Source organism: Tachyglossus aculeatus, unplaced genomic scaffold, assembly GCF_015852505.1.
Source record: "Tachyglossus aculeatus isolate mTacAcu1 unplaced genomic scaffold, mTacAcu1.pri scaffold_101_arrow_ctg1, whole genome shotgun sequence".
Classification (NCBI taxonomy): domain Eukaryota; kingdom Metazoa; phylum Chordata; class Mammalia; order Monotremata; family Tachyglossidae; genus Tachyglossus; species Tachyglossus aculeatus.
The window spans coordinates 1997780-2283037 of record NW_024044842.1 but is presented as its reverse complement, the minus strand read 5'-3'; the positions used below and the strand labels follow the sequence as shown (position 1 = coordinate 2283037).

Genomic DNA, 285258 nt, shown 5'->3' with positions numbered 1-285258 from the left:
TCAGTAAACACCAGCGATTGATGGATCGGTGGACGGATGGATTGGTTCTTTGGGTCCGTCCGTTAGGGTTTCACTCGAGGGCCATCGGGGCCTCCGGCTTCCGAGCCGAAAAGACTTTCCGGACCAGGTATGCGAAGGCTCGTTTCACCTGCTGGTTTCTCAGCGTGTAAATGAAGGGATTGAGCATGGGGGCCACGGACGTGTTGAGAACGGCCACCGTCTTGGTCATCGTCGCCTCCCTGATGGAAGGGTTGACGTACATGAAGATGCAACTGCCGTAGGACAGAGAGATGACGAGCATGTGGGAAGAACAGGTGGAAAAGGCCTTTTTCCTCTGCTGGGTGGAGGGAATTCTCAGAACGGTCCGAACGATGAACGCGTAGGACAGGATCACCAGCGACAGAGTGACCAGCAGCGTGAAGATGGCGGCAGAAAACGACAGCACCTCCAGGGATCGCGTGTCCGAGCAGGCGATGTTCAGCAAAGGGGCGGTGTCGCAGGTGAAGTGGTTGATGACGTTGGAGACGCAGAACTCCAGCCGGAGGCCGAAGGCGAGGCCCGGACCGACGACTAGGGAGCTGGCCAAATAGCAGCAGAGGACGAGCAGAGTGCAGACCCCGCGGTTCATGATGGTGGTGTAGCGTAGGGGTCTGCAGATGGCCACGTAACGGTCGAAGGACATGCAGGCCAGAAAGAAGAACTCCGACGTCCCCAGGAGGATGTAGAAGAAAGTTTGGGTCATGCAGCCGCCGTAGGAGATGGTTTTGTCCCCCGTGGAAATGCTCACCAGCCAGTTGGGAATGCAGACGGAAGTGAACGAGACTTCCAGGAGGGAGAAATTACGCAGGAAGAAATACATGGGGGTGTGAAGGTGGGGAACCAGGAGGGTCAGGGTGATGATGGTCAGATTGCCGATGACGCTCAGCAGGTAGGCAAGGAGTAAAAAGGAGAAAAGGCAAACCTTCAAGGTGGGGTCGTCGGTCAGACCCAGGAGGATGAATTCCGTCACGGTGGTTCGATTCCTCATGGCCGACTTGGACTGGAAGGGGACACCACGGGGGCACCGCAAAGGAGGAAAAATTGGGTCCAGTAGATGGGCTTTTAATGCTTGGGCAGATGGGGCATCAAGAGCTCCCAGTCCGTCGTATTTATTGAGCGCTTACTGTGTGCAGAGAACTGCACTGAGCGCTTGGGAGAGGACAATAGAACAATGTAGCAGACACCTTCTCTGCCATAACGAGCCTAGGTGGGGAGACAGACATTAGTAGCCCTGTGCAAAGCGCTCGGGAGTGAGCAACACAACAGGGTTGGTAGAGAACAGTGCTTGGCACGCAGTAAGCGCTTAACAAACACCATCCTCATCCTATATTCCCTGTCCACCACGAGTTTTCAGTCTCATGGAATCAAAGGGTCATGTCATCTACTGAACATCACAAAAAAGCCCGAGATAATGGCAACGTGAGCTAGTGAGGTGCAAAAGACCACCGAGAGGTCCTCGCTCTTTCAGAGATTGTTTTCAAGACTGTAGGATGTCCGCTATGTTTGGATTTGTGATAATTGGGAAAATCCCCCGGTACCTGTTGTGCCCTGCGATTTGGTCTTCTAACAGTAATGAGACTAATAATTGTGGTCTTAATTAAGCCAAGCACCATGAAAAGCTCTAATCGATGCTCGTCAGTGGAGCGTCCTCATCAGTAAACATCCCTTCTCCCTTCAAGAATGGGGTCAACTATAAGGAACAGCTACAACAACCCATTTCTCCCCATCTGTCCTCTTCTTAATGTACTCTCACGCGTGCTTACGCATGAGCCCCATGTGGGACAGGGGCCGTGTCCAACCTCGTACCCACCCCAGCGCTCAGTACAGTGCCCGGCACATTGTAAGAACCTAACAAACTCCTAAAAAAAATTATATAAGGCCACCCGTTTGTCGAATCTGTGGAATCCCAACTTTTGGCTCACCGTGCTGTCCTGCACTTTAGAGAGAAAGAAGAAAATCTGCTCTTGGGGGTAGCTGATTCTTGGAACGTTTTCTCTCCCGAAGAGAGCAGAGTTGGCTCGGCGGTGGGTTTCACAGCCACGAGAATTGGGTGGGTTTTATCCGTTTTATGCACTGCAGGCCTACAAAGAACCGGAGACAGCACAGAGGACCCTAAGGATCCAAAACTCAAACCCCTTCAACAATTAACCTAAAGTTGGAAAGCAGAGAGGCGGCGTCCGTACGGACCGTGGGGAGAAGGAAGCCACAAAACTTTTGATCCCAGCTCTGCTCTTGATAAGCGTTAGAGTAAAAAAAAAAAGATTTAGAGATGACTAGACAAAAGATTAGCCTAGCTTAGCTTAGGAACCCCCCTTTTATGAATTCTTCCCCTTCTAGCCAGCAAGAAATACTAATTAGGGGTTAGGGCTTAGGATGTGTTAAAACTCTCTCTTCAGGCACCTGAGCGGGCTGCGGTGTAGATCGACTTTTCTACTTTCTGGACCCAGAGAGTTACGTTCCAGCTTTAATCACTCTCCCAGGGTCTCGTTTGTAGAGTTCGGAAGTTCGTTTCTCCTGAGAGGAGTCAATTCCTCTTTGGATTAAGTTGAAATGACAATTAAATGATCTGCTTCAGCTTTGTGGCGTTACTCAGAATCGAGTCTGAAGGCAGAAAAACACAAGATCCCCTTTCCCTTCGGACTCTCTGAACCGTGGCCGCCCTTTTGTTCGAAAGGATTGGCTTAAATTCAGCGGTGCTGATCTTCCCCGTGAGATGGGTCACTAGGGAAACTGATGGTCATTTCCCCATCAGTCATCAATAGTATTTATCGAGCGCTTCCTGCGTGCCGAGCGACTGTACTGAGTCCTTGGGCAGCTACAATAGAATTGAGTCGGGAGCCACATTCCCTTCCCACAATGAGCTACAGTGTAGAGGGGCAGACTGACATTACTAAATCAATCAAATGTATTTATTGAGCGCTTACTGCGTGCAGAGCACTGTACTAAGAACTTGGGAGAGTACAACACAACAGAGTTGGAAGTCACATTCTCTGCTTACAGTAAGCTAATAATCTAAAAGGGGAAAAAGACGGGGAAAAAGATTTCCTCCTGAGGAGGATCCTGGAAAGGAGGAAGAGAAAGAGAGACAGAGGAAAGGAGAGAGTAGTAGGAGAGAGCGCACTTTGCAATTTGCAGTAATTAAACTTATGCCTGGCATCGCTTCCCTCCAACCATTTTTTAAATTGTGTTTGTTTCAGCGCTTACTGTGTGTCAGACACCGGCCTAAACCAGTGAATTTGCCATGAAAGTTCATGAAGGAAATGATTTTGTTAACACGACAGTGGGTCCTTCATTCATTCATTCATTCAATTGTATTCATTGAGCGCTTACTGTGTGCAGAGCACTGTACTAAGTGCTTGGGAAGTACAAGTTGGCAACATATAGAGATGGTCCCTATCAATCAATCAATCAATCAATCGTATTTATTGAGCGCTCACTGTTTGCAGAGCACTGTACTAAGCGCTTGGGAAGTACAAGTTGGGAACATATAGAGACGGTCCCTACCCAACAGTGGGCTCACAGTCTAGAAGGACTGTGATCTTCAATCGATCGATGGTATTGATTTATTTCAGTGGGACCTGTTAAGTGCTTACTATGTGTCCAGCACTCTTAATAATAATAATAATAATAATATCTGTGGTATTTGTTAAGAACTTACTGTGATCCAGGCACTATACTAAGTGCTAGGAAGGATACAAGCAAATCAGATTGGACAATGGGGCTCACAGTCTCAATCTCCATTTTACAGATGAGGTCACTGAGGCCCAGAGAAGCGAAGTGACTTGCCCAAGGCCACACAGCAGACAAGTGGCAGAGCCAGGATTAGAACCCATGATCTTCTGACTCCCATCCACGAGGCCATGCTGGTTCTTCTCTGTCCTGAGCCCTGGGGTAGAAGCAAATCAATCAGGTCAGATAAAGCCCCTGTCCCACATGGGGCTCACAGTCTAAGGCAGAGGGAGAACTAGAAAAGTGTGGCCTTGTGAAGAGCGCTTGGGCCTGGGAGTCGGGGGACCTGGGTTCTAATTCTGGCTCCACCATTTAATAATAATAATAATAATGATGATGGCATTTATTAAGCGCTTACTATGTGCCAAGCCCTGTTCTAAGCGCTGGGGAGGTTACAAGGTGATCAGGTTGCCCCACGGGGGGCTCACAGTCTTCATCCCCATTTTATGAGGGAACTGAGGCCCAGAGAAGTGAAGTGACTTGCCCAAAGTCACCCAGCTGGCAATTGGCGGAGCCGGGATTTGAACCCATGACCTCTGACTCCAAAGCCCGGGTTCTTTTCCACTGATTTATTACTCTATTTATTTTACTTGTACATATTTATTCTGTTTATTTTATTTTGTTAATATCATCATCAATCATATTTATTGAGCGCTTACTATGTGCAGAGCACTGTACTAAGCACTTGGGAAGTACAAATTGGCAACATATAGAAACAGTCCCTACCCAACAGTGGGCTCCCAGTCTAAAAGGGGGAGACAGAGAACAAAACCAAACATACTAACAAAATAAAATAAATAGAATACATATGTACAAGTAAAATAAATAAATAAATAAATATGTACAAACATATATACATATATACAGGTGCTGTGGGGAAGGGAAGGAGGTAAGGCGGGGGGGATGGAGGGGGGGGGAGGGGGAGAGGAAGGAGGGAGCTCAGTCTGGGATGGACTATTCATTCATTCCATCATATTTATTGAGCGCTTACTGTATGCAGAGCACTGTACTAAGCTCTTGGGAAGTACAAATTGGCAACAGAGATGGTCCCTACCCAACAATGGGCTCACAGTCTAGAAGATAATAATGTTGGTATTTGTTAAGCGCTTACTATAATGATGGCATTTGTTTTTGATGGCATTTATTAAGCGCCTACTGTGCGACAAGCACTGTTCTAAGAGCCGGGGAAGATACGGGGCAATCAAATCAGACCCGATCCCTGTCCCTTGCAGGGCTCAAGGAGACGTAAATAAAAATAGATGGAGAGAACATCCCTTCAAAAGTGCTAGGCTAGGGTAATTAGGCTCAGACAAGTGGCAGAGCTGGGATGCTTTGCACATAGTAAGCGCTTAACAAATACCAAAATTATTATTATTATTATTATTATTATTATTATAACCCCCGATCCTCTGATTAACAGACCCTGGCTCTATCCAATAGGCCACCCTGCTTCTTGGTAGGACGGGACCAGATGACGGAGAGCCTTGGAGCCGGCTGTGGGTTTTGGTCTCATGTAAGTTTGCCTCTAATAGTAAGAATTAGGGTATCTGTTGAGCGCTTACCATGTGTCAGGCACCGTACTAAGAGCCGGGGCGGATACGAGCAAACCGGGAATGTGAAGGAGGAAAAGGGAGTGTCGAACGGAAGGAAGTATATCAATCCTATTATTGGGTGCTCACCGTGCGCGGAACGCTGTACGAAGTGCTTGGCAGAGAACAAGATGGAAGAGTGGGCAGACATATTCCCTAGGCCCCGTGAGCTGATAGTTTGGAGGAAGAGACAGCCATTAATATCAATAAATAATTTAAAGTCCGTAAGATAGATAATTTGAAGATAAAATATATAATTTGTTGAGCAGAGAGAAGAGAATAAGGAAGCACGGCGATACAGCACAGTATAGGGCAGATCGTGGACATATTTATAGGCGCTCAGTCCACTCTCTTCTGGTACCTCTAGTGACTCCTCTCCCACTACGAGCAAGCCCGCGTGCGCCGCTCTTCTGGCACCTTACCGGGCCTCGGTCTCATTTCTCACACCGTTGACCCCCTTGCCCACTCCCTGCCCGCTGGCTGGAACTCCCCCCTTCTTCCCACCAATCGATCGATCGATCGATGGATGTTATTTGTGGAGCGCTTACCTTGCGCGGAGTCGGTAGACGTGTCCCCCCACTCACGGCGATCTTAGCGACTAGAAGGGACAGTCTGACAATCCGCTAGGCTCCCCTGCTCCAGAATCCTACTGAGATCATATTTCCGCCGGGAAGCCTTCCCTGGCGAATCCCTCATCTCCCAGCCTATTTTCCCTCCTCTCCGCGTCGCCGATATCCGCTAAGAACTTGGCCCCCCTCACGGCCCTTCCTCCTAACTGGTGCTTCCCTGACCTGTAATTTATTTTCATGCCTGACTTCCCCTTTGCTGACTGTAAACTCCTTGAGGGAAGGTATTTTATCTACTTACTAGGGTGTACTCTCCTAGGCTCTTACTACAGCGTTCTGATTCAATCAGTCAATCAATCAGTGGTATTTATTGAGCGCTTAATAGGTGCACAGCACATGAACAAAGGCAGAACGCAGCAAGCCCCTGGACAAAATATTGATTGATGAGAGGACTTCCCTGAAGCCTTCCCTGACTCTCCCCTCGTCTCCTCTTCTCCCAGCGCTTAGAACAGTGCTTTGCACATAGTAAGTGCTTAACAAATGCCACCATTATTATTCTCCCACTCCCTTGTCCTGGGATCTGCGCGTTTCCTCCACCCCTCCCTCAGCCCCACAGCATTTATGGGCACATCCGTATGGTATTTATTTGTCTCAAAGTCTGTCTTCTCCTTTCGACGGTAACCTCCTTGTGGGCAGGGAGCGTGTCTACCGGCTCTGTTGTACGTACCCTCCCAAGCGTTCAGCACAGTGCTCCGCCCCCGGGAAGGGCTCAGTAAATACCAGCGATTGATGGATCGGTGGACGGATGGATTGGTTCTTTGGGTCCGTCCGTTAGGGTTTCACTCGAGGGCCATCGGGGCCTCCGGCTTCTGAGCCGAAAACACTTTCCGGGCCAGGTATGCGAAGGCTCGTTTCACCTGCTGGTTTCTCAGCGTGTAAATGAAGGGATTGAGCATGGGGGCCACGGACGTGTTGAGAACGGCCACCGTCTTGGTCATCGTCGCCTCCCTGATGGAAGGGTTGACGTACATGAAGATGCAACTGCCGTAGGACAGAGAGATGACGAGCATGTGGGAAGAACAGGTGGAAAAGGCCTTTTTCCTCTGCTGGGTGGAGGGAATTCTCAGAACGGTCCGAACGATGAACGCGTAGGACAGGATCACCAGCGACAGAGTGACCAACAGCGTGAAGATGGCGGCAGAAAACGACAGCACCTCCAGGGATCGCGTGTCCGAGCAGGCGATGTTCAGCAAAGGGGCGGTGTCGCAGGTGAAGTGGTTGATGACGTTGGAGACGCAGAACTCCAGCCGGAGGCCGAAGGCGAGGCCCGGACCGACGACTAGGGAGCTGGCCAAATAGCAGCAGAGGACGAGCAGAGTGCAGACCCCGCGGTTCATGATGGTGGTGTAGCGTAGGGGTCTGCAGATGGCCACGTAACGGTCGAAGGACATGCAGGCCAGAAGGAAGAACTCCGAGGTCCCCAGGAGGATGAGGAAGAAAGTTTGGGTCATGCAGCCGCCGTAGGAGATGGTTTTGTCCCCCGTGGAAATGCTCACCAGCCAGTTGGGAATGCAGACGGAAGTGAACGAGACTTCCAGGAGGGAGAAATTACGCAGGAAGAAATACATGGGGGTGTGAAGGTGGGGAACCAGGAGGGTCAGGGTGATGATGGTCAGATTGCCGATGACGCTCAGCAGGTAGGCAAGGAGTAAAAAGGAGAAAAGGCAAACCTTCAAGGTGGGGTCGTCGGTCAGACCCAGGAGGATGAATTCCGTCACGGTGGTTCGATTCCTCATGGCCGACTTGGACTGGAAGGGGACACCACAGGGGCACCGCAAAGGAGGAAAAATTGGGTCCAGTAGATGGGCTTTTAATGCTCGGGCAGATGGGGCATCTAGAGCTCCCAGTCCGTCGTATTTATTGAGCGCTTACTGTGTGCAGAGAACTGCACTGAGCGCTTGGGAGAGGACAATAGAACAATGTAGGCGACACCTTCTCTGCCATAACGAGCCTAGATGGGGGAGACAGACATTAGTAGCACTGTGCAAAGCGCTCGGGAGCGAGCAACACAACAGGGTTGGTAGAGAACAGTACTTGGCATGTAGTAAGTGCTTAACAAACACCATCCTCATCCTATATCCACCACGAGTTTTCAGTCGCAAGGAATCAAAGGGTCATGTCATCTACTGAACATCACAAAAAAGCCCGAGATAATGGCAACGTGAGCTAGTGAGGTGCAAAAGACCACCGAGAGGTCCTCGCTCTTTCAGAGATTGTTTTCAAGGCTGTAGGATGGCCGCTATGTTTGGATTTGTGATAATTGGGAAAATCCCCTGGTACCTGTTGTGCCCTGCGATTTGGTCTTCTAGCAGTAATGAGACTAATAATTGTGGTCTTAATTAAGACAAGCACCATGAAAAGCTCTAATCGATGCTCGTCAGTGGAGCGTCCTCATTAGTAAACATCCCTTCTCCCTTCAAGAATGGGGTCAACTATAAGGAACAGCTACAACAACCCATTTCTCCCCATCTGTCCTCTTCTTAATGTACTCTCACGCGTGCTTACGCATGAGCCCCATGTGGGACAGGGGCCGTGTCCAACCTCGTACCCACCCCAGCGCTCAGTACAGTGCCCGGCACATTGTAAGCACCTAACAAACTCCTAAAAAAAATTATATAAGGCCACCCGTTTGTCGAATCTGTGGAATCCCCACTTTTGGCTCACCGTGCTGTCCTGCACTTTAGAGAGAAAGAAGAAAATCTGCTCTCGGGGGCAGCTGATTCTTGGAACGTTTTCTCTCCCGAAGAGAGCAGAGTTGGCTCAGCGGTGGGTTTCACAGCCACGAGAATTGGGTGGGTTTTATCCGTTTTACGCAATGCAGGCCTACGAAGAACCGGAGACAGCACAGAGGACCCTAAGGATCCAAAACTCAAACCCCTTCGACAATTAACCTAAAATTGGAAAGCAGAGAGGCGGCGTCCGTACGGACCGTGGGGAGAAGGAAGCCACAAAACTTTTTATCCCAGCTCCGCTCTTGATAAGCGTTAGAGTAAAAAAAAAAAAGATTTAGAGATGACTAGACAAAAGATTAGCCTAGCTTAGCTTAGGAACCCCCCTTTTATGAATTCTTCCCCTTCTAGCCGGCAAGAAATACTAATTAGGGGTTAGGGCTTAGGATGTGTTAAAACTCTCTCTTCAGGCACCTGAGCGGGCTGCGGTGTAGATCAACTTTTCTACTTTCTGGACCCAGAGAGTTACGTTCCAGCTTTAATCACTCTCCCAGGGTCTCGTTTGTAGAGTTCGGAAGTTCATTTCTCCTGAGAGGAGTCAATTCCTCTTTGGATTAAGTTGAAATGACAATTAAATGATCTGCTTCAGCTTTGTGGCGTTACTCAGAATCGAGTCTGAAGGCAGAAAAACACAAGATCCCCTTTCCCTTCGGACTCTCTGAACCGTGGCCGCCCTTTTGTTCAAAAGGATTGGCTTAAATTCAGCGGTGCTGATCTTCCCCGTGAGATGGGTCACTAGGGAAACTGATGGTCATTTCCCCATCAGTCATCAATAGTATTTATCGAGCGCTTCCTGCGTGCCGAGCGACTGTACTGAGTCCTTGGGAAGCTACAATAGAATTGAGTCGGGAGCCACATTCCCTTCCCACAATGAGCTACAGTGTAGAGGGGCAGACTGACATTACTAAATCAATCAAATGTATTTATTGAGCGCTTACTGCGTGCACAGCACTGAACTAAGAACTTGGGAGAGTACAACACAACAGAATTGGAAGTCACATTCCCTGCCCACAGTAAGCAAATAGTCTAAAGGGGAAAAAGATGGGGAAAAAGATTTCCTCCTGAGGAGCATCCTGGAAAGGAGGAAGAGAAAGAGAGACAGAGGAAAGGAGAGAGAAGTAGGAGAGAGCGCACTTTGCAATTTGCAGTAATTAAACTTATGCCTGGCATCGCTTCCCTCAAACCATTTTTTAAATTGTGTTTGTTATTCGCTTACTGTGTGTCAGACACCGGCCTAAACCAGTGAATTTGCCATGAAAGTTCATGAAGGAAATGATTTTGTTGTTTGTTGTTCCTTCATTCATTCATTCAATCGTATTTATCGAGTGCTTACTGTGTGCAGAGCACTGTACTAAGTGCTTGGGAAGTACAAGTTGGCAACATATAGAGATGGTCCCTATCAATCAATCAATCAATCAATCATATTTATTGAGCGCTTACTGTGTGCAGAGCACTGTACTAAGCACTTGCGAAGTACAAGTTGGGAACATATAGAAACGGTCCCTACCCAACAGTGGGCTCACAGTCTAGAAGGACTGTGATCTTCAATTGATCAATGGTATTGATTTATTTCAGTGGAAACTGTTAAGTGCTTACTATGTGTCCAGCACTCTTAATAATAATAATAATATCTGTGGTATTTGTTAAGCACTTACTGTGATCCAGGCACTATACTGTGTTAGGAAGGATACAAGCAAATCAGATTGGACAATGGGGCTCACAGTCTCAATCTCCATTTTACAGATGAGGTCACTGAGGCCCAGAGAAGCAAAGTGACTTGCCCAAGGTCACACAGCAGACAAGTGGCAGAGCCAGGATTAGAACCCATGATCTTCTGACTCCCATCCATGAGGCCATGCTGGTTCTTCTCTGTCCTAAGCCCTGGGGTAGAATCAAATCAATCAGGTCAGATAAAGCCCCTGTCCCACATGGGGCTCACAGTCTAAGGCAGAGGGAGAACTAGAAAAGTGTGGCCTTGTGAAGAGCGCTTGGGCCTGGGAGTTGGGGGACCTGGGTTCTAATTCTGGCTCCACCATTTAATAATAATAATAATGATGATGGCATTTATGAAGCGCTTACTATGTGCCAAGCCCTGTTCTAAGCGCTGGGGAGGTTACAAGGTGATCAGGTTGTCCCACGGGGGGCTCACAGTCTTCATCCCCATTTTATGAGGGAACTGAGGCCCAGAGAAGTGAAGTGACTTGCCCAAAGTCACCCAGCTGGCAATTGGCGGAGCCGGGATTTGAACCCATGACCTCTTGACTCCAAAGCCCGGGCTCTTTTCCACTGATTTATTACTCTATTTATTTTACTTGTACATATTTATTCTGTTTATTTTATTTTGTTAATACGTTTTGTTTCGTTGTCTGTCTCCCCCTTCTATACTGTGAACCTGCTGTTGGGTAGGGACCATCTCTATATGTTGCCAACTTGGACTTCCCAAGCGCTTAGTACAGTGCTCTGCAAACAGTAAGCGCTCAATAAATACGACTGAATCAATGAAAGAATGAGCCATGACTTCTGACTCCAAAGCCCGCTCTCTTTTCCACTGAGCTGCACTGCCTGCTCTGGGACCTTGGGCAAGTCTTTTCACTTCTCTGAGCCTCAGTTACCTCATCTGTAAAATGGGGATGAATAATAATAATAATAACAAATAACGGTACTTGTTCTGAGCTTACTATGTACCAAGCATTGTTCTAAGCACTGGGGTGGATACAAGCTAATCGGGTTGGACATAGTCCTTGTCCCACGTGAATCAATCAATCGTATTTATTGAGCACGTACTGTGTGCAGAGCACTGTACTAAGCGCTTACCATCTTAACCCCTATTTTATAGATGAGGCACAGAGAAGTGAAGTGACTAGCACTAAGCGTCTGGGAGAATCCAACACGACGGAGTCGGTAGGCATGTTCTCTGCCCAGTCTGAATCGGCGGTATTTATTAAGCGCTTATTGTGTGCCGGGCACCGTACTAAGCACTGGGAGAGACATATATAACAGAGTTGGTAGACACTTTCTACGGTCAATCGATGGTATTTATCCAATGCTCTTTCTGTGCAGAGCGCCGTACTAAGGGCTGGGGAGAGTACATCATCATCATCATCATCGATCATATTTATCGAGCGCTTACTGTGTGCCGAGCACTGTACTAAGCGCTTGGGAAGTCCAAGTTGGCAACATCTAGAGACAGTCCCTATCCAACAGTCTAAAAGGGGGAGACAGAGAACAAAACCAAATGTACTAACAAAATAAAATAAATAGAATAGATATGTACAAGTAAAAGAATAAATATGTACAAACATATATACATATATGTGGGGAAGGGAAGGAGGTAAGATGAGGGGGACATGGGGGGAGTACAGGACAACAGAGTTTTGGAGTCACACCGCCAACGGTTGTTTATCCCGTGATTGTGAGTACACAGGTGTGGCAAACAAGGTTGTTATTTCTTGGTGATTGTGATCGCGGCCTCTCTGGGAGCGAGGCGGGGGCCAGGAGGAAGAGGAGTCTCAGGTCACTTAAGCCCCCAAAAACAAAAATCGTCAGGTGGAACCGGGAACTCTCGCCTTGGGCCAAAGCATCCCCATAAATACGTCCTCTCGTCTGCTCCCTCCGCCATCGTGGAGCGAGGACCGTCTCCATCCAGGCGCCTCGCCGGTGTGCGGAACGAATCCTCGGGGGACTCGGAAACGCTGAGCAGCTCTGTCATGTCAACCCGTCCGCCTCTGGACCGGCCCGTCGCTCCAGCGAGTAGTTTTCTCCTCGTGCCTTCGGACCACGGCCATGAGGCCCAGTCTTCCGTGGGCCCTTCCGTTCTCCCAGCTCCGTGCCGTCCGGCGCCCGATGGTCGACGGCCACTGCACCTTGAAGAGGAATTACGCCAGTGGCTACTACCGGGATGGAGATGCGGTGATCGGAGGGCTCCTCTCTCTGGATCTGATTCCGGGTGATTTCAATTTCTTTGATAACCATGGAACACGGCCGGTCGTCATCAACGAGTCCTCAGAGTAAGGGTCCGGGATTCCCGGGAGGTAGCGGACGGGGAGGGGACACCGGCGGACGGCGGGGAAAGGAAGGGCAGCGGACGGGAGGGCTGGGACACGGGCGGCCTTAGGCGTCTACGGGCAGGGGTCAAGGAGCAGGGCCCAGACGTAACGAGTCAGGAAACTTCAATCGGTCATCGGGGTTATTTATTCATTCATTCAATCAGATTTATTGAGCGCTTACTACGTGCAGAGCACTGGACCAAGCGCTTGGGAAGTCCAAGTCGGCAGCATCTAGAGACGCTCCCTACCCGACAACCGTGGTCCTGGCCTTCGGGGCCACGGGGCCGGGGAGCAGGATGAGGGAGCGGCTGGGGCCCCGGGCGCCTTCCTCCCTCGTCCTCGTCTGTTCCCTGGTCTAGGTGGGCATCTGCACGGCCTGGCTGGCGACCTCCCCGCCGTTCCCCGACCTGGACGCGCGCGCGCTCCGAGCCCGGGAACGTCGTCGTCCGGTGCGACGAGGGCTCCGTGCTGGCCTTCTTTTGCGCCCTGGCCTACCTCGGCCTCCTGGCCCTGGTGAGCTTCAGCCTGGCTTCCTTGGCCCGCAGGCTGCCCGACAGCTTCAACGAGGCCAAGTTCATCACGTTCAGCATGCTGGTGTTCTGCGGCATCTGGCTCTCCTTCCTCCCCGTCTACCACAGCAGCCGGGGCAAGGCCGCGGTGGCCATGGAAGTCTTCTCCATCCTGGCCTCCGGCGCCGGACTCTTCGGCTGCATCTTCGGGCCCAAGGTCTACGTGATCCTCCTGAGGCCGGACAGGAACACCAAAGGGCGGCTCCCGGGCCGGCGGGGCCCTCCGCGGCCGGGCCGGTAGAGTCGGGTGCTCGAAGGTGAGGGTTCGAAAGCCGCCCCTCCCCGAGAAGGCACCGCTTCTCCTGGTGTGACTTCCCACCTGGGCTCCCAAATCCATCACCTCCCTCCTTTCCCTTCGGCTCCCGGACTCCCTTCCGTCGTCGGTCCCGAGGGCCGGAGCTCGGGTGAGGAGATCGCCAGTCCCCGTCCCCAGGAGGAGGGAGAAAGAGGCCGCTCCCTTCACATCCACCGGGAATCTCCGGGAATCTCCGGGAACAGCCCTAGTTGAGTGGGATGGGGCTCATCGATCCTGAATCAGTCCTGATTCAGGATCGATCCTGAATCGATCCTGAATCAATATGTTCCCCTGAAAGCAAATAAAATCGCTTTCAGGGGAACATATTCCCCCATATGTTTCTAGTATATTCCACTTTAGGCAATAATTGTGATATTATTCTAATCCTCACATAATCTAATCTATCCCTCCCCCACAGCACCTGTATATATGTATATATGTTTGTACATATTTATTACTCTATTTATTTATTTATTTATTTATTATTTATTTATTTTACTTGTACATATCTATCCTATTTATTTTATTTTGTTAGTATGTTTGGTTTTGTTCTCTGTCTCCCCCTTTTAGACTGTGAGCCCACTGTTGGGTAGGGACTGTTTCTATATGTTGCCAATTTATACTTCCCAAGCGCTTAGTACAGTGCTCTGCACATAGTAAGCGCTCAATAAATACGATTGATGATGAATCAGTCCCCACTCTGGGCCTCTGATCCCGTCCCTTTCATCTCGGCCCTCTTCCCCCCTCCCTCATCCCATCAATCGGCCGATCGGTAGTATCTATTGAGCACTTGCGGTCTGCAGAGTACAATAAAACAATATAACCGACACATTCCCTGCCCGCAGTGAGTTTTCAGTCTTAGGGGGTTAAATTATGGCCCTGAAATTCCACTCCCACTCTCTCCCGCTGGTTCATTCATTCAATCAATCGTATTTATTGAGCGCTTACTGTGTGCACAGCACTGGACTAAGCGCTTGGGAAGTACAAGTTGGCAAAATGTAGAGATGGTCTAGACTGTGAGTCCGTTGTTGTGTAGGAACCGTCTCTGTATGTACTTCCCAAGCGCTTAGTGCAGTGTTCTGCACACAGTAAGCGCTCAGAAAATATGATTGATTGATTGATTGATTGATTAATCAATCCCTCACCCTACTGAGAGCTCACCTCCTCCAGGAGGCCTTCCCAGACTGAGCCCCTTTATTCCTCTCCCCCTCGTCCCCCTCTCCATCCCCCCATCTTACCTCCTTCCCTTCCCCTCAGCACCTGTATGTATGTATATATGTTTGTACATATTTATTACTTTATTTATTTATTTATTTATTTATTTTACCTGTACATATCTATTCTATTTATTTTATTTTGTTAGTATGTTTGGTTTCATTCTCTGTCTCCCCCTTTTAGACTGTGAGCCCACTGTTGGGTAGGGACTGTCTCTTTATGTTGCCAACTTGGACTTCCCAAGCGCTTAGTACAGTGCTCTGCACACAGTAAGCGCTCAGTAAATACGATTGATTGATTGATTAACGGTCCCTACCCAACAACGGGCTCATAGTTCATTCGGCCTCCCATTAGCCACGGGCTGTAAACATCTCTTCTCCCATTTCATGTCTCATCATTATCTCTTTGTCTCTTTCACCAAAGGAGTGTGCCAAATTAAATTACGTAAACAACCACTCACTGGTGTTTATTAAATGTTTACTCAGTACAGAGCACTCATTCATTCATTCACTCATATTTATTGAGCGCTTACCGTTTTCAGACCCCTGGACTAAGCGTTCGGGAAGTACAAGTCGGCAACATATAGAGACGGTCCCTACTCAACGACGGACTCACAGACTAGAAACTCATTCATTCATTCAATCGTATTTATTGAGCGCTTACTGTGTGCAGAGCACCGTACTAAGCGCTTGGGAAGTCCGAGTCGGCTACGTATAGAGACGGTCCCAACCCAACAACGGGCTCACAGTCTAGAAGGGGGAGACAGACGACAGAATAAAACAAGTAGAGAGGTGTCAATACCCTCAGAATAAGTAGAATCATAGCTATATCATCATCATCATCATCATCAATCGTATTTATTGAGCGCTTACTATGTGCAGAGCACTGTACTAAACACTTGGGAAGTACAAATTGGCAACATCTAGAGACAGTCCCTACCCAACAGTGGGCTCACAGTCTAAAAGGGGGAGACAGAGAACAAAACCAAACATACTAACAAAATAAAATAAATAGAATAGATATGTACAAGTAAAATAACTAAGTAAATAAATAAATTGAGTAATAAATATGTACAAACATATATACATATATACAGGTGCTGTGGGGAAGGGAAGGAGGTAAGATGGGGGGATGGAGAGGGGGATGAGGGGGAGAGGAAGGAAGGGGCTCAGTCTGGGAAGGCCTCCTATATACACATCATTGATAAGATAAATAGAATAGTACATATGTACAAGTAAAATAAATAGAGCAATAAATCTGTACAAACGTATATACAAGTGCTGAGGGGAGGGGAAGGAGGTAAGGCGGGGGGGATGGGGAGGAGGAGAGGAAACGTGGTTGTATTGTACTCTCCCAATCAATCGTATTTATTGAGCGCTTACTGTGTGCAGAGCACTGTACTAAGCGCTTGGGAAGTCCAAGTTGGCAACCTATAGAGACAGTCCCTACCCAACAGTGGGCTTACAGTCTAGAAGTGCTTAGCAGAGTGCTCTGCCCGCAGAAAGGGCTCGTTCAATACCAGGGAGTGACTGCGGGCAGGGAGCTGTTGTATTGGACTCTCCCGACTGCTTAGTACAGTGCCGCGCACCCAGTAGTAGACACCGTTGATTGTAGAACATCCAGAGGGAGCCCAGGAAACGGGAACCTCGGCGGAATCAGGTCTCTAAAAAGGATTTAAATCTTCTTCAAACGTAAAACCCCAACGTGTCCTCGGACTGCGCGTCGCTCTGCAAATTAGCTCTTGTGGTCTCTGGCGCGTCTCCAGTGTTACGGACTGAGCGGTGAGGCCTAGTGGAAAGAGCCGGAGCCCGGGAGACAGAGAACCTAAGGATCATCGTCGTCAATCGTATTTATTGAGCGCTTCCTGTGTGCAGAGCACTGTACTAAGCGCTTGGCAACATATAGAGACAGTCCCTACCCAACAGCGGGCTCGCTGTCTAAAAGACCATAGATTATCACAGTCTAAGGATCATAATTGCGCTATGGTTTCCGCACTTACTATGGGCCAAGCGCTGGGGTAGACGCAGAATACAAAATCAGTGGTAATTATCGAGGGCTTACTATGTGCAGAAAAGGGAAATAGAGGCTCCCATCTAATAAATAATAATAACAATGGCATTTATTAAGCACTTACTCTGTGCTAAGGGAAATAGAGGCTCCCATCTAATAAATAATAATCATAATGGCATTTACTAAGCACTTACTCTGTGCTGTTCTAAGGGAAATAGAGGCTCCCATCTAACAAATAATAATAACAATGGCATTTATTAAGCACTTACTCTGTGCTGTTCTAAGCACTGGGGAGGTTACAAGGTGATCAGGTTGTCCCACGGGGGGCTCACAGTCTTCATCCCCATTTTCCAGATGAGGGAACTGAGGCCCAGAGAAGTGACTTGCCCAAAGTCACCCAGCCGACAATCGGCGGAGCCGGGATTTGAAGCCAGGACCTCTGACTCCAGAGCCCGGGCTCTTTCCACCGAGCCACGCTGCTTCGAATCCAGTCACTTCACCCAAGAAAAGCTAAACGTCATCATCATCATCATCATCAGAGGCATTTATTGAGCGCTTACCTTGGGAAGAGCACTGAACTAAGTCCTCGAGAGTGTACTATTCAGCAGAATTGGCAGACACGTTCCCTGCCCACGCTAGGCTTACAGGCCAGAAGGGGAGACAGACATGAGTCGAAATAAAGAACGTATAATCTATAAGTCACACAGTAAGCGCTCAATAAATACGATTGATGATGATGGGCACCTAAGTGCTGTGGGGAACTTCAGTGGCAATCCCGGCCCCTCCGCTTGTCAGCTGTGTGACTTTGGGCAAGTCGCTTCACTTCTCTGGGCCTCAGTGTCCTCATCTGGAAAATGGGGATGAAGACTGGGAGCCCCCCCCGTGGGACAACCTGATCACTTTGTCTCTTCCCCAGCGCTTAGAACAGCGCTTTGCACATAGTAAGCGCTTCATAAATGCCATTATTATTATTATTATAATTGACACTCTCGCTCCCACGTGTCGCTACTGGAGAGACCGGATGGGGCTCGGTGCCGTTGTTCTTTATTTTATGGTATTTGTTAAGCGCTTCCTATATGCCACGCACTGTACTAAGTGCTGGGGTGCGTGCGAGCAAATCGGGTTGGTCGCAATCCCTGGTCCACGTGGGACTTACGGTCCGAATGCCCATTCTACAGACGAGGGAACCGAGGCCCAGAGAAGCGAAGCGACCCGCCCAAGGTCACCCGGCAGATAAGCGGCGGAATCAGTCCGTCAGTCGTTCCTATTTATTGAGCGCTTACTGTGTGCAGAGCACTGAACTGAGCGCTTGGGAGAGGACGATACGACGGACGCATTCCCTGCCCACAGCGAGCTTGCAGTCGAGAGGCGGGTTGTTGAGAGGGACCGTCTCTATATGTTGCCAACTTGTACTTCCCAAGCGCTTAGTACAGTGCTCTGCACACAGTAAGCGCTCAATAAATACGATTGATTGATTGTTGAGCCATACTGTCTGGAGTGGGTAACCAGAATGCTAGATGGGACAGCTGAGAAGCAGCGTGGGCTCACGGAAAGACCCCCAAACTGGGAGTCTGAAAACCTGGGTTCTAATCCCGGTTCTGCCACTCATCTGCTCTGGAATTGCCTGTGGTTGAGTTGCCTCACCGGCAAAATGGGGCTACCGTACCTGTTCTCCCTCCTATTATATTGTAGAATAATAATAATAATAATAATAATGGCATTTATTAAGCGCTTACTATGTGCAAAGCACTGTTCTAAGCGCTGGGGGGGATACAAGGTGATCAGGTTGTCCCACTTGGGGCTCACAGTCTTAATCCCCATTTTACAGATGAGGTAACTGAGGCACAGAGAAGTCAAGTGACTTGCCCAGAGTCACACAGCTGACAATTGGCAGAGTCAGGATTGGAACCCATGACCTCTGACTCCCAAGCCCGTGCTCTTTCCACTGAGCCACGTTGACCAGCCAAATCAAATTTGGCCAAACCAAATCAACCAAATCAAATCAAATACCAATAATGATGGTATTTATTAAGTGCTTACTCTGCGCAAAGCCCTGGGGACGTTACAAGGTGATGAGGTTGTCCCCCGGGGGGGCTCACAGTCTTTAATCCCCATTTTGCAGATGAGGTCACTGAGGCACAGAGAAGTGAAGCGATTTGCCCAAAGCCACCCAGCTGACAGTTGGCGGAGCCGGGATTTGAACCCATGACCTCCGACTCCCAAGCCCGGGCTCGTTCCACCGTGCCACGCTGCTTCTCTGAGTGCTCTCCAAGTAGTCTCCCAAGTGCTTAGTAGGGTGCTCCGCGCACAGTGACCGCTCAATAAGAACGATTGATTGATTGTATATATGTATATATGTTTGTACATATTTATTACTCTATTTATTTATTTTACTTGTACATATCTACTCTATTTATTTTATTTTGTTAGTGTGTTTGGTTCTGTTCTCTGTCTCCCCCTTTTAGACTGTGAGCCCACTGTTGGGTAGGGACTGTCTCTATATGTTGCCAATTTGTACTTCCCAAGCGCTTAGTACAGTGCTCTGCACACAGTAAGCGCTCAATAAATACGATTGATGATGATGATGATGATTGATTGATGATTCCTGAGACCGTGAGCCCCATGTGGACCCTGATTATCTTCCCTCTACCCCAGAGCTTATCACAGCGCTCTGCCCCCAGGAAGCGCTCAGTAAATACGATTGAAAAAATACGACTGAATGAACCACACAGTGTTTGACACCTGGAAAGCACTTCACCAATATGACAATTATTCGTATTACTTCAGCCCACTAAGATGGAGGCCAAGGAAGACGGGAATCACAACGTTCCTCTCATCATCATCATCATCAATCGTATTTATTGAGCGCTTACTATGTGCAGAGCACTGTACTAAGCGCTTGGGAAGTACAAATTGGCAACATATAGAGACAGTCCCTACCCAACAGTGGGCTCACAGTCTAAAAGGGGGAGACAGAGACCAAACATACTAACAAAATAAAATAAATAGAATAGATATGTACAAATAAATTAAATAAATAAATAAATAAATAGAGTAAAAAAATACGTACAAACATATATACATATATACAGGAACAGGAACAAAACCAAACATACTAACAAAATTAAACAAATAGAACAGATATGTACAAGTAAAATAAATAAATAGAGTAATAAATATGTACAAACATATACATATATACAGGTTCTGTGGGGAAGGGGAGGAGGTAAGATGGGGGCTTTAAAGGCGACTCCTCGCCGTACAAGCCACTTCCCTTCATCATCAATCGTATTTATCGAGCGCTTACTGTGTGCAGAGCACTGGACTAAGCGCTTGGGAAGTACAAGTTTGCAAGTTTCCCTTCTCCGTGCCTCAGTTACCTCCTCTGTAAAATGGGTAGGATGTCGTGACCCCCTGGTGTAACGGTTAGCACTCTGAGTCCAGCGATGTGAGTTCAAATCTCGGTGGGACCTAAATTGTCCCTGCTAGACTGTGGGCCCGTTGGTGGGTGGGGATTATCTCTATCTCTTGCTTTGTTTGGAATTGTACTCTTCAAACGCTTAGTACAGTGCTCTCAATCAATACAATTGAATGAATGGGGATTATTTATTTATTTTACTTGTACATATCTATTCTATTTATTTTATTTTGTTAATATGTTCGGTTTTGTTCTCTGTCTCCCCCCTTCTAGACTGTGAGCCCGCTGTTGGGTAGGGACCGTCTCTCTATGTTGCCAACTTGGACTTCCCAAGCGCTTAGTACAGTGCTCTGCACACAGTAAACGCTCAATAAGGGATTATTGATTTATTTCATTTGTACATAGCTATTCTATTTATTTTATTTTGTTGATATGTTTTGTTTCGTTCTCTGTCTCCCCCCTTCTAGACTGTGAGCCCACTGTTGGGTAGGGACCGTCTCTAGATGTTTCCAACTTGGACTTCCCAAGCTCTGCACACAGTAAGCGCTCAAGAAGGGATTATTTATTTATTTTACTTGTACATATCTATTCTATTTATTTTATTTTGTTAATATGTTTTGTTTTGTTCTCTGTCTCCCCCTTCTACACTGTGAGCCCGCTGTTGGGTAGGAACCGCCTCTAGATGTTGCCAACTTGTTCTTCCCAAGCTCAACACACAGTAAGCGCTCAATAAGGGATTATTTATTTATTTTACTTGTACATATCTATTCTATTTATTTTATTTTGTTAATATGTTTGGTTTTGTTCTCTGTCTCCCCCTTCTAGCCTGTGAGCCCGCTGTTGGGTAGGGACCGTCTCTAGATGTTGCCAACTTGGACTTCCCAAGCTCTGCACGCAGTAAGCGCTCAATAAATTCGATTGATTGATTAAACCTGTGAGCCCCACGTTGTACCTATCTATTCTATTTATTTTATTTTGTTAGTATGGTTGGTTTTGTTCTCTGTCTCCCCCTTCTAGACTGTGAGCCCACTGTTGGGTAGGGACTGTCTCTATATGTTGCCAGCTTGTACTTCCCGAGTGCTTAGTACAGTGCTCTGCACAAAGTGCTCAATAAATATGATTGATTGATAATGTATATATGTATATATATATATATATACATATATGTATATACATGTATGTATATATGTATATATGTTTGTACATATTTATTACTCTATTTATTTTACTTGTACATATCTATTCTATTTATTTTATTTTGTTAGTATGTTTGGTTTTGTTCTCCATCTCCCCCTTTTAGACTGTGAGCCCACTGTTGGGTAGGGACCGTCTCTATATTTTGCCAACTTGTACTTCCCAAGAGCTTAGTCCAGTGCTCTGCACACAGTAAGCGCTCAATAAATATGATTGATTGATTGATTATGTATATATGTATATATATACATATATACATGTATATGTATATATACATGTGTGTATATGTATATACACATGTATATATGTGTATGTATACATATATACATATATGTATATATGTTTGTACATATTTATTACTCTATTTATTTATTTATTTATTTTACTTGTACATATCTATTCTATTTATTTTATTTTGTTAGTATGTTTGGTTTTGTTCTCTGTCTCCCCCTTTTAGACCGTGAGCCCACTGTTGGGTAGGGACTGTCTCTATGTGTTGCCAACTTGGACTTCCCAAGCGCTTAGTACAGTGCTCTGCACACAGTAAGCGCTCAATAAATACGATTGATGATGATAATGGGGGGATGGAGAGGGGCACGAGGGGGAGAGGAAGGAAGGGGCTCAGTCTGGGAAGGCCTCCTGGAGGAGGTGAGCTCTCAGCAGGGCCTCTAGATGTTGCCAACTTGTACTTCCCAAGCGCTTAGCACAGTGCTCTGCACACAGTAAGCGCTCAATAAATACGATTGATTGATTGGGGGCGAGCTGACGGGCGGCCGGGAGGGGGCGCCCGGGAGCCGTTTTTCCCCACCCCGGCGCGGAGCATGCCGGGAGCCGCGCTCCGTGCCAGGACTTGGGGCCGCCCCCCGCGCATGCGCCCTCAGCCCGCCCCTGCCGTGCGCATGCGCCCTCAGCCCGCCCCCAGCTGCAGACCGCAGGAAGCGTGCTACTTGTTGGGCGCCCACCGTGCGCCAGGCACTGTACTGAACACCGAGATTGATCCCGGAAAATCAGGTAGAATGACAGCTTGAATTCTATCCGCGGCTTTAATTCTGTTTGCTCTGGTGATGTTGACACTTGTGTCCCTGTTTGGTTTTGCTCATTCGTTCATTCAGTTGTACTTATTGAGCGCCTCCTGTGTGCAGGGCACTGTACTGAGCGCTTGGGAAGTCCAAGTTGTGCTGTCTGCCTCCCCCTTCTAGACTGTGAGCCCGTTGTTGGGTAGGGCCCGTCTCTATCTGTGGCCAACTTGTAATAATAATAATAATTAATAATAATTAATAATAGTAATAGTATTCGTTAAGCGCTTACTATGTGCCAAGCACTGTTCTAAGCGCTGGGGAGGTTACAAGGTGATCAGGTTGTCCCACGGGGGGCTCACAGTCTTCATCCCCATTTTGCAGATGAGGGAACTGAGGCCCAGAGAAGCAATCAATCAATCAATCGTATTTATTGAGCGCTTACTGTGTGCAGAGCACTGTACTAAGCGCTCGGGAAGTCCAAGTTGTGTTGTCTGCCTCCCCCTTCTAGACTGTGAGCCCGTTGTTGGGTAGGGGCCGTCTCTATCTGTGGCCAACTTGTAATAATAATAATAAAAAATAATAATATTCGTATTTACTAAGCCTGTATATATGTATATATGTTTATACATATTTATTATTCTATTTATGTATTTATTTCACTTGTACATATCTATTCTATTTATTTTATTTTGTTAGTATGTTTGGTTTTGTTCTCCGTCTCCCCCTTTTAGACTGTGAGCCCGCTGTTGGGTAGGGACCGTCTCTAGATGTTGCCAACTTGGACTTCCCAAGCGCTTAGTACAGTGCTCTGCACACAGGAAGCGCTCAATAAATAAATTGATTGATAAATACGATATAAATACGATTGATTGATTGATTGATTGATTGATTAAGCGCTTACTATGTGCCAAGCACTGTTCTAAGCACTGGGGGGGGGGGGATACAAGGTGATGAGGTTGTCCCACGGGGGGCTCACAGTCTTCATCCCCATTTTGCAGATGAGGGAACTGAGGCCCAGAGAATCAATCAATCAGTCGTATTTATTGAGCGCTTACTGTGTGCAGAGCACTGTAGTAAGCGCTTGGGAAGTACAAGTTGGCAACATATAGAGACAGTCCCTACCCAACAGTGGGCTCACAGTCTAGAAGGGGGAGACGGAGAACAAAACCAAACATACTAACAAAATAAAATAACATACTAACAAAATAAATTACTAACAAACTATAATTATTATCGGGAGAGGACAATCAATCAATCGTATTTATTGAGCGCTTCCTGTGTGCAGAGCACTGTACTAAGCGCTTGGGAAGTCCAAGTTGGCAACATCTAGAAACGGTCCCTACCCAACAGTGGGCTCACAGTCTAGAAGGGGGAGACAGAGAACAAAACCAAACATACTCACAAAATAAAATAAATAGAATAGATATGTACAAGTAAAATAGAGTAATAAATACGTACCAACAAGTGAAGTGACTTGCCCAAAGTCACACAGCTGACAGTTGGCGGAGCTAGGATTTGAACCCATGACCTCTGACTCCTGTCTACGTCTGAATTGGATCTATAGCTTTAATTCTATTTGTTCTGACTATTTTGAGACTCGTCGCCGTGTTTTGTGTTGTTCCTTCATTCAGTCGTATTTATTGAGCGCTTCCTGTGTGCAGAGCACTGTACTAAGCGCTCGGGAAGTCCAAGTTGGCAACATATAGAGGCGGTCCCTACCCAGCAGCGGGCTCACAGTCTTTCTTGTCTGTCTCCCCTTTCTAGACTGTGAGCCCGTTGTTGCCAACTTGTACTTTCCAAGCGCTTAGTACAGTGCTCTGCACACAGTAAGCGCTCAATAAATATGATTGATTAATTGATTGACCGCCTCTGTTGCCAACTTGGACTTCCCAAGCGCTTAGTACAGTGCTCTGCACACAGTGAGCGCTCAATAAATACGATTGACTGAATGAAAGGTAGGACACAGCCCGCGTCCCACCCGGGGTCCCACTTCTATCCCCATCTTCACAGATGATAATAATAAATAATTTTTCTTTTAGATAAAATTTATTTTATCTAAAAATTTATAAGGAACCAATAAATAAATAATAATAAATAAAAATTTATTTTAGATTTTATTTTAGTCTAAATCTGTTAGACTGTGAGCCCACTGTTGGGTAGGGACTGTCTTTATATGTTGCCAACTTGTACTTCCCAAGCGCTTAGTACAGTGCTCTGCACCCAGTAAGCGCTCAATAAATACGATTGATTGATTGATTGACCGCCTCTGTTGCCAACTTGGACTTCCCAAGCGCTTAGTACAGTGCTCTGCACACAGTGAGCGCTCACTAAATACGATTGACTGAATGAAAGGTAGGACACAGCCCGCGTCCCACCCGGGGTCCCACTTCTATCCCCATCTTCACAGATGATAATAATAAATAATTTTTCTTTTAGATAAAATTTATTTTATCTAAAAATTTATAAGTAACCAATAAATAAATAATAATAAATAAAAATTTATTTTAGATTTTATTTTAGTCTAAATCTGTTAGACTGTGAGCCCACTGTTGGGTAGGGACTGTCTTTATATGTTGCCAACTTGTACTTCCCAAGCGCTTAGTACAGTGCTCTGCACACAGTAAGCGCTCAATAAATAAGATTGATGATGATGATGATGATGATGAAATAATAATAATAGTGTTTGTTAAGCACTTACTATGTGTCGAGCACTGTTGATGGGATGGAACAATGTATATATGTTTGTACATATTTATTACTCGATTTATTTATTTTACTTGTACATATTCTATTTTGTCAATATGTTTTAATATGTTTAAATATGCCGACATATGTTTAATATGTCAGCTGTTTTGTTTTGTTCTCTGTCTCCCTCTTCTACACTGTGAGCCCGCTGTCGGGTAGGGACCGTCCCTAGATGTTGCCAACTTGGACTTCCCAAGCGCTTAGTACAGTGCTCTGCACACAGTGAGCGCTCAATAAATACGACTGAATGAATGAATGAAAGATGGGGTGACTGAGGCCCAGAGAATTAATTAGTGGTTGCGTTCGTTAAGCGCTTACTATGTGCCAAGCACTGTCCTAAGCGCTTGGGGGAGATGCAGGGGTCATCAGGTTGTCCCCCTTGGGGCTCCCAGTCTTCATCCCCATTTGACAGATGAGGCGACTGAGGCCCAGAGAAGCGAAACGACTTGCCCAAAGTCACACAGCAGACCTGGGTGGCAGAGTCGGGATTAGAACCCAGGTCTCCCGACTTCCCACTGAGCCACGCTACTTCTCATCATTCATTCAATTGTATTTATTCATTCATTCATTCAATCAATCATCATCATCATCAATCGTATTTATTGAGCGCTTCTTGTGTGCAGAGCACTGGACTAAGCGCTTGGGAAGTACAAATTGGCAACATATAGAGACAGTCCCTACCCGGCAGCGGGCTCACAGTCTATAACCTCTCCAGCACTTAGAACAGTGCTTTGCACATAGTAAGCGCTTAACAAATGCCATTATTATTATTATTATTATTATTATTATTATTATTATTATAGAAGGGGGAGACAAGACAACAAAACCAAACACGTGAACAGGTGTCAAGTCATCAGCGCCGCTTCTCTTCCTGCAATGAGTTTACAGTCTTGAGGGGGAGAAAGACATTAAATTATGATTATCAACATAAAAGTTGTGGGGCTGAGGGTGGGGTGATTATCAAATGATTAAAGGATATATGGACCCTAATTAATTCCCATTTTTTTAATGTCATATCATTCCAGTAGCCCATTGTGTATTTCTTTGCCCTTCCCCTGGACTTATGTGAAATACCTATATATATGTATATATATGTGTGTGTGTGTATATATGTATGTATATATGTGTGTGTGTATATATATATGTGTGTGTATATGTATATATGTGTGTGTGTATATATGTATATATATTATATATGTGTGTGTATATGTGTGTGTATATATATATATAATTGACTGTACTATATATATATATATATATATAGTACAGTCAATTATTTACTTTAGTTGCTCAGTTGGTGAATATTTTCCATGCTTGTTTTCCCTGGAAGTGAAGCTTTTTTATGGGCGGATGCCATCTTGGCCCAGTAGAAAGAACACAGGCCTAACCAATCAAGCAATCAATCAATCAGTCGTATTTATTGAGCGCTTACTGTGTGCCGAGCACTGTACTAAGCGCTTGGGTAGTACAGGTTGGCAACATATAGAGACAGTCCCTACCCAACAGTGGGCTCACAGATGGGGAGGGGGGAGAGGGAGGGGGGAGTCTTAATCCCCATTTTCCAGATGAGGGAACTGAGGCCCAGAGAAGTTAAGCGCCAGTTTTGTTGTTATAATAATAATAATAAGGATGGCATTTATTAAGCGCTTACTATGTGCAAAGCACTGTTCTAAGTGCTGGGGAGGTTACAAGGTGATCAGGTTGTCCCACGTGGGGCTCACAGTCTTAATCCTCATTTTCCAGATGAGGGAACTGAGGCCCAGAGAAGTGAAGCGACTTGCCCAAAGTCACCTAGCAGACAACCGGCGGAGTCGGGATTCGAACCCCTGCCCTCTGCCTCCAAAGCCCGGGCTCTTCCCACTGAGCCACGCTGCTTCTCATCTTTATTCTTTTATTCCTCCCCCTTTTAGACGGCGAGCCCGCTGTCGGGTAGGGACCGTCTCTATATGTTGCCAACTTGGACTTCCCAAGCGCTTAGTCCGGTGCTCGGCACACAGTAAGCGCTCAATAAATACCCTTTTGTCATCGTCATCATCATCAATCGTATTTATTGAGCGCTTACTATGTGCAGAGCACTGGACTAAGCGCTTGGGAAGTACAAATTGGCAACATATAGAGACAGTCCCTACCCATCAGTGGGCTCACAGTCTAAAAGGGGGAGACAGACAACAAAACCAAACATACTAACAAAATAAAATAAATAGAATAGATATGGACAAGTAAAATAAATAAATAGAGTAATAAATATGTACAAACATATGTACAGGTGCTGTGGGGAAGGGAAGGAGGTAAGAAGGGGGGGATGGAGAGGGGGACGAGGGGGAGCCCACTGTTGGGTAGGGACCGTCTCTAGATGTTGCCAACTTGGACTTCCCAAGCGCTTAGTCCGGTGCTCTGCACACAGGAAGCGCTCAATAAATATGATTGATTGATTGATTGAATAAATACGATTGATTGATTGATTCTGACTTGGGCTGCTGTCCCGCTTTAGTGGCTGCTCAGGAAAAGCCGTTACTACCACGGGAGCCTTTGGACGACAATTCTTCTTCCCGCCATCCCAGCCTGCCTGTCCCTTCCCTCCCTTTTTCACAGTTTTCCCTCCCTGAGATCCGATCTTCACTGGGTTCCCGCCGGGCATTCATTTTCCCGTGCCGATCGCCTTCCCTATCCAGCAGCCGCCCTGCTTTCGACGCAGTGGAAAACCGACCCTTTCATATTCTCTTTATTTTATCAGATTGAGGACCACAAAGAATCCACCCTAAAAAGAGACAGCGCGGGAGAGGTAGGATATTTACTATTCCATTGATTTTATTAATGATCATCATCATCAATCGTATTTATTGAGCGCTTACTATGTGCAGAGCACTGTACTAAGCGCTTGGGAAGGACAGATTGGCAACATCTAGAGACAGTCCCTACCCAACAGCGGGCTCACAGTCTAAAAGGGGGAGACAGAGAACAAAACCAAACATACTAACAAAATAAAATAGAATAGATATGTAGCAAACATACTAACAAAATAAAATAAATAGAATAGATATCATCATCATCATCAGTCGTATTTATTGAGCGCTTACTATGTGCAGAGCACTGTACTAAGCGCTTGGGAAGGACAAATTGGCAACATACAGAGACGGTCCTTACCCAACAGCGGGCTCACAGTCTAAAAGGGGGAGACAGAGAACAAAACCCAACGTACTAACAAAATAAAATAAATAAAATAAATAGAATAGATATGTAGCAAACATACTAACAAAATAAAATAAATAGAATAGATATGTAATATGTAATATAGATATGTAATGATGTGCATTTAGGTTTAATTCTATTTGTTCTGACGACTTGACACCTGTCCCCGTGTTTCGTTTTGTTGCCTGTGTCCCCCTTCTAGACTGTGAGCCCACTGTTGGGTAGCGACTGTCTCTATATGTTGCCAATTTGTACTTCCCAAGCGCTTAGTACAGTGCTCTGCACATAGTAAGCGCTCAATAAATACGATTGATGATGATGATGATATGTTGTGCTGGGGTTACAAGGTGATAATAATAATGGCATTTATTAAGCGCTTCCTATGTGCAAAGCACTGTTCTAAGTGCTGGAGAGGTTACAAGGTGATCAGGTTGTCCCACGGGGGGGCTCACAGTCTTAATCCCCTTTTTCAGATGAGGAAACTGAGGCCCAGAGAAGTGAAGCACCAATTTTGTTGTTATAATAATAATAATGGCATTTATTAAGCGCTTACTATGTGCAAAGCCCACTGTTGGGGAGGGGCTGTCTCTATATGTTGCCAACTTGGACTTCCCAAGCGCTCAGTGCAGTGCTGTGGACACAGTAAGCGCTCAATAAATACGATTGATTGATTGATTGGGAGCCCGTTGTTGGGGAGGGGCCGTCTCTAGATGTTGCCGACTTGTACTTCCCAAGCGCTCAGTACAGTGCTGGGGACACAGTAAGCGCTCAATAAATACGATTGATTGATTGGGAGCCCGTTGTTGGGGAGGGGCCGTCTCCAGATGTTGCCGACTTGTACTTCCCAAGCGCTCAGTACAGTGCTGGGGACACAGTAAGCGCTCAATAAATACGATTGAATGAATGAAAGTGACTTGCCCGGAGTCACACAGCTGACAGTTGGCGGAGCCGGGATTTGAACCCATGACCTCCGACTCCCAACCCCGGGCTCTTTCCACTGAGCCACGCTGCCCCTCGATTGTAGAGTTGTATAGGAGGGAGGTGAAGGAAAGGAAGTGGAGGCTGTGAGGTGAAATAAGTTGCCGACTTGTACTTCCCAAGCGCTTAGTACAGTGCTCTGCACACAGCAAGCGCTCAATAAATACGATTGATTGATTGATAAGTGGACAGAAGGGAGAGAGGATGGTGGCTGAATGATTTAGTGAGGCTTGGAGGGCTTTTTTTAGGATAGGAGACCAACTCCCCCTTCTAGACCGTGAGCTCACGTCTCTATATGTTGCCAAGTTGGACTTCCCAAGCGCTTAGTACAGTGCTCCGCACACAGTAAGCGCTCAATAAATACGATTGATGATGATGATGATGATGATGATAGGAGGCAAACTCCCGCTTCTAGACCGTGGGCCCACTGTTGGGTCGGGACCATCTCTATAGGTTGCCAAATTGGACTTCCCAAGCGCTTAGTACAGTGCTCCGCACACAGTAAGCGCTCAATAAATACGATTGATGGTGATGATGATGATGATAGGAGACCAACTCCCCCTTCTAGACCGTGAGCCCACTGTTGGGTCAGGACCGTCTCTATAGGTTGCCAAACTGGACTTCCCAAGCGCTTAGTACAGTGCTCCGCACACAGTAAGCGCTCAATAAATACGACTGAATGAATGAATTGAAACGGGAATCTCTGAAAGCAGCGAGGGAGGAGCTAGTGGAGAGTGAGAGAGGAAATCAACAGGAGCTTCTAAGGTTTCTCTTTCTCCAGCTAAAATTGGGACTTTTTTCTACCTATTCATTCGTTCCTTGTCCTATCTATTGAGCGCTTACTGTGGTCAGTGCACTGTACTAAGCGCTGGGGAAACTATCAGATTCCACACTTCTCCCTGCCTGGTTCAGTTCTTTGTACTGCCCAAGCAGTTAGTCCAGTGCTCTGCACACAGTAAGCGCTCAATAAATACGATTGATTATTTATTTATTTTACTCTATTTTACTCTATTTTACTCTATTTATTTATTTATTTTACTCTATTTATTTTACTCTATTTATTTATTTTATTTACTTTACTCTATTTACTCTATTTATTTATTTATTTATTTTGCTTGTACATATCTATTCTATTTATTTTATTTTGTTAATATGTTTGGTTTTGCCTCCCCCTTTTAGACCGTGAGCCCACTGTTGGGTAGGGACTGTCTCTATACGTTGCCAATTTGGACTTCCCAAGTGCTTAGTACAGTGCTCTGCACACAGTAAGCGCTCAATAAATACGATTGATGATGACTGATTGATTCTGCCAGCTCGAATTAAAGCCGTTCCAAGGTTACAGGGGATTCCCTGCTTGGCAGTAAGCGCTCAATAAATACGATTGATTGATTGATTGATGGATTGATTCTGCCAGCTTGAATTAAAGCCGTTCCAAGGTTACAGGGGATTCCCTGCTTGGCAGTAAGCGCTCAATAAATACGATTGAATGATTGATGGATTGATTCTGCCAGCTCGAATTAAGGCTGTTCCAAGGTTACGGGGGATTCCCTGCTTGGCAGTAAGCGCTCAATAAATACGATTGATTGATTGATTCTGCCAGCTCGAATTAAGGCCGTTCCAAGGTTACGGGGGATTCCCTGCTTGGCAGTAAGCGCTCAATAAATACGATTGATTGATTGATTGATTCATTCATTCTGCCAGCTCAAATTAAAGCCGTTCCAAGGTTACAGGGGATTCCCTGCTTGGCAGTAAGCGCTCAATAAATACGATTGATTGATTCATTCATTCATTCTGCCAGCTCGAATTAAAGCCGTTCCAAAGTTACAGGGGATTCCCTGCTTGGCAATAAGTGCTCAATAAATATGATTGATTGATTGATTGATTCTGCCAGCTCGAATTAAGGCCGTTCCAAGGTTACAGGGGATTCCCTGCTTGGCAGTAAGCGCTCAATAAATATGATTGATTGACTGATTCTGCCAGCTCGAATTAAAGCCGTTCCAAGGTTACAGGGGATCCCCTGCTTGGCAGTAAGTGCTCAATAAATACGATTGATTGACTGATTGATTGATTGATTGATTCTGCCAGCTTGAGTTAAAGCCGTTCCAAGGTTACAGGGGATTCCCTGCTTGGCAGTAAGCGCTCAATAAATACGATTGATTGATTGATTGATGGATTGATTCTGCCAGCTCGGATTAAAGCCGTTCCAAGGTTACAGGGGATTCCCTGCTTGGCAGTAAGTGCTCAATAAATACGATTGATTCATTCATTCATTCATTCTGCCAGCTCGAATTAAAGCCATTCCAAGGTTACAGGGGATTCCCTGCTTGGCAGTAAGCGCTCAATAAATACGATTGATTGATTGATTGATGGATCGATCCTGCCAGCTCGAATTAAAGCCGTTCCAAGGTTACGGGGAATTCCCTGCTCGGGGAAACGGGTGTTGACCTGCGCCTCGCTCGGGACGATTTCCCCCGTTGCCCCTGGCAGGACAGGAGCCCGGGAGAGGGGACCATGGCCGCGGCGCTGGAGGAAGCCAGGACGCAGGTGAGCGCCGGATCATTCGTTCGGTCGTACTTACTGAGCGCTCCCTGGGTGCGGAGCACTGGACTGAGCGCTTGGGAGGCCCAAGTTGGCATCGTCTAGGGACGGTCCCCACCCAAGAACGGGCACAGTGGGGATTTTCCAGGGCGCTCACCGCCCTTCCTCCGGCGGCCCCGCGGCCCCTGGGCCTCCGTTTCCCGGGTGGGATGGGCCGGCTCGTCCCCGGCGGGACCCGAGGCCGGATCTCGCGGCCCCCCCCAGGGAGCGGTGACGTTGGAGGACGTGGCCGTCGTCTTCACCCCCGAGGAGTGGCAGCTTCTGGGCCCGAGTCAGCGCAGCCTGTACCGCGACGTGATGCTCGAAAACTACACGAACTTCACCTCCCTCTGTAAGTCTGCTTTGGCGCCTAGTAAGTGCAGAACAAATACCGTCATTGTTGTTGTCAGTAAGTACCCTGCCTTCTTGGGGCAGTCGGTTAATCCTATTTATTTTTCTTTTCTTTTATAACGGCGTTTATTAAGTGCTTGCTATGTGCGAGGCGCCGTTCTAAGCGCCGGGGGGATACCAGGTGGTCAGGTTGTCCCACGTGGGGCTCACAGTCATCCCCATTTTACGGGTGAGGTCACTGAGGCCCAGAGAAGTTAAGTGAGGAACAAATACCGTCACTGTTGTTGTCAGTAAGTACCCTGCCTTCTTGGGGCAGTCGGTTAATCCTATTTATTTTTCTTTTCTTTTATAACGGCGTTTATTAAGCGCTTGCTATGCGCGAGGCGCCGTTCTAAGCGCCGGGGGGATACAAGGTGGTCGGGTTGTCCCACGTGGGGCTCACAATCATCCCCATTTTACGGGTGAGGTCACTGAGGCCCAGAGAAGTTAAGTGAGGAACAAATACCGTCACTGTTGTTGTCAGTAAGTACCCTGCCTTCTTGGGGCAGTCGGTTAATCCTATTTATTTTTATTTTCTTTTATAACGGCGTTTATTAAGCGCTTGCTATGTGCGAGGCGCCGTTCTAAGCGCCGGGGGGATACAAGGTGATCGGGTTGTCCCGCGTGGGGCTCACAATCATCCCCATTTTACGGGTGAGGTCACTGAGGCCCAGAGAAGTTGTCACCCAGCTGACAAGCGGCAGAGCCAGGATTCGAACCCATGACCTCTGGCCCCAAAGCCCATGCTCTTCCCACTGAGCCACGCTGCTTCTATGTATTGAGTGCATACTGTGCGCAGAGCGCTCTACTAAGCGCTGACGACTCGGGGCGGGGGGGCGTAGAAATAAACGGAGCAAGTCCCAGCAGGGCAGCGGCAGACCGGGGGTCAGACTAGACGAGAGAATCAATCAATCAATCAATCGATCGTATTTATTGAGCGCTTACTGCGTGCAGAGCACTGCACTAAGCGCTTGGGAAGTACAGGGAAAGAGCCCGGGCTTGGGAGTCAGAGGACGTTGGCGCTGCCAGTTGTCGGCTGGGTGACTTTGGGCGAGTCACTCCACTTCTCTGGGCCTCAGCTACCTCATCTGTAAAATGGGGGTTAAGACTGTGAGCCACCTGGGGGACCACCTGATCGCCTTGTAACCTCCCCAGCGCTTAGAACAGTGCTTGGCACATAGTAAGCGCTTAATAAATGCCATCATCATCATTATTATTATTATTATTATTATTATTCTAATCCCGGCTCTGCCAGTTGTCAGCTGTGTGACTTTGGGCGAGTCACTCCACTTCTCTGGGCCTCAGCTACCTCATCTGTAAAATGGGGGTTAAGACTGTGAGCCACCTGGGGGACCACCTGATCGCCTTGTAACCTCCCCAGCGCTTAGAACAGTGCTTGGCACATAGTAAGCGCTTAATAAATGCCATTATTATTATTATTATTATGATTATTATTATTATTATTATTCTAATGCCGGCTCTGCCAGTTGTCGGCTCTGTGACTATGGGCAAGTCACTCCACTGCTCTGGGCCTCAGCTACCTCATCTGTAAAATGGGGGTTAAGACTGTGAGCCACCTGGGGGACCACCTGATCGCCTTGTAACCTCCCCAGCGCTTAGAACAGCGCTTGGCACATAGTAAGCGCTTAATAAATGCCATTATTATTATTATTATTACTATTATTCTAATCCCGGCTCTGCCAGTTGTCGGCTGTGTGACTTTGGGCAGGTCACTCCACTTCTCTGGGCCTCAGCTACCTCATCTGTAAAATGGGGGTTAAGACTGTGAGCCACCTGTGGGACCACCTGATCGCCATGTAACCTCCCCAGCGCTTAGAACAGTGCTTGGCACATAGTAAGCGCTTAATAAATGCCACCATTATTATTATTCTAATCCCGGCTCTGCCAGTTGTCGGCTGTGTGACTTTGGGCGAGTCACTCCACTTCTCTGGGCCTCAGCTACCTCATCTGTAAAATGGGGGTTAAGACTGTGAGCCCCCTGTGGGACCACCTGATCGCCTTGTAACCTTCCCAGTGCTTAGAACAGTGCTTGGCACATAGTAATCGCTTAATAAATGCCATCATTATTATTATTATTCTAATCCCAGCTCTGCCAGTTGTCGGCTGTGTGACTTTGGGCGAGTCACTCCACTTCTCTGGGCCTCAGCTACCTCATCTGTAAAATGGGGGTTAAGACTGTGAGCCCCCTGTGGGACCACCTGATCGCCTTGTAACCCCCCCAGCGCTTAGAACAGCGCTTGGCACATAGTAAGCGCTTAATAAATGCCATCATTATTATTATTATTCTAATCCCGGCTCTGCCAGTTGTCGGCTGTGTGACTTTGGGCAGGTCACTCCACTTCTCTGGGCCTCAGCTACCTCATCTGTAAAATGGGGGTTAAGACTGTGAGCCACCTGGGGGACCACCTGATCGCCTTGTAACCTCCCCAGCGCTTAGAACAGCGCTTGGCACATAGTAAGCGCTTAATAAATGCCATCATCATTATTATTATTATTATTCTAATCCCGGCTCTGCCAGTTGTCGGCTCTGTGACTATGGGCGAGTCACTCCACTGCTCTGGGCCTCAGCTACCTCATCTGTAAAATGGGGGTTAAGACTGTGAGCCACCTGTGGGACCACCTGATCGCCTTGTAACCTCCCCAGCGCTTAGAACAGTGCTTGGCACATAGTAAGCGCTTAATAAATGCCATTATTATTATTATTATTATTATCATTATTATTCTAATCCCGGCTCTGCCAGTTGTCGGCTCTGTGACTATGGGCAAGTCACTCCACTTCTCTGGGCCTCAGCTACCTCATCTGTAAAATGGGGGTTAAGACTGTGAGCCACCTGTGGGACCACCTGATCGCCATGTAACCTCCCCAGCGCTTAGAACAGCGCTTGGCACATAGTAAGCGCTTAATAAATGCCATCATTATTATTATTATTATTCTAATCCCGGCTCTGCCAGTTGTCGGCTGTGTGACTTTGGGCAAGTCACTCCACTTCTCTGGGCCTCAGCTTCCTCATCTGTAAAATGGGGGCCACCTGTGGGACAACCTGATTGCCTTGTAACCTCCCCAGCGCTTAGAACAGCGCTTGGCACATAGTAAGCGCTTCATAAATGCCGTTATTATTATTCTGTGCCGCAGTTAGCTCATCTGTGTAATGGGGATTAAGAATGTGAGCCCCAGGTGGGACAACCTGATTACCTCGTATCTACCCCTGTGGTATATAGCATTACCATTATTATTATTCATTCATTCAATGGTATTTTTTGAGCGCTTACGGTGTGCAGAGCACTGTACTAAGCGCTTGGGAAGTCCAAGTTGGCAACATCTAGAGACGGTCCCTCCCCAACAGCGGGCTCACAGTCGAGAAGGGGGAGACAGACAACAAAACATGGGGTCAGGAGTCATCAGAATAAATAGAAGTAAAGCTAGATTTATAGAGAGAAGCAGCGTGGCTCAGTGGAAAGAGCATGGGCTGTAGAGTCCGAGGTCATGGGTTCGAATCTCGGCTCCGCCACGTCTGCTGTATGACATTGGGCAAGTCATTTAACTTCTCTGAGCCTCAGTTACCTCATCTGTAAAATGGGGATGAAGACTGGGAGCCCCGCGTGGGACAACCTGAACACCCTGTATCCTCCCCAGCGCTTAGAACAGTGCTTTGCACATAGTAAGCGCTTAACAAATGCCTATTATTATTATTATTATTATTCTCTGAGCCTCAGTTACCTCATCTGTAAAATGGGGGTTAAGACTGTGAGCCCCATGTGGGACAGCCTGATCACCTTGTATCCCCCCAGCGCCTAGAACAGTGCTTTGCACATAGTAAGCGCTTAACAAATGTCATCATCATCATCATCATCATCATTATAGACCACCCCCTTTCCACAAGGCCACATTCTCAACAGCGGCGAGAACAGGCGAGGAGAAGTCCAGAACTAGGCCAGAGTCCATCACAGAGAAGCAGCGTGGCTCCGGGGAAAGAGCCCGGGCTTTGGAGTCAGAGGTCACGGGTTCAAATCCCGGCTCCGCCACTCGTCAGCTGGGTGCCTTGGGACTTCTCTGGGCCTCAGTTCCCTCATCTGTAAAATGGGGGTGAAGGCAGCGCCCCGTGGGACAATCTGGTCACCTTGTAACCTCCCCGGCGCTTAGAACGGTGCTTCGCACATAGTAAGCGCCTAATAAATGCCATCGTTATCATTATTATTATTATTATTATTATTATTATTATTACTGCAGGCGGCAAAGAGGAGATCATCACGGATTTCGGAATAGGTGGTCCTAAGGGGAGCAAAGGGGGTAGGAAGCGGGTTGTAGTGGGGTAAGGATCGGTCCCCAAGCTGCCCCGAACGCCCTCCCATCCAAACGTGGCTCGGGATTCGAGTCCGCGGAACGGAGCTCGTCTTTTCCCGGGCCCCCCCGCCGTGGCGGGAGCCGGCCCTCAATCTAAATCAATCAATCAATCAATCAATCAATCGTATTTATTGAGCACTTACTATGTGCAGAGCACTGGACTAAGCGCTTGGGAAGTACAAATTGGCATCACATAGAGACAGTCCCTACCCAACAGTGGGCTCACAGTCTAAAAGGGGGAGACAGAGAACAGAACCAAACATACCAACAAAATAAAATAAATAGGAAAGAAATGTACAAGTAAAATAAATAAATAAATAGAATAAATAAATAAATAAATAAATAGAATAAATAAATAAATAAATAGAACAAATAAATAAATAAATAAATAGAATAAATAAATAAATAGAATAAGTAAATAAATAACGGGAGCGCTTCTCCCTCGGCCACTGGAAAACCAGGAAGCGGGAGTACGATGCGTTCCCGACAGTCTCGGGAGGGCTCTGTTTATCCGACTGGCGAGTCCTCCGCCGGGCCCCCCCCGCTCGTCCGGGAAAACGGTTGGGAGTCTAACGGGAGCCCGGGAAGGGACACCGACAGCAGTCGGAACCTGTCGGGGGGGTTCCCGTTCTCTGTGTTTTATTCCAGATCTTAGGACTGCGGGTAAGTTTCAGGAGCCGGTTTTCCCGAAACGGGAAGTCGCTGAAGCAGCGGGTTCGCTCGGGGCGCTCTCGGGGAGGCTCCGGCGGAACGCTCCGGCTGTTCGCGCCGACGGCCAATCCTGGGAAAACCGTCCCGGCGGCGGGAGAACCAGGAAGGTCCCCCAGCGGGAGAGGGGCTTCAGAAACGTCAGCGGGGTCCCCGAGAAGTCCTCCGGAGAGAAGGCGGCCCGTGAGCGCGAACTGTGCGGAAAAGCCTCCGGCCGTCCCCCGCCCTTGGCCCGCCGGGAGAGAATCCGGTGCTACGAGTACGGGAAAGCCCGCTTCAATTCCGCACGTGTCGTCGTACTCCAGAGGATTCAGGCCGACGCGAAACCGTACAGATGCGGCGAGTGCGGGAAAGCCTTCCACCGCCGCTCGGGCCTGGCTAAGCACCGGCGAGTTCACGCGACAAACAAACCCTACGGATGCGAGGAGTGCGGGAGGACCTTCCCGTGGCGGTCGCACCTCGTCACGCACCAGAGGATTCACACCGGGGAGAAGCCGTTCAGCTGCGCCGAGTGCGGGCGGGCCTTCCGGCGCCACTCCTACCTCGTTCACCACCGGAGGATTCACACGGGGGAGAAGCCCTACGTGTGCGGCGACTGCGGCAGAGCCTACAGCCAGCACTCCAACCTGGTCCGGCACCGGGTCGTTCACGGCGGAAAGAAGCCCTTCGAGTGCCCCGAGTGCGGGAAGGCCTTCAGCTACCGGTCCCTCCTCACCCGACACCAGCGGATCCACCTCGGGGAGAAGCCGTACGAGTGCGAGCGGTGCGGGAAGGTCGTCAGCTGCCGCTCGGCCTTCGCCTACCACCAGAAGACCCACACGGGAGAGAAGCCGTACAAGTGCGGCGAGTGCGGGAAGGCCTACATTCAGCGCTCCTGCCTCAGCCGGCATCAGGCCGTGCACGCCGCCGGGGAGAAGCCCCACCAGTGTCCCCAGTGCGGGAAGTCCTACAGCCACCACCTCAACCTCACCGTCCATCAGAGGAGCCACACGGGCGAGAAGCCGTACAAGTGCGAGCAGTGCGGGAGGCCGTTCGGCTCCCACTCGGGCCTCATCAACCACCGCAAGACCCACAGCGGCGCCAAGCCCTACGTCTGCGGCCGGTGCGGGAAGGGGTTCGGCCGGCCCGCCCACCTCGTCTGCCACGAGCGAATCCACACCGGCGAGAGGCCCTACCGCTGCGGCGAGTGCGGCAGGGCCTTCAGCCGGCACTCCGGCCTCATCACGCACCGGCGGGTTCACACGGGGGAGCGGCCCTACAAGTGCGGGGAGTGCGGGAAGGCCTTCAGCCGCGACTCCAACCTCGCCGCGCACCAGAGGGTCCACACGGGCGAGAAACCATACCGGTGTGACCAGTGCGGGAGGGCTTTCAGCTGCCACTCGCACGTGACCGTGCATCGCAGGACTCACACGGGGGAGAAGCCTTATAAGTGCACCCACTGCGCGAGGGCCTTCAGCTGCCGCCCGAGCCTCTCTAAGCACCTCCGAGTTCACGGCGGAGAGAAACCCGGCGCTTAAACGGGGCGGAGGGGAAGAGAGCTCCGGCTTCTCCCTTCCACAGAACCGAGGTACTCGGAGAAGCCGCGCGGCTCAGCGGAGAGAGCCCGGGCTTCGGAGTCGCCGGTCACGGGTTCAAATCCCAGCTCCGCCAGTCAGCTGGGGCGAGCCGCTTCGCCTCTCCGGGCCTCGGTTCCCTCCTCTGGGAAACGGGGATTAAGGCCGCGAGCCCCGTGTGGGACGGGAACCGCGTCCAACCCGATCAGCTCGGATCTGCCCCGTAGCTTAGAACGGTGCCTGGCACACAGTAATCAATCAGTCAGTCGATCGTACTTATTGAGCGCAGGGGAAGAGGGCTCCGGCTTCGCCCTTCCACAGAACCGAGGTACTCGGAGAAGCCGCGCGGCTCAGCGGAGAGAGCCCGGGCTTCGGAGTCGCCGGTCACGGGTTCAAATCCCAGCTCCGCCAGTCAGCTGGGGCGAGCCGCTTCGCCTCTCCGGGCCTCGGTTCCCTCCTCTGGAAAACGGGGATTAAGGCCGCGAGCCCCGTGTGGGACGGGAACCGCGTCCAACCCGATCAGCTCGGATCTGCCCCGTAGCTTAGAACCGTGCCTGGCACATAGCAATCAATCGTATTTATTGAGCGCAGAGCTGTAGTAAGCACTTATTATTACTATTATTTCAATGCCCAGTGCTCCCCGATAGCAGTGTTTGGTATGTAAGCGCTAAACGAATACACCACAATTACATCTGTTATTCTATGGGTCCTCCGAGGTTTGTTATTCCTAAAATCCCAAAGGGGTGATGGAATCAGGGGACGCGCAGTCCGCCCAGCCGGACCGGAAAAAAGGATTTAGCTTGTCCACCTCGGCTCTGTCGCCGAACTCACAGACGCTCCTGGACTCGGGCCACGCCGGCGAACACGGAGGCGGCTCTGTGAGTAATGAAGCCAAACCTCTGAGGAGCCTCGTGGTATTTATTGAGCACCTACCGCGCGCAGAGCACCGCACTAAGCACTTGGGAGAGGGCAACCGGTGGTAGATAAGATCCCTCACGGGGATCGTACGCTGAAGGCGGGGGGGAGACAGGCATTAATATAAAAAAATCGCCGGTTCTGGAGGAGAAACGACAACTCACGCCCTTCAGAGGATATCCTGCTCACCTCCTCGCCGGCCGTCACGGTCTCCCGTTTCTCCAAAATCTGGACAACTTCTGGAACGTGCCTGCCAATTCCGTCGTATTGTACTGCTGCATCATCATCATCATCAATCGCATTTATTGGGCGCTTACTATGTGCAGAGCACTGCACACGGTAAGCGCTCAGTAAATAGCACTGACGGCTCCTGCCTCTCCCGCAATGCCTCTTTTTGGAGTGGATCCTTGTTCCCGGCCTAATAAAATAAAGAGAAAACGAAAGCGTCAGTCTTTCTTTGTATCGCGAAAACTGATACCTCCAACTTAACGCGTCCAAAGCAGAACTCACTGTTCCCCCCCCCAAACCGTCCTCCCCGTGACTGTAGACAATGCCACTCTCCCGTCTCAAGCCGGGAACCTCGGCATTGTCCTCGACTCATCTCTCCCATACAGCCCGTCACCAAATCACCTTCACAACGTTGCTAAAACCCACCGTTCCCACTGCTACTGCCCCTCACTCGCAAAATACACAACTCGCAAAATACACAACTGAGGCAACAAGCTTAGGGAGGCTAAATCTACACACCCCGCTCCTCTACACCAACCTACCCGCTGGATCGCGACCTCGTCCGTCTCGCCGCCGACCCCGGCGCGTCGTCCGGTGCCTGGCACGCGGGAGGCGCTTAGGTACCGTTAAAAAAGAGACGATGGCGAAAAATGGCTTCTTTTATAGGGGTCAAAGTGGGATTAATTAGGACAAGCGGGTACGACGGGATTTAGGTACGGGGGGAGCGGACCCTCGCTGATCCCGTTGCAGAAGTCACGGGTGGGCGCGGGGATCGCCTTTCGGAAAACCACCGTCAAGCGGTAAGCAGCTTATGCAGTCCCGTGAGGAATGCCAACTTGTACTTCCCAAGCGCTTAGTACAGTGCTCTGCACGCAGTAAGCGCTCAATAAATACGATCGATGATGAATGCCACCGTGCAAAGCCGTACCCTTAAAGTCCTTGATATTCACCCCGCCTTAGGCCTCTCGGCATTTACGAACAAACCCACCACTTATCATCGTCAATCGTATTTATTGAGCGCTTACTATGTGCAGAGCACTGTACTAAGCACTGTACACCCCCTCTAAACTGGAAGCTCTTCGTGGGCAGGGACCTCGCCGGCCAATTCCTGCACCGCGCTCTCCCAACTGTTCAGTACAACGCGCTGCAAACAATAATCGTTCAGTAAATAATAATAATAATAATGGCATTTGTTAAGCGCCTACTATGTGCAAAGCACTGTTTTAAGCGCTGGGGAGGATACAAGGTGATCAGACTGCCCCACGTGGGGCTCACAGTCTTTATCCCCATTTTACAGATGAGGTAACTGAGGCCCAGAGAAGTGAAGTGACCTGCCCGAGGTCACACAGCAGACATGTAAATACCGCTGCTTGATCCAAGATCATCAATCGTGAAGCAGCGGGGCTCAGTGGGAAGAGCCCGGGCCATGGGTTCAAATCCCGGCTCCGCCAATTGTCAGCTGGGTGACTTTGGGCAGGTCACTTCGCTTCTCTGGGCCTCAGTGACCTCATCTGGAAAATGGGGATGATGACCGTGAGCCCCCTCCACCATGGGGTAACCTGATCACTCTGTAACCTCCCCAGCGCTTAGAACAGTGCTTTGCACGTAGTAAGCGCTTAATAAATGCCATTATTATTATTATTATCATCGGATTGGATACAGGATCTGTCCACTGTCGAGGTCACACTTTAAGGGGGAGGAACAACAGAGAAGCAGTGTGGGCCTGGGAATCAGAAGGACCTGGATTCTAATCCTGCCGTCTCCATCCGTCTGCCGTGTGGCCTGGGGCAAATCGCTTCAATTCTCTGTGCCTCAGTTACCTCATCTGGAAAATGGGGACCGGGACGGTGTCCAACCTGATCATCTTGTTTCTACCCCAGGGCTTAGAACAGCGCCGGGCACAGGGTAAGCGCTCAATAAATACCATTTAAAAAAAAAAAAAAGGAAACCACTCCTCACCTGCCATTGTCGACAGCTGCTGTTTTCCGTTCTGATGGGTTTCTTGGGAAACAGCAGGGTCCTGGGTTCCGATTCCCCCAGAACAAAAGAAAGAAGTCGGAAGTGAGATTGTTATGATTATCGCGGTGTTTGCTATCAATCAATCAATCAATCGTATTTATTGAGCGCATACTATGTGCAGAGCACTGTACTAAGCGCTTGGGAAGTACAAATTGGCAACACATAGAGACAGTCAATCAATCAATCAATCAAATTTATTGAGCGCTTACTATGTGCAGAGCACTGTACTAAGCGCTTGGGAAGTACAAATTGGCATCACATAGAGACAGTCCCTACCCAACAGTGGGCTCACAGTCTAAAAGGGGGAGACAGAGAACAGAACCAAACATACCAACAAAATAAAATAAGTAGGATAGAAATGTACAAGTAATGTACAAAATGTACAAAATGTACAAGTAAAATAAATAAATAAATAAATAGAGTAATAAATATGTATGTATTTAGAGTAATAAATATGTCCCTACCCAACAGTGGGCTCACAGTCTAAAAGCACTTACTACGTGCTGGGATAGATACCAATTAATCAGGTTGGACTGGGTCCCTGTCCGGGCTCACAAGTTTAAGCAGGAGGGCGAACAGGCATTGAATCCCCATTTTAAGGAGGAGGAAAGTAAGGAACAGAGAAGTGAGTGACTCGCCCGAGGTCACACAGCAGACAACGGCCGAACCGGGATTAGAACCCGTGCCCTTTCCGCTAGGCCACGCTGCTCCTCGGTGTGGCTGGCGGCAAGGATACGGGGCTCGGAGTCAGATCCGGATTCTAGTTTTGGCTGCGGGCAAGTCACTTAATTTTCCCGCAGCTTCCGGACACTCGGATTACAGGCCGATTTGATCATCCGGGGCTGAGTGCGGTGCTCGCCACTTAATAAACACAATTAGCAGTGCTCCCTCGTCCTATCCTCGTGACTAAGCCTGGGTTTCCCAACTGCTTAGTGCCCCAGGACCCACGGGAGGCAAGTGGCTGAGGCACGATTAGAACCCAGAACCCAGGGCAATATTCTTTCCACTGGGCCACACTCGGGTAGGGAATGTCTCTCTATGTTGTACTTCCCAAGCGATTAGTGCAGTGCTCTGCACACGGTAAGCGCTCAATAAATACGATTGACTGATTGATCTCTCCCGATAATAATTATAGTGTTTGTTAGTATTTTATTTTGTTAGTATGTTATTTTATTTTGTTAGTATGTTTGGTTTTGTTCTCTGTCTCCCCCTTTGAGACTGTGAGCCCGCTGTTGGGTGGGGACTGTCTCTATATGTTGCCAACTTGCACTTCCCAAGCGCTTAGTGCAGTGCTCTGCACACCGTAAGCGCTCAATAAATACGACTGATTGATTGATTGATTTCCCGTCTTTAACACTTGAGGCCCGTCCATCCCAAACCACCGTTAACTTTTATAAATTCCATTCCTATCTCCCAAACTCATGTACCAAGGCATGTTTTTATGTACTCATTTGCACTACTTATACATATACATATACATATAATTTGCATTATATGTTGCCAATTTGTACTTCCCAAGCGCTTAGTACAGTGCTCTGCACATAGTAAGCGCTCAATAAATACGATTGATGATGATGATTACTTATTACCGATTCTACTGTATTCTTCCAAGCAGTTATTACACCGACTCTCTGGAGAAAGCACTAAATAAACGCTATTTACTTGATCACCTTTATGCTTCCTTTCCTCCTCTCCCACTCCCTTCTGCGTCGCCCTGACTTGCTCCCTTTATCCATCCTCCTTCCCAGCCCCCCGATACTTAAGTCCACATCTGCCATTTATTTATATTAATGTCCGTCGTCCCCCCCTCTAGACTGTAAGCTCGTTGTGGGCGGGGAATGCGTCTCCCAAGCGCTCAGTACAGTGCTCTGCACATAGTAAGCGCTCAATAAATACGATTGATGATGATGATGATGATGAATCCCGGTGACTCTAAAATCTGCGGAGAGGACGGAAAGCGGCACGGCCCAAGGAAAGAGCCCAGGGCATTGAAAGATAGTTATAAATAAAGTTATCTCATCTATAAAATGGGGATTGAGACTGTGAGCCCCATATGAGACAGGGACAGAGTCCAACCTCGTATCTTCCCCGGTGCTTAGGACAATGCTTCACACATAATAAGCGCTTAACAGATGCCACAGTTAGCATTATTATTATTATTATGATTCCTGGAGAGATACAGACCTTGAGCCGAGGTGAGAAAAAGTCCGGAAAACAACATATGAAACAAACCTATGAATAGACTGTGAGCCCACTGTTGGGTAGGGACTGTCTCTATATGTTGCCAATTTGTACTTCCCAAGCGCTTAGTACAGTGCTCTGCACATAGTAAGCGCTCAATAAATACGATTGATGATGATGATGATGATAAAGGCTGCGGGAGGTATGGTTTTCTGCCCCTGGCTCTGCTGTTTAATAAGAGTTCAACAGTTTACAACAGTGATTGTTCCAACGTCCCCAGACTTTGAAAACAAAACAACAGGCGCAAATCTAAATGAATAGAATTATAGATGTCCATGTACATCAAAACAAGAAAACAGGCGCTGATATAAATAGAATTACAGAGGTATATACACGTCAAAACAAGCAAACAGGCGCTAAAATAAACAGAATTATAAATGTATATTCGTAAAAACAAGCAAACAGGCGCTAAGTAAAAAGAATTATAGGTGTATATACACATCAAAACAAGTAAATGCACTAATCTAAATAAATCGAATTATAGATGTATATATACATAAAAAGCAAGCAAACACTAGTATAAGTAAAAAGAATTACACATGGATATATACATCAAAACGAGTACACAGGCACTAATCTAAATAAACTGAATTATAGATGTATATACACATCAAAACAAGCAAGCAGGCGCTACTATAAATAGAACTATGGATGTACATACACATCAAAACAAGTACACAGGTGCTAATCGAAATAAATAGGATTATAGATGTCCATGTCCATCAAGACAGGCAAACAGGCGGTAATCTAAATAAATAGAACTACAGATGTATATACACATCAAAACAAGCAAACAGGCGCCAATCTAAATAAATAGAATTGTAGATGTATATGTACATCAAAACAAGCAAACAGGCGCTAATCTAAATAAGTAGAATTATAGATGCATATACACATCAAAACAAGCAAACAGGCGCTAATCTAAACTAACAATTATAGCTGTATATATACATAAAAACAAGCAAATAGGCGCTAATGTAAGAATTATAGATGTACATATACAAAAAAACAAGCAAATAGGGGCTGCTATAAGTAAAAAGAATTATAGGTGTATATACACATCAAAACAAGTAAACAGGCGCTAATCTAAGTAGAATTATAGATGCACATACACATCAAAACAAGCAGGCACTAATCTAAATTAACAGAATTATAGATGTATATATACATAAAAACAAATAGGGGCTAACATAAGTAAAAATTACAGATGTATATACACATCAAAGCAAGCAAACAGGCAATAATCTAAATAAATAGAATTATAGATGCATATACACATCAAAACAAGCAAACGTGCTAATCTAAATTAACAGAATTATAGATGTATATATACATCTATAATTCATTTAGATTAGCGCCTATTTGTTTCTATGTATATATACATCTATAATTCTGTTAATTTAGATTAGCGCCTGTTTGCTTGCTTTGATGTGTATATGCATCTGTAATTCTACTTATTTAGACTAGCAAATAGGGGCTACTATAAGTAAAAAGAATTATAGATGTATATACACATCAAAACAAGTAAACAGGCACTAATCTAAATGAATTATAGATGTGTATGTACATCAAAACAAGCAAACAGGCACTAATCTAAGTAGAATTATAGATGCATTTACGCATCAAACCCAAGCAAACAGGCGCTAATCTAAATTAACAGAATTATAGATGTATATACACATAAAAACAAGCAAATAGGGGCTAATATAAGTAAAAAGAATTATAGATGTATATACACATCAAAACAAGCAAACAGGCACTAAGCTAAATAAGTAGAATTATAGATGCATATACACATCAAAACAAGCAAACAGGAGCTAATCTAAATTAACAGAATTATAGATGCATATATACATAAAAACAAATAGGCGCTAATCTAAATGAATTACAGATGTATATGTCCATCAAAACAAGCAAACAGGCACTAATCTAAATAAGTAGAATTACAGATGCATATACACATCAAAACAAGCAAACAGGCGCTAATCTACATTAACATTATTATAGATGTATATATACATAAAACAAATAGGTACTAATCTAAATGAATTATAGATGTATATGTACATCAAAACAAGCAAACAGGCGCTAATCTACATTAATATTATTACAGATGTATATATACATAAAAACAAATAGGTGCTAATCTAAATGAATTATAGATGTATATGTACATCAAAACAAGCAAACAGGCGCTAATCTGCATTAACATTGTTATAGATGTATATATACATAAAAACAAATAGGTGCTAATCTAAATGAATTATAGATGTGTATGTACATCAAAACAAGCAAACAGGCGCTAATCTATATTAACAGAATTATAGATGTATATATATATATATAAAAACAAGCAAATAGGGGCTACTACAAGTAAAAAGAATTACAGAGGTATATACACATCAAAACAAGCAAACAGGCGTTAATCTAAATGAACTATAGATGTATATGTCCATCAAAACAAGCAAACAGGTGCTAATCTAAATAAGTAGAATTACAGATGCATATACACATCAAAGCAAGCAAACAGGCGCTAATCTACATTAACAGAATTATACATGTATATATACATAAAAACAAATAGGTGCTAATCTAAATGAATTACAGATGTATATGTACATCAAAACTAGCAAACAGGCGCTAATCTACATTAACATTATTATAGATGTATATATACATAAAACAAATAGGTGCTAATCTAAATGAATTATAGATGTATATGTACATCAAAACAAGCAAACAGAAGCTAATCTACATTAACATTATTATAGATATATATAAAAGCAATCAAATAGGGGCTACTATAAGTAAAAAGAATTATAGAGGTATATACACATCAAAACAAACGCTAATCTAAATAAACAGAATTGTAGATGTATATGTACCTCACAAGCAAACAGGCGCTAATCTACATTAACATTATTATAGATATATATATATATAAAAACAAGCAAATAGGGGCTGCTATAAGTAAAAAGAATTATAGATGTATATACACATCAAAACAAGCGCTAATCTAAATAAACAGAATTGTAGGTGTATATGTACCTCACAAGCAAACAGGCGCTAATCTACATTAACATTATTATAGATATATATAAAAACAAGCAAATAGGGGCTACTATAAGTAAAAAGAATTATAGATGTATATACACATCAAAACAAGCACTAATCTAAATAAATAGAATTGCAGATGTATATGTACCTCACAAGCAAACAGGCGCTAATCTACATTAACATTATTATAGATACATATATATAAATGCAAGCAAATAGGGGCTACTATAAGTAAAAAGAATTATAGATGTATATACACATCAAAACAAGCGCTAATCTAAATAAACAGAATTGTAGATGTATATATACCTCACAAGCAAACAGGCGCTAATCTACATTAACATTATTATAGATATATATAAAAACTAGCAAATAGGGGCTACTATAAGTAAAAAGAATTATAGATGTATATACACATCAAAACAAGCGCTAATCTAAATAAATAGAATTGCAGATGTATATGTACCTCAAAACAAGCAAACAAGCGCTAATCTAAATAGAATTGTAGAGGTATATGTACATCAAAACAAGCAGATAGGCTCTAATCTAAATAAGTAGGATTACAGATGTATATATAAATCAAAACAGGCGCTAATCTAAATAGAATTATAGATGGATCATCTAAATAAATAAACAGGCGCCTGCGGCCCAGCTGTTCCGGCGGCGGGGCAGCGCGCCCCCTCCGCCAGCCACTTCCGGTGCCCTTCTAGGACCCCGGAGGACTCCCCCTCCCCGCTTCTCTATGGTCCTCGGGACCTCCGGGGCCTACGAGGCCTCTCCCCTCAGGCCCTTCCCTGGGCACGACGCCGTACTGAGCGCCCCGAGGAGCGCACTACAGCACCCCCTTCCTTCGGCCGTCCATTCAGTCCTATTTACTGAGCGCCAACTGGGTGCAGGGCACTGGACTAAGCGCTTGGGAAGCCCAATTCGGCCACAGATAGAGACAGTCCCTTCCCACAGCGGGCTCCCAGTCTATAAGGGGGAGACGGACGACAACACAAATGGACAGAAGTCAATAGCATCAGTAGAAATCGAATTTAATAGACACATCATTAATGAAATGAATAGAATAATAAATATCCATTCATTCGGTCGTATTTATTGAGTGCTTATTGTATGCAGAGCACTGGACTAAGCGCTTGGGAAGTCCAATTTGGCCACAGATAGAGATAATCCCTGCCCACAGTGGGCTCACAGTCTACAAGGGGGAGACACAAGTAGACAGGACTCAATAGCAATAGTAGAAATAAATTGAATCATATATACACACATTCATTAATAAAATAAGTAGAATAATAAATATTCATTAATTCAATCGTATTTATTGAGAACTTATTGTATCCCGGGCACTGGACTAAATGCTTGGAAAGTACAATTTGGCCACAGATAGAGACAATCCCTGCCCACAACGGGCTCACAGTCTACAAGGGGGAGACAGTCAACAACACAAATAGACAGAAGTCAATAGCATCAGGAGAAATAAATCGAATTATATATACACACATCATTAATAAAATAAATAGGATAATATCTATCCATTCAATCAATCGTATTTATTGAGCGCTTATTGTATGCAGAGCACTGGACTAAGCTCTTGGAAAGTACAATTTGGCCACAGATAGAGACAATCCCTGCCCACAGCGGGCTCACAGCCTACAAGGGGGAGACAGACGACAACACAAATGGACAGAAGTCAATAGCATCAGTAGAAATAAATCGAATTATATATACACACATCATTAATAAAATAAATAAGATAATATCTATCCATTCAATCAATCGTATTTATTGAGCGCTTATTGTATGCAGAGCACTGGACTAAGCTCTTGGAAAGTACAATTTGGCCACAGATAGAGACAATCCCAGCCCACAGCGGGCTCACAGCCTACAAGGGGGAGACAGACAACAACACAAATGGACAGAAGTCAATAGCATCAGTAGCAATAAAACGAATTATGTTGCCAACTTGTACTTCCCAAGTGCTTAGTACAGTGCTCTGCACACAGTAAGCGCTCAATAAATATGATTGATTGATGATTGAATTATATATACACAGACATCATTAATAAAATAAATAGGATAATATCTATCCATTCAATCAATCGTATTTATTGAGCGCTTATTGTATGCAGAGCACTGGACTAAGCGCTTGGGAAGTCCAATTCGGCCACAGAGACAATCCCTGCCCACAACGGGCTCCCAGTCTACAAGGGGGAGACGGACAACAACACAAATGGACAGAAGTCAATAGCATCAGTAGAAATAAATCGAATTATATATACACACATCATTAATAAAATAAATAGGATAATATCTATCCATTCAATCAATCGTATTTATTGAGTGCTTATTGTATGCAGAACACTGGACTAAGCTCTTGGAAAGTACAATTTGGCCACAGATAGAGACAATCCCTGCCCACAGCGGGCTCACAGTCTACAAGGGGGAGACAGACAACAACACAAATGGACAGAAGTCAATAGCATCAGTAGAAATAAATCGAATTATGTTGCCAACTTGTACTTCCCAAGCACTTAGTGCAGTGCTCTGCACACAGTAAGCGCTCAATAAATACGATTGATTGATTGATTGAATTATATATACACACATCATTAATAAAATAAATAGGATAATATATATCCATTCAATCAATCATATTTATTGAGCATTTATTGTATGCAGAGCACTGGACTAAGCGCTTGGAAAGTCCAGTTCGGCCACAGATAGAGACAGTACCTACCCACAACGGGCTCCCAGTCTACAAGGGGGAAACAGACAACAACGCAAATGGACAGAAGTCAATAGCATCAGTAGAAATAAATCGAATTATATATACACACACATCATTAATAAAATAAATAGGATAATATCTATCCATTCAATCAATCGTATTTATTGAGCGTTTATTGCATGCAGAGCACTGGACTAAGTGCTTGGAAAGTCCAATTCAGCCACAGATAGAGACAATCCCTGCCCACAACGGGCTCCCAGTCTACAGGGGGGAGACGGACAACACCACAAATGGACAGAAGTCAATAGCATCAGTAGAAATAAATCGAATTATATATACACACATCATTAATAAAATGAATAGAATAATAAATATCCATTCATTCAGTAGTATTTATTGAGCACTTATTGTATGCAGAGCACAGGCTAAGCTCTTGGAAAGTCCAATTCGGCCACAGATAGAGACAATCCCTGCCCACAGCGGGCTCACAGTCTACAAGGGGGAGACGGACAGCAACACAAGTGGACAGGACTCAATAGCATCAGTAGAAATAAATTGAATTATATGTACACACATTCATTAATAAAATAAGTAGAATAATAAATATTCATTAATTCAATCGTATTTACTGAGAATTTATTGTATCCCGGGCACTGGACTAAATGCTTGGAAAGTACAATTTGGCCACAGATAGAGACAATCCCTGCCCACAACGGGCTCACAGTCTACAAGGGGGAGACAGTCAACAACACAAACAGACAGAAGTCAATAGCATCAGTAGAAATAAATCGAATTATATATACACACATCATTAATAAAATGAATAGAATAATCAATATCCATTCATTCAGTCGTATTTATTGAGCACCTATTGTATGCAGAGCACTGGACTAAGCGCTTGAAAAGTACAATCCCTACCCACCAACAGGCTCACAGTCTAGAAGGGGAGATAGACAACAAAACAAAACAAGTAGTCAGGCATCAATAGCATCAAAATAAATAGAATTATAGATATAGACACATCATTAATAAAGTCAGTAGAATAATAAATACGTACAACTATACATAAGTAGACACCAACCCTGCCTTCAAGGAGCTTACAGTCAATCAATCAATCAATCAATGGTGTCTGTTCGGCATCTACTGTGCGCAGAGCATCGCACTAAGCGATGGGGAGAGTACAGTACAACAGAGTTGAAAGACAAGTTCGTTCATTCCGGATTTGAGCACAGGCCTGGGATTCAGAGGACCTGGGTTCTAATCCTGACTTGGGTCTGCTTCAGTGCTCAGAACACTGCTCGACTGTAAGCTCGTTGTGGGCAGGGAATGCGTCCATTATATCGTCCTCTCCCAAGCGCTCAGTTCAGTGCTCCGCACACCCCAAGAGCTCAATAAATAGGAACGACTGACGGACTGATTCCGCCGCTTATCTGCCGGGTGACCTTGGGCAGGTCGCTTCACTTCTCTGGGCCTCGGTTCCCTCGTCTGTGGAATGGGCATTCAGACCGTAAGTCCCATGTGGGCCAGGGACTGCGACCAGCCCGATTTGCTCGTATGCACCCTAGCACTTAGTACAGTGTGTGGCATTTAGGAAGCGCTTAACGGATACCAAAAAATAAAGAGCAACGGCACCGAGGCCCATTCTGTCTCTCCAGTAGCGACACATGGGAGCGAGAGTGTCAATCCGCCCCTGATAATTAATAATAATCATAATTATGGTATTTGTTAAGCGCTTACTATGTGCCAAGCACTGTTCTAAGCCCTGGGGTAGACACAGAGTAATCAGATTGTCCCACATGGGGCTCACACTTTTAATCCCCATTTTACAAATGGGGTAACTGAGGCCCACAGAAGTGAAGTGACTTGCCCAAGGCCACACAGCGGACAAGTGGCCAGGTGGCGGGTGGCTGTGTACCCACCTAGAATTCTGTTTATTTATTTTATACATCTATAATTCTATTTATTTATATTAGTGCCTGTTTGCTTGTCTTGATGTACATATACATCTATAATTCTGTTTATTTAGATTGGCACCTGTTTGCTTGTTTTGATGTGTCTATACATCCATAGTTCTATTTATTTAGATTAGCTCCTGTTTGCTTGTCTTGATGTACATATACATCTATAATTCTATTTATTTAGATTGGCGCCTGTTTGCTTGTTTTGATGTGTATATACATCCATAGTTCTATTTATTTAGATTAGTGCCTGTTTGCTTGTCTTGATGTACATATACATCTATAATTCTATTCATTTAGATTGGCGCCTGTTTGCTTGTTTTGATGTGTCTATACATCCTTAGTTCTATTTATTTAGATTAGTGCCTGTTTGCTTGTCTTGATGTACATATACATCTATAATTCTATTTATTTAGATTGGCGCCTGTTTGCTTATTTTGATGTGTATATACATTCATAGTTCTATTTATTTAGATTAGCTCCTGTTTGCTTGTCTTGATGTACATATACATCTATAATTCTATTTATTTAGATTGGCACCTGTTTGCTTATTTTGATGTGTATATACCTCCATAGTTCTATTTATTTAGATTAGCGCCTGTTTGCTTGTCTTGATGTACACATACATCTATAATTCTATTTATTTAGATTGGTGCCTGTTTGCTTGTTTTGATGTGTCTATACATCCATAGTTCTATTTATTTAGATTAGTGCCTGTTTGCTTGTCTTGATGTACATATACATCTATAATTCTATTTATTTAGATTGGGGCCTGTTTGCTTGTTTTGATGTGTATATACATCCATAGTTCTATTTATTTAGATTAGTGCCTGTTTGCTTGTTTTGATGTGCCTATACGTCTATAATTCAATTTATTTAGATTAGCGCCTGTTTACTTGTTTTGATGTGTATATATATCTATACTTCTTTTTACTTATATTAGCACCTGTTTGATTGTTTTGATGCACCTATTCATCTCTAACAACCCACGTCCTCTGACTTCCAAGCCCATAATTGTTCGGCAACTCTTGGCATTTTCTCATCCCAGGCTGGGTCTCAGCAGGGAGGGGAGCCTGGACATTCCCAGGGAGATTTCCCACTGAGAGTAATCAGAGCAGATTAATGTTCAGGGATGCGCTCATTTGTGAGCTTGTTAATCGCCCCCAAGGGAGAGCGGAGATGAGGCTCCGGGCCGATAAATGCTGGCTCAATCCCACTCCAATAGTCAGAGGCTGCCCCGAAATATTACTCTATTATTTATTTATGTATTTATGTATTTATTTATTTATTTATTTATTTATTTATTTATTTGTTTATTTTACTTGTACATATCTATTCTATTTATTTTATTTTGTTAGTATGTTTGATTTTGTTCTCTGTCTCCCCCTTTTAGACTGTGAGCCCACTGTTGGGTAGGGACCGTCTCTAGATGTTGCCAACGTGTACTTCCCAAGCGCTTAGTACAGTGCTGTGCACACGGTAAGCGCTCAATAAATACGATCGATTGATTGATTGAAATGCTCGCCCGGCCAGAAGGAGCGATGATGTCAGGTGAGCAGGACAGGACCACCTCTCCCTTGGCCGTAGAGTTTCAGGGGATTCAGCGGGAGATACGAGCCGGGGGAATGGGATCAACGGCGGTTGGGATTTTTCCGACATTTCAATCAATCAATCAATCGTATTTATTGAGCGCTTACTATGTGCAGAGCACTGGACTAAGCGCTTGGGAAGTACAAATTGGCAACACATAGAGACAGTCCCTACCCAGCAGTGGTCTCACAGTCTAAAAGGGGGAGACAGAGAACAGAACCAAACATACCAACAAAATAAAATAAATAGGATAGAAATGTACAAGTAAGATAAATAAATAGAGTAATAAATATGTACAACCATATATACATATATACAGGTGCAATCCGTATATACATATATCCATATGTATATACATATATCCGTATATACAATCCGGAGAATAGATCGGTGAAATGTGTCGGAGCCTTTCGGTTGCGAGGCGTTAGGGTGATGGAAGATTTGGGGTAGGAACGCTCAACGGTTCTGGGGCGAGGGGAGGACGGAAAGGGCCCAGGACTGGGAATCAGGAGGACCTGGGTTCTAATTCCGCCTCCGCCACGTCCTCTGGGTGACTTGGGGCACGTCGCTTCACTTCCCCGTCCTCGGTTCCCTCGTCTGTAAAACGGGGATGAAGACTGTGAGGCCCACGTGGGGCATGGACGGTGTCCACCCCGATTAGACGGTATCTACCCCAGAGCCTAGTTCAGGGCCTGACACATGATAAGCGCTTAACAAATACCATAAAAAAAGGTTCCCTCTGGTTGCCTGGGTTTTCACTAAGTGGAAAGGCAGGTGGAATGAGGAGGAGAAAGGGCTGGTTGTGACTGCAGTCCTGGGGCTCAGCTAGTTTGGACAGGAAGGGGCCTCTGTCCTTCCAGAAGGAGCCTAGGGCTCAGAGGATTCCTACCTGACATTCCCAACAACTCCCAAAAGCGCTTAGTACAGTGTTCGGCACACAGTAAGCGCCCAATAAACACCATCAATCCTCCCACTGCCCCAGCCTCCCCCAGTACCTCCCATCCACTAACTCGTTGCTAGACTGTGAGCCCGCTGTTGGGTAGGGACCGTCTCTATATGTTGCCAACTTGTACTTCCCAAGCGCTTAGTACAGTGCACACAGTAAGCGCTCAGGACCTCGTCTGACCTGATCGCTTTGTATCTACCCCAGTGCTTAGAACGGTGTTTGACAAAGTGCTAAATCAATCAACCGTACTTATAATGATAATAATACTAATAATGACGGCATTTATTAAGCGCTTACTACGTGCGAAGCACAGTTCTAAGCGCTGGGGAGTTTACAGAGTGATCAGGTTGTCCCACGGGGGGGCTCACAGTCTTAATCCCCATTTTCCAGATGAGGGGACTGAGGCCCAGAGAAGTGAAGTGACTTGCCCAAAGTCACCCAGCTGACAGTTGGCAGAGATAGGATTTGAACCCATGACCTCTGACTCTTACCATCTTACCTCCTTCCCTTCCCCACAGCACCTGTATATATGTATATATGTTTGTACATATTTTTTTTACTCTATTTATTTATTGATTTATTTTATTTGTACATATCTATTCTATTTATTTTATTTTGTTAGTATGTTTGGTTTTGTTCTCTGTCTCCCCCTTTTAGACTGTGAGCCCACTGTTGGGTAGGGACTGTCTCTATATGTTGCCAACTTGGACTTCCCAAGCGCTTAGTCCAGTGCTCTGCACACAGGAAGCGCTCAATAAATATGATTGATTGATTGATTGATTGATTGATTGATTACCTCTCACCCACCACAGCCGTCACGCTGCTTATTCATTCATTCATTCAGTCATATTTATTGAGCATTTACTGTGGGCAGAGCACCGTACTAAGCGCTTGGGAAGTACAAGTTGGCAACATATAGAGACGGTCCCTACCCAACAGTGGGCATTTACTGAGCGCTTCCTATGGGCACTGTTCTAAGCGCTTGGGAGAGTATCGTACATTAGCAGAATGAGCGGACCCGTTCCCTGCCCGTAACGAGCTTGCAGTCTGAGGGGAAGTTAACAAATACCACGGCTATTATGATTATTGTTCAGCCCGCTTTCAATCAATCAATCAGTGGATTTGTCAAGTGCCTATGGTGCACAGAGCACTGTGCTAAGCACTCGGGAGAGTCCACTACAGAGTCAGTAGACCCAGTCCTTGCCCACGGTGAGGATTGACTGACTGATCCGGCTATCCCTGTCTCACTTTTTCTAACGGATCAATCATACCGATTGAGCGCTTATAGTGTGCAGAGCACTGTAATAAGCACTTGTCTGCTGTGTGACCTTGGGCGAGTCCCTTCACTTCTCTGTGCCTCAGTTACCTCCTCTTTAATCTAGGGATTGAGACTATGCGCCCCGCTTGGGACAGGAACTGTGACTTACCCGATTTGCTTGGAATAAGAATAATAATAATAATAATGACGGCATTTATTAAGCGCTTGCTGTGTGCAAAGCACTGTTCTAAGCGCTGGGGAGGTCACAAGGTGATCAGGTTGTCCCACGGGGGGCTCACATCCCCATTTTATAGATGGGGTAACTGAGGCCCAGAGAAGTGAAGTGACTGGCCCAAACTCACACAGCTGACAAGTGGGTTCAAATCCCGGCTCCGCCAATTGTCAGCTGTGCGACTTTGGGTGAGTCACTTCACTTCTCTGGGCCTCATTTACCTCATCTGTAAAATGGGGATTAAGGCTGTGAGCCCCACGTGGGACAACCTGATCACCTTGTATCATTCCCAGCGCTTAGAACAGTGCTTGGCACATAGTAAGCGCTTAACAAATGCCATATATATGGCATATATATCTCCATATATATATATATATATATATATCCACCCCTTTTAGACTGTGAGCCCACTGTTGGGTAGGGACTGTCTCTATATGTTGCCAATTTGTACTTCCCAAGCGCTTAGTACAGTGCTCTGCACATAGTAAGTTCTCAATAAATACGATTGATGATGATGATGATGAGATATATATATATATATATATATATATATATATATGTATAAGTGGTAGAGCCGGGATTTGAACCCACTCCAAAGCCCGGGATCTTTCCACTGAGCCACCCTGCTTCTCTTGTAGCCACCCCAGCGCTTAATACAGTGCCTGGCGTATAGCAAGTGCTTCACAAATACCATAATCGTTCTCCTTATTATTAGAGTACAGCACAACAACATTGCAGACACATTCCCTGCCTACAGCGAGCTTCCAGTCTAACAAATATAATGTTTTTATCCGCACTGAGGCTACAATGTGAGCCCCCCGTGGGACAACCTGATCACCTTGTATCCCCCCAGCGCTTAGAACAGTGCTTTGCACATAGTAAGCGCTTAACAAATACAAACATTATTATTATTATTATTATTATTATTATTATTATTACAGGATGCTCTACCGTAGAAAGTCCAGAGCCAGGGAGCAAGAGATACGGGTTTTAATTTCAGCCCAGTCGTTGGCCGGCTGTCAAACCTCTGACAAGTCACACAACTTCCCTGGGCATCAGTTTCCTCAACTGTAAAATGGGGAGAACACACTCCGTATCTACCTTTCTCAAAGGGACCTTGGGAGGGGAAGATAAGATCGCTGATACGTTTGAATATTTTTTTTTAAAATAGAAAGCACTCTAAAGTCTAAAATGCAGCTCTTGAATTGACATAGCAGAAGCAAGAGGCTAAAACGGGAAAAATAAACGAATAAAGTCAACAATGATTCATTCATTCATTCAATCGTATTTATTGAGCGCTTACTGTGTGCAGAGCACTGGACTAAGCGCTTGGGAAGTCCAAGTTGGCAACCTATAGAGACGGTCCCTACCCAACAGCGGGCTCACCGTCTAGAAGGGGGAGACAGACAACCAAACAAAACGTATTAACAAAATAAAATAAATAGAATAAATATGTACAAATACAACAAATAAATAGAGTAATAAATACGTACAAACATATATACATATCTTTCCTCAAAGCCGATCCCAGAGCACTGGGGAGATAGATCTTCTAGACTGTGAGCCCACTGTTGGGTAGGGACCGTCTCTATATGTTGCCAACTTGTACTTCCCAAGCGCTTAGTCCAGTGCTCTGCACACAGGAAGCGCTCAATAAATAGGATTGAATGAATGAATGAATGAATCATTGTTGACTTCATTAGTTTATTTTTCCCGTTTTAGATGCTTGCTGCTGCTATGTCAATCAATCAATCAATCATATTTATTGAGCGCTTACTGTGTGCAAAGCACTGTACTAAGCGCTTGGGAAGTACAAGTTGGCAACATATAGAATTGACATATATATATATGTCAATTCAAGAGCCGCATTTTAGACTTGAGTGCTTTCTATTTTTAAAAAAAAAATTCAAACGCATATGAATGTTGCCAACTTGTACTTCCCAAGCGCTTAGTGCAGTGCTCTGCACAGAGTAAATGCTCAATAAATACGATTGAGTGAACGAATGATTATATCTGTTGTATTTATTGAGCGCTTAGTGGGTACGGAGCACTGCCCTAAACGCCTGGGAGAGGACAACACAGCAATATAACACACACGTTCCCTGCCCACAACGAGTTTGCGGTCTTGAGGGCGCTTGTAGTCTAGAGACTGTGAGCGGAGCGCTGTACTGAACGTTTGGGAGGGTTTTAGACTGTGAGCCCACTGTTGGGTAGGGACTGTCTCTATGTGATGCCAATTTGTACTTCCCAAGCGCTTAGTACAGTGCTCTGCACATAGTAAGCGCTCAATAAATACGATTGATGGATTGATTGATTGATTGAGGGTCCAACGCCCCAGAGCGGGCCGACACCTCACGAGAAGCTCGCGGGCCTAGCGCTTAGAACGGTTCCTAGTGCTCAGAGCAGTGCTTGGCACATACTAAGCGCTTACCAAGTGTCATTCTTATTATTAGGACGTTCCCAAGCCCGGATCAGTCCTTCCTCTTGTCCCGGTCCAAGCCGAGGAGGTTCCTCAGGGCCCCTTTCACCTCCCTGTTCCTCAGGGTGTAGATGAGGGGGTTGAAGAGAGGGGTCACGACGTTGTAGAAGAGCGTGGGGAACTTGTTCCGCTCCCGAGTCCCGCCGCCGGGCCGCATGTAGATGTAGACGATGTTGCCGTAGAAGAGGAACACCACCGTCAGGTGGGCCCCGCAGGTGTTGGCCGCCTTGCGCCGCCCGGCCTTGGACCCCATCACCGTGAGGACGATGGCGGCGTAAGAGACCAGGATGAACACCAAGGGGGCCAGCACCACGGCCACGGCCAGGACGAAGACGGTCCCCTCGACGGCCGCGGTGTCGACGCAGGCCGCGCGGATCAGGGCGGGCATCTCGCAGAGGAAGTGGTCCACCTCGCGACGCCCGCAGCGGGGGAGCGAGAGGGTCACCGGGGACATGGCGGAGGAGTTGGCCAGCCCGCCCGCCCACGCCCCGGACACCAGGCCCAGGCAGAGGCGCGGGCGCACGACGGCCGGGTAGCGCAGGGGCCGGCACACGGCGACGAGGCGGTCGTACGCCATGGCGGCCAAGAGGAAGCACTCCGCCCCGCCGAGGCCCAGGAACAGGAACAGCTGAACGGCGCAGCCCCAGTAGCTGATGGTCTTGTCCGGGCCCCTCAGGTTGAAGAGCAGCTGAGGGATGGAAGTGGTGGTGAAGCAGAGGTCCAGGAAGGACAGGTTGGCCAGGAAGAAGTACATGGGGGTGTGGAGCCGGCGGTCCGCCCAGGCCACCAGGATGATGGCCGAGTTGCCCACCAGCGTGAGCACGTAGGCCGCCAGGATGACGCCGAAGAGGACCGGCTCGAGCCGGGGCCGGTCGGAGAAGCCCAGCAGGACGAAGTGCCCTCGCTCGCTGCCGTTGGGGCTGGCCATCACCCGCGAGTTGGGGAGACGGCGACCTGGGGTCGCGTCCGGGCTGGGGGGACGGGGTCTGGAACGGAGAAGGCGTGCGCGGTGGATCCCGTCGTTGTGAGCGGGAAATGATGATAATAATAACGACGGTGATGGCATTTGTTAAGCGCTTACTATGTGCAAAGCACTGTTCGAAGCGCTGGGGGGGATCTTACCTCCTTCCCTTCCCCACAGCGCCTGTATATATGTATATATGTTTGTACATATTTATTACTCTATTTATTTATTTATTTTATTTGTACACAGCTATTCTATTTATTTTATTTTGTTAGTATGTTCGGTTTTGTTCTCTGTCTCCCCCTTTTAGACTGTGAGCCCACTGTTGGGTAGGGACACAACCAATGCCCTCCCTCTGCCCATCCGCCAAGCTAGCTCTCTTCCTCCCTTCAAGGCCCTGCCGAGAGCTCACCTCCTCCAGGAGGCCTTCCCAGACTGAGCCCCTTCCTTCCTCTCCCCCTCGTCCCCCTCTCCATCCCCCCATCTTACCTCCCTCCCTTCCCCACAGCACCTGTATATATGTTTGTACATATTTTTTGACTCCATTTATTTATTTATTTAATTTATTTGTACATATCTATTCTATTTATTTTATTTTGTTAGTATGTTCGGTTTTGTTCTCTGTCTCCCCCTTTTAGACTGTGAGCCCGCTGTTGGGTAGGGACCGTCTCAACATGTTGCCAATTTGTACTTCCCAAGCGCTTAGTCCAGTGCTCTGCACATAGTAAGCGCTCAATAAATACGATTGATGATGATGATGAAGTTGTCCCACGTCTTAATCCCCATTTTTACAGATGAGGGAACTGAGGCTCGGAGAAGTTAAGTGACTTAAGGTCACAAAGCAGACTTGTGTTGGGGCCGGGATTCGAACCCACGATGTCTGACTCCAAAGGCCGGGTTCTTTCCACTGAGCCACGCTGCTCCTCTGTTTATTGCTATAGTGCTCTGTACACAGTAAAAGTGCTCAGTAAACATGATTGACTACATATCTACATATATCTGTATAGATCTGCGACTTCTTTATTTACATTAATGTCTGTCTCCCCCCCTAGATTGTGAGCTCGTTTTGGGCAGAAATGTGTCCGTTTGCTGTTATATTATACTGTCCCAAACACTTAGTACAGTGCACAATAAGGGCTCAATAAATATGATTGGATGAATGAACCAACTCTACCTGCATTCCCATCTTGACTGGAAACGTAGCTCCCAACTCTGCTGCATGGCACTTTCCCAAGCACTTAGTACAGTGCTCCGCACACAGTAAGTGCTCAATAAACGCCACCGACTGATTGATTACCTTGCATCTCAAGGCTAAGCCGTGTTTGGCGCATAGTAAGCGCTTAGCGAGCGCTACAATTGCTATTATTATTCGCCCATAATGCAGGGGTTGTGTTTTCGCCTAATTCTGCGCCAAGAAATATCAGAGCGCTCAAAGTGCGTGTGATGTCGTACACAGGCACGCAATCGCCTCTCCCAATATTTTGATATCCGTTCCTAGACAGCCGGAGTGTCTATTCTATTTATTTTATTTTGTTAGTATGCTTGGTTTTGTTCTCTGTCTCCCCCTTTTAGACTGTGAGCCCGCTGTCGGGTAGGGACTGTCTCTATATGTTGCCAACTTGGACTTCCCAAGCGCATAGTACAGTGCTCTGCACTCAGTAAGCGCTCAATAAATACGATTGATTGATTGATTGATTGATTGATTGGGGCAGATACAGGCTAGCCAAGCTGGACCCACGCTTAATTCCCATTTATAGATGAGGTAACTGAGGCACAGAGAAGTTAACTGTCTTGGCCAAGGTCGCCCAGCAGACAAGTGGCATTCATTCATTCAATTGTATTTATTGAGCGCTTACTGTGTGCAGAGCACTGTACTAAATGCTTGGGAAGTACAAGTTGGCAACATATTGAGACGGTCCCTACCCAACAGTGGGCTCACAGTCTAGAAGGGGGACACAGAGAACAAAACAAAACATATTAACAAAATAAAATAAATAGAATAAATATGTACAGCGCCAGGATTAGAACCCAGCTCCTTCCAACTCCCAGACCCGCCATCTATCCGCTAGGCCATACTGCTTCTGGATAGCTTGACTCAACCCAATTCCCGGGAGAAGGTGGATCCAATGCATTCACCTCTCCCCGGAATTCACTCGAGCTAGAACCCGGAGAAAGTCCAAAAAAGCAAAATCCAGCTCTGGGATAAGGATGTCTTCACTCAATCAGCAAATCACCTTGGATTTCAACCTGGAAAGTCATTCCCCTGCTTCCAGCTGCGATCTGTCCCGGAGAATGATGCCGATTTTTATGGAATTTGTTAAGCTTTACCTTTGGCCAGGCATTGTATTAAGCACCGGGGTACAAACAAGGGAATTGGGTTGGAATATTCCCCGCCCCATCATCATCATCATCATCAATCGTATTTATTGAGCGCTTACTGTGTGCAGAGCACTGTACTAAGCGCTTGGGAAGTACAAATTGGCAACATATAGAGACAGTCCCTACCCAACAGTGGGCTCACAGTCTAAAACGGGGAGACGGAGAACAAAACCAAACATACTAACAAAATAAAATAAATAGAATAGATATGTACAAGTAAAATAGAGTAATAAATATGTACAAACATATATACATATATACAGGTGCTGTGGGGAAGGGAAGGAGGTAAGATGGGGGGATGGAGAGGGGGACGAGGAGGAGAGGAAGGAAGGGGCTCAAAACAACAGCAACAAAACATTAACAAAATAAAATAAATAGAATAAATATGTACAAATAAAATAGAGTAATAAATATGTACAAACATATCATCATCATCATCATCATCAATCGTATTTATTGAGCGCTTACTGTGTGCAGAGCACTGTACTAAGAGCTTGGGAAGTACAAATTGGCAACATCTAGAGACAGTCCCTACCCAACAGTGGGCTCACAGTCTAAAAGGGGGAGATGGAGAACAAAACCAAACATACGAACAAAATAAAATAAATAGAATAGATATGTACAAGTAAAATAAATAGAGTAATAAATCTGTACAAACATATATACATATATACAGGTGCTGTGGGGAAGGGAAGGAGGTAAGATGGGGGGATGGAGAGGGGGACGAGGGGGACAGGAAGGAAGGGGCTCAAAACAGCAACAAAACATATTAACAAAATAAAATAAATAGAATAAATATGTACAAATAAAATAGAGTAATACATATGTACAAACATATATACAGGTCTCAATCCTCCCATATCTGGCTCCCGGTTTTAATCACAAATGGAAAGACCGTGGTTCTGGAAATCGGATAGGCCTGGATTCTGATCCCAGCCACCGCCCCGCTGTGTGATCTAGATTCCAGTCCCTCAACCTCTCTGTGCCTCAGTTTCCTCATCGGCCGAACGGGGATGAAATCTACCCCATCTCTCCGTTAGATTGTGAGTCCTCTCCCAAAATCCTGTCAGTTCCACCTTCACGACATCGCTAAAATCTGCCCTTTTTCCTCTCCATCCAAACCGCTGCCACGTTGATTCAGTCACTTCTAATAATAATAATGATAATGGTATTTATTCAGCGCTTGCTACGTGCCAGGCACTGTACTGGGCACCGGGGCGGATGCAAGCAGATTGGGTTGGACACAGTCCCTGTCCCACGTGGGGCTCACAGTCTCCACCCTCATTTTACAGATAATAATAATAATAATGGCATTTTTAAGCGCTTACTATGTGCAAAGCACTGTTCTAAGATGACTTGTACTTCCTAAGCGCTTAGTACAGTGCTTTGCACACAGTAAGCGCTCGATAAATACGATTGAATGAATGACAAGGACTATGTCTGATTTGATTATCTAGTATCTATCCCAGAACTTAATACATGCCAATCATTTTAGTATTATTATTGTTATTCTTGTTCTTCTTATTATTTTTATTTTATCTGTTAAGGGCTTACAATATGTCAATCACTGTTCTAAGCACTGGTTAGATAAAGTTAATCAGGTAGGACATAGTCCCAGTCCCACATGGGCTTCACGGTCTAAGCAGGAAGGAAAACAGATTTAATTATTAATAATACTAATAATGAGAAGCAGCGTGGCTCAGTGGAAAGAGCCCGGGCTTTGGAGTCAGAGGTCAGGGGTTCAAATCCCGGCTCCGCTGCTTTGGGAAAGTCACTTCACTTCTCTGGGCCTCAGTTCCCTCATCTGAAAAATGGAGATTAAAAACCGTGAGCCCCCCGTGGGACAACCTGATCACCTTGTAACCTCCCCAGCGCTTAGAACAGTGCTTTGCATATAGTAAGCGCTTAATAAATGCCATTATTATTATTATTATTATTAATGATAATACTTAAGATTATTGTGATATTGCACAATAATAAAATATACCAAGTGCTGGGAAAAATATGAGCTAATCAAGTCCCACAGCCAAAGTAGGAAGAAGAGGTACCGAGTCTCCGTTTTGCAGTTGAGGAAACTGAGGCCCAGAGAAACTATGTTACTTGCACCAGACACAAGGCAGAGACAGAATTAGAACTCAGGGCCTCAGACTCCCAGGGCTAGGCTTTTTCCACTAGTCCACGCTGCTTCTCTCTCCCACACACAGTCCCTGTCTCACATATGGCTCACAGCCTAAGTAAGGCTTAGGCTTATTTATTTTACTTGTACATATCTATTCTATTTATTTTATTTTGTTAGTGTGTTTGGTTTTGTTCTTTGTCTCCCCCTTTTAGACTGTGAGCCCACTGTTGGGTAGGGACCGTCTCTAGATGTTGCCAACTTGTACTTCCCAAGTGCTTAGTACAGTGCTCTGCACACAGTAAGTGCTCAAAAAATACGATTGAATGAATGAATATGTATATATGTTTGTACATATTTATTAATCTATTTATTTTACTTGTACATATTTATTCTATTTATTTTATTTGGTCTATATGTTTGTTTTGTTGTCTGTCTCCCCCTTCTAGACCATGAGCCCGCTGTTGCGTAGGGACTGTCTCTAGATGTTGCCAACTTGTACTTCCCAAGCACTTAGTACTCTGCACACAGTAAGCACTCAAAAAATACGATTGAATGAATGAATATGTATATATGTTTGTACATATTTATTACTCTATTTATTTTACTTGTACATATTTATTCTATTTATTTTATTTGGTCTATATGTTTGTTTTGTGGTCTGTCTCCCCCTTCTAGACCGTGAGCCCGCTGTTGCGTAGGGACCGTCTCTATACGTTGCCAACTTGGACTTCCCAAGCGCTTAGTACAGTGCTCTGCACACAGTAAGCGCTCAAAAAATACGATTGAATGAATATGTTTGTACATATTTATTACTCTATTTATTTATTTTACTTGTACCTATTTATTCCATTTATTTTATTTGGTCTATATGTTTGTTTCGTCGTCTGTCTCCCCCTTCTAGACTGTGAGCCCGCTGTTGGGTAGGGACCGTCTCTATATGCTGCCAACTTGGACTTCCCAAGCGCTTAGTACAGTGCTCTGCACACAGTAAGCGCTCAATAAATACGACTGAATGAATGAATATGTATATATGTTTGTACATATTTATTACTCTATTTTACTTGTACATATTTATTCTATTTATTTTATTTGGTCTATATGTTTGTTTCGTCGTCTGTCTCCCCCTTCTAGACTGTGAGCCCGCTGTTGCATAGGGACTGTCTCTATATGTTGCCAGCTTATACTTCCGAAGCACTTAGTACAGTGCTTTGCACACAGTAACCGCTCAAAAAATACAATTGAATGAATGAATATGTATATATGCTTGTACATATTTATTACTCTATTTATTAATTTTACTTGTACCTATTTATTCCATTTATTTTATTTGGTCTATATGTTTGTTTTGTGGTCTGTCTCCCCCTTCTAGACCGTGAGCCCGCTGTTGGGTAGGGACCGTTGCCAACTTGGACTTCCCAAGGGCTCAGTCCAGTGCTCTGCCCGCAGTATAAGCGCTCAATAAATACGATTGAATGAATGAATAAGGAAGAGAACCGTATCGAATCCTCATTTTACAGTGGAGGAAACTGAGGCTGTAAAGTGGCTTACCTGAGGCCACACGGCAGGCCTCAGGTGACTCCCAAGCGGGGTCTCTTTCGACTAGGCCATACCGCTTCCCTATTATTAAGCAGAAGGTAATAAACCTCAGTGGACCGTGGCCTTCTCCTCTTCCTCCAGCCCTCTTACCTCTTCACGGCTCTAGCAGCTCCTTCTAGGAGGGAAAAAAGGCGTCTACCCTCTGCCTCTGAAATCCCACCGTGGGGATTAAGGTCTGGATAACACCACCAGTCAGGAACAGCCCGTGCTTGTCACTGCTCTTTCTCCTCCTCCATCCGGCGGGCTGGGGCGATCCCCTCTCCACTCCGAATCCAGAAGATGCGGCTCTTCCCCCGTTCATCCCGAGCATTTATCCCAGATGTATAATGGGATTGGGTGGGGACCGGAGATCCATAGGCCCCGTTGGGATCTGAAAGCCTCAGCTCAATTAGAGGTGAAATCACCGGATCCAGAGGGAGACGGCACCGGATGCCTGACGCGAACCCGTCTCTGGAACCAGTCAAGAGCTTCTGGAGGATTGAGCAGGGCTACGTGGACCATTGGTTAGATTATCATTTATTAATTCAAGTGCATTTATTGAGCGCTTAATAATAATAATAATAATGGCATTTGTTAAGCGCTTACTATGTGCAAAGCACTGTTCTAAGCGCTGGGGCTACGTGGACCATTGGTTAGATTATCATTTATTAACTCAAGCGTATTTATTGAGCACTGAATAATAATAATAATAATAATTAAGCGCTTACTATTGTGCAAAGTACTGCTCTAAGCGCTGGGGGACACAAGGTGATCAGGTTGTCCCACGTGGGGCTCACTGTCTTCATCCCCATTTTCCAGATGAGGGAACGGAGGCCCAGAGAAGTGAAGTGACTTGCCCAGGGTCACACCGCAGGGTCGAACCCCTGACCTCCGACACCAAAGCCCGCGCTCTTTCCACTGAGCCACGCTGCTTCTCTACTGTGTGCAGAGCACTGTGCTAAGCGCTCGGAAAGTACAATTCAGCATTAGAGACCATCCCTGCCCACAACAGGCTTGCCTATATCTGTCTTCTTCTAGAGGAACAGAGTCTAATCAATCAATCAATCGTATTTATTAAGCGCTTACTGTGTGCAGAGCACTGTACTAAGCGCTTGGGAAGTCCAAGTTGGCAATATATAGAGACGGTCCCTACCCAACAGTGGGCTCGCAGTCTAAAAGGGGGAGACAGAGAACAAAACCAAACATACTCACAAAATAAAATAAATAGCATAGATATGTACAAGCATAATAAAGAAATAAATAAATAGAGTAATAAATATGTCTAGTAGAAAGAGCTGGGAGTCACGCGAGCCATTATTATTATTATTATCATATTTGGACTGTTAGCCCCATGACCCAGGGATTTGGTCTGACAATTATCCTTTATCTACCCCAGTGCTTGGCATACAGGAAGTGTGTAACAGATACTAGCATTCTCATGAATTATAATAAAATATCAACGAGTGGCGAGAGCGTAAAGCATTCCGCTAGCGGTGGAAATATCAGTGACATAGAACAGGGCTTTGCACATAATAATAATAATAATAATAATAATAATAATAATGGCTTTTATTAAGTGCTTACTATGTGCAAAGCACTGTTCTAAGCGCTGGGGAATTAGTGGTGGAAATATCAGTGCTTTGCACGTAGTAAACGCTTAATAAGTGCCATTATTATTATTATTATTATTATTATATTTGGACTGTTAGCCCCATGACCCAGGGATTTCGTCTGACAGTTATCTTGTATCTACCCCAGTGCTTGGCACACAGGAAGTGTGTAACAGATACTAGCATTCTCATGAATTGTAATAAAATGTCAACGAGTGGTGAGAGCATAAAGCATTCTGCTAGCGGTCGAAATATCAGTGACATAGAACAGTGCTTTGCACATAGTAAGCGCTTAATAAATGCCATCATCATTATTATTATTATCATATTTGGACTGTTAGCCCCATGACCCAGGGATTTGGTCTGACAATTATCCTTTATCTACCCCAGTGCTTGGCATACAGGAAGTGTGTAACAGATACTAGCATTCTCATGAATTATAATAAAATATCAACGAGTGGCGAGAGCGTAAAGCATTCCGCTAGCGGTGGAAATATCAGTGACATAGAACAGGGCTTTGCACATAATAATAATAATAATAATAATAATAATAATAATAATGGCTTTTATTAAGTGCTTACTATGTGCAAAGCACTGTTCTAAGCGCTGGGGAATTAGTGGTGGAAATATCAGTGCTTTGCACGTAGTAAACGCTTAATAAGTGTCATTATTATTATTATTATTATTATTATTATTATATTTGGACTGTTAGCCCCATGACCCAGGGATTTCGTCTGACAGTTATCTTGTATCTACCCCAGTGCTTGGCACACAGGAAGTGTGTAACAGATACTAGCATTCTCATGAATTATAATAAAATATCAACGAGTGGCGAGAGCGTAAAGCATTCCGCTAGCGGTGGAAATATCAGTGACATAGAACAGTGCTTTGCACATAGTAAGCGCTTAATAAATGCCATCATCATTATTGTTATTATCATATTTGGACTGTTAGCCCCATGACCCAGGGATTTGGTCTGACAATTATCCTGTATCTACCCCAGTGCTTGGCATACAGGAAGTGTGTAACCAATGCTATCATTCTCGTGAATTGTAATAGAATATCAACAAGTGGCAAGAGCGTAAAGCATTCCGCGAGCGGTGGAAATATCAGTGACATAGAACAGTGCTTTGCACATAATAATAATAATGATAATGGCATTTATTAAGCGCTTACTATGTGCAAAGCACTGTTCTAAGTGCTGGGGAATTAGTGGTGGAAATATCAGTGACATAGAACAGTGCTTTGCATGTAGTAAGCACTTAATAAATGCCTTCATCATTATTATTATTATTATTATCATATTTGGACTGTTAGCCCCACGACCCAGGGATTTGGTCTGACAATTATCTTGTATCTACCCCAGTGCTTGGCATACAGGAAGTGCGTAACAGATACTAGCATTCTCATGAATTATAATAAAATATCAACGAGTGGCGAGAGCGTAAAGCATTCCGCTAGCAGTGGAAATATCAGTGACATAGAACAGTGCTTTGCACATAATAATAATAATAATAATAATAATAATAATAGCATTTATTAAGCGCTTACTATGTGCAAAGCACTGTTCTAAGCACTGGAGAATTAGTGGTGGAAATATCAGTGACATAGAACAGTGCTTTGCACATAGTAAGCGCTTAATAAATGCCATCATCATTATTATTATTATCATATTTGGACTGTTAGCCCCATGACCCAGGGATTTGGTCTGACAATTATCCTGTATCTACCCCAGTGCTTGGCATACAGGAAGTGTGTAACAGATACTATCTTCTCATGAATTATAATAAAATATCAACGAGTGGCGAGAGCGTAAAGCATTCTGCTAGCGGTGGAAATATCAGCGACGGTCAAGTTAGCTCCTTTAAACCCCCTATCAATCAATCATTCAATCAATCAATCATTCAATCAATCAATCATTCAGTCAATCAATCATTCAATCAATCAATCAAACCCCTTGAGGTCTTACCATGTACAGAGCACTGAACTAAATGCTTGGGAGAGTCAATACAATAGAGTTGGTACAGACGTTCCTTGCCCACAGTGAGCTTATAGTCCACATTCTTCTTGACAACATAAGAAAGAAACCTTGATTCTGCAGAATCTGTAACAATGATAATAATAATAATAATAATAATAATAATAATAATAATAATAATAATAATGGCATTTATTAAGCACTGTTCTAAGCGCTGGGGAGGTTACAAGTCAGGTTATCCCACGGTGGGGGGGTGGGGGGGGAGCTCACAGTCTTAATCCCCATTTTACAGATGAGGCAACTGAGGCACAGAGACGTTAAGTGACTTGCCCAAAGTCCCACAGCTGACAGTTGGCGGAGGCAGCATTTGAACCCGTGACCTCTAACTCCAAAGCCGGTGTTCTTTCCTCTGAGCTGTATAGGGAGTTGCGGTGTCTTGTTTTTCTTCAGCTCCGGTTCCTCTGAGAACCGGTGGGGAACTCTCTTGGGAATTTTTAAATGCCGGAGAATTCCTCTTCTTCTCCTGATCCCTAAGGAAGAATCCTTTCCCTGCTACTCCACAATCCCTGGGATTAGTCTATCAGTGGTATATACGGAGTGTTTCCCGTGTGCATAACACTGTGCTCAGCATTTGGGAGAATAGTAAGCCAGATAACGTCTTTATTAAGCACCCCTGGGGTGAATACCAAGGGGTGAATAATTGGAGAAGCAGCGTGGTTCAGTGGAAAGAGCCTGGGCTTTGGAGTCAGAGGTCCTGGGTTCAAATCCCGGCTCCACCACTTATCAGCTGTGTGACTTTGGGCAAGTCACTTAACTTCTCTGGGCCTCAGTCCCCTCATCTGGAAAATGGGGATGAAGACAGTGAGCCCCCCGTGGAACAACCTGATCACCTTCTTAACCTCCCCAGTGCTTAGAACGGTGCTTTCCATATAGTAAGCACTTAATAAATGCTACCATTATTATTATTATTAATAACACCATTGACGTTCATTTAAAGAATACATTTAAGCTTCGTATTCATGTGGCATTTGCTGAGCGCTTGCTAGGCATCAAGCTTAATAAATGCTACCATTATTATTATTATTATTAATAACACCGTTGACGTTCATTTAAAGAAAACATTTAAGCTTCGTATTCATGTGGCATTTGCTGAGCGCTTACTAGGCGTCAAGCTTAATAAATGCTACCATTATTATTATTATTATTAATAACACCGTTGACGTTCATTTAAAGAATACATTTAAGCTTCGTATTCACGTGGCATTTGCTGAGCGCTTGCTAGGCGTCAAGCTTAATAAATGCTACCATTATTATCATTATTATTATTAATAACACCGTTGACGTTCATTTAAAGAATACATTTAAGCTTCGTATTCATGTGGCATTTGCTGAGCGCTTACTAGGCGTCAAGCTTAATAAATGCTACCATTATTATTATTATTATTAATAACACCGTTGACATTCATTTAAAGAATGCATTTAAGCTTTAATTTATTTAATTTATTTATTCATTATTCATTATTTATTTATTTATTTATTATTTATTTATTTAATACATTCATGTGGCATTTGCTGAGCGCTTACTAGGCGTCAAGCCCCATTCTGCGAGGAGCGGTAAACAACAGCTAATCGGGTTCGACACAGTCCCGGTCCCACACGGGGATCACGGTCTAATTAGGAGGGAGAGCAGGTTACGATAAGAATACTCACTGTGGTGATTTGTTAAGCGCTTACTATGTGCCAGGCACTGTACTAAGCGCTAGAGTAGAGACAAGATTAACAGCTTGGAGGCAGTCCCTGTCCCACACAGGGCTCCCCGTCTCAATCCCCATTTTAAAGATGATATTTTTTAATGGCATTTATTAAGCGCTTACTGTGTGCAGAGCACTGTTCTAAGCGCTGGGGAGGTTCCAAGGTGATCAGGTTGTCCCACGGGGGGCTCACAGTCGCCATCCCCATTTTCCAGATGAGGGAACCGAGGCCCAGAGAAGCGAAGCGACTTGCCCGAAGTGAGCGCTTGCTCTGTGCAGAGCACCATACTAAGCGCTTGGGAAGTACAAATTGGCAACATATAGAGACAGTCCCTACCCACAGTCTAAAAGGAATAATGATAATGAGGAATAATAATCATTATTATTATTATTATGGTGATTATCCCGGCCAAACAGGGCCGGCCTAGCTCTCCCCAGAATCCACGGAGGGAAGGGTCAGGGGAGCCGGGTCGCACACGAAGAAGTAAGGCCTGAGGGGGCCGGAGAAGGATTGGGAGAAAGTGTAGACGTGGGCTCCGGTGGTGGCGTCGTAGAAGGAGATCTCTCCGGCCTCGTAGTCCAGGAAAACGCCCATCCTTCCGGGTCGTTGTCCCCGGATGACGGGGATGGAGGAAGAGGAGAGGACCATGTATCCGTTCCCCTTCAGCAGCCACACGGCCCAGACGCCATTCTCAGGGGACTGGGAGGCCTCCCCCTTCCGCGGGGCCGACTCCCGGCAGACCCCCAGCCCCCACTCGGCCCGGCTTTCCATGGCCACCTCCCAGTAGCGTCGCCCGGAGTCGAAGCCTTCCCTTCCCAGGACGCAGGGCCAGGTGTCGAACCGTCCGGCCGTGTCCGGCACCTCCCGCCACGCGTCTCCGTCCCGCACGCTCCGCAGGTCGTCGGTCAGGATGAGGGTGGGGTGCGCCGTCTCCGGGTCCAGGGTGACGTCCTCTAGGGAGCGAGAGGGCCGGAGCCAGGGTCAAAGGTCATTCCCCCTCCCTCAGACTGGACTGGGAAAAGCCCTCCATCCATCCATCCATCCATCCGTCCATCCATCCATCTATCCACCCATCCATCCGTCGGCCGGTGGTCTTTATTAGGCGCTTACTGCGTACAGATAATAATAATAATGTTGGCATTTGTTAAGCGCTTACTATTTGCAAAACACTGTTCTAAGCGCAGATGAGGTCGTCCCACGTGAGGAAACTGAGGCAGACGAGCCGTGGGCCGCGCCGGAGCCCGTGGTCCAGCCCGAGGCGGCCCAACAGGAAGAGACCGTGGGCGCCGGACCCCTAAATCTCCGGGCCTCCCTCTCACCCCTCTCCCTTTTGTTAATAAATCGATTCCGACCTGCCCGCCGCTTCAATCAATCAATCAATCGTATTTATTGGGCGCTTACTGTGTGCAGAGCACTGTACTAAGCTCTTGGGAAGTCCAAGTTGGCAACATCTAGAGACGGTCCCTACCCAACAGTGGGCTCACGGTCTAAAAGGGGGAGACAGAGAACAAAACCAAATGCCCAAAGGGAGGAGAGCCAAGTGGAAATGATGCAGAAAGGAGAAGAAATTATCATCGTCATCATCAATCATATTTATTGAGCGCTTACTGTGTGCAGAGCACTGTACTAAGCGCTTTGGAAGAACAAGTTAGCAACATATAGAGACAGTCCCTACCCAACAGTGGGCTCACAGTCTAAAAGGGGGAGACAGAGAACAAAACCAAATGCCCAAAGGGAGGAGAGCCAAGTGTTAATGATGCAGAAAGGAGAAGAAATTATCATCGTCATCATCAATCGTATTTATTGAGCGCTTACTGTGTGCAGAGCACTGTACTAAGCGCTTTGGAAGAACAAGTTAGCAACATATAGAGACAGTCCCTACCCAACAGTGGGCTCACAGTCTAAAAGGGGGAGACAGAGAACAAAACCAAATGCCCAAAGGGAGGAGAGCCAAGTGTTAATGATGCAGAAAGGAGAAGAAATTATCATCGTCATCATCAATCATATTTATTGAGCGCTTACTGTGTGCAGAGCACTGTACTAAGTGCTTGGGAAGTCCAAGTTAGCAACATATAGAGACAGCCCCTACCCAACAGTGGGCTCACAGACAGAGAACAAAGCCAAGCATACTAACAAAATAAAATAAATAGAATAGATATGTACAAGTAAAATAAATAGAGTAATAAATATGTACAAACATATATACAGGTATATCATCATCAATCGTATTTATTGAGCGCTTACTGTGTGCAGAGCACTGTACTAAGCGCTTACAGGTTAAATTACAGGTACATTACAGGTAAGGGCACAAATAAAGTGGGGCTGAGAGTGGGCTGAACGCTAAACGCCCAAAGGGAGGAGAGCCAAGTGGAAATGATGCAGAAAGGAGAGGGATTTGGAGGAAAGAGCGTTTAATCGGGACTGGCCTCTTGAATCAATCAATCAATCATATTTATTGAGCGCTTACTATGTGCAGAGCACTGTACTAAGCGCTTGGGAAGTACAAATTGGCAACATATAGAGACAGTCCCTACCCAACATTGGGCTCACAGTCTAAAAGGGGGAAGGAGATGTGACCTTAATAAGACTATGAAAGAAACCGGAGTGGCAAACGGTCACTGGCCCCAATTTGAGCTCCCACTGGGAAATGGAAAAATCTCAGGAAGATTGATATCCCGGGCTGGGGCCGGGTGTAAAACCTAACTGCAGCAAGAGGGATTGCGGTTAGACGCCAGGAGGGCCTTCCCAAACCGGCGTGGCAAACGGTCACTGGCCCCAATTTGAGCTCCCACTGGGAAATGGAAAATGGAAATGGGAAAATGGGAAATGGGAAATGGAAAAATGGGAAATGGAAAAATCTCAGGAAGATTGATATCCCGGGCTGGGGACGGGTGTGAAACCTAACTGCAGCAAGAGGGATTGCGGTTAGACGCCAGGAAGGCCTTCCCAAACCGGCGTGGCAAACGGTCACTGGCCCCAATTTGAGCTCCCACTGGGAACTGGAAAATGGAAATGGGAAAATGGGAAATGGGAAATGGAAAAATCTCAGGAAGATTGATATCCCGGACTGGGGAGGGGTGTAAAACCTAACTGCAGCAAGAGGGGTTGTGGTTAGACGCCAGGAAGGCCTTCCCAAACCGGCGTGGCAAACGGTCACTGGCCCCAATTTGAGCTCCCACTGGGAAATGGAAAATGGAAATGGGAAAATGGGAAATGGGAAATGGAAAAATCTCAGGAAGATTGATATCCCGGACTGGGGACGGGTGTGAAACCTAACTGCAGCAAGAGGGATTGCGGTTAGACGCCAGGAAGGCCTTCCCAAACCGGCGTGGCAAACGGTCACTGGCCCCAATTTGAGCTCCCACTGGGAACTGGAAAATGGAAATGGGAAAATGGGAAATGGGAAATGGAAAAATGGGAAATGGGAAATGGAAAAATCTCAGGAAGATTGATATCCCGGGCTGGGGCCGGGTGTGAAACCTAACTGCAGCAAGAGGGATTGCGGTTAGACGCCAGGAAGGCCTTCCCAAACCGGCGTGGCAAACGGTCACTGGCCCCAATTTGAGCTCCCACTGGGAAATGGAAAAACCTCAGGAAGATTGATATCCCGGGCTGGGGCCGGGTGTGAAACCTAACTGCAGCAAGAGGGATTGCAGTTAGATGCCAGGAAGGCCTTCCCAAACCGGCGTGGCAAACGGTCACTGGCCCCAATTTGAGCTCCTACTGGGAAATGGAAAATGGAAATGGGAAAATGGGAAATGGAAAAATCTCAGGAAGATTGATATCCCGGACTGGGGAGGGGTGTAAAACCTAACTGCAGCAAGAGGGATTGCGGTTAGACGCCAGGAAGGCCTTCCCAAACCGGCGTGGCAAACGGTCACTGGCCCCAATTTGAGCTCCCACTGGGAAATGGAAAAACCTCAGGAAGACTGATATCCCGGGCTGGGGACAGGTGTGAAACCTAACTGCAGCAAGAGGGATTGCGGTTAGATGCCAGGAAGGCCTTCCCAAACCGGCATGGCAAACGGTCACTGGCCCCAATTTGAGCTCCTACTGGGAAATGGAAAATGGAAATGGGAAAATGGGAAATGGGAAATGGAAAAATGGGAAATGGGAAATGGAAAAATCTCAGGAAGATTGATATCCCGGGCTGGGGCCGGGTGTGAAACCTAACTGCAGCAAGAGGGATTGCGGTTAGACGCCAGGAAGGCCTTCCCAAACCGGCGTGGCAAACGGTCACTGGCCACAATTTGAGCTCCCATTGGGAAATGGAAAATGGAAATGGGAAAATGGAAAAATGGGAAATGGGAAATGGAAAAATCTCAGGAAGATTGATATCCCGGGCTGGGGAGGGGTGTAAAACCTAACTGCAGCAAGAGGGATTGCGGTTAGACGCCAGGAAGGCCTTCCCAAACCGGCGTGGCAAACGGTCACTGGCCCCAATTTGAGCTCCTACTGGGAAATGGAAAATGGAAATGGGAAAATGGGAAATGGGAAATGGAAAAATGGGAAATGGGAAATGGAAAAATCTCAGGAAGATTGATATCCCGGGCTGGGGAGGGGTGTAAAACCTAACTGCAGCAAGAGGGATTGCGGTTAGACGCCAGGAAGGCCTTCCCAAACCGGCGTGGCAAACGGTCACTGGCCCCAATTTGAGCTCCTACTGGGAAATGGAAAATGGAAATGGGAAAATGGGAAATGGGAAATGGAAAAATGGGAAATGGGAAATGGAAAAATCTCAGGAAGATTGATATCCCGGGCTGGGGAGGGGTGTAAAACCTAACTGCAGCAAGAGGGATTGCGGTTAGACGCCAGGAAGGCCTTCCCAAACCGGCGTGGCAAACGGTCACTGGCCCCAATCTGAGCTCCCACTGGGTAATGGAAAAATCTCAGGAAGATTGATATCCCAGGCTGGGGACAGGTGTGAAACCTAACTGAAGCAAGAGGGATTGCGGTTAGACGCCAGGAAGGCCTTCCCAAACCGGCGTGGCAAATGGTCACTGGCCCCAATTTGAGCTCCCACTGGGAAATGGAAAAACCTCAGGAAGACTGATATCCCGGGCTGGGGCCGGGTGTGAAACCTAACTGCAGCAAGAGGGATTGTGGTTAGACTCCAGGAAGGCCTTCCCAAGGGGCGGGCAGCTCCGCCAGGGGTGGGTTTGTCCCTAGAAACTGAGTCACTCCGTCTCCCTGCCCACCCACCCGGTTACCTCGGAATCGATTTAGCATTTCTCGGAGTCCAGGGACACAGCACGCGGTCCTCAAATCCGTGGAGATGGCTTCCGGGGGCTGCATCCCTGTCACCTCACTCCTAGAGGAAAGGTAATAATAATAATCATAAAACTGACGGGTAATAATAATAATCATCCTACTGATGGGATTTCTTTAGCGCTCTACTATGTGCCAAGCGCTGTGCTGGAGACAAGATTCTCAGGTCGGAGGCGTCCCCGTCCCACGCGGGGCTCTCAATCTCAATCCCCATTTTACAGACGAGGGAACTGAGGCCTAGAAGAGCGACTCCTCAGAGAAGCGGCGTGGCTCCGTGGAAAGCGCCCGGGCTTCGGAGCCAGAGGTGGTGGGTTCAAATCCCGACTCCGCCAGTTATCAGCTGGGTGACTTTGGGTAAGTCACTTCTCTGGGCCTCAGTGACCTCATCTGGAAAAGGGGGATTAAGATTGTGAGCCCCATGTGGGACAACCTGATCACCTTGTATCCCCCCCCAGCGCTTAGAACAGTGCTTTGCGCATAGTAAGCGCTTAACAAACACCACATGTTGCCAACCTGTACTTCCCAAGCGCTTAGTACAGTGCTCTGCACACAGTAAGCGCTCAATAAATACGATTGATTGATCGTGTTCAATAAATACGATTAATTGATTGATTGATTGATCATTATTATTATTATTATTATTCCCCAGGTCACACAAAAGACCGGTGGCGGGGCCAGGATTAGAACCCAGGTCCTCCTGGCTTCCGGGGCCGTGCTCAATCCACCCCGCCGTGCAATTCGTTTATATTCACGATGTGCGTATATCTATAATTCTTTTTCTTTATATTGATGCCGTCGATGCCCGTTTCTTTGTTTCCAATCGCATTTATTGAGCGCTTACGGTGTGCAGAGCACTGTACTAAGCGCTTGGGAAGGCCAAGTTGGCAACCTACAGAGACGGTCCCTACCCAACGGTCTAGAAGATTTGTTCTGACGTCCGTCTCCCCAACTTCCAGACCGTGAGCCCGCCGTGGGCAGGGATTGTCTGTATTTTTAGACTGTGAGCCCACTGTTGGGTAGGAACCGTCTCTATGTGTTGCCAATTTGTCCTTCCCAAGCGCTTAGTACAGTGCTGTGCACATAGTAAGCGCTCAATAAATACGATTGATGATGATGATGATGACTTGTTGCCGAATTGTACTTTCCAAGCGCTCAGTCCGGCGCTCGGCACACGGTAAGCGCTCAGTAAATACGACCGAATGACTGAACGAACGCTGCGTCTACTAGGTGTGAGCCCATGCCTCCCGCCAGTCCGTCTGGATTTTTCCACCCGTCCGTCCTGGGAAGTCTCCCCTCATTCCCACCCTTTCTCCCAGGTCAAACGCTGAACTTACCTGCTCAGGGCGTCTCTCACATCCTGAAGGGGAAAGGAAGACACAGGGCGGTCAGCTTCGGCCCTTCACGGTTCCCTCTGGCCTTCCCAAGCGCTTAGTCCAGTGCTCTGCACACAGTAAGCGCTCAATAAATACGACCGAATGAATGATTGTGGGCAGTGTATCTCTTTATTGTTGGATTGTACTCTCCCAAGCGCTTAGTACAGTGCTCTCAGTACAGACGATCTGACTGACTTGCCCTAATCCTTTCTCTGAGTTGCAGTGGGAAGGACTGTGAGCCCACTGTTGGGTAGGGACCGTCTCTAGATGCTGCCGACTTGGACTTCCCAAGCGCCTAGTACAGTGCTCTGCGCACAGGAAGCGCTCAATAAATACGATTGAATGAATGAATGAATGAACGAAAGGACGGAGGTTAGACAGAAGGGGACTCTGGGCAAGTCACTTCCCTCCTCTGGGCCTCAGTTCCCTCATCTGTAAAGTGGGGATGACGACTGTGAGCTCCACGTGGGACAACCTGATTACCTTGTATCTACCCCAGCGCTTAGAACAGTGCTTTGCACATAGTAAGCGCTTAACAAATACCATTATTATTATTATTCTCTGGGCCTCAGTTCCCTCATCTGTAAAGTGGGGATGAAGACGGTGAGCCCCCCGTGGGACAACCTGATCCCCTTGTAACCTCCCCCAGCGTTTAGAACAGTGCTTTGCACATAGTAAGCGCTTAATAAATGCCATCTTTATTATTATTATTATTACATGTCTGCTGTGTGACCTTGGGCAAGTCACTTCACTTCTCTGAGCCTCAGTGACCTCATCTGGAAAATGGGGATTGAGACTGTGAGCCCCATGAGGGACAACCTGATAATCTTGTCACCTCCCCAGCGCTTAGAACAGCGCTTTGCACATAGTAAGCGCTTAATAAATGCCATTATTATTATTATTACATGCCTGCTGTGTGAGCTTGGGCAAGTCACTTCGCTTCTCTGGGCCTCAGTTCCCTCATCTGGAAAATGGGGATTGAGACTGTGAGCCCCATGAGGGACAACTGATAATCTTGCAACCTCCCCAGCGCTTAGAACAGTGCTTTGCACATAGTAAGCGCTTAATAAATGCCATTATTATTATTACATGTCTGCTGTGTGACCTTGGGCAAGTCACTTCGCTTCTCTGGGCCTCAGTTCCCTCATCTGGAAAATGGGGATTGAGACTGTGAGCCCCATGAGGGACAACTGATAATCTTGCAACCTCCCCAGCGCTTAGAACAGTGCTTTGCACATAGTAAGCACTTAATAAATGCCATTATTATTATTATTACATGCCTGCTGTGTGACCTTGGGCAAGTCACTTCGCTTCTCTGGGCCTCAGTGACCTCATCTGGAAAATGGGGATGATGACTGTGAGCCCCACGGGGGACAACTTGATCACCTTGTATCTCCCCCCCAGCGCTTAGAACAGTGCTGTGCACATAGTAAGCGCTTGACAAATGCCATTATTATTATTATTATTATTATTATTATCCATCCATTCAATTGTATTTATTGAGCGCTCACTATACTATGAGTTTGGGAACCGGTCCCTCCCCAACAACGGGCTCGCAGTCTCGAAGCGGGAGACGGACGACGAGCCCAAACACGCGGACGGGCGTCAAGTCGCCGAGTCTTCCTCCCTCCGCCCCCAGCTGTTCCATCGTCCTCGCCCGAGCGCTTAGGACAGTGCTCCGCGCACCGAGCGCTCAATAAATAATCATCATCAGCGTCGTATTTATTGAGCGCTTACTAAGCGCTTGGGAAGTACAAATTGGCAACATATAGAGACAGTCCCTGCCCAACAGTGGGCTCACAGTCTAAAAGAAATAATAATAATAATAATAATAATGGTATTTCTTAAGCGCTTACTCAGTGGAAAGAGCCCGGGCTTTGGAGTCAGAGGTCAGGGGTTCGAATCCCGGCTCCGCCACATGTCTGCTGTGTGACCTTGGGCAAGTCACTTCACTTCTCTGAGCCTCAGTTCCCTCATCTGTAAAATGGGGATGAAGACTGTGAGCCCCACGCGGGACAACCTGATCACTTTGTATCCCCCCAAGCGCTTAGAACAGTGCTTTGCACATAGTAAGCGCTTAACAAATGCCAACATTATTATTATTATTATTATTATTATGTGCCAAGCGCTGGGGAGGTTACACGGTGATCAGGTTGTCCCACAGAGGGGCTCACGGTCTTAATCCCCATTTGACAGATGAGGGAACTGAGGCCCAGAGAAGTGAAGTGACTTGCCCAAAGCCACCCAGCTGACAAGTGGATTTGAACCCATGACGTCTGACTCCAAAGCCCGGGCTCTTTCCACCGAGCCACGCTGCTTCTCCCAAATAAACGCTTTTAGGCTTTTAGGCCGCGAGCCCACTGTTGGGTAGGGGCCGTCTCTAGATGTTGCCGATTTGTCCTTCCCAAGCGCTTAGTACAGTGCTCCGCACACAGTAAGCGCTCAATAAGTACGATTGATGATGATCAATGCTTAATATAAATGCAACCGACGGGCCGACGGACCGGACCGGCTTGGGTCCGTCCAGTCCGCAGGGCTCACCCGGAGCAGGGCCGGAGCCGGGCGTCTACACCGGTCCTCCAGCTCCCTGACCCGCTCCTTCAGGGAACGGTTGCGTTGGGTCAGCCGGGCCCGGCTGTCCCGCAGCTTCCGAAGGGTTTCCCGCTCTTCCTCCTCCAGCCTCCGCAGCTGCAGCTGCTCCTCGGAAGCCAGGAATTCCCGCTGCTTCTCGAACTCCGACGCGACCCTCCGACGGTGGGCTTCCACCTTGTCCTGCGTGACGGAAAAAGCATCGAGCACGCGGCTCAGCGGAAATCAATCAATCGTATTTATTGAGCGCTTACTGTGTGCAGAGCACTGGACTAAGCGCTTCTAATAAGAAGAGCAGCATTTATTAAGAGCTTACTATGTGATCAGGTTGTCCCACGGGGGGCTCACAGTCTTCATCCCCATTTTATAGATGGGGTCACTGAGGCCCAGAGAAGGTAAGAAAGCACTGTTCAGGTTACGAGGTGATCAGGTTGTTCCATGAGGGGCTCACAGTCTTCACCCCCATTTTATAGACGGGGTCACTGAGGCCCAGAGAAGTTAAGAAAGCACTGTTCAGGTTACGAGGTGATCAGGTTGTCCCACGGGGGGCTCACAGTCTTCATCCCCATTTTATAGGCGGGGTCACTGAGGCCCAGAGAAGTTAAGAAAGCACTGTTCAGGTTACAAGGTGATCAGGTTGTCCCACGAGGGGCTCACAGTCTTCACCCCCATTTTATAGACGGGGTCACTGAGGCCCAGGGAAGTTAAGAAAGCACTGTTCAGGGTACGAGGTGATCAGGTTGTCCCACGGGGGGCTCACAGTCTTCACCCCCATTTTATAGATGGGGTCACTGAGGCCCAGAGAAGTTAAGAAAGCACTGTTCAGGTTACGAGGTGATCAGGTTGTCCCACGGGGGGCTCACAGTCTTCACCCCCATTTTATAGATGGGGTAACTGAGGCCCAGAGAAGTTAAGAAAGCACTGTTCAAGTTACAAGGTGATCAGGTTGTCCCACGGCGAGCTCACAGTCTTCATCCCCATTTTATAGATGGGGTAACTGAGGCCCAGAGAAGTTAAGAAAGCGCTGTTCAGGTTACAAGGTGATCAGGTTGTCCCACGGGGTGCTCACAGTCTTCACCCCCATTTTATAGATGGGGTCACTGAGGCCCAGGGAAGTTAAGAAAGCACTGTTCAGGGTACGAAGTGATCAGGTTGTCCCACGGGGGGCTCACAGTCTTCATCCCCATTTTATAGATGGGGTCACTGAGGCCCAGAGAAGTTAAGAAAGCACTGTTCAGGTTACAAGGTGATCAGGTTGTCCCACGGGGGGCTCACAGTCTTCATCCCCATTTTATAGATGGGGTAACTGAGGCCCAGAGAAGTTAAGAAAGCACTGTTCAGGGTACGAGGTGATCAGGTTGTCCCACGGGGGGCTCACAGTCTTCACCCCCATTTTATAGATGGGGTCACTGAGGCCCAGAGAAGTTAAGAAAGCACTGTTCAGGGTACGAGGTGATCAGGTTGTCCCACGGGGGGCTCACAGTCTTCACCCCCATTTTATAGACGGGGTCACTGAGGCCCAGAGAAGTTAAGAAAGCACTGTTCAGGTTACGAGGTGATCAGGTTGTCCCACGGGGGGCTCACAGTCTTCACCCCCATTTTATAGATGGGGTCACTGAGGCCCAGAGAAGTTAAGAAAGCACTGTTCAGGTTACGAGGTGATCAGGTTGTCCCACGGGGGGCTCACAGTCTTCACCCCCATTTTATAGATGGGGTCACTGAGGCCCAGAGAAGTTAAGAAAGCACTGTTCAGGGTACGAGGTGATCAGGTTGTCCCACGGGGTGCTCACAGTCTTCACCCCCATTTTATAGACGGGGTCACTGAGGCCCAGAGAAGGTAAGAAAGCACTGTTCAGGTTACGAGGTGATCAGGTTGTCCCACGGGGGGCTCACAGTCTTCACCCCCATTTTATAGATGGGGTCACTGAGGCCCAGAGAAGTTAAGAAAGCGCTGTTCAGGGTACGAGGTGATCAGGTTGTCCCACGGGGGGCTCACAGTCTTCATCCCCATTTTATAGATGGGGTCACTGAGGCCCAGAGAAGGTAAGAAAGCACTGTTCAGGTTACGAGGTGATCAGGTTGTTCCATGAGGGGCTCACAGTCTTCATCCCCATTTTATAGATGGGGTCACTGAGGCCCAGAGAAGTTAAGAAAGCACTGTTCAGGTTACGAGGTGATCAGGCTGTCCCACGGGGGGCTCACAGTCTTCACCCCCATTTTATAGATGGGGTCACTGAGGCCCAGAGAAGGTAAGAAAGCACTGTTCAGGGTACGAGGTGATCAGGTTGTCCCACGGGGGGCTCACAGTCTTCACCCCCATTTTATAGATGGGGTAACTGAGGCCCAGAGAAGTTAAGAAAGCACTGTTCAGGTTACGAGGTGATCAGGTTGTCCCACGGGGGGCTCACAGTCTTCACCCCCATTTTATAGATGGGGTCACTGAGGCCCAGAGAAGTTAAGAAAGCACTGTTCAGGTTACGAGGTGATCAGGTTGTCCCACGGGGGGCTCACAGTCTTCACCCCCATTTTATAGATGGGGTCACTGAGGCCCAGAGAAGTTAAGAAAGCGCTGTTCAGGTTATGAGGTGATCAGGTTGTCCCACGGGGTGCTCACAGTCTTCATCCCCATTTTATAGATGGGGTAACTGAGGCCCAGAGAAGTGAAGCGACTTGCCCAAAGTCACCCAGCTGACAAGTGGCAGAGCTGGGATTTGAACCCGTGACCTGTGACTCCAAAGCCCGGGCTCTTTCCACTGAGCCCCGCTGCTTCTCTTGAGGCCGGGCTTTGGAGTCAGAGGGAATGGGTGTCAGCTTGTCAGCTGGGTGACTTCATGTCACTTCTCTGAGCCTCAGTTTCCTCATCTGGAAAATGGGGATGAAGACTGGGAGCCCCCCCATGGGACAACCTGATCTGGGTGACTTTGGGCAAGTCACTTCACTTCTCTGGGCCTCAGTTCCCTCATCTGGAAAATGGGGATGAAGACTGTGAGCCCCCCCGTGGGACAACCTGATCTGGGTGACTTTGGGCAAGTCACTTCACTTCTCTGGGCCTCAGTTCCCTCATCTGGAAAATGGGGATGAAGACTGTGAGCCCCTCGTGGGACAACCTGATCTGGGTGACTTTGGGCGACAACGAATGAGAATAGGAAATCGTGTTCAAGTCGCAGTGCTCTGCACATGGTAAGCGCTCAATAAATGCGACTGAATGAATGAGAATAGGAAATCGTCAAGTCACAGTGCTCTGCACATGGTAAGCACTCAATAAATACGATTGAATGAATGAGAATAGGAAATCATCTTCAAGTCACAGTGCTCTGCACACAGTAAGCGCTCAATAAATACGATTGAATGACTGAGAATAGGAAATCATCTTCAAGTCACAGTGCTCTGCACACGGTAAGCGCTCAATAAATACGATTGAATGAATGAGAATAGGAAATCGTCTTCAAGGCACAGTGCTCTGCACACAGTAAGCGCTCAATAAATGCGACAATGAATGAGAATAGGAAATCGTCTTCAAGTCACAGTGCTCTGCGCACGGTAAGCGCTCAATAAATACGATTGAATGAATGAGAATAGGAAATCGTCTTCAAGTCACAGTGCTCTGCACACAGTAAGCGCTCAATAAATATAACAATGAATGAGAATAGGAAATTGTCTTCAAGTCACAGTGCTCTGCACACGGTAAGCACTCAATAAATGCGACTGAATGGATGAGAATAGGAAATCGTCTTCAAGTCACAGTGCTCTGCACATGGTAAGCGCTCAATAAATGCGACTGAATGAATGAGAATAGGAAATCATCTTCTAGTCACAGTGCTCTGCACATGGTAAGCGCTCAATAAATGCGACTGAATGAATGAGAATAGGAAATCATCTTCAAGTCACAGTGCTCTGCACACGGTAAGCGCTCAATAAATACAACAATGAATGAGAATAGGAAATCGTCTTCAAGTCACAGTGCTATGCACGCAGTAAGTGCTCAATAAATAGGACTGAATGAATGAGAATAGGAAATTGTCTTCAAGTCACAGTGCTCTGCTCGCAGTAAGTGCTCAATAAATACGACTGAATGAATGAGAATAGGAAATCGTGTTCATCACAGTGCTCTGCACACGGTAAGCGCTCAATAAATATGACTGAATGGATGAGAATAGGAAATCGTCTTCAAGTCACAGTGCTCTGCACACGGTAAGCGCTCAATAAATACGACAATGAATGAGAATAGGAAATCGTCTTCAAGTCACAGTGCTATGCACGCAGTAAGTGCTCAATAAATAGGACTGAATGAATGAGAATAGGAAATTGTCTTCAAGTCACAGTGCTCTGCACACGGTAAGCGCTCAATAAATACGACTGAATGAAGGAGAATAGGAAATCGTCTTCAAGTCACAGTGCTCTGCACATGGTAAGCGCTCAATAAATACAATTGAATGAGAATAGGAAATCGTCTTCAAGTCACAGTGCTCTGCACATGGTAAGCGCTCAATAAATACAACTGAATGAATGAGAATAGGAAATTGTCTTCAAGTCACAGTGCTCTGCACACGGTGAGCGCTCAATAAATATGACAATGAACAAGAATAGGACATTGTCTTCAAGTCACAGTGCTCTGCACACAGTAAGCGCTCAATAAATAGATTGAATGAATGAGAATAGGAAATCATCTTCAAATCACAGTGCTCTGCACACAGTAAGTGCTCAATAAATACGATTGAATGAACGAGAATAGAAAATCGTCTTCAAGTCACAGTGCTCTGCACACGGTAAGCGCTCAATAAATACGACTGAATGAACGAGAATAGGAAATTGTCTTCAAGTCACAGTGCTCTGCTCGCAGTAAGTGCTCAATAAATACGACTGAATGAATGAGAATAGGAAATCGTGTTCATCACAGTGCTCTGCACACGGTAAGCGCTCAATAAATACGACTGAATGAAGGAGAATAGGAAATCGTCTTCAAGTCACAGTGCTCTGCACACGGTAAGCGCTCAATAAATACGACTGAATGGAGAATAGGAAATCGTCCTCAAGTCACAGTGTTCTGCACACAGTAAGCGCTCAATAAATATAACAATGAATGAGAATAGGAAATTGTCTTCAAGTCACAGTGCTCTGCACACGGTAAGCACTCAATAAATACGACTGAATGGATGAGAATAGGAAATCGTCTTCAAGTCACAGTGCTCTGCACATGGTAAGCGCTCAATAAATGCGACTGAATGAATGAGAATAGGAAATCATCTTCTAGTCACAGTGCTCTGCACATGGTAAGCGCTCAATAAATACGATTGAATGAATGAGAATAGGAAATCGTCTTCAAGTCACAGTGCTCTGCACACGGTAAGCGCTCAATAAATACAACAATGAATGAGAATAGGAAATCGTCTTCAAGTCACAGTGCTATGCACGCAGTAAGTGCTCAATAAATAGGACTGAATGAATGAGAATAGGAAATTGTCTTCAAGTCACAGTGCTCTGCTCGCAGTAAGTGCTCAATAAATACGACTGAATGAATGAGAATAGGAAATCGTGTTCATCACAGTGCTCTGCACACGGTAAGCGCTCAATAAATACGACTGAATGAAGGAGAATAGGAAATCGTCTTCAAGTCACAGTGCTCTGCACACAGTAAGCGTTCAATAAATATGATTGAATGAATGAGAATAGGAAATCGTCTTCAAGTCAGTCAGTCATTTGAGCTAATCTATTCTCATTCATTCATTCATTCATCCATTCAATCGTATTTATTGAGTGCTTACCATGTGCAGAGCACTGTACTAAGCGCTTGGGAAGTCCAAGTTGCCAACAGATAGAGACGGTCCCTACCCGACAGCGGGCTCACGGTCTAGAAGGGGGAGACGGACAACAAAACAAAACCAATCAATCAATCGTATTTATTGAGCGCTTACTGTGTGCAGAGCACTGGACTAAAGCATGAAACACAGATGTAAAGGCATGGCTTCCCGAAAATGGGAATGAGTGGAAAGGAAAGGAAACTTTCTCGCGCTTCCTTGCCCAGATTTGGTGTGTGCTCGAATACCAACATGGGTGACCCTCTGCTCTACTTCTCTTGAACCACAGAAGTTGGTTCAAGAAGCGGTTAAGTCAAATATTTGGTCGAGAGTGAAGTAGTAACCGCCCTTCCAAATTTCTCCTACCCCTTCTCCCTTGAAATCTGTCCACGGGAACAGACTCCACGGAGTCTCCTACCTTCCACAAGACGGTTTTCTTCCCAACGCTGGCTTCCAAGTTGAGGCCCTTCTCCAGCTCCTGTCTCACGCGAGCCAGAGCCTCTTGGAGCCTGCCCTGCAGGAGAAAGAAATCAATAAATGGCCCTGCCATCCTCCCTGCACGATTATTTTTTAAAATATAAGGTATTTGTTAAGCGATGACTACGTGCCAAACACTGTAATAATAATAATGATGGCATTTATTAAGCGCTTACTATGTGCACTGGGGAGGTGACAAGGTGATCAGGTTGTCCCTCCGGGGGGCTCACGGTTTTCATCCCCATTTTACAGATGAGGGAACAGAGGGACAGAGAAGTGAAGTGACTTTCCCATGGTCACACAGCAGACATGTGGCAGAGCCGGGATTAGAACCCATGACCTCTGACTCCCAAACCCGGGCTCTTTCCACTAAGCCACGCTGCTTCTCAGTAGGGAGGAGAACAGGTATTGAATACCCGTTTGACAGAGGAGGAAACTGAGGCACGCAGAAGTTAAGGGGCTTGCCCAAGGTGTTAAAGCAGACAAGTGGCGGAGCCAAGATTTGAACCCAGGTCCTTTAACTCCCAGGTCCCTCCTCTTACTGTGAGCCCACTGTTGGGTAGGGACTGTCTCAATATGTTGCCAATTTGTACTTCCCAAGCGCTTAGTACAGTGCTCTGCACAAAGTAAGCGCTCAATAAATACGATTGATTGATTTCCACTAGGCTACACTGCTTTTTGAGGTCAACGGTGAGCATACATACACTTAGAGAGACTCAAACAGATAAAAAACAGCAGAAGCAACATGGCCCACTGGAACGAGTACAGGATCGGGAGTCAGGAGGCCTGGGTTCTAATCCTGCCATCTCGGCCATCCGCCTGCGGTGTGACCTAGGACAAGCCACTTAACTTCTCTGTGCCTCCATCCGTAAAATGGGAGTTCAATACCGGCTCCCCCTCCATCCTACTCCAGGGGACAGGGTCTGCGCCTCAGTTTCAAGTGAGGATTAAATAATTATTATTATTATTAATGATTGTCAAGTGAGGATTAATAATAATCAAGGGAGGATTAATAATAATCCCGTCAGGTGAGGATTAATAATAATAATGATGGCATTTATTAAGCGCTTACTCTGTGCAAAACACCGTTCTAAGCGCTGGGGAGGTTACAAGGTGATCAGGTTGTCCCACGGGGGGCTCACAGTCTTCACCCCCATTTTCCAGATGAGGTCACTGAGGCCCAGAGAAGTGAAGTGACTTGCCCAAAGTCACCCAGCTGACAATTGGTGGGAGCCGGGATTCAAACCCATGACCTCTGACTCCAAAGCCCAGCCTCTTTCCACTGAACCACTCCGCTCAGTGAAATGACTTGCCCAAGATCACCCAGCAGACAAGGGACAGAGCCAGGATTAGAACGCTGGTCCTTCTGGAAAAGCAGCGTGGCTCAGCGGAAAGAGCCCGGCCTTGGGAGTCAGAGGTCATGGGTTCGAATCCCGGCTCTGCCACTTGTCAGCTGTGTGACCTTGGGCAGGCCACTTAACTCCTCCGGGCCTCCGTTACCTCGTCTGGAAAATGGGGATTAAGACTGCGAGCCCCAAGTGGGACAACCTGATCACCTTGTAGCCCCCCCAGCACTTAGAACAGTGCTGGGCACATAGTAAGCGCTTACCAAATACCGCCCTTATTATTCTGGCCCCCGGGCCCGTGTTCTAACGACTAGGCCACACCGCTTCAATCTTTACTGAATCTTGATCAATCTTGATCAATCTTTGAGAAGCAGCGTGGCTCAGTGAAAAGAGCCCGGGCTTTGGAGTCAGAGGTCATGGGTTCAAATCCCGGCTCCGCCACTTGTCAGCTGGGTGACTTTGGGCAAGTCGCTTCACTTCTCTGGGCCCCAGTTCCCTCATCTGTAAAATGGGGATGAAGACTGGGAGCCCCCCGAGGGACAACCTGATCACCTTGCCTCTCCCCCAGCGCTTAGAACAGTGCTTTGCACACAGTAAGCGCTTAATAGATGTCATCATCATCTCCATCCCCCCATCTCACCTCCTTCCCTTCCCCACAGCACCTGTATATACGTTTGTACATATTTATCACTCTATTGATCTATTTCTTTATCTTACTTGTACAAATCTATTCTATTCATTTTATTTTGTGAGTACGTTTGGTTTTGTTCTCCGTCTCCCCCCTTTTAGACTGTGAGCCCACTGTTGGGTAGGGACCGTCTCTAGATGTCGCCAACTTGGACTTCCCAAGCGCTTAGTACAGTGCTCTGCACATAGTAAGCGCTCAATAAATACGATTGATGATGACGATGATGACAGTAAGCGCTTAATAGATGCCATCATCATCTCCATCCCCCCATCTCACCTCCTTCCCTTCCCCACAGCACCTGCATATACGTTTGTACATATTTATTACTCTATTTATTTCTTTATCTTACTTGCACATATCTATTCTATTCATTTTATTTTGCGAGTACGTTTGCTTTTGTTCTCCGTCTCCCCCTTTTAGACCGTGAGCCCACTGTCGGGTCTAGATGTTGCCAACTTGGACTTCCCAAGGGCTTTAGTACGGTGCTCTGCACACAGTAGGCGCTCAATAAATACGATTGATTGATTGATTGATGATTGATTTAGCAACTAAACAAGGGCCGAGCGACCCGGGGGACCAAGAGCAGAGTAGCCATTCCTCAGCACCCGCCTCCGACCCATCCCAAGCGGAGCGACAGTCTGACCTTGTAGACCCCTGCGGCCTCCTCCAGCGGGGCCACGCTGTGATGGCGATGCTCTGGGGATTGCGGGCAGAGCGGGCAGAGGGGCCGTTGGTCCTGTTCGCAGAAGAGGCTGAAGCCCTGCCCGTGCTCCTCGCAGGTGATCCGCTCTCCCTCGGCCCCGGGGCACCGGGCCAGCTGCCTGATGGCGTCGACCACGCCGGCCAGCTGCCGGTTGGGCCGGAAGCCTCGCGGACTGAAAGGGGCCCGGCAGTGAGGACAGGGGTAGTGGGAGCCCCCCGGGCCGCCTTCCGATTTCTCGCAGAAGGCGGAGATGCACCTCCCGCAGAAGCTGTGGCCGCAGTCGACGCTGACCGGGTCCGACAGGAGGTCCAGGCAGATGAGGCAGGAGGCGTCCAGCTTCAGCCTCTCTTCCGGCCTAGTCGAGGCCATGGCCGCCTCTCGAGTCACTCATTTCCTTCATTCAATCCTATTTATTGAGCGCGTCACTCATTTCACTCACTCAATCCTATTTATGGAGCCCTTGCAGTGTGCAGAGCACTGTACTAAGCGCTTGGGGAGCCCAAGTTGGCAACCTATAGAGACAGTCCCGACCCAAAAGTGGGCTCTGTAGTAGCCCCGGGCACACCCTCAGCCTGGACCCTCTGATACCGGCTTCTGTTTTCAGTTGCCGGTCACTCCCTGTTCCAACAGAACACTCCCCTCTTCCAGACATGGGCGAAGGGGAAGACAAGAAGCGTATAATAATAATAATAATGGCATTTATTAAGCGCTTACTATGTACAAACCACTGTTCGAAGCGCTGGGGAGGTTGCAAGGCGATCAGGTTGTCCCACGGGGGGCTCCCAGTCTTCATCCCCGTTTGACAGATGAGGGAACTGAGGCCCAGAGAAGTGACGTGACGCGCCCAAAGTCACCCAGCTGACAATTGGCCGTGCCGGGATTTGAACCCATGAACTCGGACTCCAAAGCCCGGGCTCTGGCCGCTGATTCTCCTGTCGAAGCGGCGTGGCTCAGTGGCTGCACATTAATGATGTGCGTATATCTATAATTCTATTTATAGAATATATTCTATTCACGGGAAGCAGTGTGGCTTTGTGGAAAGAGCCCGGGCTTGGGAGTCAGAGGTCGTGGGTTCGAATCCCGGCTCCGCCACTTATCGGCTGTGGGACTTTGGGCAAGTCACTTCACTTCTCTGGGCCTCATCTGGAAAATGGGGATGAAGACTGGGAGCCCCCCGTGGGACAACCTGATCACTTGGTTAACCTCCCCGGCGCTTAGAGCAGTGCTCTGCACATAGTAAGTGCTTAATAAATGCAATCATTATTATTATTATTAACAAATCACCACAAAAAAAACGGTCCTTCTGGCTCCCGGGCCACGCTCTATCCGCTGGGCGACACTGCTTCAATCTGGCTGAATGACTAAGAGACGCCTGGGCGTCCAAAGGACCTGGGTTCTAATCCCAGCTCTGCCACCTGTCTGCTGGGTGACCTTGGGGAAGTCACTTCACTTCTCTGGGCCTTCTGATTTCCAGGTCCATGTTCTATCCACGTGTTGCCAACTTGTACTTCCCAAGCGCTTAGTACAGTGCTCTGCACACAGTAAGTGCTCAATAAATATGCTTGAATGAATGAATGAATGTAACAACACTGTACTAAGCGCTTGGGAAGTACAAGTTGGCAACACATGGATAGAACACGGACCTTAAAATCAGAAGGACCTGGGTTCTAATTCCGGCTCCGCCACTTTTCCCCGTCCCACCTGGGGCTCACAACCTTCCCCCCCATTTCACCGATGAGGCCCAGAGAGGTGAAGTGACTTCCCCAAGGTCACCCAGCAGACAGGTGTTTGCGTGTGTGTGTGTGTGTGTGTGTGTGTGTGTCAGAAAAGGCCAACGTAGCGTCCACAATCCCAGCCAAATTGGACACACGACAACTTCGTCCCTCGTTATGTTGTCGTGATTAATGTTTGCAGCCCCTGCCTCTGTTTTCTGCCTCCTCCTCTCTCAATGAGCGCTTACCTCATTGGAAAGAGCACGGGCTTTGGAGTCAGAGGTCATGGGTTCGAATCCCGGCTCCGCCACGTGTGCTGTGTGACCTTGGGCAAGTCGCTTAACTTCTCTGAGCCTCCGTTCCCTCTTCTGTAAAATGGGAATTAAGACTGTGAGCCCCACGTGGGACACCTTGATCACCTTGTATCCCCCAGCGCTTAGAACAGTGCTCTGCACATAGTAAGCGCTTAACAAATGCCATCATTATTATTATTATTATTATTACCGTGTGCAGAGCACTGTGCTAAGCACGTGGGAGAGTATGCAGTAACAATAAACAGACACTGCTCAGTGACCCACTCCTTTCTTGATGTATCGGTCAGATGCAGAGTGGAGAGAGGCTGATATTTGGACAAAGACCAAGACACAAGCCCCCATTTGTGCATACTAACGTACGGGCCCCATGTTCGTCATCCACAGAAATTCTGTTTGAGCTCCTCTTTCCTCGTTAATTCCCCGGGCCCGCATCCTCCCGCCTGCTTTATCTCAGTCCAAGCTGGTCCGTGCAGCTTGGAGATTAGCAATAACCTCGGCCGCAGCCAAGGGTGTGGTGTTCTCAGAAGGGCTCCGTCTGTGTGGGCGTATTACTAATAATAATAATAACGACGGCATTTATTAAGCGCTTACTATGTGCAAAGCACTGTTTGGGGAGGTGACAAGGAGATCAGGTTGTCCCACGGGGGGCTCACAGTCTTCACCCGCCTTTTCCAGATGAGGGAACTGAGGCCCAGAGAAGTGAGGCGACTTGCCCAAAGTCACCCAGCTGACAATTGGCGGAGCCAGGATTAGAACCCATGACCCCTGACTCCAAAGCCCGGGCTCTTTCCACGGAGCCCCGCTGCATGAGACCGTCTCCCAATCTCTTTGAATAGATGGCATTGAACAGAGGACACTGGCTTCTCGAACTCTTCTCCTCCGTTAGACAGTACTCTCCCAAGTGCTTAGTAATAATAATAATGATTGTGGTATCTGTTAAGCACTCACTATGTGTCAGACACTCTAAAAAGCGCTGGAGTAGATTCAAGACACATTCATTCAATCGTATTTACTGAGCGATTGCTGCCTGCAGAGCACTGTACTAAGTGCTGGGGAAGTGCAAGTCGGCAAGAAAACCAAGTTGGACGCATTCCCTGTCCCACGTGGGGCTCACAGTCTCAATCCCCGTTTTCCAGATGAGGGAACTGAGGCCCAGAGAAGTGAAGTGACTCGGCCGAGGTCACACAGCAGACAAGTGTCGAAGAGGGATTAGAATCCAGGTCCTCTAACGCCTAAATCCTTGCTCTTTCCCCCAGGCCATGCCCAGTGTTCTGCCCTCAGTGCTGCTCAATAAATACGACTGACTATATATTTACTATATATTTATATCCCCTTTTAGACTGTGAGCCCACTGTTGGGTAGGGACTGTCTCTATATGTTGCCAACTTGGACTTCCCAAGCACTTAGTACAGTGTTCTGCACAAAGTAAGCGCTCAATAAATACGATTGATTGATTGATTTACTATTCTATTTATTTTATTTTGTTGATATGTTTTGTTTTGTTGCCAACTTGTACTTCCCAAGCGCTTAGTACAGTGCTTAGTAAGTGCTCAATAAATACGACTGATTGATTGATTTACTATTCTATTTATTTTATTTTGTTGATATGTTTTGTTTTGCTGTCTGTCTCCCCCCTCTAGACTGTGAGCCCGCCGTCGGGTAGGGACCGTCTCTATACGTTGCCAACTTGGACTTCCCAAGCGCTTAGTACAGCGCTCTGCACACAGGAAGCGCTCAATAAATACGATTGATTGATTGATTTACTATTCTATTTATTTTATTTTGTTGATATGTTTTGTTTTGCTGTCTGTCTCCCCCCTCTAGACTGTGAGCCCGCCGTCGGGTAGGGACCGTCTCTATACGTTGCCAACTTGGACTTCCCAAGCGCTTAGTACAGCGCTCTGCACACAGGAAGCGCTCAATAAATACGATTGATTGATTGATTGATTGATTCCCTGCTATCTCGCCTCCGACTTGCCCACATCCCGCCTTTGGCTTGGAACAACCTCCCTCTTCATATCTGACAGACGATCACTCTCCCCCCCACCCCAGCCTATCAAAATGACATCTCTTCCAAGAGGCCTTCCCTGACTTCAGTTCTCATTTTCTCTTCTCCCACTCCCTTCTGCATCGCTTGGCTTTGTAAGCGCTCCACAAATGCCGACTTGTTCTTCCCAAGCGCTTAGTACAGTGCTCTGCACACAGTAAGCGCTCAATAAATACGATTGAATGAATGAATGAATGAAATGCCATCATTATTATTATTATTATTCGCACCTTTTGTTCACCCCAGCCCCACAGCAACTTATGTACCTATCTGTAATTTATTTATATTAATGTCTGACTCTCCTTCTAGACTCTAAGCAGCTTCTCACGCTCTAACCACTGAGCCACATTGCTTCTCTACCCCTCAGTAAGGGTTTACTGAATGGTAGGGCTACTTTTTGCCCACCTCCCAACTTGTCCATTCCCTTCTCCACCTTCCCACCACCCCCAAGCCCCTTCCCTCCTCCCCGCGGCCTCCAGTGCTCATTCAGTAGCCACAACGAATTTTTACCTGAACAGCAATTACAAGGCCAAGATAAACCGCCGCAGAGGAAATGGTCTCCGTAGTGACCGCCCCCAACTCCGCATTCATTAAGAGAATGTGCTTTTCCAAACATTCATCACCATTCCCAATTAGCAACCACCTGGGTGGGGGTCTCCCAAGGCATCTCGACCCCACCGCCGCTTCCCTTCTCATTCCCAAAGCGGGGAGAGCTGAGCTGGCTCTGCCTCTTGAAGTCCAGCTGCAGCGTGAGGGATTAAGTGTAGACAGCCAGCTGTATTTGTTGAGCGCTTACTGGGTGCTTGGGAGAGTAAGATATAATTAATATAAACGACACCTTCCCTGGCAGGGAGGATGCGTAGTGGAATGAGCAGCTGAAGGAAGTTATGGGATTCTTATTTATTTATTTTTAACGGCATCTGTTAAGCCCATACTCTGAGCCAGGCACTGCACTAAATGCTGGGGAAGATACGCATTAATGAGATTAAAGAATTAGAGAAGCAGCATGGTTCAGTGGAAAGAGCGCAAGCTGGGGAGTCAGAGGGCATGGGTTCGGATCCTGCCCCCGCCACTTATCAGCTGGGTGACTCTGGGCACTTAACTTCTCTGTGCCTCCGTTGCCTCATCTGGAAAATGGGGGTGAAGACTGTGAGCCCCGTGTGGGACAACCTGATCACCTTGTATCTCCCTCTGTGCTTAGAACAGTGCTTGGCACATAGTAAGCGCTTAACAAATACCAAAATTATTATTATTATCATTGGACACAGTCCCGGTCCCACATGGGGATCTTGGTCTTAATCCCCATTTTACAGTTGAGGTAACTGATGCACAGAGAAGTAAAGTGACTTGTCCAAGGTCACACAGCAGACGAGTGGCAGAGCCGGGGCTAGAACCCAGCTCCTCCTGACTCGTGTTCTATCCACACAAGCACACTTCTTTTCACTTTCCTCTCTTGGACTACTTAATTATTAATACTATAATTATCATCATATTTGTATTTGCTAAACACTGTCTAAGCACTGGGGTAGATAAAGAATTATCAGGCTGGACACCATCCCTGTCCCACAAAGAGGTCACAGCCTAGTTAGGAGAGAGTAGGATTTAATCCCCTTTTACAGAAGAAGAAGGAGAAACTGAGACCCAAAGAGTTAGGCCATCTGTAAATTGGATGCAAAACCCAAACATCCACTTGAATGACTGTGGTATTTTTTAACCGCTTACCGTGTGCCGTGTACGAGATCGTCAGGTCCCACAGTCTAGGAAGGAAGGAGAACAGATTTTGAACCCCATTTTGCAAGTAAGGGAACCGAGGCACAGAGAAGTTAAGCGACTTTCCTGCCGGGTGACGCTAAGTCACCCTAACTGCTCTGTGCCTCACTTTCCTCAACTGTAAAATGGGGATTCAACACCTGTTCTCTCTCTTATTTAGACTGTGGGACAGGAGCTTGGAGAAAGCAGGCCAGTTCTGCCTGTTGACACCCCACGGAGACCTCTTCGTTGCCTTCTTCAAGACTCTCCAGTCTGGGAGAAGCCCTCCCGCCACAAAATTATTGGAAGTACTGGGATGCTCTTAAGGGTGCGCTGATGTTCCTGTCCCTGAATATCGCCTGGAGTCTGGGAACAAGTCCCCAGTTTGAAAGTGAGGTTAGGTTGGGAATAAATCACTGGCGAAGCAATGCAACCTCGTCCATGTTCCTGAAACACCAAGAATACAGATATTGATCATTAATTACAGCATTGAAGCGCTCACTATGTGCCAAGCACTGTTCTAGATACAAGATTATCAGTTTGGACACGCTCTCTGTAACACCCGGGGCTCACCGTCTAGGCAAGAGAGAATAGTTTTGAATCCCTATTTTACAGATGAGGAAATTGAGGCACAGAGAAGTTATGTGACATGCCCGAGATCACACAGGAGACATGATTAGAACCTGGGTCCTCTAACTCCCAGGTGCGTGCACTTTCCACTGAACCGCGCTGCTTCTCTAAGATAATCAGGTCCAACATGGGGCTCACAGCCTAAGAAGCAGACAGAATTGGTATTGAATCCCTATTTTGCAGACAGGGAAACTGAGGCACAGGAAAGTTAATTAAGAGCCCAGTGGAATGGAAGGACCACCTAGGGACAGCACACAAGTAGGTGGTAAAAGCAACTATTTCCCAAAATCCTTGGGCCCAGAAGCTTCTTGCAATATACTAATAATGGCATTTATTATCATTGTTAAGCCCTTTCTATGTGCAAAGCACAGTTCTAAGGGCTGGGGAGGTTACAAGGTGATCAGGTTGTCCCTCGGGGGGCTCAGAGTCTTCATCCCCATTTTCCAGATGAGGGAACTGAGGCCCAGAGAAGTGAAGTGACTTCCCCAAAGTCACACAGCTGTCAATTGGCCGAGCCGGGACTTGAACCCATGTCCTCTGACTCCAAAGCCGGTGTTCTTTCCACTGAGCCAAGCTGCTTCTCTAATCTCTAATATCTGTCCTCAATTTTCACTCTCACATTTGTACCCTTAGTTCGTCCCTCCCTCAGCCTCACAGTACCATGTCTAAGTCCATAATTGATTAATTTATATGAATAATAATTGTGGCATTATTATTCCACACAAGGGGGGAGAGGTGAAAGGTCCCTGCAGAGAGAGACTGTTCCCTAAATCTGCTCATTCCAACGGACTGGAGTCTTCCCAGAGGACACTGGAGACGGAACAGATTTGAGTTGTGATATCCACATCGCTGGAAATCCCAGAAGGAGAAGGGAATTTCACCTTCTTGATGAGACAGTGGGGCCGGGGGAAGCGGGGGTCCCTGGTGATCAGCACCAAAGGGGAGATGGAGGGGAAACATGACGACAGGAAGGCCGTCGTGCCCTGCGCCTCACCCTCATATCCCTTCACGAAACTTAAATAAATATTGATGAAACTGTTCAGCCAATAGAAGCAAACGAAGCAGCTGACAAGGAGCAGGATGGTGTGAATGGCTCTGGTCTCCGTGGAGGATTTCGGGGAGCGACCGCTGCTGCGGATGTGCTGGACTTGTCTGTGGTGTCGATGTAACACCATCACCATGTGGCCGCTGGCCCAGCTCATGAGAAATACCAAGAGGACATCTCCAAAGGTCGTGGTAAATAGAGTCAGGACAGTGAACTCACTACTCTTGGGCACCGTAGAACAGTATTTTGAAATGTACATGTGTTCTGTCATCGTGATATTATTGGTGGCTTGGGCGGATTCGATTAAGCTGGTGTAGATCATCAAGTTGGAGATCCAGAAGATGAAGAAAGAAGGGAGGATGTATCTGGAGGCTCTGGGTTTGAACTGGGACCACCAGGAGGATCTGGGACTGATGGTGACGGCCTGGAACACGCTCAGGAGACAGGTGAAACAGATGGAGAGGCCCCGGGCCACTCTCCTGATGTAACATAGGACCTTGCACCCCCCGTCATCCATAATATTCTTCATTCCGAAGGCCACCATCACCTCCGGGACCCCCTGGGTGAGGAGGGTCATGGTGTTGGTCACCGTCAGGTGGGTGAGGATCAGGTCCGTGGGCTTCTTCTGCTGGGGCTCAGCCACGAAGATGTGGACGTACATCGTGAACATCGCTGAATTCCCCAGCACGCCGACCATGGTCTGAGACAGAAAGAAGATTCCCAATATCCGGTCGCTCGAAAACATGGTCTTGATGATTTCAGAATGGCAAGATCCTGAGGATCCTGTAGAAAACCAGATGAGTCCATCTGTGAAGAGTCCGTGAAATGTGCAACTTGAGAAACACGCAACAGCCTAGAAATCTCCCCCTCTGCCGAGTCTCCCCTCAGATGCCTTTGCTTCTTCCCGGGAAGGATTCAAATAGCAGCAGCAATGTGACCCCTCCACCACTCTCTCCTTTTAACAGTAATAGCAATCATCATAATAATAGTATTTCTTAAGTGAATACCATTCATTCATTCATTCAGTCGCACTTATTGAGCGCTTACTGTGTGCAGAGCACTGTACTAAACGCTTGGGAAGTACACATCACTAACAAAATCAATAGAATGCTAAATATGGACAAGTAAAATAAATAGAGTAACAAATCTGTACCAACATATATACAGGTGCTGTGAAGCGGGGAAGGAGGTAGGGCTGGGAGGATGGGGAGGAGGAGAGGAAAAAGGGGGCTCCCGGGCTCGCAGTCTAGAAGGGGGGAGACAGACATCTACACCATTGTATCCACCGCAGCGCTTAGCAAATCCAGCGCTTAGAACAGTGCTTGGCACATAGTAAGCGCTTAATAAATGCCATTATGAAAATACAATAATAATACTACAATTAGGTGGGGCATAGTCCTCGTCCCACATGGGGCTTATGGTCTAAGCAGGAGGCAGAACTGAGGCACGGAGATGTCAAGTGATCTGTCCAAGGTCTCATGGCAAGGAACGTACTAAGCGCTTAACAAATACCTGGAAAAAAAACTCACCTGGGCTGATCTGTGCTGCTGCTGCTGCTGGGCTGCAAGGTGAAGAGCTTTGAATCTGGGAGGACTGACAGGGCATGAGTTATAGGGATGAGGAAGCGTGACCTCAACATCTCCCCGGCCTGCGATTACCGTGTCACAAGCTGGGATCATGACAGGGGGAGGAAAGGGAGTCTGAACTGTCCCCAGTGGAAAAGCTCCCTGCCCTCCCCATGCCAGCGGTGATTTAATGAGTTAAATGAGCAATCAGTGAATGAACTCTCGTGGATCTTTCTGTCACATTACTCCGCGGGGAAGAAATCGCTTCCTCTTCTCCCTGGATGAGTTTCTGGGAAGTCCCACTGTAGCACACATAAGGAAATGCTGAAGCCAAATTGTTCAGCAATATATTCTAATTGTGTAGGAGATGGTGATTGTAATGATTTTGTCATTTATTAAGCACTCCCTGGGGGAGACAAAAGATTAGGAGATAGGACACATTCCCTGTCCCTCATGGGGCTCCCAATCTAGCCTGCATTTTACAGATGAGGAAACGGAGGCTCTGAGAGGTTGAGTGACTTGTCCAAGGTCACACAGTATGCCATCGGTGGGGCTGGGACTTGAATACAGGGCTTTTGACTCACAGACTCACTCTCTTCCAGCTACAGAGGATTTACATCTCAATTGCAGGCTCTCAAGTTTGAAGCCTCCTCCTTAATCCATGGAATAGAAAAGCTGCACGGAGCAGAAGCGTGGCCTTGTGGATAGAGCGTGGACTTGGGGGTCAGAAGGACCTGGGTTCTAATCCTGGTTCTGCCACTTGCCTGCTGTGTGTCCATGGGCAAGTTGCCTCACTTCTCTGTGCCTCAGTTCCCTCATTTGTTAAATGGGGATTAAGACTGGGAACCCCAAGTGGGAAATGTGCTGTGGCCACCCTGCTGATCTTGTATCTTCTCCAGTGCTTACTACAGTGCATGGCACATAACAATAACCATTTTAAAAAATGAAATTAAGGTGAGGTTACAGTTCTCCTATCTATGAATCAAGTATAAAGTCACATATAATAATGGCATTTGCTAAGCGCTTACTATGTGCAAAGCACTGCTCTAAACTCTGGGGCGGATACAAGATGATCAGGTTGTCCCACGTGGGGCTCACAGTCTAAATCCCCATTTTACAGTTGAGGTCACTGAGGCCCAGAGAAGTGAAGTGGCTTGCCCAAAGTCACACAGCTGACAAGCGGTAGAGCGGGATTTGAACCCATGACCTCTGATTCCCAAGCCCGGGCTCTTTCCACTGAGCCGCGCTGCTTCTCTATAATAATCCTGGTATTTGTTAAGCGCTTACTTTGTGCAATGCACTCTTCTAAGCACTGAGGAGGATACAAGGTGATCAGGTTGTCCCATGTGGGGCTCACAATCTTAATCCTCATTTTACAGGTGAGGTAACTGAGGCACAGAGAAGTGAAGTGACCTGCCCCAAGTCACACAGCTGACAAGCAGCGGAGTCGGGATTTGAACCCATGACCTCTGACTGCGAAGCCCGGGCTCTTTCCACTGAGCCACGCTGCTTCTCTGATCCCTGCACTCTACGTTATTATAGATAACAGAACAGTGCTTCAGCGCTTAGAACAGTGCTTTGCACATAGTAAGCGCTTAACAAATGCCATTATTATTATTATTATAACGATGACTTGGACATTGCTCACCAATCAGGGGAACCCATCACAACATTGGGTGACTATTTTTTAGTTATTACCCGCGCATCAAAAAATTAAAATTTTCCATCCCTGGAAAAGATGGACTGTTCCCCGCCACTTCTAATTCCTTTAGACTAGGGCATTTTCAGGGAACATGATGATGATAAAGATGATAAGGGTATTTGGTAAGTGCTTATTATGTGCCAAGCACTGTAGTAAGCAATGGGGAAGGAACAAGATAATCAGATTATCCCCCAGTCCAAGGGGGAGGGAGAACAGGTATTGATCATCATCATCGTCATCAATCGTATTTATTGAGCGCTTACTATGTGCAGAGCACTGTACTAAGCGCTTGGGAAGTACAAATTGGCAACATATAGAGACAGTCCCTACCCAACAGTGGGCTAGAAGAGACATGGCATACTTTATTCGCCCCACACCACTTAAGTCCATATCTGTAATTTATTTATATTAATGTCTGTCCCTCCCTCTACACTGTAAGCTTGTTGTGGGCAAAAATGCATCCATCAACTCGGCTATATTGTACTCTCCCCTGCACTTAGTACAGTTCTCTGCTTGCATCATCAGCATTTATTTATTTATTTAATTTATTTGTACATATCTATTCTATTTATTTTATTTTGTTAGTATGTTTGGTTTTGTTCTCTGTCTCCCCCTTTTAGACTGTTGGGTAGGGACTGTCTCTATATGTTGCCAATTTGTACTTCCCAAGCGCTTAGTACAGTGCTCTGCACATAGTAAGCGCTCAATAAATACGATTGATGATGATGATCAGCGAAGAGGCAGTGTGGCTTAGTGGAAAGCGCACGGGGCTCGGAAATCAGAGGACGTGTGCTCTAATCCCGGCCCCTACACTTGTCTGCTGTGTGACCCTGGGCAGGCCGCTTAACTTCTCTGTGCCTCAGTTCCCTCACCCGGAAAATGAATTATTATTATTATTATTATTATTATTATTATTACCAAGCGGTAATTATTATTGTACTCTCCCAAGCCCCCCTGTTGTGTAGGGACTGTCTCTATGTGTTGCCGACTTGTACTTCCCCACAGCACCTGTATATATGTATATATGTTTGTACATATTTATTACTCTATTTATTTATTTTACTTGTACATATCTATTCTATTTATTTTGTTTCGTTGGTATGTTTGGTTTTGTTCTCTGTCTCCCCCTTTTAGACTGTGAGCCCACTGTTGGGTGGGGACTGTCTCTATGTGTTGCCAATTTGTATTTCCCAAGCGCTTAGTACAGTGCTCTGCACATAGTAAGCGCTCAATAAATACACTTGATGATGATGATGAGTCTGACAAAGACTGTGAGCCCCAAGTGGGACAACCTGATGACCTTGTATCTACCCCAGCGCTTAGGACAGTGTTCGGCACACAGTAAGCACTTAACAAACACCGTAATTATTATTATTATCATCAATGGTATTTATTGAACGCTGTGTCCAGAGCACTGTACTGAGCACTTGGGAAGTCCTCTACAACAGAGTTGGTAGACACGGTTCCTACCCACAGTGAGTTTACAGTCTAGCTTACTCTGCACGCGGTGTGCGTTCAATAAATATGATTGATTAATCCACAGGAAGAGAGGGCCCTCTCTAATTCTCCACATAATAGGCATTTAACAAACGCCACGGTAATTCATTCAGTCGTATTTATTGAGCGCTTACTGTGTGCAGAGCACTGTACTAAGCGCTTGGTAATTATTATTATTATTATTATTACCAAGCGGTAATTATTATTGTACTCTCCCAAGCCCCCCTGTTGTGTAGGGCCTGTCTCTATGTGTTGCCGACTTGTACTTCCCAAGCGCTCAGTACAGTGTTCTGCACACAGTAAGCGCTCAATAAATACGATTGATTGATTGTACAGCGCTCTGCACATAGTAAGCATTCAATAAAAATGGCTGATGGATTGATTGAACATTGAGGAGTAAGTATCCTGGCCCTGCCACCTGCCGCTGTGTGACCTCAGGCGAGTTGCTTAGTTTCTCTGGGCCTTAGTTTCCTCATCTGTTCAATGGGGACACAAATACGTCTTCCTTCCCCCCTAGATGTGAGCTCCTCGTGGGATCTGGACTGCGTCTTTCCTAATTGCACTGCATCTACCCCAGCGCCTGACACGTAGTAAGCACCAAACGAAATACCTCAATTATTCCCGACTCCCCAGTTATACTGTAAACTCTCCGAGGGCTGTTTTTAAAACTGTTTAAAACTGTTTTTAAAACTGTTTTTTAATTCTATTTTACACTTGTCAAGATCTTAGAACCGCGCTCCCCGCACGGCAAGTGCTCCGGGAAGTCAATTAAAATAGTCTCAGCCCGAAAAGAAGGAAAAGAAGGAGGGCCTGAAAAGCTCCAATTGAGAGTTAATTATAAGCTAACATCTTAGATTGGGACGATTATCTCCTTGTTAATGCATAAAGACCCATTGACAGCTTATCTTTGCTTTTAAGATAAATCCCTTTCTGCTCAGTGGGTAGCACTTTCCAGGAACCTTTTTCTAAGCAGTCAAGAGAAGCTATTGTATCTTATTTATTGAGAAACAATGCAACGACAGACACATTCCCTGTCCACAAGGAGCTTACAGTCTAGGGGGAATGTGTGTTTTCGCCCAAAACCAGTGTTCATTTCCAAAAAAAGACCCTGGACCCACGTGTCTCTCAGTGGTCCAGATTGGTACATATCTTTAAATGATATCATCTATATAAATTATTAAATTATATCATATTATATTTAAATCATCTGTAAAATGGGGATGAAGACTGTGAGACCCTCCCGTGGGACAACCTGATCACCTTGCAAACTCCCCAGCGCTTAGAACAGTGCTTTGCACATAGTAAGCGCTTAATAAATGCCATCATCACCATATAAGTACTTATTTAACCATATTAGTGTCTGTCTTCCCCTCTAGACTCAAAGTGCATTAGGGGCAGGGATCATTTCTGCTAATTAATCAATCAATCAATCAATCGTATTTAGTGAGCGCTTACTGTGTGCAGAGCACTGGACTAGGCGCTTGGGAAGTACAAGTCGGCAACACATACAGTCCCTACCCAACAGCGGGCTCACAGTCTAGAAGGGGGAGACAGACAACAGAACCAAACATACTAACAAAATAAAATAAATAGAACAGATATGTACAAGTAAGATAAATAAATAAATAGAGTAATAAATATGTACAAACATATATACATATAGGTTGTATTGTACTCTCCCAAGTGCCTAGCACTTGGAGAGTCAAGCAAAGTCCCCCTTTTAGACTGTGAGCCCACTGTTGGGTAGGGACTGTCTCTATATGTTGCCAACTTGGACTTCCCAAGCGCTTAGTACAGTGCTCTGCACACAGTAAGTGCTCAATAAATACAATTGATTGATTGATTCCTAGCTTGGCCAGTGGCTAGCGAGCGGCCGGCCATCTGCTACAAGTCCAAACTCACCCTTGCTTGGCAGCAGCGGCCTGGGAGAGAATCAAGGTTGGAAATTCAAGTTTACTGCACAGAAGGAGCAGTGGCAAACCATTTCCATATTTTTCCCAAGAAAACTCCATGGATCCTCTACCAGAACGATTGCAGATGGAGGTGGGGGCCGTCTGGGAGAGATGTGTCCCTGGCATCGCTATGGGTCAGAGATGACAACATCATTAGACCAGTGCTTGGCACATAGTAAGCGCTTAACAAACACCATCATCATCATTATTATTATTAGACAAATTTATTCAGCACTTACCATGTGCAGAGCACTGTACTAAGCGCTTGGGAAGTCCAAGTTGCCAACATCTAGAGACAGTCCCTACCCAACAGTGGGCTCACAGTCTAAAAGGGGGACTTTTCTTGACTCTCCCTCCCATAGTCGAGACTGGTGGAGGACTGGAAACTCTCCAGGTGTGATCGTGAGAGGGCCTCCCCCGTCACTTCATAATAAATAATAGTTGTATTTGTTAAATGCTTACTAAAAATAATAATAATGGTATTTGCTAAGCACTTACTATGTGCCAGTCACAGCACTTAGCACTGGGGTGCTTGGTACATAGTAAGCACTTAACACATACCATTATTATTATTATTACAAACAAATTGGGTCCCACGGGGGGCTCAGAGCCTCAAACCCCATTTTGCACACGAGGTAACTGAGGCACAGAGAAGGGAAGTGATTTGCCCAAGGTCACACAGCAGACAAGTGGCAGAGCCGGGATTAGAACCCATAACAGTAATAATAATGACGGCATTTGTTAAGCACTTACTATGTGCAAAGCGCTGGGGAGGATCCAAGGTGATCAGATTGTCCCACGTGGGGCTCACAGTCTTCATCCCCATTTTACAGCTGAGGTAACTGAGGCACAGAGAAGTTAAGCGACTTGCCCAAAGTCACACAGCTGACAAATGTGGGAGCCGGGATCATCATCATCATCATCATCAATCGTATTTATTGAGCGCTTACTATGTGCAGGGCACTGTACTAAGCGCTTGGGAAGTACAAATTGGCAACATATAGAGACAGTCCCTACCCAACAGTGGGCTCACAGTCTAAAAGGGGGAGACAGAGAACAAAACCAAACATACTAACAAAATAAAATAAATTTTATTTATCAAATGGGATTTGAACCCATAACCTCTGACTCCCAAGCTCGGGCTCTATCTACTATGCCATGCTGCCACTCTTACTCTGAGCCAAGCACTGTGCTGGGGTAGATCAGATTGGGCACTGTCCCTGTTCCACATGGCGTTCACAGTCTACGTTTAGAAGGGAATGGGAAATTCATCCTCTAGACCGCAAACTCCTCGTGGGCAGGGAACATGTCTACCAACAACGTTATAGGGTGCTCTCCCAAGTGCTTACTACAGTGCTCTGCACACAGTAAGCGCTTAATAAATACAACTGATAGACCCCCCATTTTGCAGATGAGGAAAACGAGGCACAAAGAAGTAAATTGACTCGTCCAAAATCCTAAGCTGGAAGCGGAGGATCAGGGATTCGAACTCAGGCCCTCTGACTCCCAGCCCTGTGTCCGCTTCTTGGGACCCCTAGACCTTCTTTTCTTTCCCCATTCTTTCATCTTTCGTCTTTCGCTCCTACTTTCCCTCCTGGCCTCCTAACGGGCGGCACGAGTCCTTGGCCCATGAACTATTCCATGATCTGATATAAATTTTTATCATTTCAATAAACAGGCTGTTTGGCCGCTCATAAGTCTTATGAGTCACTTGCTGCCAGATGTTCGGTCTGGAAAATGGCCTTTATCTTTCCTTCCAAAGTCACAGTGTGGGTTTCATGAAAGGAACTTTGTTTCTGAATATCAAAGTGTGAAAAATGGAACAGGGGAACTGTAGAGTTGGCACTGAGCGGGCGCAGCTTCACCGTCGGACAATTACTCCGCATTGTTCAGAAGTAACTGCTGTTCTCTGAAGCAGATGCCAAAAAACGATACATTTCTGTATCGATATATGTTGGACCCTGCATTTCCTGGAGGGTATAAATATCCACAGTTGGTGTGGTTCTAAATCACAATCCTCCTTCAAGTTGGCACCACCCGTTGAGAGGTAATGCGTGTTCATCTATTCCAGTTTATTGGGTGACATTTTGCTATTGGAATGATCCTGATCGTTTCTTTTAGGGGTAATTGTTGTTTTTTGACAACGGAGGGTGAAGCAACGTTGAGTTCAGGAAGTTCATTTTCATTTCTTTTAGGCCGTGAGCCCACTGTTGGGTAGGGACTGTCTCTACGTGTTGCCAGTTTGTATTTCCCAAGCGCTTAGTACAGTGCTCTGCCCATAGTAAGCGCTCAATAAATACGATTGATGATGATGATTTCAGTTTGCCCCCCAGTTATCTAGTTGGAGATGAGTCAACATCGACCACAAACTGCTTCAGGTTCCTCTTGGGGAGGCTAGGAGGGGAGCCGGGGTGGGATTTGAATTTGATCCGGGAGGCATGAAAATAGTCTGACCCCCTTCCAGTTCTTTGCAGCAATGGGGAGAGAAAAATGTGTTGTTGATTCACTCATTCGATCGTATTTGTTGAGTACTTACTGCGTGCAGAGCGCTGTATTAAGCGCTTGGGAGAGTACAAGATAACAACCACCAGAAATATTCCCTACCCACATCATGCCAGGTCAAGACACCCTGGAGAGATGCGAAAATCTCAATTTACGCTCACTCCCTTGGGGGGGGTTCCCCCACTCCCACGACTTGAGCTTCCACATCATCATCAAGGGTATTTATTGAGCGCTTGTGTGCAGAGCAATCAATCAATCAATCAATCATATTTATTGAGCGCTTACTATGTGCAGAGCACTGTACTAAGCACTTGGGAAGTACAAATTGGCAACATATAGAGACAGTCCCTACCCAACATTGGGCTCACAGTCTAAAATGGGGAGACAGAGAACAAAACCAAACATACTAACAAAATAAAATAAATAGAATAGAAATGTACAAGTAAAATAAATAAATAAATAAATAGAGTAATAAATATGTACAAACGTATATACATATATACAGGTGCTGTGGGGAAGGGAAGGAGGTAAGATGGGGGGATGGAGAGGGGGACGAGGGGGAGAGGAAGGAAGGGGCTCAGTGTGGGAAGGCCTCCTGGAGGAGGTGAGCTCTCAGCAGGGCCTTGAAGGGAGGAAGGCACTGTACTAAGTGCTTGGGAGAGTACAAAACAACAGAGGCGGTCAATACATTCCCGGCCCGCAAAGAGCTTAGAGCCTAAAGAGCGTGGCTCAGTGGAAAGAGCCTGGGCTTTGGAGTCAGAGGTCATGGGTTCAAATCCCAGCTCTGCCACTTGTCAGCTGGGTGGCTTTGGGCAAGACACTTCACTTCTCTGGGCCTCAGTGACCTCATCTGTAAAATGGGGATGAAGAGTGTGAGCCCCCTGAGGGACAACCTGATCAACTTGTAACCTCCCCAGTGCTTAGAACAGTGCTTTGCACATAGTAAGCACTTAATAAATGCCATTATTATTATTATATAGCTACAAAGGTAAATAGCAGAATTTAAGGATTTTTATGTACAAGCTGAGGGGCTGGGAGTGGGTTGAATATCAAAATACTTATGGGGTGAAGACTCAATTTCTTAAGCAATGCAGAAGGGAGGGGGAATAATAATAATGGCATTTATTAAGCGTTTACTATGTGCAAAGCACTGTTCTAAGCGCTGGGGAGGTTACACGGTGATCAGGTTGTCCCTCAGGGGGCTCACACTCTTCATCCCCATTTTACAGATGAGGTCACTGAGGCACAGAGCAGTTAAGTGACTCGCCCAAAGTCACCCAGCTGACAATTGGCAGCATCGGGATTCGAACCCATGCCCTCTGACTCCAAAGCCCGGGCCCTTTCCACTGAGCCACGCTGCTTCTCTTAGTACAGTCCTCTGCACAAAGTATGTGCTCAATAAAAGCAATCGATTAACGGAGGCACTCTGAGAAGAAACACAGAGATAAGGAAAACTCTCCATGGCCTCATGACTGTAAAACTATGCCTTTCAGATGAATCTGTGGCTTTGGATAATTCTTGGCTTCTTCTTGCTGAATGAAGAGAGGATTCATGCTAGGACCCTCACCGGGAAAACCGTGTTAACACCTGGATATGAGCCAACTGCTGGGAATCCTGGTAATATCTGATGCTTTTCAGCTATTCCTGCTTTTTTCAAAGGACCACCTCCTTCATCTGCCGACCTCTTCTAAGGTCATGAAACTAGAAACAGGGTACATATTTTGGATCAGATTTATTCTCCTGAACTTCCTTGAAAGGACTCACCCTCTTTGGAAATGACTTAGTTTAGTATTTCTACCCTGAGTGAATTCACGGTAAAATCTCTAGAGCTAGGCCAGGTCTAGAAACTCATGTAAACCTTGCCTGAGGAATTTCAGTAATTGAGGTCGGAGAGTATTGGTAACCTGAGTTATCCAGACAATTCAATTTTCAGAGGCAAAATGTATGCATTTTTATTCCCCCATTTCATCTTTCTTCATCAGTGATTCAGATTTCCAATTTTCAGGTCGAGGTAGGAAACTAGACTGGAAATATTTCCTCCCTTTTTTTAAAGAATTGATTTTCACTTTCAGAAGATTGTGACTGATCCACTCCCGGCGCTTAGAACAGTGCTTGGCCCATAGTAAGCGCTTGAGAAATACCATCATAATAATGAATTTGCCGAAGCATCTGAAAGACAATATCTACTTACTCTATTGGATGCTCCCAAGTCCTTACTATATTGCTCTTCACATAGTAAGTGCTCAAGAAATGTGAATGATTAATTGATTGAGTTCAAGAATGTGCTAACTGTGCTCAGCCTGAATAGGTGCAGCCCTTCTGAGCTCCGTCATAATACTGATGACTCCAAACTCAACCAAATTCAATCCCAAATTTATTTTGAGGCCTAGCCCTGCCTGGATAGTTGGAATATATATATATATATATATATATATATATATATATATATATATATATATATATATTTGTATTCTCAGGGATTCCTCCTTCTGGCCAGGAAACTCCAGTCACTGTCCTAAATTTGCTTTCAGCTGACAACCAGTCAGAGTTAGTAAGCAATCTTCACTTCCCTCCTTAATTCCCAATCTCCAGGGCTATAATGAGTCAGTGCCACAGAATGGGGCCCAAACCAGTCATGTTAACGTCTCCCCTTCCCCATTTCTCTTCCATCAGACTTGGAGAATGGATACAACGAGGAAAGCATGGAGCCTGCAAGCTCCAAGGGGGCTCCCCAACTTCCACTGGATGCACCTTACCTCCAAAGCAATTCCTCCCAGCTGGGGAAGACCAGAATAATTCCACAGTGTCCAACCTCTAACTCCGTCCTGGACAGATCATTCCTAAAGTGGGTCCCATTCAGCGGAGTCATCCCCACTGGAGCAGTGCATATACAGAACAAGCACACCCAACGTACCGACTATGTCTGTGTGGGAAATGGAAGTCAAGAGGCTGGGTTTTACTCTCCGAGTAAAGGTCGAGTCTGTAACTATCCTTATAAGAGAAAAGAACGTTACCACACTTCCTTCCTGTTGTTGGTAAACGAAAATAACTTTGAATTACTGGAGTGGAAATCTGGAAAGAAAGGATCTATTCCCCCATTTTCGGTACCGACCTCCGCACAGGGTCAGGTGTATGTAGGAAAGAATAAATATGGCTTAGGGAAAATAGTTTGCCCCTCTAAAGCTTTTTACCTTCCCCAAAATGGTAGAGAATACAAGTACAGAAGTTACGAGGTTCTGACCGTTAACAAAAATTTCAAGGACAGAATCTCGAATGTTCAGTATTTGGGAAACCAGTCAGTTCTGAGGGAAGAGCCACCATCTACTGACCACAGCTCCACAGTGTACAACCATGATTGTCAGCCCTTAAAGAAAATTTTTACCATAGAGAAATCCAGGGTAACTGAGAGAAGTTGGGCTATTACTGAATCCTCTAAAATAGGATCCACCATCAGTATGCAAGCTGGCTTTCCATCAGTATCATCATTAACGATGACCATTTCAGCAGAGGTCAGTTTTACGTGGTCTCAGGATGAGAAGAAGACTGAAACAAACAAATTCAGCAACACCTTAGAAATACAGGTGCCTCCTAACTCCAGGTGTCAAATAATCATGACATTAAGAAAAGCCTCTCTTAAAGTCCCCTTCACTGCCACACTCACCCGGAGTTTCCAAAACGGTCGCACACACACGACCAAAATCCAAGGGGAATTCCAGGCCCGACAAAGTGAGCGTGGTGAAACCCAGAATCATCGATGCCAGCCCATTCCCAATTCCCCAAATTGTCCACAGTAGAAAACAACACATGAACAATGGCCCCCAGGCAGGGAGATACTCACTAAGAAATCGGGCAGAATAAATCATCTCCGCTGAAAATATTACTGATCTTGAATTGTCTTCCTCGGCCTACGCGTCCACGTCTCTTTAAACGAGAGAAGTGCCTGTCCGTGAGTCATTCCTGTGCTGTGTACACTGAACAGAAAGGGAGCTGTAAGATTTGGTACTCATCTCTGCCTCTCACCAATCGATCTGTAATCCGGATTCGAAAAAATAAAATGAACGAGGGGACCCACGTGGGAATGAAGGTTTTCCGGAAACTCCCTTCTCTGAAGTGGTGCTGAAGATCGTGGTTTGTGAATATCTCCTATGCACACAGTAAGCATTAGGTAAATAGGATTCATTGGCTGATGACCAAAAGCAATTTACTGACCTCTGAGCTCTCACAGACAAAAAGCGTGGCGCAGGGGAAAGACCCCAGGCTTTGGAGGCAGAGGTCATGGGTTCAAATCCCGGCTCCGCCCATTGTCAGCTGTGTGACTCTGGGCAAGTCACTTAACTTCTCTGGGCCCCAATTTCAAGAAAAAGCAAACAGTGACCCTGGCGGGACTCAAACCCACAACCTTTGCATGGCCTCCTCCGCACCAGAAGTCCAATGCGCTTTCCTTTGCACCACAGAGCCAGATAGGAAGTGTGCTTTTCCAGCATTGATAAACATGGATTTGGGAAATGTAGTTTTTCGGCTTTCTTGCCTATTAGGAAAAGAAGTTTCCGGTGGATTTTCCAGTCCTGGAAACTACCTGGTTTCTCCATTCTGATCCTGAGGACTCCCAACGTCAGGCGCTGGTGGAAGTTCAGAGACATTCAAAGATTTGGAGGCTCCAGACGGAGCTGAGACCTCCAATAGAGAGAATAATAAATAAATAATGATGGCATTTGTTAAGCGCTTACTATGCACCAAGCCCTGCTCTAAGTGCTGGGGTAGATATAATAGTAATAATAATAATAATAATAATGGCATTTGTTAAGTGCTTACTACATGCAATGCTCTGTTCTAAGAGCTGGGGGGGGGATACAAGGTGATCCGGTTGTCCCACGTGGGACTCACAGTCTTCATCCCCATTATACAGATGAGGTAACTGAGGCTTAGAGAAGTGAAGTGACTTGCCCGAGGTCACACAGCAGACATGTGGCGGAGCCGGGATTAGAACCCATGACCTCTGACGCCCAAGCCTGTGCTCTTTCCACTGAGCCACTACATAAGGTAAGCAGGTTGTCCCCCGTGGGGCTCACAGTCTTAATCCCCATTTTACAGATAAGGTAATTGAGGGATAGAGGAAGTGAAGTGACTCGCCCAAGGTCACACAGCTGATAAGTGGCAGAGTAGGGATTTGAACCCATGACGTCTGACTTCCACCACCGTGCTCTTTCCACTAAGCCACACTGTTTCTCTAGTGGACTTTCTAAAGTAGAGCATCCTGCAGCCTCAGTGTGGATAAAAACATTATACTTGTTAGACTGGAAGCTCACTGTAGGCAGGGAATGTGTCTGCAATATTGTTGTGCTGTACTCTAATAAAAACGATAATGATGATGGCATTTGCGAAGGGGAAGCAGTGTGGCTCAGTGGAAAGAGCGCGGGCTTTGGAGTCGGAGGTCATGGGTTCGAATCCCGACCCTGCTGGGTGACTTTGGGCAAGTCACTTAACTTCTCTGATCCTCAGTTACCTCATCTGTAAAATGGGGATTAAGACTGTGTGTCCCCCATGGGACAACCTCATCACCTTGTAACCTCCCCAGTGCTTAGAACAGTGCTTTGCACAGAGTAAGCGCTTAATAAAATGCCATTATTATTATTATTAGCAGGGGGATACAGACAACAAAACAAGTAGGCATCAATGGCGTCAATATAAATAAATAGAATGATAGATATATGCGCATCATTAATAAAATAAATAAAATATACATATATACACAAGTGCTGCAGGGCGGGGAGAGGGGTAGAGCAGAGGGAGGAGGAGCAGAGGAAAAGGGGGGCTCATTCATTCAATCGTATTTATTGAGCGCTTACTGTGTGCAGAGCACTGTACTAAGCGCTTGGACTTGGGAAGTCCAAGTTGGCAACATATAGAGACGGTCCCTACCCAACAGCGGGCTCAGTCTGGGAAGGCCTCCTGGAGGAGGTGAGACTGCAGTAGGGCTTTGCTAATTTGGCAATTTGGCAAACACGAAGGACAACTATACATATTAATCTCCCGTACCTCCTCCGAAAAATAGGAGTTGTTGGGTAGAGATCGCCTCTATCTGTTGCCAAACTGTACTTCCCAAGCGCTTAGTCCAGTGCTCTGCACACAATAAGCGCTCAATAAATACGATTGAATGAATGAATGGATGTGTTCCGAGCAAGGTGATAATTTTTGCAGGCATCCTAGCGTTTAATACATTCGTAAGTGCTTAAGAAGTCCCAAAAAGCTCGTTGTGGGCAGGGAATTGTCTCGTGATATTGTATTCGCCCAAGCGCTTAGTAGAGTGCTTTGCACACACTAAGCACGTAATAAATGCGATTGAATTAAATAAATAAATTAAATAAATACGATTAAATATTATTAGCATTCCTTCCATCTCCACTCTGGACATCTTTCCCCTCGGAAAGAAAATTCGTTTTTGACCTCGACGTGATTTGAACACGCAACCTTCTGATCTGGAGTCAGACGCGCTACCGTTGCGCCACGAAGTCACAGAAAATAAGCTTTTCCGGGGCCTTCTTGATCATTCATATTTAAGGGACGAAAATGTCCTAATAGGTGACCTCCTTGGGCCTTCGGGAGCAAAAATAAGGCCAACCGTTTGGGCCTTGCAATCGTTCCCGCCTCGCTGTCCTTCAGAATTGTTAAATTCATTATTCAGAATTGTTGAATTCATTATTCAGAATTGTTGAATATGATTTCCTATTATTACTAACTTCTGGGGTAGATACAAGCTAATCAGGCTGGACCCAATTCCTCTCCCACGTGGGGCTCAAGGTTTGATAATTGGCAGCGTGGCTCAGTGGAAAGAGGTCGGGTTTTGGAGTCAGAGGTCATGGGTTCAAATCCTGCCTCCACCAATTGTCAGCTGGGTGACGTTGGGCAAGTCACTTCATTTCTCTGTGCCTCAGTTACCTCATCTGTAAAATAGGGATTAAGACTCATCTGTAAAATAGGGATTAAGAGTGTGAGCCCCCCGTGGGGTAACCTCAGTAAGCGCTTAATAAATGTCCATTATTATTATTTAATCCTCATTTTACAGCTAGAATAATTCTGAATTCGTTCATTCATTCAATCGCATTTATTGAGCGCTTACTGGGTGCAGAGCACTGGACTAAGCGTTTAGGAAGTCCAAATTGGCAACATATAGAGACGGCCCCTACCCCACAGCGGGCTCACAGTCTAGAAGGGGGAGACAGACAACAAAACAAAACATATAAACCAAGTAAAATAAATTGAATAAATATGTACTAGTAAAATAAATAAATAGAGTAATAAATATATACATATATACAGATGCTGTGGGGAGGGGATGAGGTAAGAAGGGGGGATGGGGAGGGGGATTATTCATAGAATAATATGAATCATGGGGTGGGGAGGGGCGGTGAATGGGGGGAAAAGTAAGGGGAAGGGGGACTGTGTGATAATAATAATAATGATATTTGCTAAGGGCTTACCACCTGCCAAGCACTGTTCTAAGCGCTGGGGTAGATACAAGGTAATCAGGTTGTCCCACGTGGAGCTCACAGTCTTCATCCCCATTCTACAGATGAGGGAACTGAGGCACAGAGAAATGAAGTGACTTGCCCAAGGTCACACAGCTGATCATCATCATCATCAATCGTATTTATTGAGCGCTTACTATGTGCAGAGCACCGTACTAAGCGCTTGGGAAGTACAAATTGGCAACATATGTATATATGGTTGTACATATTTATTACTCTATTTATTTATTTATTTATTTATTTATTTTACTTGTACATTTCTATCCTACTTATTTTATTTTGTTGGTATGTTTGGTTCTGTTCTCTGTCTCCCCCTTTTAGACTGTGAGCCCACTGTTGGGTAGGGACTGTCTCTATGTGATGCCAATTTGTACTTCCCAAGCGCTTAGTACAGTGCTCTGCACATAGTAAGCGCTCAATAAATACGATTGATTGATTGATTGATTGATATAGAGACAGTCCCTACCCAACAGATAAGTGCAGTGTGTCCGGAGTCAAAATTATATCACTATTAATATCCATAATTACATATCTATCATTCGATTGATTTACGCTGGTGCTCTTGATGCCTGGTCACTTGCTTTGTTTTGTTTTGTTGTCCGTCTCCCCCGCTTCTAGACTGTGAGCCCGTTGTTGGGTAGGGATTGTCGACTTGTACTTCCCAAGCGCTTACTACAGTGCTCTGCGCACGGTAAGCGCTCAATAAATACGATGCAATGAATGGATGAATGAAAGAAGTGTGTGGATGGGGGTAGGAATTCGGTCGGAGTAGACGAAAAAGAGAAAAAAGGAGTCGAGCCAGCCAGGAGTCGAACCTGGAATCTTCTGATCCGTAGTCAGACGCGTTATCCATTGCGCCACTGGCCCCGTCCAATAAGTAGCCTTCCCACACTTTTCTTATTGATGCTCCAGCTGCTGTTCTGAGTACCATGATTTCTGTAGCTCAAGACGAGTCACCATTTATTACAAAATCCGACGGCACTTATCGCAACAAAAAAAGCTGGTTTCAGGCCCTCCTATGACAGAGCTAGGAACTCAGGGGGCGTTTAATTAATATTATTGACTCAAATTTTAAAAAATGATGGTATTTGTTAAGCGCTTACTATGTGCAAAGCACTGTTCTAGGCGCTGGGGAGGTTACAAGGTGATCAGGTTGCCCCACGGGGGGGGGCTCACAGTTTTTAATCCCCATTTTTCAGATGAGGTAACTGAGGCACAGAGAAGTTAAGCGACTTCCCCAAAGTCACACAAATAGATCCAGAGCGAGCTGGTCTCCTCTCTCAAGCGACTCCAGCCCCTTGCCATTACTCTATTTACTTATCATCATCATCAATCGTATTTATTGAGCGCTTACTATGTGCAGAGCACTGTACTAGGCGCTTGGGAAGTACAAATTGGCAACATATAGAGACAGTCCCTACCCAACAGTGGGCTCACAGTCTAAAAGACTTATTACTTATTACTTAGAGTACTTATTACTCTATTTATTTACTTTTATTACTTAAGAGTACTTATTACTCCATTTATTTATTTTACTTGTACATATTGTATTTATTTTATTTTGTTAATATGTTTTGTTTTGTTCTCTGTCTCCCCCTTCTAGACTGTGAGCCCGCTGTTGGGTAGGGACCGTCTCTATACGTTGCCAACTTGGACTTCCCAAGCGCTTAGTACAGTGCCCTGCACACAGTAAGCGCTCAATAAAGACTATTGAATGAATGAATGCCATCCTCTTCCATTCAGATAAAGACGATTGATTGATTGATTGATCCTCTTCCATTTAGAGCTGTTGAGATCCGGACAAGGGACAGAAAAGGTCCTTCTTTCTTTCCTGTAATTTTCCCATTGGATCTCCTTTAATTCTCTCCATTCCCTGCCTCTCCCGGAGAGACACTGGGAGTCCCGGAGGAATTTAGATTCCTATCAGAGGCCGGAATTACCACCCTCCTCGATCCCGGTTTTGCCCAAATTTCAGTGGTCCGCCCTATGGAGCGGCCACAGTCCCCCTTCCCCTTACTTTTCCCCCGATTCACCGCCCCTCCCCACCCATAATTCATATTATTCTATGAATTCAGAATTATTCCATCTGTAAAATGAGGATTAAAGCCTTGAGCCCCATGTGGGACAAGAATTGGGTCCAGCCTGATTAGCTTGTATCTACCCCGGAAGTTATTTTTATGTTATTTTATAACAACATATTATTTTATTAACAAAAATAATAATGATGTTATCTGTTCAGCGCTTACTATGTGCCAAGCACTGTTCTAAGCGCTGGGATAGATACAAGGTTATTAGGTTGTCCCACGTGGGGCTCACAGTCTTAATCCCCCTTTCGTAGATGAGGCGACTGAGGCCCAGAGAAGTGAGGTGATTTGCCCAAAGACACACAGCTGACAAGTGACGGAGTCAATCAATCAATTAATCGTATTTATTGAGCGCTTACTGTGTGCAGAGCACTGTACTAAGCGCTTGGGAAGTACAAGTCGGCAACACATAGAGACAGTCCCTACCCAACAGCGGGCTCACAGTCTAGAAGGGGGGGACAGAGAACAAAACCAAACATACTAACAAAATAAAATAAATAGAATAGATATGTACAAGTAAGATAAATAAATAAATAGAGTAATAAATATGTACAAACATATATACATATATACAGGTGCTGTGGGGGGTTAGAGTCGGGGTTAGAATAATAATAATAGTGATGGCATTTGTTTACTATGTGCCAAGCACTGTTCTAAGCACTAGGATAGATATAAGGTTATTAGGTTGTCCCACGTGGGGCTCACAGTCTTAATCCCCCTTTTACAGATGAGGTAATTGAGGCCCAGAGAAGTGAGGTGATTCGCCCAAAGACACACAGCTGACAAGGGGCGGAGTCGGGGTTAGAATAATAATAATAGTGATGGTATTTGTTTACTACGTGCCAAGCACTGTTCTAAGCGCTGGGGTAGATACAAGGTAAGCAGGTTGTCCCACATGGGGCTCCCAGTCTTCATCCCCATTTTCCAGATGAGGTCACTGAGGCCCAGAGAAGTGAAGTGACTTATCCAAAGTCACACAGCTGACAAGTGGCGGATCCGAGATTTGAACCCAGGACCTCCGACTCCCAAGGGCGGGCTCTCCTCGACTAGGCCTCCCTCACCTCCCTCCTCCTCGCCTTCTCCATGATTAATAAGATTATTTTTTTCGCTCAAGGAACGAGTCACGGACAGTGTTATGGTCATAATGAAATATGTTACATAAAGCAGGGGGTGATATTCAAACTCGGCAACAAAATTTTAATGTTTCCGCCCGGTTTCGAACCGGGGACCTTTCGCGTGTTAGGCGAACGTGATAACCACTACACTACGAAAACGATACATTTTAATCTCCCCTATTACAGAATTCTCACCTATGAATCAACACCTTATTGTGGCTGTCTCTATATGGTGCCAATTTGTACTTCCCAAGCGCTTAGTACAGTGCTCTGCACACAGTACGCGCTCAATAAATACGATTGATGATGATGATGATGGTGTGGTAGGAAAGTTTGTGTATACTAATTCATTCAATCTTATTTATTAATAATGATGGCTTTTGTTAAGCGCTTACTATGGGCCCTGCACTGTTCTAAGCGCTGGGGAGGTTACAAGGTGATCAGGTCGCCCCACGTGGGGCTCACAGTCTTCATCCCCATTTTACAGATGAGGGAACTGAGGCCCAGAGAAGTGAAGTGACTTACCCAAAGTCACACTTGTCAGCTGTGTGACTTTAGCCAAGTCACTTCACTCTCTGGGCCTCAGAGGTCACGGGTTCTAATCCTGCCTTCGCCACTTGTCATCTGTGTGACTTTGGGCAAGTCACTTCACTACTCTGGGCCTCAGTGACCTCATCTGGAAAATGGGGATGAAGACTGTGAGCCCCAGGTGGGATAACCTGATCACCTTGTATCCTCTCCAGCGCTTAGAACAGTGCTCTGCACATAGTAAGCGCTTAACAAATATTATTATGTGTGTGTATATGTGTGGGTGTGTGTTAAAACTACCAGCTGTCGATTTTAGAATTTGTAAAAAAAAGGAAAGAAATGTAGCTCCAGTGGCGCAATCGGTTAGCGCGCGGTACTTATAGGACGGTACGAGCGTGGGTGATGCCGAGGTTGTGAGTTCGACCCTCACCTGGAGCACGTTTTTTGTTATTCCCCGGCTGCTTTCATTCTACCCAATACTAATAATGGTATTTATTAAGCGCTTACTATGTGCAAAAAACACATAGTAGTAGGTTGGGAAGGGACCGTCCCTATATGTTGCCAACGTGTACTTCCCAAGCGCTTAGTACAGTGCTCTGCACACAGTAAGCGCTCAATAAATACGATTCATTGATTGAGAGATGGAGATTCCGAAGCAAAAAAAAAGCTTGCATTGGCCGGGAATCGAACCCGGGCCTCCCGCGTGGCAGGCGAGAATTCTACCACTGAACCACCAATGCCTACGATTAATTGTTTCAACTTTCCTCATTTACCGGTTACATCACGATGTGGCTGCCCGAAGAATAAAAACGATATAGTAATGCTAATAATATTAATAATGAGAGTATTTGTTAAGAGCTTAACTGTTCTCAGCGCTTCTAGACTGTGAGCCCGCTGTTGGGTAGGGACCGTCTCGAAGTGTTGCCAACTTGGACTTCCCAAGCGCTTAGTGTAGTGCACTGCACACAGTAAGCGCTCAATAAATACGATTTTTTAAAAAAGCGCTGGGGGAGATACAAGGTAATCAGGTTGTCCCACATCGGGCTCACAGTCTTAATCTCCATTTTACAGATGAGGTAACTGGGGCCCAGGGAAGTTAAGTGACTTGCCCAAAGTCACACAGGGAGATGTGACCAAGATCATATAATCAGTATGGCTATGAATCATCATCAATCGTATTTATTGAGCGCTTACTATGTGCAGAGCACTGTCGACTTGATTCATCAAACAGAAACTCCTTATCATAGGCTTTAAAGTATTCATTTTGCCCCCTCCTATCTTACCTCCCTGAATTCCTAGTACAGCCCAGCCTGCGCTCTTCTCTCGTTTAATGTCTGTTCTCCGTCTCCCCGTTTTATCATCAATCGTATTTATTGAGCGCTTACTATGTGCAGAGCACTGTACTAAGCGCTTGGGAAGTACAAATTGGCAACATGTAGAGACAGTCCCTACCCAACAGTGGGCTCACAGTCTAAAAGGGGGAGACGGAGAACAAAACCAAACATACTAACAAAATAAAACAAATAGAATAGATATGTACAAGTAAAATAAATCAATAAATAGAGTAATAAATATGTACAAACATATATACATCTATCCAGGTGCTGTGGGGAAGGGAAGGAGGTAAGATGGGGGGGATGGAGAGGGGGACGAGGGGGAGAGGAAGGAAGGGGCTCAGTCAGTCCCAGTTTTAGACTGGGAGCCCACTGTTGGGTAGGGACTGTCTCTCTATGTTGCCAACTTGTACTTCCCAAGCGCTTAGTACAGTGCTCTGCACACAGTAAGCGCTCAATAAATACGATTGATTGATTGATTGATTGGTTCTTCCCTGTCCCTCGTCTATCCCACCACCTCCCTCTCGCCCACGTCCCGCCTCTGGCCTGGCTCGCCCTCCCTCTTCATATTCGGCAGATGATCACTCTCCCCACCTTCAAAGACTAATTAAAATCCCGTCTCCTCCAAGAGGCATTTCCAGGCTAAATCCACATTTCCTCTCTTCCCACTCCTTTCGGTGTCGCCTTTGTGGATGTGCGCTCTTTATTCTCCCCTCCCTCAGCCTTCCAGCACGAATTCACACATCCCTAATTTCCTAATTTATTTTTGACTATCTTCCCCTCTAGGCTGTATGCTCGTTTTGAGCAGGGAACGTGTGCCAACTCTTATATTGTCCTCTCCCAAGCACGTCATAGAGTGCTCTGCACACTGTAACCACTTTTTACAAATAAGATTGATTGAGTGGTCTATTGAGCATCTATTGGGTGCAGAGCACAAGGGGAGATAATAATAATGGCATTTATTAAGCGCTTACTATGTGCAAAGCACTGTTCTGAGTGCTGGGAAATGGAATTAGTAGACAGGATTCTTGCTTTCCAGTGGGGGAGAGGGAAACTAAAACACCTTCCTGACAGGAGGAGGGATGCGCTTGATTGGGAGAGAAGAGGAGAGGCAGAAGGGACAGGGAGATGGGGTTGTATCTCTGGGAGTCTCTGTCCATCATCATCATTATCATCATCAATCGTATTTATTGAGCGCTTACTGTGCTCAGTACTCTGCAGAGCACTGTACTAAGCGCTTGGGAAGTACAAATTGGCAACATATAGAGACAGTCCCTGCCCAACAGTGGGCTCACAGTCTAAAAGGGGGAGACAGAGAACAAAACCAAACTAACAAAATAAAATAAATAGAATAGATATGTACAAGTAAAATAGTCTGGGTGTTTTGAGGCCCAGCCCGGCCCTCCCCGTCTCTCCCCACGGAAGCAGCAGGGGATGGGATGGGCAAGGCCCCTGGACAACCTGCCCCCAAAAGTCTCCCCGTAAGGACAAATCTTTTGGAATTATAATTACAATTTCCTTCTCGAGATCCAGGAGGTAAAAAAGAAATCCAGCTGGGGACGAGGTGGCCGAGTGGTTAAGGCGATGGACTGCTAATCCATTGTGCTCTGCACGCGTGGGTTCGAATCCCACCCTCGTCGTGGCTGTTTCATTTTCTTTCCACGGTCAGTCACACAACCCGCCACACGTGTCCCAAAGTCACGTCTGTCTAAAAGTAATTAGGACGGGGGTAGGAGAGAGCATTTCATAGACTAGCGTCAGTTTTGTTGCTCGAAGCTGTCTATAATGTCGCAGAGGAGAACTTGCATTTAAAATATAATCGTGATTTCTGGTAAGCGCTTACTTTGGGACAAGCACTGTTCTAAGCGCTGGAGTAGATACAATAATAATAATGATGGCATTTTCTTTTAGACTGTGAGCCCACTGTTGGGTAGGGACTGTCTCTATATGTTGCCAACTTGTACTTCCCAAGCGCTTAGTACAGTGCTCTGCACACAGTAAGCGCTCAATAAATACGACTGATTGACTGATTGTTGAGCGCTTACTATGTGCCAAGCAGTTTGAATACGGTCTCGGTCCCACATAGGGTTCACAGGCGAAGTAGGAGGGAGTACCGGTAACACTTGCTATGCACTTTTTATGTGCCAAATATTGTACATTAGTCAGGGGTTCAAATCCCAGCTCCGCCAATTGTCAGCTGTGTGACTTTGGGCAAGTCACTTCACTTCTCTGAGCCTCAGTTACCTCATCTGTAAAATGGGGATTAAGACTGTGAGCCCCCCATGGGACAATCTGATCACCTTGTAATCTCTCCAGTGCTTAGAACAGTGCTTTGCACATAGTAAGCGCTTAATAAATGCTATTATTATTATTATCTAAGCACTGAGGTCGATGAGAGACAGCTAGGTCCCACTGTCTTAAGTAGAGGGGAGAGCAGGTATTGAATTTTCCTGATGAGGAATCTAAGATTCCTTCTCTGACTCTGATTCCCTCCTCTTCTCTCCGAGGAAAAGCCTAAAGCTGGGGAGGAAACTCTATCTGAGAGCCAATTAAGATATTATGTTCCCTTCCCATAACGAGCATATTATGTTCCCTTCCCATAACAAGCCTACAGTCTACAGGAGAGAGACATTGAAATTAACCTCATATATGTACGTAAGTGCGGTGTGAACAGCAAATGCTAAAAAGGCACGGATCCAAATGCAGAGGCGATGCAGAAGGGAGAGGGAGTGGGGGGAAAGAAAGTTGAAATGGGGAGGGCCTTTTGGGAAGGAAGGTGGGAGGTGAGTGAGGTAAGGCTTCTTGTAGAAGATGCAATTGCATTTAATATGATTAAATATGGCTGTGAAGGGAGTGATGGTCTGTCATCTCTGCAGGACACCTCCACCGGGGAGGAGCAGCCGGACAACCCGGGTCCGTGAGAAATCACATGAACCCAGAGGAGCTCGCAGAGACCACAGAACACAGGTAGGCAACACCAAAACCAGGCGGAGAGAGGCCTTTTTCCTCTATAATAATAATAATGATGGCAATCTATAGACTGTGAGCCCGTTGTTGGGTAGGGATTATTTCTCTCTGTTGCCGAATTGTACTTTCCAACCGCTTAGTCCAGTGCTGTGCACACAATAAGCTCTCAATAAATACCATCGAATAAATGGTAATAACAGTCTTTTCTCACTCTGGGCATTTTCTAGGAGGAGAGAGGAAAGCGTTGAGTTGTAGGTGTCAGGATGGCCGAGTGGTCTAAGGCGCCAGACTCAAGTTAACACTTCCCTTAGTTGGGGCTTCTGGTCTCCGAATGGAGGCGTGGGTTCGAATCCCACTTCTGACACTCCCTTTTTTTTCTCAAGTGGTAGCAACAGCTATTCTTTTCTTGTGCTAGTAAACTCTTTAGGGTTGCAGACACATACCCTGCCCACAATGAGTGTAAAAACGAGAGGGAAGGGGAGACAGGCATTAATATAAATAAATAAATTACAGTTATGCGCATAAGTGCTGTGGGGCTGGGAGGGGGGAAGAACAAAAGGAGAAAGAGCGACGCAGAAGGGAGTGGGAGAAGAGGAAAGGGGGATTTAGTCAGGGAAGGCCTCTTGGAGGAGATGAGCCTTTAATAAGGCTTTGAACTGGGGGAGAGTCATTGTCTAGCGCGAGCCTCTTTGGTGTATTACTGATTTTCCCTTCAAAATAGTTAGTATTCCATCAGGACGAGTTCCCGAGTGTTGGAGAGATTGCGGGGAGGGCCCAGGCAGAATGTGCGGGGAGAGATAAAGGTGCCACAGCAAAATAAAATCTGCATTGGCCGGGAATCTAACCCGGGCCTCCCACATGGCCGGAGAAAATTTTACCACTTATGCAATGCTCTTAATACTTCCCCTCCACTGTACCAATTTGCTGGTGCTCTCAGTATTGGGATGCCCAAATACTAAAGAAAGAATGTGGCCAGTAAATCAAGCAATCAATCCATCGATCATATTTACTGGGCGCTTAGTACAGTGTAGGCCACTGCAGACTCTGCAGACGACTCGTACGATATAACAGAATTGGTACACGTTTCCTGCTCACAATGAGCAGACAGTCTATGGTCGCAGCTGTGAAATTACAAGTAAGGGAAGAGGGGAGTGACGAACAGTGTGGTCTGAGGTTTACATCTTGATTTTCTTTGTGGAAACTAAGGGTAAATAATTACCTGCCCACAATCCTGCTAGTGTCAAAGCGGTGCTCAACGCCTGTCTCAATCAGTATCTCAATCCATCGGTGATATTTATTGAACACTGACAGCGTGTTACAATACCATTATGGCTTTTGGAATTTCGAGAGGAACTTCCATGTCCAATCGGCTAAAATAGTGGCTCGAATTCCCACGCCACAAAATCTAATACAGAACTTGGCCTGCGCTCCCATAATTATTCCACTCCTTACAGCTCAAAACACTGTTTTTGTAGGGAGTAAGGAAGAGTAGATGGTCTTTCCATCCTGGTCAATATGTTCTCTTCTTCCTCTATCCTGTACCTCAAAATCCTCTTTTCTTATTCCTTTCTTATTTCTCCTCCAGCCCCACCCTTTCGGAGACCTGCATTGAGTACTTTAGTACAGTGCTCTGCACACAGTAAGCGCTCAATAAATACGACTGATTGATTGATTGATTGATTGAGTTAGGCTCTGACAGAAAAAAAAAATCCCGGGCTCGTCCGGGATTTGAACCCGGGACCTCTCGCACCCAAAGCGAGAATCATACCCCTAGACCAACGAGCCTGCTTAAAAGTCATTGGAGAAATGTACTCAGGTGAAATGTCTCTGCGGATGACTTGTCTCTGAAATTAATCCGATTCAATCTACCCACTTAATTGAACGGGAAAAAATCCCCCCAAACCGAACCACGACATCTGTACCCATCCATCACGCACCGAGGGCCCGGAGCCAGGGAATTTCTGGGAACAGAAAATCAAAGCGAGGACGACGATCTCTCCCGGATGCCTCTTGGACGCTCCAGCAAAACCTATCTTTTCCTCAGGATACAAGATCCCGGGAAGAGCTGGAGAACCTCAATCAATCAATCAATCAATCAATCGTATTTATTGAGCGCTTACTGTGTGCAGAGCACTGTACTAAGCGCTTGGGAAGTCCAAGTTGGCAACATATAGAGACGATCCCTACCCAACAGTGGGCTCACAATCTAGAAGGGGGAGACGGAGAACAAAACCAAACATATTAACAAAATAAAATAAATAGAATAGATTTGTACAAGTAAAATAAATAAATAGAGTAATAAATATGTACAAACATATATACATATATTCAGGTGCTGTGGGGAAGGGAAGGAGGTAAGACGGGGGATGGAGAGGGCGACGAGGGGGAGAAGAATCACAGATCGGTCTGAAGAAATAGGCCGGGTGGGAGAGCACAGTATAGCAGTAAAGAGCTTAAGCACTTAGTCCAGTCCTCTGCATCGAGTAAACTCTCAATAAATACCATTGATGATGATGATTATACTCTACCAAGCACTTAATACAGTGTTCCGCACACGGTAAGCGCTCAGTAAATACCATTGATGATGATGATTATACTCTACCAAGCACTTAGTACAATGCTCTGCACACGGTAAGCGCTCAGTAAATACCACTGATGATGACTGTCCTCGCCCGAGTGCTTAGTACAGTGCCCTGCACACAGTAAGAGCTCAATAAATACCACTGATGATGATGACTGTACTCTACCAAGCTCTTACTACATGCTCCGCACACCTATATCTAATTCATATTAGAATGACTAATATCTTCTAAACCCTCTCATTTCCGCTTTTCATTATAGCGTTTCTCCTTACCTCTTTATTATGGAGATTCATAATAAAAATATGATATTTGTTAGGCACTCACTATGTGCTAAACACTGTTCTGAACTCTAGGGTAGATAGACGTTAATCAGGATGGACGCAGTCCTTTGACGACTTGGAAGTCAAAGAAGGAGACCTTGAGACTCACCAGGCCTTTCTTTCATCACCCGACTGGCCTCTAACTTCGTCCCATCCTCCCTTTCATTCAATCGTATTTATTGAGCGCTTACTGTGTGCAGGGCACTGTACTAAGCGCTTGGGAAGTAACTCCCTCATCACAGCTCTGTTCTGTCCCTTTGTGGAAAGAAAGATCTTTCCCTCCTCTCGCTGCTTAATTCGGGTCGACTACTGGGTGTCCGAAATACCCGCACGGACTGCCTATTTTTCAACCATTCTTTCCATTCCTTCACTTCTCTGTGCCTCAGTTGCCGCATCTGTAAAATGGGGATGGAGGCTGTGAGCCACAGATGGGACAGTCCGATTTGCTTGTATCCGCCCCAGCGCTTAATACAGTACCTGGGACGGAGTGAGCGCTTAACGAATACCAATATTATTGCTATTTTATTATTACTATTATTATTATTATCATTATTATTCGTCACTGGTTCGGGGCTAGGGCAGGAGGCGAGGCTACCGAAGGGGAGGAGCTTTGATTCCTTAAAGATCATGCCCCTGCCTCCGGGCTGGATGAACTTCCAACCAACCGGATCTGGATCCGGATTATTCAGGAGCAGCTGCCGGGCGGAGTCGGGATGAGGATTCCTCTGCCGTGACTCGTGGCATTCACTGAAAAATTCATGGAACTGAAACAGTGACTCTTTCCAAAATAAAAATGTAAGTTTCATGGAATGCAGCTGCTACAGTGGTCCCATGGTGTAATGGTTAGCACTTTGGACTTTGAATCCAGCGATCCGAGTTCAAATCTCGGTGGGATCTTCTTATTTTTTCCTCCTCCCCAAAAGTCTGTCCACTTCTACGGAAATCCCATGGAAGCCCCTGGCTCTAACAGCCCTAGGAAAAAACAGCCAATGGCTATCAGGGCTGGAAAAACTTCTGTTTGACTGAAAACAGCAAGAAGTTCCTCTTTGGAAGACTTCCTTGCTCTGCCAAATAAAGACGGGTTCTTTCTTTAATCTCTCTTGCCCCACTTTGAGACTTTAAAGCACTCAATGTAGATCGGGTTTTGTTTTATTTGTTTCTGTATAGATCACGGTTTGCACCAAATGGGAAAAGTTAACTATTACTGATACTGGTACTACGACTAATATTACTAAGACTATTGCTTATCATTATTATAATCATCACCATTATTATGCTTCCTACGTCATATTTTGCTTTTTATAAAAGTTACAGTAATGACAATGATATTATTGTGACAATACTAACATATCTATTACTATAGATGTGTACCGTCCCAGGAATGACCTCTACCCCTTCCTCTGGGGAACTGAACCCCAAAATCACTGGTACCGGAGCAATCGAACCCGACAGACCCGATGGGCTCTTCCCCTATTTTAAGGAAGAAAAGAAACGCGACTCTGGTGGGACTCGAACCCACAACCTTTGAATTGCCTCCTCTACACTAGAAGTCCAATGCGCTATCCATTGCGCCACAGAGCCAGATGTGAGAAACAATTTCACATCAGCGGTATCGGTGGAATTGGGAAATACAGTTTTTCTGTTCTCCTGGCCATCCAGAAAAGAAGTTTCCGGTGAGTTTTTAATCCTGCGGCCTACCTGGATTCTCCATTCTAGTCCTGCGCATCCCCAACGTCAGGCATAGGTGGAATTTCGGGGATTTTCCAAGTGTGGAGTCTCCAGGAGGGGCTGAGACCTCCAGTAGAGGAAAGGTGAGCCATCAAATGTCTAGGAAGCCACCGAATCCCGTCCTAAAACATTTTTTTTCGTAGGTAACTCCGGTGGATTTCAGGATACAGATACTTCTATCACAATACGAATGTACCACACTGCATTCAGAGAAAGTACGACGACAAACGCGCTCAATAAGGGCCCCATGGTGTAATGGTTAGCACTCTGGACTCTGAATCCAGCGATCCGAGTTCAAATCTCGGTGGGACCTTAATTTTTTTCTTCCTTATATCCCGGTCTGCATCTTGGAGTCCTATTCCTCCCGCGCCCAGAAGTGTCTGACGAGTCACTTTGGTTGTCTGAAGGGTGCAGTTTACATCTTTTTTTATATATAATGGCATTTGTTAAGTGCTTACTATGCGCAAAGCACTGTTCTAAGCGCTGGGCTTAGACACAGACATAGGTGGTCTTCAGCTGGACCTTCGTCACCTCCGTCCTCCTCGCATTCTCCATGATTAATGAGATTTTTTTTTCGCTCAAGGAATGAGTCACGGATAGTGTTACGGTTACCAGGAAAATAGGTTTTCAGAGGTCATGGGTTCATATCCCGCCTCCACCACTTGTCAGCTGTGTGACTTTGGGCAAGTCACTTCACTTCTCTGTGCCTCAGTTACCTCATCTGCAAAAATGAGGTTTAAGACTGTGAGCCTCACGTGGGACAACCTGATCCCCTCGTAAACTCCCCAGCGCTTAGAACAGTGCTTTGTACATAGTAAGCGCTTAATAAATGCCATCATTATTATTGCGGATGGTGATATTGAAACGCTGCGAAAACTTTATGTTTCCGCCCGGTTTCGAACCGAGGACCTTTCGCGTGTTAGGCGAATGCGATAACCACTACACTACGGAAACCATTTAACCTCCCCCTTGCGAACCAGAGAATAGAGAGAGAAAAATAATGTTGAACCACTGTGACCAAAAAGGAATGCAAGGATGTACCAGCTTGAAATAGCGGAATGAAGAACTGAATATGCAAAGAAATACACAAACAAAAACATACCTACGAACCGTCTCTATATGTTGCCGACTTGTACTTCCCAAGCGCTTAGTACAGTGCTCAAGTGTACAGTGCTTAGTACACGGTAAGCGCTCAATAAATACGATTGAATGAATACGGGATGAGAATAGAATAGAGGAATGGAATAGAAAAGTGCTAAGCATATTATGGAGTTGATGATCTAACTTGGATTTTGTGAGTTAATCAGGAAAGATTTCCCAGAGGAAGTGCGTTTCTAGGAAGGTTGGGAAGATGGGGACAAGTGTAGTCTGGCCGATTTGGGATGGGAAGGATTCCCGGGATGGAAGAATGGAGAGAACGGGAGAAAGAGAGAAGGAGGAAGGCGAGAGAGCCAGGCGCGGATAGTAGATGGGGATGGGAAAAGTGAAGAGGACGAGGTGTAGAACAGCTGGAAAAACTGATGATGATGTTTTTGGTATTTGTGGAGCGCTTACTATAATAATAATGTGGAATAGGCATAGGTGGAATTTCGGGGATTTTCCAAGTGTGGAGTCTCCAGGAGGGGCTGAGACTTCCAGTAGAGGAAAGGTGAGCCATCAAATGTCTGGGAAGCCACCGAATCCCGTCCTAAAACACTTTTTTTCGTAGGTAACCCCGGTGGATTTCAGGATACAGATACTTCTATCACAATACGAATTTACCACACTGCATTCAGAAAAGTTACGACGACAAAAGCGCTCAGTAGGGGCTACATGGTATGATGGTTAACCCTCTGGCCTCTGAATCCAACGATCCGAGTTCAAATCTCGGTGGGACCTTAATCTGTTTCTTCCTTATATCCCGGTCTTCATCTTGGAGTCCTGCTCCTCCCACGCCCAGAAGTGTCTGACGAGTTACTGTGGCCGTCTGAAGGGTGCAGTTTACATCCTTTTTTATATATATAATGGCATTTGTTAAGTGCTTGCTATGCGCAAAGCACTGTTCTAAGCGCTGGTCTTTAATTGGACCTTCGTCACCTCCGTCCTCCTCGCATTTTCCATGATTAATGAGATTTTTTTTCGCTCAAGGAATGAGTCACGGATAGTGTTAAAGTTACCATGAAAATATGTTTTCAGAGGTCATTGGTTCATATCCCGGCTCCAATCAATCAATCAATCAATCAATCAATCGTATTTATTGAGCGCTTACTGTGTGCAGAGCACTGTACTAAGCGCTTGGGAAGTACAAGTTGGCAACATATAGAGACAGTCCCTACCCAACAGTGGGCCTCCACCACTTGTCAGCTGTGTGACTTTGGGCAAGTCACTTAACTTCTCTGTGCCTCAGTTACCTCATCTGTAAAAATGGGGATTAAGACTGTGAGCCCCACGTGGGACAACCTGATCACCTTGTAAACTCCCCAGCGCTTAGAACAGTGCTTTGCACATAGTAAGCGCTTACTAAATGCCATCATTATTATTATTGCGGAAGGTGATATTATTGAAACGCTGCAAAAAGGTTAATGTTTCCGCCCGGTTTCGAACCGAGGACCTTTCGCGTGTTAGGCGAATGTGATAACCACTACACTACGGAAACGGCTTACACTCCCATTGCGAACCAGAGAATAGAGAGAGAAAAATAATGTTGAACCACTGTAACCAAAAGGGAATGCAAGGACGTACCAGCTTGAAATAGCGGAATGAAGAACTGAATATACAAAGAAAAACACAAACAAAAACATACCTACGAACCGTCTCTATATGTTGCCGACTTGTACTTCCCAAGCGCTTAGTACAGCGCTCAAGTGTACAGTGCTTAGTACACGGTAAGCGCTCAATAAATACGACTGAATGAATACGGGATGAGAAGAGGAATGGAATAGAAAAGTGCTAAGCATATTATGGAGTTGATTATCTAACTTGGATTTTGTGTGTTAATCAGGAAAGATTTCCCAGAGGAATTGCGTTTCTAGAAAGGTTGGGAAGATGGGGAGAAGTGTAGTCTGGCCGATTTGGGATGGGAAGGATTCCCGGGATGGAAGAATGGAGAGGACGGGAGAAAGAGAGAAGGAGGAAGGAGAGGGAGCCAAGTGCGGATAGTAGATGGGGCTGGGACAAGTGAAGAGGGAGAGGTGTAGAGCAGCTGGAAAAACTGATGATGATGTTCATGGTATTTGCGGAGCGCTTACTATAATAATAATAATTATTATTATTATGGTATTTGTTAAGCGCTTACTATGTGCCAAGCACTGTTCTAAGCGCTGGGGGGGGGGGGGATACAAGGTAATCAGATTGTCCCACATGGGGTTCACAGTCTTAATCCCGATTTTACAGATGAGGGAACTGAGGCCCAGAGAGGTGAAGTGACTTGCCCAAAGTCACAAAGCTGACAAGTGGCGGAGCGGGATTAAAACCCACGACCATTAGATCTCCCAAGCCCGGGCTCTTTCCACTGAGCCACGCTGCTTCGATTTACCCTAGAGTTTAGAACAGTGCTTGGCACATAGTAAGCGCTAAACAAATACCAACATTATTATTATTATCATCATCATCATCATCGCTGTTACAATTTCACCCCATGCGTTAACGGGTATCTGTGGAATTGGGAAATACAGTTTTTCTGTTTTCCTGGTCATCCAGAAAAGAAGTTACCGGTAAATTTTTAATCCTGCGGCCTACCTGGATTCTCCATTCTAGTCCTGCGGATCCCTAACGTCAGGCATAGGTGGAATTTCGGGGATTTTCCAAATGCGGAGTCTCCAGGAGGGGCTGAGACCTCCAGTAGAGGAAAGGTGAGCCATCAAATGCCGGGGAAGCCACTGAATCCCGTCCTAAAACACTGTTTTTCGTAGGTAACTCCGGTGGATTTCAGGATACAGATACTTCTATCACAATATGTATGTACCACACTGCAATCAGAGAAGTTACGACGACAAAAGCGCTCAGTAAGGGCCCCATGGTGTAATGGTTAGCACTCTGGACTCTGAATCCAGCGATCCGAGTTCAAATCTCGGTGGGACCTTAGTCCTTTTCTTCCTTATATCCTTATATCCTTATATCTGCATCTTGGAGTCCTATTCCTCCCGCCCCCAGAAGTGTCTGACGAGTCACTTTGGTTGTCTGAAGGGTGCAGTTTACATCTTTTTTTTTATAATGGCATTTGTTAAGTGCTTATTATGCGCAAAGCACTGTTCTAAGCGCTGGGCTTAGACACAGACATAGGTGGTCTTTAGCTGAACCTTCGTCACCGTCCTCCTCGCATTTTCCATGATTGAGATTTTTTTTTCGCTCAAGGAATGAATCACGGATAGTGCTACGGTCACCATGAAAATATGTTTTCAGAGGTCATGGGTTCAAATCCCGGCTCCACCACTTGTCAGCTGTGTGACTTTGGGCAAGTCACTTCACTTCTCTGTGCCTCAGTTACCTCATCTGCAAAAATGGGGTTTAAGACTGTGAGCCCCACGTGGGACAACCTGATCCCTTTGTAAACTCCCCAGCGCTTAGAACAGTGCTTTGCACATAGTAAATGCTTAATAAATGCCATCATTATTATTATTGCGGATGGTGATATTATTGAAACGCTGCAAAAAGGTTGATGTTTCCGCCCGGTTTCGAACCGAGGACCTTTCGCGTGTTAGGCGAGTGTGATAACCACTACACTACGGAAACGGCTAAAATCCTCTATACGTACTAGGGAATAGAGAGAGAAATATAATGTTGAACTACTGTGACCAAAAAGGAATGCAAGGATGCACCAGCTTGAAATAGAGGAATGAAAAACTGAATATGCAAAGAAATACACAAACAAAACATGCGTACGAACCGTCTCTATATGTTGTCGACTTGTACTTCCCAAGCGCTTAGTATAGTGCTTAACTGTACAGTGCTTAGTACACAGTAAGCGTTCAAGCGCTTAGTACAGTGCTCTGCACATAGTAAGCGCTCAATAAATACGATTGATGATGATAAATACGATTGAATGAATACGGGATGAGAAGAGGAATGGAATAGAAAAGTGCTAAGCATATTATGGAGTTGATGATCTAACTTGGATTTTGTGAGTTAATCAGGAAAGATTTCCCAGAGGAATTGCGTTTCTAGGAAGGTTGGGAAGATGGGGACAAGTGTATGGAAGAATGGAGAGGACGGGAGAAAGAGAGAAGGAGGAAGGAGAGAGAGCCAAGCGCGGATAGTTGATGGGGCTTGGACAAGTGAAGAGGGCGAGGTGTAGAGCAGCTGGAAAAACTGATGCTGATGTTCATGGTATTTGTGGAGCGCTTACTATAGTAATAATAATAATTATTATTATGGTATTTGTTAAGGGCTTACTATGTGCCAAGCACTGTTCTAAGCGCAGGGGGGGGGGGGATACAAGGTAATCAGGTTGTCCCACATGGGGTTCACAGTCTTAATCCCCATTTTACAGATGAGGGAACTGAGGGCCAGAGAAGTGAGGCCCAAAGTCACAAAGCTGACAAGTGGAGGAGTCGGGATTAGAACCCACGACCATTAGAACTCCCAAGCCCGGGCTCTTTCCACTGAGCCACGCTGCTTCGATTTACCCTAGAGTTTAGAACAGTGCTTGGCACATAGTAAGCGCTAAAAAAATACCAACATTACTATTATTATTATTATTATTATTATTATTATTATTATTATCATCGCTGTTACAATTTCACCCCATGCATTAACAGTAGAGGAAAAAAATAAAATCAGACTCCTTCGAGCCGGAATCGAACCAGCGACCTAAGGATACCTAAGTGTAAACGTCTACAGTCCTCCGCTCTACCAGCTGAGCTATCGAAGGGTCATACACGAAATACTTTCGTTCATCCTTCCTCAAAGTCTAGTCTTCCGATGCATCCGTCTAACTGGTCGTTGTATTGGAATACCTGATATATTCAATCCTATTTATGGAGCGCTTACTGTGTGCAGAGCACTGTACTAAGCGCTTGGGAGAGTACACTATAACAATAAACAGACACATTCCCTGCCCTCAACGAGTTTACAGTCTAGAAGTCCTGGAGGTTGTGGGCCACATCGACCCCGGGAATAATAATGATACTAATGATAGCATTGGTTAAGCGCTTACTATGTGCGAAGCACTGATCTAAGCGTAGGGCTCTGCACACAGTAAGCGCTCAATAAATACGACTGAGTACTTCCCAAGCGCTTAGTACAGTGCTCTGCACACAGTAAGCGCTCAATAAATACGATTGATGATGATGATGATGATGAATACAAGGTAATCAGGTTGTCCCACGTGGGGCTCACGGTCTTAATCCCCATTTGACAGATGAGGACACTGAGTCACAGAGAACCGAAATCAGGTTGTCCCACGCGGGGCTCACGGTCTTTATCCCCATTTGACAGATGAGTCACAGAGAACGGAAAGGCTCTTTTCATTCATTCAATCGTATTTATTGAGCGCTTACTGTGTGCAGAGCACTATACTAAGCGCCTCCTTAGGCGTACTTTTCACCTCTATTCACCCGCCAATAGTGTTCCTAACCTGAGGCTGCCGGAACTCAACTCCAAGATTCCTAGAAAGTTTTTTCCAATAGCCCCACTTCTAATCCCTCTCTCTACTGCATCCCTGCTGGAAAAAGGCTCCCTGGAGAGACGTTCCCGGGATTCCCAAAGGTTGTCAAGGGGACACTCAGAGAGGTTGGCCCATCCCCTTTGGGAAAAACACCGCAGCAAACGGTCAGCTAAGAATGAGCCAGGAGCCGTTGGGTAGGGACTGTCTCTATATGTTGCCAATTTGTACTTCCCAAGCGCTTAGTACAGTGCTCTGCACATAGTAAGCGCTCAATAAATACGATTGATGATGATGATGAGAGAGCATCTAATGGATGTTCCAGCACGAATATGGTGGCAACTTGGCCTAGTGGGAAGAACATGGGCTTGGGAATCAGAAGACTTGGATTCCGATCCCGGCTCCGCCACTTGTCTGTTGTGTGAACTTGGGCAAACCACTTCACTTCTCTGTGCCTCGGTTACCTCGTCTGTAAAATGGGCGTTAAGATTGGGAGCCCCATGCGGGACAACTTGATTACCCTGCCCCAGTGCTTGGCACATAAAAAGCGCTTAACAAATACCACTATTATTATTATTAACTCTAGGGTCCGAGGAAACTGGGATGGTTGAGGGCCCCTCATGGTAGAATCCCATTGAGGGGAAGGTCTGGACTGCACAGGAGAGGAGATTTTATCTTTGGAGTATTTACCATAGAAAGGCAGATTTCCACAGTTCAAAAAATCCGCCCAAATCACAACTCCCTCTGATATTAATGAAAATCCCCTAAATAGCGTGGTAGTGTGGCCGAGCGGTCTAAGGCGCTGGATTTAGGCTCCAGTCTCTCCGGAGGCGTGGGTTCGAATCCCACCACTGCCAATCAACCGTTTTATCTCTTTGAGATATTCCATGTTAATGAACACACCATACACACTAAGATTGTTGTATAATAATAATGATGATGGTATTGGTTAAGCGCTTACTATGTGAGAAGCACTGGGGGGATACAAGGTGATTAGGATGTCCCACGTAGTGCTCACAGTTGTAGGAAGTTCTCAAATCAGGCTGTAGCCTCATGAGGTCTAGAAAGGGCGGGGACAAGTTCAAGCAAATAGCAGACCACCGCATGGTCTGTTATAACACGATTATTAGTGAGACACACTAGTGCACATAGTAAGCGCTCAATAAATACGATTGATTGATTGATTGATTAGTGGTGAAGAATGGCAGTTTGAAGGCCGAAAAAACTCAGCTGGGAGAGTATTAAACTGAAGCTCTAAAGGTCCCAGGTTTCGGCAAGTGGCTGTTTTTGTGACTGCAAAATCGGGGAAACTTTTCATCATCATCACCATCATCATCATCAATCGCATTTATTGAGCGCTTACTGTGTGCAGAGCACTGTACTAAGCGCTTGGGAAGTCCAAATTGGCAACACATAGAGACAGTCCCTACCCAACAGTGGGCTCACAGTCTAAAAGGGGGAGACAGAGAACAAAACCAAACATACCAACAAAATAAAACAACTAGAATAGATATGTACAAGTAAAATAAATAAATAAATAGAGTAATAAATATGTACATATATACATGTTCATCCATTTTATCTTGCTTCGGCCTAAACCACGGATGTTACCTATAGGTAGGGATATCAGGGAATATAAGGGACCATGGTCAACCTGATTAGCGTCTTCTCCACGTACTTGAATCTCTCCTTTCCCGTTCTAGCAGGAAGGATAAAAACACAAATCAAAATCCAGGACACCTTGCCATTTGGCCATTCTTCTGCAGTTGAGGACCATCCGAAAAAAGGCGTCCAAAGGAGTCAGGATGGCCGAGCGGTCTAAGGCGCTGCGTTCAGGTCGCAGTCTCCTCTGGAGGCGTGGGTTCGAATCCTACTCCTGACATCCCCTCTTTTCCTTCCCCGCCCTAACTTTTTGTCCATTCTTGCACAAGAAGATATCCTAAAGGGTAGTATTTGGGGGCTAACGGGTTTGGTCATGTGGGCCATGACTCCAGGAACTAGATAAAAATTAGAAACTGTCCCTTACAGTCTATAATCGGAGACAGGCATTAAAATAAACAACGGACGGGGGGACCGGGAAAGTACAAGGAAATGGACCTGAAACGTGGGACTACTTTCGGCTAATGAAGGGGAGAAAAGGTTGGGCTCGTTCAGGATTTGAACCCGGGACCTCTCGCACCCAAAGGGAGAATCATACCCCTAGACCAACGAGCCAACTGGAAAAAATTTTTCAGACTACTCTACTGTCACTCACTCTACTGTCACAAATGACGCCCTGTGTAGACCGTGAGTGGAAGGGGTATCATTCATTCAATAGTATTTTTTGAGAGCTTACTGTGTGCAGAACACTGCACTAAACGCTTGGGAAGTACAAATCGGCAACATATAGAGAAGGTCCCTACCCAACAACGGCTCACAGTCAAGAATCACATTGGTTAGTGTCACCAGTGTGTTAAAGAGGCCTGCAGCAATTGGCCTGCTGCTATGTAATAATAATAATAATAATAATGGTATTTGTTAAGCGCTTACTATGTGCCGAGCATTGTTCTAAACCCTGGGATAGATACAAGGTTATCAGGTTGTCCCACGCGGGGCTCACGGTCTTAATCCCCATTTTACAGATGAGGTAATTGAGTCACAGAGAAATGGAGTGACTTGCTCAAAATCACACAACAGACAAAAGGCGGATCTGGGATAAAAATCCAGGTTCTTCCGACTTCCATTAGTTTTTGGAGTCACGGCCCAAGTGACCAAGCCCAATAGCCCGAAAACTATCCCCGTTAGGATCCTTGGGATATCTTCTGGTAAAAGAATGGCCAAAGTTAGGGCGGGAAAATGGATGTCAGGAGTGGGATTTGAACCCACGCCTCCAGAGGAGACTGCGACCTGAACGCAGCGCCTTAGACCGCTCGGCCATCCTGACACACCAAATCCTTTTTTTTTGGATGGTCCTCAATTGCAGACAAATGGCCAAAGGGCAACTTGTCTGGGATTTTGATTTGTGTTTCTATTCTTCCCGCTAGAATGGGAAAGGAAGGTTTCAAGACGCGAATAAGGGACGGAGACACAATATGTGACCACAGTCCCTTCTATTCCCTATAGATAACGTCCGTGGTTTAGGCCGGAGCAAGATCAAATGGATGAACAGGAAAAGTTTCCCGATTTTGCAGTCACAAAAGGAAAATCACTTGCCGAAACCCGGGATCGAACCAGGGACCTTTAGATCTTCAGTCTAACGCTCTCCCAACTGAGCTATTTCGGCCCACATTCCCCACTTTTTCACCACTGCTAGTCGTGTTATAGCAGATCATAGCAGACTGAGCCCCTTCCTTCCTCCACCCCCACCCACAGCATCTGTATATATGTATATATATTTGTACATATTTATTACTCTATTTATTTTACTTGTACATATTTATTCTATTTATTTTATTTTGTTAAAATGTTTTGTTTTGTTTTGTTTTGTTGTCTGTCTCCCCCTTCTAGACTGTGAGCCCGCCGTTGGGTAGGGACCGTCTCTAGATGTTGCCAACTTGGACTTCCCAAGCGCTTAGTACAGTGCTCTGCACACCGGAAGCGCTCAATAAATACGATTGATTGATTGATTGATTGATTGATTGAACGAGGTTCTCCAGCTCTTCCCGGGATCTTGTAGCATTGATTGATTGATTGATTGATTGAGCGAGGTTCTCCAGCTCTTCCCGGGATCTTGTAGCCTGAGGAAAAGATAGGTTTTGCTGGAGCGCCCAAGAGGTATCTGGGAGAGATCGTCGTCCTCGCTTTGATTTTCCGTTCCCAGAAATTCCCTGGCTCCGGGCCCTCGGTGCGTGATGGATGGGCACAGATCATCCATCCATCATCCATCCAAGGAAATCAAATCAAACATATTTATTCTGTTGGGTAGGCACCGTCTCTAGATGTTGCCAACTTGGACTTCCCAAGCGCTTAGTACAGTGCTCTGCACACAGGAAGCGCTCAATAAATGCGATTGAATGAATGAATCATACCTCTTCATACACTGTCCATGGTACCACCATTCTTCCTTGTCTCATAAAACCGTTATCCTTGACTCGTCTCTCTCTTTCAACCCACATACTCAATCCATCACTGAATCCCGTCGGTTCCATCTTCCCAACATGGCTAAAATCCTCCCTTTCCTCTCCATCCAAACTGCAACCACGGTAACACAGTCACTCATCCTATCCTGTCTGGATGACTGCATCTATGGTACAGGGAATGTGTCCAACCTGATTATCTTGTATCCACCCTAACAGTTACAGTGATTGGCACTTAGTAAGCACTTAACAAATACCATGTAAAAAAAAAAAAAATTCCAGAGTGTGTTGTGCTTCACAAATCATTTTCATCCTCAAGATTTGACTACTTGGGGCTGGAAAAGGTACGGTATGGGGAAGAAATTAACCCTTGGGCCAATCTGTTGATGGAGGTCTGGAAGACTCCCTTGGTATATTAGAAACACACCTCGGGAAAAAAGTGAGACTAGGTGGAGTCAAATTTGGTACTGGATTGTATATATATATATATAGAGAGAGAGAGAGAGAGAGAGAGATATAGATATAGATATAGATATAGATATGCATATATGTTTGTACATATTTATTACTCTATTTTACTTGTACATATCTATTCTATTTTGTTAATATGTTTGGTTTTGTTCTCTGTCTCCCCCTTCTAGACTGTGAGCCCACTGTTTGGGTAGGGACTGTCTCTATATGTTGCCAACTTGTACTTCCCAAGCGCTCAGTACAGTGCTCTGCACACAGTAAGCGCTCAATAAATGCGATTGATTGAGTGATTGATTGATCAGCCTCCTTGCTGACCTCCCAGCCTCCTGTCTCTCCCCACTCCGGTCCATACGTCATTCTGCAGCCTGGATCGTTTATCTTCCAAAACGTTCAGGACATGACCCCCCACTCCTCAAAAAGACTCCAGTGGTTGCCCATCCATCTCCGTATCAAACAGAAACTCCTCACCGTTGCCAACTTGTCCTTCCCAAGCGCTTAGTACAGTGCTCTGCACACAGTAAGCGCTCAATAAATACGATTGATTGATTGATTGATTTAAAGCCCTCAATCACCTCACCTCGCTACTTTCCACTACAACCCAGCCTTCTCACTTCTTTCCTCTAATTCTGACCTCCTCACTGGGCCTCAATCTCATCAATAAATACGATTGATTGATTGATTGATTTAAAGCCCTCAATCACCTCACCTCACTACTTTCCACTACAACCCAGCCTTCTCACTTCTTTCCTCTAATTCTGACCTCCTCACTGGGCCTCAATCTCGTCTATCTGGTCTCCTCACCCACGTCCGGCCTCCTCAAATCCGACAATTATTCTCCCCCTCCTTCCCCCAAGCCTTATCGAAGGCCTTCTCCTCCAAAAGGCCTTCCCTGACTAAGCCTCCCTTTCCTCTTCTCCCACTCGATTCATTCAATCGTATTTATTGAGCGCTTCCTGTGTGCAGAGCACTGTACTAAGCACTTGGGAAGTACAAGTTGGCAACATCTAGAGACGGTCCCTACCCAACAGCGGGCTCACAGTCTAGACAGACAACAAAACAAAACGTGTCAAATCATCACACAGTAAGTCTTGGTAAATACTTTTCCTACTATTCCTACTTTCTTCTGGTGGGCAAGATCATGGTGACACATATTTGACTCTCCCTTGGCTCACTCTGATTAATGAGTTCTTAATGGAGACTGTAGTGAGCTGGCGTCCACTCAATTTCCAAAAAGATCAAATAGGCAAAAGGGGAATTCGGACGTGTTTAGGGGCTGTCAGTGGTTTAATCTGGGATTGTACTTTCCAGACGCTTAGTACAGTGCTCTGCACACAGTAAGCACTCTATAAATACGATTGAATGAATGGTAAAAATTGAATTTCCCTGACCGGGAATCGAACCCGGGCCGCGGCGGTGAAAGCGCCGAATCCTAACCACTAGACCACCAGGGAACTGAAAATATTTTTCTTTATAATAAAATCCCTCCTACAATTCACCGTAGGTTTTTCTGATTTCTTTGTAGTAATATTTATTCATTAAATATACGTTTCTTTTGAAATTACGTGTATACGATGTTTACTATGTATCAAGGACTGTTTTAAGCATTGGAGTAGTAGTACTTGCCTTTGTTTTATTGTCTGTCTTCCCCCTTCTTGACTGTGAGCCCACTGTTGGGTAGGGACCGTCTCTAGATGTTGCCAACTTGGACTTCCCAAGCGCTTAGTACAGTGCTCTGCACACAGTAAGCGCTCAATAAATACGACGGAATGAATAAAATATAAGAAGATCAGACGCCCAGTCTGTGTCCCAGATCCTCGCTTGCGGTGGGAGAGGGCCAAAGAGATGGGATGGGAAGCAGTTGGGAATGGGTGGAAGTTTGGAACTCGCAAAATACTTCTTCCAGAGAGGCCTAGCTAGCAAAAAAAAATCGCGCCCAACGTGGGGCTCGAACCCACGACCCTGAGATTAAGAGTCTCATGCTCTACCGACTGAGCTAGCCGGGCCCTTCCTAAACCCTCCTTTCTCTATTTTTTTGTAGTGCACATCAGTTAGGGCCGGAGGAAGAGGAAGATTATTATTAATAATAATAATAATGGTATTTATTAAGCGCTTACTATGTGCCAAGCACTGTTCTAACCGCTGGGGGGATTCAAGGTCATCAGGTTGTCCCACATGGGGTTCACAGTCTTAATCCCCATTTTCCAGATGAGGGAACTGAGGCCCAGAGAAGTGAAGTGACTTGCCCCAAGTCACCCAGCTGACAATTGGCGGAGCCGGGATTTGAACCCATGACCTCTGACTCCAAAGCCCGGGCTCCTTCCACTGAGCCATTATTGTGACATTTGTTAAGAGTTTATTAAATTGTCTCGGGAGACCATGGAATCTGTTTTTTGGTCCACGCTCGGAATAAATAACAATAATAATGATGGTATTTGTGGATGATGATGGTATTTGTTAAGCGCTTACTACGTGCCAGGCACTGTTCTAAGCTGTGGGGGACATACCAGGTTATCAGGTTGTACTAAGCGCTTAGTCCAGTGCTCTGCACACAGTAAGCGCTCAATAAATACGATTGAATGAATGAAAGGTTGTCCCACGCGGGGCTCACAGTCTTAATCCCCATTTTCCAGATGAAAGAATTGAGGCTCAGAGAAGTTAAGTGACTTGCCCAAAGTCACACAGCTGAGAAGTGTGTGACGGGATTAGAACCCACAACCCGCAACTTTCAAGCCCGTGCTCTTTCCAATAAGCCACGGTGCTTCTCTAGAAGGGCCAAGCACTGTTTTAAGCGCTGGTAATCAATCAATCAATCAATCAATCAATCGTATTTATTGACCGCTTACTGTGTGCAGAGCACTGTACTAAGCGCTTGGGAAGTACAAGTTGGCAACTCCATTATTATTATTATTATTAACTGGTAATAATCACAGTAATCATTATGACATTTGTTTAGCGCTTGTAATGTGCCGGGCACTGAACTAAGCGCTACTTTGGCGGACAGGCTAGGGCTTTGCACATAGTAAGCGCTTAATAAATGCTATTATTATTATTATTAACTGGTAATAATCATAGTAATAATTATGACATTTGTTAAGCGCTTGTAATGTGCCGGGCACTGAACTAAGTGCTACTTTGGTGGACAGGCTAGTGCTTTGCACATAGTAAGCGCTTAATAAATGCCATTATTATTATTATTATTATTATTATTGAGCAGAAATCCTTCAAGAGGATATGAGGCAGTGCTCTCACATGTCTTTCGACACAACCTTGTTTTGTTTTGTTGTGTGTCTCCCCCTTCCATATTGTGAGCCCGTTGTTGTGTAGGGATTGTCTCTGTTGCCGATTTGTACATCCCAAGCGCTTAGTCCAGTGCTCTGCACACAGTCAGCGCTCAATAAATACGATTGATTGAATGGATGAATTGAATGAATGAATGGCTATATATGTATATATGTTTGTACATATTTATTACTCTATTTATTTTACTTGTACCTATCTATTCTATTTTATTTTGTTAGTATGTTTGGTTTTGTTCTCTGTCTCCCCCTTTTAGACTGTGAGCCCACTGTTGGGTAGGGACTGTCTCTATATGTTGCCAACTTGGACTTCCCAAGCGCTTAGTACAGTGCTCTGCACACAGTCAGCGCTCAATAAATACAATTGATTGATTGATTGATTGATTTTGAGGTCTGTCCCCCCTCTTCTAGACTGTAAACCCGGTGTGGGCAGGGACTGTCTCTTTTTCCTGCTGAATTGTACTTTCCAAGCGCTTAGTCCAGTGCTCTGCACACAGTCGGCGCTCAATAAATACTATGGCATAAATGAATAATCTCAATGTTTCAATTTCCTAAAACAGGAGGAGTAGTGTTGGGAAAGTGGGCCGAAATAGCTCAGTTGGGAGAGCGTTAGACTGAAGATCTAAAGGTCCCGGGTTTCGGCAAATTGTATTTTTTTTTTTTTTGGTTTTTCCGCAAATCCTTCTTCCAAAGGCAGGAAAATGTTTTCTATTTATTCATTCGCCCTGCTCCAGTCCCTACCGTGGCCGTAGCCACTTAATAAATGCCATTATTATTATTATTATTCCTTAAGTGCCTGTTTCCCTCCCCGTCCTAACGCCAAAAGCCTTAACAGAAGTCATGGGTTCTAATTCCGCTCCCCCATTTATCAGCTGAATGACTCTGGGCAAGTCACTTCACTTCTCTGGGCTTCAGTTCCCCCATCTGTAAAATGGGGATGAAGATATAAGGTGATCAGGTTGTCCCACGTGGGGCTCACAGACTTCATCTTAATAATAATAATATTATTAACTCAACTTGCTTGTATTAATGATTCATTAATTATCAATTTATCAATTTAATAAATTTAATCACTTATTTAATTGCGTTAATATTGCAAGCATCAACATTATTTAATATTGATAATATTATATTATAATATAATATATGCAATGTAGAATATAATGTTCATATATCATCAATAATCATATTAATGTCAATATGATGCATGTAGTATATGGCATAATATAATATAATATAATATATAATGTGATATGTTATGATTGTTATATTATATTATATTACATTATATTATATTATATCATATTATATTATATTATCTATTATGTCACAGCGTATTGTGTTATGTTATATTATATTATATTATATTATATTATATTACATTATATTATATTATATTATATTATATATTATTATGTTGTGTTATGTTATATTATATTATAATATATTATGTTATAGTCTAAGAATAATTATATTAATATTAACTCAATTTGCTTGTATACTCCCCAGCACTTAATACAGTGCCTGGCACATACTAAGTGCTTAACAAATACCATCATTTTTATTTGGAGAAGCAGCGTGACTCAGTGGAAGTCACTTGGGTAAGTCACTTAACTTCTCTGAGCCTCAGTTCCCTCATCTGTAAAATGGGGGTGAAGACTGTGAGTCCCCCATGGGACAACCTCATTACCTTGTTTCCCCTCCCCAGCGCTTAGAACAGTGCTTTGCAAATAGTAAGCGCTTAAAAAATGCCATTATTATTATTATTATTCACACATACACTTGTACTCGCAAGTTATTCTGAATTACTAGAGCAGTACAACATTGCCATATGCTATGGGTATTTTAATATATGTTCATCTTCTAGACCCACTGTCTCTATGTGTTGCTACCTTGTACTACCCAAGCGCTTAGTACAGTACTTTGTACATAGTAAGCGCTTAACAAATGCCATTATTATTATTATTATTATCATTATTATTCACACACACACTTGTACTCACAAGTTAGTTCTCTGAATTACTAGTGCAGTACAATATTGCCATATGCTATGGGTATTTTAATATATGTTCACCTTCTAGACTGTGAGCCCCTTGTTGGGTAGGGACTGTCTCTATATGCTGCCAATTTGTACTTCCCAAGCGCTTAGTACAGTGCTCTGCACACAGTAAGCGCTCAATAAATACGATTGAATGAATAAATGAATAATAAGAACACAAATCCAAGTCACAGACCCTGTTGTGTGTTGCTCTGAGGCCTTAATTTTCAAGTCAGGATGGCCGAGCGGTCTAAGGCGCTGCGTTCAGGTCGCAGTCTCCCCTGGAGGCGTGGGTTCGAATCCCACTTCTGACAGTTATTCTTTTTTATTTCATTCCTCAATCAATCGTATTTATAGAGCGCTTACTGTGTGCAGAGCACTGTACTAAGCGCTTGGGAAGTCCAAGTTGGCTGTACAAGTACAAGTTGAAGGTTTCAACTTGGGCCATTCCCAGAGAGGTGGAAGGCTGTAGTAATTAATAATTAATTATTATTAATAATAATGATGATGGTATTTGTTCAACGCTTACTATGTGCAAATCACTGCTCTAAGCGCGGGCGGGGTGGGGGTGATACAAGGTGATTAGGTTTTCCCACGTGGGGCTCATAATTTTCATCCCCATTTTCCAGATGAGGTCACTGAGGCCCAGAGAAGTGAAATGACTTCCCCGAAGTCACACAGCTGACAAGCGGAGGAGCCAGGGAGAGTAATGATAATAATTATGGTATTTGTTAAGCGCTTACTATGTGCCAAGCACTGTTCTAAGCGCTGAGGTAATAATAATAATAATGATGATGGTATTTGTTAAGCGCTTACTATGTGCCAAGCACTGTTCTAAGCGCTGAGGCAATAATAATAATAATAATAATGATGGTATACGTTAAGCGCTTACTGTTTGCCAAGCACTGTTCTAAGCGCTAAGGTAATAATAATAATAATAATGATGGTATATGTTAAGCGCTTACTGTTTGCCAAGCACTGTTCTAAGCGCTGAGGCAATAATAATAATAATAATGATGATATTTTTAAGCGCTTACTATGTGCCAAGCACTGTTCTAAGCGCTGAGGTAATAATAACAATTATGGTATTTGTTAAGCCCTTACTATGTGCCAAGCACTGTTCTAAGCGCTGAGGTAATAATAATAATAATAATGGTATTTGTTAAGCGCTTACTATGTGCCAAGCACTGTTCTAAGCGCTGAGGTAATAATAACAATTGTGGTATTTGTTAAGCCCTTACTATGTGCCAAGCACTGTTCTAAGCGCTGAGGTAATAATAATGATAATAATGATGGTATTTGTTAAGCGCTTACTATGTGCCAAGCACTGTTCTAAGCGCTGAGGTAATAATAATAATAATGTTAATAATAATAATAATAATAATAATGGTATTTGTTAAGCGCTTACTATGTGCCAAGCACTGTTCTAAGCGCTGAGGTAATAATAACAATAATGATGATGGTATTTGTTAAGCGCTTACTGTGTACCAAGCACTGTTCTAAGCGCTGAGGTAATAATAATAATAATGATGATATTTGTTAAGCGCTTACTATATGCCAAGCACTGTTCTAAGCGCTGAGGTAATAATAATAATAATGGTATTAAGCGCTTACTATGTGCCAAGCACTGTTCTAAGCGCTGAGGTAATAATAATAATTATGGTATTTGTTAAGCCTTTACTATGTGCCAAGCACTGTTCTAAGCGCTGAGGTAATAATAATAATAATAATGGTATTTGTTAAGCGCTTACTATGTGCCAAGCACTGTTCTAAGCGCTGAGGTAATAATAATAATAATGATGATGGTATTTGTTAAGCGCTTACTATGTGCCAAGCACTGTTCTAAGCGCTAAGGTAATAATAATAATAATAATGGTATTTGTTAAGCGCTTACTATCTAAGCCCTGAGGTAATAATAATAGTAATGGTATTTGTTAAGCACTTACTATGTGCCAAGTACTGTTCTAAGTGCTGAGGTAATAATAATAATAGTATTTGTTAAGCGCTTACTATGTGCCAAGCACTGTTCTAAGCGCTGAAGTAATAATAATAATAATAATGACGGTATTTGTTAAGCGCTTACTATGTGCCAAGCACTGTTCTAAGCGCTGGGGAGGTTCCAAGGTGATCAGGTTGTCCCACGGGGGGCTCACAGCCTTCATCCCCATTTTCCAGATGAGGTAACTGAGGCCCAGAGAACCTAAGTGACTAGCCCAAAGTCACACAGCAGACAAGGGGAGGAGCAGGGATTCGCACCCAGGACCAATGATTCCCCATCCCGTGCTCTTTCCACTAAGCCACGCTGTCCCACATGGGGCTCAAAGTCTCAATCCCCAGTTTCCAGATGAGGTAACTGAGTCACAGAGTCAGAATGATCATGGTGGCATTTATGTGATATAAATATAAATATTAATTTATATGACAGAAACAGGCCGGGCTGGGGAGGCAGAGGTTGTGGGTTCTAATCCCGACTCCGCCACTTGTCAACTGGGTGACTGTGAGCAAGTCACTTCACTTCTCTGGGCCTCAGTGACCTCATCTGGAAAATGGGGATGAAGACTGGGAGCCCCACGTGGGACAACCTGATCACCTTGTAACCTCCCCAGCTCTTAGAACAGGGCTTGGCACATAGTACGCGCTTAATAAATGCCATCATTATTATTATTCTCTGGGCCTCAGTGACCTCATCTGGAAAATGGGGATGAAGACTGGGAGCCCCCCGTGGGACAACCTGATCACCTTGTAACCCCCCCAGCGCTTAGAACAGTGCTTGGCATATAGTAAGCGCTTAATAAATGCCATCATTATTATTATTCTCTGGGCCTCAGTGACCTCATCTGGAAAATGGGGATGAAGACTGGGAACCCCCATGGGACAACCTGATCACCTTGTTACCTCCCCAGCGCTTAGAACAGTGCTTGGCACATAATAAGCGCTTAACAAATACCATCATTATTATTATTTTTATTACCTCAGGGCTTAGAACAGTGCTTGACACATAGTAAGCGCTTAGCAAATACCATCATCATTATTATTATTATTACCTCAGCGTTCAGAACAGTGCTTGGCACATAGTAAACGTTTAACAAATACCATTATTATTATTATTACCTCAGCGCTTAGAACAGTGCTTGGCACATAGTAAACGCTTAACAAATACCATTATTATTATTATTACCACAGCGCTTAGAACAGTGCTTGGCACATAGTAAGGGCTTAACAAATACCATTATTATTATTATTACCTCAGCGCTTAGAACAGTGCTTGGCACATAGTAAGCGCTTAACAAATACCATTATTATTATTATTACCTCAGCGCTTAGAACAGTGCTTGGCACATAGTAAGCGCTTAACAAATACCATTATTATTATTATTACCTCAGCGTTTAGAACAGTGCTTGGCACATAGTAAGCGCTTAACAAATACCATTATTATTATTATTACCACAGTGCTTGGCACATAGTAAGGGCTTAACAAATACCATAATTATCATTATTACCTCAGCGCTTAGAACAGTGTTTGGCACATAGTGAGCGCTTAACAAATACCATTATTATTATTATTACCTCAGCGTTTAGAACAGTGCTTGGCATATAGTAAGCGCTTAACAAATATCATCATTATTATTATTATTATTACCTCAGCGCTCAGAACAGTGCTGTTTTTGAATTTTATTTTGTTAATATGTTTTGGTTTGTCGTCTGTCTCCCCCTTCCAGACTGTGAGCCCTCTGTTGGGTAGGGCCCGTCTCTTGGACTTCCCAAGCGCTTAGTACAGTGCCCTGCACACAGGAAGCGCTCAATAAATACCACTGAATGGATTAATAAAGCAGCCGGGCCTGTTTGGGGAAAACTCGCCCGGCCCAAGGGCGGGTTAGGACGGGGAGAGATGATTCATTCAACTTCTCCATAAGCCCCCCAAAAAATAAAATCACAGACTCATGGGATCCGATCTTCTTTGTTAAAGCAATGAAGGGGATTCAGGTTAGAGTGGCGTTGGTGGTATAGTGGTGAGCATAGCTGCCTTCCAAGCAGTTGACCCGGGTTCGATTCCCGGCCAACGCAGAGATTAAACTTTTGGCTGCTTAATCGATGTTCTCTTTGGCCTTGGGAGTCCGAGGTCGTGGGTTCTAATCCCGCCACTGGTCAGCTGTGTGACCTTGAGCAAGTCACTTCGCTTCTCTGGGCCTCAGTTCCCTCTCCTGGAAAATGGGGGTGAAGACTGGGAGCCCCACGCTGGACAACTTGATTACCTTGTATCTGCCCCAGCGCTTAGGACAGTGCTTTGCACATAGTAAGTGCTTAATAATAATAATTAATATTATACATTCATAATTAATTAGAGAAGTGAAATGGTATGTGCCAAGCACTGCTTGCTTTGCACATAGTAAGTGCTTAATAATAAAATAATTAATATTATAAATTAATAATTAATTAGAGAAGTGAAATGGTATGTGCCAAGCACTGTTTGCTTTGCACATAGTAAGTGCTTAATAATAAAATAATTAATATTATAAATTAATAATTAATTAATTAGAGAAGTGAAATGGTATGTGGCAAGCACTGTTTGCTTTAACATAGTAAGTGCTTAATAATAAAATAATATTATAAATTAATAATTAATTAATTAGAGAAGTGAAATGGTACGTGCCAAGCACTGTTTGCTTTGCGCATAGTAAGTGCTTAATAATAATTAATATTATAAATTAATAATTAATTAATTAGAGAAGTGAAATGGTATGTGCCAAGCACTGTTCTAAGCGCTGAGGTAATAATAATAATGATAATTATAGCATCTGTTAAGCGCTTACTATGTGCCGAGCACTGTTCTAAGCGCTGAGGTAATAATAATAATGATAATTATGGTATTTTTTAAGCGCTTACTATGTGTCAAGCACTGTTCTAAGCGCTGAGGTAATAATAATAATGATAATTATAGTATCTGTTAAGCGCTTACTATGTGCCGAGCACTGTTCTAAGCGCTGAGGTAATAATAATAATGATAATTATGGTATTTTTTAAGCGCTTACTATGTGCCAAGCACTGTTCTAAGCGCTGAGGTAATAATAATAATGACAATTATGGTATTTGTTAAGCGCTTACTATGTGCCAAGCACTGTTCTAAGCGCTGAGGTAATAATAATAATGATAATTATGGTATTTCTTAAGCGCTTACTATGTGCCAAGCACTGTTCTCAGCACTGAGGTAATAATAATAATGACAATTATGGTATTTGTTAAGCGCTTACTATGTGCCAAGCCCTGTTCTCAGCGCTGAGGTAATAGTAATAATGATAATTATGGTATTTGTTAAGCGCTTACTATGTGCCGAGCACTGTTCTAAGCGCTGAGGTAATAATAATAATAATGATAACGATGGTATTTGTTAAGCACTTACTATGTGCCAATTCCTGTTCTAAGCGCTGAGGTAATAATAATAATGATAATGATGGTATCTGTTAAGCGCTTACTATGTGCCGAGCACTGTTCTAAGCGCTGAGGTAATAATAATAATGATAATGATGGTATTTGTTAAGCGCTTACTGTTTGCCAAGCACTATTAATTAATTAATAATAATAATAATAGTGGCATTTGTTAAGTGCTTACTATGTGCCAAGCACTATTAATTAATTAATAATAATAATAATGGCATTTGTTAAGCCCTTACTATGTGCAAAGCACTGTTCTAAGCGCAGAGAAGGTTCCAAGGTGATCAGGTTGTCCCACTGGGGGCTCCCAGTCTTCATCCCCAGTTTCCAGATGAGGTCACTGAGGCCCAGAGAAGTGAAGTGACTCGTCCAAAGTCACCCAGCTGACAATGGGCGGAGCCGGGATTTGAACCCACGACCTCTGACTCCAAAGCCCGGGCTCTTTCCACTGAGCCACGCTGCTTTTCAGAATGATAAATTTTATTATTATTGTTGTTATTATTATTATTATTGTTATTGTTATTATTATTATAAGTGGAAACAGGCATCTCATTTACTGGGAGGCCGTTGTTGGGTAGGGACCGTCTCTTGATGTTGCCGACTTGTACTTCCCAAGCGCTTAGTACACAGTAAGCGCACAATATGATTGAATGAATGAATACAGGTGCTTTATTGTCCTTTCCAAGCGCTTAGTGCAGTGCTCTGCACATAGTGAGTGCTCAATAAATATGAATTTTTTTTTTCACCTTGTTCTGTTGTCTGTCTCCCCCCTTCTAGATTGTGAGCCAGTTGTCGGAGAGGGACCGTCTCTATGTGTTGCCAACTTGTACTTCCCAAGCGCTTAGTACAGTGCTCTGCACACAGTAAGCGCTCAATAAACACTACTGGATGCGCGGATGATTGACAGCAGCAGCCCCGCCCCCGATCAGGCCCCGCCCCTGGTGACGTCACGCGCCAGCGATGGTCACGTGCCTTTTGTCCCCGCCCCCTCCGGCGGCGCGTGTGGCTATTGGCCGCCGGAGCGGGGGCGGAGTGACGTCACGCGTGGACCCTCCTCGGCCGTTCAGGCGGGGGCCCGGACACCGAGACGGCGAGGCCTCCGGAGGCCTAGAGGGTCCCGGAAGTGCCGCTCCAGGAGCGGCGGCCCGCTCAGCGCTCCCGCAGCCGTGAGTCCGCGCCAAAGCTCGGGACGCTCTATCCCCCTGCCTCTGCCTCTCTATCCCCGTCTCTTCCTGTCTCTCTCTCTCTACCCCGTCTCTCATTCTGTCTCTCTTTGCTGTCTCTGTCTCTCTTTTCCTCTGTCTCTAGCTCTCCATCCCTGTCTCTTTCTATCCCTGTCTCTCTTTGCCTGTCTCTATCTCTCCATCCCTGTCTCTGTTCCTCTGTCTCTATCTCTCCATCCCTGTCTCCTTCTATCTCTGTCTCTCTTTGCCTCTCTCTCTCTGTGTATCTCTATCCTTGTCTCTTTCTATCTCTGTTTCTATCTCTCCATCCCTGTCTCTTTCTATCCCTGTCTCTCTTTGCCTGTCTCTATCTCTCCATCCCTGTCTCTTTCTATCCCTGTCTCTGTTCCTCTGTCTCTATCTCTCCATCCCTGTCTCCTTCTATCTCTGTCTCTCTTTGCCTGTCTCTCTCTCTGTATCTCTATCCTTGTCTCTTTCTATCTCTGTCTCTAGCTCTCCATCCCTGTCTCTTTCTATCCCTGTCTCTCTTTGCCTGTCTCTATCTCTCCATCCCTGTCTCTTTCTATCCCTGTCTCTGTATCTCTATCCCTGTCTCTTTTCCTCTATCTCTGTCTCTCCATCCCTGTCTCTTTCTATCTCTGTCTCTCTTTGCCTGTCTCTCTCTCTCTGTATCTCTATCCTTGCCTCTTTCTATTTCTGTCTCTATCTCTCCATCCCTGTCTCTTTCTATCCCTGTATCTCTTTACCTGTCTCTATATCTCTATCCCTGTCTCTTTTCCTCTGTCTCTATCTCTCCATCCCTGTCTCTTTCTATCTCTGTCTCTCTTTGCCTGTCTCTCTCTCTGTATCTCTATCCTTGTCTCTTTCTATCTCTGTCTCTGGATCTCTATCCCTGTCTCTTTCTATCCCTGTTTCTCTTTTCCTGTCTCTGTATCTCTATCCCTGTCTCTTTTCCTCTGTCTCTTTCTATCTCTGTATCTCTATCCTTGTCTCTTTCTATCTCTGTCTCTATCTCTCCATCCCTGTATCTTTCTATAACTGTCTCTCTTTGCCTGTCTATATATCTCTATCTCTGTCTCTCTTTGCCTCTGTATCTCTCCATCCCTGTCTCTTTCTCTCCTTGCCTCTGTCTATCTCTGTCTCTCTTTGCCTGTCTCTAGATCGCTATCCCTGTCTCTACCTCTGTCTCTCTTTTCCTCTGTCTCTATCTCTCTATCCCTGTCTCTATCTGTCGCTCTTTGCCTCTGTTTATTTCTACCCGTCTCTCCATCTCTGTGTCTCATTGTCTCTGTCTCTCTAGTTCTACCCTTGTCTCTCTCTGTCTCTGTCTCTATATTTCTATCCCTGTCTCTCTCTGACTCTGTCTCTCTTTGCCTCTATTTCTGTCCCTGTCTATCTCTGTCTCTCTCTATCCCTGCCTCTCCATCTCTGTCTGTCTCTCTCTGCCTCTGTCTCCATATTTCTGCCCATCTCTCTCTTTCTCTCTTTGCCTCTGTCTCTATCCCTGTCTCTCTGTCTCTCTCTATCCCTGCCTTTCTATCTCTGTCTCTCTCTGTCTCCATATTTCTACCCTGTCTCTCTGTTTTCCTTTGCCTCTGTCTCTATCCCTGCCTCTCTATCTCTGTCTGCCTCTATCCCTGCCTCTCTATATCTGTCTGTCTCCGTCTTTCTATTCCTGTCTCAGTCTCTCTCTGTCTCTTTCTCCATATTTCTACCCCTGTCTCTCTGCCTCTCTCTGCCTCTGTCTCTCTCTGTCTCTTTCTCCATATTTCTACCCCTGTCTCTCTGCCTCTCTTTGCCTCTGTCTCTCTCTCTCCATATTTCTACCCCTGTCTCTCTGCCTCTCTTTGCCTCTGTCTCTCTCTGTCTCTATCTCTGCCTCTGTCTGTCTCTCTCTATCCCTGTCTCTTCCTGTCTTCCTCTCTCTCTGCCTGTCTCTACATTTCTATCCCTGTCTCTCTCTGTATCTGTATCTCTATCCCTGTCTCTCTGTCTCCCTTTGCCTGTCTCTATCTCTGTCTCTCTTTGCCTCTGTCTCTATCTCCCTATCCCTGTCTCTCCCTACCTCTGTCTCTCTCTATCCCCATCTCTCTATCTCTGTCTCCATCTCTCCCTTTGTTTCCATCTGCCCTGCCTCTCCCTGTCCCTCTCTGCCTCTCCCTATCAGATCTTGTATTTCCCCCAGTGCTTAGTACAGTGCCAGCACACAGCAAACACCGAACAAAAATCATTTTTAAGACTAGTCAGATGCAGTCCCTGGCCCACATGGCGCTCCGAGTCTAAGGAAGAGGGGGAACGGGGATTGAGTCTCCATTTCACAGATGAGGTAGCTGAGGCCCAGCGACTCACCCAGGAGCACACGGCAGACGTGTAGCGGGACGGGGATTAGAACCCAGGTCCTTCTGATGCTCTGTCCGGTTGGGTGTCTGAAAGGAGGCCTCGTTCTCTCCCCCGGCAGCCTTGAAGACGGAGCCCGGAGAGCAGGGGCAGAGAGAGGTTGGGCGGCACCGGGCAGCTGGAGGCCGGAGGGGTCCCGCCGTCCTTGTGGACGATGGCCGAGTGGAGGCGGGGGGCTGCCCTGGAGCCCCAGGCCCCCCGGGAGCAGGAGGGCCTTCTGACAGTGAAACTGGAGGAGGACTGGGGCCCAGAAGCCCCCCAACACGGGAACGACGAGCTTTTCCGGCAGCGCTTCCGCCACTTCTGCTACCAGGAGGCGTCTGGCCCCCGCCAGGCCCTGGGCCGGCTGCGGGAGCTGTGCCGCCTGTGGCTGAGGCCCGACCGCCGCACCAAGGAGCAGATCCTCGACCTGCTGGTCCTGGACCAGTTCCTCAGCATCCTGCCCGCCGACACCGGGGCCTGGGTGCGAGTCCAGCGCCCCCAGAGCGGGGAGCAGGCCGTGGCCCTGCTGGAGGCTTTGCAGCGGGAGCTGGACGGACCCAAGCAGTGGGTGCGAGAGGAGAAATTCTTAGTAAGTGCCCTTCGTTCAGTCGTATTTGTGGAGCGCTTGGACTAAGCGCTTGGAGATCCTGTAGAACAGGAAGCCAAGACACGTTCCCAACCAACACGGTGACCGAGGGAGGTGAGATTTTGGTGCCGGAGGATGGGAGAGGATTAGGTGGGAAAGACACGACGCCATCCATTGCCTCTCCGGTGCCCGTCTTCTCCTGGCCGTCAATGAACCCCCTCCCGAGACTCCAAATGAGACTCCAAACTCCTCTGGCCTCTCCGCTTCACCCTCAATCAATCAATCAATCAATCGTATTTATTGAGCGCTTACTGTGTGCAGAGCACCGTACTGAGCGCTTGGGAAATACAAGTTGGCAACATATAGAGACAGTCATTTATTGAGCGCTTACTGTGTGCAAGGCACCGTACTAAGCGCTTTGGAAATACAAGTTGGCAACATATAGAGACAGTCATCATCATCATCAATCGTATTTATTGAGCGCTTACTATGCGCAGAGCGCCGTACTAAGCGCTTGGGAAGTACAAGTTGGCAACATGTAGAGACAGTCCCTACCCAACAGTGGGCTCACAGTCTAAAAGATGTCCTCGTTGTCCCGGGCCCGTCTCTCAGGATCCTCCTCCCACGTCATCATCATCATCATCAATCGTATTGATTGAGCGCTTACTGTGTGCAGAGCACTGTACTAAGCGCTCGGGAAGTCCAAGTTGGCAACATATAGAGACAGTCCCTACCCAACAGCGGGCTCACAGTCTAAAAGGGGGAGACGGAGAACAAAACCAAACAGACTAACAAAATAAAATAAATAGAATAGATGTGTACAAGTAAATCCGCTTCGGAGCCGACCCGTCGACCGGCGCTCGGGTTCGTTCGTCCGTTCAATCGTATTTATTGAGCGCTTACCGTGTGCAGAGCACTGGACTGAGCGCTTGGGAAGCTGGCAACATACAGAGACGGGCCCTACCCAACAACGGGCTCACGGATAGTCCCACATCGGAGGAGCTCGTGGCGGCCACGCCGTGGTCTGCCACAGTGTCTTAGACGACTACCTGACACGGAGTAAGCGCTTAACAAATCCCATCATCATCAATCGTATTTATTGAGCGCTTACTATGTGCAGAGCACTGTACCGAGCGCTTGGGAAGTACAAGATAGAGAAGCAGCGTGGCTCAGGGGACAGAGCCCGGGCTTGGGAGCCGGAGTCCTGGGTTCTAGTCCCAGCTCTGCCACTTGTCAGCTGGGTGTCTTTGGGCCCGTCACTTCATTTCTCTGGGCCTCAGTTCCCTCATCTTTAAAATGGGGATAAGAAGAATAATAATAATGGCGTTTATTAAGCGCTTACTACGTGCAAAGCACTGTTCTAAGCGCTGGGGAAGTTACAAGGTGATCAAGTTGTCCCACGTGGGTCTTACTCCCCATTTTGCAGATGAGGTAACTGGGGCCCAGAGAAGTGAAGTGACTTGCCCAAAGTCACACAGTCAATCAATCAATCGTATTTATTGAGCGCTTACTGTGTGCAGAGCACTGTACTAAGCGCTTGGGAAGTACAAGTCGGCAACACATAGAGACGGTCCCTACCCAACAGCAGACTCACAGTCTAGAAGGGGGAGACAGAGAACAAAACCAAACATACTAACAAAATAAATAGAATAGATATGTACAAGTAAGATAAATAAATAGAGTAATAAATATGTACAAACATATATACAGATGCTGTGGGGAAGGGAAGGAGGTAAAAATGGGGGGGATGGAGACACAGCTGACAAGTGCAGAGCCGGGATTTGAACCCATGACCTCAGACTCCAAAACCCGGGCTCTTTCCACTGAGCCACGCTGCTTCTCAATAATAATGGCATTTATTAAGCGTTTAACTATGTGCAAAGCACCGTTCTAAGTGCTCGGGAGGTTACAAGGTGATCAGGCTGTCCCACGGGGGGCTCCCGGTCTTAATCCCCATTTTCCAGATGAGGTCACTGAGGCCCAGAGAACCCGTCTTCATCCCCATTTTCCAGATGAGGCCACTGAGGCCCAGAGAAGTGAAGCGACTTGCCCAAAGCCACCCAGCTGACAGCTGGAGGAGCCGGGATTTGAACCCCTGACCTCTGCCTCCAAAGCCCGGGCTCTTTTCCACTGAGCCACGCTGAATGGGGGATGAAGACTGTGAGCCCCACGTGGGACAACCTGATCACCTTGGATCCCCCCAGCGCTTAGAACAGTCTTGGCACATAGTAAGCGCTTAACAAATGCCATCATTATTATTAATATTATCATCATTATTGTCATTACTCTCCCTAGGGTGTAGCACAGCACCCTGCGCGTAAGCGTTCAGTTACCATTGATTGATTGATGGCCCCTTCCTTCCTCTCCCCCTCGTCCCCCTCTCCATCCTCCCCATCTTACCTCCTTCCCTTCCTCACAGCACCTGTATATATGTATATATATTTGTACATATTTATTACTCTATGTATTTATTTATTTGACTTGTACCTATCTATTCTATTTATTTTATTTTGTCAGTATGTTTGGTTTTGTTCTCTGTCTCCCCCTTTTAGACTGTGAGCCCGTTGTTGGGCAGGGACCGTCTCTATATGTTGTCAACTGTATTTCCCAAGCGCTTAGTCCAGTGCTCTGCACACAGCAAGCGCTCAATAAATACGATTGATTGATTGATTGATTGCTTTTAGACCGTGAGCCCACTGTTGGGTAGGGACTGTCTCTATATGTTGCCGATTTGTACTTCCCAAGCGCTTAGTACGGTGTTCTGCACTTAGTAAGCGCTCAATAAATGTGATTGATGATGATGATGATGAAGATGGGGAGCCTACTTTAGGGACCGTCTCTAGATGCTGCCGACTTGTACTTCCCAAGCGCTTAGTCCGGCGCTCTGCACGCAGCCAGCGCTCAATAAATAGGATTGAATGAATGAATGATATCTGTAATTGGACTTCCAGAGAACACCTCTGACCATCCCAACCCTCACGGCTTATCCCATTCCCTGTTCCAGGTCCCTGCCTGTGCCCCTGGACAGGAAGGGGTCGCAGAGGACACGGCGATCCCGGGAGCAGCGCGAGCGGCCCTTCCAATCCCGCCTCGTGTCGGCCCGTCTCCATCCCGGGAAGACTTGGGAAGCCTTCGCCTCCGCAGGAACCGATACGGTATTCGCCACCGCCCCATGTTTGTGGTGGCCCCCCGTCCCATCCCACCCCATCCTAAAAACAGTAGAAAAAGCACGGGGCTGGACGTCAGAGCCCCTGAGTTCTAATCCCGGCTTTGCCGCCTACCTTGGGCGAGCCACTTGGCTCCTCTGGGCCTCAGTTTCCTCATCTGGAAAATGGGGATCCATTTTCTCCCTCCTACTTACAAATGATGATCTTGTAACTACTTCTTTTGATCTCCGGAGAAGCAGCGTGGCTCAGTGGGAAGAGCCCGGAGTCAGAGCTCATGGATTCAAATCCCGGCTCCGCCAATTGTCAGCTGTGCGACCTTGGGCAAGTCACTTCCCTTCTCTGGGCCTCGGCGACCTCATCTGGCAAATGGGGATTAAAACTGTGAGCCCACCGTGGGACAACCTGATCACCTTGTAACCTCCCCAGCGCTTAGAACAGTGCTTTGCACATAGGAAGCGCTTACTAAATGCCATTATTATTATTATTATTATTATTACTTCTTTTGATCTCTTGAGAAGCAGCGTGGCTCAATGGTAAGAGCCCGGGCTTTGGAGTCAGAGCTCATGGATTCAAATCCCAGCTCTGCCAATTGTAAGCTGTGTGACATTGGGCAAGTCACTTGGCTTCTCTGTGCCTCAGTGACCTCATCTGTAAAATGGGGATTAAGCCCCACACGGGACAATCTGATCATCTTGGAACCTCCCCAGCGCTTAGAATAGCGCTTAACAAATGCCATCATTATTATTATTATTATTATTACCCCAGCACTTAGTACAGCGCTCGGCCCATAGTAAGCATTTAACAAATACCGCAATTATTAATATTGTTATTTTTAATAACAATAATGATGATGGCATTTGTTAAGCACTTACTAAGTGCCATGCACTTGTCTAAGCGCTGGGATAGATACAAGGTCATCAGGTTGTCCCACGTGGGGCTCCCAGTCTTCATCCCCATTTTCCAGATGAGGGAACTGAGGCCCGGTGAAGTGAAGTGACTTGCCCAAAGTCACGCAGCTGACGAGCGGCGGAGCCGGGATTAGAACCCACAACCTCTGACGCCCAAGCCCGGGCTCTTTCCCCTGAGCCACGCTGCTTGCCTCACAAGTTGCTTGCTTGCTTCACAGGTTGCAAACTTGTCCTTCCCAAGCGCTTAGTCCAGTGCTCTGCATGCAGTAAGCGCTCAATAAATACGATTAAATGAATTCTCTATTATTCAGAGCCTTACTAAAATCGTAGCATTTCCAATCCCTCATTTTCCCCATCCTCTATTCCCTCCGTCCTGCCTCAACTTACACGGTTGGGCCCGGATTTCTCAGAGCGCCTCGATACCCGTTTCCACTCGCACAGCACTGCTGCTTCCCCTGCCCAACATCATCATCATCATCAATTGTATTTATTGAGCGCTTACTATGTGCAGAGCACTGTACTAAGCGCTTGGGAAGTACAAATTGGCAACCAATTACAATTACCAACTCCGTCGTACTCTCAAGTACTCAGTTCAGGTGCTCAGTAAGTACCCCTGATCGACAGAGAAGCAGTTATAGTAGTAGCATCTATTAAGTGCTTACTCACCTCCTCCAAGAAGCCTTCCCAGACTGAGCCCCCTTTTTCCTTTCCTCCTCCCCATCCCCCCTGCCCTACCTCCTTCCCCTCCCCGTAGCACCTGTATATGTTGGTTCAGATTTATCACTTTATTTATTTTACTTGTCCATATTTACTATTCTATTTCTTTTATTAATGATGTGCATCTACCTTTATTTCTATTTGTTCCGACGACTTGACACCTGTCCACATGTTGTCCGTCTCCCCCTTCTAATAATAATAATAATGATGATGGCATTTATTAAGCGCTCACTATGTGCCAAGCACTGTTCTAAGCGCTGGGAAGGTTACAGAGTCATCAAGTTGTCCCACGGGGGCTCACAGTCTTAATCCCCATTTTGCAGAGGAGGGAACTGAGGCCCAGAGAAGTGAAGTGACTTGCCCAAAGTCACCCAGCTGACAACTGGCGGAGCCGGGATTTGAACCCATCATCAGTCGTATTTATTGAGCGCTTACTATGTGCAGAGCACTGTACTAAGAACCCATGACCTCTGACTCCAAAGCCCGGGCTCTTTCCACTGAGCCACGCTGCTTCTAGACTGTGAGCCCGTTGTGGGGTAGGGACCGACTCGCTATGTTGCCAACTTGGACTTCCCAAGCGCTTAGTACAGTGCTCTGCACACAGTCAGCGCTCAGTAAATATGGTTGAAGGAAAGTGGTGGGAAAGGGGGGAATTTAGACCCAATTTAGTCCCACAGAGGGCTCACAATTGAAGTGTACGAGAATCCAATTCGCACCGGTTCACGTCAAAGATCCACGGAGCCGGCGGGGAGCGGAGCGTAGACTCCGATAGTCCGCTTGCCGGTTTAGACGCCTGCGGGATCTACCCATCCTCCTTAATCCTCGCTCCCTTCCCTGTTCCGCAGAACTGACACCTCTGTCCTTTCCACGCAGACTGTCAAACCGAAAGGAAGACTACGGAGTCCGTCCCCCCGAAGGAGGAGATCTCCGAAGGAGCAGATCCGCGCGGAGCCTTCCCGGGAAAACCCCCACAGAATATTCCTCCGGCTCCCGGGGCGGGGAAAACCCGTGAGCACGACGTCCGGCGGTGGAGAAATCCCTCCGGGGGAAGTCTGAGAAAACTGACCAGCGCTGTAAGAGATGTCCAAGGCGTCCCCGCGGAAACCTCCACCAGCGAGGGGACCTACGAGTGTCGCGATTTGGGGAAAGGTTTCAAACCGAGCCCGGGCTTCCCTGAAAGGCCGGAAACTTCTCCGGCAGAGAAGCCCTACAAGTGCAGCGAATGCGGGAAAGCCTTCAGCCGCCACTCGACTCTCATTCAGCATCGGCGGATTCACACTGGGGAGAAGCCCTATGACTGTAGTCAGTGCGGGAAGGCATTCAGCCGCAACTCGACCCTTATCAAGCACCGGCGAGTTCACACGGGAGAGAAGCCCTATCGCTGTGCTGACTGCGGGGAGGCCTTCAAGCAGAATTCTCACCTCATCGAGCACCAGAGAATTCACACGGGAGAGAAACCTTACCGGTGCGGCGAGTGCGGCAGGGCGTTCAGCCGCCACTCCACCTTTTTCAAGCACAGGCGAACGCACACGAGAGAGCGACCGTCCAAACGCAGCGAGCCGGGCAAAGCGTCCGGGAGCGTCGTCGCGCACCGGGGGCCCCGCGGGGGAGAAAAGCTGTACAAATGTGACGAATGCGGGAAAGCCTTCAAGCAGAACACGCACCTGATCGAGCATCAGCGCATCCACACCGGGGAGAAGCCCTATAAATGCAGCGACTGCGGGAAGGCTTTTTGTCAGCACTCGACCCTCATTCAGCATCAGCGAATCCACACGGGGGAGAGGCCCTACAGATGCGACGAATGCGGAAAGGCCTTCAGTCGCCACTCGACCGTCGTTAAGCACCGGAGGGTTCACACCGGAGAGAAACCGTACCGCTGCAGCGAATGCGGAGAGGGCTTCAAGCAGAACACGCACCTCGCCGAACATCAGAGGATTCACACCGGGGAGAAGCCTTACCAGTGTAAGGAGTGCGGAAAGGCGTTCAGTCACCACTCTTCCATCGTGAAGCATCAGAGGACTCACACGGGAGAGAAACCCTACGGATGCAATGAGTGCGGCAAGGCCTTTAGGACCCGCTCCGCCCTCATCGAGCATCGGAGGATTCATTCTGGAGACGAAATAAGTCTGGGCTCGGGGTTTCACACCAATCTCTCGGGGTGAGCGAGCATCGCCAACGAAATGAACGTCGGTTTTCGGGTCGGGTCTTCTCGGGACAGGACTTCGGTCATCCCCGGGCACGTCTTCGGACCCGTCGTCGACGCGTCTTCTCGTTTATTCGGCACGCGCAAGGAGCCGGCCGGCTTGGAGAGCGGCGGATGGAAGTAGAGGATCTTTCCGTTTCTCAGATCTCGCCTAGCGCCTCGTCCCCGCTCTTAAGCGGGGGTGCCGTAGCTTCGGGTGGTGATTTTTTCACTTTTCCTCTTGATCGGTGCTTCCTAGATCTGAGCCCCGTGGGGGGCGGGGACCGTGTCCGATCTGATCATCCCGGATCTAACCCAGGGCTTAGCACAGTGATTGACAAAGAGAAAGTGCTCAAGATACTCCCCAGCGCTTAGAACAGTGCTTTGCACATAGTAAGCGCTTAATAAATGCCATTATTATTATTATCAGCCGTGTGACTTTGGGCAAGCCACTTTAACTTCTCTTACCTCATCTGTAAAATGGGGATTAAGACCGTGAGCCCCACGAGGGACAACCTGATCGCTTTGTATCCCCCCCCCCAGCGCTTAGAGCAGTTCTTCGCACATAGTAAGCGCTTAACAAATGCCGTCATTAGTATCTTCAGAGTAATGGGGACCACCCCAGACGAAGAACCTTTGTTATCATCTCCCTAGGATTGAACTTTTCCCCGGAGGAGAGTGGAGGGAGTCACACAAAAGCGTATTCCCCAGGTGGAGACTTCTAATTTAGATAACCTCCAATTTTACCGGGAGCAACGTAAATCGATATTAGTTCAATACCCGTCCTTCTCCTACTTAGACTGTGAACCCCATTCGAGACCCGATTATCTTGTGTCCACCCCAAAGCATAGTAGAGTGCTCGGTTCATAGTAAGTGCTTAACAAGTACCACAATTATTCTATTAGTGTATGTCCTTGTGCTTTCCCCTCAGAGCTCTGAACTCAGTTCTGAGCTAAAATCACAGGTAGCTTCACTTTTAATGACACGCTTTTCAAATTCCCTTCACCTCTGGATAACCTAAATCCAGATATCGGGATTTTCAGTGACAGTGATCGTTCAGTCGAATTTATTGAGTGCTTACCAGTGTGCAGAGCACTGGACTGGAGAGAGTACAATCCAAGAACAGACACACTCCCTGATGAAGAACTCAGAAACATTTAATGCTACTTTCCTTTTTAAAAGTCATTTTATTTTAATAGTTACGATGCATTTGTCCAAGTTTTCCCCAGGTGTCTGCGTGAGAAACGTGAGCGTGGGGATGGAGGCAGGGAGGAGATTCACTCACTGGCAAGGGAATTGGGTGCCGTAGCAGCGATGAGACACGGAGTTAAAAAAAAATAAACTAAAATATGTGACTCTCATTAGCAGTTTGTGGATATGCCTCTTTCAGCTCCACAGCCCTTATGTACATATGTACTTGTACGTATCTATTTTATTTTGTTAGTATGTTTGGTTTTGTTCTCTGTCTCCCCCTTTTAGACTGTTGGGTAGGGACTGTCTCTATAATGTTGCCAACTTGTACTTCCCAAGCGCTTAGTACAGTGCTCTGCACACAGTAAGCGCTCAATAAATACGATTGATTGATTATGTACATACCTGTATACTTATTAATAGTAACGTCTGTCTCCCCCATTAGACCGTAAACTCGTTGTGGGCAGGGAATGTGTCTGTTTACTGTTTGCCATTATTATTATTATTACAACCTGATCACCTTGTATCCCCCCCAGCACTTAGAACAGTGCTTTGCACATAGCAAGCGCTTAACAAATGCCATTATTATTATTATTATTATTATTATTATTATTTTGTCCTCTCCCAAGTGCTCTACACACAGTAAGTGCGCAATAAATACGATTGAATGAGTGAAAACGCAAACGATTGTCAGCTCAGTGCCTTTACTACCCATCTTATGAAGAACATTTTCTGAAGACGTCTAGCTCGTCGTGGGTAGGAAATGAATCGGCCAACTCTGCTGTAATCTCCCAAGCACTCAGTAAATCAATCAATCGTATATATTGAGCGCTTACGGTGTGCAGAGCACTGTACTAAGCGCTTGGGAAGTCCAAGTTGGCAACATCTAGAGACAGTCCCTACTAAAAGGGGGAGACAGAGAACAAAACCAAACATACTAACAAAATAAAATAAATAGAATAGATATGTACAAGTAAAACAAATAGAGTAATAAATATGTACAAACATATCATCATCATCATCAATCGTATTTATTGAGCGCTTACTATGTGCAGAGCACTGTACTAAGCGCTTGGGAAGTACAAATTGGCAACATATAGAGACAGTCCCTACCCAACAGTGGGCTCACAGTCTAAAAGGGGGAGACAGAGACCAAACATACTAACAAAATAAAATAAATAGAATAGATATGTACAAATAAATTAAATAAATAGAGTAAAAAAAATATGTACAAACATATATACATATATACAGGTGCTGTGGGGAAGGGAAGGAGGTAAGATGGGGGGGATGGAGAGGGGGACGAGTAAAAATGCTCTGCACACCGTAATATTATGGATCGACTGATATGGCTCCGCCACTTAGCAGCAGTGTGACTTTGGACGAGTCACTCAACTTCTCTGGGCCTCGGTGACCTCATCTGTAAAATGGGGATAAAGTCTGCGAGCCCCGGGTGGGACAGCCTGATCACCTTCTGTCTCCCCCAGTGCTTGGGACATAGTAAGTGCTTAACAAATACCGTCATCATTATGAAATCGCATCCAATCCGTCACCAAATCCAGCCAGTCTCGCCTCCTCCCCGCAGCACCTGTATCTATGTTGGTACAGATTTATCACTCTATTTTACTTGTCCATATTTACTATTTATTTTGTTATTGATGTGCATTTATATGTTGCCAACTTGTACTTCCCAAGCGCTTAGTACAGTGCTCTGCACACAGTAAGCGCTCAAGAAATACGATTGATTGATTGATTTAGCTTTAATTCTTTTCGTTCTCACGCCTTGACACCCGTCCACGTGTTTGGTTTCGTTGGCCGTCTCCCCCTTCTAGACTGTGAGCCCGCCGTTGGTCTCTAGATGTTACTGACTTGTACCTCCCAAGCGCTCAGTACAGTGCTCTGCACACAGTAAGCGCTCAATAAATACGAGTTATATATGCCTGAATTTACCGTCTTCCTGGAATCCGGCCAATGAATCGTGCATTCCATCAAATAAAACTACATTTCACTTCGAGTTGAAGAGGTGTTCTTCGAGTATATCTACTACAGCCCAAACTTTGGGGTGGCTTGTTTTTGCGATCACTTTAAAATCTTAATTCAGTCCCGAATGCCCGGGGTTTTTAAAAGCAAGGATGACCCGAAAGGTGATCTCTCGTTTCAGTGGAAAGCGCCCGGGCTTTGGAGTCGGGGGTCCTGGGTTCAAATCCCGACTCCGCCAATTGCCAGCTGTGTGACTTTGGGAAAGCCACTTCACTTCTCTGGGCCTCAGTTACCTCACCTGTAAAATGGGGGTTAAGACTGTGCGCCCTCCGTGGGACAACCTGATCACCTTGTAACCTCCCCAGTGCTTAGAACAGTGCACATAGTAAGCGCTTAATAAATGCTATTATTATTATTATTATTATTATATGGGCCCAAAATCGTACATAGTAAGTGCTTAATAAATGCTATTATTATTATTATTATTATATGGGCCCAAAATCGTACATAGTAAGTGCTTAATAAATGCTATCATTATTATTATTATTATTATTATATGGACCCAAAATCAGTTTCCTTCGTTACCAAGGGCTTGGTTCAGTGCTCTGCACACAATAAGCACTCAGTAAATTCCATTAATTGATTTACTGATCGATTAGCAGATTCCTGAGTGTTTTGACGTCTGTCTCCCCCCCGCTTCTAGACTGGAAACCCGGTGTGGGCAGGGATTGTCTCTCTTTATTGCCGAATTGTACTTTCCAAGCGCTTAGTACAGTGCTCTGCACACAGTAAGCGCTCAATAAATACGACTGAATGAGTGAATGAATAAATGGAGTTCACGCTCTAGTAGCCTGGCAGACAAACGTAAGCCTGGGACAAGTGAAGAATCAATCGGTGGTATTTATTGAACGCTTAGTATGTCCATTTATTTTTCATTCATTCAATCGTATTTATAGAGAAGCAGTGTGGCTCAGTGGACAGAGCCCGGGCTTTGGAGTCAGAGGTCATGGGTTCAAATCCCGGCTCCGCCAATTGTCAGCTGGGTGACTTTGGGCAAGTCACTTCACTTCTCTGGGCCTCAGTTACCTCATCTGTAAAATGGGGATGAAGAGTGTGAGCCCCCGTGGGACAACCTGATCACCTTGGGACCTCCCCAGTGCTTAGAACAGTGGTTTGCACATAGTAAGTGCTTAATAAATGCCATCATTATTATTATTATTATCAATCAATATTGAGCGCTTACTGTGTGCAGAGCACTGTACTAAGCGCTTGGGAAGTACAAGTTGGCAACATATGGAGACAGTCCCTACCCAACAGTGGGCTCACAGTCTAAAAGGGGGAGACAGAGAACAAAACCAAACATACTAACAAAATAAAATAAATAGAATAGATATGTACAAGTAAAATAAATAAATAGAGTAGCAAACATGTACAAACATATATACATATATACAGGTGCTGTGGGGAAGGGAAGGAGGTAAGATGGGTGGGGATGGAGGGGGGACGAGGGGGAGAGGATGGAAGGGGCTCAGTCTGGGAAGGCCTCCTGGAGGAGGTGAGCTCTCAGTAGATGGGAATCAATCAATCGTATTTATTGAGCGCTTACTGTGTGCAGAGCACTGTACTAAGCGCTTGGGAAGTCCAAGTTGGCAACATCTAGAGACGGTCCCTACCCAACAGCGGGCTCACAGGCTAGAAGGGGGAGACAGAGAACAAAACCAAGCATATTAACAAAATAAAATAGAATAAATATGTACAAATAAAATAAATAAATATGTGCAGGGCATTGTACCAGGCGGTTGGGAGAGTACAACACAGTCAAATGTTAACAGACACAACAGTCCCCGCTCCCAGCGCTTAGATCAGTACTTCCCAAGCGCTTAGTACAGTGCCCTGCACATAGTAAGCGCTCAATAAATACGACTGATGATGATGATGATGATGATGCTTGGCACATAGTAAGCGCTTACCAAGTACCATCGTTATTCCAACGAGTTTACAGAAGGATGAGGAGTTTACAGAAAATAAAAGGGAATCGACGAGGGTGGGATTCGAACCCACGCGTGCAGAGCACAATGGATTAGCAGTCCATCGCCTTAACCACTCGGCCACCTCGTCCCGCACAAATAATTTTAATTATTTTCATTCCCGTTTTTCAGTAGCAAACAGTGGTTTAGAAGAAATGCTTGCTGTGATTCCAGCCACCAATTCCCCAAATTCTGACTTTTCATCATCTTCTCCATCACGACCGGCATTGACAGTCGGAAAATAAATGCATACATAGACAAGTAAATTCATTCCATCCTATTTATTGAGCGCTTAGGTTGCCAACTTGTACTTCCCAAGCGCTTAGTACAGTGCTCTGCACACAGTAAGCGCTCAATAAATACGATTGATTGATTGATTGATTGATACTAAGCGCGTAAAGAAATACATATGTTTCGTGGCTCAGTGGAAAAGAGGCAGAGGCCTGGGTTCAAATCCCGACTCCGCCGCTGTGTGACGTTGGGCGAGTCACTCCTCTGGGCCTCAGTTACCTCATCTGGAAAATGGGAATTAAGACTGAGAGCCCCACGTGGGACAACCTGATCACCTTGCAACTTCCCCAGCGCTTAGAACAGTGCTTTGCACATAGTAAGCGCTTAATAAATGCCATTACTATTATTACCTGATAACCTTTTAACTTCCCCAGCGCTTAGAACAGTGCTTTTCACACAGTAAGCGCTTAATAAATGCCATTACTATTATTATTATTACCTGATAACCTTCTAACTTCCCCAGCGCTTAGAACAGTGCTTTGCACATAGTAAGCGCTTAATAAATGCCATTACTATTATTATTATTATTATTACCTGATAACCTTCTAACTTCCCCAGCGCTTAGAACAGTGCTTTGCACATAGTAAGCGCTTAATAAATGCCATTATTATTATTATTATTTTGTCTTGTCTATCTCCCCCTTCTAGACTGTGAGCCCGTTGTTGAGCAGGGACGGTCTCTATATGTTGCCAACTTGTACTCCCCAATCAATCAATCAATCAATCAATCGTATTTATTGAGCGCTTACTGTGTGCAGAGCACTGTACTAAGCGCTTGGGAAGGACAAGCCGGCAACACATAGAGACAGTCCCTACCCAACAGCGGGCTCACAGTCTAGAACAGTGCTTTGCGCATAGTAAGCGCTTAATAAATGCCATTACTACTACTACTACTATTCCAAGCGCTTAGTACAGTGCTCCGCACGCAGTAAGCGCTCAATAAATACGATTGCATGAATGAATTAATCATCATGAATGAATTAATGAATGAACATAGCCTAGAATTAGTGTCTGCCTTGGAGGAATTTACAATTTAGTGCGAAGGTGGTCTTTGTGAAGAGAAGCCGCGTGGCCCAGTGGAAAGACTACGGATTTGGGAGGCGGAAGTCGTGGGTTCTAATCCCGCCGCCTGTCTGCTGTGTGACTTTGGGCAAGTCACTTCACTTCTCTGGGCCTCAGTTCCCTCATCTGGAAAATGGGGATGAAGACTGGGAGCCCCACGTGGGACAACCTGATGACCTTGGATCTGCGCCATTACTTAGAAGAGTGCTTGGCACATAGTAAGCGCTTAACAAATACCATTATTATTAATATTATTAATTAACTCTTTCTTCTCTTTAATCTTCTGGCAGTAAGGGCCGGCTAGAAACTCAAATAGGGAAAGGAGGGAATAGATTTTGGAAGCATTGGTGGTTCAGTGGTAGAATTCTCGCCTGCCACGCGGGAGGCCCGGGTTCGATTCCCGGCCAATGCAACTTTTATTTTGCTGGAATCAAGGCCATCCTCACCTCTAATCCATCGTCATCATCAATCGTATTTATTGAGCGCTTACTATGTGCAGAGCGCTGTACTAAGCGCTTGGGAAGTACAAATTGGCAACAATTTGTAATCCACTGTAATCCACTGTTTGCTACTCACGAACCTGATCACCTTGTAACCTCCCCAGCGCTTAGGAAAGTGCTTTGCACCTAGTAAGTGCTCAATAAATGCTATCATTATTATTATTATTATTATTACATGGACCCAAAATCAGTTTTGTGAGCCCACTGTTGGGGAGGGACTGTCTCTATATGTTGCCAACTTGGACTTCTCAAGCACTTAGTACAGTGCTCTGCACACAGTAAACCGTCAATAAATACGATTGATTGATTGATTGGTTCAGTGCACTGCGTCTACTATGTGCAAAGCACTGTTCTAAGCGCTGAGGTACAAAAGGCATACCCCCTTCCCCTTCCCACAGCACTTCTGTATATTTGTATATATTTATTACTCTTTTTTATTAATGATTAATATAGCTATAATCCTATTTATTCTGATAGTACTGGCACCTGTCTACTTGTTCTGTTTTGCTGCCTGTCTCCCCCTTCTAGACTGTGAGGCCGTTGTTGGGTAGGGGCCGTCTCAATCTTATGCCGATTTCTCTTTCCCAAGCGCTTAGTCCAGTGCTCTGCGCACAGTAAGCGCTCAATAAATACCATTGATTGAATGAACGAATGCCGAAACCCGGGAGTGAACCAGGGACTTTGAAATCTTCAGTCTAACGCGTTCCCAACTGAGCAATTTCGGCCTTTATGTAGGAGTTTCTCAGCAGTGATCCTCGCGTTATAGGAAATTGAAACATTGAGATTATTCATTCCATCATACTTATTGAGCGGGCTCAGTGGAAAGAGCCCGGGCTTTGGAGTCAGAGGTCGTGGGTTCGAATCCCGACTCCGCCAAAAGTCTGCTGTGTGACCTTGGGCAGGTCACTTAACTGCTCTGAGCCTCAGTTCCCTCATCTGTAAAAATGGAGATTAAGACTGTACATATCTATTCTATTTTATTTTGTTAGTATGTTTGGTTTTGTTCGCTGTCTCCCCCTTTTAGACTGTGAGCCCACTGTTGGGTAGGGACTGTCTCTGTATGCTGCCAATTTGTACTTCCCAAGCTCTTAGTACAGTGCTCTGCACATAGTAAGCGCTCAATAAATATGATTGATTGATTGTTGGGTAGGGACTGTCTCTATATGTTGCCAACCTGTACTTCCCAAGCGCTTAGTTCAGTGCTCTGCACACAGTAAGCGCTCACTAAATACGATTGTTGATGATGATGATCATTATTATTATTATTATTATTACTGTGGACCAAAAAACAGATTCCATGGTCTCCCTAAGGGGGTTAGGAGCAGGTGCCCGGCTAGCTCAGTCGGTAGAGCATGAGACTCTTAATCTCAGGGTCGTGGGTTCGAGCCCCACGTTGGGCGCGACCTTTTTGCTAGCTAGGCCTCTCTGGAAGAAGTATTTTGCGAATTCCAATCCTCCACCCATTCCCAACCGCTTCCCATCTCTTCGGCCTCGACAAGGATTTGAGCCCCCGGGGCCTCTCGGACCACAAACGAGGATGACAAAGGGTCAGTGGAGAGGGTGACACCCTTGGGGGTCTCCAAGGATGAGACTTCTCCCTCCCCTCCATCACCCCTCCTCAAGGGCGACCACCGGCCCTGAATTCTCATCCCAATGGAGAAGGGATCTCATTCCCAAACTCGGAGGGAGCGGCGGTACCGAGATAATGATGATAATAATATTAATAATAATAATGATGATGGCATTGATTAAGCGCTTACTATGTGCAAAGCACTGCTCTAAGCGCTGGGGAGGTAACAAGGCCATCAGGTTGTCCCACAGGGGGCTCACAGTCTTCACCCCCATTTTACAGATGAGGTAACTGAGGCCCAATCAATCAATCGTATTTATTGAGCGCTTACTGTGTGCAGAGCACTGGACTAAGCGCTTGGGAAGTCCAAGTTGGCAACATATAGAGACAGTCCCTACCCAACAGTGGGCTCACAGTCTAGAAGGAGGAGACAGAGAACAAAACCAAGCATATTAACAAAATAAAATAAATAGAATAGATATGTACAAGTAAAATAAATAGAGTAATAAATATGTACAAACATATATATAGAGAAGTGAAGTGACTTGCCCAAAGTCACACAGCTGACACTTGGCGGAGGCAGGATTTGAACCCACTACCTTTGACTCCAAAGCCCGGGCTTTTTCCACTGAGCCACGCTGCTTCTCTGGGCCTCCGTTCCCTCATCTGTAAAATGGGGATGAAGACTGTGAGCCCCAAGTGGGACAACCTGATCATCTTGTATCCCACCCAGCGCTTAGAACAGTGCTTTTCACATAGTAACCGCTTAACAAATACCATCCACTGAGCCACGCTGCTTCTCTGGGCCTCAGTTCCCTCATCTGTAAAATGGGGATGAAGACTGTGAGCCCCAAATGGGACAACCTAATCACCTTGTATCCCCCCCAACGCGTAGAACAGTGCTTTGCACATAGTAACTGCTTAACAAATACCATCATTATTATGATGGTATATCATATATGTACATATGTATATATATGTATATATGTTTGTAAATATTTATCACTATATTTATTTATTTATTTTGCCTGTACATATCTATTCTATTTATTTTATTTTGTTAGTACGTTTGGTTTTGTTCTCTGTCTCCCCCTTTTAGACTGTGAGCCCACTGTTGGGTAGGGACTGTCTCTATATGTTGCCAACTTGGACTTCCCAAGCGCTTAGTACAGTGCTCTGCACACAGTAAGCGCTCAATAAATACGATTGATTGACTGATTGATCCACTGAGCCACGCTGTTTCTCTGGGCCTCAGTTCCCTCATCTGGAAAATGGGGATGAAGACTGTGAGCCCCAAGTGGGCCAACCTAATCACCTTGTATCCCCCCCAGCGCTTAGAGCAGTGCTTTGCACATAGTAACCGCTTAACAAATACCATCATTATTAGGAGGCCCGTGACTCTTTCCGGCTAATGAAGGGGAGAAAAAAAACTGGGCTCGTCCGGGATTTGAACCCGGGACCTCTCGCACCCGAAGCGAGAATCATACCCCTAGACCAACGAGCCAACACAACTTTATTTATCTCCATCCAGGAATTTGTGCTAACTCTGACATCTCCCTTCCCCTGAGAGATTTTTCCAGATAGGGACACCCTCGGGAAATCCACAGTCCCTGTCCCACATAAAGTCCATCATCATCATCATCATCAATCGTATTTATTGAGCGCTTACTATGTGCACAGCAATGTACTAAGCGCTTGGGAAGTACAAATTGGCAACATATAGAGACAGTCCCTACCCAACAGTGGGCTCACAGTCTAAAAGGGGGAGACAGAGAACAAAACCAAACATACTAACAAAATAAAATAAATAGAATAGATATGTACAAATAAAATAAATAAGTAGAGTAATAAGTCCACAGACAACGAATTTTACTTGTACATATTTACTATTCTATTAATTTTGTTCATGATGTGCATGTAGCTATAATTCTCTTTATTCTGACGATTTGGACCCCCATCTATATGTTTTGTTTTGTTGTCTGCCTCCCCCCCTTCTAGACTGTGAGCCCGTTGGTGGGTAAGGAATTCAAATTTGAGCTCTGCCAATTGTCAGCTGTGTGACTTTGGACAAGTCATTTAACTTCTCTGGGCCTCTGTTCTCCCATCTGTAAAATGGGGATGAAGTTGGGTAAGGAATTCAAATCTCAGCTCCGCCGATCGTCAGCTGTGTGACTTTGGGCAAGGCATTTAACTTCTCTGGGCCTCAGTTCTCTCACCTGTAAAATGGGGATGAAGACTATGAGCCCCCCGTGGGACAACCGGATCACCTTGGAACCTCCCCAGCGCTTAGAACAGCGCTTTGCACATAGTAAGCGGTTGTCCCACGGGGGGCTTATAGTCTTCATCCCCATTTTACAGATGGGAGAACTGAATTGTTGCTGAATTGTACTTTCCAAGCGCTCAGTCCAGTGCTCTGCACACAGTAAGCGCTCAATAAATACGATTGAACGAATAAATTGCTTTTTGTTTTGTTGTCTTATCTCCCCCTTCTAGACTGTGAACCCGTTGTTGGGTAGGGACCGTCTCTAGATGTTGCCGACTTGTTCCTCCCAAGCGCTTAGTACAGTGCTCTGCACCCAGTAAGCGCTCAATAAATACGATTGAATGAAGGAATTGCTGAGGCCCTCAGCAGGTAAACCTTTGAGGAAGAACTGACAAGGGTAGGCCAAAGGAGAGCCTTCGATAGCTCAGCTGGTAGAGCGGAGGACTGTAGTAGACGTACTTAGTTATCCTTAGGTCGCTGGTTCGATTCCGGCTCGAAGGACATTTTTTCCTCCACCATTAACGCGTGGGGCATACTTATGACAAAGATAATAATGATGATAGTATGTTAATAATAATAATAATAATGCTGTGGGGCTGAGGGAAGGGTGAATGAAGACAAGGATGAAAATGCTCAGACAGAAGCTTAGAGACTGTAAGATCATTATGGGCAGAAAGCGTGTAGCCAATTACTAGTTGTACTGTAATAATAATAATAATAATAATAATAATAATAATGGAATTTGTTAAGCGCTTACCATGTGCCAAGCACCGTTCTAAGCGCTGGAAAAGATTCAAGGTAATCAGGTTGTCCCACGTGGGGCCCACCGACTTAATCCCCATTTTCCAGATGAGGTCACTGAGGCACAGAGCAGTGAAGTGATTTGTTAAGCCTTATTACGGGAGTGACGTGTTTCTAGATCAATCAATCAATCAATCAATGATCTCCTTGATGTGGAGATCAAGGCAATCATCCACATCATCATCCTCTCCCACTCGTCCCCCTCTCCATCCCCCCATCTTACCTCCTTCCCTTCCCCACAGCACCTGTATATATGTTTGTACATATTTATTACTCTATTTATTTATTTATTTATTTTACTTGTTCATATCTATTCTATTTATTTTATTTTGTGAGTATGTTTGGTTTTGTTCTCTGTCTCCCCCTTTTAGACTGTGAGCCCACTGTTGGGTAGGGACTGTCTCTATATGTTGCCATTTTGTACTTCCCAAGCGCTTAGTACAGTGCTCTGCACATAGTAAGCGCTCAATAAATACGATTGATTGACCGACTGATTGATCTGAGACCCTGTAAATGTGGGAGGGGGAGGAAGGGGTGGAGGCTGCCTTAGGCTGTGGCTGAATAGAAACTGCTGCAACAATGATCAAAACGCTTATGAAGCTGGGTGGCTCAGAGGAAAGAGAGCATGGGTTCAAATCCCGACTCCGCCACTTGTCAGCCGTGTGACTTTGGGCAAGTCACTTCACTTCTCTGGGCCTCAGTTCCCTCTTCTGTAAAATGGGGATTAAGACTGTGAGCCCCACGTCGGTCCCCTGATTACCTTCTATCTGCCCCAGTGCTTAGAACAGTGCCTGGCAGATAGTAAACACTTAACAAGTGTCATTATTATTATTATTCTCAGGGCCTCAGTGCCCTCATCTGTAAAATAGGGATTCATTCAATCATAGTAAGCACTTAACAAATGCCATTTTTGTTATTATTATTATTATTCTCAGGGCCTCATTGCCCTCATCTGTAAAATAGGGATTAATTCATTCATTCAGTCATAGTAAGCACTTAGCAAATGCCATTATTATTATTATTATTATTCTCAGGGCCTCTGTGCCCTCATCTGTAAAATAGGGATTCATTCATTCAATCATAGTAAGCACTTAACAAATGCCATTATTGTTATTGTCATTATTATTCTCAGGGCCTCATTGCCCTCATCTGTAAAATAGGGATTAATTCATTCATTCAGTCATAGTAAGCACTTAGCAAATGCCATTATTATTATTATTATTATTCTCAGGGCCTCTGTGCCCTCACCTGTAAAATAGGGATTCATTCATTCATTCAATCATAGTAAGCACTTAACAAATGCCATTATTATTATTATTATTATCATTATGCTCAGGGCCTCAGTGCCCTCATCTGTAAAATAGGGATTCATTCATTCAATCATAGTAAGCACTTAACAAATGCCATTATTGTTATTGTCATTATTATTCTCAGGGCCTCAGTGCCCTCATCTGTAAAATAGGGGTTCAGTCATTCATTCAATCATAGTAAGCACTTAACAAATGCCATTATTATTATTATTATTATTCTCAGGGCCTCAGTGCCCTCATCTGTAAAATAGAGATTCATTCATTCAATCAGTAAGCACTTAACAAATGCCATTATTGTTATTGTTATTATTATTCTCAGGGCCTCATTGCCCTCATCTGTAAAATAGGAATTCATTCATTCAATCATAGTAAGCACTTAACAAATGCCATTATTGTTATTGTCATTATTATTCTCAGGGCCTCAGTGCCCTCATCTGTAAAATAGGGATTCATTCATTCATTCAATCATAGTAAGCACTTAACAAATGCCATTATTGTTATTGTCATTATTATTCTCAGGGCCTCAGTGCCCTCATCTGTAAAATAGGGATTCAGTCATTCATTCAATCATAGTGAGCACTTAACAAATGCCATTATTATTATTATTATTATTATTATTCTCAGGGCCTCAGTGCCCTCATCTGTAAAATAGGGATTCATTCATTCATTCAATCGTATTTATTGAGCACTTACTGTGTGCAGAGCACTGTACTAAGCGCTTGGGAAGTCCAAGTTAGCAATATCTAGAGACAGTCCCTACCCAACAGTGGGCTCACAGTCTAAATGATTGACTGCGAGACAACCTGATCACTTGGTATCCTCCCCAGCGCTTAGAACAGTGTTTTGCACAGAGTAAGGGCTTAACAAATGCCATTATTGTTATTATTATTATGATATCCCACCTTAACTATCGTATCAACTTCGTCGCTGACCACCTACTCCGGTTATGGAGAAAAATGGTGTTCGAGACACCGATAAGAGTGTGGGAGAATTATTAAAAATCCAGGGGTTATATCCCTTCTTACGGGGACACTTGTCTCCCCCTTCTAGACTGTGAGCCCGTTGTTGGATAGAGACCGTCTCTATATGTTGTCCATTTGTACTTCCCAAGCGCCTAGTACAGTGCTCTGCACACAGTAAGCGCCCAATAAATACGATTGAATGAATGAATGAATGAAAATACCATAATTATCCAGCGCTTGGAACAGTGCTTGGCACATAGTAAGCGCTTGACAAATACCATAATTAACCAGTGCTTAGAACAGTGCTGGGCACATAGTAAGCGCTTGACAAATGCCATAATTATCCAGCGCTTAGAACAGTGCTTGGCACATAGTAAGCGCTTGACAAATACCATAATTAGCGCTTAGAGCAGTGCTGGGCACATAGTAAGCACTTGACAAATGTCTTAATTATCCAGCGCTTAGAACAGTGCTGGGCACATAGTAAGCACTTGACAAGTGCCAAAATTATCCAGCGCTTAGAACAGTGCTGGGCACATACTAACCGCTTAACAAAGACCATAATTATCCAGCGCTGGGAACAGTGTTTGGCACATAGTAAGCGCTTGACAAATACCATAAATATCCAGCGCCTAGAACAGTGCTCGGCACATAGTAAGCGCTTGACAAATGCCATAATTAACCAGCGCTTAGAACAGTGCTAGGAACATAGTAAGCGCTTGACAAATACCATAATTATCCAGCACTTAGAACAGTGCTGGACACATAGTAAACACTTGACAAATACCATAATTATCCAGCGCTTAGAACAGTGCTGGGCACATACTAACCGCTTAACAAAGACCATAATTATCCAGCGCTGGGAGCAGTGCTTGGCACATAGTAAGCACTTGACAAATACCATAAATATCCAGCGCGTAGAACAGTGCTTGGCACATAGTAAGCGCTTGACAAATACCCTAATTAACCAGCGCTTAGAACAGTGCTGGGCACATAGTAAACGCTTGACAAATACCATAATTATCCAGCACTCAGAACAGTGCTGGGCACATACTAACCCCTTGACAAAGACCATAATTATCCAGCGCGTAGAACAGTGCTTGGCACATAGTAAGCGCTTGACAAATACCATAAATATTCAGGGCGTAGAACAGTGCTCAGCACATAGTAAGCGCTTGACAAATACCATAATTATCTAGCTCTGGGAACAGTGCTTGGCACATAGTAAACGCTTGACAAATACCATAATTAACCAGCGCTTAGAACAGTGCGGGACACATAGTAACCGCTTGATAAATACCATAATTATCTAGCGCTGGGAACAGTGCTTGGCACATAGTAAACGCTTGACAAATACCATAATTATCCAGCGCTTAGAACAGTGCTGGGCACATACTAACCGCTTAACAAAAACCATAATTATCCAGCGCTGGGAACAGTGCTTGGCACATAGTAAGCGCTTGCCAAATACCATAAATATCCAGCACTTAGAACAGTGCTTGGCACATAGTAAGCGCTTGACAAATACCATAATTATCCAGCGCTTAGAACAGTGCTGGGCACATAGTAAGCGCTTAACAAATATTATTATTATTATTATTGTTAAGTGCCCCACCTATCTCGTCGAAAAGTACCATGAGAATTATGCAGCGTGCCTCAGTGGAAAGAGCCCGGCCTTGGGAGTCAAAGGTCTTGGGTTCTAATCCTGACTCCGCCACTTGTCAGGTGGGTGACTTTGGACAAGTCGCTTCACTTCTCTGGGCCTCAGTTCCCTCATCTGTAAAATAGGGGTGAAGACTGTGAGCCCCACATGGGACAACTTCATGACTTTGTATCTCCCTCAGCGCTTAGATCAGTGCTTGTCATATAGTAAGCACTTAAAAAATACCATTATCAAGCAGCGCGGTTCAGTCGTAAGAGCCCGGGTTTGGGAGCCAGAGGTCGTGGGTTCTAATCCCGGCTCCGCCACTTGTCAGCCGGGTGACTTTGAGCAAGTCACTTCACTTCTCTGGGCCTCAGTTCCTTCATCTGTAAAATGGGGATTAAGACTGTGAGGCCCACGTGGGACATCCTCATCACCTTGTATCCCCCCCAGCGCTTAGAACAGTGCTTGGCACGTAGTAAGCGCTTAACAAAGACCAACATTATTATCAGTTATTATTATTAGGTGTGGAAGAGGAAGCGCTCCTAATGGGTAGAATGAAAAGCATTCGGGGAATAACAAAAAGGTGCTCCAGGTGAGGCTCGAACTCACAACCTCGGCATTGCCCACGCCCGTACCGTCCTATAAGTACCGCGCGCTAACCGATTGCGCCACTGGAGCCACACTTTGTTAATTTTACTATAAGTTCTAAAATCGATGGATTTGGAGGCCTTGTCCATTCATTCAATCGTATTTATTGAGCGCTTACTGTGTGCAGAGCACTGTACTAAGCGCTTGGGAAGTACAAATTGGCAACATATAGAGACAGTCCCTACCCAACAGCGGGCTCACAGTCTAGAAGTGACTGTGGAAGGTGACGGAAGGTGACACAGGATGCGGCAGGAAGAAGCAACGTGGTTCAGTGGAAAGAGCCCAGGTTTGGGAGTCAGAGGACGTGAGTTCTAATCCCACCTCTAGCCACTTGTCTGCTGTGTGACTTTGGACCAGTCACTTCACTTCTCTGGGCCTCAGTTCCCTCATCTGTCAAATGGGGATGAAGACTGTGAGCCCCATGTGGGACAACCTGATCACCTTCTAACCTCCCCAGCGCTTAGAACAGTGCTTGGCCCATAGTAAGCATTTAACAAACATTATTATTATTATTATTAATCAGACTCTGCCACTTGACTGCTGTGTGACCTTGGGCCAGTCACTTCACTACTCTGGGCCTCAGTTCCCTCATCTGTCAAATGGGGATGAAGACTGTGAGCCCCATGTGGGACAACCTGATCACCTTCTAACCTCCCCAGCGCTTAGAACAGTGCTTGGCACATAGTAAGCATTTAACAAACATCATTATGATTATTATTATTATTAATCCCGACTCTGCCACTTGACTGCTGTGTGACCTTGGGCCAGTCACTTCACTTCTCTGTGCCTCAGTTCCCTCATCTGTCAAATGGGGATGAAGACTGTGAGCCCCCCGTGGGACAACCTGATCACTTTGTAACCTCCCCAGCGCTTAGAACAGTGCTTAGCAGATAGTAAGCATTTAACAAACATCATTACGATTATTATTATTATTAATGCCGACTCTGCCACTTGACTGCTGTGTGACCTTGGGCCAGTCACTTCACTTCTCTGTGCCTCAGGTCCCTCATCTGTAAAATGGGGATGACGACTTTGAGCCCCATGTGGGACAACCTGATCACCTTCTACCCTCCCCAGCGCTTAGAACAGTGTTTGGCCCATAGTAAGCATTTAACAAACATCATTATGATTATTATTATTATTAATCCCGACTTTGCCACTTGACTGCTGTGTGACCTTTGGCCAGTCACTTCACTTCTCTGTGCCTCAGTTCCCTCATCTGTAAAATGGGGATTAAGACTGTGAGCCCCATGTGGGACAACCTGATCACCTTGTAACCTCCCCAGCGCTTAGAACAGTGCTTGGCACATAGTAAGCATTTAACAAACATCATTATGATTATTATTATTATTAATCCCGACTCTCCCACTTGACTGCTGTGTGACCGAGGGACCTTGTTGTCCCTCGTGGGGCTCACATTCTTAATCCCCATTTTCCAGATGAGGGAACTGAGGCCCAGAGAAGTGAAGTGACGCGCCCAAAGTCACACAGCTGACAAGTGGCAGAGTCGGGATTAGAACCCAGACCTCTGACTCCCAAGGCCAAGTTCTTTCCACAAAACCCGTTATGTCAAATCCAAAGCATGCTTAGCACTTTTCTGCTCTATTCTTCTCTTCATCCCGTATAGATCTATGCACGTTTTATGTATGTGTTTCTTTGCATATTCAATTATTCCTTCCTCTATTTCATGCTGGTACATCCTTGAATTCTTTGGGTCTCAGTATTTCAACATTATTTTTGTGTTTCCATGGTGTGGTAACAGAGTTGTTTCCGTAGTGTAGTGGTTATCACATTCGCCTAACACGCGAAAGGTCCTCGGTTCGAAACCGGGCGGAAACATCGATTTTTTTGTAGCGATTCAATAATACCACCTCCCGCAATAGGGGATATATTTTCTTTGTAACCACAACACTGACCGTGATTCATTCCTTGAGCTAGAAAAAAATTCTGATTAATCATGGAAGATGCGAGGGGGAGAAAAATGAGGAAGGTCCAATCGAGGGCTACTTATGTTCATTCATTCAAGCAATCGTATTTATTGAGCGCTTCCTGTGTGCAGAACACTGGACTAAACTCTTGGAAAGTAGAATACGGCAATAAATTGAGACAATCCCTACCCAACAACGGGCTCACAGTCTAGAAGGGGCGAGAAGGACAACAAAACAAAATAAGTAGACAGGCATCAATAGTATCAACAGAAATAAGTAGAATTATAGATCTAGACATATCATTAATAAATAGAATAATAAATATAGACCCAAGTGCTGTGGGGCAGCGGCCCATATGTTTTGTTTTGTTGTCTGTCTCCCCCTTCTAGGCTGTTGGGTAGGGATCGTCTCTATATGTTGCCGACTTGTACTTCCCAAGCGCTTAGTCCAGTGCTCTGCACATATTAAGCGCTCAATAAATACGATTGAATGAACGAATGAATAGGGAGGGAAGCTCAACTCTGGGCGAGTCAGGGCAAACACAGGGTTGAGAAGACTGGATTGAATGAATGGATGAAAGGCAGGGGTTGATTCCTGTGTCCGAGTTGGTCCTGGGGATTTTCGGCCTCTGGAGACTACCAGTTCTCCAATTCAACGTTGCTGTTCACAGACACACACACACACACACACACACACACACACACACACACACACCTCATCCTCCTGTTGTCATTTGTCTTGCAACTCAAAGTGGTAGAATTTTGCCTTTCTCCAAGGGGACAAATGACATCGGCTTGTATAAACGTATATATGTTTGTACATATTTATCACTCTATTTATTTATTCATTTTACTTGTACCTATCTATTCTATTTATTTTATTTTGTTAATACGTTTGGTTTTGTTCTCTGTCTCCCCCTTCTAGACTGTGAACCCACTGTTGTGCAGGGACCGTCTCTATATGTTGCCAACTTGTACTTCCCAAGCGCTTAGTCCAGTGCTCTGCACACAGTAAGCGCTCAATAAATACGATTGATTGATTGATTGATTGATCTTCAGTTTCCCTGTCTCCCTTTTCCAAGTCAGTGTGGGGAACTACAAAGATCGTAGGGCCCTGAATAACAGCTGTGAGATGAGCTAGAAATGTGACAAAAAACACCTTTTTTCCAACGGGCCAGTGGCGCAATGGATAACGCGTCTGACTACGGATCAGAAGATTCCAGGTTCGACTCCTGGCTGGCTCGGTTTAAGTTTTGAGTGTTTTCTTTTTCTTCTTCAAGTGGTAGGAATAGAATCCTCTTCCTGGGTGCTAATAAGCTATTTAGTTTACTAATGGTAATTAGTCATAGTAATAGTAATAATAATAAATTTACTAATAGTAAACTAGGGTTCCACAGACACAGTCCCCTGCCCACAATGAGTTTAAAACCTAGAGGGGAAGGGAGACAGACATTAATGCAAATAATTAGAAATATGTACATAAGTACTGGGGGGCTGGGGGGGGGGGGAAGAGTAAAGGGAGTAAGTCAGATCGATTCAGAAGGGAATAGGAGAAGAGGAAAGGAGGGGGCTTAGTCAGGGAAGGCCTCTTGGAGCAGATGGGACTTCAATCAATAAGGCTTTGAATGGGAGAGGGTGGTGTTGAGGGTGTCAATTTCTGCATCAAGAGAAGGTAATTTGGTTATGGAGACCAAATGAAGCGAGATGGATTTAGAATAGTGGAGGGTGTCACGAGATCAGAGGTATCTATAGGGGAATAGGATAGATTTCCCTCCCTCCGCACATCCGCCAAGCTAGCTCTCTTTCTCCCTTCAAGGCCCTACTGAGAGCTCACCTCCTCCAGGAGGCCTTCCCAGACTGAGCCCCCTCTTTCCTCTCCTCCTCTTTCCCCTCCCCATCCCCCCCGCCTTACCTCCTTCCCCTCCCCACAGCACCTGTATATATGTATATATGTTTGTACACATTTATTACTCTATTTTATTTGTACATGTTTATTCTATTTATTTTATTTTGTTAATATGTTTTGTTTTGTTCTCTGTCTCCCCCTTCTAGACTGTGAGCCCACTGTTGGGTAGGGACCGTCTCTATATGTTGCCAATTTGGACTTCCCAAGTGCTCAGTACAGTGCTTGGCACAGAGTAAGCGCTCAATAAATACGATTGAATGAATGAATGGTATAGCGGGAGACTCTTTAATGTCTTGCTGATTTTCCCTGCGGAAAAGTACGGATTACATCAGGACAAGTTCCCGAGTGGAGGGGAGATTGAGAGGAAGGCCCAGGATGAAAGTGTGGGGAGAGATAAAGCAAAATATTTAATGCATTGGCCGGGAATCGAACCCGGGCCTCCCGCGTGGCAGGCGAGAATTCTACCACTGAACCACCAATGCTTATATTATTTTCTACCCACTTTAACTATTTAAGGGTGCTATGAGTGTTTGAACTACCGAATATAAAAATAAAATAATGATAATAATAATGGCATTTATTAAGCGCTTACGATGGGCAAAGCACTGTTCTAAGCGCTGGGGAGGTTACAAGGTGATCAGGTTGTCCCACGTGGGCCTCACAGTCTTCATCCCCATTTTGCAGATGAGGGAACTGAGGCCCAGAGAAGTGAAGTGACTTGCCCAAAGTCACACAGCTGACAAGTAGCGGGACCCATCACCTCTGACTCCAAAGCCCGGGCTCTTTCCATTGAGCCACGCTGCTTCTCATTTTTATGTATATTTGTACATATTTACTACTGCTACCCCCCTTCTAGACTGTGAGCCCGTTGTTGGGTAGGGACCGTCTCTGTATGTTGCCGACTTGTACTTCCCAAGCGCTTAGTACAGTGCTCTGCACACAGGAAGCGCTCAATAAATACGATTGAATGAATGAATACTGGAGTATGCGGCTAGGATGGCCAACATTATTTTATTTGTGTATACATTTTTGTGTATATTTGTACATATTTATTACTCTTATTCGTACATATTTACTATATTTAATTAATGATGTGGATTGAGCTATAACTATTTATTCGGATGGTATTGACACCTGTCTACTTGTTTTGTTGTCTGTCTCCCCCTTCTAGACTGTGAGCCCGTTGTTGGGTAGGGACCGTCTCTATCTGTTGCCCATTTGTACTTTCCAAGCGCTTAGTACAGTGCTCTGCACACAGTCAGCGCTCAATAAATACGGTTGAATGAATGCATAAATAGGGAGGGACGGGTCAGGGCAAACCCGGGGTCGAGATGACTGGATTGAATGATGGTTGAAAGGCAGGGTTTGATTCCTGTGTCCGAGTTGGTTCTGGGGATTTCGGAATGAATGAATAAATGGATCAATCAATCAATCAATTGTATTTATTGAGCGCTTACTGTGTGCAGAGCACTGGACTAAGCGCTTGGGAAGTACAAGTTGGCAACATCTAGAGACAGTCCCTACCTAACAGTGGGCTCACAGTCTAGAAGGGGGAGACAGAGAACAAAACCAAACATATTAACAAAATAAAATAAATAGCATAAATATGTACAAATAAAATAAAGTCATTCATTCATTCAACCATATTTATTGAGCGCTTACTGTGTGCAGAGCACTGTACTAAGCGTTTGGGAAGTACACATTAGCAACATATAGAGACAGTCCCTACCCAACGGTGGGCTCACAGTCTAGAAGGGGGAGACAGAGAACAAAACCAAACATATTAACAAAATAAAATAAATAGAATAGATATGTACAAGTAAAATAAATGAATAAATAAATAGAGTAATAAATATGTACAAACATATGTACATATATGAACTTGAATAATTATTCAACCCTTTCCGAACCAAAACAGTATTCGTGTAAGGAGTAAGGAAGGGTAGATGGCCTTTCCCTCCTGGTCAAAATTTTCTCTTCTTCCTCTATCCTCTATCTCAAAATCATCTTTTCGAATTCCTTTCTTATTTCTCCTCCCTCTTCACCCTCTGGGTGACCTGCATTGAGGAAAAAAGTGATTAAAAAGGGCTCGTCCGGGATTTGAACCCGGGACCTCTCGCACCCAAAGCGAGAATCATACCCCTAGACCAACGAGCCAAGTTGGAAAGCAAAAGAGAAATTTATTCAGGTGAAATGTCCCTGCGGATGACATGTCTCTGGTGCTGTTCTGAGGCTGATAATAATAATGATGATGACGGCATTTATTAAGCGCTTACTATGTGCAAAACACTGTTCTAAGCGCTGGGGAGGTTACGAGGTGATCAGCTTGTCCCACGGGGGCTCACAATCTTAATCCCCATTTTACAGATGAGGGAACTGAGGCACAGAGAAGTTACAAAGTCACACAGCACGCTTACTTCGAAAGCCCTTGTCTCGCTCTGATTACAGAATGATTAACATCAGCTTTATGACCGAAGTTATCTCTGTTCCCTTCAATTTCAAACCGAGATAACTAGGCCAAAGAGAGATTTTTATTTTATTTTATTTTGTTAATACGTTTTGTTTTGTTCTCTGTCTCCCCCTTCTAGACTGTGAGCCCACTGTTGGGTAGGGACCGTCTCTATATGTTGCCAACTTGGACTTCCCAAGCGCTTAGTCCAGTGCTTTGCACACAGTAAGCGCTCAATAAATACGATTGAATGAATGAACGAAAAGGGGGACCACTCAAGGGTTTAAATCCAGTCGTCGCTTCCATCTGGGGCTCGAGTAAAAACTGTGTGAAAAGGAATATTCCTGTGTGAAAAGGAATATTCCTGAAAAGGAAAACAGCTGTGAAAAGGAATATTCCTCTCCTCCTCCCCACCCACCACTTCCCTTCCCCACAGCACTTGTATATATTTGTACAGATTTATCACTCTATTAATTTTAGTTTCATTCATTCATTCAATCGTATTTATTGAGCGCTTACTGTGTGCAGAGCACTGTACTAAGCGCTTGGGAAGTACAAGTCGGCAGCATATAGAGACGGTCCCTACCCAACAGTGGGCTCACAGTCTAGAAGGGGGAGACAGAGAACAAAACATATTAACAAAATAAAATAAATAGAATAAATATGTACAAATAAAATAGAGTAATGAATATGTACAAATATATATATACATAAATACTTGTACATTGTACTTCTCAAGCGCTTAGTACAGTGTTCTGCACACAGTAAGCTCTCGATAAATACGATTGAATGAATATTTACTACTCTGTTTTGTTAATGATGTGCCTATGGCTGCAATTCTATTTATTCTGACGGTTTTGACACCGGTCTACATGCTTTGTTTTGTAGTCTGTCTCCCCCTTCTAGACTGTGAGCCCGTTGTTGGGGCCCGTCTCTATATGTTGCCGACTTGTACTTCCTAAGCGCTTAGTCCAGTGCTCTGCACACAGTAAGCGCTCAATAAATGCGATTGAATAAATGAATGGATGAATGATTATTCCCTGACCGGGAATTAAACCCGATGAAATCGTCGAATCCTAACCACTGGACCACTAGTGATAGCATTTTCTGTACCCACTCATTTCTGCTTTTCAGTTTCTCCTAAAGTTTAGAACAGTGCTTGGCACATAGTAAGCACTTAAATGCCGTTCTTCTTCTTCTTCTTCTTCTTCTTTTATTATTATTATTATTATTATTATTATTATTATTATTATTATTATTATCTTCACACCCTATTTCATTCAGAGATACTACGTTGAGGACTAAAGTCACAGGAGGCCCCATGGTGTAATGGTTAGCACTCTGGACTCTGAATCCAGCGATCCGAGTTCAAATCTCGGTGGGACCTTTAATTTTAAACTTTTTCTTCCTTATTTCCCCATTTGCCTCTTGGACTCCCACTTCTCCCGCGCCTAGAAGTTCCTGACGAGTCACTTTGGTTGTCTGAAGGGTGCAGTTTACATCTGGCGTGAACAAGTCTTTAAACTCTTTTGTCTATGCATACAAATACATTTGTATACATAAACAAATGTAGATGTTTATGTTATATGTTATGTTTATAAACAAATACATATGTATTTATATATGTTTTGTTTATGTTTGTACGTATTTATGACTCTATTTTATGTGTACATATTTATTCTGTTTATTTTATTTTGTTAATAGGTTTTGTTTTGTTGTCTGTCGCCCCCTTCTAAACTGTGAGCCCGCTGTTGGGTAGGGACCGTCTCTGTATGTTGCCAACTTGTACTTCCCAAGCGCTTAATACAGTGCTCTGCACACAGGAAGCGCTCAATAAATACGATTGAATGGATGAATGAATGAACTTTAGACAGCCAGCAAAACAAAATATGTAGGCAGGATTCAGTATTATTGTTATTATTATCATCACACCCCATTTAATTCAGAGATGCTACGTTGAGGGCTAAGGTCAGAGGAGGCCCCATGTGTAATGGTTAACACTCTGGACTCTGAATCCAGCCATCCGAGTTCAAATCACAGTGGGACCTTAAACCTTTCGGCGCTTAGAACAGTGCTTGACACCTTCATTCATTCATTCAATCGTATTTATTGAGCGCTTACTGTGTGCAGAGCTCTGGACTAAGCGCTTGGATGTACAAGTCGGCAACATATAGAGACGGTCCCTACTCAACAATGGGCCCACAGTCTAGAAGCGGGAGACAGGCAACAAAACAAAACATGGAGACAGGTGTCAAAACACATAGTAAGCGCTTTATTATTAGAAAGCTTTGGTCCAGTAAGTAAGCACGACCAATAAGACCCCATAAAGATGCTATCACTGTGGCCTCGTGGCGCAACGGTAGCGCGTCTGACTCCAGATCAGAAGGTTGCGTGTTCAAATCACGTCGGGGTCAGTTTGCCATTTTCTTGCTGCGGGGAAAAATGTCAATAGTGGATGTGGAAGGAGGATAATAATGATGATTATAATACTTTTAGCATTTATTAACCGCTTACTAACGTGCTAATTGCTTGGCTACTTGCAGTTATCACTATCGTGATGTTATCATCATCAATCGTATTTATTGAGCGCTTACTGTGTGCAGAGCACTGTACTAAGCGCTTGGGAAGTACAAATTGGCAACATATAGAGACAGTCCCTACCCAACAGTGGGCTCACAGTCTAAAAGGGGGAGACAGAGAACAAAACCAAACATACTAACAAAATAAAATAAATAGAATAGATATGTATCACAAACCATACCCCTATCTTACCTCCTTCCCTTCCCCACAGTACCAATATATATGTTTGTACATATTTATTACTCTATTTATTTATTTATCTTACTTGTACATATCTATTCTATTTATTTCATTTTGTCAGTATGTTTGGTTTTGTTCTCTGTCTCCCCCTCCTAGACTGTGAGCCCGCTGTTGGGTGGGGACTGTCTCTATGTGTTGCCAACTTGTACTTCCCAAGCGCTTAGTACAGTGCTCTGCGCACAGTAAGCGCTCAATAAATACGATTGATTGATTGATTGATTGATCACAAACCTATCACAAAGTTATCACTATTGATCGACCACACTCTTAAAGGCTAAATGCAGTATTCTGCACAAAGTCGGCGCTCGGTACATAATATTGATTAATGGCTTGATTGATTCCTATCCCCTACAGGAGCTTGTAGAGATCAACCATCTCTCCTCTCAACCTTGTTCATTCATTCATTCATTCATTCAGTTCATTCAATCTATTTATTGAGCGCTTCCTGTGTGCAGAGCACTGGACTAGGCGCTTGGGAAGTCCAAGTTGGCAACATCTAGAGACGGTCCTTACCCAACAACGGGCTCACAGTCTAGAGGGGGGAGACAGACAACAAAACAAAATATGTGGACAGACAACAAAACAAAATATGTGGACAGGTGTCAATCAATCAATCAATCAAGTGAAGAGGTACATCACTCGTACCTCTTTCGGGAGGTGAACGGGCAGATAGCCACCCTCCTACCTTTACTGCTCTGTCTGAACTCAGGTCTCCGAGTCATTTTTCCTATCTGTGTCACCACCTTGGGAAGTGCCATCGAGTCATTCCCGATTCCTAGAGACCCTGTGGACCTATTTCCGCTCAGTAAATACGATTGGCGGATTGATCGTTTAATTGCTTAATTAATTAGCCACATTCTAGTTTTAGTGTCCAGGAGTTCAAATACTGATAGCACCGTTAAATAGGTACAGTGGGCATAAAATAATATGAGCATTGGTGGTTCAGTGGTAGAATTCTCGCCTGCCACGCGGGAGGCCCGGGTTCGATTCCCGGCCAATGCAATATATATTTTGCATTTATAAATAGATATAGATAGGTAGATATAGATGATAGATAGATATAGATAGATAGATACAGATAGATAGATCACCATCTTCCTAACAACAAAGGCAAGAACTCGAAACAGCCAAAGAATGTTGCAAAACGAAACAGGAAAAATACAAACAATACTGATCAGTGAGACGGATAGTCCTGCAGTTTAAAGGTGATTACGCTTAAATGCAGAACACCGGGTTGAGTGGAGTCAAGATGGAATTAAGAATAACATAATGGTGATTTGCATGCACGAAAGCACCTTTGCCCTATTCCTTCCTGTGGGGGTTGAATTTAACCTCTAATATGAAAAAACTAAACCTTTTGTTCTTAGGTCAACAATTTTGTTTAGTGTGATTCAGATTTAAAGTTGCCTTTTAAGCAGAACCAGTATTTTTAAAACCCTACCCAAACCTCACAAATTACTGTAGTTGCAGGGTGGGCCTTCCTCTCAATCTCCCCTCCACTCGGGAACTTGTCCTGATGGAATCCGAATTTTTCCGCAGGGAAAATCAGCAAGACACTAAAGAGTCTCGCGCTAGACAATTATTCTCCCCCCCGTTCAAAGCCTAATTGATTGAAGTCCCATCTGCTCCAAGAGGCCTTCCCTGACTAAGCCCCCCCTCCTTTCCTCTTCTCCCACTCCCTTCTGAATCGCTCTGATTTACTCCCTTTACTCTTCCCCCTCTCCTAGCCCACCAGTACTTATGTACATATGTGTAATTATTTACATTAATGTCTGTCTCCCTTTCCCCTCTAGGTTTTAAACTCACTGTGGGCAGGGGAATGTGTCTGTGAAACCCTAGTTTACTATTAGTAAATTGATAATTATTACTATTGCTATTTACCGTTAGTAAACTAAATAGTTTACTAGCACCAAGGAAGTGGATTCTATTCCTACCACTTGAAGAAAAACCAGCATGTTGAAAAAGGAAGTGTCAGAAGTGGGATTCGAACCCACGCCTCCATTCGGAGACCAGAAGTCCCAACTAAGGGAAGGGTTAACTTGAGTCTGGCGCCTTAGACCACTCGGCCATCCTGACACTGACACGCTCATCTCTTCCTCTCTCAAATATAACCAAACATATTAACAAAATAAAATAAATAGAATAGATATGTACAAGTAAAATAAATCAATAAACAGAGAAATAAATATGTACAAACATATATACATATATACAAGTCGATGTCATTTGTCCCCTTGGAGAAAGGTAAAATTCTGCCACTTTGAGTTGCAAGACAAATGACAACAGGAGGATGTGTGTGTGTGTGTGTGTGTGTGTGTGTGTGTGTGTGTGTGTGTGTGTGTCTGTGTCTGTGAACAGCAATGTTGAATTGGAGAACTGGTAGTCTCCAGAGGCCGAAAATCCCCAGGACCAACTCGGACACAGGAATCAACCCCTGCCTTTCATCCATTCATTCAATCCAGTCTTTTCAACCCTGTGTTTGCCCTGACTCGCCCAGAGTTGAGCTTCCCTCCCTATTCATTCGTTCATTCAATCGTATTTATTGAGCGCTTACTATGTGCAGAGCACTGGACTACGCGCTTGGGAAGTCCAAGTTGGCAACATCTAGAGACGGTCCCTACCCAACAACGGGCTCACAGTCTAGAGGGGGGAGACAGACAACAAAGCAAAATATGTGGACAGACAACAAAACAAAATATGTGCACAGGTGTCAATCAATCAATCAATCAATCAAGTGAAGAGGTACATCACTCGTACCTCTTTCGGGAGGTGAACGGGCAGATAGCCACCTTCCTACCTTTACTGCTCTGTCTGAACTCAGGTCTCCGACTCATTTTTCCTATCTGTGTCACCACTTTGGGAAGTGCCATCGAGTCATTTCCGATTCCTAGAGACTCTGTGGACCTATTTCCGCTCAGTAAATACGACTGGCGGATTGATCGCTTAATTGCTGAATTAATTAGCCACATTCTAGTTTTAGTGTCTAGGAGTTCAAACACTGATATCACCGTTAAATAGTTAAAGTAGGCAAGAAATAATATGAGCATTGGTGGTTCAGTGGTAGAATTCTCGCCTGCCACGCGGGAGGCCCGGGTTCGATTCCCGGCCAATGCAATATATATATTTTGCATTGCAATATATATTATAGATTAGATAGATAGATCTCCCCGCACTTTCAGCCTGGGCCTTCCTCTCGATCTCCCCTCCACTCGGGAACTTGTCCTCATGGAATCCGAACTTTTCCGCAGGGAAAATCAGCAGGACACTAAAGAGTCTACTGCTAGACAATTATTTTCCCCCCGTTCAAAGCCTAATTGACTGAAGTCCCATCTCCTCCAAGAGGCCTTCCCTGACTAAGCCCCCCCTCCTTTCCTCTTCTCCCACTCCCTTCTGAATCGCTCTGACTTACTCCCTTTACTCTTCCCCGTCTCCTAGCCCCCCCAGTATTTATGTACATATCTGTAATTATTTACATTAATGTCTGTCTCCCTTTCCCCTCTAGGTTTTAAACTCATTGTGGGCAGGGGAATGTGTCTGTGGAACCCAAGTTTACTATTAGTAAATTGATTATTATTACTATTACTATGACTAATTACCATTAGTAAACTGAATAGTTTACTAACACCCAGGAAATGGATTCTATTCCTACCACAGGAAAAAAAAGCCTGTTCAAAAAAGTAGTGTCAGAAGTGGGATTCGAACCCACGCCTCCATTCGGAGACCAGAAGCCCCAATTAAGGGAAGGGTTAACTTGAGTCTGGCGCCTTAGACCACTCGGCCATCCTGACACTGACGACATTGTTTCTTCCTCTCGACTGGCAAGAAAATTCCCAAAGTGGGAAAGGTGTGACAAGACCACTGTTCTAAACGCTTACTACTTACAAGCATCACAGCTTTGTAATTCTATGATCCACTTGGCAAATATTTTAATAGGAATTAGTTGGCCCTTGAGTGACCTGCAGAAATATCAGTCGCTGGTTAACAACAACAACAATAATGATAATAGTAGCAATGATAATGATAATAGGTCGGGCCGGAATAATAATAATAATGATGGCATTTATTAAGCACTTACTGTGTGCAAAGCATTGCCCCATGATGGTGAGCAGTGGGGAAACGCTCTTCTGAAAATGAAATGAATCGCACCAAGAGAAAACAATGGGTCGCCCATCTTCACATCACCATTAATTCAGTCAATCGTATTTATTGAGCGCTTACTGGGTGCAGAGCACTGTACTAAGCGCTTGGGAAGTACAAATGGGCAACATATAGATAGAAACGGTCCCTACCCAACAATGGGCTTACAGTCTAGTCTCCTACATTCATTCACCACTGACATTCTTCACTGAAGGGGGCTAGGGGGAAATAGGAAATAAACAAAAGCTGAAACTACTCCCGTCTAATCAAGGGAAGAAAAAGCAAGGGCTCGTCCGGGATTTGAACCCGGGACCTCTCGCACCCGAAGCGAGAATCATACCCCTAGACCAACGAGCCAACACAACTTTGGTTTTCTCCATCCAGGAATTCATGCTCGCTCGGACATCTCCCTTCCCCCGAGAGTCTTCTCCAGACGGGAACACACTCATTCATTCATTGATTTATTCAATCGTATTTATTGAGCGCTTACTGTGTGCAGAACACTGTACTAAGCGCTTGGGAAGTACAAGTTGGCAACATATAGAGACGGTCTCTACCCAACAGCGGGCTCACAGTCTAGAAGGGGGGAGACGGACAACAAAACAAAGCAAGTAGCCAGGCATCAACAGCATCAGCAGAAATAAATAGAATTATAGATATGTAATCATGGATATTTCAGTCTAGAAGGGGCTCACACTCGGGAAATACGCAGCCCCTGTCCCACATAGCGTTCACAGACTTAATTTATTTTACTTGTACATATTTCCTATTCTATTTATTTTGCTATCTATTTTATGCACGTTGAAAGTGCTACAGGTTCTCCCTCCTACTTGGCCTGTGAACTATGTGGGACCGAAACCATATTCAAACTGCTTGGCACATAGTAAGCGCTCAACAAATGTCATCATTATTATCATTGTATCTACTCCAGCCCTTAGAACAGTACTTGTCACAGACTAAGCGCTTAACAGAAATCACAATTATATTTTAAATGCAAGTTCTCCTCTGCGACATTATAGACAGTTTCGAGCAACAAAACTGACATTTGTCTATGAAATGCTCTCTCCTCACCCCGTCTTAATTATTACCGGCGCTTAGAACAGTGTTTTGCACATAGTAAGCGCTTAACAAATACCACCATTATTATTAGACAAACGTGCTTTGCACATAGTAAGCGCTTAACAAACACCATCATTATTAGTAGACAAACGTGACTTTGGGACACGTGTGGTGGGATTGTGTGACTGATCCCGCTTAGAACAGTGCTTTGCACATAGTAAGCGCTTAACAAATACCATCATTATTAGTAGACAAACGTGACTTTGGGACACGTGTGGTGGGATTGTGTGACTGACCCTAAGTAGAAAGAAAATGAAACAGCCACGACGAGGGTGGGATTCGAACCCACGCGTGCAGAGCACAATGGATTAGCAGTCCATCGCCTTAACCACTCGGCCACCTCGTCCCAGGCTGAATTTTTGTTTTCCCTCCTGCATCTCGAGAAGGAAAACGTAATTGCAATTCCAAAAGATTTGTCCTTACGGGGAGACTTTTGGGGGCAGGTTGTCCAGGGGCCTTGCCCATCCCATCCCCTGCTGCTTCCGTGGGGAGAGACGGGGAGGGCCGGGCTGGGCCTCAAAACACCCAAACCTTCTTGGACAGAGACTCCCAGAGATACAATCCCATCTCCCAGTCCCTTCTGCCTCTCCTCGTCTCTCCCAATCAAGCGCATCCCTCCTCCTGTCAGGAAGATGTTTTGGTTTCCCTCTCCCCCACTGGAAAGCAAGAATCCTGTCTACTAATTCCATTTCCCAGCGCTCAGAACAGTGCTTTGTGCATAGTAAGCGCTCAATAAATGCCATTATTATTATTTCCCCTTGTGCTCCGCGCCCAATAGATGCTCAATAGACCACTCAATCAAGCTTATTTGTAAAAAGTGGTTACAGTGTGCAGAGCACTCTAAGACGTGCTTGGGAGAGGACAATATAAGAGTTGGCACACTTTCCCTGACCAAAACGAGCGTACAGCCTAGAAGGGAAGACAGTCAAAAATAAATTAAGAAATTAGGGATGTGTGAATTCGTGCTGGAAGGCTGAGGGAGGGAAGAATTAAGAGGGCACATCCACAAAGGCGACACCGAAAGGAGTGGGAAGAGAGGAAATGAGGATGGAGTCTGGAAATGCCTCTTGGAGGGGACGGACTTTTAATAAGTCTTTGAAGGTGGGGAGAGTGATCGTCTGCCGGATATGAAGAGAAGTAGCTTGGCTCAGTGGAAAAAAGCCCGGGCTTTGGAGGCGGAGGTCATGGGTTCAAATGCCGGCCTCGCCCATTGTCAACTGTGTGACTTTGGGCAAGTCACTTCACTTCTCTGGGCCTCAGTGACCTCATCTGTAAAATGGGGATGAAGCCTGTGAGCCCCACGGGGGACAACCTGCTCACCTTGTATCCTCCCCAGCCCTTAGAACAGTGCTTTGCACATAGAAAGCACTTAACAAATACCAAAATTATTATTATTATTATTTATGTTGCCAACTTGTACTTCCCAAGAGCTTAGTACAGTGCTCTGCACACAGTAAGCACTCAATAAATACGATTGATTGATTGATTGAAGAGGGAGGGCGATCCAGGCCAGAGGCAGGACGTGGGCGAGAGGGAGCTGGCGGGATAGATGAAACTGAGGGACAGGGAAGAACTTGACATTAAATGAGGGAAGAGAGCAGACTGGGCTGTACTAGGAATTCAGGGAGTCAAGATGGGAGAGAGCAAAGAGATTGAGTACTTTAAAGCCTCTGATAAAGAGTTTGATGAATTAATCAAGCCGATTGATTCATAAGCATGATCTTGGTCACATCTCCTCTCTGTGCTCTGCACACAATAAACGCCTGTTTACTTGTATTGACGTCTGTCTCCCCCTCTCTAGACTGTTAGCCCTCTGTGGACAGGGATTGCCTCTCTTTTTTACTGTATTGTACTTTCCCAACGCTTCGTACAGTGCTCTGCGCAGAGTAAGCGCTCCATAAGTACGATTGAATGAATGACTGTCGTGTGTCCAGTAGCATGGCATAATTCAAAGAGATTTTGAAAAGGGAAAGGCTGGCAGCGGTGGGATTCGAACCCACGCCTCCAGAGAGACTGGAGCCTAAATCCAGCGCCTTAGACCGCTCGGCCACGCTACCACAACCCTCCTTGTTTTCTGACTATTATCAGAGGGAGATGTGATTTCGGATGTGAGACCCACTTAGGACAACCTGATCAATCAATCAATCAACCAATCAATCGTATTTATTGAGCGCTTACTGTGTGCAGAGCACTGGACTAAGCGCTTGGGAAGTACAAGTTGGCAACATAGACAGTCCCTACCCAACAGTGGGCTCACAGTCTAAAAGATAATAGTAATGGCATTTATTAAGCGCTTCCTTTGTGCAAAGCACTGTTCTAAGCGCTGGGAAAGTTACAAGGTGATCAGGTTGTCCCACGTGGGGCTCACAGTCTTAATCCCCATTTTCCAGATGAGGGAACTGAAGCCCAGAGAAGTGAAGTGACTTGCCCAAAGTCACACAGCTGACAATTGGCGGAGTCGGAATTTGAACCCATGACCTCTGCTTCCAAAGCCCGAGCTCTTTTCTTTGTATTCATTCAATTCATTCAATCGTATTTATTGAGCGCTTACTGTGTGCAGAGCACGGTACTAAGCGCTTGGGAAGTCCAAGTTGGCAACATCTAGAGACGGTCCCTACCCAACAATCAATCAATTATCAATCAATCGTATTTATTGAGCGCTTACTGTGTGCAGAGCACGGTACTAAGCGCTTGGGAAGTACAAGTTGGCAACATCTAGAGACGGTCCCTACCCAACAGTGGGCTCACAGTCTAGAAGGGGGAGACAGACAACAAAACAAAGCATATTAACATAATAAAATAAATAGAATAAATATGTACAAGTAAAATAAATCAATAAATGGAGTAATAAATACGTACAAACATATATACAGGTGCTGTGGGGAAGGGAAGGAGGTAAGGCGGGGAGGATGGAGACGGGGAGGAGGGGGAGAGGACGGAGAGGAAGGCCTCCTTTGTATCCTCCCCAGCGCTTAGAACAGTGCTTTGCACATAGTAAGCGCTTAAACAAATGCCACTATTGTTATTATTATTGTTGTTGTTGTTATTACGGACTTTGAAAATGTGGACAGCCCTTGGCTGGGGTAAATGTTCCAAAGACAGAAACTCTTCTCCTGTACAATCCACATTTCCCCCCTCAGAGGGATTCTAATCAATCAATCAATCAATCAATCAATCGTATTTATTGAGGGCTTACTGTGTGCAGAGCACTGTACTAAGCGCTTGGGAAGTACAACTGTGAGGGCCCCTCAACGATCCCAATCCCCTCGGATGCCAGAGTTCCACACCCGTGTGGTGGCTGAGTGGGCTTGGGAGTCAGAGGTCTTGGGTTCTAATTCCGACCCTGCCACTTGTCAGCTGTGTGACTTTGGGCAAGTCACTTAACTTCTCTGGGCCCCAGTTACCTCATGTGGAAAATGGGGATGAAGACTGTGAGCCCCATGTGGGACAACCTGATTACCTTGTACCCCCCCTCAGCGCTTAGAACAGTGCTTGGTGCGTAGTAAGCGCTTAGCAAATGCCATCATCATTATTATTAGTATTATTCTTATGAAATTTCCCTCTCTTCCTCCCAACCCCAACCCGGATTTCTCCTGGTCCTGGGACATTTCCAGCGGATCGTGTGCTCCAGTAGTTTCCCGAAAGGGTCTGGGAGAACCTCTAGGGATTCTCTATTGACAATAATAATAATGACGGTATTTGTTAAGCGCTTACTATGTGCAAAGCACTGTGATAACCTGTGGAAACCCCGGCTACATCTCCCCGGGGAACCCTCTGTCCGCAGGCCTGCGCTAGAAAGAGAGATTAGAAGTGGGGCTACTGGGGAAAACTTCTTTGGGACCTCTGGGATAATAATAATAATAATAGTAATAACAACAATAATAATAATATTTGTTAAGCGCTTACTATGTGCAAAGCACTGTTCTAAGCGCTGGTGGGATACAAGGGTTGATGCCTGTCTGTTTTATTTTGTTGTCTGTCTTCCCCTTTCTAGACTGTGAGCCCGTTGTTGGGTAGGGATTGTCTCTCTCTGTTGCCTAATTGTATTTTCCAAGCGCTTAGTGCAGGGCTCTGCACAAAGTAATTGCTCAATAAATAGGATTGAACGAAGATATTCCGTTATGACAGCCAAGAGGGGGAAAGTTTATCTTTTGATGAAGACTGGACTAAATAAAGTCTCATCCGAGCCTTCGATAGCTCAGGTGGTAGAGCGGAGGACTGTAGAGCTGAATAATTAGTCATCCTTAGGTCGCTGGTTCGAATCCGGCTCGAAGGACTCGTCTTTTTACTCTTTCCTTCGAGGGTTAATAAGGATATTATATATATCCTTATATATTATATTATATCCCATATATAGTATATATCATAATAAGTATATAAGGATGATGACATAAGTTTGAAATGCCAAGACCTTCTGAAGTATTCAATCAACAGGTCAGGGCAGTCAGTCAGTAAATCGTATTTATTGAGCGCTTACCATATCATCATCAATCGTATTCATTGAGCGCTTACTATGTGCAGAGCACTGTACTAAGCGCTTGGGAAGTACAAATTGGCAACATATAGAGACAGTCCCTACCCAACAGTGGGCTCACAGTCTAAAAGGGGGAGACAGAGAACAAAACCAAACATACTAACAAAATAAAATAAATAGAATAGATATGTACAAATTAAATAAATAAATAGCGTACGTGCTAAGCGCTTGGGAAGTACAATAGAACAATAGGCACATTCCCTCCCCTCAATGAGTTTAAAGTCTAGAGATGGAAATCAAGAAGGAAAGGACACACTACTTGGACAGGAATCCAGGAAAGAGCTTTGGACGTCTACAAAGCTCTATTTATCCCAAGAGTCAACGGCCAAAACAGACTCCAGCTCCAACTCTAGATCCGGGAGCCACGGGTGGGTCTCCTGTTTCTGGGACTGAATTCCTTCAATCGTATTTATTGAGCGCCTACTGAGTGCAGAACCCTCTCTCGGGCCTAGAAATCCTTATGGGATTCCCTCCTTAGACGAAACTATCGATTGTCTTCCGTCCCATGTCCATACAGGAATATATATTTCCATCGCTTACTCCCCTCCCTATTGATAATGATATATTCATTCATTCAATCCTATTTATTGAGGGCTTACTGTTTGCAGAGCACTGTAGTAAACGCTTGGGAAGCACAAATTGGGAATATATAGAGACGGTCCCTAACAGCGGGCTCACATACTACAGCCCCTTAAATAAATCAACAGTACTTGGCACCTAGTAAGCATTTAACCAATACTATTATTATTATTAATAGTAATAATATTGTTAATATGATAAGCACTATGGTGGATACAAGATAATCAGGTCAGACACAGCCCCTTAAATAAATCAACAGTACTCGGCACATAGTAAGCATTTAACCAATACTATTATTATTATTAATAGTAATAATAATATTGTTAATATGATAAGCACTGTGGTGGATACAAGATAATTAGGTCATACACAGCCCCTTAAATAAATCAACAGTACTTGGCACCTAGTAAGCATTTAACCAATACTATTGTCATTATTAATAGTAATAATAATACTATTGTTAATATGGTAAGCACTATGGTGGATACGAGATAATCAGGTCAGACACAGCCCCTTAAATAAATCAACAGTACTTGGCACATAATATGCATTTAACCAGTACTATTATTATTATTATTAATAGTAACAATGATAATATTGTTAATATGATAAGCGCTATGGTGGATACAAGATAATCAGATCAGACAGCCCCTGAAATAAATCAACAGTACTTTGCACATAGTAAGCATTTAACCAATACTATTATTATTATTAATAGTAATAACAATAATATTGTTAATATGATAAGCACTATGGTGGAACAAGATAATCAGGTCAGACACAGCCCCTTAAATAAATCAACAGTACTTGGCACATAGTAAGCATTTAACCAATACTATTATTATTATTATTGGTAATAATAATAATAGTGTTAATATGATAAGCACTATGGTGGACACAAGATAATCAGGTCAGACACAGCCCCTTAAATAAATCAACAGTACTCTGCCCGTAGTAAGCATTTAACCAATACTATTATTATTATTAATAGTAATAATAATATTGTTAATATGATAAGCACTATGGTGGATACAAGATAATCAGGTCAGACACAGCCCCTTAAATAAATCAACAGTACTTGGCACGTAGTAAGCATTTAACCAATACTATTATTATTATTAGTAGTAGTAATAATAATAATATTGTTAATGTGATAAGCACTATGGTGGATACAAGATAATCAGGTCAGACACAGCCCCTTAAATAAATCAACAGTACTTGGCACATAGTAAGCATTTAACCAATACTATTATTATTATTAATGGTAATAATAATATTGTTAATATGATAAGCGCTATGGTGGACACAAGATAATCAGGTCAGACAGCCCCTTAAATAAATCGACAGTACTTTGCACATAGTAAGCATTTAACCAATACTATTATTATTATTAATGGTAATAATAATATTGTTAATATGATAAGCGCTATGGTGGATACGAGATAATCAGGTCAGACACAGCCCCTTAAATAAATCAACAGTACTGGGCACGTAGTAAGCATTTAACCAATACTATTATTATTATTAATAGTAATAGCAATAATATTGTTAATATGATAAGCACTATGGTGGAACAAGATAATCAGGTCAGATAATCAGGTAAATAAATCAACAGTACTTGCACATAGTAAACATTTAACCAATACCATTATTATTATTAATTGTTAATATGATAAGCACTATGGTGGATACAAGATAATCAGGTCAGACACAGCCTCTGTCCCTCATGGAGCTAGCAGGGTAAGGGGGAGGAAAAACAAATATTTAATCCCCATTGCAAGGATGATAAAATTGAGGCACAGAGAAATTCAGTGACTCGTTCAAAGGCCAACAGATAGCAGGCGGCAGAGCTAGGATTGAAACCCAGGACGGATCCCCCTCAATACCGTCTTCAGTTTCCTAATCTCCGTTTTGCTGTAAATCAGCAGAATTTGTAGGGTGAAGTAGAAAAGAAGAAGGAGAAGGAGAAGGAGAAAAAGAAGAAGGGAGGATGGAGGAGAAAGAAAAGGAGGAAAAGGAGAAGGAGAAAGAGAAGAAAAGAGTGATGGAAGATGGGCCAGTGGCGCAATGGATAACGCGTCTGACTACGGATCAGAAGATTCCAGGTTCGACTCCTGGCTGGCTCGATTTTTTTCTTTTTCTTTTTCTTTTCTCCCTTCCAAACTCCCAATTCCACACACTTTTTGAATACGGGCACAGTGTTTGTCTACCTTACTTCCCTCCCCACGATTTTCCTCCCTTGTACCATCACCCACAGGTACAAGAGCTCTGATGGACAGGGAAGGGGGGGGACGGCTACAAAACCAGATGTGTGGAGGCCCAGAATCAATCAATCAATAAATCGTATTCATTGAGCGCTTACTGTGTGCAGAGCACTGGACTAAGCGCTTGGGAATTACAAGATGGCAACATATAGAGACAGTCCCTACCCAACAGTGGGCTCACAGTCTAAAAGGACAGAGAACAAAACCAAACATACTAACAAAATAAAATAAATAGAATAGGTATGTACAAGTAAAATAAATAGAGTAATAAATATGTACAGACATATATACATATATACAGTCACAGTTTCTGGGGAGGGATTGGGAGGGATTGGGAGAGATTATGTGATGTGTATATAATTTAGACACCTGCCTGGAGTCTCAGTTAGAAATTCTGAGCTTGAAGTTAATTAGGCCAGGATATTTCCAGCAGACTCCTAAGAAAATGTGAAAGAGCGAGATTTTGAAGAGTTGGTTCCAGGCTCCCTTTCATTCTCGCTGCTTTGCGGTGGAAAGAGAAGAAACAAAGTAAAATAGAAAAATGGCTTACAACCAGAGGACACGGACCCAAACACTGAATACTGTTAGGACGTGAGGGCTCTTCATTTTTGTCCACTTTCCCAGTCCCTTTCCCAGAAATCGACTGAATCAATGGGCTGTTGAAAATAACGATATGATGAGGGGAGTGAGGGGAGTTATGGTGGTGAGGGGAATGATTATAACAAAAACAGAGGAAAAGGGGGGAAATAACCGAAGAAAACTGCCCAGTAAAATGAGGAAAATCAGAGTCCAGCAGTCCATTACAAGGATGAATATGAATCTAGAACTGCTGGATTTAGAACCCAGAATCTCCTGTGAATTAGGGGCTGTGAGATTCAGTCTCTTCATCTGTGAAATGGGAATAAGAACCCTTCTCTCCCTGCCTCCTAATGGTGAACCCATATGGGGACAGGGCCTGTACTCCATTCGATAGTCCACATTCATAAGAATTATAACTACCAGGAGAGAAAGCACCTTATCTAAGAACGATGATGGGAAAAATCTCTTACAGAGACTTTTAAGATTGTCAGTTGTCAGCTGTGTGACTTTGGGCAAGTCACTTAACTTCTCTGGGCCTCAGTTCCCTCATCTGTCAAATGGGGATGAAGACTGTGAGCCCCCCGTGGGACAACCTGATCACCTTGTAACCTCCCCAGCGCTTAGAACAGTGCTGTGCACATAGTAAGTGCTTGATAAATGCCATCTTAAAGAGCCGTAGCAATGATAGGATTCATTGACCACATACAATGTGCCAAAAGCGGTGCTAAATACCAGCATAGATAGAAGATAATTAGATCCAATCAATCAATCAATCAATCGTATTTATTGAGTGCTTACTGTGTGCAGAGCACTGTACTAAGCGCTTGGGAAGTACAAGTTGGCAACATCTAGAGACGGTCCCTACCCAACAGTGGGCTTACAGTCTAGAAGGGGGAGACAGAGAACAAAACCAAACATATTAACAAAATAAAATAAATAGAAATGGAGAGAGACAAACAGAGAGGGGGCAGAGAAACAGAGAGATGGAGAAAGACAGGAAGAAATAGAGAAATGGAGAGAAAGAGAGAGAGAAACAGAGAAGGGGCAGAGAGACAGAGACAGAGAAAGAGAGGAAGAAATAGAGAAATGGAGAGAGAGAGAAACAGAGAGGGCGCAGAGAAACAGACAGAGACAGGAAGAGAAACAGAGACAAACAGGGAAACAGAGAAAGAGAAACAGAGTCAAAAACAGTAGCCCTTTCCTCACGGGAACAGGGGAATGGGTGTTCGCTAATAATAATAATAATAATAATAATAATAATAACTATTATAATAATGCATTATATGTTTAATAATATTCCATTTCACACATTACAATGTATTATATTATAATATAATAAAATAATGTAATATTATAATATAATATATAATATATTACATATTATATTAAATATTATACTAGTATATACTAGTATGTATTGTTATCATATTATATTGTTATATATTATATCATACATAGTATATTATGTTAATAATTATGATAAAGTTATAATGGGATGATATATTATGATGCTATAATAATAATAATAATAGTATTTATTAAGCGCTTACTGTGTGCCAGGCACTTCTTTCAACTACACTCTTTCTCAAAAAATTACAAATGCATTGGCCGGGAATCGAACCCGGGTCTCCCGCGTGGGAGGCGAGAATTCTACCACTGAACCACCAATGCTCCCGAAAAGGCTCTCCTGTTTCTCTTAATCGAGCAAGATATTCCACCGGTCCATTTATTTATTCAATTGTATTTATGGAATGCTTATTGTGTGCAGAGCACTATACTAAGCGCTTGGAAAAGTACAGTTAAGCAATACAGACACTCCCTGCCCACACCAGGTTTACAGTCTAGAAGAGGGGGGCAAGAGAGAAGCAGCGTGGCTTAGTGGAAAGAGCACGGCCTGGGGAGTCAGAGGTCATGGGTGCGAATCCCTGCCCCTCCGCTTATCAGCTGTGTGACTTTGGGCAAGTCACTTCGCTTCTCTGGGCCTCGGTGACCTCATCTGGAAAATGGGGGTGACGATTGTGAGCCCCACGTGGGACAACCTGATTACCATGTATCTGCCTCAGCGTTTACAACAGTGTTTCATTCATTCATTCATTCAATCGTATAGACTGTGAGCCCACTGTTGGGTAGGGACTGTCTCTATATGTTGCCAACTTAGACTTCCCAAGCGCTTAGTACAGTGCTCTGCACACAGTAAGCGCTCAATAAATACGATTGATTGATTGATTGATTGAGTGCTTACTGTGTGCAGAGCACTGGATTAAGCGCTTGGGAAGTACAAATTGGCAACATATAGAGACGGTCCCTACCCAACAGTGGGCTCACAGTCTAGAAAGGGGAGACAGAGAACAAAACAAAACATATTAACAGAATAAAATAAATAGGATAAACATGTACAAATAAATAAATAGAGTAATAAATGCGTACAAACATATATACCATATATACAGTGTTTGGCACATAGTAAGCGCTTAACAAGTACCATTCTTTTTATTAGAAAAGCAGCGTGGCTCAGTGGAAAGAGCAGGGGCTTGGGAGTCAGAGGTCATCAATCAATCGTATTTATTGAGCGCTTACTGTGTGCAGAGCACTGTACTAAGCGCTTGGGAAGGTCATGGATTCAAATTCCAGCTCCTCTGCCCTCCCCTTTCTAGACTGTGAGCCCACTTTTGGGTAGGGACTGTCTCTATATGTTGCCAACTTGTACTTCCCAAGCGCTTAGTACAGTGCTCTGCACACAGTAAGCGCTCAATAAATACGATTGATTGATTGATTGATTCAGCTGTGTGACTTTGGGCAAGTCACTTCTCTGTGACTCAGTTACCTCACCTAGAAAATGGGGATTAAGATTATGAGCCCCACCACATGAGACAACCTGATCACTTTGTATCCTGAACAGTGCTTTGCACATAGTAATCACTTAACAAATACCAAAATTAATATTATTATTTGCTCGTATCCTCCCCAGCGCTTGGTACAATGCTTGGCACATAGTAAGTGCTTAACAAATACAATTATTGGAGGGATAGGATAGCCTCTTTTTCTCACAGGAAACACTGCAGCACTCACCCCTTACACTTCCACAAATTTCAACCCCAGCCTTGGGGACAGGGAAGAAAAAAAATTAAGGTCCCACCGAGATTTGAACTCGGATCGCTGGATTCAGAGTCCAGAGTGCTAACCATTACACCATGGGGCCACTGTTATTTTTCTTTTAACCACAGTAAATCTGAATATAACGTTGTACAGTCGTGCTGTGACAAATATATCTGAATTTCAACTTTACTCTGTCAAATGGGGATTGAGAGTGGGAGGCCCCTTTGAGGCTTGGATCCACACAGCGCTTAGTACAGTGGCTCACACACAGTAAGGGCTTAGCAATAATAATAATAATAATAATTTTGGTATTTGTTAAGCGCTTACTACGTGCCGAGCACTGTTCTAAGCGCTGGGGGAGGATACAGGGTAATCAGGTTGTCCCACGTGGGGCTCACAGTCTTCATCCCCATTTTCCAGGTGAGGTCACTGAGGCCCAGAGAAGTGAAGTGACTTGCCCAAAGTCACACAGCAGAGAAGTGGCAGAGTCGGGATTGGGGTCAGGCTGGAAGGGAGAGGTGTGAGGTGTGGAGAGGTTTAGTACAGTGCTAAACCCTCAGTATAGTGCTCTGCTCACAGTAAGCGCTCAATAAATACAACTGAATAAATGAAGTTTATACAATCACTGAATATCCCACAGAAAAATGCAGATCCTCCCGCTCTCTGCCTTTCGTCAGCAGGGCTTCAGAAGAGGGCCTACTTGTACTTCCCAAGCGCTTAGTACAGTGCTCTGCACACAGTAAGCGCTCAATAAATACGATTGATTGATTGACTAAAATACGCAGCTTTGACACGGGTTCGATTCCCGGCCAACGAATCTGAAACTTTCTAATTAATCTCGATTTAGACGCCTTAGGAAACCTCTGATTTTTCAGTCGATGCCTGTTTTCTAAGATCTCTAATTTCTTGCATTTTTTTTTAACTAGAAGACTTCCCTGCAGAAGCTGAGCGTTGGCTAAACGCAAATAACTTGCGCGAAAGTCAGTGTCTTTGTCCAAAAGAAAGTAAACCTCTTTGAAAGGAAGAGATAAATGGTGAAATCTCAGGGAAAACCCAAACTAAAGCAATTTCTTAAACTACTCCCAAGGCGACTCACCCTCAATTCTCTCCCAAAGAATCTTTGTCCAAAAGAAAGTAAACCTCTTTGAAAAGAAGAGATAAATGGTGAAATCTCCGGAAAAACCCAAACTAAAGCAATTTCTTAAAACTATTCCCAAGGCGACTCACCCTCAGTTCTCTCCCAAAGAATCCTCAAACGGGCCACAAAATTCACACAGCAGGCGCTCAGCGGATAATGAAGATAAGAAAAAATATATATTACACCTGTCATCAATCGATATTATAAAAAGAGCTATTATTTGTTGCTATCATTCTTTTTAATGATCATTATCATATGGTTGAAGTGGGTAAGTCACTTAACTTTTCTACGCCTCAGTGCCCTCATCTGTAAAATGAGAATTAAAACTGTGAGCTCCACGCGGGAGCGGGAGAGTGACCAGCCGGATTAAGTTGTATCTTCCCCAGCGCTTAGTACAGTGCCTGGCACATAGTAGCAAATGCCATAAAAAACCCATTAAAAATCATTATTACCTTCCTTATAATTTTTGATGTAGCATTTATTTGAGGATATATCATTATTAAGTTTATATTTTACATAGTTTTTCTATAACCGCTCAATAAATGAAGGATCTTTATTACAGTTAAAACGAATTTTAGACTGTGAGCCCACTGCTGGGTAGGGACTGTCTCTATATGTTGCCAACTTGTACTTCCCAAGCGCTTAGTACAGTGCTCTGCACACAGTAAGCGCTCAATAAGTACGATTGATGATGATGATGATGAGTGCCCAAAGTCACACAGCCGACAAGTGGGATCCATCCCAGCGCTTTGAACAGTGCTTGACACTTAGTAAGCGCTTAATAAATAAAAGAATAATAATAGTATCGATGGACGCAGTGTGGCTTAGTGGAAAGAGCCGGGCTTGGGAGTCAGAGGTCGTGGGTTCTAATTCCTCCAGTGCCACTTATCAGCTGTGTGACTTTGGCCAAGTCACTTCACTTCTCTGTGCCTCAGTTCCCTCATCTGTAATATGGGGATTAAGACTGTGAGCCCCACGGGGGACAACCTGTTATCTTGTGTCTATCCCAGTGCTTAGAACAGTGCTTGGCACATAGTAAGCGCTTAACAAATACCATTATTATTGTTAATAATAATAGCAATAATAATGACAACCATCTGGACGGTTTAAACACAAGATTACAGGAGGTAGCGTGGTCGAGCGGTCTAAGGCGCTGGATTAAGGCTCCAGTCTCTTCGGGGGCGTGGGTTCGAATCCCACCAATGCCAGTATAATTTTGTTTTTCTGTTTGTTTGAACCCAGAGCGCTTCACACACTACGGATTGGTTAGCTGTAATTTAATGTTTGCATTTGTCTCCCCAGCTAATCTGGAAGGTCCTTGAGGATAGGGAATTACACCTTCTAACTTCTTTGTTCATTTTCAATTTATGTTGCCAACTTGTACTTCCCGAGCGCTTAGTACAGTGCTCTGCACACAGTTAGCCCTCAATAAAAACGATTGATTGATTGATTCAGTATATAGGGCTTTGAACGCAGGCCATTCCATCGACTGAATATTTAAAAATGGACCCCTTTTGCTTTTGAGACTTTGACCTCCAACTGATTTCTGAAAGGCGTCCAAGCAGTAGCTCCTCGTTAGTATAGTGGTGAGTATCCCCGCCTGTCACGCGGGAGACCGGGGTTCGATTCCCCGACGGGGAGGTGACAATATGTGTTTTTTTTCCTCTGGTATTTGTAGCCTAGAGTTCCCTACCCCTAAATTTCTAAAAAGGGAATCAGACTTGAGACAATTCCCAAAGGCCGTTTGCACTTTCCAAGCGCTTAGTACAGTGCTCTGCACCCAGAAAGCGCTCAATAAATACGATTGAATGATGACTCCTTTCAAACATTCTCATGTGGCCCCTTGGCCTAAAAACAAGCCCTGCCATGACAACCTTCCTCCAGGTATCGCCTTGTATCTATCTCGGCGCTTAGAACAGTGCACACAGAAAGCACTTAACAAATACCATTGTTATGATTATTCATTCGTATTTATTGAGCACTTACTGTGTGCAGAACACTGTACTAAGCGCTTGGGAAGTACAAGTTGGCAACATATAGAGACGGTCCCTAACCAACAATTATTATTGCTCCAGTGTGGGAGGATGTAGACTAAATTTCTGAAGGATCCTGGTTTTCATTCATTCATTCATTCAATTGTATTTATTGAGCACTTACTGTGTGCAGAGCATTGATTCATTCAATCGTATTTATTGAGCGTTTACTGTGTCCAGAGCACTGCACTAAGCGCTTGGGAAGTACAAGTTCGTTCATTCATTCATTCAATCGTGTTTATTGAGCGCTTACTGTGTGCAGAGCATTCATTCATTCAATCGTATTTATTGAGCGTTTACTGTGTGCAGAGCACTGTACTAAGCGCTTGGGAAGTACAAGTTCGTTCATTCATTTATTCAATCGTATTTATTGAGCGCTTACTGTGTGCAGGGCACTGGACTAATCAATCAATCAAACAATCAATCGTATTTATTGAGCGCTTACTGTGTGCAGAGCACTGGACTAATCAATCAATCAACCAATCGTATTTATTGAGCGCTTAGTGTGTGCAGAGCACTGTACTAAGCGCTTGGGAAGTACAAGCTGGCAACATATAGGGACAGTCCCTATCCAACAGTGGGCTCACAGTCTAGAAGACACTTGTCTAGAGCACACTTGTCTGTCTAGGCAAGTCACTTAACTTCTCTGTGCCTCAGTTACCTCATCTGTAAAATGGGGACTAAAAATGTGACCCCCCCACGTGGGGCAACCTGATGACCTTCTATCTCTCCCAGCGCTCAGAACAGTGCGTGACACATAGTAAGCGCTTAACAAATACCACAATTATTATTATTAACACATGCCATTATAATTACTATTATTCTCAACAGCCTACTAGCGCCCAGGAAGAGAATTCTTATTCCCACCTTTAAAAAGAAAATGAAGTGTCAGAGGTGGGATTCGAACCCACGCCTCCATTCGGAGACCAGAAGCCTCAACTAGAGGAAGGGTTAACTTGAGTCTGGCGCCTTAGACCACTCGGCCATCCTGACACTCATAAATTTACTTTTCCTCTCTCCCTCCAGACAATGTTCAGAGTAGGGGAAGTGTGTCAAAAAGACACATAAAAATAATAATAATAATAATAATAATAATAATGAGGATGCCATTTGCTAAGCACTTACTATGTGCCAAGCACTGGTGTAAACGCTGGGGAGATTACAAGGTGATCAGGTTGTCCCTCGGGGGGCTCACAATATATCATTATACATTAATATATATTATATATTATTATAATATATTATACTATAGATTATTATAATATATTATATATTATTTTATATAAATATATATCATATATTAATATATATCACTATATATTATATATTATGCATATTATTATTTATTATTATATATTGTATATTATGCACATTGCTATTTATTATTATATATTATATATTATGTGCATTATTATATGTTATATTATATATATTATATAATATATTCTCTAAAATATAGAGATAATATAGATAATATAGAAATAATATATATTCTCTAAAAATATTCTCTAAAATATATTCTCTAAAAATATAATATAACAACGATAATAACATTCCTGCCCACAACGAGCTCATAATAACAAATAATCCCCGCCAGAATTTCCATTCGTGGTGAGGACTGGGGAGACGCCCTTCTGCAAATGAGATGAAGCAGAGTCTTGAGCAGAGCCAAGAAAAGCACTGTTAGAAGCGGAATTGAAAATAACACCCCAGGAGAAACTGAAGGGAAAGATTTTAGACCCTCGATCAATCCTCACATCACCTCTAACCTCCTCCAGTCAGTCAGTTGTATTTATTGAGCGTTTCCTGTGTGCAGAGCACTGTTCTAAGCGCTTGGGATGGCACAATACAACAGTTAACAGACACATTCTCCACTGAATAATAATAATAATAATGATGGTATTTGTTAAGCGCTTATTGTGTGCCTGGCACTGTAATCATAACAATGGTATTTGGTAAGCGCTTACTATGTGCCAAGCACTTTTCTATGCGCTGGAATAATGATGGTATTTGCTAAGCGCTTATTGTGTGCCTGGCGCTGTAATAATAACAATGATATTTGTTAAGCGCTTACTATGTGCCAAGCACTTTTCTATGCGCTGGAATAATGATGGTATTTGTTAAGCGCTTATTGTGTGCCTGGCACTGTAATAATAACAATGGTATTTGTTAAGCGCTTACTATGTGCCAAACACTTCTATGCGCTGGAATAATGATGGTATTTGTTAAGCGCTTATTGTGTGCCTGGCGCTGTAATAATAACAATGGTATTTGCTAAGCGCTTACTATGTGCCAAGCACTGTTCTATGCGCTGGAATAATGATGGTATTTGTTAAGCGCTTATTGTGTGCCTGGCGCTGTAATAATAACAATGGTATTTGTTAAGCGCTTACTATGTGCCAAGCACTTTTCTATGCGCTGGAATAATGATGGTATTTGTTAAGCGCTTATTGTGTGCCTGGCACTGTAATAATAACAATGGTATTTGGTAAGCGCTTACTATGTGCCAAGCACCTTTCTATGCGCTGGAATAATTATGGTATTTGTTAAGCGCTTATTGTGTGCCTGGCGCTGAAATAATAATGATGGTATTTGTTAAGCGCTTATTGTGGGCCTGGCGCTGTAATAATAACAATGGTATTTGTTAAGCGCTTACTATGTGCCAAGCACTTTTCCATGCGCTGGAATAATGATGGTATTTGTTAAGCGCTTATTGTGTGCCTGGCGCTGTAATAATAACAATGGTATTTGGTAAGCGCTTACTATGTCCCGAGCACCTTTCTATGCGCTGGAATAATGATGGCATTTGTTAAGCGCTTATTGTGTGCCTGGCGCTGAAATAATAACGATGGTATTTGTTAAGCGCTTATTGTGTGCCTGGCGCTGTAATAATAACAATGGTATTTGTTAAGCGCTTACTATGTGCCAAGCACTTTTCTATGCGCTGGAATAATGATGGTATTTGTTAAGCGCTTATTGTGTGCCTGGCGCTGTAATAATAACAATGATATTTGCTAAGCGCTTACTATGTGCCAAGCACTTTTCTATGTGCTGGAATAATGATGGTATTAGTTAAGTGCTTACTATGTGCCAAACACTGTTCAAAGCACTGGGGGAGGTACAATAATAATAATGACATTATTGTCATTATGATACCATCCTTATTATTATTTAACGCTTTTATCACAACAAAATAAGTTAAAATCGACTTCCCTGACCGGGAATCGAACCCGGGCCGCGGCGGTGAGAGCGCCGAATCCTAACCACTAGACCACCAGGGAATTAATAATTTCCTTTTCAGGACATTAATAATTTCCTTTTGAGGGCAATAATTGACACATTTCATAGAAAAGCAGTGTTGCCTAGTGGAAAATGCACTGGCCTGGAAATCAGAAGTACCTGCTTCCTAATCCCAGCTCCGCCACTACTTATCTGCCGTGTGACCTACAAATGCTATTATTATTATTATTATTATTATTGTTATTATTATTATTATTATTATTATTTAATTAGGCCGGTCACTTCACTTCTCTGGGCCTCAGTTTCCTCTTCTGCAAAATGGGGATTAAGACTGTGAGCCCCATGTGGGAAAAGGAGAGCAGTGAAAAGGAATATTCCTCTCCTCCTCATCCCCCCTTTCCCTTCCCCACGGCACTTGTATATATTTGTACGGATTTATTACTTTATTTATTTTATTTGTACATTGTACGATTGAATGAATGAATGAATGAATTGTACTTCCCAAGCGCTTAGTACAGTGCTCTGCACACAGTAAGCGCTCAATAAATACGACTGAATGAATGACGTTGACTTTGTCCAACCTGATGAACTTGTGTGAACTCTATTTATTTAGAATATGAGCTCTATTTCTTTTACTTGTCCATATTTACTATTCTATTTATTTTGTTAATGATGGGCACCTACCTGTAATTCTATTTGTTCTGACGATTTTGACACCTGTCCACATGTTTTGTTTCGTTGTCTGTCTCCGCCTTCTAATAATAATAATAATAGTGATGATGGCATTTGTTAATCAATCAATCAGTCAATCAATCAATCGCATTTATTGAGCGCTTACTGTGTGCAGAGCACTGTACTAAGCGCTTGGGAAGTACAAGTTGGCAACACATAGAGACAGTTAAGCGCTTACTGTGTGCAAAGACTGTAAACCCGTTGTTGGGTAGGGCCCGTCTCTCTATGTTGCCAACTTGTACTTCCCAAGCGCTTAGTACAGTGCTCTACACACAGTAAGCGCTTAATAAATACGATTGAATGAATGAATGATTTCCATGACCATCAATATTATTTTTTGTCCTCATCTTGAATTTCTCTTTCCTCTTTCTGGGAAATATTTCTTTTTATTTCCTGTAATTGGCTCGTTGGTCTAGGGGTATGATTCTCGCTTCGGGTGCGAGAGGTCCCGGGTTCAAATCCCGGACGAGCCCTATTTTTTTAATTTTTAGCAAATATAATAATAATAATGGCATTTATTAATCGCTTACTATGTGCAAAGCACTGTACTAAGCGCTGAGGAGATTACAAGGAGATCAGGTTGTCCCACGGGGGGCTCACAGTCCTACTTGTACATATCTATTCTATTTATTTTATTTTGTTAATATGTTTTCTTTTGTTCTCTGTCTCCCCCTTCTAGGCTGTGAGCCCATTGTACTTCCCAAGCGCTTAGTACAGTGCTCTGCACACAGTAAGCGCCCAATCAATACGATTGATTGATCCCCATTTTGCAGATGAGGTAACTGAGGCCCAGAGAAGTGAAGTGACTTACCCAGGGTCACACAGCAGACAAGGGGCGGACTGGGATTAGAACCCACGTCCTTTGACTCCCAAGACAGGGCTCTCGCCACTAAGCCCGGCTGCTTCCAATGAATTCATTCATTCATTCAATCGTATTTATTGAGCGCTTACTGTGGGCAGAGCACTGTACTAAGCGCTTGGGAAGTCCAAATGAATGAGCATGAACTACTTTTTCTCCTCCATCCTTAGTCTTCCAGTCCCCATGTGCCCAACCTGACATCCTACCCCAGCACTTAGTTCAGTGTGTGGCATTTAATAAACTCCTAACAAATGCCACAATAATAATTTTCGTTATCCTCTGGCCCTTACTGACGTTCACTACAAAAAAGTAGAGGAAGAAGTATCTAGCAAGTGCCCGGCTAGCTCAGTCGGTAGAGCATGAGACTCTTAATCTCAGGGTCGTGGGTTCGAGCCCCACGTTGGGCGCGGATTTTTTCCTTTTGGGTATTGGACGGTGCTTTTGCTCCATTTTGGGGAAAGCCTAGAAGAAATTAAATTTTAGGGGTAAGCGAGTTCCACTCCAGTAGACTGATCGGCAAAACGAGTATAATAATAATAATTGTGGTATTTGTTAAACTTCTCTGCGCCCCAGTGACCTCATCTGTAAAATGGGGATGAAGCCTGTGAGCCCCACGTGGGACAACCCAATCACCTTGTCACCTCCCCAGCGCTTAGAAAAGTGCTTGGCACATAGTAAGCGCTTAATAAATGTCATTGTTATTATTATTATTAAGCGCTTACTATGTGCCAAGCACTGTTCTAAGCGCTGGGGTAGATACTTCTAGACTGTGAGCCCGTTATTGGGTAGGGACCGTCTCTACGTGTTGCCAATTTGTACTTCCCAAGCGCTTAGTACAGTGCTCTGAGCACAGTAAGCGCTCAATAAATACGATTGAATGAAGGAATGCAAGGTCATCAGGTTGTCCCAGGTAGGGCTCACAGGCTCAATTCCCATTTTACAGATGAGGTCACTGAGGCCTAGAGACTTTTTCCCCCCGACACACACACACGACTGTAAACTCGTTGTGGGCAGGGAATGTGTCTGTTTACTGTTATAATAATAATAATAGTAGTAGTAGTAGTAGTAGTAGTTATTAAGTGCTTACTATGTGCCAAGCACTGTTCTAACCACTGGGGAAATTAATGGGGTTGGACACAGTCCCTGTCCCCCATGGGGCTCACAGTCTTAATCCCCATTTTTCACAGATGAGGAAACTGAGGCCCAGAGAAGTGAAGTGACTTGCCCACGGTCACACAGCAGATTGTACTCTCTTTTATTGTCCTCTCCCAAGCGCCTAGTACAGTGCTCGGCACAGAGTCGGGGCTCAATAATAATAATAATAATGGCATTTATTAAGTGCTTACTTTGTGCAAAGCGCTGTTCTGAGCGCTGGGGAGGTTACAAGGTGATCAGGTTGTACCATGGGGGGCTCCCAGTCTTCACCCCCATTTTACAGGTGAGGTAACTGAGGCCCAGAGAAGTGAAGTGACTTGCCCAAAGTCACACAGCTGACAATAAAAAGGCTTCTCACACACACACACACACACACACACACACACACACACACACACACACACACACACACACACACACTCAAACACACACACGTATGCAAGCGATTTCTGTGTTCAGTTTTCCGTTCCGATTTGTCTTTTCCCGGGAAATTGTAAGCTTTTCTCCTTCCACCTTCAATTTCATGGGAATGCCACTGAATTAAATGACAACTGAGGCAGGCGACAAAGTTGTGACATGTCATCCCTGGTGGTCTAGTGGTTAGGATTCGGCGCTCTCACCGCCGCGGCCCGGGTTCGATTCCCGGTCAGGGAAATTATTTTTAAATTACTCCCTCATAATAATAATCCTGCTATTTGTTAAACGCCAAATTTGTGCCAAGAGCTGTACTGCTTAGTGGGCTAGATTAATCATTCATTCAGTCGTCTTTATTGAGCGCTTACTGTGTGCAGAGCACTGGACTAAGCGCTTGGGAAGTCCAAGTGGGCAACACGTAGAGACGGTCACCGAAACAAAACAGAACAAACAAAACATATTAACAAAACAAAACAAAACATATTAACAAAATATAGACAAAACAAACAAAACATATCAACAAAATAAAATCAATAGAATAAATTTGTACAAGTAGAGTAATAAGCAAATACAAACATATATACAGGTGGTATACATATATACAGGTGACAACACAGACAACAAAATAAAACATATTAACAAAATAAAATTAATAGAATAAATATGTACAAGCAAAATAGAGTAATAAGTACGTAAAAACATATATACAGGTGGAATACATATATACAGGTGATATCCATATACACATATTAGTAGTAGTAGTCGTTCAGTTCATTTTTCTTTGAGCCTTTGTTGTGTGCAAGAGCACTGGACTGAACACCTGGGAGAGTCCAATAACAATGAACAGTGCTTGGCACAAATTTAGCGCTTAATAAATACCATCATTAAGTACCATCATTAATAATAATGGTATTTGTTAAGCGCTAAATTTGTGCCAAGAACTGTACTGCTTAGTGGGCTAGATTAATCATTCATTCAGTCGTATTTGTTGAGCGTTTACTGTGTGCGGAGCACTGAACTAAGCGCTTGGGAAGTCCAAGTGGGCTACACGTAGAGACGGTCACAGTCTAGACAAAACAAACAAAACATATTAACAAAATAAAATAAATAGAATAAATATGTACGAGTAGAGTAATAAGCATGTACAAACATATATACGGGTGGTATACATATATACAGGTGATAACACAGACAATAAAACAAAACATATTAACAAAATAAAATAAATAGAATAAATATGTACAAGTAAAATAGAGTGAGTACGTGCAAACACATATACAGGTGGTATACATATATACAGGTGATATATATATATATATATACATATTATTAGTAGCAGTCGTTCAGTAAATTTTTCTTTGAGCCTTTGTTGTGTGCAAGAGCACTGGACTGAACACCTGGGAGAGTCCAATAATAATGAACAGTGCTTCGCACAAATTTAGCGCTTAATAAATACCATCGTTAAGTACCATCATTACTAATAATGGTATTTGTTAAGCGCTAAATTTGCGCCAAGAACTGTACTGCTTAGTGGGCTAGATTAATCATTCATTCAATCGTCTTTATTGAGCGCTTACTGTGTGCAGAGCACTGGACTAAGCGCTTGGGAAGTCCAAGTGGGCTACACGTAGAGACGGTCACAGTCTAGACAAAACAAACAAAACATATTAACAAAATAAAATAAATAGAATAAATATGTACGAGTAGAGTAATAAGCATGTACAAACATATATACGGGTGGTATACATATATACAGATGATAACACAGACAATAAAACAAAACATATTAACAAAATAAAATAAATAGAATAAATATGTACAAGCAAAATAGAGTAATAAGTACGTAAAAACATATATACAGGTGGAATACATATATACAGGTGATATCCATATACACATATTAGTAGTAGTAGTCGTTCAGTTCATTTTTCTTTGAGCCTTTGTTGTGTGCAAGAGCACTGGACTGAACACCTGGGAGAGACCAATAACAATGAACAGTGCTTGGCACAAATTTAGCGCTTAATAAATACCATCATTAAGTACCATCATTAATAATAATGGTATTTGTTAAGCGCTAAATTTGTGCCAAGAACTGTACTGCTTAGTGGGCTAGATTAATCATTCATTCAGTCGTATTTGTTGAGCGTTTACTGTGTGCGGAGCACTGAACTAAGCGCTTGGGAAGTCCAAGTGGGCTACACGTAGAGACGGTCACAGTCTAGACAAAACAAACAAAACATATTAACAAAATAAAATAAATAGAATAAATATGTACGAGTAGAGTAATAAGCATGTACAAACATATATACGGGTGGTATACATATATACAGGTGATAACACAGACAATAAAACAAAACATATTAACAAAATAAAATAAATAGAATAAATATGTACAAGTAAAATAGAGTGAGTACGTGCAAACACATATACAGGTGGTATACATATATACAGGTGATATATATATATATATATACATATTATTAGTAGCAGTCGTTCAGTAAATTTTTCTTTGAGCCTTTGTTGTGTGCAAGAGCACTGGACTGAACACCTGGGAGAGTCCAATAATAATGAACAGTGCTTCGCACAAATTTAGCGCTTAATAAATACCATCGTTAAGTACCATCATTACTAATAATGGTATTTGTTAAGCGCTAAATTTGCGCCAAGAACTGTACTGCTTAGTGGGCTAGATTAATCATTCATTCAATCGTCTTTATTGAGCGCTTACTGTGTGCAGAGCACTGGACTAAGCGCTTGGGAAGTCCAAGTGGGCTACACGTAGAGACGGTCACAGTCTAGACAAAACAAACAAAACATATTAACAAAATAAAATAAATAGAATAAATATGTACGAGTAGAGTAATAAGCATGTACAAACATATATACGGGTGGTATACATATATACAGATGATAACACAGACAATAAAACAAAACATATTAACAAAATAAAATAAATAGAATAAATATGTACAAGCAAAATAGAGTAATAAGTACGTAAAAACATATATACAGGTGGAATACATATATACAGGTGATATCCATATACACATATTAGTAGTAGTAGTCGTTCAGTTCATTTTTCTTTGAGCCTTTGTTGTGTGCAAGAGCACTGGACTGAACACCTGGGAGAGACCAATAACAATGAACAGTGCTTGGCACAAATTTAGCGCTTAATAAATACCATCATTAAGTACCATCATTAATAATAATGGTATTTGTTAAGCGCTAAATTTGTGCCAAGAACTGTACTGCTTAGTGGGCTAGATTAATCATTCATTCAGTCGTATTTGTTGAGCGTTTACTGTGTGCAGAGCACTGAACTAAGCGCTTGGGAAGTCCAAGTGGGCTACACGTAGAGACGGTCACAGTCTAGACAAAACAAACAAAACATATTAACAAAATAAAATAAATAGAATAAATATGTACGAGTAGAGTAATAAGCATGTACAAACATATATACGGGTGGTATACATATATACAGATGATAACATAGACAATAAAACAAAACATATTAACAAAATAAAATAAATAGAATAAATATGTACAAGCAAAATAGAGTAATAAGTACGTAAAAACATATATACAGGTGGAATACATATATACAGGTGATATCCATATACACATATTAGTAGTAGTAGTCGTTCAGTTAATTTTTCTTTGAGCCTTTGTTGTGTGCAGAGCACTGGACTGAACACCTGGGAGAGTCCAATAATAATGAACAGTGCTGGCAATCAATCAATCAATCAATCAATCGTATTTATTGAGCGCTTACTGTGTGCAGAGCACTGTACTAGGCGCTTGGGAAGTACAAGTTGGCAGCATATAGAGACAGTCCCTACCCAACAGTGGGCTCACAGTCTAGAACGGGGAGACAGAGGACAAAACCAAACATATTAACAAAATAAAATGAATAGAATAGATATGTACAAGTAAAATAAATAAATAAATAGAGTAATAAATATGTACAAACATATATACGGGTGCTGTGGGGAAGGGAAGGATGTAAGACGGGGGGGATGGAGAGGGGGAGGAGGGGGAGATAGTAAGCGCTTAATAAATACCATCATTAAGTACCATCATTAATAATAATGGTATTTGTTAAGCGCTTACTATGTGCCAGGCACTGTTCTAAGCGCTGGAATACAATAGAATTTGAGAGGACCCCCAGTCCACCAGGTCTAGAGGGGAAGGCAAACATTAAAATACATATTCTATTTATTTTATTTTGTTAATATGTTTTATTTCGTTGTCTGTCTCCCCCTTCTAGACTGTGAGCCCACTGTTGGGTAGGGACCGTCTCTATAATGTTGCCAACTTGGACTTCCCAAGCGCTTAGTCCAATAAATACGATTGATTGATTGATTGATTGATTGATTGATTGAGAAGTACAAATCGGCAACATCTAGAGACGGTCCCTACCCAACAGCGGGCCCACAGTCTAGAAGAGGAGACACAAACAACAAAACAAAACATGGAAACTGTGATATTTTCTGTTGCAGAAACATCCTGGAAAAGGCCCATTTCCAACGCCTCCTTAGCGCAGTAGGCAGCGCGTCAGTCTCATAATCTGAAGGTCCTGAGTTCGAGCCTCAGAGGGGGCAGAATTTTTTTTTTCCTTTGTACTGCGAGATGGGGAAGTGATAACTTCATAATAATAATAACAACTGTGATATTTGTTAGGCGCCTACTATGTGCCAAAAACTGTACTAAACCCTAAGGTTTATCAGGTTGGACACGGTCCCTATCCCACGTGGGGCTTACAGTCTTAATCCCCATTTTACAGGTGAGGTAATTGAGGCACAGAGACTAATAATACTAAAATTATTATTAGTAATAAAAATATATTATTATATTATATATTATATATTATTGTGTATTAATAATATATAATTGTTATCATTATTTATAATAATAAACGTCGTTATTACATATTATTAATAATATGTGATATATGGATATTAATATATTGTTATAGCGATGATATAATGTATAATATATTATGTTATATTATATAACGTATATATATTATATTATATTTATTGTATATATTATATATATAGTTATATATACATTATATATAGTAATATTATATATGTCGATATATAATAAATATATAATATAATATAATATAATATAATATAATAAATATGATATAATATAACACAATGTATTGTAATATAATATAATAATCTATTATTAATATTGATTAATATATTAATATACGATGTCTAATAATGTATTGTGCTAATAATATGCCTTATTATTATAATATATAAAGACCTATGATAATAAGTATTTATTATATGCTAATAATTATATGATAACAATATATAATAATATATAACTAATATATGCTATTATATGATATTATAATATATAATATAATATACTACACTATAATATAATATAATATAATATAATATATGATCATATTATCATTATTTCATTATAATAATTATTACTAATAATTGTAATAATGATTAGTATTACTAATATTATTAGTAGCGTGGCTCAGTGGAAAGAGCCCGGGCTTTGGAGCCAGATATCATGGGTTCAAATCCCGGCTCTGCCAATTGTCAGCTGTGTGACTTTGGGCAAGTCACTTCACTTTTCTGGGCCTCAGTTCCCCCATCTGTAAAATGGGGATTGACTGGGAGCCCCCCTTGGGACAACCTGATCACCTTGTAACTAGAACAGTGCTTGGCACATAGTAAGCGCAAATGCCATTATTATTATTATTATTATTATTATTGATAATGATGGTATTTGTTAAGCGCTTACTATGTGCCAAGCACTGTGATTATCTCCGCTGCTGAACTGTCCTTCCCAAGAGCTTAATACAGTGTTCTGCGCACCATAAGTGCTCAATAAATATGACGGAATGAATGAATGAATGAATGGCCAGGGATATGGGTGGGGGAAATTAAATCCAGGTACAACTGTGATATTTTCTGTTGCAGAAACATCATTATCAAACATCATCATCATCATCATCATCAAACAACGCCATCAGTATTATTATTATTATGACTCTTTACTTATTTTGAGGCCTGTCTCCCCTCCTTCCAGACTGTGAGCCCGTTATGGACAGAGATTATCTCTGTTGCTGAACTGTCCTTCCCCAGAGCTTAGTACAGTGTTCTGCACACCATAAGTGCTCAATAAATATGCTGAAATGAATGAATTAATTAATATCCAGGGATATGGGTGGGGGAAATTAAATCCAGGTACAACTGTGATATTTTCTGTTGCAGAAACATCATTATCAAACATCATCATCATCATCAAACAAAGCCATCATTATTATTATTATTATGCCTCTTTACTTGTTTTGAGGCCTGTCTCCCCAGACTGTGAGCCCATTGTGGACAGAGATTGTCTCTGTTGCTGAACTGTCCTTCCCAAGAGCTTAGTACAGTGTTCTGCACACCATAAGTGCTCAATAAATATGCTGGAATGAATGAATGAATTAATATCCAGGGATATGGGTGGGGGAAATTAAATCCAGGTACAACTGTGATATTTTCTGTTGCAGAAACATCATTATCAAACATCATCATCATCATCAAACAAAGCCATCATTATTATTATTATTATGCCTCTTTACTTGTTTTGAGGCCTGTCTCCCCAGACTGTGAGCCCGTTGTGGACAGAGATTGTCTCTGTTGCTGAATTGTCCTTCCCAAGAGCTTAGTACAGTGTCCTGCACACCATAAGTGCTCAATAAATCTGATGGAATGAATGAATGAATTAAGGGCCAGGGATATGGGTGGGGGAAATTAAATCCAGGTACAACTGTGATATTTTCTGTTGCAGAAACATCATTATCAAGCATCATCATCATCATCATCATCAAACAACGCCATCATCATTATTATTATTATTATGCCTCTTTACTTGTTTTGAGGCTGTCTCCCCCCCTTTCAGACTGTGAGCCCGTTGTGGACAGAGATTGTTGCTGAACTGTCCTTCCCAAGAGCTTAATACAGTGTTCTGCACACCATAAGTGCTCAATAAATATGCTGGAATGAATGAATTAATTAATATCCAGGGATATGGGTGGGGGAAATTAAATCCAGGTACAACTGTGATATTTTCTGTTGCAGAAACATCATTATCAATCATCATCATCATCATCAAACAAAGCCATCATTATTATTATTATTATTATGCCTCTTTACTTGTTTTGAGGCCTGTCTCCCCCCCTTTCAGACTGTGAGCCCGTTGTGGACAGAGATTATCTCTGTTGCTGAACTGTCCTTCCCAAGAGCTTAGTACAGTGTTCTGCACACCATAAGTGCTCAATAAATATGATGGAATGAATGAATGAATCAATGGCCAGGGATATGGGTGGGGGAAATTAAATCCAGGTACAACTGTGATATTTTCTGTTGCAGAAACATCAGTATCAAACATCATCATCATCATCATCAAACAATGCCATCAGTATTATTATTATTATGCCTCTTTACTTGTTTTGAGGCTGTCTCCCCCCCTTTCAGACTGTGAGCCCGTTGTGGACAGAGATTGTTGCTGAACTGTCCTTCCCAAGAGCTTAATACAGTGTTCTGCACACCATAAGTGCTCAATAAATATGATGGAATGAATGAATTAATTAATATCCAGGGATATGGGTTTTGGAAATTAAATCCAGGTACAACTGTGATATTTTCTGTTGCAGAAACATCAGTATCAAACATCATCATCATCATCAAAGCCATTATTATTATTATTATTATTATTATGCCTCTTTACTTGTTTTGAGGCCTGTCTCCCCCTCTTTCAGACTGTGAGCCCGTTGTAGACAGAGATTGTCTCTGTTGCTGAATTGTCCTTCCCAAGAGCTTAATACAGTGTCCTGCACACCATAAGTGCTCAATAAATATGCTGGAATGAATGAATGAATGAATATCCAGGGATATGGGTTTTGGAAATTAAATCCAGGTACAACTGTGATATTTTCTGTTGCAGAAACATCTTGGAAAAACCCCACTTCCAACGCCTCCTTAGCGCAGTAGGTAGCGCGTCAGTCTCATAATCTGAAGGTCCTGAGTTCGAGCCTCAGAGGGGGCAGGGTGTTTTTTCCTTTGTACTACGAAATGGGGAAGTGATAATTTATTATTAATAATAATAATAATAACAACTGTGGGATTTGTTAGGCACTTACTATGTGCCGAAAACTGTACTAAACTCTAAGGTTTAACAGGTTGGACACGGCCCCTGTCCCACGTGGGGCCCACAGTCTTAATCCTCATTTTACAGGGGAGGTAGCAGAAATTATCCCCACCCTCGAGGAATTTACAGTGCTAAGCGCTTAGTACAGTGCTAAGCGCTTAGTACAGTGTTAAGCGCTTAGTACAGTGCTCTGCACATAGTAAGTGCTCAATAAATACGATTGATTGATTGATTGAATTTACAACCTAGCGCGGGGGACGGTCGTTAAAATAAATTATAGGTGGGTCTAAAATGAAAATGAGGCCTGTCAAAAATGGACTGAGGCCCTGGCGAGATTCGAACTCGCGACCCCTGGTTTACAAGACCAGTGCTCTAACCCCTGAGCTACAGAGCCCTCCTTAGTGGGCTTTTTATCGTCTCCCTTAATATGTATAAAATCCTGAATTACCCATTTGGCTGTGAGATGACTAGGCCTGAAGGGGGAAGGGGAGGGAAGAAAAAATAAAAGGAATAAATCAAGAATTGCGAGGAGAGTCCCAAATTCTCTCCCCAGCCCCTGAAAATCAGGGACAGCAGCATCCATACACGCATGTCCCCCTCTGAAGCCACGAAATCCACTGCCGAGTTAATTAATCCCACCATTATTATTTATGAATTAATCACTGGTGAGCTAATTAATCAGTAAAGCAATAGATCAATTATTGATTTAATTAACGCTACCACTATTATTTATTTCTTATGAATTAATCACTGGTGAGCTAATTAATCAGTAAAGCAATAGCTCAATTATTGATTTAATTAATGCTACCACTATTATTTATTTCTTATGAATTAATCACTGGTGAGCTAATTAATCAGTAAAGCAATAGATCAATTATTGATTTAATCAATGCCACCATTATTATTTATTTATTATGAATTAATCACTGGTGAGCTAATTAATCAGTAAAGCAACAGATCAATTATTGATTTATTAATGCCACCATTATTATTTATTTATTATGAATTAATCACTGGTGAGCTAATTAATCAGTAAAGCAATAGATCAATTATTGATTTATTGAATGCCACCATTATTATTTATTTATTATGAATTAATCACTGGTGAGCTAATTAATCAGTAAAGCAACAGATCAATTATTGATTTAATCAATGCCACCATTATTATTTATTTATTATGAATTAATCACTGGTGAGCTAATTAATCAGTAAAGCAATAGATCAATTATTGATTTAATGAATGCTACCATTATTATTTATTTATTATGAATTAATCACTGGTGAGCTAATTAATCAGTAAAGCAACAGATCAATATTGATTTAATCAATGCCACCATTATTATTTATTTATTATGAATTAATCACTGGTGAGCTAATTAATCAGTAAAGCAATAGATCAATTATTGATTTAATGAATGCTACCATTATTATTTATTTATTATGAATTAATCACTGGTGAGCTAATTAATCAGTAAAGCAATAGATCAATTATTGATTTATTCATGCCACCATTATTATTTATTTATTATGAATTAATCACTGGTGAGCTAATTAATCAGTAAAGCAATAGATCAATTATTGATTTAATTAACGCTACCATTATTATTTATTTCTTATGAATTAATCACTGGTGAGCTAATTAATCAGTAAAGCAATAGACCAATTATTGATTTAATTAATGCCACCATTATTATTTATTTATTATGAATTAATCACTGGTGAGCTAATTAATCAGTAAAGCAACAGATCAATTATTGATTTATATGCATGTTCATCTCCCCTCTTAGACTGTAAGCTCGCTGTGGGCAGGGAACAGATCTACCGACTCTTGTATCGTACTCTCGTAAATCAATCAATCAATCGTATTTATTGAGCGCTTACTGTGTGCAGAGCACTGTACTAAGCGCTTGGGAAGTACAAGTTGGCAACATATAGAGACAGTCCCTACCCAACAGTGGGCTCACAGTCTAAAAAGCTAAAGCTCAGTAAAGTAAAGCTCAGTACAGTGTGCAATAAAAAGCATTGCTAATAATAATAATAATAATGATGGCATTCATTAAGCGCTTACTATGTGCAAAGCACTGTTCTAAGCGCCCGGGGAGGTTACAAGGTGATCAGGTTGTAGTCTTAGTCCCCATTTTCCAGATGAGGGAAATGAGGCCCAGAGAAGTGAAGTGACTTGCCCGAAGTCACCCAGCTGACAATGGGCGGAGCCGGGATTCGAACCCATGACCTCTGACTCCAAAGCCCGGGCTCTTTCCACTGAGCCCGTGATCGATTGATTGCATTGATTGATTGATTGCATTGATTGAAAGCTCTCTGGGTGCAGAGCACTGTAATAATAATAATAATAATGGTGGCATTTGTTAAGCGCTTACTATGTGCCAAACACTGTTCTAAGCGCTGGGGTAGATACAAGGTGATCAGGTTGTCCCCCGTGGGCCTCACAGTCATCATCCCCATTTTACAGATGAGGTCACTGAGGCTCAGAGAAGTTAAGTGACTTGCCCAAACGCTTAGGAGAGCACGGTGAAACACTGTAACAGTCACGTTCCCAACCCCTCAGCACTTGTCTGCCTGTAATTTACTTATAATAATAATAATAATAATGGCATTTATTAAGCGCTTCCTATGTGCAAAGCACTGTTCTAAGCGCTGGGGAGGTTCCAAGGCGATCAGGTTGTCCCACGGGGGGCTCACACTCTTCATCCCCATTTTCCAGATGAGGAAACTGAGGCCCAGAGAAGTGAAGTGACTGGCCCAGAGTCACCCAGCTGACAAGTGGCAGAGTCGGGATTTGAATCCATGACCTCTGACTCCAAAGCCCGGGCGCTTTCCATTGAGCCAAGCTGCTTCACGCTGCTTATGTGTGATAGTGTCTGTATCATCATCATCAATCGTATTTATTGAGCGCTTACTGTGTGCAGAGCACTGTACTAAGCGCTTGGGAAGTACAAGTTGGCAACATAGAGAGACAGTCCCTACCCACCAGTGGGCTCACAGTCTAGCACCCACCCTAGACCGTGAACTCGTTATGATGATGGTATTTGTTAAGCGCTTACTGTGTGCGAAGCACTGTTCTGAGCGCTGGGGCGGGGGATCCAAGGGGATCAGTTTGTCCCACGGGGGGCTCCCAGTCTTCATCCCCATTTTTCAGATGAGAGAACTGAGGCCCAGAGAAGTGAAGTGACTTGTCCAGAGTCACACAGCTGACAAGGGGCAGAGCGGGGATTAGAACCCATGACCTCGGACTCCCAAACGCGGGGTCTTTCCAGTGAGTCACGCTGCTTCCCAATAAATAATGATGGCATTTGTTAAGCGCTTACTATGTGCCAAGCACTGTTCACTCATTCATTCAATCGTATTTATTGAGCGCTTACCGTGTGCAGAGCACTGAACTAAGCGCTGGGATAGATACGACGTAATCAGGCTGTCCCCCGTGGGGCTCACAGTCTTCATCCCCATTTGACAGATGAGGGAACTGAGGCCCAGGGAAGTGAAGTGACTGGAGTGTGTCTGTTTATTATTATATTGTGCTCTCATTCACTCCCTCATTCAATCGTATTTATTGAGCGCTTACTGTGTGCAGAGCACTGTACTAAGCGCTGGGGTACATACGAGGTAATCAGGTTGTCCCCTATGGGGCACACAGTCTTCATCCCCATTTTACAGATGAGGGAACTGAGGCCCAGGGAAGTGAAGTGATTGGAGTGTCTATTATTATATTGTGCTCTCATTCATTCATTCATTCAATCGTATTTATTGAGCGCTTACTGTGTGCGGAGCACTGTACTAAGCGCTGGGATAGATACGAGGTAATCAGGCTGTCCCCGGTGGGGCTCACAGTCTTCATCCCCATTTTACAGATGAGGGAACTGAGGCCCAGGGAAGTGAAGTGACTGGAGTGTGTCTGTTTATTATTATATTGTGCTCTCATTCATTCCTTCATTCAATTGTATTTATTGAGCACCTACCGTGTGCAGAGCACTGTACTAAGCGCTGGGATAGATACGACGTAATCAGGCTGTCCCCCGTGGGGCTCACAGTCTTCATCCCCATTTTACAGATGAGGGAACTGAGGCCCAGGGAAGTGAAGTGACTGGAGTGTGTCTGTTTATTATTATATTGTGCTCTCATTCATTCCTTCATTCAATCGCATTTATTGAGCGCCTACTGTGTGCAGAGCACTGTACTAAGCGCTGGGATAGATACGAGGTAATCAGGCTGTCCCCCTGTGGGGCTCACAGTCTTCATCCCCATTTTACAGATGAGGGAACTGAGGCCCAGGGAAGTGACTGGAGTGTGTCTGTTTATTATTATATTGTGCTCTCATTCATTCCCTCATTCAATCGCATTTATTGAGCGCCTACTGTGTGCAGAGCACTGTACTAAGCGCTGGGGTAGCTACGAGGTAATCAGGCTGTCCCCCATGGGGCTCACAGTCTTCATCCCCATTTTACAGATGAGGGAACTGAGGCCCAGAGAAGTGAAGTGACTGGAGTGTGTCTATTATTATATTGTGCTCTCATTCATTCATTCATTCAATCGTATTTATTGAGCGCTTACTGTGTGCAGAGCACTGTACTAAGCGCTGGGGTAGATACAAGGTAATCAGGCTGTCCCCCCTGGGGCTCACAGTCTTCATCCCCATTTTACAGATGAGGGAACTGAGGCCCAGGGAAGTGAAGTGACTGGAGTGTGTCTGTTTATTATTATATTTTGCTCTCATTCATTCATTCATTCAATCGTATTTATTGAGCGCTTACCGTGTGCAGAGCACTGAACTAAGCGCTGGGATAGATACGACGTAATCAGGCTGTCCCCCGTGGGGCTCACAGTCTTCATCCCCATTTTACAGATGAGGGAACTGAGGCCCAGGGAAGTGAAGTGACTGGAGTGTGCCTGTTTATTATTATATTGTGCTCTCATTCATTCCTTCATTCAATCGTATTTATTGAGCGCTTACCGTGTGCAGAGCACTGGACTGCACACAACTAAATCTTCATTTCCCCCATTCCCGCTCCCTAGGCACCGAGATCTGTACCCCTTAAATGCTTGATATTCACCCCGCCCTCAACCCCACAGCATTTAACACAAGCGCTTAGTACAGTGCTCTGCACATGGTAAGCGCTCAATAAATACGATTGATTGCTTTAGGTAGATATATTTCCAGTAAAACTCAACCCAAACAGGTGTGAAATAACGCCACAACCCCCCATTCTTCTCTGTGTGGTCTATTTTCTGGTTATCTAACATTCGATAGAGACTGAAATCAATCAATCACTGGTATTTATTAATAATAATAATAATGATGGCATTTATTAAGCACTTACTATGTGCAAAGCACTGTTCTAAGCACTGGGGAGGTTACAAGGTGATCAGGTTATTTAGGTATATTTCTGGTAAAACTCAACCCAAACAGGCGTGAAATAATGCCACATCCCCCAATTCTTCTCCGTGTGGTCTATTTTCTGGTTATCTAACAATCAATAGAGACTGAAATCACTCAAACACTGGTATTTATTAATAATAATAATAATAATGATGGCATTTATTAAGCACTTACTATGTGCAAAGCACTGTTCTAAGCGCTGGGGAGGTTACAAGGTGATCAGGTTATTTAGGTACATATATTTCTGGTAAAACAACCCAAACAGGTGTGAAATAACGCCACATCCCCCAATTCTTCTCTGTGTGGTCTATTTTCTGGTTATCTAACAATCGATAGAGACTGAAATCAATCACTGGTATTTAATAATAATAATAATGATGGCATTTATTAAGCGCTTACTATGTGCAAAGCACTGTTCTAACAGGTGTGAAATAACGCCACATCCCTAATTCTTCTCTGTGTGGTCTATTTTCTGGTTATCTAACAATCAGTAGAGACTGAAATCAATTAATCACTGGTATTTATTAATAATAATGATGGTATTTATTAAGCACTTTACTATGTGCAAAGCACTGTTCTAAGCACTGGGGAGGTTACAAGGTGATCAGGTTATTTAGGTAGATGTATTTCTGGTAAAACTCAACCCAAACAGGTGTGAAATAAGGCCAAACCGGTGTGAAATAATGCCACATCCCCTAATTCTTCTCTGTGTGGTCTATTTTCTGGTTATATAACAATCGATAGAGACTGAAATCAATCAATCACTGGTATTTAATACTAATGATGGCATTTATTAAGCGCTTACTATGTGCAAAGCACTGTTCTAACAGGTGTGAAATAACACCACATCCCCTAATTCTTCTCTGTGTGATCTATTTTCTGGTTATCTAACAATCGATAGAGACTGAAATCAATCAATGGTATTCAATAATAATAATAATGATGGCATTTATTAAGTGCTTACTATGTGTAAAGCACTGTTCTAATAGGTGTGAAATAACGCCACATCCCTAATTCTTCTCTGTGTGGTCTATTTTCTGGTTATCTAACAATCAGTAGAGACTGAAATCAATTAATCACTGGTATTTATTAATAATAATGATGGTATTTATTAAGCACTTTACTATGTGCAAAGCACTGTTCTAAGCACTGGGGAGGTTACAAGGTGATCAGGTTATTTAGGTAGATGTATTTCTGGTAAAACTCAACCCAAACAGGTGTGAAATAAGGCCAAACCGGTGTGAAATAATGCCACATCCCCTAATTCTTCTCTGTGTGGTCTATTTTCTGGTTATATAACAATCGATAGAGACTGAAATCAATCAATCACTGGTATTTAATACTAATGATGGCATTTATTAAGCGCTTACTATGTGCAAAGCACTGTTCTAACAGGTGTGAAATAACACCACATCCCCTAATTCTTCTCTGTGTGATCTATTTTCTGGTTATCTAACAATCGATAGAGACTGAAATCAATCAATGGTATTCAATAATAATAATAATGATGGCATTTATTAAGTGCTTACTATGTGTAAAGCACTGTTCTAATAGGTGTGAAATAACACCACATCCCCTAATTCTTCTCTGTGTGGTCTATTTTCTGGTTATCTAACAATCGATAGAGACTGAAATCAATCAATCACTGGTATTTAATAATAATGATGGCATTTATTAAGCGCTTACTACGTGCAAAGCACCGTTCTAAGCGCTGGGGAGGTTACAAGGTGATCAGGTTATTTAGGTAGATATATTTCCGGTAAAACTCAACCCAAACCGGTGTTAAATAACGCCACATCCCCTAATTCTTCTCTGTGTGGTCTATTTTCTGGTTATCTAACAATCGATAGAGACTGAAATCAATCAATCACTGGTATTTATTATTAATAATAATAATGATGGCATTTATTAAGCGCTTACTATGCACAAAGCACTGTTCTAATAGGTGTGAAATAACGCCACATCCCCTAATTCTTCTCTGTGTGGTCTATTTTCTGGTTATCTAACAATCGATAGAGACTGAAATCAATCACTGGTATTTAATAATAATGATGGCATTTATTAAGCGCTTACTACGCACCAAGCACTGTTCTAAGCGCTGGGGGAGGTTACAAGGTGATCAGGTTATTTAGGTAGATATATTAACGGTAAAACTCAACCCAAACAGGTGTGAAATAACGCCACATACCCCCATTCTTCTCTGTGTGGTCTATTTTCTGGTTATCTAACAATCGATAGAGACTGAAATCAATCAATCACTGGTATTTATTAATAGTAATAATAATGATGGCATTTATTAAGCGCTTACTACATGCAAAGCTCTGTTCTAAGCGCTGGGGAGGTTACAAGGTGATCAGGTTGTCCCGCATGGGGCTCACAGTCTTCATCCCCATTTTCCAGATGAGGGAACTGAGGCCCCGAGAAGCGAAATGACTTACCCAAAGTCACACAGCTGGCAATTGGCGGAGCCGGGATTTGAACCCATGACCTCTGACTCCAAAGCCCGGGCTCTTTCCGCTGAGCCACGGTGGTATTTATTAAGTGGGCTCACTTAATAAATACCAGTGGGCTTAATAAATAAAAATGGGCTTAATAACACCTTCTAGACTGTAAGCCCACTGTTGGGTAGGGACTGTCTCTACATGTTGCCAACTTGGACTTCCCAAGCGCTTAGTACAGTGCTCTGCACACAGTAAGCGCTCAATAAATACGATTGAATGAATGAATGAATGAAAGTGCTTTCTAAGCACTTGGGAAAGTCCAACACAAGAGTCAGTGGACATGTAGATTAGACAAGCGCTTAGTACAGTGCTCTACTCCGTGCTTAGAACAGTGCTTTGCACATAGTAAGCACTTAAATACCAATCGTATTTATTGAGCACCTACTGTGTGCAGAGCACTGTACTAAGCGCTTGGGAAGTCCAAGTTGGCAACATATAGAGACGGTCCCTACCCAACAGTGGGCTCACAGTCATTATTATTACACGCAGAAAGCCCTTAATATGACTGGACTGTAAGCTCATTGCAGGCAGGACAGGTGTCTGTTTTACTGTCCTCTCCCAAGCGCTTAGTACAGTGCTCTGCACACCTAGGCAGTCAATATGATCGAAAGAACACACATTCCCCGCCCACAAGTTTGCAATCTAGAGGGAAAAGTGGATCCGATTAATAATTGTGTTACAGTCGGATCGGATAGCGTCCCGCATCCCCATTTCACCAGGGGGGAAACTGAGGCAGAGAAGCTAAAGTGACTTGTTTCAAGCCCACAAGATGGGTGACGTGGGCTTGGAACCCTCTGACCCCGAAGCCCCCGCCTCACCTACACTAATTCTGTTGTATCATCCTGTCCCAATAATAATAATCATAACGATGGCCCGTTAGGCGCTTACTATGTGCCAAGCACTGTTCTAAGCGCCGGGGAGGCTACAAGGTGATCAGGTTGTCCCGCGTGGGGCTCCCAATCTTCATCCCCGTTTTCCAGGTGAGGGAACTGAGGCCCAGAGAAGCCAAGTGACCGGCCCAGAGTCACACAGCTAAGTGGCGGAGCCGGGATTTGAACCCGTGACCTCTGACTCTATGTTGCCAACATGTACTTCCTAAGCGCTTAGTCCAGTGCTCTGCACACAGTAAGTGCTCAATAAATACGATTGATTGATTGATGGACTCCCAAGCCCGAGCTCTTTCCGCCGAGCCACGCTGCTTCTCAGGTGCTTAGTACAGTGTCCTGTACGAAAGCGCTCGAGATTACTACCATTTGATGGGCCACAATGATGGCAGTCTTTTAGACCGTGAGCCCACTGTTGGGTAGGGACCGTCTCTGTATGTTGCCAATTTGTACTTCCCAAGCGCTTAGTACAGTGCTCCGCACATAGTAAGCGCTCAATAAATACGATTGATGATGGCAGGAGCGTTTTTCGGGGTTGGCAGTTCCGGCAGACCCGTCCGAGGTCCAGCCGCCCCGCTTTCTGAGCGCTTTAAGTGTCGGGTCCGGTCCTTTCCCCCGACGGGATATCCCCCGCACCCAGCTGGCTATAAATACCGCTAATAATGGCATTTATTAAGCGCTTACTATGTGCAAAGCACTGTTTTAAGCGCCGGGGATTCCTAAGGGCTCCTCCGTAGCAGCATTTTCCCGAGAGGGAAAGAAGCTCCGACTTCTGGCTAGAAAACGCGGCCACGGCTCCGACCCCGGCCCCAACCGCCCGTGAGAGTGAAGGTGACACTCCGGGTGTCTGGGGGGCGTCTCCCCCATCCCCCCTCCGCCCTCCGAACCTCCAGCGGCGTCCGGTCGCCGGCCAGAAGTCGGCCGCTGGAGACCACCACGTCAGAGCTTTCAATCGATACCGTTTATTAATGATTGGAGTCGTCGTTAAGCGCTTACTACGTGCCAAGCACTGTGCTGAGCGCCGGGGTGACAGATACAGAGGAAAATCAGGTCCCGCACGGGGCTCACAGACTGTCTGGGGGGGGGTGGGTATCGAGTCTCCGTCCTGCGAGTGGAGAAACCGAGGCACAGGGAGGTGACTTGCCCGAGGTCGCCCGGCGGCGTCCGGGGCCTCCGCCGCTTCGCACTTTGGAGCGGCCACCGCGCGCAGAGCGCTGTGCTAAGCTCTGGGGGAAACGGGACAGAGTTAGCATCCGAGGTCCCGCACGGAAGGAGGGGCCGCTCTCGGCGGGGAGGGCCCCGGAATAATTTACAGACGGGAGGGAGGGAGAGCGCATCTCGGGTGAATGGGCTGCCTGAATCAACGCGAGCAGAAGTGCTACGGTCGGTGGCGAGTACACAAGTGCATAGTTGGTACGGACGTGCCGAGGTGGGAGTCGGGAGCCGGATTTGGGTGGAGATGGATTTATTGTGGGGAGGGGGAAGGCCTCCTGGAGGAGACGGGCCTTCCCCGTGGCTTTGGAAGAGGCGGGGAGCTGGGATCTGGCCGCCGCGACCGGGAAGAGGTCTCCCGACGGGGAAGAAGGGCGCGGGAGCGAGGAGTCAGAAGGGAGAGGCCGGACGCTTTGGGAGGCAAGCTGGAGAGCAATGAGGAGGAGGAGGAGGGAGAAAGATGATGGAAGACCCCCCCGCCCCTCCGCCGCCGAGGGGTGTTGAGTTTCTACTTGGCGTGGAGGGGAACGGGCAGTCACCGAAAGTTTGAGGAGGAGCCCGTGGGGCGATGGGCGCGGAATGACGTTCCGGGAGAATGAGCCGGGCGGGAGGGACGGTAGCGTGGGGAGGGGAGGGGGGCGAGGCCGGAGGCGGGGAGGCCATCCGGACCGGGGCGGGGGGGAAAGGACGGCGGGGCCTGGCGACGGGCCGGACGTGAAGACGACGGGAGCGGGGAGGAGCCGGGGCGGAGGACTTCCCCTCTCCTCTCCGTCCGCCGCCCGCGGGACGGAGGGGCCCCGGGGGGGAGCGCCGCGGCCGAAGAGGAGGGACGGGGGGAGATGGAGGGGAAGTCTCACGAGCCAGTCGGGAGAGGCCCGGCTCCGGCCGGCGGCGGGGAGGGGGAGACCGGGGGCGGGCCGGGCCGGGGGCCGGGGACCCGACGGGCGAGGGGGGAGCGAGCGGGGGCCGGAGCGGAGTCGCCCCCCGGATCCCCGGGGGCGGGCGCCCTCACGGGCCGGCGGGCGCGGGGGCCGGGGCCCGCTCCTCGAACGGTTCGAGGGGGAAGGCGGGGGCCCCGCCGAAGCCCCCCGGGGCCGCGGCGGCCGGCGGCGGCTGGGGCTGGGGCGGCGGCGGCGGGGGGCGGCGGCTGGGGCGGCGGCGGCTGGGGCGGGCGGCAGCCGTCCCCGCCGTGAATCCTCAGGTGGGTCTTCAGGGTGGAGCGGTTGCGGAAGGCCTTCCCGCACTCGTTGCACTCGTAGGGCTTCTCCCCGGTGTGGATCCTCTCGTGGGCCCGCAGGTTGGAGCTGATCTTGAAGATCTTGCCGCACTCGTTGCACTTGTACGGCTTCTCGCCCGTGTGCACCCGCTCGTGGTAGATGAGCGACGAGTGCTGGCTGAAGGCCTTGCCGCACTCGCTGCACTGGTAGGGCTTCTCGCCCGTGTGGATGCGCTGGTGGATGATGAGCGTGGAGCGGGCGCTGAAGGCCTTCCCGCAGTCGTCGCAGCGGCGCAGGTTCTCCCCGGTGTGGATGCGCTCGTGGGCCCGCAGGTTGGAGCTCCACTTGAAGGCCTTGCCGCACTCGTTGCACTCGTAGGACCGCTTCTCGGCCGGGGGTCTCTTCTGGGCCTCGCGGACCTTGCGCAAGTCCCCCCCGCCGCCCCCCCCGGGGGCGGCTCTTCGGGGCCGGCCCCGGGCCGGACGGCCGCGCTGGGCCTCGGGGCCGCCGCCGCCCCCGCCGCCCGCCGCCGCCGCCGCGTTGCCGTCGGCCGCGGCCGTGAGGACGTTGGCCTGGCGGCGGCCCCGGAAGGCCCTCCGGTAACCCGCCTTCTCCAGCGCCGGGGCCTCCTTGGCGGCCAGGGACTCCCGCCCCTCCGCTTCGCCCGGGGAATCTGGAAGACAGAGTTATCGTCGCATCGTGCTCTCCCAAGCACCCGATACAATGCCGTGCCCCCAGTGAGCGCTCGGCCCTGCTGAGAGCTCACCTCCTCCAAGAGGCCTTCCCGGACTGAGCCCCTTCCTTCCTCTCCCCCTCTCCATCCCCATCTTACCTCCTTCCCTTCCCCACAGCACCTGTATATATGTTTGTACATATTTTTTTTACTCTATTTATTTGTACATATCTATTCTATTTTATTTTGGTAGTATGTTTGGTTTTGTTCTCCGTCTCCCCCTTTTAGACTGGGAGCCCGCTGTTGGGTAGGGGCTGTCTCTAGATGTTGCCAATTTGTACTTCCCAAGCGCTTAGTACAGTGCTCTGCACATAGTAAGCGCTCAATAAACACGATTGATGATGATGACTGACTGACTGGCCCTGCTGAGAGCTCACCTCCTCCAAGAGGCCTTCCCGGACTGAGCCCCTTCCTTCCTCTCCCCCTCTCCATCCCCATCTTACCTCCTTCCCTTCCCCACAGCACCTGTATATATGTTTGTACATATTTTTTTTACTCTATTTATAATTTGTACATATCTATTCTATTTTATTTTGGTAGTCTGTTTGGTTTTGTTCTCCGTCTCCCCCTTTTAGACTGGGAGCCCGCCGTTGGGTAGGGGCTGTCTCTAGATGTTGCCAATTTGGACTTCCCAAGCGCTTAGTCCAGTGCTCTGCACATAGTAAGCGCTCAATAAATACGATTGATGATGATGATGATGATGGTGACTGACTGACTGGCCCTGCTGAGAGCTCACCTCCTCCAAAAGCCCTTCCCAGACTGAGCCCCTTCCTTCCTCTCCCCCTCGTCCCCCTCTCCATCCCCCCATCTTACCTCCTTCCCTTCCCCACAGCACCTGTATAGATGTACATGTTTGTACATATTTTTTTACTCTATTTATTTATTTATTTAATTTATTTGTACATATCTATTCTATTTTATTTTGTTAGTCTGTTTGGTTTTGTTCTCCGTCTCCCCCTTTTAGACTGTGAGCCCACTGTTGGGTAGGGGCTGTCTCTAGATGTTGCCAATTTGGACTTCCCAAGTGCTTAGTACAGTGCTCTGCACATAGTAAGCGCTCAATAAATATGATTGATGATGATGATGATGACGACTGACTGACTGGCCCTGCTGAGAGCTCACCTCCTCCAAGAGGCCTTCCCGGACTGAGCCCCTTCCTTCCTCTCCCCCTCGTCCCCCTCTCCATCCCCCCATCTTATCTCCTTCCCTTCCCCACAGCACCTGTATATATGTTTGTACATATTTATTACTCTATTTATTTACTTTACTTGTACATATCTATTCTATTTATTTTATTTTGTTAGTATATTTGGTTTTGTTCTCCGTCTCCCCCTTTTAGACCGTGAGCCCACTGTTGGGTAGGGGCTGTCTCTAGATGTTGCCAATTTGTACTTCCCAAGCGCTTAGTCCAGTGCTGTGCACATAGTAAGCGCTCAATAAATACGATTGATTGATTGATTGATTGATTAAGCCGTTCGCTCGGCTCGACCGCCCGAGACGGCCGGCCCGGCCCGCCGCGGGCCTCCGCTCTCGACCGACGGGGAGAGAAATGAATAAACGGACGGTGGGGCTGAGCGAGAGAGAAGAGGAAAGGAGGGCTTTGGGTTCTAATCCCGGCTCCTTCTCTGCTTCGAGTGGCCTTACCTAGAAAAAATGGGGATGAAAACAGGCGACGGCAGGGGGATCGTGCCTCACCCGACTCGCCCGTATCCATCCCGGCGCTCAGTACGGCGCCCGGCACACGGTAAAAGACTCAGGACCGTGAGGAACAAAAACAGGAGAGACCCACGCCCCGACCGAAGGGAGTTTCTAACTGGAAGAAAAGCCAGATGCTATATATCGCTTAGACCGCGAGCCCCACGTGGGACAGGGACTGTGTCCGATGCTTAATCATCACCGATCGTATTCGTTGAGTGCTTCCTGTGTGCAGGGCACTGTACTGAGCGCTTGGGAAGTATAAGTTGGCAACATCTAGAGACGGTCCCTACCCGACGGTGGGCTCACGGTCTAAAAGGGGGGAGATGGAGAACAAAACCGAACATCCTAACAAAATAAAATAAATAGGATAGATATGTACAAAGAAAATAAATAAATAGAGTAATAAATATGTACAAACATATATACATCTATACAGGTGCTGTGAGGAAGGGAAGGAGGTGAGATGGGGGGATGGAGAGGGCGATGGAGAGGGGGATGGGATGGAGAGTATATACTTAATATACTTAATAAGTATACTTAATACTATACTTATACTTAATAAGCATAATAATGATTAATAAAATAACCAAATAATTAAATAATTAATGATTAATTGATGATAATTAATTAATTATTAATTAATTAAACGATTGAGAATGCTTATGCTTGATAAGTATATTATTATCATTATTACCTAGATGAAGGGGAAGACGGACTGAGGACGAGGCAAGTTCTAGTCTAGGGAAAACGGGGGGATGGAGAGGGGGGTGGGGGGATGGAGAGGGGGAGTATATACTTAATAAGCATACTTAATACTATACTTTTACTTAACGAGCATAATAACAATTAATTAAATAATTAAACAATTATTAATCGCAATCAATGAATAATTAAATAATTAATAATTGATTGCAATCTATAAATAAATAATTAATTAATTGATGGTGCTTATACTTGACAAGTATATTATTATTACTATTACCTAGATGAAGGGGAAGACGGACTGAGGACGAGGCAAGTTCTAGTCTAGGGAAAACGGGTCCCTTGGAGCGGTGGGAGTCGGTCAATCGACCGTACCTACTGAGCGCTTACCGTGCGCCGAGCACTGTACTAAGCGCTTGGGAGAGGGCGCCAGGACAATCGGCAGACGCGCTCCCCGCCCGCGGCGGGCTTACGGTCTCGAGGGGGAAGGGGACCGCGCAGGCAGAGTACCGTGTTTCGGGAGCTGGAGAGCCATCTCGGGCTGCAGGGATCCCGCCTCCGCCGGCGCCGGGGAGGAGCCGGACTGGGGAGAGGCGGGAAGCGACTCCTGGGAGGCTCCCGGGGCCTCCGTGTCCTCTTCGAGCGCTTCCGATCTGGACCCGCAGGCCGGGACCTGGCGGGGACGAGGGGCACAGGGAGACGGGGGGCGGTGGGGAGACGGTCCCGGCGGACGAATCCGAGCCCCACCAACCCGACGGGAGAGGTCTCGACCCCGTACCTCGTTCTCGCCCGTCCCGCCGTCGACCCCCGGCCCGCGTCAATCAATCAATCAATCAATCAATCGTATTTATTGAGCGCTTACTATGTGCAGAGCACCGGACTAAGCGCTTGGGAAGCACAAATTGGCAACACATAGAGACAGTCCCTACCCAACAGTGGGCTCACAGTCTAAAAGGTGGAGACGGAGAACAGAACCAAACACGTCCTCCCCCGGGCCCGGAATGCCCCCAATCCCTCTGCCCATCCGCCAAGCTCGCTCTCTTCCTCCCTTCAAGGCCCTACTGAGAGCTCACCTCCTCCAGGAAGCCTTCCCAGACTGAGCCCCTTCCTTCCTCTCCCCCCATCTTACCTCCTTCCCTTCCCCACAGCACCTGTATACGTGGATGTACATATTTATTACTCTATTTATTTTACTTGTACATATCTATTTATTTTGTTAGTCTGGTTTTGTTCTCTGTCTCCCCCTTTAAGACTGCGAGCCCGCCGTTGGGTAGGGGCCGTCTCTAGATGTTGCCAACTTGGACTTCCCAAGCGCTTAGTCCGGTGCTCGGCACACAGTAAGCGCTCAATAAATACGATTGATTGATTGGCCACGTCTCTATACGTGGCCAACTTGGACTTCCCAAGCGCTTAGTCCGGTGCTCGGCACACAGTAAGCGCTCAATAAATACGATTTACTGGCCACGTCTCTATACGTGGCCAACTTGGACTTCCCAAGCGCTTAGTCCAGTGCTCGGCACACAGTAAGCGCTCAATAAATACGATTGACTGGTTGATTTACTGGCCACGTCTCTATACTTGGCCAACTTGGACTTCCCAAGCGCTTAGTCCAGTGCTCGGCACACAGTAAGCGCTCAATAAATATGATTGATTGAGAGGCAGAGGAGCAGCGGGGCCTAGTCAGTCGCTCGTATTTCCTGAGTGCTTGCTGCGTACTAAGCGCTTGGGGGAATACGCTCCAACAGTAAACAGGCACGTCGTTCTCTTCGTTGACACCACGAACCTGCCCTTCACATACAGTATATATACCTGTATATATGTCTATATGTTTGTACATATTTATTACTCTATTTATTTTACTTGTGCATATCTATTCTATTTCTTTTATTTTGTTAGTATGCTTGGTTTTGTTCTCTGTCTCCCCCTTTAAGACTGTGAGCCCGTTGTTGGGTAAAGACCGTCTCTATATGTTGCCAATTTGTACTTCCCAAGCGCTTAGTACAGTGCTCTGCGCACAGTAAGCGCTCAATAAATACGATTGAGGATGATGATGATACAGTAGTCCCTCCAGACCCCCCGGGGGTAAGCGTGCTGCTAGAGAAGCAGCGTGGCTCAGTGGGAAGAGCCCGGGCTTTGGAGTCAGAGGTCATGGGTTCGAATCCCGGCTCCGCCGCGTGTCTGCTGTGTGACCTTGGGCAAATCCACTTAACTTCTCTGGGCCTCAGTTCCCTCATCTGTCAAATGGGGATGAAGACTGTGAGCCCCCGGTGGGACAACCCGATCACCTTGTAACCTCCCCAGCGCTTAGAACGGTGCTTTGCACATAGTAAGTGCTTAATAAAATGCCATCATTATCATCATCAATCGTATTTATTGAGCGCTTACTATCCGCAGAGCACTGTACTAAGCGCTTGGGAAGTACAAATTGGCAACATATAGAGACAGTCCCTACCAACAGTGGGCTCACTGTGACCTTGGGCAAGTCACTTAACTTCTCTGAGCCTCCGTTACCTCATCTGTAAAATGGGGATTAAAACTGTGAACCCCACAGGGGACAACCTGACCACTTGGCATCCCCCCAGCGCTTAGGACAGTGCTTTGCACATAGTAAGCGCTTAATAAAATGCCATCATTATGTCTGCTGTGTGACCCTGGGCAAGTCACTTCACTGAGCCTCCGTTCCCTCATCTGCAAAAGGGGGATGAAGACTGTGAACCCCATGTGGGACAACCTGATCACTCTGTATCCCCCCAGCGCTTAGAACAGTGCTGTGCACATAGTAAGCGCTTAATCAAATGCCATCATTATGTCTGCTGTGTGACCTTGGGCAAGTCACTTCACTTCTCTGAGCCTATATGTTGCCAATTTGTACTTCCCAAGCGCTTAGTACAGTGCTCTGCACATGGTAAGCGCTCAATAAATATGATTGATGATGATGATGAGCCTCCGTTCCCTCATCTGCAAAAGGGGGATGAAGCCTGTGAACCCCACGTGGGACAACCTGATCACTCGGCATCCCCCCGGCGCTCAGGACAGTGCTTTGCACACAGTAAGCGCTTAATCAAATGCCACCATTATGTCTGCTGTGTGACCTTGGGCAAGTCACTTCTCTGAGCCTCCGTTCCCTCGTCTGCAAAAGGGGGATGAAGCCTGTGAACCCCACGTGGGACAACCTGACCACCCGGCATCCCCCCGGCGCTCGGGACAGCGCTGTGCCCATAGTAAGCGCTTAACAAATGCCAATCTTGTCAATCTGCACTTCCCAGGCGCTCAATAAATACGACTGATGATGATGATGATGATTATAAGCGACGCCCCCCCGTCATCCCCCGGGCCTGGAATGCCCCCAATCCCTGTGCCCCTCCGCCAAGCTCGCTCTCTTCCTCCCTTCAAGGCCCCGCTGAGAGCTCCCCTCCTCCAGGAGGCCTTCCCAGACTGAGCCCCTTCCTTCCTCTCCCCCTCGTCCCCCTCTCCATCCCCCCCATCTTACCTCCTTCCCTTCCCCACAGCACCTGTATATATGGATATATGGTTGCACATATTTATTACTCTATTTATCTTACTTGTACATTTCTATCCTATTTATTTTCTTTTGTTGGTATGTTTGGTTCTGCTCTCCGTCTCCCCCTTTTCGACTGCGAGCCCACCGTTGGGTGGGGACTGTCTCTATGTGTGGCCAGTTTGTACTTCCCAAGTGCTTAGTACAGTGCTCTGCGCATAGTAAGCGCTCAATAAATACGATTGAGGATGATGATGATACAGTAGTCCCTCCAGACGCCCCGGGGGGTAAGCGTGCTGCTAGAGAAGCAGCGTGGCTCAGTGGGAAGAGCCCGGGCTTTGGAGTCAGAGGTCATGGGTTCGAATCCCGGCTCCGCCGCGTGCCTGCTGTGTGACCTTGGGCAAGTCACTTCACCTCTCTGAGCCTCAGTTACCTTATCAATCAATCAATCAAACAGTATTTATCGAGCGCTCACTATGGGCACAGTGCCGTACTAAGCGCTTGGGAAGTCCAAATTGGCAACCTATAGAGACAGTCCCTACCCAACAGTGGGCTCACAGTCTAAAAGGGGGAGACGGAGAACAAAACTAACAAAATAAAATAAATAGGATAGATACGCACAAGTAAAATAGAGTAATAAATACGTACAAACATATACACAGGTGCTGTGGGGAAGGGAAGGAGGTAAGATGGGGGGTACGGATTTTATCTGTAAGACTGTGAACCCCACATGGGACAACCTGATCACCCGGCATCCCCCCGGCGCTCGGGACAGCGCTGTGCACGTAGTAAGCGCTTAACAAATGCCAATGTTGTCAATCTGCACTCCCCAGGCGCTCAATAAATACGATTGACGACGATGACGATAAGCGACGCGCAGGCCCGAGCCACTTACGAACTTCTCCTCGCTGAACCACTGTCCCGGCTCGCTCTGCTCCCCCTGCATCTCCTCGACGACGGCCACGGCCTCCTCGCCGCTCTCGGGGCGGTGGAGTCGCACCCAGGCCTGGATCTCCTCCGGCAGGACCAGGAGGAACTGCTCCAGGACCAAGAGGTCGAGGATCTGCTCCTTGGTGCGGCGGTCGGGCCTCAGCCACAGGCGGCACAGCTCCCGCAGCCGGCCCAGGGCCTCGCGGGGCCCCGACGCCTCCTGGTAGCGGAACTGGCGGAAGCGCTGCTGGAAGATCCGCCCGCTCCCGTGGGGGCTGGACTCCGCTTCCCAAGCCCCGTCCTCCTCCGTCTTCACCAGCGGGAATCCCTCCTGCTCCCGAGGCTCCAGGGTGGCTTCCCACCGCGACTCCGCCGTCATCGTCCGCTCCGGCTTCGCGCTCCCGGCAGACGGGCGGCTCGGTGAACCCCCCCCACCCCCGCCGGCCCTCCTCGCTTCCCCGGGGAGTCTCCTCGTGCTGGGGAGAATAAACACATTTATGACTCGATTTATTTATTTTACTTGCATCATCATCATCATCATCAATTGTATTTATTGAGCGCTTACTACGTGCAGAGCGCTTGGGAAGTACAAATTGGCAACATCTAGAGACGGTCCCTACCCAGCAGTGGGCTCACAGTCTAAAACGGGGGAGGCAGAGAACAAAACCGAACGTACTAACAAAATAAAATAAATAGAATAGCTACGTACAAGTAAAATAAATAAAGAGTAATAAATATGTACAAACATATATCATCATCATCAATCGTATTTATTGAGCGCTTACTATGTGCAGAGCACCGGACTAAGCGCTTGGGAAGTACAAATTGGCAACATCTAGAGACAGTCCCTACCCAACAGTGGGCTCTCGGTCTAAAAGGGGGAGACAGAGAACAAAACTAAACATACTAACAAAATAAAATAAATAGAATAGATAGGTACAAGTAAAATAAATAGAGTAATAAATCTGTACAAACGTATATACATATATACAGGTGCTGTGGGGAAGGGAAGGAGGTAAGAAGGGGGGATCAGCTTGTAACCTCCCCAGCGCTTAGAACAGTGCTTTGCACATAGTAAGCGCTTAATAAATGCTATTATTATCATTAGTATTATTATTATTATTATTATTATGAAGACGGCGATGAGGGCATTTCCATCCTATTTATTTTATTTTGAAATAAACATATTTGTCACTCTATTTATTTATTCATTTTGCTTGTACGGTTTTATTTTGTTGGTATGTTTGGTTCTGACCTCCGTCTCCCCCTTTTCGACCGTGAGCCCACTGTTGCGTCGGGACTGTCTCTATGTGCTGCCAATTTGTACTTCCCAAGCGCTTAGTACAGTGCTCTGCACATAGCGAGCGCTCAATAAATACGACTGATTGATTGATTGATTGAGTGGAGCTTTTCAAATAGCCGAGGGACCGACGGACATGGCGGCGGCGGGGCGGGGGGGGGGGTCCCACACCTCATCCGGGAAGTCGCGTCGCTGTATCGATGGGTGGTGATTTTTAGACTGTGAGCCCACTGTTGGGTAGGGACTGTCTCTATATCTTGCCCACTTGGACTTCCCAAGCGCTCAGTACAGTGCCCTGCACACGGTAAGTGCTCAATAAATACGATTGATTGATTAATTGATTGATTAGCAAGCACGTCGGAGCCCCCGGGAAGTGCAGTGGTCTACAAGTCCCCCCCTCTGTTGGGTAGGGACCGTCTCTATATGTTGCCAACTTGGACTTCCCAAGTGCTCAGTACAGTGCTCTGCACACGGTAAGCGCTCAATAAATACGATTGATTGATTGATTGATTAGCAAGCATGTCGGAGCCCCCGGGAAGTACAGCGGTCTACAAGTCCCCCCCTCTGCTGGGTAGGGACCGTCTCTCCATGTTGCCAGCTTGGCCTTCCCAAGCGCTCAGCACGGTGCTCCGCGCGCGGTGGGCGCTCAATAAGTACGACTGAATGGATGACAGCAAGGACAGTCGGCGGGCAAGCTCCCCTTTCGACGGGGAGCTAACGGTCTACGGGGGAGACGGAGTTTAAAACGCATTAAAGGGAGGGGAAGCACAATGTAAAGGAAAATAGCTATAATTAAGCTAAGAGAAGCAATCAATCAATCAATCGTATTTATTGAGCGCTTACTGTTGCAGAGCACTGTACTAAGCGCTTGGGAAGTACAAGTTGGCAACATAGAGAGACAGGGAGCTACCGGTCTACGGGGGAGACGGAGTTTAAAACGCATTAAAGGGAGGGGAAGCACAACGTAAAGGAAAATAGCTACAATTAAGCTGAGAAGCAATCACTCAATCAATCATATTTATTGAGCGCTTACTGTGTGCAGAGCACTGTACTAAGCGCTTGGGAAGTACAAGCTGGCAACATAGAGAGACAGGGAGCTAACGGTCTACGGGGGAGACGGACTTTAAAACGCACTAAAGGGAGGGGAAACACAACGTAAAGGAAAATAGCTACAATTAAGCTAGCTAAGAGAAGCAATCAATCAATCGTATTTATTGAGCGCTTACTGTGTGCAGAGCACTGTACTAAGCACTTGGGAAGTACAAGTTGGCAACATAGAGAGACAGGGAGCTAACGGTCTACGGGGGAGACGGAGTTTAAAACGCATTAAAGGGAGGGGAAGCACAACGTAAAGGAAAATAGCTACAATTAAGCTAGCTAAGAGAAGCAATCAATCAATCAATCGTATTTAATGAGCGCTTGCTGCGTGCAGAGCACTGTACTAGGCGCTTGGGAAGTACAAGTTGGCAACATAGAGAGACAGGGAGCTACCGGTCTACGGGGGAGACGGAGTTTAAAACGCATTAAAGGGAGGGGAAGCACAATGTAAAGGAAAATAGCTATAATTAAGCTAAGAGAAGCAATCAATCAATCAATCGTATTTACTGAGCGCTTACTGTGTGCAGAGCACTGTACTAGGCGCTTGGGAAGTACAAGTTGGCAACATAGAGAGACAGGGAGCTACCGGTCTACGGGGGAGACGGAGTTTAAAACGCATTAAAGGGAGGGGAAGCACAATGTAAAGGAAAATAGCTACAATTAAGCTAAGAGAAGCAATCAATCAATCGTATTTATTGAGCGCTTACTGCGTGCAGAGCACTGTACTAGGCGCTTGGGAAGTACAAGTTGGCAACATAGAGAGACAGGGAGCTAACGGTCTACGGGGGAGACGGAGTTTAAAACGCATTAAAGGGAGGGGAAGCACAACGTAAAGGAAAATAGCTACAATTAAGCTAGCTAAGAGAAGCAATCAATCAATCAATCGTATTTAATGAGCGCTTGCTGCGTGCAGAGCACTGTACTAGGCGCTTGGGAAGTACAAGTTGGCAACATAGAGAGACAGGGAGCTAACGGTCTACGGGGGAGACGGAGTTTAAAACGCATTAAAGGGAGGGGAAGCACAACGTAAAGGAAAATAGCTACAATTAAGCTAGCTAAGAGAAGCAATCAATCAATCAATCGTATTTAATGAGCGCTTGCTGCGTGCAGAGCACTGTACTAGGCGCTTGGGAAGTACAAGTTGGCAACATAGAGAGACAGGGAGCTACCGGTCTACGGGGGAGACGGAGTTTAAAACGCATTAAAGGGAGGGGAAGCACAATGTAAAGGAAAATAGCTATAATTAAGCTAAGAGAAGCAATCAATCAATCAATCGTATTTACTGAGCGCTTACTGTGTGCAGAGCACTGTACTAGGCGCTTGGGAAGTACAAGTTGGCAACATAGAGAGACAGGGAGCTAACGGTCTACGGGGGAGACGGAGTTTAAAACGCATTAAAGGGAGGGGAAGCACAATGTAAAGGAAAATAGCTACAATTAAGCTAAGAGAAGCAATCAATCAATCGTATTTATTGAGCGCTTACTGTGTGCAGAGCACTGTACTAGGCGCTTGGGAAGTCCAAGTTGGCAACATAGAGAGACAGGGAGCTAACGGTCTACAGGGGAGACCAATAAACACCATTACGGGTGGGGAAGCAACAACTTTGTTGCGCTGAGCGCTTCGCCCAGTGCTCTGCACACGGTAAGTGCTCAATAAACACTTTGACGGGTGGGGAAGCAACGTGCTTACCAACTTTGCTGCGCTGAGCGCTTCGCCCAGGGCTCTGCACACGGTAGGCGCTCAATAAACATTTTACGGGTGGGGAAGCAACGTGCTTACCAACTCTGTTGCGCTGAGCGCTTCTCCCAGTGCTCTGCACACAATAAGCGCTCAACAAACACTTTTACGGGTCGTGCTTACCAACTCTGTTGCGCTGAGCGCTTCGCCCAGTGCTCTGCACACAATAAGCGCTCAATAAACACTTTAGCGGGTGGGAAGCAACGTGCTTACCAACTTTGATGGGCTGAGCGTTTCGCCCAGTGCTCTGCACACAATAAGCGCTCAATAAGCACTTTTACGGGTCGTGCTTACCAACTCTGTTGCGCTGAGCGCTTCGCCCAGTGCTCTGCACACAATAAGTGCTCAATAAGCACTTTTACGGGTGAGGAAGCAACGTGCTTACCAACTTTGCTGCGCTGAGCGCTTCGCCCAGTGCTCTGCACACAATAAGCGCTCAATAAACACTTTTACGGGTGGGGAAGCAACGTGCTTACCAACTTTGCAGGGCTTTGCACACAATTAAGCGCTCAATAAACACTTTTATGGGTGGGAAGCAACATCTTTAACAAGTTTGTTGTGCTGAGCGCTTCTCCCAGTGCTCTGCACACAATAAGCGCTCAATAAGCACTTTTACGGGTGGGAAGCAACGTGCTTACCAACTTTGCTGCGCTGAGCGCTTCGCCCAGGGCTTTGCACACAATTAAGTGCTCAAAAAACACTTTCACGGGTCGCGCTTACCAACTTTGTCGCGCTGAGCGCTTCGCCCAGTGCTCTGCACACAATAAGTGCTCAATAAGCACTTTTACGGGTGAGGAAGCAACGTGCTTACCAACTTTGCTGCGCTGAGCGCTTCGCCCAGTGCTCTGCACACAATAAGCGCTCAATAAACACTTTTACGGGTGGGGAAGCAACGTGCTTACCAACTTTGCAGGGCTTTGCACACAATTAAGCGCTCAATAAACACTTTTATGGGTGGGAAGCAACATCTTTAACAAGTTTGTTGTGCTGAGCGCTTCTCCCAGTGCTCTGCACACAATAAGCGCTCAATAAGCACTTTTACGGGTGGGAAGCAACGTGCTTACCAACTTTGCTGCGCTGAGCGCTTCGCCCAGGGCTTTGCACACAATTAAGTGCTCAAAAAACACTTTCACGGGTCGCGCTTACCAACTTTGTCGCGCTGAGCGCTTCGCCCAGTGCTCTGCACACAATTAAGTGCTCAGTAAGCACTTTTGAGGGTGGGGAAGCAACGTGCTTACCAACTTTGATGGGCTGAGCGTTTCGCCCAGTGCTCTGCACACAATAAGCGCTCAATAAGCACTTTTACGGGGGGGAAGCAACGTGATCACCAACTTTGATGGGCTGAGCGCTTCGCCCAGGGCTCTGCACACAATTAAGCGCTCAATAAACACTTTTACGGGTGGGGAAGCAACGTGCTTACCAACTTTGTGGCGCTGAGCGCTTCGCCCAGTGCTCTGCACACAATAAGCGCTCAATAAGCACTTTTAAGGGTGGGGAAGCAACGTGCTTACCAACTTTGTGGCGCTGAGCGCTTCGCCCAGTGCTCTGCACACAATAAGCGCTCAATAAGCACTTTTACGGGTGGTAAGCAACATGCTTACCAACTTTGATGGGCTGAGCGCTTCTCCCAGGGCCTTGCACACGGTAGGCGCTCAATAAACACTTTTACGGGTGGGAAGCAACGTGTTTACCAACTTTGCTGCGCTGAGCGCTTCGCCCAGTGCTCTGCACACAATTAAGTGCTTAATAAGCACTTTTACGGGTAGGGAAGCAACGTGCTTACCAACTTTGTTGTGCTGAGCGCTTCGCCCAGGGCTCTGCACACAATAAGCGCTCAATAAACACTTTTACGGGTGGGGAAGCAACGTGCTTACCAACTTTGCTGCGCTGAGCGCTTCGCCCAGTGCCCTGCACACGGTAGGCGCTCAATAAACACTTTTACGGGTCGTGCTTACCAACTCTGTTGCGCTGAGCGCTTCGCCCAGGGCTCTGCACACAATAAGCGCTCAATAAACACTTTTACGGGTGGGGAAGGAACGTGCTTACCAACTCTGCTGCGCTGAGCGCTTCGCCCAGTGCTCTGCACACGATAAGCACTCAATAAACATTTTTACGGGTGGGAAGCAACGTGTTTACCAACTTTGTTGCGCTGAGCGCTTCGCACAGTGTTCTGCACACGGTAAGGGCCCAATAAACACTTTTACGGGTGGGAAGCAACGTGCTTACCAACTTTGTTGCGCTGAGCGCTTCGCCCAGTGCTCTGCACACAATAAGCGCTCAATAAGCACTTTTACGGGTGGGGAAGCAACGTCTTTAAGAAGTTTGTTGTGCTGAGCGCTTCGCCCAGTGCTTTGCACACAATTAAGCGCTCAATAAACACTTTTACGGGTCGTGCTTACCAACTCTGTCGCGCTGAGCGCTTCGCCCAGTGCTCTGCACACAATAAGCGCTCAATGAGCACTTTTACGGTTGGGGAAGCCACGTGTTTGCCAAGTTTGCCGCGCTTCGCCCGGTGCTCTGCACGCGGTGGGCGCTCAGTAAGTAGTTTCAGGGGTGTGGGAGCGACGTGCTTCCGCGCGCGCAGGTTTCGCACCCAGACCCCCGCGCCCCCCAACGCGCACGTCTCGCACCCAGACCCCGCGCCTCACCGTGAGTCCGGGGCGGCGGCGGCCGCAGCCTAGGCCCGGGCACCGACACGGAGACGGAGCGCGCCGGAAACGCCCCCCGCCCCGCCACTTCCGGCGCCCCTCTAGCCCGCCCGGAGGCCGCGCGTCTCGGTGGCCGCCCGCGGCCCGCGCCGCCGCCCCCCGTGCGGCGCCGCGCGGCGCCGCGCGGGGGCGGCCGAGCGGCCGGCGGACGCGGGAGGCGCTCCCTCCGCCACCCCGCCGCCTCGCTCGCCCGGCTTCCCGCCCAGCGCGGGGGGGGGGCGGGCGCCGGGGGGGGCGGGTGACGTCACCCGCGCGGGCGGGCCAATGGGAGGGCGCGTCGCGACGCGGGGGGCGGGGCCTCGGGGAGCGCGCTCGCGACGTGGGCGCCGGCGGGCGGCGGGAAGAAGGGGGGGAGGGGCAAACATGGCCGCCGAGGCCTGAGGGGAAGGCCAACCCCCCCTCCATTAAACCACTATTATTGTCAATCAATCGTATTTATTGAGCGCTTACTGCCTGCAGGGCACTGTACTGAGCGCTTGGGAAGTCCAAGTTGCCAAAATAGTCTCTGCCCAACAGTGGGCTCACAGTCTAGAATCACTAATCAATCAATCGTATTTATTGAGCGCCTAGTGTGTGCAGGGCACTGTACTGAGCGCTTGGGAAGTCCTAAGTTGGCAACATCATAGACGGTCCCTGTCCAACAGTGGGCTCCCAGTCTAGAATCACTGTTATATTTAATTAATCAATTGTATTTATTGAGCACTTACTGCCTGCAGGGCACTGTACTGAGCGCTTGGGAAGTCCCAAGTTGCCAACATAGGCCTGCCCAACAGTGGGCTCACAGTCTATAATCACTATTTAATCAATCAAGCATATTTATTGAGCGCTTGGCACTGTACTGAGCGCTTGGGAAGTCCCAAGTTGGCAACATAGACGGGCCCTGCCCAACAGTGGGCTCACAGTCTAGAATCACTATTATATTCAATCAATCAAGTGTATTTATTGAGCGCTTACTGTGTGCAGGGCACTGTACTGAGCGCTTGGGAAGTCCCAAGTTGCCAACATAGAGAGACGGTCCCTGCCCAACAGTGGGCTTGCAGTCTAGAATCACTATTTAATCAATCAATCGTATTTATTGAGCGCTTACTGTGTGCAGGGCACTGTACTGAGCGCTTGGGAAGTCCCAAGTTGCCAACATAGACGGGCCCTGCCCAACAGTGGGCTCACAGTCTAGAATCACTATTTAATCAATTATGCATATTTATTGAGCACTTGGCACTGTACTGAGCGCTTGGGAAGTCCCAAGTTGCCAACATAGACGGGCCCTGACCAACAGTGGGCTCACTGTCTAGAATCACTATTTAATCAATCAATCGTATTTATTGAAGCACTTACTGGGTGCAGGGCACTGTACTGAGCGCTTGGGAAGTCCCAAGTTGCCAACATAGACGGGCCCTGCCCAACAGTGGGCTCACAGTCTAGAATCACTATTTAATCAATCAAGCATATTTATTGAGCGTTTGAAACTGTACTGAGCGCTTGGGAAGTCCCAAGTTGGCAGCATAGACGGTCCCTGCCCAACAGTGGGCTCACAGTCTACAATCACTATTATATTTAATCAATCAATCGTATTTATTGAGCACCTACCGTGTGCAGAGCACTGTACTGAGCGCTTGGGATGTCCCAGGTTGCCAACATAGATGGTCCCTGCCCAACAGTGGGCTCGCAGTGTAGAATCACTGTTATATTTAATCAATCAAGTGTATTTATTGAGCACTTACTGGGTGCAGGGCACTGTACTGAGCGCTTGGGAAGTCCCAAGTTGCCAGCATAGACGGTCCCTGCCCAACAGTGGGCTCACAGTCTAGAATCACTAATCAATCAATCATATTTATTGAGCGCTTACTGTGTGCAGGGCACTGTACTGAGCACTAGGGAAGTCCCAAGTTGGCAACATAGACGGGCCCTGCCCAACGGTGGGCTCACAGTCTAGAATCACTGTTATATTTAATCAGTCAAGCGTATTTATTGAGCGCTTACCGTGTGCAGGGCACTGTACTGAGCGCTTGGGAAGTCCCAAGTTGGCAACATAGATGGGCCCTGCCCAACAGTGGGCTCACAGTCTAGAATAACTATTTAATCAATCAAGCGCATTTATTAAGCGCTTGGCACTGTACTGAGCGCTTGGGAAGTCCCAAGTTGCCAACATGGGCCCTGCCCAACAGTGGGCTCACAGTCTAGAATCACTATTATATTTAATCAATCAATCGTATTTATTGAGCGCTTACTGCGTGTAGGGCACTGTACTGAGCGCTTGGGAAGTCCCAAGTTGGCAACATAGACGGTCCCTGCCCAACAGTGGGCTCGCAGTCTAGAATCACTATTTAATCAATCAATCGTATTTATTGAGCGCTTACTGTGTGCAGGGCACTGTACTGAGCGCTGGGGAAGTCCCAACTTGCCAACATAGACGGTCCCTGCCCAATAGTGGGCTCGCAGTCTAGAATCACTATTATATTTAATCAGTCAATCATATTTATTGAGCGCTTACTGTGGGCAGGGCACTGTACTGAGCGCTTGGGAAGTCCAAGTTGCCAGGATAGACGGTCCCTGCCCAACAGTGGGCTCGCAGTCTACAATCACTATTATATTTAATCAGTCAATCGTATTTATTGAGCGCTTACTGTACGCAGGGCACTGTACTGAGCGCTTGGGAAGTCCCAAGTTAGCAACATAGACGGTCCCTGCCCAACAATGGGCTCGCAGTCTACAATCACTATTATATTTAATCAGTCAATCGTATTTATTGAGCGCTTACTGCGTGCAGGGCACTGTACTGAGCGCTTGGGAAGTCCCAAGTTGCCAACATGGGCGGTCCCTGCCCAACAGTGGGCTCGCAGTCTACAATCACTATTATATTTAATCAGTCAATCGTATTTATTGAGCGCTTACTGCGTGCAGGGCACTGTACTGAGCGCTTGGGAAGTCCCAAGTTGGCAACATAGACGGGCCCTGCCCAACAGTGGGCTCACAGTCTAGAATAACTATTTAATCAATCAAGCGTATTTATTGAGCGCTTGGCACTGTACTGAGCGCTTGGGAAGTCCCAACTTGCCAACATAGACGGGCCCTGCCCAACAGTGGGCTCACAGTCTAGAATCACTAATCAATCAATCGTATTTATTGAGTGCTTACTGTGTGCAGGGCACTGTACTGAGCGCTTGGGAAGTCCCAAGTTGCCAACATGGACGGGCCCTGCCCAACAGTGGGCTCACAGTCTAGAATCACTAATCAATCAATCGTATTTATTGAGTGCTTACTGTGTGCAGGGCACTGTACTGAGCGCTTGGGAAGTCCCAAGTTGCCAACATGGACGGGCCCTGCCCAACAGTGGGCTCACAGTCTAGAATCACTGATCAATCAATCGTATTTATTGAGCGCTTACTGCGTGCAGGGCACTGTACTGAGCGCTTGGGAAGTCCCAAGTTGGCAACACAGATGGTCCCTGCCCAACAGTGGGCTCGCAGTCTAGAATCACTATTATATTCAATCAATCAAGCGTATTTATTGAGCGCTTACTGTGTGCAGGGCACTGTACTGAGCGCTTGGGAAGTCCCAAGTTGGCAACATAGAGAGACGGTCCCTGCCCAACAGTGGGCTCACAGTCTAGAATAATTTAATAATGAGAATTCATCATCAGAATGGGATTCGTCAAGCCCTTCCTATGTGCTAAGCCTCTCATTAAGTCATTATTATATTCAATCAATCAATCATATTTATTGAGCGCTTACTGTGTGCAGGGCACTGTACTGAGCGCTCGGGAAGTCCAAGTTGGCAACAGATAGAGACGGTCCCTACTAGAATCAAATCCCGGCTCCGCCACTTGTCAGCCGGGTGACTTCGGGCAAGTCACCTCACTTCTCTGGGCCTCAGTTCCCTCATCTGGAAAATGGGGATTCATTCCTTCATTCAATCGTATTGATTGAGCGCTTCCTGTGTGCAGAGCACTGTACTAAGCGCTTGGGAAGTCCAAGTTGGCAACAGATAGAGACGGTCCCTACTAGAATCAAATCCCGGCTCCGCCCATTGTCAGCTGGGTGACTTTGGGCAAGTCACTTCACGTCTCTGGGCCTCAGTCACCTCATCTGGAAAATGGGGATTCATTCCTTCATTCAATCGTATTGATTGAGCGCTTCCTGTGTGCAGCGCACTGTACTAAGCGCTCGGGAAGTCCAAGTTGGCGACAGATAGAGACGGTCCCTACTAGAATCAAATCCTGGCTCCACCACTTGTCAGCTGGGTGACTTTGGGCAAGTCACTTCACTTCTCTGGGCCTCAGTTCCCTCATCTGGAAAATGGGGATTCATTCCTGCATTCAATCGTATTGATTGAGCGCTTCCTGTGTGCAGAGCACTGTACTAAGCGCTCAGGAAGTCCAAGTTGGCAACAGATAGAGACGGTCCCTACTGGAATCAAATCCCGGCTCCGCCACTTGTCATCCAGGTGACTTTGGGCGAGTCACCTCACTTCTCTGGGCCTCAGTGACCTCATCTGGAAAATGGGGATTCATTCCTGCATTCAATCGTATTGACTGAGCGCTTCCTGTGTGCAGAGCACTGTACTAAGCGCTCGGGAAGTCCAAGTTGGCAACAGATAGAGACGTCCCCTACCCGACAACCTGGGACAGCCTGACTTTGTAGCCCTCTCCAGCGCTTAGAGCAGTGCTTTGCGCATAGCGAAGCAGCGGGGCTCAGTGGAAAGACCCCGGGCTTTGGAGTCGGAGGTCGTGGGTTCGAATCCCGACTCCGCCCCATGTCTGCTGTGTGAACTTGGGCAAGTCACTGAACTTCTCTGGGCCTCCGTTCCCTCACCTGTAAAATGGGGATGAAGGCTGCGAGCCCCACGGGGGACAACCTGATCACCCTGTATCCTCCCCAGCGCTTAGAACAGTGCTTTGCACATAGTAAGCGCTTAACAAATGCCAATTATTATTATTATTAGTAGTAGTAGTACTTTGGAGTCAGAGGTCATGGGTTCGAATCCCGATTCCGCCACATAATAATAATAATAATGATGGCATTTATTAGGCGCTTACTATGTGCAAGGCACTGTTCTAAGCGCTGTCTGCTGTGTGATCTTGGGCAAGTCACTGAACTTCTCTGGGCCTCCGTTCCCTCATCTGTAAAATGGGGATGAAGGCCGTGAGCCCCACGGGGGACAACCTGATCACCCTGTGTCCTCCCCAGCGCTTAGAACAGTGCTTTGCACATAGTAAGCGCTTAACAAATGCCAATTATTATTATTATTAGTAGTAGTACTTTGGAGTCAGAGGTCATGGGTTCGAATCCCGACTCTGCCACATAATAATAATAATAATAATAATAATAATAATAATAATGGCATTTATTAAGTGCTTACTACGTGCAAGGCACTGTTCTAAGCGCTGTCTGCTGTGCGATCTTGGGCAAGTCACTTAACTTCTCTGGGCCTCATCTGTAAAATGGGGATTAAGGCCGCGAGCCCCACGGGGGACAACCTGATCACCCTGTATCCTCCCCAGCGCTTAGAACAGTGCTTTGCACGTAGTAAGCGCCTAACAAATGCCAATCATTATTATTAGTAGTAGTAGTAAGCGCTTAACACCTGCCATTATCATTATTAGACTTTTAGACTGTGAGCCCACTGTTGTCTCTATATGTCGCCAATCTGTACTTCCCAAGCGCTTAGTCCAGTGCTCTTCATCATCATCATCATCATCAATCGTATTTATTGAGCGCTTACTATGTGCAGAGCACTGTACTAAGCGCTTGGGAAGTACAAATTGGCAACATATAGAGACAGTCCCTACCCAACAGTGGGCTCACAGTCTAAAAGGAGGAGACAGAGAACAAAACCAAACATACTAACAAAATAAAATAAATAGGATAGATATGTACAAATAAAATAGAGTAAATATTAGAGTAAAAAAATAAATAAATACTCTGCACACAGTAAGCGCTCAATAAATACGATTGATGATGATGAGAGTAGTCCAGCGCTTAGGACAGTGCTCAGCACGTAGTCAGGGCTGAACAAACACCGTCATTATTATTATTGGGAAAGAAATACCGTCATTATTATGATTATTAGCCTCGATTAGCGTGTCAATGAGCCCTGCCCTTCCTCTGGCCTGTGCCTGGGGGGGATTTCCAGGCCTCCTCTCCTCTCCCTGCAGGAAAGGAAGAAGGGCAGGAGGGAGCATGGATCGGGAGAGCGGGAGGCAGGAGAATCCCGAGTTTTTGGGGCAGAGATTCCGGGAATTTCGCTACGAGGAGGCCGCAGGCCCTCGCCAGGCCCTGGGGCATCTTTGGGAGCTGTGCCGTCGATGGCTGACACCTGAGAAACGCACCAAGGAGCAGATCCTCGACCTCCTGGTCCTGGACCAGTTCCTCAGCATCCTGCCCTCCGACACCGGGGCCCGGGTGCGAATCCGGCGGCCCCAGAGCGGGGAGGAGGCCGTGGAGATGGTGGAGGGCCTGCAGAGGGAGATGGAAGGAGCGGCAGAGGTGAGGGGGGAGAATGACAATAATCAATGATGATGATGATGGCATTTACTTTTTCCAGTGATTCAGAAAGGATTCAGCTTACGTAGTGCTAGTAACATAGTAACATAGCTAGTAACATATTTATTACTCTATTTATTTCACTTGTACATTTCTATCCTATTTATTTTATTTTGTTAGTATGTTTGCTTTTGTTCTCTGTCTCCCCCTTTTAGACTGTGAGCCCACTGTTGGGCAGGGACTGTCTCTAGATGTTGCCAACTTGGACTTCCCAAGCGCTTAGTACAGTGCTCTGCACACAGTAAGCGCTCAATAAATACGATTGATGATGATTACTCTATTTATTTATTTTACTTGTACATATCTATCCTACTTATTTTATTTTGTTAGTATGTTTGGTTTTGTTCTCTGTCTCCCCCTTTTAGACTGTGACCCCACTGTTGGGCAGGGACTGTCTCTACGTGTTGCCAACTTGGACTTCCCAAGCGCTTAGTACAGTGCTCTGCACACAGTAAGCGCTCAATAAATACAATTGATGATGATTACTCTATTTACTTATTTATTTATTTTACGTGTACATATCTATCCTACTTATTTTATTTTGTTAGTATGTTTGCTTTTGTTGTCTGTCTCCCCCTTTTAGACTGTGAGCCCACTGTTGGGCAGGGACTGTCTCTACATGTTGCCAACTTGGACTTCCCAAGCGCTTAGTACAGTGCTCTGCACACAGTAAGCGCTCAATAAATACGATTGATTGATTTACTGAGAGCTCACCTCCTCCAGGAGGCCTTCCCAGACTGAGCCCCTTCCTTCCTCTCCCCCTCGTCCCCCTCTCCATCCCCCCATCTTACCTCCTTCTCTTCCCCACAGCACCTGTATATATGGATATATGTTTGTACAGATTTATTACTCTATTTTCCTTGTACATATCTATCCTACTTATTTTATTTTGTTAGTATGTTTGCTTTTGTTCTCTGTCTCCCCCTTTTAGACTGGGAGCCCACTGTTGGGCAGGGACTGTGTCTAGATGTTGCCAACTTAGACTTCCCAAGCGCTTAGTACAGTCCTCTGCACACAGTAAGCACTCAATAAATACGATTGATGATGATTACTCTATTTATTTATTTATTTTACTTGTACATATCTATCCTACTTATTTTATTTTGTTAGTATGTTTGGTTTTGATGTCTGTCTCCCCCTTTTAGACTGTGAGCCCGCTGTTGGGCAGGGACCGTCTCTCTATGTTGCCAACTTGGACTTCCCAAGCGCTTAGTCCAGTGCTCTGCACACAGTAAGCGCTCAATAAATACGATTGAATGAATGAATGAATCCCCATTTTACAGATGAGTTAACTGAGGCCCAGAGAAGTGAAGCGACTTGGCCAAAGTCACACGGGAATTCCAAGGCACTGCTCCGCGCCTCAGTTTCCTCCTCTCTCAAATCATACTAATACTGCTAATGATGATGATGGTATCTGTTAATAATAATAATAATCATGGCATTTATTAAGCGCTTACTATGTGCCAAGCACTGTTCTAAGCGCTGGGGAGGTTCCAAGGTGATCAGGTTGTCCCACGGGGGGCTCACAATCATCATCCCCATTTTACAGATGAGGGAACTGAGGCCCAGAGAAGTTCATTCATTCATTCAATCGTATTTATTGAGCGCTTACTGTGTCCAGAGCACTGTACTAAGCGCTTGGGAAGTACAAGTTGGCAACATAAATCCTACTAATGCTGCTAATGATGATGATGGTATCCGTCAGTATTAATAATGATGATGGCATTTGTTAAGCGCTTACTATGTGCAAACCACTGTTCTAAGCGCTGGGGGGGATGCAAAGCGATCAGGTTGTGGGGCTCACAATCTTAACCCCCATTTTCCAGACGAGGGAACTGAGGCCCAGAGAAGGGAAGTGGCTCGTTAAGCGCTTACTATGTGCCAGGCGCTGTTTGAAGGTACTTGGTGAGCGCTTACCGTGTGAGAAATAGCTTGGCTTAGTGGAAAAAGCCCGGGCTTGGGGGTCAGAGGTTGTGGGTTCTAATCACATGCCTTTTGTGGGACTTTGGGCAAGTCACCTCTGTGCCTCAGTTCCCTCATCTGTAAAATGGGGATGACGACTGTGAGCCCCACGGGGGACAACCTGAGCACCTGGTATCTACTCCAGCGCTTAGAACAGTGCTTGGCACATAGTAAGCGCTTAACAAATACCATTATTCTTATTATTAATGCTGGTATTTGTTAGTAATAATGATAATATTTATTTTATTTTGTTAGTATGTTCGGTTTTGTTCTCTGTCTCCCCCTTTTAGACTGTGAGCCCGCTGTTGGGTAGGGACTGTCTCTATATGTTGCCAACTTGGACTTCCCAAGCGCTTAGTACAGTGCTCTGCACACAGTAAGCGCTCAATAAATACGACTGATTGAATGAATGAATGAATGAACTTCTCTGGGCCTCAGTTTCCTCATTTGATTGATTAAGCGCATACTACGTGCCAGGCACTGTATGAGGGTACTTGTTAAGCGCTTATTGTGTGCCAACTTTAAGAGTTCTCTAAGTTCTGATAATTCTGTATCTTTAAGATAATTCCCTGTCTGTTCAAAGCGCTGGGATGGATATAATAATAATAATAATAACAACAACAATAATAATAGTGGCATTTGTTAAGCGCTTACTATTCATTCAGTCGTATTTATTGAGCGCTTACTATGTGCAGGGTGCTTGGAAAGTACAATTTGGCAACAGATAGCGACGGTCCCGCCCCACCAACGTGCACACAGTCTAGAAGGGGGGAGACAGGCATCAATAGCATCGGTATAAATAAATAGAATTATAGATACACATCATTAATAAAATAAATGCGCCGAGCACTGTTCTAAGCGCTGAGGTGGACGCCAGGCCATCAGGTTGGCCCGCGTGGACTAGAAGATGAAGCAGCACCAGGCCTGCTGCTTCTCTGTAAAATCGTGCTGTAAAAGAATCGGGGTGGTAATAATAATAATAATAACAATAATAACAACAACAACAACAATAATAATAATAATGGCATTTGTTAAGCGCTTACTATGTGCAAAGCACTGTTCTAAGCACTGGAGAGGATACAAGGTGAGCAGCGTGGCCCAGTGGAAAGAGCCCGGGCTTTGGAGTCAGAGGTCATGGGTTCAAATCCCGCCTCCGCCACTTTCATTCATTCATTCAATCGTATTTACTGAGCGCTTACTGCGTGCAGAGCACTGGACTAAGCGCCTGGGAAGTCACATATGTGTGTGACTTTGGGCAAGTCACTTCACTCCTCTGGGCCTCGGTGACCTCATCTGGAAAATGGGGATTAAGTCTGTGAGCCCCCCGTGGGACCACTTGATTACCTTGTCTCCACCCCAGCGCTTAGAACAGTGCTTTGCACGTAGTAAGCGCTTAATAAATGCCATCCTCATCATCATCCTCATCATCAAGTTGTCCCACGTGGGGCTCATAGTCTTAATCTGGATTTATCTTAGTCTTAATCATATCTATCAATCAATCAATCAATCAATCGTATTTATTGAGCACTTACTGTGTGCAGAGCACTGTGCTAAGCGCTTGGGAAGTACAAGTTGGCAATCATATATTATTAATGGTTTAATATTCATGTCTAGACCATAAGCTCCTGTCTCCCCCTTCTAGACTGTGAGCCCACTGTTGGGTAGGGACCGTCCCTTGGACTTCCCAAGCGCTTAGTACAGTGCTCTGCACACAGGAAGCGCTCAATAAATACGATTGATTGATTTTACTCTCCCAAGCACTTAGTACAGTGCTCCGCCCATAGCGAGCACTCGCTGTCATCGATGACATAGCCCTGAAATAGTCTTAATTATCTGGAAAATCCATTTTCCGGGTGAGGGAACTGAGGCCCAGAGGAGTGAAGGGACTGGCCCCAAGCCACACAGCTGGCAAGTGGCGGGGGTAGGATTTGAACCCATGACCTCTGGACTCCCAAGCCCTTGCTCTTTCCACTGAGCTGTTTTAAAAATTTGGGGGGGGCGTCGGGCAGTCAATCTCTGAGCATCTGATAAGGTCCCTGAGAGCGTTTTGGACTCTCTTTCCACTTTTGGGGCCCGAGGACATCTTTTAGTGTCTTTTGTTTGGAGGCCTTTGTCTTGACAAACGATCCCCCTCTTACCCCCTCCCCCTCTTCTCCTCCTCCCCTCCCTGTAATCCTCAATCAATCAATGATTTAATCCTCAATCAATCAATGATAATAATCATAATAATGGCATTTATTAAGCGCTTACTATGTGCAAAGCACTGATAATCCTCAATCAATCAGTGATTGTGTTCTGAGCAAGAGCTTTGGGCTGGGAAAAGTACATTTAATAGGGACCGTCTCTATATGTTGCCAACTTGGACTTCCCAAGCGCTTAGTACAGTGCTCTGCACACAGTAAGCGCTCAATAAATACGATTGATTGATTGATTGATTGATTTTAGTGTCTTTTGTTTGGAGGCCTTTGTCTTGACAAACGATCCCCTCTTACCCCCTCCCCCTCTTCTCCTCCTCCCCTCCCTGTAATCCTCAATCAATCAATGATTTAATCCTCAATCAATCAATGATTTAATCCTCAATCAATCAATGATAATAATCATAATAATGGCATTTATTAAGCGCTTATTATGTGCAAAGCACTGATTATCCTCAATCAATCAGTGATTGTGTTCTGAGCAAGAGCTTCGGGCTGGGAAAAGTACATTTACCAGGGACCGTCTCTATATGTTGCCACTTGGACTTCCCAAGCGCTTAGTACAGTGCTCTGCACACAGTAAGCGCTCAATAAATACGATTGATTGATTGATTGATTGATTTTAGTGTCTTTTGTTTGGAGGCCTTTGTCTTGACAAACGATCCCCTCTTACCCCCTCCCCCTCTTCTCCTCCTCCCCTCCCTGTAATCCTCAATCAATCAATGATTTAATCCTCAATCAATCAATGATAATAATCATAATAATGGCATTTATTAAGCGCTTACTATGTGCAAAGCGCTGATAATCCTCAATCAATCAGTGATGGTGTTCTGAGCAGGACTTCGGGCTGGGAAAAAATCCGAAGGAAGGAAGGAATAGTGCTTGGCACCTAAGGAAGCGCTTAACAAATAGCACCAGAATTACTAATAATTATTCCGGCGTTTCAGAGGGCGATGCCCCACGTAAGCAAAGCCGTGACATTCAGCGCTCAATAAATACGATTGAAAGAATAAATCCGAAGGAAGGAAGGAATGGTGCTTGGCATCTAAGTAAGCGCTTAACAAATAGCACCAGAATTACTAATAATTATTCCGGCGTTTCAGAGGGCGATGCCCCACTAAGCAAAGCCGTGACATTCAGCGCTCAATAAATACGATTGAATGAATAAATCCGAAGGAAGGAAGGAATAGTGCTTGGCACCTAAGCGCTTAACAAATAGCACCAGAATTACTAATAATTATTCCGGCGTTTCAGAGGGCGATGCCCCACGTAAGCAAAGCCGTGACATTCAGTGCTCAATAAATACGATTGAATGAATAAATCCGAAGGAAGGAAGGAATAGTGCTTGGCACCTAAGTAAGCGCTTAACAAATAGCACCATAACTACTAATAATTATTCCGGCGTTTCAGAGGGTGATGCCCCACTAAGCAAAGCCGTGACATTCAGCGCTCAATAAATACGATTGAATGAATAAATCCGAAGGAAGGAAGGAATAGTGCTTGGCACCTAAGTAAGCGCTTAACAAGTAGCACCAGAATTACTAATAATTATTCCGGCATTTCAGAGGGCGATGCCCCACGTAAGCAAAGCCGTGACATTCAGCGCTCAATAAATACGATTGAATGAATAAATCCGAAGGAAGGAAGGAATAGTGCTTGGCACCTAAGGAAGCGCTTAACAAATAGCACAAGAATTACTAATAATTATTATGGCGTTTCAGAGGGCGATGCCCCACGTAAGCAAAACCGTGACATTCAGCACTCAATAAATACGATTGAATGAATAAATCTGAAGGAAGGAAGGAATAGTGCTTGGCACCTAAGGAAGCGCTTAACAAATAGCACCATAATTACTAATAATTATTCCGGCGTTTCAGAGGGCGATGCCCCACGTAAGCAAAGCCGTGACATTCAGCGCTCAATAAATACGATTGAATGAATAAATCCGAAGGAAGGAAGGAATAGTGCTTGGCACCTAAGGAAGCGCTTAACAAATAGCACCAGAATTACTAATAATTATTCCGGCGTTTCAGAGGGCGATGCCCCACGTAAGCAAAGCCGTGACATTCAGCGCTCAATAAATACGATTGAATGAATAAATCCGAAGGAAGGAAGGAATAGTGCTTGGCACCTAAGTAAGCGCTTAACAAATAGCACCAGAATTACTAACAATTATTCCGGCGTTTCAGAGGGCGATGCCCCACGTAAGCAAAGCCGTGACATTCAGCGCTCAATAAATACGATTGAATGAATAAATCCGAAGGAAGGAAGGAATAGTGCTTGGCACCTAAGTAAGCGCTTAACAAATAGCACCATAACTACTAATAATTATTCCGGCGTTTCAGAGGGCGATGCCCCACGTAAGCAAAGCCGTGACATTCAGCGCTCAATAAATACGATTGAATGAATAAATCCGAAGGAAGGAAGGAATAGTGCTTGGCACCTAAGGAAGCGCTTAACAAATAGCACCAGAATTACTAATAATTATTCCGGCGTTTCAGAGGGCGATGCCCCACTAAGCAAAGCCGTGACATTCAGCGCTCAATAAATACGATTGAATGAATAAATCCGAAGGAAGGAAGGAATAGTGCTTGGCACCTAAGGAAGCGCTTAACAAATAGCACCAGAATTACTAATAATTATTCCGGCGTTTCAGAGGGCGATGCCCCACGGAAGCAAAGCCGTGACATTCAGCGCTCAATAAATACGATTGAATGAATAAATCCGAAGGAAGGAAGGAATAGTGCTTGGCACCTAAGGAAGCGCTTAGCAAATAGCACCATAATTACTAATAATTATTCCGGCGTTTCAGAGGGCGATGCCCCACGTGACGTTCACCCAGCAGGAGTGGGAACAACTCGATCCTGCCGAATATGACCTCTACTGGGACATGATGCTGAAGAATTACGGGAACGTAGTCTCCCTGGGTAAGTCCCCTGCCCCTGTGGGTCATCGCCGTCGTCGGCGGTATGTACTGAGCGCCTACTGTGTGCAGGGCACTGTACTGAGCGCTCGGGAGAGGACGCTGCGACGGAGTTGATGGGCAACTTCCCGGCCCACCGGGAGTTTACAGTCTGAGGGGGGACGACGGATGAAGCAGCGTGGCTCAGTGGAAAGAGCCCGGGCTTTGGAGTCAGAGGTCAGGAGTTCGAATCCCGGCTCTGCCACTTGTCGGCTGGGTGACTTCGGGCAAGTCACTTCCCTGGGCCTCAGTCACCCCATCTGTAAAATGGGAATTAAGACTGTGAGCCCCCCGTGGGACAACCTGATCGCCTTGGAACCTCCCCAGCGCTTAGAACAGTGCTTTGCACGTAGTAAGTGCTTAATAAATGCCATTATTATTATTATTATTATTATTATGTTATTAGCAATAACTAAATGACAGAGATGGACATAAGCTTTTAGACTGTGAGCCCACTGTTGGGTAGGGACTGTCTCTATATGTTGCCAACTTGGACTTCCCAAGCACTTAGTACAGTGCTCTGCACACAGTAAGCGCTCAATAAATACGATTGATTGATTGATTGATAAGCGGTGTGGGGCTGGGATGGGGGATTCATTCCTTCATTCAATCGTATTTATTGAGCGCTTACTGTGTGCAGAGCACTGGACGAAGCTCTTGGGAAGTACAAGTCGGCAACATGTAATAATAATCAATCAATCAATCCTATTTATTGAGCGCTTCCTGTGTGCAGAGCACTGGACTAAGCGCTTGGGAAGTCCAAGTTGGCAATCAATCAATCAATCGTATTTATTGAGCGCTTCCTGTGTGCAGAGCACTGGACTAAGCGCTTGGGAAGTCCAAGTTGGCCATCAATCAATCAATTGTATTTATTGAGCTCTTCCTGTGTGCAGAGCACTGTACTAAGCACTTGGGAAGTCCAAGTTGGCACTCAATCAATCAATCGTATTTATTGAGCGCTTCCTGTGTGCAGAGCACTGTACTAAGCGCTTGGGAAGTCCAAGTTGGCAACACCTAGAGACGGTCCCGACCCAACAGCGGGCTCACGTTCTGGAAATGGATGATCAAAGACCATCGTTATTAGCAAGCGCTCAATAAGTCCGACTGAATGAGCAAATTCAAACGGGAAATCCCATTTCATTCCAGTGCGGGGAATGGGTGACCTTTTTGTCATCATCAATCATCATCAATCGTATTTATTGAGCGCTTACTGTGTGCAGAGCACTGTACTAAGCGCTTGGGAAGTACAAGTTGGTAACATTTCTGTCGATTGCAGATGATCAGATTAGCATCCAGCTGGAAGTCCCCGCTCCCCCGAGGGACGTTTCCAACCTGGAGGAAGGCGGCGGGAGCCTTCTGGATCGCGATCCGGAGCGGGATCGGAAATCTGCCCGGGATAACCAAGGGCGGAGCAGTCCTTCTAAAAGCGACGACGGCCTTCTGGATCACGATTCGGAGCGGGATCGGAAATCTGCCCGGGATAACCGAGGGTGGAGCGGGCCTTCTAAAAGCGACGACGGCCTTCTGGATCACGATTCGGAGCGGGATCGGAAATCTGCCCGGAATAACCGAGGGTGGAACGGTCCTTCTAAAGGCGACGATGGCCTTCTTTGTCATGATTCGGAGCGGGGCGGGAAATCTGCCCGGGATAACCGAGGGCGGAGCGGTCCTTCTAAAAGCGACGACGGCCTTCTGGATCACGATTCGGAGCGGGATCGGAAATCTGCCCGGGATAACCGAGGGCGGAGCGGTCCTTCCAAAAGCGACGACGGCCTTCTGGATCGCGATCCGGAGCGGGATCGGAAATCTGCCCGGGATAACCGAGGGCGGAGCGGTCCTTCTAAAGGCGACGACGGCCTTCTTTGTCATGATTTGGAGTGGGGCGGGAAATCTGCCCGGGATAACCGAGGGTGGAACGGTCCTTCTAAAGGCGACGACGGCCTTCTTTGTCATGATTCGGAGCGGGGCGGGAAATCTGCCCGGGATAACCGAGGGCGGAGCGGTCCTTCTAAAAGCGACGATGGCCTTCTGGATCGCGACTCGGAGCAGGGTGGGAAATCTGCCCGGGATAACCAAGGGCGGAGCGGTCCTTCTAAAAGCGACGACAGCCTTCTGGATCGCGATTCGGAGCGGGGCGGGAAATCTGCCCGGGATAACCGAGGGCGGAGCGGTCCTCCTAAAGGAAATCCAAGGAAGCCCCGCGCCGCCGAGCGGAAAAGTCCTCCCCTCTCTAGAAGGAGCCGGCGACTCCACGGGAACGGGGCCCCCTCGAATCCGGAGCCCGAGCGGAGCCCTCCCCCGGGAAAGAAAGCCTACGAGTGCGGGGATTGCGGGCAGTCCTTCCCGGAATTCCGCTTTCTGGCGTACCACAGGAAGGTCCACGCCGAAAGGCGACCCTTCTTGTGCCAGGATTGCGGGGAGGCTTTCAAACGCAATTCCCACCTTACCGTGCACCGGAAAACGCACACCGGCCAGAGGCCCTACAAGTGTTGGCGGTGTGAGACTGTCTTCTATCGCTACGTCCATCTCACTCAACACCAGCAAATGTACGACCATTACTTCTGAAAACGGGCCGGGGCCGATTTCGGGACAGAAAATCGGCCCCCCGCCGGGGAGGCCCCGTCTTCCCGGGATTTTTTAGTCAGAATTCCCGAAGCCCGATATCCCCGGAGATTAAAATTGTCGACCGTTCTGTTTTTACCGTCGCTCCGGACTCGGCCCCGGGTTTATTCGCTTCCACCTTTGATCCCTGCGCTGGAATTCCTGTTGTGGGCGGGGATCGGCGCGGTTTGCCGTCGCCTTGGGCTTTCCCCAGCGCTCTGCAGACAGTAAGCGCTTAGGAAATCAATTAATCAATCGTATTTATTGAGCGCTCACTGTGTGCAGAGTGCTGGACTAAGCGCTTGGGAAGTACAAGTTGGCAACATATACAGTCCAATCAATCAATCAATCGATCGTATTTATTGAGCGCTTCCTGTGTGCAGAGCACTGGACTAAGTGCTTGGGAAGTACAAGTTGGCAACATATAGAGACGGTCAATCAATCAATCAATCAATCAATCGTATTTATTGAGCGCTTCCTGTGTGCAGAGCGCTGGACTAAGCGCTTGGGAAGTACAAGTTGGCAACATATAGAGACAGTCAATCAATCAATCAACCAATGTATTTATTGAGCGCTTCCTGTGTGCAGAGCACTGGACTAAGCGCTTGGGAAGTACAAGTTGGCAGCATATAGAGACAGTCAATCAATCAATCAATCAATCAATCAATTGTATTTATTGAGCGCTTACTGTGTGCAGAGCACTGGACTAAGTGCTTGGGAAGTACAAGTTGGCAACATATAGAGACAGTCAATCAATCAACCAATTAATCAATCAATCATATTTATTGAGTGCTTACTGTGTGCAGAGCACTGTACTAAGCGCTTGGGAAGTCCAAGTTGGCAACATATAGAGACAGTCAATCAATCAATCAATCAATCGTATTTATTGAGTGCTTCCTGTGTGCAGAGCACTGGACTAAGTGCTTGGGAAGTACAAGTTGGCAACATATAGAGACAGTCAATCAATCAATCAACCAATGTATTTATTGAGCGCTTCCTGTGTGCTGAGTGCTGGACTAAGCGCTTGGGAAGTACAAGTTGGCAACATATAGAGGCAGTCAATCAATCAATCAATCAATCATATTTATTGAGTGCTTCCTGTGTGCAGAGCACTGTACTAAGCACTTGGGAAGTACAAGTTGGCAACATATAGAGACAGGCAATCAATCAATCAATCAATCAATCGTATTTATTGAGCGCTTCCTGTGTGCAGAGCACTGGACTAAGCGCTTGGGAAGTACAAGTTGGCAACATATAGAGACGGTCAATCAATCAATCAATCAATCGTATTTATTGAGTGCTTACTGTGTGCAGAGCACTGGACTAAGCGCTTGGGAAGTACAAGTTGGCAACATATAGAGACGGTCAATCAATCAATCAATCAATCGTATTTATTGAGCGCTTACTGTGTGCAGAGCACTGTACTAAGCGCTTGGGAAGTACAAGTTGGCAACATATAGAGACAGTCAATCAATCAATCAATCGTATTTATTGAGCGCTTCCTGTGTGCAGAGCACTGGACTAAGCGCTTGGGAAGTACAAGTTGGCAACATATAGAGACGGTCAATCAATCAATCAATCAATCAATCGTATTTATTGAGCGCTTCCTGTGTGCAGAGCACTGGACTAAGTGCTTGGGAAGTACAAGTTGGCAACATATAGAGACAATCAATCAATCAATCAATCAATTGTATTTATTGAGCGCGTACTGTGTGCAGAGCGCTGGATTAAGCGCTTGGGAAGTCCAAGTTGGCAACATATAGAGACAGTCAATCGATCAATCAATCAATCAATCGTATTTATTGAGCGCTTACTGTGTGCAGAGCACTGGACTAAGCGCTTGGGAAGTACAAGTTGGCAACATATAGAGACAGTCAATCAATCAATCAATTGTATTTATTGAGCGCTTACTGTGTGCAGAGCACTGTACTAAGCGCTTGGGAAGTCCAAGTCGGGAACATAGAGAGACGGTCCCTACCCAACAGTGGGCTCACAGGCTAAAAATGACTGAATGGATATTCTGAGTGGGCACTAAGGAAAGTTGTAGTCGTGGCCGAGCGGTTAAGGCAATGGACTTGAAATCAATCAATCAATCATATTTATTGAGCACTTACTGTGTGCAGAGCACTGGACTAAGCGCTTGGGAAGTCCAAGTTGGCAACATCTAGAGACGGTCCCTACCCAACAGTGGGCTCACAGTCTAGAAGGGGGAGACAGAGAACAAAAGCAAACATACTAACAAAATAAAATAAATAGAATAGATAGGTACAAGTAAAATAAATAAATAGAGTAATAAATATGTACAATCATATATACATATATACAGGTGCTGTGGGGAAGGGAAGGGAATCCATTGGGGTTTCCCCACGCAGGTTCGAATCCTGCCGACTACGGACTCCTTTTCTTCTAGACTGTGAGCCCACTGTTGGGTAGGGACCGTCTCTGCATGTTGCCAACTTGGACTTCCCAAGCGCTTAGTACAGTGCTCTGCACACAGTAAGCGCTCAATAAATACGATTGATTGATTGAAAGCGGTTTGAATACCGGTGGGAAGGTGAAAGAACGGCAGTTTTAGAAGGTCTTCATGCGATTCCACTTCTCTGGGCCTCAGTTCCCGCATCTGTAATATCATCATCAATTGTATTTATTGAGCGCTTACTATGTGCAGAGCACTGTACTAAGCGCTTGGGAAGTACAAATTGGCAACATATAGAGACAGTCCCTACCCAACAGTGGGCTCACAGTCTAGGAGGGGGAGACACAGAACAAAACCAAACATACTAACAAAATAAAATAAATAGAATAGATATGTACAAGTAAAATAAATAAATAAATAGAGTAATAAATATGTACAAACATATAGACATATATACAGTTATGGGGATTAATAATAATAATAATAACGATGGTATTTGTTAAGCGCTTACTATGTGCAAAGCACTGTTCTAAGCGCTGGGGGGGAAACAAGGTGATCAGGTTGTCCCACGGGGGGCTCCCAGTCTTAATCCCCATTTTACAGATGAGGTAACTGAGGCTCGGAGAAGTTAAGTGGCTTTCATTCATTCATTCAATTGTATTTATTGAGCGCTTACCGTGTGCATAGCACTGCACTAAGCGCTGGGGAAGTACAAGCTGGCAACATAACCTGAGGTCACACAGCAGACACGTGGCGGAGCCAGGATTCGAACCCATGACCTCCGATTAAGACTGTGAGCCCCAGGTGGAACAGGGACTGTGTCCAACCTGATTAGCTTGTAGTTACCCTAGCGCTTAATACAGTGCCTGGCACATAGTATTAGACTGTGAGCCCACTGTTGGGTAGGGACTGTCTCTATATGTTGCCAACTTGTACTTCCCAAGCGCTCAGTACAGTGCTCTGCACACAGTAAGCGCTCAATAAATACGATTGATTGATTGATTGATAGTAAGCGCTGAGCTAATACCATAAAAAAAAGTGTGGCGATGTTGGCCGTCCTTCAGAGGCATTTAGTTGAAATAGCTCGGCTGGGTGTGTTTTAACTTCATAATAATAATAATAATGATGGTATTTGTTAAGCGCTTACTATGTGCAAAGCACCGTTCTAAGCGCTGGGGAGGTCACAAGGTGATCAGGTTGTCCCACGGGGGGGCTCCCACTTTTAATCCCCATTTTACAGATGCGGTAACTGAGGCCCAGAGAAGTGAGGTGACTTGCCCCAGGTCACCCAGCTGACAGTTGGCCGAGCGGGGATTTGAACCCATGACCTCTGACTCCAAAGCCCGGGCTCTTTCCACCGAGTCACGCTAGCTTCGTGAACTAGAGGTCCCTGATTCCATCCTGGATCCTTTTTTTAGATTGCATTTGTAAAGCACTTCATTCAGCCCTATTTATTGAGCGCTTACTGAGTGCCAAGGTCACCCAGCTGACAGTTGGCAGAGCCGGGATTTGAACCCATGACCTCTGACTCCAAAGCCCGGGCTCTTTCCACTGAACCACGCTAGCTTCGTGAACTAGGGGTCCCTGATTCCATCCTGTATCCTTTTTTTTAGATTGTATTTGTTAAGCACTTCGTTCAGCCCTATGTATTGAGCGCTTACTGAATGCCAAGGTCACCCAGCTGACAGTTGGCAGAGCCGGGATTTGAACCCATGACCTCTGACTCCAAAGCCCGGGCTCTTTCCACTGAACCACACTAGCTTCATGAACTAGAGGTCCCTGATTCCATCCTGTATCCTTTTTTTTAGATTGCATTTGCAAAGCACTTCATTCAGCCCTATTTATTGAGCGCTTACTGAGTGCCAAGGTCACCCAGCTGACAGTTGGCAGAGCCGGGATTTGAACCCATGACCTCTGACTCCGAAGCCCGGGCTCTATCCACCGAGTCACGCTAGCTTCGTGAACTAGAGGTCCCTGATTCCATCCTGTATCCTTTTTTCAGATTGCATTTGTAAAGCACTTCATTCAGCCCTATTTATTGAGCGCTTACTGAGTGCAGAACACTGTACTAAGCGCTTTTGAGAGCAAACACAATCCCTGCCCACGACGAGCTTCCAGTCTACAGGGATATGCCAGGCGCTGCACTAAGCGCCGCGGGAGATGCGAGATAATCAGGCCGGGCTGCCGTGAGCCTCTCGTGTTTGTTTTCTTTCTATCTTACAACTTTTTTCAGCGCTTAGTACAGTGCTCTGCACGCAGTAAGTGCTCAATAAATACGATCGATTGATTTTTTTTCCCCACCAGGTCATCCCTAAACAGGTGAGTTAATATCTTCAGGACACAGGAGGGGATATGGAGTCTTTTAGACTGTGAGCCCGCTGTCGGGTAGGGACCGTCTCTATATGTTGCCGACTTGGACTTCCCAAGCGCTTAGTACAGTGCTCTGCACGCAGGAAGCGCTCAATAAATACGATGGATGATGATGATGATGGCCCGGCTTCGTTCCCCTCGGAAAACTCGACGCCGGACCTCCGGCCGGGCTCTGGGGTGAAAAAGGTCAAAGGGAGGGTGATTTCTCCAGGGTGGGGACTCTGCCTGCGAAGGCTGGATAATAATAATAATAATAATAATAATAATGGCATTTATTAAGCGCTTACTATGTGCAAAGCACTGTTCTAAACGCTGGAGGAGGTTACAAGGTGATAATAATAATAATAATGGCATTTATTAAGCGCTTACTATGTGCCAAGCACTGTTCTAAGCGCTGGGGAGGTTACAAGGTAATCAGGTAGTCCTATGGGGGGCTCACAGTCTTCATCCCCATTTTACAGATGGGGTAACTGTGGCACAGAGAAGTGAAGTGACTTGCCCAAAGTCACACAGCTGCCAATTGGCGGAGCCGGGATTTGAACCCACGACCTCTGACTCCAAAGCCCGGGCTCTTTCCACTGAGCCACGCTGCTTCTCCAAAGGTGATGAGGTTGTCCCGCGGGGGGGCTCACAGTCTTCATCCCCATTTTCCAGATCAATCAATCGTATTTATTGAGCGCTTACTGTGTGCAGAGCACTGTACTAAGCGCTTGGGAAGTCCAAGTTGGCAACATATACAGTCCCTACCCAACAGCTGGCTCACAGTCTAGAAGGGGGAGACAGAGGTCACCGAGGAGTGAAGCGGCTCGCCCAAAGTCACCCAGCTGACAAGTGGCGGAGCTGGGATTCGAACCCACGACCTCGGCCTCCAAAGCCCGGGCTCTTTCCACTGAGCCGCGCTGCCTGCATCTTTGCATCCCGCCCACTTCGAGCCGTCCTTTTCTTCATCACCGTTTCCAGGGAACCGGGATCGCAGAGGATCAGAGGAGGGAATGGACGGGAGAGAGGGGAAAGTTTGCGGCCGCGTGACATCCCAGCAACGTTCCTAATAATAACCGTGGCATTTATTAAGCGCTTACTATGTGCAAAGCACTGTTCTAAGCGCTGGGGAGGTTCCAAGGTGATCAGATTGTCCCACGGGGGCCTCACAGTTTTAATCCCCATTTTCCAGATGAGGTCACTGAGGCCCAGAGAAGAATAATAATGATGGCATTTGTTAAGTGCTTACTATGTGCCAAGCACTGTTCTAAGCGCTGCAGGTTGTCCCACGGGGGGCTCACGGTTTTAATCCCCATTTTCCAGATGAGGTCACTGAGGCCCAGAGAAGAAGAATAATAATGTTGGTATTAAGTGCTTACTATGTGCAAGGCACTGTTCTAAGCGCTGGGGTAGATACAAGGTAATCAGGTTGTCCCACGGGGGACTCCCAGTCTTCACCCCCATTTTACAGATGAGGGAACTGAGGCCCAGAGAAGTGAAGTGACTTGCCCAAAGTCGCACAGCTGACAAGCGGCGGAGCCGGGATTTGAACCCACGACCTCTGACTCCAAAGCCCGGGCTCTTTCCACTGAGCCACGCTGCTTCCCAATAATAATAATAATAATAATAATAATAATGGTATTTGTTAAGCGCTTACTATGTGCAAAGCACTGTTCTAAGCGCTGGGGAGGTTCCAAGGTGATCAGATTGTCCCACGGAGGCCTCACGGTTTTAATCCCCATTTTCCAGATGAGGTCACTGAGGCCCAGAGGAGAATAATAATGATGGCATTTGTTAAGCGCTTACTATGTGCAAAGCACTGTTCTAAGCACTGGGGAGCTTCCAAGGTGATCAGGTTGTCCCACGGGGGGCTCACGGTTTTAATCCCCATTTTCCAGATGAGGTCACTGAGGCCCAGAGAAGAATAATAATAATGTTGGTATTAAGTGCTTACTATGTGCAAGGCACTGTTCTAAGTGCTGGGGTAGATACAAGGTAATCAGGTTGTCCCACGGGGGGCTCCCAGTCTTCACCCCCATTTTACAGATGAGGGAACTGAGGCCCAGAGAAGTGAAGTGACTTGCCCAAAGTCGCACAGCTGACAAGCGGCGGAGCCGGGATTTGAACCCACGACCTCTGACTCCAAAGCCCGGGCTCTTTCCACTGAGCCACGCTGCTTCCCAATAATAATAATAATAATAATAATGGTATTTGTTAAGCGCTTACTATGTGCAAAGCACTGTTCTAAGCGCTGGGGAGGTTCCAAGGTGATCAGATTGTCCCACGGAGGCCTCACGGTTTTAATCCCCATTTTCCAGATGAGGTCACTGAGGCCCAGAGAAGAATAATAATGATGGCATTTGTTAAGTGCTTACTATGTGCAAAGCACTGTTCTAAGCGCTGGGGAGGTTCCAAGGTGATCAGGTTGTCCCACGGGGGGCTCACAGTTTTAATCCCCATTTTCCAGATGAGGTCACTGAGGCCCAGAGAAGAATAATAATAATGTTGGTATTAAGTGCTTACTATGTGCAAGGCACTGTTCTAAACGCTGGGGTAGACACAAGGTAATCAGGTTGTCCCACGGGGGACTCCCAGTCTTCACCCCCATTTTACAGATGAGGGAACTGAGGCCCAGAGAAGTGAAGTGACTTGCCCAAAGTCGCACAGCTGACAAGCGGCGGAGCCGGGATTTGAACCCACGACCTCTGACTCCAAAGCCCGGGCTCTTTCCACTGAGCCACGCTGCTTCCCAATAATAATAATAATTAATAATAATGATGGTATTTGTTAAGTGCTTACTATGTGCCAGGCACTGTTCTAAGCGCTGGGGAGGTTACAAGGTGATCAGGTTGTCCCACGGGGGGCTCACAGTCTTCATCCCCATTTTCCAGATGAGGTTACTGAGGCCCAGAGAATAATAATAATAATGATGATGGTATTTGTTAAGCACTTACTATGTGCCAAGCACTGTTCTAAGCGCTGGGGAGGTTACAAGGTGATCAGGTTGTCCCCCTTGGGGCTCACAGTCTTCATCCCCATTTTCCAGATGAGGGAACTGAGGCCCAGAGAATAATAATAATAATAATAATGATGGTATTTGTTAAGCGCTTACTATGTGCAAAGCACTGTTCTAAGCTCAGAGGAGGTTCCAAGGTGATCAGGTTGTCCCACACGGGGCTCCCAGTCTTCATCCCCATTTTCCAGATGAGGTCACTGAGGCCCAGAGAAGATCCTATCTAATCGCATTTATTGAGCGCTTACTGCGTGCGGAGCACTGTACTAAGTGCTTGGAAAGTACAGTACAGCAATTTTAGGAGTCAAAGCAGTTAAAAGAATTTGTCCAAGGTCACACAGCAGACAAGTGGTGGAGCAGGGATTAGAACCCATGTCCTTGTCCTTCTGATTCTCAGGCCCTGCTCTATCCACTAAAGCCACTCTGTTCTCATCGACATTATTATTATTAATATAATTAATTATTATTTTTTCTAAAATTATTATTTTATATAATTAACAATTAATTATCATTATTAATAATAATGGTGAATCAGACTGAAGTTGGGTTGGTGTAAATCAAGTTATTTACTTATTTTAATGTCTGTGTCCCCCCCACTAGACTGTAAACTCACTGTGGGCAGGGAATGTTTCTGTTATTATATCGGACTCTCCCAGGAGTTTAGTACAGTTCTCTGCACCCAGTAAGCGCTCAATAAATGCGATTGACTGACTGACCGGTGTTCTTTCCATTAGGCCACGCAACCTCCAATCATTACTGGGGAAACTGGGGCACAGAGAGGTTAAGGAATTAGAAACGGGTACAAAGAGGTTAAGGAATTAGAAATTGAGGCACAGAGAGGTTAAGGAGTTAGGAACTGGGGCACAGAGAGGTTAAGGAATTAGAAACGGGTACAAGAGAGGTTAAGGAATTAGAAACTGGGGCACAGAGAGGTTATGGAATTAGAAACTGAGGCACAGAGAGGTTAAGAAATTAGGAACTGGGGCACAGAGAGGTTAAGGAAATAGAAACTGGGGCACAGAGAGGTTAAGGAATTAGGAACTGGGGCACAGAGAGATTAAGGAATTAAATAACGGGCACAGAGAGAGTTTAAGAAATTAGAAACGGGCACAGAAGTTAAGAAATTAAAAAACGGGCACAGAGAGGTTAAGGAATTAGGAACTGGGGCACAGAGAGGTTAAGGAATTAAAAAGCGGGCACAGAGAGGTTAAGAAGTTAGAAACGGGCACAGAGAGGTTAAGAAATTAAAAAATGGGCACAGAGAGGTTAAGGAATTAGGAACTGGGGTACAGAGAGGTTAAGGAATTAGAAAGGGGCACAGAGAGGTTAAGGAATTAAAAAAACGGGCACAGAGAGGTTAAGAAATTAGAAACGGGCACAGAGAGGTTAAGAAATTAAAAAAACGGGCACAGAGAGGTTAAGGAATTAAAAAAACGGGCACAGAGAGGTTAAGGAATTAGGAACTGGGGCACAGAGAGGTTAAGGAATTAAAAAACGGGCACAGGTAAAGAAATTAGAAACGGGCACAGAGAGGTTAAGAAATTAAAAAACGGGCACAGAGAGGTTAAGGAATTAGGAACTGGGGCACAGAGAGGTTAAGGAATTAGAAAGGGGCACAGAGAGGTTAAGGAGTTAAAAAAAACGGGCACGGAGAGGTTACGGAATTAGGAACTGGGGCACAGAGAGGTTAAGGAATTAAAACACGGGCACAGAGAGGTTAAGAAATTAGAAACGGGCACAGAGAGGTTAAGAAATTAAAAAAACGGGCACAGAGAGGTTAAGGAATTAGGAACTGGGGCACAGAGAGGTTAAGGACTTAGAAACTGGGGCACAGAGAGGTTAAGGAATTAAAAAACGGGCACAGAGAGGTTAAGGAATTAGGAACTGGGGCACAGAGAGGTTAAGGAATTAGGAACTGGGGCACAGAGAGGTTAAGGAATTAGGAACTGGGGCACAGAGAGGTTAAGGAATTATAAAACGGGCACAGAGAGGTTAAGGAATTAGGAACTGGGGCACAGAGAGGTTAAGGAATTAGGAACTGGGGCACAGAGAGGTTAAGGAATTAGGAACTGGGGCACAGAGATGTTAAGGAATTAGGAACTGGGGCACAGAGAGGTTAAGAAATTAGAAACGGGCACAGAGAGGTTAAGGAATTAGGAACTGGGGCACAGAGAGGTTAAGGAATTAAAAAACGGGCACAGAGAGAGTTTAAGAAATTAGAAACGGGCACAGAAGTTAAGAAATTAAAAAACGGGCACAGAGAGGTTAAGGAATTAGGAACTGGGGCACAGAGAGGTTAAGGAATTAAAAAGCGGGCACAGAGAGGTTAAGAAATTAGGAACGGGCACAGAGAGGTTAAGAAATTAAAAAATGGGCACAGAGAGGTTAAGGAATTAGGAACTGGGGCACAGAGAGGTTAAGGAATTAGAAAGGGGCACAGAGAGTTTAAGGAATTTAAAAAAACGGGCACGGAGAGGTTATGGAATTAGGAACTGGGGCACAGAGAGGTTAAGGAATTAAAACACGGGCACAGAGAGGTTAAGAAATTAAAAAACGGGCACAGAGAGGTTAAGGAATTAAAAAAACGGGCACAGAGAGGTTAAGGAATTAGGAACTGGGGCACAGAGAGGTTAAGGAATTAGAAACGGGGGCACAGAGAGGTTAAGGAATTAAAAAACGGGCACAGAGAGGTTAAGGAATTAGGAATTGGGGCACAGAGAGGTTAAGGAATTAGGAACGGGGGCACAGAGAGGTTAAGGAATTAGCCTGAAGTGGGACTGCAGGCCAGTGGGAGAGCTGAGATTAGAAGCAGGGGTGGCCGTGCAGGTGGGCTTTTGCAGATGTGCCTTTGCGGGTGCGGTGGTGTACTGTCTGCCCGGAGGGAGGAGTAGACTGGACGCCAAGAAAGGCCGGAAATTGCACCCCGAAACAATGGGGCCATTCCAGCCGTCTCCAACCCCTACGGAGAGGGAGAATGGTAGGGGCCTTTTAATCCAGGAAGGCCATCAGCCTCCCGGAGTTCCTGAGAGGAGGATAAAGTCAGGCAAAGCCCCCCTTTTTCAATCAATCAGTCAATCAATCGTATTTATTGAGCGCTTACTGTGTGCTGAGCGCCCCAGACATTTCCCCCCCCCCCAGACATTCCCACAGACATTCCCAGGCTCTTCCCCTTTCCCCCCCAACTCCCATCCCTAGCCCCCCCAGGATCTACAGAGCCCAGGCATTCCTTCATCCTCATCAATCGTATTTATTGAGCGCTTCCTGTGTGCAGAGCACTGTACTAAGCGCTCGGGAAGTCCAAGTTGGCAACATCTAGAGACAGTCGCTGCCCAACAGTGGGCTCACAGTCTAAAAGGGGGAGATGGAGAACAAATTTTTGGAGAAGTAGAGAAATGAGCCCGGGCTTTGGAGTCAGAGGTCCTGGGTTCAAATCCCGACTGTGCCACTTATCAGCTGTCACTTCACTTCTCTGGGCCTCAGTGACCTCATCTGGAAAATGGGGATTAAGGCTGTGAGCCCCACAACCTCATCACCCAGCGCTTTGCATATAGTAAGCGCTTAATAAATGCCATTATTATTATTATTGAGCTCAAATCCCGACTGTGCCACGTATCAGCTGTCACTTCACTTCTCTGGGCCTCAGTGACCTCATCTGGAAAATGGGGATTAAGGCTGTGAGCCCCACAACCTCATCCCCCAGCGCTTTGCATATAGTAAGCGCTTCATAAATGCCATTATTATTATTATTATTATTGAGCTCAAATCCCAACTGTGCCACTTCTCAGCTGGGTGACTTGGGGCCAGTCACTTCAATCAATCAATCAATCGTATTTATTGAGCGCTTACTATGAGCAGAGCACTGTACTAAGCGCTTGGGAAGTACAAATTGGCATCACTTCACTTCTCTGGGCCTCAGTGACCTCATCTGGAAAATGGGGATTAAGGCTGTGAGCCCCACAACCTCATCACCCAGCGCTTTGCATATAGTAAGCGCTTAATAAATGCCATTATTATTATTATTATTATTATTGAGCTCAAATCCCGACTGTGCCACTTCTCAGCTGGGTGACTTGGGGCCAGTCACTTCACTTCTCTGGGCCTCAGTGACCCCATCTGGAAAATGGGGATTAAGGCTGTGAGCCCCACAACCTCATCCCCCAGCGCTTTGCATATAGTAAGCGCTTCATAAATGCCATTATTATTATTATTGAGCGCTTACTGCGTGCAGAGCACTGTACTAAGCGCTTGGGAAGCCCAAGTCGGCGACATATAGAGACGGGCCCTACCCAACAACAGGCTCACAGTCTAGAAGGGGGAGACGGACGACAAAACCGAACACGTGGACAGTTGTCAAGACGTCAGAACAATCAATCAATCAATCGTATTTATTGAGCGCTTACTGCGTGCAGAGCACTGTACTAAGCGCTTGGGAAGTACAAGTCGGCGACATATAGAGACGGGCCCTACCCAACAGCGGGCTCACAGTCTAGAAGGGGGAGACGGACGACAAAACCAAACACGTGGACAGTTGTCAAGATGTCAGAACAATCAATCAATCAATCAATCGTATTTATTGAGCGCTTACTGCGTGCAGAGCACTGTACTAAGCGCTTGGGAAGCCCAAGTTGGCGACATATAGAGACGGGCCCTACCCAACAGCGGGCTCACAGTCTAGAAGGGGGAGACGGACGACAAAACCGAACACGTGGACAGTTGTCAAGACGTCAGAACAATCAATCAATCGATCAATCGTATTTATTGAGCGCTTACTGCGTGCAGAGCACTGTACTAAGCGCTTGGGAAGCCCAAGTCGGCAACATATAGAGACGGGCCCTACCCAACAACGGGCTCACAGTCTAGAAGGGGGGAGACGGACGACAAAACCAAACACGTGGACAGTTGTCAAGACGTCAGAATAAATAGAAATAAAGCTCGATGCACATCATTAAGAAAAGAAATAGACTAGTAAATTAAAATAAATAATTTAATAATATCATTAAATAATAATAATTAAAATAAATCGAGTAATCAATCCGTACAATCATCTATATGCTGCCAACTTGTACTTCCCAAGCGCTCAGTACAGTGCTCTGCACACAGTAAGCGCTCAATAAATACGATTGAGTGGATGAATGAATCGATACAGGTGCCGTGGGGAGGGGAAGGAGGAGAGGAAAAAGGGGGCTCAGTCTGGGAAGGCTTCCTGGAGGAGGTGCTCCCCAAGCGCTTAGTACAGTGCTCTGCGCACAGTAAGCGCTCGATAAATACGACCGAATGAATGAATGAATGAGGTGAGCTCTCAGTAGGGCTTTGAAGGGAGGAAGCCAGCTAGCTTACTACTTCATCAATCGTATTTATTGAGCGCTTACTATGTGCAGAGCAGTGTACTAAGCGCTTGGGGCAGCACGACTTTTTTTGTTTAAATGGTATCCGCTGAGCGCTTACTATGTGCCAGGCACTGTGCTAACCGCTGGGGAAGATAGAAGCTAATCACAGTCCGCAGTCCATCTACCGTTTGTACATATTTATTAATCTATCTTACTGTGAGCGCACTGTTGGGTAGGGACCGTCTCTATGTGTTGCCAATTTGTACTTCCCAAGCGCTTAGTACAGTGCTCTGCACACAGGAAGCGCTCAATAAATACGATTGATGATGATGATTTATTTTTGTCAGTATGTTTGATTTTGTTCTCTGTCTCCCCCTTCCAGACTGTGAGCCCGCTGTTGGGTAGGGACCGTCTCTATGTGTCACCGACTTGTACTTCCCAAGCGCTTAGTACAGTGCTCTGCACACAGGAAGCGCTCAATAAATACGATTGATGATGATGATGATGATGATTTATTTTATTTTGGTCAGTATGTTTGGTTTTGTTCTCTGTTTCCCCCTTCTAGACTGTGAGCCCGCTGTTGGGTAGGGACTGTCTCTACGTGTTGCCAACTTGGACTTCCCAAGCGCTTAGTACAGTGCTCTGCACACAGGAAGCGCTCAATAAATACGATTGATGATGATGATGATGTTTGGTTTTGTTGTCTGTCTCCCCCTTCTAGACTGTGAGCCCACTGTTGGGTAGGGACCATCTCTATGTGTTGCCGACTTGGACTTCCCAAGCGCTTAGTACAGTGCTCTGCACACAATAAGCGCTCAATAAATATTAGGACAGTGCTCTGCACACAATAGGCCCTCAATAAATACCAGTGATTGATTGTAGGCAGGGAACAGACCTACCGACTCTGTTCTGTTCTCTCCCAAGCGCTTAGTACAGTGCTCTGCACACAATAAGCGCTCAATAAATATTAGTACAGTGGTCTGCACACAATAAGCCCTCAATAAATGCCAGTGATTGATTGTGGGCAGGGAACAGACCTACCAAATCTGTTCTGTTCTCTCCCAAGAGTTTAGTACAGTGTTCTGCACACAATAAGCGCTCAATAAATATTAGTCCAGTGCTCTGCACACAATGAGCCCTCAATAAATACCAGTGATTGATTGTGGGCAGGGAACAGACCTACCGACTCTGTTCTGCTGTGCTCTCCCAAGCGTTTAGTACAGTGCTCTGCACACAATAAGCCCTCAGTAAATACCAGTGATTGATTGTGGGCAGGGAACTGACCTACCGACTCTGTTCTGTTCTCTCCCAAGCGCTTAGTACAGTGTTCTGCACACAATAAGTGCTCAATAAATATTAGTACAGTGCTCTGCACACAATAAGCCCTCAATAAATACCAGTGATTGATTGTGGGCAGGGAACAGACCTACCGACTCTGTTCTGTGCTCTCCCATGCGTTTAGTACAGTGTTCTGCACACAATAAGCACTCAATAAATATTAGTACAGTGCTCTGCACACAATAGGCCCTCAATAAATACCAGTGATTGATTGTGGGCAGGGAACAGACCTACCAACTCTGTTCTGTTGTAGTCTCCCAAGCGCTTAGTACAGTGTTCTGCACACAATATGCGCTCAATAAATGTTAGTACAGTGCTCTGCACACAAGAAGTCCTCAATAAATACCAGTGATTGATTGTGGGCAGGGAACAGACCTACCGACTCTGTTCTGTTCTCTCCCAAGCGCTTAGTACAGTGCTCTGCACACAGTAAGCGCTCAATAAATACCAGTGATTGACTGTGGGCAGGGAACAGGCCTACCGACTCTGGTCTGTTCTGTTCTCTCCCAAGCGTTTAGTACAGTGCTCTGCACACAATAAGCCCTCAATAAATACCAGTGATTGATTGTGGGCAGGGAACAGACCTACCGACTCTGGTCTGTTGTAGTCTCCCATGCGTTTAGTACAGTGCTCTGCACACAATTAGCGCTCAATAAATATTAGTACAGTGCTCTGCACACAATAGGCCCTCAATAACTACCAGTGATTGATTGTGGGCAGGGAACAGACCTACCAAATCTGTTCTGTGGTTCTTTCCCAAGCGCTTAGTACAGTGCTCTGCACACAATAAGCGCTCAATAAATATCAGTACAGTGCTCTGCACACAATAGGCCCTCAATAAATACCAGTGATTGTTTGTGGGCGGGAAACAGAGCTACCAACTCTGTTCTGTTGTAATAATAATAATAATAATAACAACAATAATAATAATATGGCATTTATTCAGCGCTTACTATGTGCACAGCACTGTTCTAAGCGCCGGGGAGGTTCCATGGTGATGAGGTGGTCCCACGGGGGGCTCCCAGTCTTCACCCCCATTTGACAGATGAGGCCACTGAGGCCCAAAGAAGTGAAGCGACTTGCCCACAGTCGAGCGCTTAGTACAGTGCTCTGCACAGAGGAAGCGCTCAGTAAATAGGATTGGCTGACTGTATGGAAGGGACCCAAAGAAGAGGGCGGAGGGAGGCCAAGAATCCTCCCCAAATCCTCCTCCTCCTCCTCCTCCTCCAGCCCCGCCTCCACACAGCCCCGACCCTAAAAACTCTCCTCCCCGGGCCCCGGGGTCATTGCAATCCGCTCCTGTCTACAGGGGGTTGAAACTCACTTCTGTCTACTGGGGGATTGCAACCTGCTCCTGTGTATGCAGGGGATTGAAACTCACTTCTGTTCACAAGGGGATTGCAACCAGCTCCTGTGTACAGGGGATTGAAACACTTCTGTCCACAGGGGGATTGCAACCAGCTCCTGTCTACAGGGGATTGAAACTCACCTCTGTCCACAGGGGGATTGCAACCAGCTCCTGTCTACAGGGGATTGAAACTCACCTCTGTCCACAGGGGGATTGCAACCTGCTCCTGTCTACAGGGGATTGAAACTCACTTCTGTTCACAAGGGGATTGCAACCAGCTCCTGTGTACAGGGGATTGAAACTCCTGTTCACACGGGGGTTGCAGCCAGCTCCTGTGTACAGGGGATTGGAACTCACTTCTGTCTACAAGGGGGATTGCAATCAGCTCCTGACTACAGGGGATTGAGACTCACTTTTGTCCACAGGGGGATTGCAACCAGCTCCTGTCTACAGGGGATTGAAACTCACCTCTGTGCACAGGGGGATTGCAACCACCTCCTGTGTACAGGGGATTAAAACTCACTTCTGTTCACAAGGGGATTGCAACCAGCTCCTGTCTACAGGGGCTTGAAACTCACTTCTGCCTACAGGGGGATTGTAACCAACTCCTGTCAGCAAGGGGATTGAAACTCACTTCTTTCTACTGGGGGATTGCAACCAGCTCCTGTCTACAGGAAGAGTGAAACGCACTTCTGTGTGCAGGGGGATTGCAACCAGCTCCTGTCTACAGGGTGATTGAAACTCACTTCTGTCTACAGGGGGATTGCCACCAGCTCCTGTCTACAGGGGGATTGCCACCAGCTCCTGTCTGCAGGGGGATTGAAACTCACTTCTGTTTACGGGGGGATTGCAACCACCTTCCTTTTATAAGGGGGTTGCAACCTGCTTCCGTCTACAGGAAGATTGCAACCAACTCCAGTGTGCAGGGAGATTGCATCCCGCTTCTGTCTACAGGGGGATTGCAACCAGTCCCTGCCTACAGGGGGATTGAAATCCGCTCCCTTTTATAAGGGAATTGCAACCCGCTCCCATCTACAGGGAGATTGCATCCCGCTTCTGTCTACAGGGGATTGCAACTCGCTTGTATTTACAGTGGGTTGCCACCGGCTCCCGTCTAGAGGGGATTGCAACTCGCTTCTGTCCACTGGAGATTTGCAACCTGCTCCTGTGTGCAGGGAGATTTGCAACCCGCTTCCGTCTACAGGAAGATTGCAACCACCTCCTATTTACCGGGGATTGCAACTCTCTTCTGTCCACTGGGGGATTGCAACCCTCTTCCGTCTACAGGAACCAGCTCCTGTCTACAGGAAAATTGCAGCCAGCTCCCATTAAAGGGGATTGCAACTCGCATCTGTCTACAGGGAGATTGCAACTAGGTCCTGTCCACAGGAAGATTGCAACAAGCTCCTGTCTACAGGGAGATTGTAACCCGCTCCTATTAAAGGGGATTGCAACCAGCTTCTGTCTACAGGGAGATTGCAACCACCGTCTGTCTCCAGGAAGATTGTAACCAGCTCCTGTCTACAGGAAGATTGTAGATTGAAGATTGTCCTATTAAAGGGGATTGCAACTCGCTTCTGTCTAGAGGGAGATTGTAACCACCTTCTGTCTACAGGAAGATTGCAACCACCTTCTGTCTACAGGGAGATTGCAACCAGCTCCTATTAAAGGGGATTGCAACTCGCTTTTGTCTCTACAGGGAGATTGCAACTAGCTTCTGTCTACAGGAAGATTGCAACCACGTTCTGTCTACAGGGAGATTGCAACCAGCTCCTATTAAAGGGGATTGCAACTCGCTTCTGTCTACAGGGAGATTGCAACCAGCTCCTGTCTACAGGGAGATTGCAACCACCTTCTGTCTACAGGGAGATTGCATCCAGCTCCTGTCTACAGGGAGACTGTAACCAGCTCCTATTAAAGGGGATTGCAACTCGCTTCTGTCTACAGGAAGATTGCAACCAGCTTCTGTCTACAGGGAGATTGCAACCAAGTCCTGTCCACAGGAAGATTGCAACCCGCTTCCGTCTACGGGAAAATTGCAACCAGGTCTTGTCTACAGGGGGATTGCAACCAGCCCCTGTCTACAGGGAGATTGCCACCAGTTCCCGGCTCCAGGGACGTTGCAACCAGGTAAATCGCCTCTCCGGCGGTTGGATCCGGGTCGGGCCGTGGGCAAAGAGGTAATTTAGTTGATTGATCACCGTGGGATTTGCTAGACGCCTCCCAATAAAGGCCGTGCACTGTACTAAGCGCTGGGAGCGATGCTAAATCACCAGGTTGGACAGGGGAGAGGCCTTGTCCCCCCATAAGGTCTTTGGCCTAAAGAGGAGGGAGAAGGAGTCATTTTTGCTAAAATGGTACTTGCTAAGCGCCTATTATGTGCCAAGCACTGTACTAAGCGCTAATTAGGTTGGACTCCATCCATGCCCCTCTTGGACCTTACAATCTAACCAGGAGAGAGAACCATATTTTTTTAAAAAAAATGAACATCTATTATGTGCCAGGCACTGTACTAAGCCCCCCCTTCTAGACCGTGAGCCCACAGGTGGGTAGGTAGATGTTGCCAACTTGGACTTCCCGAGCGCTTAGTACAGTGCTCTGCACCCAGTAAGCGCTCAATAAATACGACTGAAGGAATGAATAAGGAGAACCATATTTTTTTTAAAAAATTAAACATCTATTATGTGCCAGGCACTGTACTAAGCCCCCTTTTCTAGACCGTGAGCCCACAGGTGGGTAGGTAGATGTCGCCAACTTGGACTTCCCAAGCGCTTAGTACAGTGCTCTGCGACCAGTAAGCGCTCAATAAATACGACCGAAGGAATAAATGAATAAGCAGGAGAGAGAGCCATATTTTTTTAAAAAATTAAACATCTATTATGTGCCAGGCACTGTACTAAGCCCCCCCTTCTAGATCGTGAGCCAACAGTTGGGTAGGTAGATGTTGCCAACTTGGACTTCCCGAGCGCTTAGTACAGTGCTCTGCACCCAGTAAGCGCTCAATAAATACGACTGAAGGAATGAAGGAATAAGCAGGAGAGAGAACCATATTTTTTTAAAAAATTAAACATCTATTATGTGCCAGGCACTGTACTAAGCGCTGGGGTAGGTACAAGGTTGGCCACAGCCCCTGTCTCACATGGGACTTAGTCTGAGGAGGGAGAACCATTTATTAAAAAATGCGCTTAGTACAGTACCTGGCACATAGTAAGTGCTTAATAAGTACAATTTATTTTAAAAAAAGGTTCTCCCTCCTGCTTAGATTGTGAGCCCCATGTGAGACGGGATTTGAGTCCAATCTAAGCGCTTAGTACAGTGCCTGGCACATAGTAAGTGCTTAATAAGTACAATTTATTTTAAAAAAAGGTTCTCCCTCCTTAGATTGTGAGCCCCATGTGAGACGGGATTTGAGTCCAACCTAATTATCTTGTATTTACCCCAGCGCTTAGTACAGTGCCTGGCACATAGTAAGTGTCTAATAAGTACAATTTATTTTTAAAAAAATGTTCTCCCTCCTGCTTAGATTGTGATCCCCATGTGAGACGGGATTTGAGTCCAACCTAATTAACTTGTATCTACCTCGGCGCTTAGTACAGTGCCTGGCACATAGTAAGTGTATCTACCTCAGTGCTTAGTACAGTGCCTGGCACATAGTAAGTGCCTAATAAGTACAATTTATTTTAAAAAAAGGTTCTCCCTCCTGCTTAGATTGTGAGCCCCATGTGAGACGGGATTTGAGTCCAACCTAATTAACTTGTATCCACCCCAGCGCTTAGTACAGTGCCTGGCACATAGTAAGTGCTTAATAAGTATAATTTATTTTAAAAAAAGGTTCTCCCTCCTGCTTAGATTGCGAGCCCCATGTGAGACGGGATTTGAGTCCAACCTAATTAACTTGTATCCACCCCAGCGCTTAGTACAGTGCCTGGCACATAGTAAGTGCTTAATAAGTATAATTTATTTTAAAAAAAGGTTCTCCCTCCTGCTTAGATTGCGAGCCCCATGTGAGACGGGATTTGAGTCCAACTTAATTAACTTGTATCTACCCCAGCGCTTAGTACAGTGCCTGGCACATAGTAAGTGCCTAATAAGTACAATTTATTTTAAAAAAAGGTTCTCCCTCCTGCTTAGATTGCGAGCCCCATGTGAGACGGGATTTGAGTCCAACTTAATTAACTTGTATCTACCTCAGCGCTTAGTACAGTGCCTGGCACATAGTAAGTGTATCTACCTCAGTGCTTAGTACAGTGCCTGGCACATAGTAAGTGCTTAATAAGTACAATTTATTTTAAAAAAAGGTTCTCCCTCCTGCTTGGATTGTGAGCCCCATGTGAGACGGGATTTGAGTTCAACCTAATTCACTTGTATCTACCCCAGCGCTTAGTACAGTGCCTGGCACATAGTAAGCGCTTACCAAATGCACTAAAGATAAATAGCAATGGATTGATAATAATAATAATAAGTATAGTAATATAATAACGGCACTTGTTAAGCACTTTTCATTCATTGATTCATTCAGTCGTATTTATTGAGCGCTTCCTGTGGGCAGAGCACTGTACTGAGCGCTTGGGAAGTCCAAGTTGGCAACGTATAGAGACGGTCCCTACCCAACAGTGGGCTTACAGTCTAGGACTGGGCACTTAAATGCACTAAAAATAAATATCGTCGATTGATAATAATCCAGCGCTTAGAACAGTGCATTGCACATAGTAAGCGCTTAATAAATGCCATCATCATTATTATTCTTATAAAATATAACAATATAATAATAAACGCCATTATTATTATAAAATATAACAATATAATAAATGCCATTATTATTATAAAATATAGCAATATATTAATAATAATGGTATTTATTAAGCACTTACTATGTGCTAAGCGTGGTATTTGTTAAGCACTTACTATGTCTTATGTGCCTGTTTACTTGTTTTATTGTTTGTCTCCTCCCTTCTAGGCTGTGAGCCCGTTGTTGGGTAGGTGTTGCCCGTTTATGCTTCCCAAGCGCTTAGTACAGTGCTCTGCACACAGGAAGCGCTCAGTAAATACGATTGAATGAATGAATGCCAGGCGCAAGGAAGGGCCCTTTTCTTCACCTTTCCTAAGCCCGTCCATTTCCCAGTTTTGGGGGAATGAAGAGGATGCCGGAATGTGGGATCCTCAGGAAAACCGCGTTTTCCGACTTGGTGACAAGAGGCTTTGGAAGTCAAAGGTTGTGGGTTCTAATCCCGCCTCCGCCACTTAATAATGGCTTTTTAAAAAAAAAATAATGGTTCTTATTGAGTGCTTACTATGTGCAGAGCACTGTTCTAAGCGCTGGGGAGGTTCCAAGGTGATCAAGTTGTCCCTCGGGGGGGCTCACAGTCTTCATCCCCATTTTCCAGATGAGGGAACTGAGGCCCAGGGAAGTTAAGTAACTTGCCCAAGGTCACACAGCTGACAATTGGCGGAGCCGGGATTTGAACCCATGACCTTTCACTCCAAAGCCCGGGCTCTTTCCACTGAGCCACGCTGCTTCTTTAAGCGCTTAGTCCGGTGCTCAGCACACAGTCAGTGCTCAATAAATGCGATTGAAGGAACCCCAGCGCTTAGAACAATCAATCAATCAATCGTATTTATTGAGCGCTTACTATGTGCAGAGCACTGTACTAAGCGCTTGAATAATAATAATGTTGGTATTAAGCACTTACTATGTGCAAAGCACTGTTCTAAGCACTGGGGTAGATACAAGGTAATCAGGTTGTCCCACGAGGGGCTCACAGTCTTCATCCCCATTTTACAGATGAGGGAACTGAGGCCCAGAGAATTGAAGTGACTTGCCCAAAGTCACACAGCTGGCAAGTGGCAGAGCCGGGATTTGAACCCATGACCTCCGACTCCAAAGCCCGGGCTCTTTCCACTAAGCCACGCTGCTTCCCCTTAGAACAGTGCCTGACGCGTATCAGCGCTCAGTAAATGCGATTGAATGAACCCCAGCGCGTAGAACAATCAATCAATCAATCAATCAATCGTATTTATTGAGCACTTACTGTGTGCAGAGCACTGTACTAAGCGCTTGGGAAGTACAGTGCTTGACACGTAATAATAATACTGATAACAATGATAATGGTGGTATTTAAGCGCTCAGTATGTGCCAAGCACTGTTCTGAGCGCTGGGGAGGATTCAAGGTGATCAGGTTGTCCCACGGGGGGCTCACAGTCTTCATCCCCATTTTACAGATGAGGGAACTGAGGCACGGAGAAGGCTAGTGACTTGCCCAGAGTCACACAGCCAAGTCGCAGAGCCAGGATTAGAGCGCTTAATAAATGCCACGGTGATTATTATTATTTTATTGTCTGTAGTACTGTTGCCCACACCTGTAGACCGTCCACATCTCCGCTGTTGGGGAGGGACCGTCTCTAGATGTCGCCCACTTGGACTTCCCAAGCGCTTAGTACAGCGCTCTGCACACCGTAAGCGCTCAATAAATACGACTGAATGAATGAATGAATCTGTAGACCGTCCACATCTCCGCTGTTGGGGAGGGCCCGTCTCTAGATGTCGCCCACTTGGACTTCCCAAGCGCTTAGTACAGCGCTCTGCACACCGGAAGCGCTCAATAAATACGACTGAATGAATGAATGAATCTGTAGACAGTCCGCATCTTCTCGACCGTGAGCCCGCTGTTGGGGCGGGACCGTCTCTATATGTCGCCAACTTGGACTTCCCAAGCGCTTAGTACAGTGCTCTGCGCTCAATAAATACGATTGACTGTGCGCCCAGTAAGCGCTCAATAAATACGATTGAGTGAATGAAGCTGCAATTTATTTTTTCTGCCTTCTCCTCCTCTAGACTGCCGGCTCCCGGTGGGCAGAGACCGGGTCTGCCACCTCTGTTGTATTGGACTCCCCCGAGCACCTAGTACAGTGCTCTGCAAACGGTAAGCGCTCAGTAAGTGCCATCGATTTCTTGACTGACTTCTCGGGCCGGTCGCTGCCCTTTTCCGGGCCTCAGTCGCCTCATCTGTAAAATGGGGATGAAGACGGCGGGCCCCGTGTGGGACAGGGACCGTGTCCGTCCCGATGGCCCGGCGTCTACACCAGAGCTCAGTTCGGCCCCCGGCACGAAGGGAGCCCTTCCACAAATACCACGCGGTTACTCGGGGCAGAGCGCTGTACTAAGCGCCGAGAGAGAAGCGGCGTGGCTCAGTGGAAAGGGCATAGGCTTGGGAGTCAGAGGCCACGGGTTCAAATCCCGGCTCCGCCACTTGTCAGCTGGGTGACTTTGGGCAAGTCGCTTCACTTCTCTGGGCCTCAGTTCCCTCATCTGTAAAATGGGGGTGAAGACTGTGAGCCCCCCGTGGGACAACCTGATCACCTTGCAACCTCCCCAGCGCTTAGAACAGTGCTTTGCACATAGTAAGCGCTTAATAAATGCCATTATTATTATTATTATTCTCTGTGCCTCAGTTTCCTCATCTGGAAAATGGGGATTAAGACTTTGAGCCCCCCGTGGGACCACCCGATCACCTTGGAACTTCCCCAGCGCTTAGAACAGTGCTTTGCACATAGTAAGCGCTTAATAAATATTATTATTATTATTCTTATCTAGCTGGGATGTAGACGCAGTCCCCCCTCGAGACCGAAAGCTCGGTATGGGGAGGGAATGTGTCTGTTTATTGTTCATTCGTTCATTCAGTCGTATTTATTGAGCGCTTACTGTGTGCAGAGCACTGTACTAAGCGCTTGGGAAGTCCAAGTTGGCAACTTATAGAGACGGTCCCTACCCAACAGCGGGCTCACAGTCTAGAAGGGGGTATTGTTCGGCGGTACTCTCACTGTACTAATCAATCAATTAATCAATCGTACTTATTGAGCGCTTACTGTGTGCAGAGCACTGTACTAAGCGCTTGGGAAGTCCAAGTTGGCAACATATAGAGACGGTCCCTACCCAACAGCGGGCTCACAGTCTAGCAGGGGGTATTGTTCGGCGGTACTCTCCCAAGCGCTTAGTACAGTGCTCTGCACACAGTAAGCGCTCAATAAATAGGATTGACTGACTTGACTCCCTCCTGCTCTCCTCTTGCTTGAGACCGTGAGCCGCACGTGGGCCGGGGGCCGTGTCCCACCCGATCTATCGGTCCCCCCCCCCCATCAATCAATCAATCATATTTATTGAGTGCTTACTATGTGCAGAGCACTGTACTAAGCGCCTGGGAAGTCCAAATTGGCAACATATAGAGACGGTCCCGACCCAACAGTGGGCTCACAGTCCAAAAGGAGCAGCGTTTAAACGGTCGCCACGGTTCTCAGCGAGCGCTCGATAAATCCGCATCTGTAAAATGGGGATTCAGCTCTGCCGATTGTTGGCTGGGTGACTCTCGGGAAGTCATTTCATCATCATCATCATCATCATCAATCGTATTTATTGAGCGCTTACTATGTGCAGAGCACTGGACTAAGCGCTTGGGAAGTACAAATTGGCAACGTATAGAGACAGTCCCTACCCAACAGTGGGCTCCCAGTCTAGAAGGGGGTATTGTTCGGCAGTCCTCTCCCAAGCGCTTAGTATAGTGCTCTGCACACAGTAAGCGCTCAATAAATAGGATTGACTGACTTGACTCCCTCCTGCTCTTCTCTTGCTTGAGACTGTGAGCCGCACGTGGGCCGGGGGCCGTGTCCCACCCGATCTATCGGTCCCCCCCCAATTAATCAATCAATCAATCATATTTATTGAGCGCTTACTATGTGCAGAGCCCTGTACTAAGCGCCTGGGAAGTACAAATGGGCAACATATAGAGACAGTCCCTACCCAACAGTGGGCTCACAGTCTAAAAGGAGCAGCGTTTAGGCCCTTGGTGACGAACGGTTGCCACGGTTCTCAGCGAGCGCTCAATAAATCCTTTTAGACTGCGAGCCCACTGTTGGGTAGGGACTGTCTCTATATGTTGCCAATTTGTACTTCCCAAGCGCTTAGTACAGTGCCCTGCACATAGTAAGTGCTCAATAAATACGATTGATGATGATGATGATCTGTAAAATGGGGATTAAGCTCTGCCGATTGTC

The 285258-nt window shown here is 45.6% G+C and overlaps 9 protein-coding genes, 1 long non-coding RNA gene and 58 other non-coding genes across 71 annotated transcripts; 33 read left to right on the top strand and 35 right to left on the bottom strand.

The window, feature by feature from the left end:
- Positions 1 to 70: 70 nt before the first annotated feature.
- On the bottom strand, positions 71 to 1027 carry LOC119922245 (olfactory receptor 6C76-like). The gene has a single exon (XM_038742205.1). It carries the CDS (start codon positions 1025 to 1027, stop codon positions 71 to 73), a length of 957 nt encoding a protein of 318 aa, XP_038598133.1.
- Positions 1028 to 6762: 5735 nt separating this feature from the next.
- LOC119922244 (olfactory receptor 6C76-like) lies at positions 6763 to 7719 on the bottom strand. The gene has a single exon (XM_038742204.1). It carries the CDS (start codon positions 7717 to 7719, stop codon positions 6763 to 6765), a length of 957 nt encoding a protein of 318 aa, XP_038598132.1.
- Positions 7720 to 22392: 14673 nt separating this feature from the next.
- Positions 22393 to 39492, top strand: LOC119922261 (zinc finger protein 883-like). Of its 4 annotated transcripts, XM_038742227.1 has the most exons (6): positions 22393 to 22470; positions 27958 to 28005; positions 31878 to 31934; positions 32193 to 32319; positions 37369 to 38956; positions 39271 to 39492. In XM_038742227.1, the coding sequence occupies exons 3-5, from the start codon at positions 31902 to 31904 to the stop codon at positions 38943 to 38945; spliced, it is 1737 nt and encodes a 578-aa protein (XP_038598155.1). In that variant the 5' UTR covers positions 22393 to 22470; positions 27958 to 28005; positions 31878 to 31901; the 3' UTR covers positions 38946 to 38956; positions 39271 to 39492. The 4 variants fall into 4 exon arrangements, with proteins under 4 accessions (XP_038598155.1, XP_038598154.1, XP_038598157.1 ...); XM_038742226.1 differs by lacking the exon at positions 39271 to 39492 and having other exon boundaries at positions 37369 to 39173; XM_038742229.1 differs by lacking the exons at positions 27958 to 28005; positions 39271 to 39492 and having other exon boundaries at positions 22449 to 22470; positions 37369 to 39173.
- A 458-nt stretch (positions 39493 to 39950) lies between these two features.
- On the bottom strand, positions 39951 to 44427 carry LOC119922268. The gene is made up of 3 exons (XR_005448643.1): positions 44328 to 44427; positions 42084 to 42144; positions 39951 to 40314 (listed from the first exon to the last, which is right to left on the bottom strand). It is a non-coding gene; the product is annotated as an uncharacterized LOC119922268 (long non-coding RNA).
- A 3720-nt stretch (positions 44428 to 48147) lies between these two features.
- On the bottom strand, positions 48148 to 59563 carry LOC119922243 (olfactory receptor 2W3-like). The gene is given in 3 exon segments (XM_038742203.1): positions 48148 to 48235; positions 58588 to 58655; positions 58658 to 59563. Coding segments are annotated over 3 exon segments (1062 nt in total).
- Positions 59564 to 71435: 11872 nt separating this feature from the next.
- Positions 71436 to 89620, bottom strand: TRIM58 (tripartite motif containing 58). Its single transcript, XM_038742234.1, has 6 exons — positions 89192 to 89620; positions 86456 to 86551; positions 80195 to 80425; positions 78263 to 78285; positions 76223 to 76323; positions 71436 to 71965 (listed from the first exon to the last, which is right to left on the bottom strand). The coding sequence occupies exons 1-6, from the start codon at positions 89618 to 89620 to the stop codon at positions 71436 to 71438; spliced, it is 1410 nt and encodes a 469-aa protein (XP_038598162.1).
- A 6859-nt stretch (positions 89621 to 96479) lies between these two features.
- Positions 96480 to 97520, bottom strand: LOC119922242 (vomeronasal type-1 receptor 4-like). Its single transcript, XM_038742202.1, has one exon. The coding sequence runs from the start codon at positions 97491 to 97493 to the stop codon at positions 96480 to 96482; it is 1014 nt and encodes a 337-aa protein (XP_038598130.1). The 5' UTR covers positions 97494 to 97520.
- An 844-nt stretch (positions 97521 to 98364) lies between these two features.
- Positions 98365 to 109760, top strand: LOC119922241 (natterin-3-like). The gene is made up of 5 exons (XM_038742201.1): positions 98365 to 98495; positions 98916 to 99013; positions 105143 to 105192; positions 107460 to 107583; positions 108640 to 109760. The coding sequence occupies exons 1-5, from the start codon at positions 98365 to 98367 to the stop codon at positions 109758 to 109760; spliced, it is 1524 nt and encodes a 507-aa protein (XP_038598129.1).
- A 2646-nt stretch (positions 109761 to 112406) lies between these two features.
- TRNAW-CCA lies at positions 112407 to 112478 on the bottom strand. Its single transcript has one exon. It is a non-coding gene; the product is annotated as a tRNA-Trp (tRNA).
- Positions 112479 to 114286: 1808 nt separating this feature from the next.
- On the bottom strand, positions 114287 to 114359 carry TRNAR-ACG. The gene has a single exon. It is a non-coding gene; the product is annotated as a tRNA-Arg (tRNA).
- A 2418-nt stretch (positions 114360 to 116777) lies between these two features.
- On the bottom strand, positions 116778 to 116850 carry TRNAV-AAC. The gene has a single exon. It is a non-coding gene; the product is annotated as a tRNA-Val (tRNA).
- A 713-nt stretch (positions 116851 to 117563) lies between these two features.
- Positions 117564 to 117657, top strand: TRNAI-UAU. Its single transcript has 2 exons — positions 117564 to 117601; positions 117622 to 117657. It is a non-coding gene; the product is annotated as a tRNA-Ile (tRNA).
- A 231-nt stretch (positions 117658 to 117888) lies between these two features.
- On the bottom strand, positions 117889 to 117959 carry TRNAG-GCC. Its single transcript has one exon. It is a non-coding gene; the product is annotated as a tRNA-Gly (tRNA).
- Positions 117960 to 120111: 2152 nt separating this feature from the next.
- TRNAS-GCU lies at positions 120112 to 120193 on the top strand. The gene has a single exon. It is a non-coding gene; the product is annotated as a tRNA-Ser (tRNA).
- A 1584-nt stretch (positions 120194 to 121777) lies between these two features.
- TRNAL-CAA lies at positions 121778 to 121884 on the top strand. The gene is made up of 2 exons: positions 121778 to 121815; positions 121839 to 121884. It is a non-coding gene; the product is annotated as a tRNA-Leu (tRNA).
- A 1349-nt stretch (positions 121885 to 123233) lies between these two features.
- Positions 123234 to 123305, bottom strand: TRNAP-UGG. Its single transcript has one exon. It is a non-coding gene; the product is annotated as a tRNA-Pro (tRNA).
- Positions 123306 to 125247: 1942 nt separating this feature from the next.
- On the top strand, positions 125248 to 125319 carry TRNAQ-UUG. Its single transcript has one exon. It is a non-coding gene; the product is annotated as a tRNA-Gln (tRNA).
- Positions 125320 to 125916: 597 nt separating this feature from the next.
- On the bottom strand, positions 125917 to 126003 carry TRNAR-UCU. The gene is given in 2 exon segments: positions 125917 to 125952; positions 125967 to 126003. It is a non-coding gene; the product is annotated as a tRNA-Arg (tRNA).
- A 388-nt stretch (positions 126004 to 126391) lies between these two features.
- TRNAQ-CUG lies at positions 126392 to 126463 on the top strand. The gene has a single exon. It is a non-coding gene; the product is annotated as a tRNA-Gln (tRNA).
- A 568-nt stretch (positions 126464 to 127031) lies between these two features.
- TRNAV-AAC lies at positions 127032 to 127104 on the bottom strand. Its single transcript has one exon. It is a non-coding gene; the product is annotated as a tRNA-Val (tRNA).
- A 1608-nt stretch (positions 127105 to 128712) lies between these two features.
- On the bottom strand, positions 128713 to 128785 carry TRNAV-AAC. The gene has a single exon. It is a non-coding gene; the product is annotated as a tRNA-Val (tRNA).
- A 1353-nt stretch (positions 128786 to 130138) lies between these two features.
- TRNAQ-CUG lies at positions 130139 to 130210 on the top strand. Its single transcript has one exon. It is a non-coding gene; the product is annotated as a tRNA-Gln (tRNA).
- A 577-nt stretch (positions 130211 to 130787) lies between these two features.
- TRNAV-AAC lies at positions 130788 to 130860 on the bottom strand. The gene has a single exon. It is a non-coding gene; the product is annotated as a tRNA-Val (tRNA).
- A 1049-nt stretch (positions 130861 to 131909) lies between these two features.
- On the bottom strand, positions 131910 to 131998 carry TRNAY-GUA. The gene is given in 2 exon segments: positions 131910 to 131945; positions 131962 to 131998. It is a non-coding gene; the product is annotated as a tRNA-Tyr (tRNA).
- Positions 131999 to 133505: 1507 nt separating this feature from the next.
- On the top strand, positions 133506 to 133587 carry TRNAL-UAG. The gene has a single exon. It is a non-coding gene; the product is annotated as a tRNA-Leu (tRNA).
- A 942-nt stretch (positions 133588 to 134529) lies between these two features.
- TRNAL-CAG lies at positions 134530 to 134612 on the top strand. Its single transcript has one exon. It is a non-coding gene; the product is annotated as a tRNA-Leu (tRNA).
- Positions 134613 to 135570: 958 nt separating this feature from the next.
- TRNAL-CAG lies at positions 135571 to 135653 on the bottom strand. The gene has a single exon. It is a non-coding gene; the product is annotated as a tRNA-Leu (tRNA).
- A 266-nt stretch (positions 135654 to 135919) lies between these two features.
- TRNAF-GAA lies at positions 135920 to 135992 on the bottom strand. Its single transcript has one exon. It is a non-coding gene; the product is annotated as a tRNA-Phe (tRNA).
- Positions 135993 to 138635: 2643 nt separating this feature from the next.
- Positions 138636 to 138707, bottom strand: TRNAE-UUC. Its single transcript has one exon. It is a non-coding gene; the product is annotated as a tRNA-Glu (tRNA).
- Positions 138708 to 139186: 479 nt separating this feature from the next.
- TRNAK-CUU lies at positions 139187 to 139259 on the bottom strand. Its single transcript has one exon. It is a non-coding gene; the product is annotated as a tRNA-Lys (tRNA).
- A 3562-nt stretch (positions 139260 to 142821) lies between these two features.
- On the top strand, positions 142822 to 142904 carry TRNAL-CAG. The gene has a single exon. It is a non-coding gene; the product is annotated as a tRNA-Leu (tRNA).
- A 3680-nt stretch (positions 142905 to 146584) lies between these two features.
- TRNAG-UCC lies at positions 146585 to 146656 on the top strand. Its single transcript has one exon. It is a non-coding gene; the product is annotated as a tRNA-Gly (tRNA).
- Positions 146657 to 151492: 4836 nt separating this feature from the next.
- On the top strand, positions 151493 to 159471 carry LOC119922260 (zinc finger protein 883-like). Its single transcript, XM_038742225.1, has 4 exons — positions 151493 to 151531; positions 151664 to 152173; positions 155175 to 155325; positions 157836 to 159471. The coding sequence occupies exons 2-4, from the start codon at positions 151757 to 151759 to the stop codon at positions 159122 to 159124; spliced, it is 1857 nt and encodes a 618-aa protein (XP_038598153.1). The 5' UTR covers positions 151493 to 151531; positions 151664 to 151756; the 3' UTR covers positions 159125 to 159471.
- A 4880-nt stretch (positions 159472 to 164351) lies between these two features.
- On the bottom strand, positions 164352 to 164433 carry TRNAS-GCU. The gene has a single exon. It is a non-coding gene; the product is annotated as a tRNA-Ser (tRNA).
- Positions 164434 to 166035: 1602 nt separating this feature from the next.
- TRNAG-GCC lies at positions 166036 to 166106 on the top strand. The gene has a single exon. It is a non-coding gene; the product is annotated as a tRNA-Gly (tRNA).
- A 1415-nt stretch (positions 166107 to 167521) lies between these two features.
- On the top strand, positions 167522 to 167594 carry TRNAK-CUU. Its single transcript has one exon. It is a non-coding gene; the product is annotated as a tRNA-Lys (tRNA).
- A 1602-nt stretch (positions 167595 to 169196) lies between these two features.
- On the bottom strand, positions 169197 to 169268 carry TRNAP-CGG. The gene has a single exon. It is a non-coding gene; the product is annotated as a tRNA-Pro (tRNA).
- Positions 169269 to 170440: 1172 nt separating this feature from the next.
- TRNAY-GUA lies at positions 170441 to 170528 on the top strand. The gene is given in 2 exon segments: positions 170441 to 170477; positions 170493 to 170528. It is a non-coding gene; the product is annotated as a tRNA-Tyr (tRNA).
- A 4801-nt stretch (positions 170529 to 175329) lies between these two features.
- TRNAI-UAU lies at positions 175330 to 175423 on the bottom strand. Its single transcript has 2 exons — positions 175386 to 175423; positions 175330 to 175365 (listed from the first exon to the last, which is right to left on the bottom strand). It is a non-coding gene; the product is annotated as a tRNA-Ile (tRNA).
- Positions 175424 to 177159: 1736 nt separating this feature from the next.
- Positions 177160 to 177232, top strand: TRNAV-AAC. Its single transcript has one exon. It is a non-coding gene; the product is annotated as a tRNA-Val (tRNA).
- A 1259-nt stretch (positions 177233 to 178491) lies between these two features.
- TRNAR-ACG lies at positions 178492 to 178564 on the top strand. The gene has a single exon. It is a non-coding gene; the product is annotated as a tRNA-Arg (tRNA).
- A 1073-nt stretch (positions 178565 to 179637) lies between these two features.
- Positions 179638 to 179708, bottom strand: TRNAG-GCC. Its single transcript has one exon. It is a non-coding gene; the product is annotated as a tRNA-Gly (tRNA).
- A 1603-nt stretch (positions 179709 to 181311) lies between these two features.
- TRNAP-UGG lies at positions 181312 to 181383 on the bottom strand. The gene has a single exon. It is a non-coding gene; the product is annotated as a tRNA-Pro (tRNA).
- Positions 181384 to 182990: 1607 nt separating this feature from the next.
- TRNAQ-CUG lies at positions 182991 to 183062 on the top strand. The gene has a single exon. It is a non-coding gene; the product is annotated as a tRNA-Gln (tRNA).
- A 955-nt stretch (positions 183063 to 184017) lies between these two features.
- On the top strand, positions 184018 to 184089 carry TRNAW-CCA. Its single transcript has one exon. It is a non-coding gene; the product is annotated as a tRNA-Trp (tRNA).
- A 1337-nt stretch (positions 184090 to 185426) lies between these two features.
- TRNAG-GCC lies at positions 185427 to 185497 on the top strand. The gene has a single exon. It is a non-coding gene; the product is annotated as a tRNA-Gly (tRNA).
- Positions 185498 to 186464: 967 nt separating this feature from the next.
- TRNAL-CAA lies at positions 186465 to 186571 on the bottom strand. The gene is made up of 2 exons: positions 186534 to 186571; positions 186465 to 186510 (listed from the first exon to the last, which is right to left on the bottom strand). It is a non-coding gene; the product is annotated as a tRNA-Leu (tRNA).
- Positions 186572 to 187538: 967 nt separating this feature from the next.
- TRNAG-GCC lies at positions 187539 to 187609 on the top strand. The gene has a single exon. It is a non-coding gene; the product is annotated as a tRNA-Gly (tRNA).
- A 567-nt stretch (positions 187610 to 188176) lies between these two features.
- On the bottom strand, positions 188177 to 188283 carry TRNAL-CAA. Its single transcript has 2 exons — positions 188246 to 188283; positions 188177 to 188222 (listed from the first exon to the last, which is right to left on the bottom strand). It is a non-coding gene; the product is annotated as a tRNA-Leu (tRNA).
- A 634-nt stretch (positions 188284 to 188917) lies between these two features.
- On the bottom strand, positions 188918 to 188989 carry TRNAP-CGG. Its single transcript has one exon. It is a non-coding gene; the product is annotated as a tRNA-Pro (tRNA).
- A 1026-nt stretch (positions 188990 to 190015) lies between these two features.
- Positions 190016 to 190097, bottom strand: TRNAS-GCU. The gene has a single exon. It is a non-coding gene; the product is annotated as a tRNA-Ser (tRNA).
- Positions 190098 to 191726: 1629 nt separating this feature from the next.
- On the bottom strand, positions 191727 to 191808 carry TRNAL-UAG. Its single transcript has one exon. It is a non-coding gene; the product is annotated as a tRNA-Leu (tRNA).
- Positions 191809 to 193938: 2130 nt separating this feature from the next.
- TRNAY-GUA lies at positions 193939 to 194027 on the top strand. Its single transcript is given in 2 exon segments — positions 193939 to 193975; positions 193992 to 194027. It is a non-coding gene; the product is annotated as a tRNA-Tyr (tRNA).
- A 2890-nt stretch (positions 194028 to 196917) lies between these two features.
- TRNAR-ACG lies at positions 196918 to 196990 on the top strand. The gene has a single exon. It is a non-coding gene; the product is annotated as a tRNA-Arg (tRNA).
- A 2317-nt stretch (positions 196991 to 199307) lies between these two features.
- TRNAG-CCC lies at positions 199308 to 199378 on the bottom strand. Its single transcript has one exon. It is a non-coding gene; the product is annotated as a tRNA-Gly (tRNA).
- A 1456-nt stretch (positions 199379 to 200834) lies between these two features.
- Positions 200835 to 200906, bottom strand: TRNAQ-CUG. Its single transcript has one exon. It is a non-coding gene; the product is annotated as a tRNA-Gln (tRNA).
- A 2161-nt stretch (positions 200907 to 203067) lies between these two features.
- Positions 203068 to 203149, top strand: TRNAL-AAG. The gene has a single exon. It is a non-coding gene; the product is annotated as a tRNA-Leu (tRNA).
- Positions 203150 to 203510: 361 nt separating this feature from the next.
- On the top strand, positions 203511 to 203582 carry TRNAD-GUC. Its single transcript has one exon. It is a non-coding gene; the product is annotated as a tRNA-Asp (tRNA).
- Positions 203583 to 204860: 1278 nt separating this feature from the next.
- Positions 204861 to 204967, bottom strand: TRNAL-CAA. The gene is made up of 2 exons: positions 204930 to 204967; positions 204861 to 204906 (listed from the first exon to the last, which is right to left on the bottom strand). It is a non-coding gene; the product is annotated as a tRNA-Leu (tRNA).
- A 2216-nt stretch (positions 204968 to 207183) lies between these two features.
- On the bottom strand, positions 207184 to 207255 carry TRNAE-CUC. Its single transcript has one exon. It is a non-coding gene; the product is annotated as a tRNA-Glu (tRNA).
- Positions 207256 to 208347: 1092 nt separating this feature from the next.
- Positions 208348 to 208419, top strand: TRNAP-CGG. The gene has a single exon. It is a non-coding gene; the product is annotated as a tRNA-Pro (tRNA).
- A 720-nt stretch (positions 208420 to 209139) lies between these two features.
- Positions 209140 to 209212, top strand: TRNAK-CUU. The gene has a single exon. It is a non-coding gene; the product is annotated as a tRNA-Lys (tRNA).
- A 1330-nt stretch (positions 209213 to 210542) lies between these two features.
- On the top strand, positions 210543 to 210614 carry TRNAE-CUC. Its single transcript has one exon. It is a non-coding gene; the product is annotated as a tRNA-Glu (tRNA).
- A 4288-nt stretch (positions 210615 to 214902) lies between these two features.
- TRNAM-CAU lies at positions 214903 to 214975 on the top strand. The gene has a single exon. It is a non-coding gene; the product is annotated as a tRNA-Met (tRNA).
- A 3399-nt stretch (positions 214976 to 218374) lies between these two features.
- TRNAM-CAU lies at positions 218375 to 218447 on the top strand. Its single transcript has one exon. It is a non-coding gene; the product is annotated as a tRNA-Met (tRNA).
- A 423-nt stretch (positions 218448 to 218870) lies between these two features.
- On the bottom strand, positions 218871 to 218943 carry TRNAT-UGU. Its single transcript has one exon. It is a non-coding gene; the product is annotated as a tRNA-Thr (tRNA).
- Positions 218944 to 250339: 31396 nt separating this feature from the next.
- On the top strand, positions 250340 to 260386 carry LOC119922240 (zinc finger and SCAN domain-containing protein 12-like). Its single transcript, XM_038742200.1, has 3 exons — positions 250340 to 250645; positions 257672 to 257786; positions 259098 to 260386. The coding sequence occupies exons 1-3, from the start codon at positions 250340 to 250342 to the stop codon at positions 260384 to 260386; spliced, it is 1710 nt and encodes a 569-aa protein (XP_038598128.1).
- A 2079-nt stretch (positions 260387 to 262465) lies between these two features.
- Positions 262466 to 262815, top strand: TRNAS-UGA. Its single transcript has 2 exons — positions 262466 to 262502; positions 262771 to 262815. It is a non-coding gene; the product is annotated as a tRNA-Ser (tRNA).
- The last annotated feature ends 22443 nt before the right edge of the window (positions 262816 to 285258 follow it).

Coding starts and splice junctions, on each gene's coding strand:
- LOC119922242 (XM_038742202.1), bottom strand. CDS start 97,493: ATGTTTTCGAGCGACCGGATATTGGGAATCTTCTTTCTGTCTCAGACC.
- LOC119922244 (XM_038742204.1), bottom strand. CDS start 7,719: ATGAGGAATCGAACCACCGTGACGGAATTCATCCTCCTGGGTCTGACC.
- LOC119922261 (XM_038742227.1), top strand. CDS start 31,902: ATGGCCGCGGCGCTGGAGGAAGCCAGGACGCAG. Junction 31,935..32,192: donor TGGAGGAAGCCAGGACGCAG/GTGAGCGCCGGA, acceptor GGCCCCCCCCAG/GGAGCGGTGACGTTGGAGGA. Junction 32,320..37,368: donor CACGAACTTCACCTCCCTCT/GTAAGTCTGCTT, acceptor GTTTTATTCCAG/ATCTTAGGACTGCGGGTAAG.
- LOC119922241 (XM_038742201.1), top strand. CDS start 98,365: ATGAGGAAGCGTGACCTCAACATCTCCCCGGCCTGCGATTACCGTGTC. Junction 105,193..107,459: donor CACTTGCTGCCAGATGTTCG/GTCTGGAAAATG, acceptor TATGCCTTTCAG/ATGAATCTGTGGCTTTGGAT. Junction 107,584..108,639: donor GCCAACTGCTGGGAATCCTG/GTAATATCTGAT, acceptor CTCTTCCATCAG/ACTTGGAGAATGGATACAAC.
- TRIM58 (XM_038742234.1), bottom strand. CDS start 89,620: ATGGCCTCGACTAGGCCGGAAGAGAGGCTGAAGCTGGACGCCTCCTGC. Junction 80,426..86,455: donor AGAAAACCGTCTTGTGGAAG/GTAGGAGACTCC, acceptor TCCGTCACGCAG/GACAAGGTGGAAGCCCACCG. Junction 71,966..76,222: donor AATGCTAAATCGATTCCGAG/GTAACCGGGTGG, acceptor CTCGCTCCCTAG/AGGACGTCACCCTGGACCCG.
- LOC119922260 (XM_038742225.1), top strand. CDS start 151,757: ATGGCCGAGTGGAGGCGGGGGGCTGCCCTGGAGCCCCAGGCCCCCCGG. Junction 152,174..155,174: donor TGCGAGAGGAGAAATTCTTA/GTAAGTGCCCTT, acceptor TCCCTGTTCCAG/GTCCCTGCCTGTGCCCCTGG. Junction 155,326..157,835: donor CCTCCGCAGGAACCGATACG/GTATTCGCCACC, acceptor CTTTCCACGCAG/ACTGTCAAACCGAAAGGAAG.
- LOC119922240 (XM_038742200.1), top strand. CDS start 250,340: ATGGATCGGGAGAGCGGGAGGCAGGAGAATCCCGAGTTTTTGGGGCAG. Junction 250,646..257,671: donor AGATGGAAGGAGCGGCAGAG/GTGAGGGGGGAG, acceptor CCGGCGTTTCAG/AGGGCGATGCCCCACGTGAC. Junction 257,787..259,097: donor CGGGAACGTAGTCTCCCTGG/GTAAGTCCCCTG, acceptor TGTCGATTGCAG/ATGATCAGATTAGCATCCAG.
- LOC119922245 (XM_038742205.1), bottom strand. CDS start 1,027: ATGAGGAATCGAACCACCGTGACGGAATTCATCCTCCTGGGTCTGACC.